The sequence below is a fragment of the Moschus berezovskii genome, chromosome 2 (assembly GCF_049115385.1).
Source record: "Moschus berezovskii isolate FMDL1 chromosome 2, NW_MosBer_1.0, whole genome shotgun sequence".
NCBI classification, from domain to species: domain Eukaryota; kingdom Metazoa; phylum Chordata; class Mammalia; order Artiodactyla; family Moschidae; genus Moschus; species Moschus berezovskii.
The window spans coordinates 124600916-124889273 of NC_142461.1; the positions used below are offsets into that span (position 1 = coordinate 124600916).

At 39.1% G+C, this 288358-nt stretch overlaps 2 protein-coding genes, 3 long non-coding RNA genes and 1 pseudogene across 10 annotated transcripts in view; 3 read left to right on the forward strand and 3 right to left on the reverse strand.

Moving 5' to 3' along the window:
* Positions 1–983: 983 nt before the first annotated feature.
* LOC148778617 (uncharacterized) lies at positions 984–24019 on the reverse strand. The gene is made up of 5 exons (XR_016038863.1): positions 23906–24019; positions 23604–23814; positions 1536–1675; positions 1381–1446; positions 984–1103 (listed from the first exon to the last, which is right to left on the reverse strand). It is a non-coding gene; the product is annotated as an uncharacterized LOC148778617 (long non-coding RNA).
* An 11339-nt stretch (positions 24020–35358) lies between these two features.
* LOC148778618 (uncharacterized) lies at positions 35359–51248 on the reverse strand. The gene is made up of 3 exons (XR_016035941.1): positions 51161–51248; positions 46908–46961; positions 35359–35486 (listed from the first exon to the last, which is right to left on the reverse strand). It is a non-coding gene; the product is annotated as an uncharacterized LOC148778618 (long non-coding RNA).
* LOC129537749 (uncharacterized) lies at positions 38249–99048 on the forward strand. Its single transcript, XR_008682097.2, has 3 exons — positions 38249–38380; positions 91567–91668; positions 98608–99048. It is a non-coding gene; the product is annotated as an uncharacterized LOC129537749 (long non-coding RNA).
* Positions 99049–99113: 65 nt separating this feature from the next.
* Positions 99114–138748, forward strand: ITPRID2 (ITPR interacting domain containing 2). 5 transcript variants are annotated; one of them, XM_055397482.2, is made up of 18 exons: positions 99114–99472; positions 99808–99853; positions 102791–102840; positions 103698–103754; positions 105946–105985; positions 106070–106168; positions 107306–107514; positions 108382–109082; positions 115417–115489; positions 119956–120044; positions 122855–124063; positions 126122–126199; positions 126278–126405; positions 126805–126955; positions 128039–128104; positions 128770–129234; positions 136887–137003; positions 137588–138748. In XM_055397482.2, the coding sequence occupies exons 1-17, from the start codon at positions 99265–99267 to the stop codon at positions 136989–136991; spliced, it is 3774 nt and encodes a 1257-aa protein (XP_055253457.2). In that variant the 5' UTR covers positions 99114–99264; the 3' UTR covers positions 136992–137003; positions 137588–138748. The 5 variants fall into 5 exon arrangements, with proteins under 5 accessions (XP_055253457.2, XP_055253460.2, XP_055253459.2 ...); XM_055397485.2 differs by having other exon boundaries at positions 128039–128092; XM_055397484.2 differs by having other exon boundaries at positions 126290–126405.
* A 63149-nt stretch (positions 138749–201897) lies between these two features.
* PPP1R1C (protein phosphatase 1 regulatory inhibitor subunit 1C) overlaps positions 201898–288358 on the forward strand; it is a 131648-nt gene continuing 45187 nt past the window's right edge. The window contains exons 1-4 of one of the 2 annotated variants that reach the window (XM_055398409.2): positions 201898–202144; positions 203783–203843; positions 261237–261274; positions 263303–263363. In XM_055398409.2, coding sequence (XP_055254384.1) covers positions 202064–202144; positions 203783–203843; positions 261237–261274; positions 263303–263363 — 241 coding nt within the window. In that variant the 5' untranslated portion in view covers positions 201898–202063. Of the gene's footprint in view, positions 202145–203761; positions 203844–261236; positions 261275–263302; positions 263364–288358 lie in introns of both variants that reach the window. The other variant, XM_088842681.1, reaches the window with a different exon arrangement.
* On the reverse strand, positions 226426–228911 carry LOC129538289 (nucleolin pseudogene; annotated as a pseudogene).

The window sequence follows — 288358 nt, forward strand, 5'->3', positions numbered from 1 at the left end:
TCGACTATACTTCAGCTTAGAAAATAATAAAAGAAGTACAATTTTATTAGATAATAACATAAATATATGCTTTTAAAATACAGAATGAAAAACAGAAACCATAGTTCTCTTATCCAAAAGACAAATACTGCAACAAGTCTATTACTATCCAATCTTTTTTCTAGTTTTGCTAGAGAATGGTTGGGGTGTTCGTGTATTTTACATAAAAAATTAATATTTGCACCAAAAATAAATAATATTAATAAATGCTCATTGAGTAAATTTTAAAACAACATTGTTTCTGAGAGCTATTTTTTCAGAGGACTTTCTAAATGAACAATTATAGTGTTATCCTCCTAATGGGGTTGGGAAGATCCCCTGGAAAAGGGAACAGCTACCCAGTATTGTGGCCTGGAGAATTCCATGGACTGTATAGTCCATGGGGTTGCAAAGAGTCAGACATGACAGAATGACTTTCGCTAAACTTCACTTCATCCTCCTAATGAAAAATAAATTTATAAAATTATGGACAGAGAAACCTGGCAGGCTACAGTCTGTGAGGTGGCAAAAAGTTGGACATGACTGATCAACTAACACACTTATGCTCCTGAACAGTCATAATCGAGAAGCAGGCTTCCAGAGAATGAACTTATGGTTCCCAGGGGAAGGATAGGGAGAAGGGAAAGTTAGGGAGTTTGGGATGGATATGTGTACCTTGCTATATTTAAATTGGATAACCAACAAAGGCCAACTGTATAGCACATGAGGCAGCCTGGATGGGAGGGGAGTCTGGGGGAGAATGGATACATGTATATGTATGGCTGAGTCCTTTCGCTGTTCACCTGAAACTTCGGCTGAACGAGGGCTTCCTGCAGGCCAAGCCCGAGAAGCCGGCGGCCCCGAAGCCCCGGGGCCACTTTCCCACCCCTGCCCCCATGACCAGCGCCTGGAAGACGGTGGCCTGCGGAGGCACCAGGGACCAGCTCTTCATGCAGGAGAAAGCCCGGCAGCTCCTGGGTCGCCTGAAGCCCAGCCACACGTCTCGGACGCTCATCTTGTCTTAGGGGCTTGGCAGTCACGAGCCTGTTCTCCTGTTTACAGGGGGCTGGGGGACCAACTCTGGGCTGTGAATTTGAGAATCACACTCAGACGACCGCCTGCAGGGAGCCTTCTGCCAACCAGCCCCTCCCAGACTGCTCAGGTGGGGACAGGCAGGTCCACCTACTGTCCTGTATCCGAGCCCGGCTGCAGCTGTGGGCAGTACCTGGTGCTAACAGAACAAAATCCCACCTCTGAGCTGGCCTGGCCCTCCCCGAGTGCCACAGGGAGCCCCTCAGCTTCTCCCGAGCCCTGGTCAGGCCTGGCCTCATCTCAGACCCCTGCTTAGGACAGGGGACCTACCTATCCAGCGTGCTCCTTCCTTCAACTTGTTGGTGCATTTTCTTGAAAATAAAAGTTGTCTTTCTCCTGTAAAAAAAAAAAAAAAAAGAACATTGTTAATTGGCTATACCTCAATACAGAATAAAAAGGTTTTTTAAAAAAAGCAAGAAGCATACCTCTAAGATTAACCCCGAAACTGCTGGAACTGTAGTCTCTAGATTCAGGAAGAGAATTTTACTTTGGTGTCTGCATTCCCAGCAAGGTGAAGAAAGGTTTAAATTTATTTTCTTTCTACGTTGACTTTGAATTGAGTTCTCTTTGAAAGAATAACATAATAAAATACAGGATCTTTGTATCAAAAAAAGAGGAGGAAGAGGATTTTGTATTTTACCTTTCTTCCCATCATTTTGGTTCAAAGCACAAAAAAACAGACATCAAAAAACCTTCTTTCAAGAGAAATCTTCAGAATTTATCTTTGGAAAATTGTAGACTATACAATTTTATCTTCCCAACTCAATCTTATAGCTAATACTTTAAGTTTACATATTAATAACAATTTAACAATATTCACAAAGAAAATAAGTGTACGTATTTTTAAACACTGCCTTTAACACATAATACTAGACAACGTTTTTCTCCTAAATAAAAGTCTCATAGTAATTATAAACATGATGGAATTAATTTATAAAATTCCTGAGATATGGCAGAAGCTTTCACATGCCTTATCTGACAACCCTAATAATTAGGTAATATTATCTATGCTTTGCAGATAAAAATAGCATCTATACTATAGCTGTAAATAACATATGTTGCTTAATCCAGTTTAAATGAGTATAATAATATATTTTTGATCTGTACAATACATACTCCTGTATAATAAATGCTACTTATCTGTCCCAGAAATTATCTCTACAAGGTATTTATCAAAGGTAATAACTAATTGTTAAGGAAGCCATGGTGATGTATGTGGTTATTTTCATGTTTGACTTTATTTAAGGATAAATTAAATGTTTATTTTTACAACACATCATGCAAGAAATACAGATATATACATATAAATATATATAAATTTATATATATTTAGATATCTGTGTCTATCTACATCTATAACAGAGACAGAGAAATAAAGATAATCCCCATAAATCTCTGAATATAAAGCCTGGTTCACAGTAAGAACTCTATAATCATCTTACTTTTTATTAGTATTTTTATTTAAACTTAATATAACAGATCTTTATTGAGGAAATATTAGTTGTGAAACATTGTTCAAAGAAATGAATAGATATTCACATGTATAGTAAACCTCTTTAACATACACTGCTCTTAATATACTTATTACAGAGGTAATTTCAAGCAAATTAGTCAGGTAATTCATTTCTTGATAATAGCACAGGGAGTTAAGACTGCCAAAATCAACACTGTGTTTCAGAGGCTTTCAGGTTCTCTGTAACAAAGGCTGAGTAAGTCATGACTCATAATCGGGAAACTTCTATTTGAGGACTTTATTATCTTTCTGCTTATCTAGGGTGTGGGAAAAACTGGTAGCAGTGGTCAGTGGGCAGGGGAGGAGTTCCGTTCTGCTTCAGTGCCACATGAGAAGCCCAAAGTGAAAGTTTTCCTGGAGTAGTATTTTCTTAATCAATAGTGCCTCCAAGGTGTATATACAGGGGTCTGAAAATATATCTGGGACAATGGAACTGTGTTAGAATTTATGATCTCGGCCAGTGTCTGTGGTTGAGTTGGTCACATGTCATCACCCACCCAGGAGCAAACTAAACTCTATCTTGATCTTGCCACTCTGAATAGCTTGCTGCTTCAGTCTGTATGTTTTATCTATTTATTGTGGGTGGAGGGGTGTATGTTTTTAAGGCTCAACTCTGAAGCTGCACATAATGTAATTTAAAGAGAAGGGATTTTTAATTGCCTGGAAGAAGTTTAAATTTTAGGTGTCATGTGTTAGCTGTGTGGCCATAGTGTTAAGTGAAAGTGTTAGTCATTCAGTCATGTGTGACTCTGCGATCCCATGAACTATAGCCCATCAGGCATCTCTGTCCATGTGATTCTCCAGGCAAGAAAACTGGAATGGGGTACTATTCCCTTCTCCAGGGGATCTTCCCAACCTAGGGATCAAACCTGGGTCTCCCGCACTGCAGGCAATTGTTTACTGTCTCAGCCACCTGAGAAGCCATGACAATGCCTTAATATTTCTACACTATAATTTCCTAGCTTTTAAAAGAGCAACATTATCTATCTGTAAATTTGTTGTGAAAAATAGGTTGCAAATGAAAAAGAGCCATCACAACTGGCACATAAAGAATAAAAAAAAAAACTTAGAAATTTGGTGTTATGCTGCTGCTGCTGCTAAGTCGCTTCAGTCGTGTCCAACTCTGTGCGACCCCATAGACGGCAGCCCACCAGGCTCCCCCGTCCCTGGGATTCTCCAGGCAAGAACACTGGAGTGGGTTGCCATTTCCTTCTCCGATGCATGAAAGTGAAAAGTGAAAGTGAAGCCGTTCAGTCGTGTCCGACTCCTAGCGACCCCATGGACTGCTGCCTACCACGCTCGGCTCCTTCCATGGGATTTTCCAGGCAAGAGAACTGGAGTGGGGGTGCCACATTGCCTTCTCCGTGGTGTTATGTTAAATGCCCATAATTTTTAGGAAAACCACGTAACAATTTATATTGCAAAGACATTTTTGAGAGTGAAAGTGTCATTAATAATTAGACCAGGACAGCAAGCCAAGTAAGGACTGTCCTAAGCAAATCTGAAGATATACTCATTCGAGTTATAATCATGTTACTTTGTTGATGGAACTCAAGGAAGGAGTCATAATTCCTTATGTATTGATATTGATATCAATTTTGCAGTCATTTAAATTTTTTATTATTGTGGCATGAAAGATCAAGGTTCCTCTCAGCCACTTCATGGTTATTTATCACTGAAGCAAGCACATGAAACATAGTCTGTGGTCAGTGGCAGAGTAGAGAAAGGAAACGGTATGACCCAGCTTTCTTCTTCCCCTGTTCTACCTACTTTTTCCAATGTGCAGAAGGAAATGGACTATTTCTTCCCTAGCAACCCACTGCAATGCTTAGAACCCACAAGAATAGCACCCACCCTACACATCACAGAGGTGTACCTGGGGTAAATGGGTTAAGAATAGGGAGGATTCTTTTTATAAGTTTTGTTTTGGAGTTCTATAATTTACATTTGCTGTGATTTTGGAAGAATATCGTTTTTTCTATTGCTCTTTAACCCAAAATATGCTTTGATGATATACACTTGAAGGCATTCAAGACACTGACTAAACTCGGAGGCTGTGGAATGTGGTTATACACCCTGCTATAAATTCCTAGTTGATAAGGAACAAATAATAGTCCTGCTGTTCACCTAAGGAGAGATACTTTTTAAACTGAGGATAAAAAGGGAAGATGAGACAATTTTAATTGCTCTTACATTTAAATGCTTTATAAAATTCCAATTTTCAAGTGTGAAAGACATGTAATATATAATATATACATGAAATGTCTGACATTGCCTATTTTTTTATTTTGAAGACTAATTCTGAACTGTCTTAATGTTTGCTGTTAAATCTGGACTTTTCTAAGAATTCAAAGATAGCCACTTTGAACCCTGATCCAAGAAATTGTCTAGGCTCTACCATGTGTATATTGGGAAAAAGATCCAGGAATTAACCCCAGAACTTCAATGACAAAGGGCTGAATGCTGCTTCACTGATAACTGCCAAGTTTCCTGCTCAAAAAGGAGCATCTGGGCAGATTCTTTGTTTATTTATTCACAAGGATTTATTATGTTCTTACTAAGTGCCATGTTCAAGGCCAGATGTTGGGGACTCAAGCATTGTCATGGTCAGCTCAGGCTTAAAGTCCAGTGAGACAGAAGCACTGCAATACATAATTATTATAAATTGAAACAAGTATTAATGATAGAGGGCTCCCCCAAATGGCTCAGCAGTAAAGAATCCACCTGCAATGCAGGAGACATGGGTTCGATCCCTGGTTTGGGAAGATCCCCTGGAAGAGGAAATTGCAACCCACTCCAGTATTCTTGCCTGAAAAATCCCACAGACAGAGGAACCTGGCAGGCTACAGTCCATGGGGTCGGAAACAGTTGGACACGACCAAGCATGCAATAATGATATAGGAAACTCAAGGCACGATGAGAACCTATGGTGATCGAGAGATCAGAGAAGACTCTCCAGTATACAGTTTTAAGCTGAGTAGGGCGAGTAGGAATGGCAATGGAAATGATGTTTAAGGTAAGAGGAACAATCTCTAGGACGGGAAGCCAGATCCTGGAGCCTGTGGAGTCATGGGCTGAAAAGACTGCTAATGCTAAAGAAAGATAAGAAGTCAATGTTATGGAGGCTTTGCAAATCATACTAGGAATTCAGACTTTTTCCAGTAGGTAGCTAGGAAGCCACTGAGAGGTTTTATGCAGAAGGTTTGCATGATCTGGTGTGCATTTTATAGAGCATACCTGGTATGCTACAGGAGACCAGTTAAGGAATAATATAATGGTCAAGATTAAAATTAATAGTAATTTCTACAAAGATATTGTTGGTGGACATGGAGAAATTTAGGAATGAGTATTATTAATCGCTGTTTAGTCACTAAGTCATGTCTAACTCTGCAACCCCACGGACTGTAGCCCGCCAAGTTCCTCTGTCGATGGGATTTCCCAGGCAGGAAAACTGGAGTGGGTTGCCATTTCCTTTTCTATTTATAGGACATGGTAATTAATTGGATATCGAGCGTAAAGTAAAAGATACCTAGGTTTTTGGCTTAGGAAACTGAGTGGGTGGTGATGCCCTTAAGTAGTATGGGGACTATTTAAGTAGAAAAAGGGAATTTGCAGTGTTCCATTTTGGACAAGCTGAGTTTGAAATACCCTTGATATACTCAAGTTGAGATGTCAAATAAAAAGTTGATTGCATGAATCAGGAACTCAGGAGAGAGCATGGTGAACTATATTTAGAGATACTTGGTTTATTAGCATATAAATCGTCCTTGAAGCCCAGGGATGGGGCACACTAAAGAAATTTGTTGGAATGACAGAAGATAGGGGTCAAGGATAGAGTCCTAAGAAACATCATCTTGTGAAGGTTGCCAGAGGGATTTCTCTGGCAAGAAAATGAGGTTTCAACAGACTTCAGGAAACGGGCAGCATGTGACCACAATCTAACTCATGATGATAAGATGAAGTGTCTGATATGAGGCTCTGGGTTAGAGTGTCGGTTGATATCTAAATGTAGTTTTCAAGCCAGATTCCAACTCAAGAAAAACATCTCTTGAGCTTCTCTGGATGTGAAGAGTGCTCTCAGCCTGACTATCTCACCAATGTTATTACAGTTTCTTTCCTTTTCCTTCCCTTCTTTGGTAATGCTCTATCCAGGACATGCTTCCCTGGTAACATGCCAGGCATGAGCAACTTGAAGACCGCCCTCACTTTATTCTTAGATAATATTCTCACTCATATTATAGAAAAAGGAAGTTTATGATGGGGTGGTTGGAAAATAAAGTATCTGCTTACTCCAGCCATAAGCTATAATTAGAAAGGCCAGAAATATCCTAAGTAGTAATTGAACACTCATTTTTCTAACGAATCTCATAAAACTTAATTAAGGAATGCAAAGATCCTGATAAAGATTTATAAAGGTACACCAACAATGAAATAGATGCTCTTGTTTTCTTCTCTGTGTTTCCAGTTGGCATCACATCCACTTACACATGCTGTCTTCTCGTTTTAAGAGAGAAACATTAGAATCATGACATAGTAAATCTAAAAGTCTCTCAAAGAGAGCCTATAACCCAAGCCCTCTCTCCACCACGCTTTGCCCACTTTATAGATGAGTAAGTGAGGTGCAGGATGAGGGCACTAAGAACTTACACATGCATGTTGCTATTTATTTCAATAAGTGTTTACATTCAAGAGAATATCAATTGATTATACTGGTGAAGATCCCAGGCTCTTGGAATTGACTGGGTTTGAATCCAGTTCTGCACAAGTCTTGAGGAAATTTACTTAGCCTCTCACTTCCTTAGCTTCTTAAGTATAGTATCTACTATATATCTATAGTACATTATGGGTGTTGGTAGACAATTCTCCATAGGTTTCTTCTGTTTCTGCCTGTTGTTTCAGGCAGAAATGCTGACTACTTTTGTTCTGAATACTTTTTCCAAGCTGTTTATGTGGATCACAGCCTTGAAAGACAGAGATAGCATCTGCCTCCAGAGCAAAGGACAGGTTTGCTTACTGTCCAGCAAATAAAGCTAATGTTTCACGGTGGAGAAATGGTGAGTTATGCTTACTCTTCAGGATGAAGATTTGGGTTTCCTAATAAGCAAAGGAGAAAATGAAAGATATAAGCATCTGAATGCAGAGTTCCAAAGAACAGCAAGGAGAGATAAGAAAGCCTTCCTCAGCGATCAATGCAAAGAAATAGAGGAAAACAACAGAATAGGAAAGACAAGAGATCTCATCAAGAAAATTAGAGATACCAAGGGAACATTTCATGCAAAGATGGGCTCAATAAAGGACAGAAATGGTATGGACCTAACAGAAGCAGAAGATATTAAGAAGAGGTGGCAAGAATACACAGAAGAACTGCACAAAAAAGATCTGCATGAAATAGATAATCATGATGGCGTGATCACTCACCTAGAGCAAGACATCTTGGAATGTGAAGTCAAGTGGGCCTGAGAAAGCATCACTACAAACAAAACTAGTGGAGGTGACAGAATTCCAGTTGAGCTAATTCAAATTCTGAAAGATGATGCTGTGAAAGTGCTGCACTCAATGTGTCAGTAAATTTGGAAAACTCAGCAGTGGCCACAGGACTGGAAAAGGTCAGTCTTCATTCCAATCCCAAAGAAAGGCAATGCCAAAGAATGCTCAAACTACCACACAGTTGCACTCATCTCACACGCTAGTAAAGTCCTGCTCAAAATTCTCCAAGCCAGGCTTCAGCAATACGTAAACCGTGAACTCCCAGATGTTCAAGCTGGTTTTAGAAAAGGCAGAGGAACCAGAGATCAAATTGCCAACATCTGCTGGATCATGGAAAAGGCAAGAGAGTTCCAGAAAAACATCTATTTCTGCTTCATTGACTATGCCAAAGCCTTTGACTGTGTGGATCACAATAAACTGTGGAAAATTCTGAAAGAGATGGGAATACCAGACCACCTGACCTGCCTCTTGAGAAACCTGTATGCAGGTCAGGAAGCAACAGAACTGGACATGGAACAACAGACTGGTTCCAAACAGGAAAAGGAGTACGTCAAGGTTGTATATTGTCACCCTGCTTATTTAACTTCTATGCAGAGTACATCATGAGGAACGCTGGGCTGGAAGAAGCACAAGCTGGAATCAAGATTGCTGGGAGAAATATCAATAACCTCAGATATGCAGATGACACCACCCTTATGGCAGAAAGTGAAGAGGAACTAAAAAGCCTCTTGATGAAAGTGAAAGAGGAGAGTGAAAAAGTTGGCTTGAAGTTCAACATTCAACTAATTAACATTCATTTACTAATTAAGAAATGAGAAACCAGAACTATAAAGGTGGCATAGAAATACAAGATACTATTCTTAAGTAATGTTTTAAAACTTGAACAGAGTTACAGATTTTACCATTTGTTATAAACTGGTATATAATTTAAACAGAACCATAAGAAAATTAGTATTGTGTGAATTCTGAAGCACTTTCAACATGTTGTAGAAATACTGTGGACTTTCTTGAGTTTTACACATTCATAAGTAAGTGGTCTGTGTCTCGTGCCTTTGTTGGTTTTCTGTGAGCTGTAGTTTCTGGGAAGTGAGCAGCTCTCATTCCTGTAACTCTTGTAGTCCAGTCATTCGTGTGCCTCCTTCATGAGGATTCAGTACGGTTGTGGTGCTGTTATCCCTCTGATAGGAACTCTAACTCGGTGTAAAGCCCCAAAGGTCTGTTACTTTTTATTATTTTATATTGCACTATATTTTATTTACAGTGTTGTGTTTGTTTCAGGTGTAAAGCAAAGTGATACAGTCATATATATATATATATATGTGAATTAACAAAAGCAGTTCCCGTCTTTTGATGGGGTACTCATGGTTTACAAGATAAATGGCATTATTTTGAGAGAGGGATAACTTAGGTATGGCACTGGGTTTTTTTTCCTTTTGCAGCCTGAGGCAGTTTTAAAATGACTTAATGTAGCTTTTTACAACTGTGTATTCTACAGTATTTTTTCATTTGGTGAAATTTTAACTGCTAATGTTTTTGGTATTGTGCTTTGTACCATTTATTAAATAAAAATTTTTAAAAAAAGAAGCTCAACATTCAGAAAACTAATATCATGGCATCTGGTCCCATCACTTCATGGGAAATAGATGGGGAAACAGTGGAAACAGTGTCAGACTTTATTTTGTTGGGCTCCAAAATCACTGCAGATGCTGATGGCAGCCATGAAATTAAAAGACGCTTACTCCTTGGAGGGAAAGTTATGACCAACCTAGGTAGCATATTAAAAAGCAGAGACATTGCCAAAAAAGGTCCGTCTAGTCAAGGCTATGGTTTTTCCCGTGGTCATGTATGGATGTGAGAGTTGGACTGTGAAGAAAGCTGATCGCTGAAGAATTGATGCTTTTGAACTGTGGTGCTGGAGAAGACTCTTGAGAGTCCCTTGGACTGCAAGGAGATCCAACCAGTCCATTCTAAAGATCAATCCTGGGTGTTCATTGGAAGGACTGATGCTAAAGCTGAAACTGCAGTACTCTGGCCACCTCATGTGACGAGTTGACTCACTGGAAAAGAGTCTGATGCTGGGAGGGATTGGGGGCGGGAGGAGAAGGGGACGACAGAGAATGAGATGGCTGGATGGCATCACCGACTCGATGGACACGAGTTTGAGTGAACTCCGGGAGTTGGTGATGGACAGGGAGTCCTGGTGTGCTGTGATTCATGGGGTCGCAAAGAGTCGGACACGACTGAGCGGCTGAACTAAACTGAACTGAATCTCAGGATTCCTCTCCTTTTACATAACCTATGGCATGTGCTGGCATTACCTGGCCCTAAAGAACTCCAAAGAAGGACCTTGGTCTCTGACCAAGGAGTCTCATCTTTTGCAAACAACGATGCAATTGTGGCAGGCACATTCATTAGCTTCTAAGTAGGGTAAAACCTCAGACCCTTCTTAACAACAGTAAGAAGTTGTAAAGAAGTTGTATAAGTGAATAAAGCAAAGAGCTTAATAGAGTATCTGGCACATAAAGACTAAAAACTGAGTAAATGTTAGTTGTTAATGTTATTTTATAAATATATTTGCCAAATGTATGTGTTCCTTTTTTTCCCTCTTTTTTAGCCAAGCCATGTGGCATATAGGATCTGTTTTCCAACCAGGAATTGAACTCATGCTTCCTGCATTGGGAGCATGCAGTCTTAACCACTGGCCCAGCAGGGAAGTCCCAAATGCATGTAGTTTATTAGTGGCAAACTCAGGACTAGAATCTAGAGCCATAAAAACTCAGTCTAATGTTCTTTTCACCTCTCCATTTTACCAATATTATATTTGTTTTGCATATTTAACTTACAAATAATGTGAAAAAATAATATCATCTAAGAGAAATAACTGGAATTTTATACCAACTTGCTTGGTGAATACATTAAAAGTATTGTGAGAAAGGCAATAATGCTGGTGGTTCCAGATCCATACATACAGCATTAAAGTGTTATTTTAGAAGAGTGGCCTAAATCATGGCAAGCTCTAACACACAGAAAAAAATAATTTGCTCAGAAATACATTATGAGCAAAATATTATAAAGTTTGAAAACTACCCAATAAGGATCAACATGGTAGTATGTCTACTTTAATTCCTGGAAATCCACTACTTTTTTAAAAAAAAAGCTCAAAGTAAATTTCTATAATGTGTATGTCACAGAATCTTTGAAAGAATGGTTCTCTAGTGCTGATTGTCAGATTTTGAAACATTTCCCTAAGACATTTTCTATAAGCATAGTTTAAGATTTGGTACCTGTCCTACCACAGGAATAAAAGCAACTAATATTAATCAAACACCTGCTTTTCAGCTGACTCACACTTAGTGTTTTGCATGTTTTAATTTACTTAATCAACACTCCTGTGTGGTACAAATTATTAGCAACTCAGTTTACTGATGAGAAAACGATGCATTGAGAAGTTATCCAAGTTTACACACACTAAACTAACAGATTCAAGATCTAATAGACTCAACTGAACTAGAGTCTGATGACCAGCAAACCCTTCTTCATTAAACTCTAGTTCAACTGCCATAAATCTATAGTTGGATTTACTAAGTATATGAATATGGTAAGATGCAACACTAAAATAAAGAACTAGACTTTTTACTCCAATAATAAAACAGTTTGATAGTGTTCATGATAGACCAATAATTGCAAATCACAAATCAGTCCTACTCCTTTAAAAAGCTATTCGTGGACAGCCTGGTCCTAACTATGCTCTTGGACGCAATGTGAAGCTTTTGAATAAATACAATTTTCTAATTCAATATTAAAATAAATACAATTTTATAAATCAACAAGTCTTCTTCCAGAGATCCTTGAAGATTATAATTTTACTATAAATCAAATACTACATAAAAAAATCATCTTTTACAAATTCATTTCCCCCACTCTCTCCCTGTTTCACTACTCACACATCTGAACATCATTTCCAGTTGAGAAAAGCTTAAGATCAGTGTGTAGTTCGACTAAGGTTTGCGTTACAACGCTTCCAAAAAAAATTCAAAGTTTTCTCCAGCATTATCAATTCATTTTTAGTTACTTCTCTTTCTGATTCACTCAGTTCATGAGTTCTTTAAAACACCTTTTTCCCCTGTGTGTCTTCTACATTCTTTCCAGAGTTTCGTTCTTCATCCTTAAGTCAGTCAAACATAGCAATTCCATTAAAAAAAAAAAAAAAGATTTCACCTGTTCTCTTTTCTACAGAGCACTTTATACTTCTGAAAAGCAACATGATCCTCTATATTCTGATCAGCATTTGCTATAACAGCTACCCCTCAAGCAAAAGGAACTAGTATGGACAACATGTTGAATGCTCAAAGTGGGGACTGATTCTAGCCAGCTGCCCAGCTGGAGTATCTGGCTACCTACTTTATGTGATTCTACTTAACTTTTACATAATTTTAAGGATTTCAAAACCTCTGTATGTCTCCAGATCTTTTGAACATTGCTTTCCCATGATCCTTGTTCAGTTAGAGAGGCAGGGCCTTGTCTGGTTGGCTGTTGGTAAAACCCCATAATTATGGTATCAACTTGGGCTCTGAGGACAGGGTGTTTTGCCATGTAGCAAGGAAAAGAGCATGTCAGAGACAAAATGTCTAGAGCATCCAAACACAGGACGGCATCGTGCTAGGGAGGTCCAGAGCACTGCAGGGTATGGGAACTTGGGAGGTGTATTTGTTTCCCTACGTGTCCATCACTGGGACAAGCACTGAGGGGATAATAAAAATGATAAAATGTAGACTCTGCCTTAAAACACTTTTCATCTAAAGGGGAGATTGAGTCCACACAAATGAAGTAGAACATTGTATACAATTACTATATTACGTTGTATAGACACAACTGTTAGTGCTCAAAGATGGGACACATTAAATACTTTAAGATTATTAACTGCATTCTCTAGAGATAAGGATGAATTAAAGAGAAGAAAGAGAGTGAAGAGTAAGGAGAGTGGCCACAGAAGGAAACAGCAATGTACTGGCAGCACAGGAGGCATTGTGCGGAAGCAGTTCTGAAAAGACCAGGCAAAAATATTTTCGGCACAAAGGGGCTCTGAGTTGGGGACATCTTAGAAGGGAGACTTGGAGTCCATGTGTAGTCATGACTCATACATACTCTGTAATTCAATTTCTACATTTGGAAAAGCAAATTGAATGGAATTTGCTTACTTCCCTCCTAATTTACAATGTGTTTGAATCCATTCAATTATAGAGGGTATTATCTAAAAGTATATATTAAGTGCCAGTGTTGGCATAGCATTAAGCACTGAATTAACAGAAACCCGTCAACACTGCTCTTGCCCTGTGGATCATCATACTGTTAAATTACAATCAGAGGAAACACTGATAACAGGAACAGCATCAGCACATTTGTTATAACTGAAAAGGAGTGGCTGAAACGTCTGTGTTTTCAGTGACTTTGTCTTTTGCCCTTCTCAAAGGTTTTATCTCTTCTCAAACTTCCTGAGCAAATCTTGGCAGAAAGTTTAGCAAGCTGTATCTAAGAGGTGGTAACAGAGTCGCATTTAGGGATGTGGGAAATCTTGAGTTTGGCCTACTGGAATCCTGAAGAGATACTACTTTAAGGAGGAAAGGCCAACTCTATTCTTGGAAACATTTCACAGATAAATGCCAATGGCATTTATGTTACAAAAGACCCAGATTATTCAATATGGAATAACCCAATTGGTTAGAGGGAATATTTCAAAAGAATAAAAACTAAAGGATTCAGGGAAGTTTGACCTTTTTCTCTGAGAAGTTACTGTCAACACTGCCGTGTAGATGAATCTACTCTTAATTTTTAAAAAAAAATTAGCCTTGTAGCACGAACTGAAAAAGTTTAAGAACCAAAGCCGCTACTCTCAACTGTGAGTTTTTGTTTTGCTGTTTAATGTAGAAATTTGGATTACCTCTGGATTCACTGTAATGAAGAATCATCTGCTGTAGTGACATCTACAAGAACAAACTTGACTTGGAAATAACTTACAGGCTTATAGGGAGTCATCTACAACTATAACTTTGGAGGTAAATAAGGTGTGATGTTATTGCTTGTTTTATTTGTTATCCAGGTTTTTTATTTTTATGAAAACTTACATTGAATGAGAACTCCTCTATTATGAAAGCTTTGATATTAATATAATTGACTGGGACTTGGAATTTTATGAAAACACCCTTTTACCTACTCTTGCTTTGAATATGTGTATTCATTTAATGCTTAACTGAGAATTTAGGATCTTGTTCACTATTGTTCTTTAGGGTGCTTTGAAGAAAATTTCATTGTATGAATCCATGAAAGGTATGAACATCTAACATCTTGGCTGTTTTATGAATACTTATGTTTTGTGGATATGCAAGGTTGTTTGAAATTTATTTTTTCCATTTTATTATCTTAAGTAGAGATTTCTCTATTGAAAAGTATAAAGCTACACAGATTGGAGAAACATATCAAGGGAGAAGGATGTCCCAATGATTCAGCAGGTATTTTCTCTAGACATTAAAGAGATGATGTATTAGACAGTTCCTGGAACATGGCTAGAGCTTGACATATTATTTTTGGTTGATGACATGGTTGCCCTTCACAGTCAGAGGTGAACACAGGATGTGAAAAGTAAACAAAGTCTGAAAGAGCAGCTTGTGCTGTAGCATTTAATATTCTTTCTCTGTCAGCACTGACCCAGCTTGTTTTTCTAAGGGCCTACAGTGTGGTGAAGCATCAGGAGGGAATAATGGACTGTCTGAGCATGGGAAAACAGAAAAGAAAGATGAGATCTGAAGTGGAAGTGAGGCTCAGAATTGGCAGCCAAAGTGTACTTTGTCAGTTAACTACTTGGGGAAAGTCACATAATCTGTGAGACCAAAAAAGAACAAACAAAAAATACAAGAAGAACTGGAACCTATCTAAAAGGATCCAAATTATATACACCATTTGCTTCTCCAATATCAGTTCTGTGTTCCTAGCTCACGACTGGGAACAGGGTCCTGAGGGCATCCAACCATTACTTACTCACCCTGAATAACTGGGTCACATGGAGCGACCATATCCTGATACCTTGTATCCCTAAACTTTTTGGTCTCTGGTATGGTGGAGGGGCCATTTCTGTGGTAAGGTTAGCTATCCTAGGATTACTACAAATTGCCAATTATCGTTGTAAACTGCATTAAAACCTAATAACGAATTCCTTTCGGCAGAGCTTCCAGAAACCATATTCTAATGTCAGCCTCAAAAGTAATGTGACATGTGAAATACGAGATAAGGGTCTATGTGTGTCTCAATTGCCTCTCTTAGTAAACACATCAATCTCTACTGATGTCCTGCTGTTAATACTAAATGAGATCAAGCATACGTGACACTTTGAGAGGAATAAGGCATATACTCTGTATTTGAGCTGGATAACTTATTTTATGATAAGCACAGAAAGAGCCTCAGACAAGGCACCTATGTGAAGCATATTCCATGAGAGAAGTAAATCTTGAGGCTTGGTGCCTACATTTATTTGTGGGAGATGCAGGAGAGGGAGGAGGGGTGCAGGAAATGGGAACAGGACTAAATGAAATTAAATAGTAGCAAAAAAGATCAAGGATTCTTCTTATGAGAGCCTCTTAAACATTACCTTGGATTGTACTTCTGTTTTCTACATTAAAATGAAATGGATCTTTAAGGGGACATTTCTTCCTTAACGACTTAGATATTTATATCAATGTCTCTTCTTCCTTATTTGCTTACAAACTCCTTGAGGATAGATGCCATGCCTATATTTTCTATCTGTGTAATACACAGCATAGAGCTTTGCATATACAGACCAAAAAAATCTAGTGAGTGAATACTATCTGTTGATTTTCCAACTGTTATATGGAGATGAAGCTCTGTTCACATGTTATCAGTGACAGCTGTGGCAGCAGATAATAAGAGACTGGACAAGCAGTGCAGAGGGTTACGGCTTCCCTTTCCAAAGAATTGCTTTGAAAGACAAAAAAATTAGAAACTGCCTAAAAATTCATTATTTATATCTGGCCAATCAAGTTTCTGTGAATTAAAAATAAAATCATTGACAAAGAATGTACTACTTCAACAAGGGAGCCTAAGTTTCATCATCTGCAGGACACAGATGCCAGTTTTTAAATGTTTTTTTAAATATGGCCTGTGATGTAATTATGGATGTAAAATTATATCTCCTAGCTCAAAGAGAACTGCTGAAAGAACAGCAGCTGCTTTGTTTGTTGAGAATGTCAGTATCATTATTTTTATGGGATGCTTCAGAGAAACACTAATTTGTGAAAGAAAAGCATCCCAGAAGGCAAATTTGACAGTTTAAATTCTCACACTTAACGTGTTTGGAAGATCATAATTAATTGAAAGATAATGAAAAGCTGAATACAGCTTTGTTTAACTTCTTCATGGAGCCAGTGAAGTGATTCAGAATTAAATTTCCAAAATCTGAAAGAAGAAAGCACGCTATGCTTTAGACAGAAAAACATGAGGTGGCTGAGAGATTATGAATTGTTGATGGGCATCCCAACAGCATTCTAATACAGTTTCAACTGGATTGAGACTGTAAGAATAAGCAAAATCCCTTCCCACACTGATAAACACATACTTGTATATGGCATTCCATTTCTGAGGCAGACTTAAATAGTATGCTAGTTTATTATTGTCTGGAAAGTGAAGCCAATGAAAAACTGCCAATTTGGCCCTTTTAAGGAAATCAAAACCTAATCTTATCTCAAAGTCAATCATTTTTGCTAGGTTTAATAACTAAACCAATTTGTGGGCAAACCTTAAAAAATGGAAAACCCTGGAGGAGTTTCAAGAACAAAGTGTAGCTCCAATTAAAATCTAAGAAGAACCATGAACTTCAGAACCTAGATTCCATAGTGCATACGTGCTAAGTTGCTTTAGTTCATGTTCGACTCTTTGTGGCCTATGGACTGAAGCCTGCCAGGCCCCCTCTGTTCATGGGATTCTCCAGGCAAGAACACTGGAGTGGGTTGCCATTTCCTCCTCCAGAGGATCTTCCTTATCCAGGAATCCAACCTGCGTCTTTTATGCCTGCCTGCTTTGGCAGGTGGGTTCTTTACTACTAGCACCATCTGGAAGCCCCCTATACTATACATCTAGTACCTGGCAAAAAGAAGATGATGGAAAATTGTGAATGAGTAAGTAAATGGAGAGAAATACTTCCCCAACCTCCATGGAGATCAGTTCTTTTTTATGAAAACAATTTTATATAGTCAATCCAGGTGTAGAATGTAATTTATATTAACTTTGCATCTGTTTCCTAATATAGTCTGGGAATTAATTCATCCAGTATGGATAGCATTTTAAAAAGAAATGCCATTTTGAGTTTTAAATAATCAATTTTAAATGGGATTTTATAAGTATTAGTAATTGCAATAACTGTCACTTTAGTACTCTGCCATGCCTTGTACAGGTATCATCTCTTTTGTGCTTACAAAGAACCAACAAGGTTAGTTTTAGCAACCCACTTTCTAAAGGGAACAAAGGCTCAGAATGTTAAATCACATGCTCAAAACTACTCAGCTAGTAAAAGGCAGAACCAGGAGTCACAGCCAGTCTGATTCTAAGGCACACCATCTTAATCTCTAAACTGTCTTATGAACAGCTAATGAACACTGTAAACTTTGAGACACAAACCCCTTTCAGAATATAGATCCCTTCCTGAGACTAAACATGCATGTGTACATTGACAGGTAACTTCTGGAACATGGAGACCTACATGGGGCAACCCCCATCCCCAGATAAATGCTAGACTTAGGTCAGAAAATTTATGAAATACTATAGAAAATTAGGGAGAAATATGAAAATTGCAATAGAAACTTCTATCACATATATAAATATTAAAAGAAAAAAGGGGTACTGAATGTTTGAAGGTAATCATATATTCTATAATAAGAAGTATGGTGTCCACTGCCACAAAACTTGAAATATAGTATCTCATTAAATGTTAGCAAAATTATATTGCAAAAATTTTTCTTCCCTTTGCTCTTCTCCCCTTCTCTTCCCACCTCACCATATCCCTCCCTCCCCCTCACTCCTTCCCTCAATACCACGAGCACTTATTTAGTGGCTGGCACATTATGCCATTTTGGGTGTTTGTGATATACCAGGTAAAACAAAACAAAACACAGAACACCAGGAGGAAACAAAAATCATTGTCTTCCAGGAGCCCATATTCTAGTGGGAGGACACAGATGATAAAAATAATCTAATAGAAAGTGATAAATGCTATATAAAAAAAAATACAGCCAGTTTGGAGGTATGAGAATGACAGAGGCAAGTGGTTATTTTAAAGGGGATGGTCAGGACAGCCCTCACTGAGAAAAGCATATTTAAGCAAAGCTTAAAGCTTTAAAAGGAGGTGAAGGAGTTAACCAAGCGACTTTCAGAGGAAAGACTGTTCTACACACAGGGTCAGTCAGTGGATAGGCACAAGGCAGGAGGGTGTTTCATAAGCTTAAAGCAAGGAAGGAGACTGTGTGGCTGAATGGAATGAGTGAGGGGTTAGAACCAAGAGAGGAGGTCAGAGAGGGAATGGAAGCCGAAAGTCACAGAATGGGTACAAAAACAAGACCCTCGTGTATGCTGTCTACAAGAGGGCCGCCTCAGGCCTTGGGACGCCCGCAGACTGAAAGTGAGGGGATGGAAAAAGATACTCCTTGCAAATGGAAATCAAATGAAAGCTAGAGGAGCAACACTCACATCGGATAAAAATAGGCCTCAGAATAAGGACTATTACAAGAGACAAGGAAGGACACTGCATAATGATCCAGGGATCAATCCATGAAGAAGATATGACAATTTAAAATATTTATGTAACCAACACAGCAGCACCTCAATACATAAAGCAAGTGCTAATAGCCATGAAGGCAGAAATCAACAATAACACAAAAATAGTGGGGGACTTTAATACCCTACTTATACCATCTAGAGAGAAAATTAATAAAGAAACATAAGCTTTAACAAGACACGATAAACCAGATAAACTTAACTGACATTTATAGGACATTCCATCTGAAAACAGCAGAATACACTTTTCAGGTGCAGAAGAACATTCTCCAGGACAGATCACATCTTGAGTCACAAATCAAGCCTTGGCAAATTTAAGAAATTGGAAATTGAATCAAGCATCTTTTCCAACTACAACACTATGAGATTAGGAATCAATTACAGAGAAAAAAAAAACCTGTAAAAATCACAAACAAAAAATACACTACTAAATAACCAAGAGATCATTGAAGAAATCAAAGAGGAAATAAAAAAATATACACAGAAACAAATGACAATGAAAACACACTGACCCAAAACCTATGGGATGCAACAAAAGCAGTTCTAACAGGGAAGTTTACAGCAATACAATCCTAACTCAAGAAACAAGGAGGGGATATATGTATACATATATCTGATTCATGCTATTGTATAGTTGAAACTAACAGCATTGTAAAGCAACTATACCCCGTTACAAAACAGAGAGCTATCTCTTAGAGCAATTAAAATTAGAAAAACTTTATACTACCTTGCCTTAGTCCATTTCCCATACTCTTCACTTCTTGATGTAGACACAGGTTTATGGTTGGTCTCATAATTCCCCTTTGCCTGAGGAACTTCCTGAATTTTGAATATATTTTGAAGGTAGAGTCACTGAGACTTCTAGACGTATTAGATGTACTCCATGAGAGAAAGCAAAGTCAGTATGACCCCAATGCTGATAAATCACAATAATAATAGCACCAAATGACTTTTTGCATACATTTTAGAAGAGATACTAGGGTGAAAAAAAATTCAGCTCTAAAGAATACAACTTGATACACCTAGTGTATGATTTTATAATCTGATATGTGCCATGGATTTTTCTGCCCCTCAAATTCCAGTTTCAAAATGAAGTGAAGTCGCTGAGTCGTTTCCGACTCTTGGCAACCCCATGGATTGTAGCCTACCAGGTTCCTCCATCCATGGAATTTTCTAGGCAAGAGTACTGGATTGGGTGGCCATCTCCTTCTTCAGAGGATCTTCCCATCCCAGGGGTCGAACCCAGGTCTCCCGCATTGCAGGTAGACCCTTTACTCTATGAGCCACCAGGGAAGCCTTCCAGTTTCAAAGACCTGTAGAAATCCCAAGGAGGGACCACAGACACTACACTGTTCCCTCCTTGTCAACCTGGATGCAAAACTCAATCTTCCCTTCACAAAACGAAACTTCCCTTCACCAGTTTCAACAAGAAATCTACTCTTCCCATGTTCACAAGGTCTCCTCACCTTTCACTCTCTCATGTGGTCTTTCTTCCCTCTCTACGAAACTGCTTTCCGTGAATTTTGAATTCTTATTTTGTGTAGAATATAAGTATCGCCTGCCCTCAGCACTCGATACATAAAAACCCCTGAGGAAGGTTATCAGAATAAAGGAGTTTATCAGGACCTGCCTTTCTTAGAAGGTTAGGTTTATAAATACACAGTACTCTCCTAGATAAAATTCCCCCAGAATTTGCATGCAGGAGGCTTAGCAGAAGTGCTCTTGAAAAACAGAAGTGCTCTTTGCAAGGGAAGTGAATTGTGCAGAGGTAGGACGGGGGAGCCTGGTGGGCTTCCGTCTATGGGGTCACACAGAGTCGGACACGACTGAAGTGACTTAGCAGCAGCAGCAGCAGGATTTGAAAGGGTTGAAACAGCAGCCTCAGCCACTGCCACGGAGATCCCTCAAGACTAAGATGATCCTACAACAGAATCAGAATGTCACACATTAAGGAATGTGCCCCCACAACAATCATACATTGTATATAGCTGCCCCCAGGAACTGGGGAGCAGACACTTGAGCAAGGCAGTTTCCTTCAGCTGAGGGCAATTCCCAGAGCTGGATGCACCTGTAAGTAATCAGCAGCCAACAGCACAGGGGACCATGAAGCCTTAACCAGGAAGGGGAATCTAGGAGGTGTCCAAACGCATCCACTACAATCCTTCCCATGTCATTTAGTTCCACTTGCTTCATGCCGTATATTCCCTCAACAAGGGAACAGCTTCTCCAGGAATACAACTCACCTCCTTTCCAGGGAAAACTTTTAGAAGAAGTTTAGTGGGACAAGCTACAGTGTCAGCCTTCTCCCTTTCTCCCTCCTCCCCTACCCTGAGCCCTACAACTATATTCAAGCCCAGACCTGATATTTATAGTCTCCCTCATCTCTCAACCTCATATACTAGAATCCACCCACCCTTGACTGCCACTGGGTAGTCAGCTGGTGTCTGGCACTTACCTGGTGGGATGACCCAGTCCCCATTTCCTGAGGGGTATCTGGGCTCATAGTTGCTGTGCCCTTTTCAGGATATGGCTTCTGCACAAGTGCATTTACCATTAAAATTGGTTAGAGGAATACCAAGAGCCCACTTCCCTTCACCTCCTTTCCTAAGCAGATCACTTGGGTGCCAAATCTACTTTTCCCTGATCCTACTATGTAACTTAGGGCGTCCCTGGTGGATCAGATGGTAAAGAATCTGCCTGCAAATGCAGGAGATGTGGGTTTGATCCCTGGGTTGGGAAGATGCCCTGGAGAAGGAAACAGCAACCCACTCCAGTATTCTTGCCTGGGAAATCCCATGGACAGAGGCACATGGCAGGCTACAGTCCATGGTGTTGAAAGAGTTGGACACGACTGAGTAACCGAACAACGACATTATGTAATATGTAACAGCGCTCCTACCTTCTGATTATTGTTGCATTCAGGTGCTCAGTTGTGTCTGATTCTTTGTCAGAGTCAATTACCCCTGCCAGAACTGTCGATCCTTTTTTTGCTTACCGGCACAAAGAACCAAAAGTAACCATGTGACAGTCATAGCTGAAGTTTAATGGGTCTCCTGTGGAAGAAGTCCCAGGAATTCCCCTGGGAATCAAGTCCATTAAACCCTTACAGGACTGTGGGAATGGGAAGAACAATTTTCCCAAATGGGTCACTGGAAGTGATAATAAGCACAGACCCTTCCTGTAACCCGTAGTTCCCAGACGCATGTATTTCCCTTGGGGAACACAATATCACATAACAGTTGATGATATGGGGTGTACCCTTTACTCTGGAGGATGAAGGTATATATCACATTCTTGCATAGTATAATTTCCAACTTCCCACCTTTGGTGTATACCTTCAAAAAGCCATTCTATCCCTCTATCAGGCTGGCAGAATCAGAGTGGTAAAATGCGATAGACCAGTGAATCTCCTGGTTAGGTGCCTACTGTCACACCTCATTTGCTTTAAAGTGCACTGCTTGGTCCAATGCAATTTATGTAGGATCACATATTGGTAGATCAAACATTTTGTTTGCTCTTGGATAATGGTGCAGCCAATGAGCCTAATGAGCAGGAAAGGCAATCACTAGAGAACATCACTCAAACTAAATTTCTTCCTCTGGAAATTTCATGGACACAGTGTAACCAACTTTATCTAATTGGTCCCCTTAAGGCATGGGGCCATACTAGAGGGAAGGATTAGTCTTGCTGCTGGCTGGTTAAATGATTGGGCTGCCCTGGTGAGTGATGGTACACATTGCTGGGTTCATGCAATGTAGCCTGTCTCTGTAGCTTCTCTTGTATAAATCCTCTGTGCAACACTGCAGTGACTTTCAACAAAGACTGCCTAAATTCTTCTACATGGTCATTTAGTGTCCCTTCTGCAGTGGTCTCTCACTGTTGGCATTAAAAATATTAATTATTTATTTGCTGTTCCAGCTCTCTTAGTTGCAGCTTGTGGGATATTTAATTGGTTGCATTCAAACTCTTAGTTGTGACAGGTGGGATCTAGTTCCCTGACCAGGGATCGAACCTGGGCCCCTTGCATTGGGAACATGGAGTCTTAGCCACTGGATCCCATGGAAGTCCCCTCTGGTGGGCACTCTGATGCGAAACAAAGATATTCACACTTCATGCCTATGCTTATATGTCAATTCACATGCCTCTTCTTCAAACCTCTTTTTCTCACTCTTCATCCTTCCAAGCCCCTGAAGGACTAGCCAAACCATGTTACTGCTAATGAGCCCAGGAGTAATCTTACAATCTACTCTTCTGACACAAAACAGATAATCGCCCACACACAAACCTCTGCTAATGGAGAGACTGTCTCTCACTGCTGTCTTTCAAGGTCACTGAGTGAAGCTTCGGGCAAGAGTCCAAATCATGCATCAGTTGTCTGCTGTTGTGTAACAAACCACCCCAAAACCAAGCAGTTTAAAACAACAGCAGCTTACTATTTCTTAAAACAAGGTGACAAACATGGCCAAGGATGGGGACAAATTAAGTGGAATGAAGATGAGTCATAAAATGAACATGTCTAGAATGCGATCATGATACTGTCGACAAACAAGGCAGGACATGACACAGAGGCTGAACTAGACAATACAGTTTAAAATAAGCGTAGGAGATAAACTAGAAACAACCTTTATATTCCTTACTAAACAAAACCAGAATTCCTTACCTTTGTCTTCAGGCTTCTTCTCACTTTCGACTCTCATTTCTTGTTAAATACTCCCTCTTGCTGCTAATTTTAAAAGACCCTATTAGAAACAATTGTGAGGCACCATCCTTCCACTCCCTGCCTTTATGCGATTCCTTCAACAATGGAGCCTCCATGCAGTTTCCCTGGTAAGATTCCTCGTGGAGTCTCAAGTTGTTTATGTACATCCTCACTGCAGAAAAAGAACTTGAGTTGGAACAGAAAAGGTAATTAATTATTTCACAAAGGGCTAGGGCATGAGGGGGCAGGAGAGAAGCACCAACCTGGTGGTCCAGTGGTTAAGAATTAGCCTTGCGATGCAGCGGACACCGTTTCATCCCTGGTTGGGGAGGGTCCTACGAGCCACCAGAATGGCTAAGCCAGTGCACCACAACTACGCCTGCGCTCTAGAGCCCGCGAGCCACAACGTGCTGCAGCTAGGGAAGCCCGGATGCCCTAAAGCCCACGCCCCGCAACAAGAGAAGCCAGTGCAAAGAGAGGCCTGCACACCACAAGAGCGTGGCCCCTGCTCTCCACAACTAGAGAAAGTCTGCACACAGCAATAAGGATCCAGTGCAGCCAATAAATAAATAAACTTTCTTCCCCAGGACCCACTGAAATCCTTAGCGGCAGGGCCCACTGCTTAATGACCTTCAAGCGGCTGTACAAAGTACCTACAGGTGTTTCAAGTTTGATGACTGAATGACTCAGCACCTTCACACTTCGGCCATACAGCCTTGTAAGATACTTTTGTAGTCATTTATCATTTCTGTAAGTTAAAATCTTTGAAGTCAGAGACCAGTTCATAATTTTGCTTTTCCTAGCATGTAGCAAAGTGTCTTGACACTGAGCTTTAGCAGCAAAATATTTAATTGGTTATGAGGATTATCACTAATCAAGGACATGTGAAAAGGGAAGATGATTTGTGAATTACAAGTACAGCCTCAGTGGATTCCACAAACCCACTTGTGAAGGTGGACTGGCCCTTTAGAGATGTCTTGAAATGAAGCAAGCAGGACAAGCCTTTGAACTCTGCACAACCCAGACACTGAATGTGTGCTGCAGCCCAGGAAGAGGACAGCATTGTGGGTGAGACAGCTTTCTAGAGCCAGGGGCAATTCCTGAAGGATGCAGCTGTGAACTATCAGCATCCAAAATTCCAATCAGTGTAGAGAAGTTGGTTCTAGAAGCAAACGTTGGTGGTGCACAGCAGCATCAAATGCAGCATCCTGAGGTATGGATGAAAAGACAAGAGTGAATTCACTTTTGGCTCCCAAGATTCAGACTCTTCTGTGAGCCCAAATAAGTCCTTTTTTTTTCCTTTGAGGATCTGAGTTGGCACCTGAGCTATTTATTTTTGACTCTGTCCTGTCACTTGGATACTAGGAAGGTTTCTCACACTCCCCTACACAGTGCTAGTCACTCACGCCAACACCGCCACTGCTCCAGTCTAACCAGGAAGTCTTCCTGCACCAGCAGACATTTCTGTGGCATGTGGCTTTCTGGGCGTCATATAGTTGTCCCTGCAGCCTGAAGATCATAGCTTTAGAGAATATGGGTCTGAAAAAAAAAAACAAAAAACCTCCCACTAGCACTCTCTGTCATCTTTTCCACTATCAGAATCAAGGCTGACTTTCAGGTTAATGATTCCTACATACAAGGAAGGAACATCAGCTTCTGCTCTTTTCAGCCCTTACATGCCTAGTCTCTGCCTCCTATAAGAAGGAGGAGCCAGCATATCTACTGGGCAATTTTGCCTGTAGGGATTAGTTTTCTCCTTGGTTCCTCCTTGTTTTCTGCTGTTAGTTTCTGGATGGCTTAAGGAAAGTCTCCTATAGCAAGTGTTGTTTGCTTGGAAATGCCCATCTTTCCTGTAAGCAAATTTTTAAAAGGCGGGAGGAAGATACTTTCACCTTGCAACTCCAGGCATTGAAAATGCACCAGGTAAATGAGTAACTCCTAGGTTAACAGTGGATGGTCCCAGCCGTTCTTTCTGAGCTCAGACTTCATACATTAAGTTAAATGACACAGTCTCTCATCAGGTTTTCTGAGTTTCAGACCAGAACTGGAAGTTGGAGACCACTCCTTGGGACCTTACTTGTAGGAAAGTTGATTTTACTGGGAAGGCTCTTATACCAGCATCATCAGCTGTAACTCCCCATGTCTCCACTGAGGCCTCCAGTTCAAGTCTGCCATTTGGTTGGGTCTGTCTCCTTTCTTCTAGAGTAAGTCTTTGCTAACAGGGAGAATTTAGATCTTCCATTCTAGTGCTTCTCCAATAACACCTTACTGTATGTTGCTCTTGTAATAACATGCTTTGACTGAATCTGAGTTTTCAAACTGTTCAATAGCACTTTGTCCTACAGCTCATTGCAAAAGACTCTCTAGTAATAACACATTTCCAGAGAACTTTTCTCTGTCTTGGTGGTGCATGGTAGGGGAGCAGATGTTCGAGTCTCTGCAACTTTCAACATTTTCAAGTACACTTGTTGATGTGGTCAAGTATTTTGTCACAGAGGTGAAGCTCTGGCAGGACTGAGATCATGTGTATCTCCTAATGCCAAGCTTGTAAATTTTCTTTTAATCTCCTTCACATCTCCACCTCTGATACCTGCCACTACCACAACACAGTATGCTCTTTTCAAACTCACAGTCCCACTGTATGTTCCCTAAAATTGGACTGCCTGAGAATGTAAGCTAGTTGTATGGTTAAGAGGTTAGCAGCTTCTGATGGTAGTTCCAAAGCTTGCTGATAACAGATTCAACAGTAGATGTCCTGCCCCTGGGGGACTGTGTCAACAAACACAGCTTGGTAGGGGCCTTTGGTCAGGCAAAATCACAGTGGCCATGCACACACCTCCCCTTCCAGACAGAATGTTATATTTTAGAGTTTGTTAAGGTAAACTCCTAAAAAAAAAAAAAAAATCCCCATGTGAAACTTGGTTTGGTTTTGGCTTATATACCAGTATGATACCTTGCATTTTGCTTAAAATATTCAGTCTTGAGCAGTGTGTCCCTGTACAAGAACTGAAAATTTGACCTGAGTAGATCTCTACTTTGGGTTCCGTATGAGACTGCTTAAGGTTCTTAGAAGGGCTGTTGTTCAACTGGAAATAGAGGTTTGTGAGGCACCATCCTAAAAATCCATCCAAGGCTTTTGAAAGATTCTCTGAGAAATCACCTGAAATCTTTCTATGTCTGAATAAAGGATTTTATAGTTATACATCTTGCTTCATATTTACCATAAAAGATCATGTTTCCAGACAGCACTCTGAATTTGTTCTTTGCCCTGAGGCTCTTTTTTTTTTTTTTTAACTTTTGAGAGTCTTCCTTTGGGAGAGACTAGGGATGAGAATTGATTGTATTGTATTTTTTTGTTTTATTTTAAACCTAGCAAAGCAAGGACAATTTTTATTTGTTCTACATACTGCTTGAAAATGGAATAACTTCTATTTTAATTCATATCTCTTTATTTTTATGATAGCAGCTAGAAGAACTTAGCTGTCACTTTTAACATTTAGCCTAGAAATATTCTTATCCAGATCAATCAGTTCACTAGGTGCAGTTCTGTCTTCTGCAGTGACAGATGCTTCCCACCACTGCATATCCAAGGCCTTCTATCTTCCAGTCCCCAATAATGTTTCACTCACTCTCCTTAAAGCCTTCACTGATGCCACTTTAGTGCTCACTGGTCCTGGTAGCACCCTACTTCCAGGTAACAAAATCTAACTTTTGCTACACAGCACATCTCGCTAAAACCTACTTATATAAAACAACATTCATTTTATTTTGCTCATGACTTTGTCTGACAGGAATTTGGGGAAGGGCTCAGCTGGGTAGATCCCAATTAGAGTCTTTCATGCAGTTGTGGTCAAATGTTGACCGGGGCTGCAGTTCTCTGAAGGCTCAATTGGGCTGAATGTCTAAATGTCTCATGGCTGGCTGTTGATGCTAACTGTCCACTGGGCGCTCAGCTCTTCTGTCCCCCAGTGCACATATATGTGGCCCCTACATTTGCTTAGTTTCCTCACATCTCCCAAGCTTTGGGTGGTTGGAATTGTAACATAGCAACTCAGGACCTCAAGTGTGAGTGTTTGCTTAGGTTGAATCAGTTTCAGTAAATGCACTTTTTACATATCATGCAAAATTATAAACAGGACAATAAAAAGAGGCCAAACAGACTTAAAATCCTCCATTATTGTTCCTTAACACCCCCACCTAACAAGTTACCATATTTACAAGTAGAAATATCTTCTGAGAAATGTCAGGCACACTGTTTGAATCCTCTGAAACAAAACAATTTCTGTGATGCATGTATAGTTATGCCAAGAAGTCCATCTGCCAGGCAGAATTTCATCCTTTAAATACCTTGTTACGGCAGCACAAAAGAACACAATGAGCTTTGTTTAGAGTGTCAGTCTTCCATCTCTGGGTTAAAAGGATTAGGTCTAAATTGCCCATCATTACGTAAGATGACATGAAAATGTTTGTTCCTTTTGTCCTTAAAAGTACTTCACGGTGTTTTATGAAAAGCCAAAAAAAAAGATAATTGAAATAAGAAATCTATTCAGAAGGTCATAAGCAGTAGATTTGCCAGCATTCCAATTTATGCTATTATTTGTTTAACACACAAAAGTCATGGGAATTTTCAAATATAATCATTTGTTGGGTATGACAGGGGATCGAGGAAAGACCATATAGCACGATGATTAAAAGCAAGCATTTTGGAGTCAGTCAGATCTGGCTTTAGCCTCTGGGGTTAATAAGTATGACTAGGAAATTTACTTAAACTCTCTGTGGCTCATTTTCCTTATTTGTAACATATAAACAAAAGTATTTGCCTTCTAAGGTTGTTTTAAGGGTTAAATGAAGTAACACATGTAATTTACTGACCAGGGCTTGGCACAAAGTACACGTATAGTTAACAAATCAGATAAGAGGGTGTATACATACTTTTAATAGGGAATATGTGTGTGTGTCTCTGTATGTATGAAAGAGAGAGGGAGGGTGGGACAGAGAGAGACTGAGGGATAGAAATTGAGGGAGAGGGACAGGGAACATTTGGGGAAGGATAGGTAGATAACATAGTTAGAATGTAGTATGAACGTGGTGGCACTTCCCCCGTGGCTCACTGGGAAAGAATCCACCTGGATATGCAGGCTTGATCCATGGGTTAGGAAGAGTCCCTGGAGAAGAAAACGGCAACCACTCCAGTATTCTTGCTGGGAGAATCCCGTGGACAAAGGAGCTTGGTGGGATACAGTTCATGCAGATGCAAGAGTTGAACACGACTTAGTGACCAAACAACAAACAGCAACAAACATGAATGTGATTTGTCAATGCTAATTTACTTGTTAAGGAATCACTTTGAATTTTGAAGATATTGGAATAAAGAAGGAATGGAATGTCAGGAAGTGTTTGGAGATTTCTGTGACTTTGAGAGAGTCACTTGTCTCCTGTACACAGGACAAAGCAGGAAGTCGAAAACACTTCTCACCTCCTGCTCCCTCTTCTGTTCTCATGTTAATTCTAATTTTGTACCCAGCCCTTCCCCTGGCACTTCTATGCATCCGGGGTCAGAGGTTGTACTTTGAACAAGACTCAGCTATCTACTAGGTAAAATAGTTGAAAAGTCACCAGGCCATTACAATGTCACTGCAAATAATTTAGAAGTATATATTATTATGGGAGGAAAGCCTAATTTGATATAAAAATAAAAGTTAATTTTCCTAAGGAAGAAGAGTTGGGGAAGGAGTGAAAGAAAGATTTTGAGGTGGGCAAGGCCTTTCCTTGCTTTTCAGATGAACTGGTGAAGCCATTCCTGTTTTAATCTGTATAATTAGGCTATTTGGAAGAAATGCATTATGCAATACGATGGATTAATCTTGCCATTATTAATTTAATAAGTTCCAATGCTTAAGGCTTATTTCTATAATGGTTTTGTTCAAAAAAATAATATTCAGCTTAGCTTTGTTGCTGTTTAGTCACTAAGTCATATCCAACTCTTTTGTGACCCCACGGACTGTGGCCCACCAGACTCCTCTGTCCAGGGGATTTCCCAGGCAAGAATACTAGAGTGGGAGGCCATTTCCTTCTCCAGGGGATCTTCCCAACCCAGGGATCAAGCCCGGGTCTTCTGCATTGGCAGGTGGATTCTTTACCACTAAGCCACTAGGGAAGCCCTCAGCTTAGCTACATAGGTAAAAAATTAGGGTATCAGTGGCCAATTGCTAGGTTTTAAAAAAATAGACTTTTAATTTTAGCTTAATACAGGTCTGTTCAAAGGCAATTCTGTTAACACCCTTCAAATAACCTTTTAAAATATTACCTATGAATCTATGCACCTTGATAAAATGTTTCCTGTTTTTCTATTCCCCAAGGCTAAAGTGACACAATTATTAGCTTTTGATAGGGTTAAACAATAACTACCCATGCTTACCTTTGTGAAAGAATGGAAAATAAATATGCCTTGAAGCACTGTAACAGTTGAAAAGATTCCCATACTTCCGTTCCTTCTTACTTTTCTTTTTCCTAGAAGAGCCCAGGGAAATTTAAAATGAATCCAACAATAAAAGATTCATACAAAATGTTTGGAGTACTTTAAGATTTTAATCTAAATAAACATCTTTCAGACAACAAAAGGGGACTTACATGGGTCAAGAAATAAAAATCAAAGCCTACACTAAAAAAAAAATAATTTTTTCTCTACTTCTCATGCTAAGTAAAATTCCTGTCTCTAAATGTTAACAACACAATACTTTTTAATGGGGACCCTCTTTAATCCTGTGCAGTAGTAGACATAATGTGCCTAGATGCTGGGTTTATACCAGTAAACAAAACAGACAAAAATCCCTTCTATCACAGAGTCTAGGATCTAGTGGAGGCAGACAGAAAGTAAACCAAGTATCAAATGTGGGAATAAGTGAGAGAGACAGTGAAGGCAGAAGGGACTAGGAAGTGTCAGTGGGGTGGGATGGGAGTTGTACTTCAGATAGGGTGATCAGAGAAAGGTTCTTGAGAAGATGATGCTTAAGAAACAATGTGAAGAAAGCAGAGGAGGATGCTGTGTTTTAAAGAAGAGCTGGCAGCCAAGTCATCAGTAAGGGGAGAATAGTGAGAAAAGAGAAGTGAGAGACGTCCAGTCTGCTAGTCTATTGTAAGGACATTTGGCTTTTATTACATGTCATTACAAGCAGGAAATGGGAAGCCATTACAGGTCTGTCTACATCTTCTGCCTCTCAAGATTCGTGCTTCACCCTTCTCTGCCCTATTCTCTGGCTCAGGGAAGCTGAGTTGTGATTAGTCATGAGGGAAAAGAGGAAAATACATTTTTCCCTTTTGGTTACCTGCCTCCTCTTTCAATTATCCAAGTGTTCCCTCTGTCAGAGAAGCAGAGACCCAACTACCTGTATTTCTCAACAGTAGCCCTAAGCTCACTGGTGCCAGTGCTAGGAACTAAAATACATATCTCCTGACCTCCTTCAAGACATTCAGTCAGTACCTCTTGGGGGTCGGGTAGGAGGGGAATCCCTCCCCACCCTGTCAGATGAGGTCAGTTCTTTCTTACTGGAGGCTTAAAAACTAGAATCCTAGCTTATAGAAACATTACCTTTCTGATAGACATTTGGTTAGTCTCTCATACTCAGTTTTTTTCTCAGCTCCAAAAATGAGGACTCAGAAATATTTGACTTGATTGACTATAAACTGGTAAACTTTTATTTCTGTTTTTAGTCAATGCTTATAAAATACTTCATTTTGTAAAATATGTCATCATTAAACACTGTCTATAAAAATAATTTTGCACAGTCATCAATGTGTGTCATATGAGATTTGGTGCCCTGTTTGCAAATTTACAAGCTGTAGAAGGGTTATGTGAATTCTATATTTTTTGTATAAGACCATTGACTTTATTTTTATTTGAATTGTGGGCTTCATTGGTGGCTCAGTCAGTAAAGAATCAGCCTGCAATGTGGGAGACCTGGGTTCGATCCTTTGGTTGGGAAGATCCCTGGAGGAAGGCATGACAACCCACTCCAGTATTCTTGTCTGGAGAATCCCCAAGGACAGAGGAGCCTGATGGGCTGTAGTCCATGGGGCTGCGAAGAGTCAGACACAACTGAGTGATTAAGATAGAAGGATTATGTGACTTCTATATTTTTTGTGTAAGACCATTGATTTTGTCTTTTAAATTGTAATATTTCCCATGATGAATCATTGTTCAATATTATATTTAATTAGATAAAGGTTTTCAAAAGTTATTACTAAATGATGTATAGCATGCTATGTTTTATGGTCTTTGAGATGGGAGCACTGAATTTTGAGGACTTTCTCAGAGTATCAGTTCAGTTCAGTTAGGTTCAGTCACTTAGTCGTGTCCGACTCTTTGCGACCCCAAGAATCACAGCATGCCAGGCTGCCCTGTCTGTCACCAACTACCCGGAGTTTATACAAACTCATGTCCATCGAGTCGGTGATGTCATCCAACCATCTCATCCTCTGTCGTCCCCTTCCCCTCCTGCCCCCAATCCCTCCCAGCATCAGGGTCTTTCCCAAGGAGTCAGCTCTTCCATGAGGTGGCCAAAGTATTGGAGTTTCAGCTTTAGCATCAGTCCTTCCAATGAACACCTAGGATTGATCTCCTTTAGAATGGACTGGTTGGATCTGCTTGCAGTCCAAGGGACTCTCAAGAGTCTTCTCCAACACCACAGTTCAAAAGCATCAATTCTTCGGTGCTCAGCTTTCTTTATAGTCCAACTCTCACATCCATACATGACTACTGGAAAACCCATAGCCTTGACTAGGCGGACCTTTGTTGACAAAGTAATGTCTCTGCTTTTTAATATGCTATCAAGGTTGGTCATAACTTTCCTTCCAAGGAGTAAGCATATTTTAATTTCATGGCTGCAATCAGTATCTGCAGTGATTTTGGAGCCCAAAAAAATAAAGTCTGACACTGTTTCCCATTTATTTCCCATGAAGTGATGGGACCAGATGCCATGACCTTAGTTTTCTGAATGTTGACCTTTAAGCCAACTTTTTCACTCTTCTCTTTCACGTTAATCAAGAGGCTTTCTAGTTCCTCTTCACTTTCTGCCATAAGTGTGGTGTCATCTGCCTATCTGAGGTTATCGATATTTCTTCCAGAAATCTTGATTCCAGCTTGTGCTTCTTCCAGCCCAGCGTTCCTCATGATGTACTCTGCATATAAGTTAAAACAGCAGGGTGACAATATACAACCTTGACGTACTCCTTTTCTATTTGGAACCAGTCTGTTGTTCCATGTCCAGTTCTAACTGTTGCTTCCTGACCTGCATACAGGTTTCTCAAGAGGCAGGTCAGGTGGTCTGGGATTCCCATCTCTTTCAGAATGTTCCACAGTTTATTGTGATCCACACAGTCAAAGGCTTTGGCATAGTCAATAAAGCAGAAATAGATGTTTTTCTGGAACTCTCTTGTATTTTCCGTGATCCAGCAGATGTTGGCAATTTGATCTCTGGTTCCTCTGCCTTTTCTAAAACCTGCTTGAACATCTGGAAGTTCATGGTTCATGTATTGCTGAAGCCTGGCTTGGAGAATTTTGAGCATGACTTTACTAGCCTGTGAGATGAATGCAATTGTGCGGTAGTTTGAGCTTTCTTTGGGATTGGAATGAAGACTGACCTTTTCCAGTCCTGTGGCAACTGCTGAGTTTCCAAATTTGCTGGCATATTGAGTGCAGCACTTTCACAGCATTATCTTTCAGGATTTGAAATAGCTCAACTGGAATTCCATCACCTCCACTAGCTTTGTTCATAGTGATGCTCTCTAAGGCCCACTTGACTCCACATTCCAAGATGTCTGGCTCTAGGTGAGTGATCACGCCATTGTGATTATCTTGGTCATGAAGATCTTTTTTGTACAGTTCTGTGTATTCTTGCCACCTCTTCTTCATATCTTCTGCTTCTGTTAGGTCCATACCGTTTCTGTCCTTTATCGAGTCCATCTTTTCATGAAATGTTCCCTTGGTATCTCTAATTTTCTTGAAGAGATTTCTAGTCTTTCCCTTTCTATTGTTTTCCTCTATTTCTTTGCACTGATCGCTGAGGAAGGCTTTCTTATCTCTCCTTGCTTGTCTTTGGAACTCTGCATTCAGATGATTATATTTTTCCTTTTCTCCTTTGCTTTTCTCTTTTCTTTTCAGAGCTATTTGTAAGGCCTCCTCAGACAGCCATTTTGCTCTTTTGCATTTCTTTTCCATGGGGATGGTCTTGATCCCTGTCTCCTGTACAATGTCACGAACCTCCGTCCAGAGTTCATCAGGCACTCTGTCTATCAGATCTAGTCCCTTAAATCTATTTCTCACTTCCACTGTATAATCATAGGGGATTTGATTTAGGTCATACATGAATGGTCGAGTGGTTTTCCCTACTTTCTTCAATTTCAGTCTGAATTTGGCAATAAGGAGTTCATGATCTGAGCCACAGTCAGCTCCCAGTCTTGTTTTTGTTGACTGTATTGAGCTTCTCCATCTTTGGCTGCAAAGAATATAATCAATCTGATTTCGCTCTTGACCATCTGGTGATGTCCATGTGTAGAGTCTTCTCTTGTGTTGTTAGAAGAGGGTGTTTGCTATGACCAGTGCATTCTCTTGACAAAACTCTATGAGCCTTTGCCCTGCTTCATTCCGTGCTCCAAGGCCAAATGTGCCTGTTACTCCAGGTCTTTCTTGACTTCTTAATTTTGCATTCCAGTCCCCTATAACGAAAAGGACATCTTTTGGGGGTGTTAGTTCTCAGCTTCTTCAGCGTTACAGGCTAGGGCAGAGACTTGAATTACCGTGATATTGAATGGTTTGTCTTGGAAACGAACAGAGATCATTCTGTCATTTTTGAGATTGCATCCAAGTACTGCATTTTGGACTCTTTGTTGACCATGACGGCTACTCCATTTCTTGTAAGGGATTCCTGCCCACAGTAGTAGATATAATGGTCACCTGAGTTAAATTCACCCATTCCAGACCATTTCAGTTCGCCGATTCCTAGAATGTCGACATTCACTCTTGCCATCTCCTGTTTGACCACTTCCAGTTTGCCTTGATTCATGAACCTAACATTCCAGGTTTCTATGCAATATTGCTCTTTACAGCATTGGACCTTGCTTCTCTCACCGGTCACATCCACAACTGGGTATTGTTTTTGCCTTGGCTCCATCCCTTCATTCTTTCTGGATTTATTTCTCCACTGATCTCCAATAGCATACTGGGCACCTACCGACCTGGGGAATTCCTCATTCAGTATCCTATCTTTTTGCCTTTTGATACTGTTCATGGGGTTCTCAAGGCAAGTATACTGAAGTGGTTTGCCATTCCCTTCTCCAGTGGACCACATTCTGTCAGACCTCTATGACCCGTCCGTCTTGGGTGTCCCCACATGGCACGGCTTAGTTTCATTGAGTTAGACAAGGCTGTGGTCAGTGCGAACAGACTGACTAGTTTTCTGTGATCATGGTTTCAGTGTGTCTGCTCTCTGATGCCCTCTCACAATACCTACCGTCCTCCTTGGGTTTCTCTTACCTTGGATGTGGGGTATCTCTTCACGGCTGCTCCAGCAAAGCACAATCACTGCTCCTTACCTTGGACAAGGTCTCCCCTCCTGACCTGGAATGTGGAGTAGCTCCTCTCGGCCCGCTTGTGCCTGCACAGCCACCGCTCCTTAGATGTGGGGTAGCTCCTCTCGGCCACTGCCCCTGACCTCAGACGTCGGGTAGCTCCTCTCAGAGTGTAGGAGGGAAATAACTCTGAGACTTAGGCTATTACAGAATTTCTGATGAGGAATTCACATTTCCCAGTAGCTTATGCAGCATTGTTTTCACATTATACCCAATCTTCTGTAAAGAGAGACATTGGATTGAAATTTTCCAGAGTATTTCTGTTAAAATCTCCAGAGTTCAGCACTTTTAAACAAATATTGTCCTTTCAGTTTTTTTGCACATTTCATAGGTAATTTCTACTGTTCCAGAATTTGTTATTTCAAGATACTGAGGCAAATAGGACTGCTAGAAATAAAGAACAAGGGAGGCACTGTTATGTACCAAGTATATGATAATTAATATCTACTTGAGTAGCTGAATCCAATATTTCCAAAGAAGGCTGGTTTATTTGGTCTCTCAAAATAATTTTGAATTTTCTCCTAGCAGAGAGATGGCGTGGTATTTGATTGAGGAAGCTGCACAATGCATTTTGCCAAGACCTAGGGTTAAACCTGCCTTTTAAGCTGAAGAGGATCAGATGGAGTCTTTATGGCCTACTCTGGCTGGACTGTTTTTACAGAAAATACTCAAAAGCATGTATTACCTCTCAAATATTAGGATCTGCAGCTGCTGGTTAAAAATACTTCTAAATGGATGCCAAAAACTGAAGTAAGGTCCATACATTTTAAGAATATAAGAAGAAAAGTTGTAATTTTTAAAGTAATTGTATTGCATGTGATAAAATGTCTTGTGAGAAAAGATTCTTGCAGAATTTCTGCTTCTCTCTGAATTTAGTTAAATGAAGTGAATCTGTTTAACAAGAATGCATTTTTTCAGAAAGAAAAAGACATTTTTCACTTTTCAAAACAATTGTCATTTTTCTCTGTTAGTGAAAGGGCATATAAAAGTTCTAAATATTAGACATATTAGATGATGAATGGGGATTTATCTATAAAAAAGGGAAGAAGAGTCATTTTATATGTCTCAAAAGCCTTTGTTTACGTAACTTAAGATTTTTATTTCAGGATTATATTTGATTTTGGAAATCTGAAATCTGAAAAGGACCTTGAAAGTTACTCAGTTCAGAAATGCAAACAACCACAACAGTGTTAACAATTTAGCTAACTTTGAGTATATACCATTTGCTGGGCCCTGTTTTAAGCTTTACATATACAATCTTAATCAATCCTCAAAATAACCTTATGATGTAAATATTATTAACTTCATTTGACAGATAAGGGAACTGAGACACAAAATGTTTAACAAATCTACCTGAGGTCATAGAGCAAACAAGTGCAAGAGTCAGTACAAAGGTTGAAGAAACACTTATAAAATTATCCCAGCCAGTTTATCCATGGAAAGTGTATACAGCTGTTGAGAATGTGATTTGAAGGTGCCAGAAGGTCTACTTAAATAGATCACCTTCAACAGTGTGCAACACTGCCTCAAATTCCCATCAACAGATAAAGTGCTTTGTGTGGAGACAATCCTTCCAAAAGGTTATATTTTTAAAAAATATTACCTAAGAAGAATTGCCCATTAATGATAGCATGACAAGAATGATACACATTTTAGGGAGATCTGGATGATAAAAGGAAAAAGAAAAGAGCTGTTGATAGTAAACACCGTAACATATACTCTTGGTCAACCTTGGCAAAATGGGAGGAAGGGGTTGTGTGAAGAAAATTTATCCATTTTGACATGGTTGAATATGGAGATTATCTATGTTAAAATGTCTTCTCACTCTGGAGATACAAACATACTTGATAGTTAAAGCTTTACTATTTGCAATGGTAAAATCTGATTAGCAACACAAATTATCTATGTAAAACATATTTTCCTCACCACTTGCCTTTTGGAATAGAAATACTTAAGTAAGGGTCCCACATATGGACCCCAGTTAATAAATTAAATTTCAAATATTTATGGGAGAATGCAAAGCACCCTAAGAAGATCATCCAAAGAGTTCATCAAATTCTCACAAGTACAGTTGGTTCTCCATATCTGTAGGTTCTACATTCATAGATGTAATCAACCATGGATGAAAAATATTTGAAGAAAAAAAATTTAGAAAGTTCCAAAAAGGCTAAACTTGACTTTGTTACCTGCCTGGCAACTATTTCCATAGTATTCATAGTGTATTAGGTATTAGGAGTAATCTAGAGAAGATTTAAAGCATAGGGGAAGATGTGCACAGGTTATATGTAAATACTATGCCATTTTACATAGGTTATTTGAGCATCCATGGAGTTTGTTACTCTCAGTGGGGGGCAGGGAGCTGAAACCAATCTCCCCAAGGACAATTATGTATTTATATATGATTCATATCCCCCCCAAATAGTTAAATCAACACAAATCAACCTAGCCCAGCTACACTTCCTACATATCACCTGAAATTAGTGCCTGCTGGAGGTGGTCTTTAACAATGAAAAGAATAGAAGATACAACTGTTTTGAATTACGTGAGAACTCAGGGCTACATTCAAGCTGATGTTTTAGAAAGCAAAATATAGTATGCAGGATAACATTAAACCCCCCTGATTTGCTAGAATTATCTTTCACCTTTTCACTGTGTTTTTGCAACAACAAATCCAACTCTTCAGGACTAAGGTTTTAAGTAAATAATATGCAACAGGGAAGTGAAACAGGTAGGTCAATAAAAGTTCTTAGGAAAGGGATAGGCCAGTGGAATGGGCAGTCAATTAATTAAAAATGCTTTTCAAAATGAACAAACTGCCCTGACTTTCTTGGTGAGCTATTACCAAGGTTCTTTTGAGTTCTTAGTGCATTTTCTTTACTCTGTTTAACAACAAACGTGGGCCAATTGCTCTGAGTTAATTGAAAAGGATTGTTTCCTAGTTGCCAAGAAACGGCGCTTTCTTAACATTGTGCAGGCCATTATGTGCACAGATCAAGCTTCCTGATTTTTCTTTCAGGGTTTAAGAATATTGGCTGCTGTGATTTAGTCGTCCCTTGAGGAGAGGAAGCAAGTCAAGAAGGATTTCAGGGTGTTGTTCCATTTCAGTTTACCAGGTAAGATTTGGATTTATTTGAAAGTGCTATCCTTTCCCTCATGCTTAACTTTTCCTAAATCACTTAAATGCTTTTATGAGTGAATGAGTGAATATGAAATGATGATTTTATGTGGGATCGTTTTCAAGTAAAAGCATGCTAAAATGACTTTTTCTTCCAGATGAAGGTTCTGAGGAAAAAGATTTTTTTAAAGAGGTAACCCTAATAATGGAGGTCTATGAAACAGGCTCTAGAGTTCATTTTTCATTGATTTCTAAATAGTGGATACATGTAAACGGAGAAGTGAGTGTATTTAGGGTTGAAATTTCTAAAATCATTGTTATGAAAGCAAATATCATTATTTCTATTTGGAGAAAAGATTTCAAATCTGACTGGTTCCAGCTGAGACATGGACTTTATATTTGTGAACTTCAAAAGGCAGACTTGTTGATCTTATGTATAAAGTACATAACAAGTTAACTTGGTTACTTGTCTCTCTTTTAAAACAAAATCTCTCTCTTATCTGTTGGCTATTTTCCACATGATTGTGTCTTAAAGATGAAGACAAAATAGGGGTCCTTGTACTCATTGTGAGTACATGGACCAAATGTGATACAAACAAAAAATTCACTCTTATTTCTCAGGAAGGAAAATAGCAATTCTTGATTTAAAGTTAGTTGCTCCCAGGCAATGTAACGCTTACCGTGGGGGTCAGTGCTTGACAAGGACTCTGTGTATTGAGTTTGTTAGGTCAAATCACCTTCTCACTCTTAAAGTTCACACTTTCACAAGCCTACAGGTTGAACTCTGCAATCCTGTGAACTTAAACTTACAACATCACACAGTTTACATAGACTAATGTTGAAAACAAGCTTTGTCAAATTTGCAGAGGATCCTAGCTGAGTGCTGTGATTGATTCTCTCTTTCAAAGTCATGCTTTACCTCCTCTTCTCCATGGCTCTGGATTTCCTAGGAATATATTTCTTTTCCAAGGAAGATCACCAACATGGATACAAGTCAGGTCAGATGCTTGTTGTCTCATTAAGTAGGTTTCCATTTGTTCAGAGTTTGAAGACACCTAAGTATAAAGGTGACCTGTGCAATAAGGACCCTCGCTGATGCTGGAAAGAAAGCAATGCAGCATGCCTTTACCTGATAATATGATCTGGGTTTTCCAGTTGTGAACCAATACTCTGGTTAGGAAACTATTACATGAAATAATATGAATCATTATCATGAAGTGATGATTGAATATGACATGCAAACCATCCATTTATTTTTAACTTGTCAAATTGGAATCTCCTTTCTAGAATTTCTATACATTTTTAAGTAAAATAATAAATCACAGTATTATCGGTTATCACAAATTCATTACACTGTATTTTGTTATTTAGGTAGTCGTAAAATTAAGCAGCCCATTTAGATAAATGCATGGCTATAGTTATGCACACTTGGTGTGACTTAATACCATTTTTGAAACAGTGCACTTCTTCCCAGGTAAGATGTAAATGTAAAATTTTCATTCTAGCTTACATTCCTTTTTTCATCTTGTTAAAAAGTTCTCTTTGCCCTGAAAATACACTTTGGATATTATTAGTACTACAGTGCTTAAAGTATGTACTTCCCCAGTCGCTCAGCGGTGAAGAACCTGCCTGCAATGAGGAGACAAGGTTTGATCCCTGGGTCAAGGAGATTCCCTGGAGGAAGGCATGGCAACCCACTCCACTATTCTTGCCTGAAAAATCCCATGGACAGAGGAGCTTTGTGTTCTACAGTAGATGGGATCACAAAGAGTTGAACACAACTGAAGCAACTAACCACATGATGCTTAAAATATCTATGCTAGTAACATTTTTGCCTAGTCATTTTGTATTTATTGGAGCAAGGTGACAGGCAAATATGCGGAATGGGTGGAGCAGAGCAGAAGTCAGACTGATACAATATCTGACAGGCAGATTTTTTTCTCATCTAGCACACCATTTCTTCTCTGTCGGTATAACAAAATGATTGTGACATTAGTAAACTAGTAAATATACTTAATAGTGTAACAATAAATCCTATTATTATTTGAGTGTTAGTTTTTTTTTCTTTTTTTTTTAATTTATTTTTTTTTATTGGAGGCTAATTATTTTACAATATTATATTGGTTGGTTTTGCCATACATTGACATGAATCCGCCCTGGGTGTACATGAGTTCCCCCTCCTGAACCCCCCTCCCACCTCCTTCCTCCCTTTATCCTCCCTCTGGGTCATCCCCACACACCAGCCCCGAGCATCCTGTAACATGCATCGACCCTGAACTGGTGATCTGTTTCACATATGACAACATACATGTTTCAATGCCATTCTCCCAAATCATCCCACCCTCACCCTCTCCCACAGAGTCCCAAAGACTGTTCTATACATCTGTGTCTCTTTTGCTGTGTCGTATACAGGGTTATCATTTGCATCTTTCTAAATTCCACATATATGCGTTAGTATACTGTATCGGTGTTTTTCTTTCTGGCTTACTTCACTCTGTATAATAGGCTCCAGTTTCATCCACCTCATTAGAACTGATTCAAATGCATTCTTTTTAATGGCTGAGTAATACTCCATTGTGTATATGTACCACAGCTTTCTTATCCTTTCGTCTGCAGATGGACATCTAGGTTGCTTCCATGTCCTGGCTATTATAAACAGTGCTGCAATGCACACTGGAGTACATGTGTCTCTTTCAATTCTGGTTTCCTCAGTGTGTATGCCCAGGAATGCGATTGCTGGATCATATGGCAGTTCTATTTCCAGTATTTTGAGGAATCTCCACACTGTTCTCCATAGTGGCTGTACTAGTTTGCATTCCCACCAACAGTGTAAGAGGGTTCCCTTCTCTCCACACCCTCTCCAGCATTTATTGCATGTAGACTTTTAAACTAAACAAATACTAGCTGATACTGATTTGCTTCTTTGTGGATTCAGAATTTTACAAAAAGTATGATGTCCACCTAAGATGGCATGGGAATAAATCTATAAAATTTTTGTTCAACCTTAATTAAAAAGAGACTGGCTGGCACTGACAGTTTGTAGATCACAGGGGCTGAAATACCATAAGATGATAGACTTTGAAGGCCACTTATTGATTATTGAGTCTAACGACTTTGAACATTCATTTTGAGGAGTCCTGCTGCTGCTAAGTCACTTCAGTCGTGTCCGACTCCATGTGACCCCATAGACGGCAGCCCACCAGGCTCCGCTGTCCCTGGGATTCTCCAGGCAAGAACACTGGAGTGGGTTGCCATTTCCTTCTCCAATGTGTGAAAGTGAAAAGTGAAAGTGAAGTCGCTCAGTTGTGTCTGACTAGTAGCGACCCCATGGACTGTAGCCCACCAGTCTCCTCTGTCCATGTGATTCTCCAGGCAAGAGTACTGGAGTGGCTAGAGATTCCCAAAAAGCATTATAACAAGGAGCTGAAGGTAGGGGGAATAGTTAGTTACCTGGTGGTATAGGGAAAACAAACTGAACTCTCAATCTGCCCATGCTTTTCAAGTCTGTCTGCAAGAACATAGATAGCCTAAGAATGTTTCACAGACCCTTTGTGGAAATCAAAATTCACTGTATTTTAGTATCACACTGATCTACAATTCAGGAAACCCAGTCAAGTAGGAGAGTAATTTGACATATACAATGCAATCAAGGTTTTTGATAGTCAATTCATCTATTACAGGCACTCAGCATGTCTTTGATTGTTCTAGAATTATTTCAGGGATCCTTACTAAGTCTCTTAGCAGTTTTTTTAACAACACCTATTTTAAATTATTTTTATAAAAATTCAGATTGTCTATGGTACAACTTTTAAAACAATTTCAAATATTTCTAAAAACAATATTGTGCCTTTGGTAATTTCCCCTACTCTTGTGATATGAAATTTACCAAATTTTAGAAATCAGAATAATGCATAAAGGAATAAAGTACTTTCTTTCTCTCTTACCTAAAAATGGTCTGTAATATTAGAAGATTATTTGTCTAAATGGAGAAGATTATGCAAAATATTTTCATAATGTTAATGGTCCTATTATTTATCTATACACAATGAGCACCAAAGTTTATCTTGCTATGATAAACCACAGGAGATGTTCCTTTCTTTTATTCTTAATATAGTTTTTTAAACTGGGATTTAAAATTTCTCAGCTGCAGTGATGTGATTTTTGAATCACTCTTATAAATTCCTTTTTGCATATTTGCTTATAAGTATTTCTAAAACTTGAGACTATTATCTCTCTTCTTCCCATCAGAGCAGTTGTTCTCAATTTGGCAATATCTGAAGATATTTTTTGGTTGCCTAAGAAAGGAGGCGTGGTATTCCCTACATCTAGCGGATAGAGATCAGGGAAGCTGCTAAACATCTCATTACGTATATGACAATCTCTACTGCAAAGAAGTATCAGATTCCAAATGTCAATAATGCTGAGACTGAGAAACATGGCTTTTCAGGCTTCATAAATCTTGTCCTGGCTAACTGTATGATTACGGGTTAGAGTTGTTTTCTAAAATCTGAAATCTCATGTGCCTTCATTCCTTTTATTTATAATATTGGCCTCTAGGATCACACCTAATTTTTAATTGAACTTTTTGGAATCTGCTTATAATCTGCTAATCTGCTTTTTGGAATCTGATTATTACAAAATAAATATGACAATGGTCACATTATCTTTAAACTCATGTCATGTCATGTTACTAAATAGTGCTTTGTCCAAGTGACTTGTACAATATTTCCCTCGTTGTGAATGAGGGAATAAAGAATAAAGAAGACTCATTAAGGCAAGATAATAATATAATATCATCTGCTTAATTGTTGTGCTCCTGATTTCATGTCCCAAGTCACTTTTCAATAGCCATTCATTCATTCTGTAGATATTTACTGAGCACCTATCATGTTCCAGAAACAGTTTCTGTTGAAAATTCAGTAGTAAATAAGATAAAAATCATATTTTGCTATGATTACATTCTAGTGGAAATCAGAAGATCGAAAATCTCCCTTTCTTCAACCACATTGCAAAAGTCTGTTCATACATTTTTTTCATGTGAACCCTCTGTCTCTTTGGAATTGCCAAGAACCTTTTTACTAATTTTTGAATTTCACTTTCTGGCAGATGTCTCTATTTCCAACTTGCTTGCTGTGCATCCTAGAGAAGACTGACTTTCAAAGTAAATTTTGAATGAAGGAAAATATAGTTTGATGAGTTGAAATAATGTTAGTAAGAGAAGTCAATACGGCATTTAAGAAAAGAAAAGCATGAAAGTAAAGATGGAAAATTGTGAGTGGAAAGAAGCCAACTGTGCCTGAAATTTATTTTATTTGCTATGCCAAGAAAAAAGGGAAAAGGAAATAAAAGAAAGGGAAAAGAAAAGAAGAAAAAAGTTCCAGGGTAACTGTATCTCAGAGTAATTAATTTCCTTGTGAGGATATTTTTATCCCTGAGGAATTCTTCAGAATTTCTTACCAATGTCATAATTTATTCCTCAGCAGCCACTGATGAAATTATTGGTTTCTTCTTTAGAGAGGGAATGAGAAGTATAAATGAAGCAAGGTATTAGTGATTTTAATGATCTAATCTAGATATTTCTTTTGATTTTACTTTGTAGTTTCTTTCCTTTTCAAATGCTTTTTTTCTCAGTGTATACATAATTGTTTTCTTAGTACACATAGGAGTTAAAAGTTCTGCTAATATATTAATAACTGAAAAAAGAGACTTGATACTCTAAAATTCTCACTTTGTAAACCTATCAGTTTTAAGTAATCATTTAGCTTATGAAGTTTCTGTTTACCAAAGCTATGATTCTCATTTTCTTCCACTCTTCCATTTAAAAATAAATTGAGAGCATACCCAAGTCAGAGGTTATTAGTGTAAAAATTCCAAAGAAACAATATAAATGTGGCTACAAAAATGTTTAAAAATTATGTATGTTTTCTAGAGTTTACTGAAAATGAGAGCAGTTCTAATACTATGCCTTTACAATTGGTTTTCTAGCAATGAATTTGAAAATAATATATTTTTTTAAATTTTTACGTTAAAAGTCTTAGTGGTACTGACAGATTACAGTGAAACTGCCTTTGTTGTGTGAGTGAAAAAAGGAGGAATCTTTTCATCTTTGTTCAGGTCCCAACTTTGTCATCGATTAAGGCACTGAATTGGGCAAGAATCTAGACTGTCTCAATACAAACTCAGTAAAAACACTTATCTCATAGTGTCATTCAGAGAAGGCAACGGCACCCCACTCCAGTACTCTTGCCTGGAAAATCCCATGGACGGAGGAGCCTGGTAGGCTGCAGTTCATGGGGTCGTTAAGACTTGGACAAGGCTGAGCGACTTCCCTTTCACTTTTCACCTTCATGCATTGAAGAAGGAAATGGCAGCCCACTCCAGAGTTCTTGCCTGGAGAATCCCAGGGACCGGGGAGCCTGGTGGGCTGCCGTCTATGGGGTTGCAGAGTAGGACACACCTAAAGTGACTTAGCAGCAACAGCAGCAGCATAGTGTCATTATGGAAACGAAATGAGATATTACAGTTTAGTACTTACAGAGAGAAATTAGGTGGTAATATGATGTTCCCCTTTCTTTGTAACTCCTAGACTATCATAATTCATTTCATAGAAAAGATTGTAAAGGGAACTTAATGATCATCTAGTTTGTTACACATCTGATTCTTAAATTGTTTATGTTTCTCTGGGCACTATATTTTATTACTCTAAGAAAATAAGAATTACCTTCTGAGACAACAGACATTTATAAATATTAATATTGAAACATTGTCACTTTCATAGGTCAAGCAGCCCAATATTGGCACATTTCATATGTTCCAGCCTAACACATATAATATAAAAAGCAAATCTTTTTTCCCAAAATAGTTTTCTATGATAATGTCTAACTTAAAAATGCTAGAATGTAAATACAGTTTTATAAACTGCTTTAAAAAAAATTATAAAAAAAAAAGACACTACTAAAAAAATAATTCAGTCCTTAAGAACTTTGAGCCAGGACTGACAGGCTAGTCTGTGGGCCAAATTCAGCCTGTCTTGTGGTTTTGTGCCGCCCATGCAGTAAGAATTGTTTTTACATTTTTAAACAGTTGAAAAAAATTCAAAGAAAGATAATACTTTGTGACATATGAAAATTAAATGAAATTTCAGGGTCCATAAATAAAGTTTTCTTGGAACAACCCATGCTCACTCATTTACATATTGTTTTAGGCTGCTATTGTTCTGCAAAGACAGAGTCGAGTATTTGCAACATAGGTGTTATGGCTTAAAAAACATCCAATATTTATTATCTGGCCCTTTACAGAAAAAAAGTTAGACTATCCCTGTCTTAGAGTCCAGATGCCTACATTCAAATTCCATTTTCACTCCTTGGATCTGTGATTTAGATAACTTGTTTAATCTTTGTGATCCTTGGTTTCCACATTTTAAAATAGCCATCCTTACAGCACTTACGTCATAGGATAATTACTTGTACTTAGTACATCATAAGTATTCTCAAAATGTTACTACATTATTAATATTCTTCCAGGTGAAAAACTATAAATGATTGAGGGGAAAAAAAAAAACACAAAACTATAGAAACTTGAAAAGCACAGATAGATGACAATTGTTGCATCACTGTATCAGATATACCTAATTGTAGCCACAGAAATGATTTTAATATTTACATCTCACTCATACCACATGGACTATTTCAAGTTAAAAATATTTTAAGTTTCTAAATTTGCAAATGCTAAGCTGCAAAGTAGGGTCTGTTTTCTCCCTGGGACAATGAACATCTGCTGAAACAATTTGTCCAACAGAACATTTGCCTCTGCTGGCCTTTTTTTTTTAAAAAAAAAAAAAGAAATGGAAAAAGGATCATTGTTTAACTTAAACCCTTCTCAGCTTCTAAACCAAGAAACAAATTCTCTCAGGACTAGATGTTTCTAGGATTTGGAAAAGTAAAGAGGCCTCAGTTTCCCCCTTCCCCCATTTTCAAGACAGGGTAAGCAGAATTTTACTTAGAGTATCATATTCATGCTTCCTTCTTGTTTGAAAGACCACAGGCTTTTCTAGATGATTTAATATTTCTGTAGTGGATTGAGCTCCACAGCACTTTCTAAGTGTGAGAGAGACTGGGGGGTGGGGTAGTGGTTATCACACAGCAGAAAAGGGGTCAAGCTTTAAATGAGAAAGGTTTTTAAGAAGTAGCTCAGATCTATTACTTTCCATATGCACAGTCAGAGGTCTGAAGGAAAGATGATCCAAAATCTTGAAAATAAATAAAATGCTCCCAAAGCTAAAATCCAACAGCATCCTAGAGATAATGGATTGTTAAGTAGAACTGCTGATAAACTTCAAGTCTAAGGTGTAGCAGTCAGTTTACCTCTCCAGCTTCTCTGCATTTGTTTCCCCAGGGAAGGCTGAAGAGCAGAAGCTTGAAGCACTCAGCTTTATAGTGCATACTTAAGAAGGCAGTGAATGAATAATGACTATGAGTTCTCTAGGTAAACCAGGTTGAATTAAAGATGCTTCTTTTGTTACTCACTTTTAAGTAGAGCTTCTGGTCCTTGGAGATTACACTAAGAGTAATGAGTCATATCTGAAATGAGGAAGGGAAAGTGTCAAATTTCACACTGATTCGTAAGAGTAAGCATGAAAAGTTGCTCACAGTATTTCAATGGGGGCAGGGAGACACAGAGGAGGAGTCCAGAGAATCCAATACTTGAGCACTGAAGAGTTTCTATTTGCTATAAAAGATTGAGGAGCCTTGCTGTTTTCAAATAGAGGACTCTATCATATATAAATTATTCCTGAATTTTTAACAAATTTACTGTGATATAGTTGATTTACAATGTTCTGTTAATTTTTGCTGTACAGCAAAGTAATTCAGTTTTATATATATATATGTGTGTGTGAGTGTGTGCACACGCACGTGCGTGCATGCTCAGTCACTTCAGTCATGTTCAATTCTTTGTCACCCTATGGACCGTTGCCCACCAAGCTGCTCTGTCCATGGGATTCTCCAGGCAAGGATACTAGAGTGGGTTGCCAGGCCCTCCTCCAGGGGATCTTCCTGATCCAGGGATTGAACCTGCATTGGTGTCTCCTGCATTGGTAGGCAGGTTCTTTACCACGAGTGCCACCTGGAAAGCCTATGTATACATGTATGTATATATATGTTCTCTGTCATATTCTTTTCCATTATGGTTCATCATAGGATATTGAATACAGTTTCCCACTCCTGATTTTTTATTGTTTTCTAATTATTATGTTTGTTTATAAAATGATCAAGTATGTAAAGAAAAAGAAAATTTTTTAGCTACCACGTCAAAAACGTTTTGTCACCTGCTATGTATTTCACCAACCAGTTAAAATCTTTAGCAGTCTTTGGTACAAAGCCTTAAGGTGACTGTGGGATGGGGGAAATTTTCCTCTGTTAGAATCTTTTGGATGATAGTCAAACACTTCTGTAATTTCCTTTACCGTTTTTAGCTCCTTTTGGCATAACTTATTTCAAGTATGCCTCTGGAATGTCAAGAAAATGCCAGATATTATTTTGAATGTTGGATTTTAATATAGTATCAGGCTAAAGTTGTTCCTGGAGACTTTAGAAATAAAGGTAGAGTGTTTCTTTCTTATCTTTTAGCAAAGTGGAAAACTTAAATTAAGACCCCATGGAGCTTTTGGTCAGTCTCCTACCTGTGAAAGTAGATTAGAAAGGAATTTTTAATCCTCTGGCAGTAACAGATATACTTTGCGGGGGGTGGGGCAGAGGAGAAGGAATTGAGTAGAAGGAAAACCAGAAGCTAGGCTTGTCACTTAAGTTATCAAATGATCCAAATATTTGGTCCAAAACCAATGACTTCACTGGAGTTACTTTACTCTGAATATCGGCATTTGAGTACTCCTCAATTAAACCTTTTAGAACAATGATTCGGCAATACTTCAGAATAAATGTTCCACAGTTATTTCATCAGTTGAATAAGTCTACAATTAGAAATGCTATCATTAAAAAAAAAAAAAAAAAAAAGAAATGCTATCATTTTTGGCTACTCTGACTCCCTGATACAAGTATGTGAGGTTTGCTGTGCTGGCACCAATAGGGAAAGAATGGTAGAGCATCTAGTCCATACTAAAATCATTCAAAATAGATGGTCCTTCAATCAAAGGTTTCCGAGGGATTTGTTATGTATGACTAGGCTCATAACAGTAAAAGAGGCTTGCTTGCCTTTCTGATCAAGACTTGCTTGCCTTTCTCGATTCTGATCAAGAATCACTGCAATATCAAACAAAGGGTGAATTCTTTCCTAAGAGGCTTATGAGTAATTCAGGTCCCTACAAGCATTCCAAGATCAAGATTCTTTTTGGTTACCAAGATTGTAATTGTGATTTTGACCCAAAGGCTTAAAATCAAAGCACATATGCTGTGTCTCACTTGTTCTGTGGACCACTTCCCTTTTCATTCCTCTGGATTTTTTTCCCTGTCTTTATTATATCAAGAAACAATAAGTACTTTTAGCAGGCTCACCTGAATTAACGTTTTCTAGGGCTAACATATTTGGACTAACAGCCACACACACAAAAATAATTTACAGGGAAAACTCTTCCCTGCTCGGTATTTTCTAGCTCCTGTCCCATTATTTTTAGTTTTGTGACCTTGGGCAAGTCATTTAAATTCTCTGGATCTTAGTTTCCTCTTCTGTGTAAAATAAGAACATGAACCTAGATGACTGAAAGAGTCTCTTTTAGCTGCAACAGTCTATAAGCCAATCGTTAAGCAAAATTGTGACCTTTATCATGAAGAAAGGACAGTGTGGGAGGGAAACGCGAGAGGAATTTTCTGTCATTTCTCCCACTCCCGCAAATGCTGCAAATGGCTGATGATGGAGACTCAAAACTTTAGTAGGTATGTTAATTGTCTGGGTAAAGTTTGTATAAATCTTTTGAAGCTGAAGGGGTGAGAGAGTTTAAGCTACAATCTTTTATTCTTCTCATTTTTGACTGACTTCAAGACTTGAAACCTGCTGTATTTTAGAATACTGAATAATATAGCAGGTGTTAATTTCTTGGGAAATAAGGGCTAATTGAAAATAATAGTTAACATTAATTTTGACATCTTCTAATAAAATAAAACTTTTCATTATTCTCCCATTTTTCTTTGTGATAAATGTGGTTACTCCTACAAATGCCCAATATTTCTTTCATTAGAAAGAAGGGATTTCCTTTGCTGAAATTTTCCCCAAAAGTTCAAAATACTTAAACTCCAGGGAAAAAATATTGCTAAAAATTTACTTTCAATGATTTCATTCCATACATGCAAATAGACTCTTTTAGAGTCTAACTCTTTATCTATGGCATTAAGGGTCTGAGAGGAGGAGAATATGTTATTAGTGAACCATCTATTGCTCTTCTTGAGGTTTCTTCAAATGGCAGAGAGAACTAAAACTATAAGAAAACTACTGGAGAGGTCTAATTATTCTAATAAAACATCCAATTTTGGTTAGACAATGTAATTAACAGACTGGTGAAAGGAGCTAAAATAAAAGGACTAGTTATGTTTCATTTCCTGAATTGTTATTTCCAAAAACAGAGACATTTTGTTCACTTCCCATTTTGTGAAGCTATTGCAAAAATTTTCTGTCACCATAAATCTGAGAGATAGTGACTCTTACTTAAAACTTGTATGTGGAGTCTACTGCCAAAGTAGACTTGTTTCGTGTGAAAGATCTAAGAACATATCTTTTCTATTAGATGATGTTAGGAACCAGCCTTTGTGACAAGCTAAATCTTTCAAAGATAAAAAATAACTTCATTTTAACTATCACTGGTTAGTATGTCAGGCTAATTAAGGTTAGGCTAGCTCAGTGATACACTGACCATTACTAACCACTGCAAATTACTGTGCATGGACAGATAACACAGATAACAGTGACCAACTACAATGCCTATGTTTGTACTTTTCTATCACTGCTGAAAAAGTAAATTAATTTAAAATTTACCACTGAATCTAAAAAACTTGATTTACTAAAAGTTTTTTAATTGATCCATTATCATAGAACCAAAATAGTGTAGTTTTATACCTATTATTGGTAGAATATACAATTCAGAAGACCAAACACCTACAACTTACAACTTTAAAAAACCTTCATTTTACCATTTGTTTTCATGGTGTATTCTATTAGATCCTCTTTAAAAATTAAAAGTATTATACTACACATTGCACTGATCTCAACAGGAGGAGAAAGCAATCATTTTTCATCAGAGTTCCTGGTGGTAACAACAGAGACAGCCAGTAATTTGCTAGTATAATCATGTCTCCATGAAAATCATGAATGAAGGACATGATTTTTAAAAAATAACCCCTGAGGATAATTTGCAGGTATATAATTTAACTTCTAAATTGCTCTGTTTCAAGGAGGCCTCTGCAGAGAATAGTATAAGAAAATAAACTTTAAAACATTATATAAGACATTCAATATATTTTCCTTCAAAATATATTTCACTGACTTAATAGATATTCCAGGTAGAAAAGCACTAGTTTTATACTGGAATTTAGACATTTTCATTAGTTCAGAAGTCTTTATTAAGAAAAACCTGTGTCTCGCTGCAGCTCTGAGTCATAGATTAAAAATGGTCCAATATTATTTTCTGTTCCAGACAATATTACCTTTTGTGTTCCCAACACTCAACTCATCCACCTAACTGGTACATTACACACATGAAATAGTTTTTTTAGTACTGTGAACCATTAGTCGTGTGTCCAAGATAACCTACATTCACAAATAGAAAAATACTCACATTTTTGCATAGAAATGAAGAATGAAGAAATTCGGAAGTTAGATTTATGAATAGATAATTTAAAAGATTCTCATTTAGCTATTTATCCCTGTATCAGCAGCATGGAGGTCCTGGTCACCCCCTTCACTCAGAGTAGCCTACAATAGTTGACTGGTAATGGCATTGCTTCTGCCCCTACCCTGTGTCTCACATAGAGTATGAAACATAATTTTCTTGGGGTTTTTTGGCTGCCACCCGCCTGCTACCCTACTTCCCAATAGATGTGGTAAAGGTCAGGGGGTTCATCCTCCCCACTTTAGTCTTTCAGTTCCTACTACTGCTCAATTATCTCTTTCACATCCTTCCTCTCCTATCCATTCTGCATCAGTTCAGTTCAGTTCAGTCGCTCAAGTCATGTCCAACAATTTGTGACCCCATGGACTACAGCACGCCAGGCCTCCCTGTCCAACACCAACTCCCAGAGTTTACCCAAACTCATGTCCATTGAATTGGTGATGCTATCCAACCATCTCATCCTCTGTTGTCCCCTTCTCCTCCTGCCCCCAATCCCTCCCAGCATCAGGGTCTTTTCCAATGAGTCAGCTCTTCATATAAGGTGACCAAAGTATTGGAGTTTCAGTTTCAACATCAGTCCTTCCAATGAACATTCAGAACTGATCTCCTTTAGGATGGACCGGTTGGATCTCCTTGCAATCCAAGGGACTCTCAAGAGTCTTCTCCAACAACACAGTTCAAAAGCATCATTTCTTCAGCTCTCAGCTTTCTTTATGGTCCAACTCTCACATCCATACATGACCACGGGAAAAACCATAGCCTTGACTAGACGGACCTTGGTTGGCAAAGTAACGTCTCTGCTTTTTAATATGCTATCTAGGTTGGTCATAACTTTCCTTCCAAGGAGTTTGCGTCTTTTAATTTCCTGGCTGCAATCAGCATCTGAGTGATTTTGGAGCCTAGAAAAAATAAAGTCTAACACTGTTTCCACTGTTTCTCCAGCTATTTGCCATGAAGTGATGGGACTGGATGCCATGATCTTAGTTTTCTGAATGTTGAGCTTTAAGCCAACTTTTTCACTCTCCTCTTTCACTTTCATCAAGAGGCTCTTTAGTTCCTCTTCACTTTCTGCCATAAGGGTGGTGTCATCTGCATATCTGAGGTTATTTATGTTTCTCCCAACAATCTTGATTCCAGCTTGTGCTTCTTCCAGCCCAGCATTCCTCATGATGTACTCTGCATATAAGTTAAATAAGCAGGGTGACAATATACAGCCTTGATGTACTCCTTTTCCTATTCGGAACCAGTTGGTTGTTCTATGTCCAGTTCTAACTGTCACTTCCTGACCATCCATTTTGCACAAACGCAAATTAAAACACAAGTGTGTTCATGTATTTCCCTGAAACACAGTCATACCAGGCAATTGGGTTAAATATTTGGGTGTGTATCTTGGGATGCAAGGGCATTGTATCACAGCACAGCATGGCACATACTATGTATGAAACTGAACATCAGACGTCTCTGTCCATTGGCAGTACTTGCTACCAGGCAGCACTTGTGCTCAGGATCTAGCCCCTGATGTCTTGCAGGGACAGCTTCCCTACCTCCTGTTATTCTTCACTGCTTTTCCTAGTCTCAGAACACTTGATTCATCCACCTCTGGCTGAAGCAAAACATTCTTCTTCATTATGCAGGCCATGTCTTTGTTCACTTTTTAGCTCATTTTAGACAAGCTCCAAATGCAGATCAAAGATGGCTCACTAAAATGTTTTTTGCTCAATAAGACATTTTTTTTTTCCATGAGAAATTCTGTTATCTGCTTTTGAGCTGCCCACCTGCCCCACCCCCCAACTCACAGGTTTTTTTTAGCATACTCACATCTTGAAGGCCATTCAAGGCCATTCACCCTGCTTAATACCAGCAGGGTATTACGTTTTTGAAGAGTCCTGGGAAGGGACCTAGGATTCATTCCCATGTTCTCCCTATTCCCTCCCGACCATAGCCAAACCCCAAGCCCTGTTAATTCTGCTAGAAACATCGCTCTTCCTTCTCAGTGTGTTAGTCACTAAGTTATATCCAACTCTTTGTAACCCCACAGACTGTAGCCCCCCAGGTTCCTCTGTCCATGGGATTTCCCAGGCAAGAATACTGGAATGGGTTGCCATTTCCTTCCCCATGGGGGTCTTACCAACCCAGGGATCAAACTCGGGTCTCCTGCAATAAAGGAGATTCTTTACCATCTGAGACACCAGGGAACCCCTCTCTTCCTTCTGCTGCTGCTGCTGCTAAGTCACTTCAGTCGTGTCCAACTCTGTGCAATCCCATAAACGGTAGTCCAACAGGTTCCCCCATCCCTGGGATTATCCAGGCAAGAGTACTGGAGTGGGTTGCCATTTCCTTCTCCAATGCATGAAAGTGATAAGTGAAAGAGAAGTCGCTCAGTCATGTCCAACTCTTAGCAACCCCACGGACTGCAACCCACCAGGCTCCTCCATCCATGGGATTTTCCAGGCAAGAGTATTGGAGTGTACAAACCACCACTGTCTTTTCACCAGTATTAGTTTAACAGCCTCCTAACCTATTGTTTGGAGAAGGAAATGGCAACCCACTCCAGTGTTCTTGCCTGGAGAATCCCAGAGATGGGGGAGTCTGGTGGGCTGCCGTCTATGCGGTCGCACAGAGTCGGACATGACGGAAGTGACTTAGCAGCAGCAGCAACCTATTGTTGGAAGAAAAAAAAAAAAAACGTGCTCTACCAACTTATGTCCAAGTGGTTCAGTTCAGTTCAGTTCAGTCGCTCAGTCGTGTCCGACTCTCCGCAACCCCATGAATCACAGCACGCCAGGCCTCCCTCTCCATCACCAACTCCCAGAGTTCACTCAAACCCATGTCCACAGAGTCGGTGATGCCATCCAGCCATCTAATTCTCGGTCGTCCCCTTCTCCTCCCGCCCCCAACCTTTCCCAGCATCAGAGTCTTTTCCAGTGAGTCAACTCGTCGCATGAGGTGGCCAAATTTTGAGGTTTCAGCTTTAGCATCAGTCCTTCCAATGAACACCCAGGATCGATCTCCCATAGAATGGACTGGTTGGATCTCCTTGGGGTACAAGGGACTCTCAAGAGTCTTCTCCAACACCACAGTTCAAAAGTATCAATTCTTCGGCGATCAGCTTTCTTCACAGTCCAACTCTCACATCCATACATGACCATGGGAAAAACCATAGCCTTGACTAGACGGACCTTGGTTGGCAAAGTAATGTCTCTGCTTTTTAATATATTATCAAGGTTGATCATAACTTTCCTTCCAAGGAGTAAGCGTCTTTTAATTTCATGGCTGCAATCAGCATCTGCAGTGATTTTGGAGCCCCCAAAAATAAAGTCTGACACTGTTTCCACTGTTTTTCCATCTATTTCCCATGAAGTGATGGGACCAGATGCCATGATCTTTGTTTTCTGAATGTTGAGCTTCAAGCCAACCTTTTCACTCTCTTCTTTTACTTTCATCAAGAGGCTTTTGAGTTCCTCTTCACTTTCTGCCATAAGGGTAGTGTCATCTGCATATCTGAGATTATTGATATTTCTCCCAGCAATCTTGATTCCAGCTTGTGCTTCTTCCAGCCCAGCGTTCCTCATGATGTACTCTGCATATAAGTTAAATAAGCAAGGTGACAATATACAGCCTTGACGCACTCCCTTTCCTATTTGGAACCAGTCTGTTGTTCCATGTAAAGTTCTGACTGTTGCTTCCTGACCTGCATACAGGTTTCTCAAGAGGCAGGTCAGGTGGTCTGGGATTCCCATCTCTTTCAGAATGTTCCACAGTTTATTGTGATCCACACAGTCAAAGGCTTTGGCATAGTCAATGAAGCAGAAATAGATGTTTTTCTGGAACTCTCTTGCTTTCTCCATGATCCAGCGGATGTTGGCAATTTGATCTCTGGTGCCTCTGCCTTTTCTAAAACCTGCTTGAACATCTGGGAGTTCACGGTTCACATATTGCTGAATCCTGGCTTGCAGAATTTTGAGCATGACTACTAGCGTGTGAGATGAGTGCAATTGTGCGGTAGTTTGAGCATTCTTTGGCGTTCCCTTTCTTTGGGATTGGAATGATCCAAGTGGTTAGGGGCCTGAAAATTAATTGATGACAGACGGATTGAGAAAAGAAAAGTTAATTTTCACATGCAAGTGAGAACACCTCATAAGAAGTGACTCTCCAAACATCTAGGAGTAAGGGTTTGTATACAATTTTAATGAAGAGGGGTGGGGGAGTTAAGGGATTCAAAAGATGGAAAGTTCTGATGAGGCTTGTGTATAAAATTTTCTGGAATGCCCCAGTGCCCAAGGCCAGCCATCTGTCTGACTAGAGACTTCCCCAGAGACTGGATTTGTGGCAGCTTGCTCCCATAAGGCACTGCTTTAGTCAGATAAGGGAAGTTCTGATAAGATTACTTTCTGCAGATGTTTTCAGTTTGAAGTAATCGACATTCCATCTTGGTGGGTTGATGATCCCTGTACTATCTCCCCACAATCAGTCTTGTTTCCACAAATCTGTTCACCTTGCAGACAGAATGATATTTCTAAAACACCTGATCACGACACTTGCTTTCTTAAAAACATGTCTGTAAGTTTTCACTGCCAAGGATTATGATTTACAATTCTAGATTTCCCACTTGACTGCTAGAGCTTAAAGAACCAAAGAATAAAATTGTATAAATCTAGCCTACATGTTGATTTACATAGCAGGAAAGGTAGGCAAGGTAGGTAAACTATGATATAAAAGAAAAAAAAAACAACAAAGTAGTCTTTAGTGCCATGCCACATTTTGAATCTATGTTTTTCAGATTTTACTTCTAAAATTCATACCTGGGGCAGTGTTCCAGGTACCAGATCTTTTTTGCTTCCTTTCAATTTTAATTAACATTTCATTCCTTTAGGGCCTTATTGAAATGCATGGCTAAGTAAGTTCATAATAAGCTTACTCTTATTAGTATTAATAAGTTAATGTACTATGCATTTCCACACACAGCATTTCTATTTTAATAAGGTTATTCATGACTTATTCCACAGGATGACCTATAAAAAGGCATTTCAGACCTTGAAGCAATAAACTGAGGAGAAAATGTAAGCAAATGGGCTTTGAACACCTCTTAAACCCAAGGTTCTTGCTCTGCCTGTGAACAGAACTGACCCTGAAGGGAAGAATTCTATTGCCTTTGTATAACCTGCATTCCTCAGGACAGGGTTTCATGCTGCCGTGTGTTCCTCTATTAGGTACCACAACCTCGGTGTATCAACAGGGATGTTTTGCCATCCAGCTGTGATTCCCACCTATGTGAACTGTCCACATGCTTTTTAAATAGCTTTATTCAGATATAATTTACATGCTACAAAATTCACCCTTATTTAAAGTGTAGAGTTTAGTGATTTTTAGTATATTTTCAGAACTGGGCAACTGTCACCATCTAATTTTCAAACATTCTCACCATCCTCAAAAGCACCCCGAAAAGAACTATCAGTAGTCATTCCCTATTCCTACTCCCTCTACCCCAACCCAGCACTAAGTAACAAATCATCTATTTTCTGGCTCTAAAGGTTTGCCTATTCTGACCTTTTCGTACAAATGGCATCGTACAACGTGTGACAGTTTGTGAGTGGCATCCTTCACCTGAGCGTAATGTTTCCAAGCTTCCTCCATGTTGTAGCATATATCAGTACTTCATTCCTTTTTGCTGCCAAACAATATTCCACTGCATGAATGTGCCACCATTGTTTATCCATAAATCAGTCGATGGCTATTTGGGTTGTTTCCACTTTTTGTCTATTGTGGATATTGCTGCTATTAACATTAGTATACATTTTGATGCGAACATATGTTTTCAATTCTCTTGCTTATAAACCTTGTTGTAGAATTATTGATATGGTAATTCTACATTTAACTTTTTGAGAAAAGGGCAAACTGTTTCCAAAGTGGCTACACCAGTTTCTATTCCCATCAGCAATGTATGAGTATTCCGATTTCTCCACACCTTTGAGAGTGAAAGTGAAGTCGCTCAATCGTGTCTGACTTTTTGCGACCCCATGGACTGTAGCCTACCAGGTTCCTCTGTCCATGAGATTTTCCAGGCAAGAATACTGGAATGGGTTGCCATTTCCTTCTCCAGGAGGTCTTCCCAACCCAGGGATGGAACCCGGGTCTCCCGCATTGTAGGTAGACACTCTGCCGTCTGAGCCACCAGGGAAGTCTCCACACCTTTGCCAACCCTCATTACTGCCATCCTAGTGGGAGTGAAATGGTATCTCATTATGGCTTCGATTTGCCTTTCCCTAATAACTAATGAGGGCTTCCCTGGTGGCTCAGAGGTTAAAGCGTCTGCCTCCAATGCGGGAGACCCGGGTTCCATCCCTGAATCGGGAAGATTCCCCTGGAGAAGTAAATGGTAACCCACTCCAGTATTCTTGCCTGGAGAATCCCATGGACGGAGAAGCCTGGTAGGCTACAGTCCACGGGGTCACAAAGAGTCGGACACGACTGAGCAACGGAACGGAGTAACTAATGATTTTGGTCATCTTTACATGTACTTATTGGCCATTTGTATATCTTCCTTGGGAGAAGGTCTATTCACATCCATTGCCCTTTTTTATTGTTGTTTTTTTCTAATTATTAAGTTATAAGATTTATTTATATATTCTAGATATAATCGTTCAGATACATGATTTACAAATATAGTCTCCCATTCGGTGAGTTGTCTCTTCCCTCTTTTTTTTGTCCGTTTCTTTTGAAGTACAAAATTTTTTAATTTTGAGAAAGTCTGTTTTTTCTGTTTTTCTTTTCTCGCTTATTCCTTTGGAGTCATATCCAAGAAAATATTGTCTAAGCTACAGTCAAAGAGGTTTGCTTTCATTTTTTTTTTCCCTAAGAGTTTAATAATTTTAGCTCTTAAGTTAAAGTCTAAGATTAAATTAACTTTTGATTAAGTTTTGTATATGGTGTAAAGTGGGTATCTAACTTCATTCTGTTTCATGTAGGTATCCAGTTATCCCAACACACTTTTTTGAAACTGCATATGTTTTTAAACCATACACTGCTGGTGCAGTTAAGTCACTTCAGTCGTGTCCGACTCTATGTGACCCCATAGATGGAAGCCCACCAGGCTCCCCCGCCCCTGGGATTCTCCGGGCAAGAACACTGGAGTGGGTTGCCATTTCCTTCTCCAATGTGTGAAAGTGAATTCGCTCAGTCATGTCTGACTCGTAGCGACCCCATGGACTGCAGCCTACCAGGCTCCTCCATCCATGGGATTTTCGAGGCAAGAGTACTGGAGTGGCTTGCCATTGCCTTCTCCGAAACCATACACTAGGAAGCTGTTAAGTTAGCACTTATGTTAGCTATCTGTTACTGAGTAACCTAGTAAGCAAATTCAACTCTGAGAGACTTTAGGTATCAGTATTTGGTTCTGTAGATTTGTATATACTGTGTCTCTTCTTGCTTTTGAATATTTTATGACTTTTGTTCTGTTTAGTACCTCAAATGTTTGGATGCATTCCTCTTTCCCAAAGTAAATATATAATTTAATGTATATAAGGTTATTATGGGTGGCAGCTGCTACAAGTAATTAATCTTGACCTACGATATGTCAGCAATTCATCCATTTATTTCCTCAAGAAAAACTTATTGAGTGTCTACTATGTGGTATGGATATAATGCTGAGGATACAGTAATAAACAAAAAATACATTCTAGAGAGAAGCAGCAAAAACAAAACCAAAATACCCACAAGTAAATATATAATATGTAAAGTATTAATGTTGATACATATTAAGAAACAAAAATGAAAGCCAGAGGAAGAGAGTGAGGCAGAAAGAGTGAGCAATCTCTTTGATTCAGGCAGTATTTAGCCAGAAACCGGAAGGCTCCGGGGACCTCTCAGTGCAGATGTGCTAAGTAAGGTAGAGTGTTCCATGCAGTAGGGGAAGCAAGTGCAGTGACCTGAGACGGGATATTCTTGAAGTGAAGTGAAATGAAATTCACTCAGTCGTGTCTGACTCTGCAACCCCATGGACTATTTAGTCCATGGAATTCTCAAGGCCAGAATACTGGAGTGGGTAGCCTTTCCCTTCTCCAGGGGATCTTCCCAACCCAGGGATCAAACCCAGGTCTCCCGCATTGCAGGTGGATTCTTTACTAGCTGAGAAGCCTGGGACTGAGTTCAAATTTTCTCCTTCCCTCCGTAATTCTAATGCCAATATCATAATTTCTATATACATCCCTATTTCAATATAGTTTCTTTTCTAAAAACATTTTGCCATAATTTATTATATATTGTGTCATACCTAAGAAGATTCTGTTTGGATGTTTCAAAACTAGATAAATTTAAAACTAAGACAAAAACAACAAAACACTCCCAAACTTTTCCTATATTACATTTCACATCCGATGAAGCCCAGTTTCTAATGTTGCAACTTCAATCCAACTGAGCAAACTTAACCGAATGCCTTGGTGATGTTTCCTAAATTGTAATTTATGGACCATATTTACGACTCATAACTTTCAACAGGGACTTGACAATGGTTTGAGTAATTAAAGAGAGTTACTCAGGCCTCAGTAATTTATAACTATGCTTGTATTCTGACAACACGGAATGGAGTGAATGCTCCCAGGGTGACTGAATGAGCTGTATGTTGAGGAAAATGGGTGGCTCATGGACAGCCTACTTTGAGCATCATCAGCTATGCCACACCGGGTGTGTATCGTGGGGTCAGTTTGTTACCTATGCCACATACGGCTGTGCTAATTTAATGACTCACCGGAGTTAATGTTAGCAAATCATTGTTGCCTTTATGCTATGTTCCCACTGAATAACAATAACCAAAGAGAAGTTATATTTGCTATGAAAATTTCAATGCAAAATTTCAGTGTCTATAAAGTTATAGACATTGTTAGTACTTTTCTTTAAACATCATCTTTTTGACAGTAATGCTCTGAAAATCAATGGCCCAGCCTTTCTCTATTTCTTCTTACCATGTTTGTGATTTCTGTTTTGGGTTACTTTAGGCAGCTGACAAATCTTAAGTGGCCTGGATATGTGAAAGTAAGGTGTTTTAATATTTTCAATGTTTAAACTTGAAATATTCCAGAATGCCCTAAATTAAAATGCAATTATGAGATGCCCTTTTGCCTTTTCACCAAATATATTCATTCCTACAGTGTTAGTCACTCAGTCATGTCCAACTCTTTGTGATCCCATAAACTGTAGCCCACCAGGCTCCTCTATCCATGGGATTTCCCAGGCAAAAATACTGGAGTGGGTTGCCATTCCCTTCTCCAGGAGATAGTCCCTACCCAGGATCAAACCCAGGAGACCTGCACTGCAGGTGTATTCTTTACCATCTGAACCACCAGGGAAGCCCTTATTCATTCCTACCCACTGCCTAAAATAATCCTTCCTGCCCTCAAACTCACATTAAAACACTTTCCTCTTGCCTAGCATTTATTTTGCCTTATTTTCCACACTGGGCTATACATCTGTTGAATGGCAACACCTAGGAGCATATCCTTGGGCTGGAGGGTTCTCAGTAAATATTTACTGATGAATTATTATTATTATGGCCTGTAAGTACAATGGAGATAAATATCAGAGTGATCCCCTAGGGTTCAGTTTTGTTTCTTTAATTCAAAAAGCTTTGGTTAAAAAAAAATAAGGAGAAAATGAGTGGGAAGAGAAGTTTAAAGTATGTCATTCCTTTTGGGATTTTTTTTTCCTTTGGGTTTACCTGCCCTATGGTTAGAAACAGAATTCACCTTAAAAACAAAACAAATATTGTATTGAGTCCTAATGGTTATTTCCTTTGAATGTGGCTGGAATGATAGTCTTGAAAGGGTGTTACCAGATTACATCTTTGCCAAGTAAGGAAGGTGGAGTTGTGTGGGAATGAAGCTTTGTTTAGTCAGGCTGTATAATGTTTTGCTGAGACATGTTGGGAAAAGCAATCCAAAGTAATGTGGACTCACTATGAAATCAGCCTGAAGTATACCTTATAAAACATAAGAGATTTTTTTGTCATCCTCTTGGAAATTCACATACTAGAAATGTTAAGGAAAATTAACTCATACACACACACACACATACAGTCCCTTTGTGTGGGACTTGAAACATCTGTGGGACTTGAGAAACAGTACACATAAAGGCCATATAAAAAAAATTAATATAAAACATGGTTAGTATCTTCAAATAAAGTGTGCTCTTTCCTCCTACCTTAAAAATAAATCTTTGCTGTGCCATGTTCACATGGACTGTAGCCCGCCAGGCTCCTCTGTCCATAGGATTCTCCTGGCAAGAATACTGGAGTGGGTTGCCATTTCCTTCTACAGGGGATCTTTCCCACCCAGGAATTGAACCCAAGTTTCCTCCATCTCCTGCACTGAAGGCAGATTCTTTATTGCCGATTCTTTATTGCTGAACACCAGGGAAGCCCCAAGTTAAAATTTAAAATTCTTTGAAGGGACTTCCCTGGTGGCCAGTGGCTAAGACTCCACACTCCCAATGCAGGGGGCCCGGTTCAATCCCTGGTCAGGGAAGTAGATCTCACATGTCACAACTAAAAGTTCATATGTTGCAACTAAAAAGGTCCCACATGCCGCAACTAAGACCTGGTGCAATCAAATAAATATTTTTTAAAACTTTCTAAAATTCTTTGATAACCTTGGAGCTTCATGTTTAAAGAGTGGTGATCCTGGAAGAGCCTGCCTAACAGCCCCCAGCCCAGGACCCCCATCCATCTCTTCCCATCCCCAGCTCCACCCGTAAGATGAGAGGCCTCAAGAGTAGCAGGCGACCACAGCTACTCACATATGCGTATCAGATCCCCTGCAGACGGCTGCCTCTTGGGCCTCCCTCAGGCTGAGGGATGTTTCATGCAAACCAAACAACCCATGCCTGGGGACTGGGGAGGAAACTACGCAGGCTGGGGCCTTTTGGGTGGGGAAGCCTGGAATTCCAGTAACCAGAGAAGGCAGAGAGGGTTCAGGCTTTACAGGGTAGACACCGTCCTTTAGTTCCTGATTCTTCATCTGGTGCAAAGGGCAGCAGTCAGAGGAAGGGCAGAGAGATTTTCTGAAGTAGAAAGCCCAGAAGAGATGTCCTTCTTGCTGAATCAAAGAGCAATATTGTGTGTGTATATATGTGTGTGTGCGTGCATGCCAAGCTCTGGTGCCTATGTATCTTTTAAAATATTAAAAAATATTTTTATTTTTAAAAATATTTGAAAATAAATATTTGAAAAAATATTTGAAATATACTCATGTATCAAGGGAGGGTATAACCTTATGGATGATCTGAAAGGATGAGCAGTACAACAGATTTGTCATTAGGTGCACTCAACAATTAATGACTGTGGACACTGAAATACTTCCAATAACGATCTATTATAAAAGAATGAGATTGAAGCCCTTTCAGAAAGGCCTGGAAAACTGTCCTTTCTCTCATCCACCTACAGAAGGATCAATTTCATCTCACCTCTTAATTCACTGCTCTGCCTGAGGGAAAATGAGGAGGATTATTTTCTGCAGAGTCTAGCAGGAGACTGATGTGTGGAGCGTGGAGCCTCCTTTAGCTGGGTTCCCTTCAGCTAGGTTTTGGTATCTTCACAATCTCTTACCTTGAATGCCCTTGCTCTCTTGTATGCACTCTGGAAGAGATTTTCTTAAAATTTCACAGCCTTTAATCTCATGAGCTGCTGACTATTTTAACCAATAGAGAGAACAAAAGCTGAATCTTTAGTCTTTTGAAGAAAAAAAGCCCTAACTATATTTACTTTAGTGGAATGGTAATATGAAAGGAGATGATCAATAAAATGAAGCATATGAATAAGATCATTTTTTGTGTGTGAACGTGGTTTTTTATTTTCTGAGAGATGATGTTTCAGCTAGAGTCTATTTCAGAAGTGGAGAAGTCAAAGACTTGTGTCTAGATAATAGGAGAAGCCACTAAGTTATATAAGACGCAGTTAAGTGATCCTTAGTAAAATGAATCAGATGTTTGAGCAGATATTTCAAATACACATATGTGAACCACTCAGGTTTACGCTGTATTTAATCTTGGACAACTTGAACTACTGAATTTAATCTGCTATGATCTGATTTGCCAGAATTTGAAATGAGACAAGGTATTTTACTGATATTTTAAGTGATCCACACCCTGGATCATGATCATTGTGACCATCTGTAGGTTTCCTTACACATAATCATGTTCTCAAATATGTTGTTACTATGTGAAGAATAAAGTGGGTAACTGGCCTATGTGAATAAACAGAGGGAGTGAGCAAGTGTATACGCTGCCTGAGGACAAGGACATCTCACTGGCTGACCACCCTCTTTCCAGAATCTAGAATCCAGAGTGGCCCATAGTAGGGTCCTTAGAAGCATTTGATGGCTAACAAAAGAATAAGTGAATTAATGGAAGTAATTTAATCAAGTACTCACTATGGCCCAGAGATGAGTGTTTTATTTGATTAGTGTTTAGTGTACTATATGGAATTAAGTCTTCTAAGTGAAGAAAATGAAAATCAACATGGTTATATAACCTGCCCAAGAGAACACAGTTTGTGAAATGATGGACCCACCTACCAACTACACTGTCATTTTATTGATATTTTTATTTCCTCATATTTATATATATATCACAGATTTAAATTTTATTAGCTGTGATTGGCATATAAAGTATATAATAGTTATACATAGTCAGTAACTTCTTTCAAGGCTACCAGTATATTTGAAATAGGGAATCCAGTAACCTGTGATCTAAAATGGAAAAATTATATGTACTATGTAATCCTGGCTCCTCTGCTTTAGCGAGAGGCAGAATTGCTGAACAGACTTCTAACCTCCTTCTGGTGGTGATCAATAATCAGAGACCTGTGACGGCCACACACAGCAGAAAGAACAAAGTGCCACGTGTTCTCCAGAACTTTTCTTTTCAACATGCTCTGACTTCCCAGGCTCTGGGCCTTGATTACCTGGAACCACAGCTCTAGTCAGCTGTGCCTGACCTCATCTGGCTTCCCTGGATGCCAGCCTAAAGTATAACAACCTCGTGCCCCTCCCAGCCTTGTGTCTACCTCCCCTGGCCTTCCCAAGGCTCTCAAAGGATGGTTTCTCCCAGAACCTATCTGGCTTATTACACTCCTCTGCATGTTCACTTGGCCTATGTAACCTCACAACCACCTAAGCAGTGAACTGCGGAAAACCTTGCTGCTGCTGCTAAGTCACTTCAGTTGTGTCCGACTCTGTGTGACCCCATAGACGGAAGCCCACCAGGTTCCCCCGTCCCTGGGATTCTCCACGCAAGAACACTGGAGTGGGTTGCCATTTCCTTCTCCAATGTGTGAAAGTGAAAAAACCTTAGGAGTCTTAAAAAACAACTGGAAAATAAGTTAGCTCTTACTTTAAACTGTCTTTTTTGTTGCTCTATTACAGTGCTTATGTGGGTCTTCCCTCTGTTCAGATAGGCTCTCGAGATGACTCTTTAAGAATATGAGTGTCAGGTTTTCTTTCACGGCAGGCATCGCAGGTATCTGACATTTGCAAAAGGACTGTAGAGTGTCTATGTGTGTATTCTGGATCAACTTTGGGTTGTTTTGCTAAGGTACTATTAAATGTTAGTTTGAACTGAAATGAGGTGGTCCTGTGAAAAATAAAATTAAATATAAACTGTAAATACTGATGAAAACCAAACAAACCCACATCAGATAGTGTTCTTGCCATTGGCAATAAGCATTTTTGCATGGGATGACTTAGTGCCTTCCACAGGCACTTTAGAAAGTGAAAGTGTTAGTTGCTTAGTTGTTTCTGAGTCTTTATGACCCTATGGACCACAGCCTACCAGGCTTCTCTGTCCATGGAATCCTCCAGGCAAAAATACTGGAGTGGGTCGCCATTCCTTTCTCCAGGGGTTCTTTCCAACCCAGGGATAGAACCTTTGTCTCCTGTGGCTCCTGCATTGCAGGCAGATTCTTTACCATCTAAGCCACCAGGGAAGCCCCACTTTCATTTTCACACACAGTTTAGAGAGCACAGTTAAAAAAATATCACGTTATTAATGTCTTTAGGGAACTGTTTTCCTTGTCAAGGACAAAGATCAAGAGGGTGAGAGAGAGAGAAAATGGTAACTGGCTTTCTCTAACAGGAACTTGAGCTAATGTTACCTCACTGCAAAAGGACATGTATTAAAAAGATACTCATTCTTAAACGTGAATTGTATTAATCATTAAAGCCATTTCAAAGTCCTCATGGAAAAGATAAAGTGTTTTCTAGTTTCTAACCTGTGAAACCTAACAACAAGCAGATAAAATATGGGAAGTGGTTCAACTGAACTAATTTGTTTTAAACACCTGATATTAAATATTTGTTTAAAATTTTCCTTACCAAGACTCAGTTTGGAATAGTAGATGTTAATTTCAGAGTGTCTCAGACACTAAAGGTACTTGCTTATGTTGTAACTAGATTGCTTTATACAGAAAAAAGGTATTTTTAGTCTATGACAGAGCTAAAACTGTTGGCAGCAGAGAGTTTGTGAATTCACACGAAGGCAGCATGGCTTATAAAATGTGCAGGGCCCTGGGAACAAGAATTACACTTGACTTTGGTCCTAACTTTGCCAATAACCAGTCTGGTGAACTGGGACAAGGCCATTCGACCTCCTTTGGCATTCAATTTTTCTCACCGTAAATGAAGGGCTGGCTCTAACTTATAAAGTCAATTAAAACGATGAAATCATGTGACTTTTTTCTAAAAGTTTCTTTCAAAATACACATTGCTTTTTTAATTTATGTCTGGGCCTATCCTAAAAGTATTGGACCTTATCCAATCATAGCTTTGGCAAATAATACAGCCACTGAAAAGCTACTTGCGTCACTTGGTTTTATTTTTTCACGCTCAAACAATACCTGGCAAATAAAGAAAAGATCCTGAATTGTGATTGGCACAGTGATACATGGTCAGCTGCACTGAGCATTTCAGCAAACTATATATATATATATATATGTAATCATCAGGGTGCAGAATGAAGGTGAGCGCTGATCTGTAATTACCTGCATTTGCGAACCAAACCAACGTTGTAAATTGTGGGTGTGGGACAAATGCCAAAAGCCTGACTGTGTAATACAGTTTCTTTACGTCGATATCCAGTGTTGTTATTTTAGCAAAATTTCCATCCTCTCCTACTCACTGGCTTTGCCTATGGAATGCACACATGACAAGTTTTTCTAGCCCCCTCCCCCCAGATCTTCAATTGCATTTATCACCAGAGTCCATCCTTTATTCTGTGTACCCTCTCATTTCTGTGAACCTACTCAACCTCTGACTTGGCTCTCTCTCCTCTCTGTATCTCATATTTGGCTTTAATACAAGATATATTCTTATACCCTGTGCTCTTTTCTCACTGGCTCTCACTCCCTTAGAGTTTTCTTGACTCACTGTCACTGCTTGAGGGACAGCTCCAAACTGACAGCTTTATTTTTGATCCCCTTTATAAAGCAGCCTGGCATGCTGCAGTCCATGGGGCTGCAAAGAGTCGGACGTGACTTAACGACTGAACAACAACATACAGTTTAAAAATAACTCCCCAATGGTTATATACTCTTATTGATTTATTCATTCGTTCACTGGGCAGAGAACATACTATGAAAGGACTATTTTAGGTCAGTGGAATATTTGAGAAATCATTTTTTAAACATGTCATTTCTAGAAAGAAGTATTATGTGAAGTGTCTCAATATTTGCTGGACATTCTAAAAGCATTGTCAGTTTTTTACACGACTAAATTAAATGTCCTATTTTTTTAAATTAATGACATATTTTTAATGATTTAGAAATTAAGAGAAATAGAATTTAAGAATAAGTCTCTGGAGTTCTTAGAATATATTCATTTCAGCACAAAGAGTCTTGCATGTAACATATACGATATGTGATGCATTTGTACTGCCTTTACATGAAACAGCCTGTAGCTGAATTACTCATCCCCCTTCTTGTCTCCTGTCTGCCACCCTAAACCACTTTCTACACCTGCTGCCAGAGCCAGCTTTCTCCATCTCTGTTTACAGCATCCTTTGTGTGGTCACCCAGTTTGATTAATACAACAGAGAAACCCCTTGCTCTTCCTGTTCCCTCTTTTCCTGCCTTCCTTTCTCCTCTCAGACAGTACGTGGATTCTTGCCTTACATTCTTTTTCAAGAGTAACCCTCTGACTTTTCTCTGCCCCTCCCCAAGTGAAAACATCCTGCATTTGCAATATTGCAACTATCTGTTCACTTACAGTCTCAATTCTCTAACAAGTTCCCCCTGAAACCTGCCAGCTGAATCTCCATAGAGCATTTTATACCACACTTCTGGATCATAAGTAGTTTTTCAAGGAACACAGGATGAAGTCTAAACCCTGCACATTCAAGACCCACCACAGCTCTCTGATCCCATCAAGAAAAGTTAAATTGCTGTGTTTTGAAATAGAAGAGGGACAGTTTAGAACTGACAATTTTAATGTAAGGAGAGTTTTGATTCTTAACAGAGTTTGTTTAATCTCATATCTGTAGATCTGTTGGGAGATCATCTTTTCCTGCAAACAGGAATAAGAACAAACAACTGTGAAAATAGATTTTTAGAAAAAAATACATTGACAAAGGGAATAAAAAGGGCAGAAAGCAGAGGGATTTGGCCTCCTGTCTGAGTGAGGCTAGGGTCTCCTAGACACACTAGGATACTCTGGAAGCCTAAGGAGGTAATATCTCACATGAGAACATTTAATATCAAGGTCAGATAGAAATGAAGCAAGAATTTGATGTGTTTATATATTAAAGCCTATGAGAAAAGACTTAAAGTTTATGCAAGAAACTGTAAATATTCAATATTTGATACTGCTCCTTAAATTGGAATAACATACCTTAAAAACGTATTTTAAGAAAAACTTGTCCTTATTACAATCTTTTTTCAATCTATACAATTTACTTTAAGTATACTTTAAATAGAAAGCCTTGTGAGATGTGTGCACACTAAGTTGCTTCAGTTGTATCCAACTGTTTGCAACCCTGTAGAGCATTGCCTGCCAGGATCCTCTGTACATGAGATCCTTCAGAAAAGAATACTGGAGTGGGTTGCTGTGCCCTTCTGCACGGGATCTTCCTGACCCACGGATCGAACCTGTGGCTCCTGCATTGCAGGATTCTTTACTGCTGAGCCACTGGGGATGCTCTGTGGGATGTGTGAGACTTCCTAAAAGCTGAAAATACATGAAGATGAAGATCCTCAAATATAATATCTGTATGATATCCAGTAGAACTGGCAACTCAAACCAATCAATTGAACCACATTCTAGAATTTTAATGCAAAGGGAAATACAGTACAGAACTTATAAGTGCTCCGAAGTCAGACTGCCCAGGTTCAAATCCTGGTTAAGCCTTTATTAACCAGGTATTTGTGGGTAAGTTACTTAATTTTTCTATGTTTCAGTTTTGTTAACTATAGAAGATAAATAATAAAACCACCTACCTCATAGAGTTGTGCTGGGGAATAAATGGGATGATGCAGGCAAAGTGCTTAAAAAACAGCAGCAAGTATGTATTTGAAAGCATATTAAGAATGCTGCAAAGTAGACAGTATTATATATGTTTTACAGATTATGAAATCAAGCCATAGAGAGACTGCAACTTGCCTAAAGTAACACTAAGATCCACAGCCTCAACAAACTCCAAAATCTTAGCTCTTTCTCCATGCTGCCTCCTTGCTTTTGTGTTACTAGAGACAAGTTAATGGAGGAGACATTGTCACTAGGGTTAAGAAAAGAGAGAAAAACATACAATGAATGGACAGTTTTGCACAGGTGCTCCAGAAGCACGGGTAAAAGGACGCTTAACTTATCTGGAAGGACTAGGGATGGCGTCTACAGCAATCTACAGCTAAATCAGGCCTTGAAGTGTGGACAGGAATTAGATCGTGGGCTTCAGTGGGGTGGAGAGCATCCTAAGCAGAGGAAACAGCAGACAACGGAGTGGAGAGGATGCTCAGCACGAGAAGGTACCACAAGGCTATGAGAGAAGACACAAAACATTCAGTATTTACAACAGATCAGCTCATCTGGAATGTGGAGTTTGGGGTAGGGTTGAGGCCTGGTTTTAAGGGGAAGAAGTTGAAGTGGTTCTTTTCTACCAGTCATGAAAATACGAGTCAAGAAGAGGCAGCACAAATGCTTGTGTGCAATGCACAGGCCCCATTCAGTACCCTTAGATGGACAGGTTGGTACTCATTCATTTTGAGGCATAAGTCGAAATACTTTTAAATATAATGTATGCCTCAGGCCTGGGGAGGGCAGATCTGTCTACAGGTAGAGTATATTTTATAGGGAAAATGACCTCGTTAATGATTGAGAGAAATTGCCACTTCCCTCTTCCAGGTGTTCTTCCCTGAGGAAACTTATCTGCATTAGAATTATATGTTACAATTTCTTTGTTTCTAAAGGAAAAACATCTTCCTGATTTCTTGTGCGAAGAAAATATACTAATTTTGGTGTTTCAATCTAACCATTCTTAGAGCAGTAGATCATCTATAGAGCATCTTTATTCCTACAGATAGGCTACAGGGAAGTGTTGGCTTCAGTTCAGTTCAGTTCAGTTCAGTCACTCGGTCGTGTCCGACTCTTTGCGACCCCATGAATCACAGCTTGCTGCTGCTGCTGCTAAGTCGCTTCAGTCGTGTCCGACTCTGTGCAACCCCACAGACGGCAGCCCACCAGGCTCTGCCATCCCTGGGACTCTCCAGGCTTAGGGCCTCTTTAATCTTTACTCCTAACAGTCTTTGTTGTTTAATCACTAGGTCAGGCCCAACTCTTCTACAACCCCATGGACTTTAGCCAGAGGACAGGCTCCTCTATCCATGGGATTTCCCAGGCAAGAATCCTGGAGTGAGTTGCCATTTTCTTCTCTGTTACTCCTAATAGTGGACTATTATCAAAATAATAAGGGGTCCGAATAGTGCAAGCTTACTATTGAAACCATTAAGAAGTAATTAAAATCTAAGGTACTTGGGCACTTTAGGAAATTTTAACACAATACCTTCCTTACTCTGAAAGACAATTTTATCCATCTAACGGCTGCCTGGATAGTCTGTAGAAAAGTGATTTGCGTGGTGCCAGCAAATTGAGAAATCATCCATCTTCACATTGTTAATCATGTTAGTATCAGTGACAGCAGGACTCCTGTGGTGTAGTCTTTAATTCAATTTAAGCAATAAAATGTGACTAAGTGCCCAACACTATGTTAAGCACTAGGAATGTCTATGTGCACAAATATAAAATATCTATCCTGTAATATGATGAGTACTAATATAGAAGTATGCATCAAATTCATATCTGCTTGAGAATCTACAGAGAACATTCCCAAACCTGGAGCAAATAATCAAAGAATTCATTAATTTTTTTTTACATATGTGGGAGAGCTGAATCATTTTATATAGGTTAGAAAAACATCTGATTAGCACTAACTTGTCTAGTGTTTGATCTTAATTCAAATGAGTGATGATGTTACCGGAATTGTTAGTTCCCTTATCTTTTGAAACACTCTTGTCTCCCCTATATGCTCTAAAAATGCAAATTATGTAATATGCACCTGCTTAACTGGAAATGCAGTTTCCTTAGATTATGTAATATTATTACAAGATATTTTAAAGTCATCACTCTCTAAAGTGTGATAGTTATTTCTAAGAACACTTAATGTGCTATCATAATTTATGCAATTAAGATTCTTTTGAGACTCTGAAAACACCGAAACATATTTATGTAAAACTCGGAAGCAATTTTTGGTTGTCTTTGAAGCAGAAACATTTTATTGTAATAAATCTGTGTTATCTGTCACTGAAATCTGAATTTTTCAGTCTATTGAATGTGTGAAAGTGTTAGTCGCTCAGCTGTGTCTGACTCTTTGTGACCCCATGGACTGTAGCCCACCAGGCTCCTCTGTCCATGGAATTCTCCAGGCGAGAATACTGCAGTGGGCTGCCATTTCCTTTTCGAGGGACTCTTCCTGACCCAGGGGTTGAACCGGGTCTTCTAGCATTGCAGGCAGAGTCTACCATCTGAGTGACCAGTGACCCTCTTCAATCCATAATAAATTGTCCTCAATCTGTTATGGATAATTTATTATGGATAAATCACAATTTTTAATCTAAAGTCTTTACATTAAAATAATTTAAAGGAGTATCTTTGTCTAGCTAGGTCAGAATTTCTATTTCCCACTTTACATGGAGAGTTTCAGATTTAATATTGTCTCTTTTCCATGTGAGAGTGACATCAGCTTCCCCTGGCAACAGTGCTGATACTGTCACTTCTTTAGCTCATTTCTTTTTTTCCTAATTTCCTCATCCCCAATAATTATATGGCAATGATACTGATTTTATATTAATGAGACCATATTTCATTAAAACAATCAGTACCTTAGTTTTTAGGTGTAGCAAAAAAGAAATATTGCTGGTTCCCTGTATTTGAAATACAAAGTCCAAAAATGCCAAATTAGTTTCAAACATAAGTGAAGTGAAGTCGCTCAGTTGTGTCCGACTCTTTGCGACCCCATGGACTGTAGCCCACCAGGCTCCTCCGTCCACGGGATTCTCTGGGCAAGAATACTGGAGTGGGTTGCCATTTCCTTCTCCAGGGGATCTTCCCGACCCAGGGATTGAAGCCATGTTCTCCCGCTTTGCAGGCAGACACTTTAACCTCTGAGCCACCAGGGAAGCCCATAATTCCTATTTATAATAGAATTAATCATAATAGAGGATCATAAATAATACACATTTCCAAATCTTCCCAAGTGTTAGAAACATGACATAATTCTCGCTGACTATACTGTTAGAAAAGGTGTCCTGATATGTTTACAGCTAGATGGGCTTTCCTCGTGGTTCAGTGGTTAAATAATCCAACTGCCAGTGAAGGAGATTCGTTTGATCCCTGGGTCAGGAAGATCCCCTAGAGAAGGAAATGGCTACCCACTCCAGTATTCTTGCCCAGGAAATCCCATGGACAGAGGATCCTGGAGGGCTACAGTCTATGGGGTTGCAAAAGCGTTGGACAAAACGACTAGACAACAACAGATAATGCTCATTTAACATATTAATATCTGAATACTTCATGGTCAAAATCATAGTGCTTTTCATTTATAGATGGAGATGCTTCTAGTCTTTTTCTCAGTTCTGTTGAGATACAATTGACATATAACATTGTGTGAGTTTAAGGTTTACAACATGTTGATTTGGTGCTTAGAGTACACTGCAAAATGATTACCACCCCTGCTGTTAGCTAATACCTCTAGCATATCACATAATGACCATTTTTTGTGGTAAGTACATTTAAGATCTACTCAATTAGCAATTTGCAAGTATATAATACAGTATTATTAACTATAATCACCATATTATACATTAGGTCCCCAGAACTTATCGAACTAGACATTTGTACCCTTTGATCAATACTTTTAGTGTTTAAAGTCCTTCCCCATGGCTTTGTTTGATCCTCACAAATCTCAATGTATTTAATAATATATAATACATATCAAATATCGGGGGGGTTCAATCATCTTTGTTAAACAGAGAAAATATAAAATGTTTATATGTCCTATAACAGTGATCAGTGGACTATGGCCCAGAGGCCAAATCTGACCCAACACCTGCTTTTGAAAATACGGTTTTATTGGAAGGCAGCCCTGCTCAGTCACTTTCATACTGCGTAAGGCTCCTTTTGTGGTGCAGTGGCAGGGCTGACTAGTGACAAGAGACCATTAGGCTCATAAATTCCTGAAATATTTACTATCTGGCCTCTCAATGAAAAAAAATTTTTTTTCAGATCCTGTTCTATAGCAATTTTTCCTTGAGAACCATATTTAAATAGCCAAATTAAAACTTTTGATTATTGCCAAAATTAACGTCTGAACATTATATGTACATTTCTATGAGAAATTTACATACCATAAGAAGTAAAATATGGAATTTCACAGCATTTAATGCTATTACTTTATAATATAGGAAGCAGCATACTGAGATAGGCATGTTGACAATAAACTAACTATGGGAATTTTGATTTATTGATATTGCTGTCACTAGCCTGAACCAGAGAAGTTCAAAAAATGTTTCCTCTTAAAGTGAAACTAATACAGTTGTAATTTGGTATTACGTGCAAATCCTTTCCTATCAATATTTTAGGTTAGCTGGCATATAACTAGCTCTTAATAGAAGCAATTATCAAATAATTCTTATTTTTAAAATATGCACTAAGGCTGATTTACTTTTGGTCATCCTCATTTCCTACCCAGAGAGTTTTACACTTGAGCACAAATATCTGGCTCTTTTCTTAGGAACTTTGTCTTCAGACAAGATGCACTCTAATTCTATGATATGTGATGCAAAAATGTACCAATGATAATAGATTCTCACCAGTTAAATATAAAAATGAACTAAGTATAGAGTCTCTGGAGGGCATACATAACTTCAAATTATTGCCTGCTTCTTGTCTTTCCACTCTTTAGATATTTAACTTCGGAGAAATAAGAAGAACCAGATTCCCATTTACTATTGCTAGAAATTTGAGGAAAATTTATTTGGAACATAAAATAAAGAACTGATGTCGATAAATGAAACACAAATGTATAGTTAGAGATTGCTTTTAAATAAAAATGAAACTACAACATTTTAACTGTCAGAATGCTTTGCTTTGGGATTTTATTTTAATGTATTTCAGCTATTGAGAAATAATGGGATCTTTCCCTTAAAGACCCCAAACTCAACATCTTTTTACTTTCAAGTGTCTTTTCATGGTTATATTACACTTCCTGTGGGCCTTATCAGTAGCAGTTATATTCATGCGTAGCATCTATTCCAAAAACTCATTTCATAATATCTCATCTGAGCATTACCTTTATTTATCCATTTCCCTTGTAATTTATAGCTTAATTAAACCAAATAAAAACATTGATGATCTACTAAATTCAAGGCATGAATACATGAAAGAAAATCTTATTTAACATTTTCTATTAGTTTCTATTCTTCCCTCAAGGACTAGCCAATTGGGACAGAGTTAAATAGAGCAAGATAAGAAATCCTATTTGCTCATCTACTCCTACTTATACCTCAGTGGTTTCAACAGCTTTCTAACTGGTTCCCTTTAAGCAGAAACAAGAGTGTCATAATAGACACCAAAGTTCAGTTGCTAAGTCCTCAGTGTATATTAGTTCCATTTCTTTCTTATATCTTTACTCTTCCCTTCTCCATCGGGCTTTCCCAAGTCAAAATCACTCTCCTCACCCTCGCCAGAAACTTTGTTTATAACCTATAGATTTTAAAGCTGGTTAATGTTGGTTCTATAGGAAAAGGGAGAAAATATGACCAGGAATCTTTCACTGCTTCTCCAGGCAAAAATGTTCCCCTTTGATTCATTTTCAGAACTTACTTGCTTTTCAACATTTTTTTAAAGTGATAATTAAAGTATTTGCCTGTACAATTAAGCGAAGAAGGCAATGGCACCCCACTCCAGTACTCTTGCCTGGAAAATCCCATGGCTGGAGGAGCCTGGTGGGCTGCAGTCCACGGGGTCGCGAAGAGTCGGACCGGACATGACTGAGCGACTTCACTTTAACTTTTCGCTTTCATGCATTGGAGAAGGAAATGGCAACCCACTCCAGTGTTCTTGCCTGGAGAATCCCAGGGACAGCGGAGCCTGGTGGGCGGCTGTCTATGGGGTCGCACAGAGTCCGACACGACTGAAATGACTTAGAGGCAGCAGCAGCAGCAGACATTTAAGATGATAATTTCTTGATACTGAAGTTCCTCATTATGACTGTCAGTAGTGTGCAAGTTTCTGGGTATCAGAAACAAAATCTTAGTACTCAGTTCCTATCTGGGTGCATCTCCTTGTACAAAAAGCATGATACGACTATTTACTGAATGAATAAAAATGTACATAGACTGATTAAAGTGTTTTTAAATTTTTATTTAACCTGTCAGTAATAAGGGTTATATGGTAAAAAATTAAATTTTCAGTAAGCTTTATAATTGTATTACTTTTATTTGCAAAGTTTAACTCATTAGAAATAACTATATTTGGCAGTAAATATTTCTCAAATTATATTTATATTCATATATATACACAGTTGGATGAATTGGGTTTTTCATTTAGATTTTCACATTATACATCTATTTTGCAAAATGAAGTTTTGGTAAAAAGATTTAGTAGTCTCAAAAGTTGTTTTGATCAAGCCAAACTGACAGCTAAAGGACTTTTATATTGATAGTTGAATCAAGTTTATCTGATGGGGAAACCAGGAATTCTAAAAAAAAATTACAGACATTGGCAGGCACATTTAAGTACTCTGCAGTTAAAAGCAGCAGTGGTTTATTTAACAGGTTGCTCGGAACCAAATGGAACTTACTGTTTTGGTATTTTGCCTGACTTTTTTTCCATTTACAAATGAATCAGTGCCCTGTAGAAATAGTTTTTTAAATACAGCCAAAATGAAATGGCCTAATTTCACCAATATATTTTATTAACTGGAATGATAGTACTCTTCAATGGCATTTGCCTGACACTAGGCTTGTGTATTTCTTCACACATTCTGTTAAGTGAAAACACCCGCCAAAGCAAACATCTGACTGATATTTATACCAGATTGTTTCTATGTAGGAACACTATGTTACACTGCTTGCTTCCTTGAAGGAATACAGACGATTAGACGTTGTGAATGTTGAATACACACTTTGGTTTCTTTTTTGAAATGCTACCTCAAAGTAGAATTTTCGAACCTGAAATTTACTGATAATAAAAGGTACGTGCAAACCAGAATCTAAATACCCGCTGAATTGTTCAAATCTTTAATCAATTCTTGATACTAATTTTTTATCAAATATCAACCAATTTTTCATAATAAAGTATCTAAAAATGTTGACTGAAAACAATAATAGAATACAAAATAGACTAGGCTTGAATCTTCCCTTTGTTTTGAGTACTGCTTGCATTGTGAGACTTTTGCAATTCATAGGAATGGTCTCTGAAGATCAAGTTCATTGTTTTTAAGGTTGAGGAGACTTGCGCAAGCCTGAACAAAGGAAAGAGAGCAGAGCCAAGACAAAGGTTTCTACTGTTTCTACACGGTGCCTCCAGAATTCCAAGGAGCCACAGGAGCCACTGGTGGAGCTGTGGAAGGGTCAAGCAGGCAGGACTCCACTTTCCCCCTCACACACTACATTTTTTAATAAAAGTTATTCTGCTGAAACTCTTTCACATATTTGAAATTCTGGGTAGGAAGGAGTGTGACAAAAAACTCTTCCTAAAAAACAAATTTGAAAACTACTGTATTACCTTGTGCACCATAAGGAAGAAAGAGTGGGAACAGCAGATCCAAACTTGAAATGATGTTCCTGTTAGTGGCCAGCATGAGACAGATTTAGAAACTACATTCCAAAATAAGGGAAAGCGATCCTGAATGTAGTTTTTTGTACAAGTAAACCCCCTCTTTTTTTTTTCTCTTGTACTTGTTGACTTACTGTTTAAAGAAATTTGAATTGTACAAAAATGAACGATGAATAAACAAAGTTTGGTAGAGAAACTTCCAATGTGTTTCAGAATGCAAGAAGGGGTAGAGCTTACAGAAAAGCATAAGAATAAACCGGTTAACAGGAATCAGAACAATCGAATATTAAATGACAGCAAGAGCAGCATATGGACTGAAACACTAAGGAAGAGTTTTTTGGAAAAGATGCACTCAAGTAAGAGGCGAAGGCAAAGGAGAATGCGTTCCTGGTGGCAGGAGCAAGGAAGTGAAGGGGCGGGCTGAGTGGGGGAGCACGTTTACCGAAGAGGAGGAAGATGCAACCAAATGGAGAAGACCGCTTGCGTCAGTGGGATGCGAGCTTGAATTGGTAAAACGGGATTGTATTGAAGAAGCACGCTGAAGGCAATTGAGGAGCATTTAAAGTAGGCATAAGGATAATAAAATGGTACTACTTTTGGTACTCAACATAAGAAGTACTACAGGCTTGGAGGAAGTGTGTTCTGAATATTCAAGGACATTTCTATTACTGTGTTAAATTACTGGTGGTAGAAAATATGTACATGGTTTTTTCAAAGAAGCTAGATTGTTTTTAGAGATTTAAAATCACATATGCAGTAAAGAAGAGAAGCTAAAGGCAAAGGAGAAAAGGAAAGATATATCCATCTGAATGCAGAGTTCCAAAGAATAGCAAGGAGAGATAAGAAAGCCTTCCTAAGTGATCAGTGCAAAGAAATAGAGGAAAACAACAGAATGGGAAAGACTAGAGATCTCTTGAAGAAAATTAGAGACACCAATGGAATATTTCACGCAAAGATGGGCACAATAAAGGGCAGAAATGGTATGAACCTAACAGAAGCAGAAGATACTAAAAATAGGTGGCAAGAATACACAGAAGCACTAAACAAAAAAGATCTTCATGACCCAGATAACCACAATGGTGTGATCACTCACCTAGAGCCAGACATTATGGAGACCGAAGTCAAGTGGGCCTTAGGAAGCATCACTATGAACAAAGCTAGTGGAAGTGATGGAATTCCACCTCAGCTATTTCAAATCCTCAAAGATGATACAGCTGTGAAAGTGCTGCACTCAATATGCCAGCAAATTTGGAAAACTCAGCAGTGGCCACAGGACCGGAAAAGGTCAGTTTTCATTCTAGTCCCAAAGAAAGGCAATGCCAAAGAATGTTCAAATTATTGCACAATTGTACACATCTCAGACGCTAGCAAAGTAATGCTCAAAATTGTCTAAGCCAGGCTTCAACAGTATGTGAACCAAGAACTTCCAGACGTTCATACTGGGTTTAGAAAAGGTAGAGGAGCCAGATATAAAATTGCCAATATCCGTTGGATCATAGAAAAAGCAAGAGAATTCCATAAAAACATCTATTTCTGCTTCATTGACTACGCTAAAGCCTTTGACTGTGGATCACAACAAACTGTGGAAAATTCTTAAAGACCACCTTACCTGCCTCCTGAGAAACCTGTATGCAGGTCAAGAAGCAATAGCTAGAACTGGACATGAAACAATAGACTGGTTCCAAATCAGGAAAGGAGTACATCAAGCCTGTATGTTGTCATCTTGCTTATTTAACTTAGATGCAGAGTACAACATGCAAAATGCCAGACTGGATGAAGCACAAGCTGGAATCAAGATTGCTGGGAGAAATATCAATAACCTCAGATATGCAGATGACACCACCCTTATGGCAGAAAGTGAAGAAGAATTAAAGAGCCTCTTGATGAAAGTGAAAGAGGAGAGTGAAAAAGCTGGCTTAAAGCTCAACATTCAAAAAACGAAGTTCATGGCATCCGGTCCCATCACTTCATGACAAATAGATGGGGAAACAATGGAAACAGTGACAGATTTTATTTTTTGTGCTCCAAAATCACTGCAGATGGTGACTGCAGCCATGAAATTAAAAGACTCTTGCTCCTTGGAAGAAAAGCTATGACCAACCTAGACAGCATTTTAAAAAGCAGAGATGTTACTTTGCTGACAAAGGTCCATATAGTAAAAAATATGGTTTTTCCAGTGGTCATGTATGGATGTGAGAGTTGGACCTTAAAGAAAACTGAGCACCAAAGAGTTGATGCTTTTGAACTGTGGTGTTGGAGAAGACTCTTGACAGTCCCTTGGACTGCAAGGAGATCCAACCAGTCCATCCTAAAGGAGATCAGTCCTGAATATTCATTGGAAGGACTGATGCTCAAGCTGAAACTTCAATACTTTGGCCACCTGATGTGAAGAGCTGACTCATTTGAAAAGACTCTGATGCTGGGAAAGATTGAGGGCAGGAGGAGAAGGAGACAACAGAGGATGAGATGGTGGTTGGATGGAATCACTGACTTGATGGACATGAGTTTGAGCAAGCTCCAGGAGCTGGTGATGGACAGGGAGGCCCGGTGTGCTGCAGTCCATGGGGTCGCAAAGAGTTGGACACGACTGAGTGACTGAACTGAACTGTACTGATGCATGAGGACGACCTGAGAAAACAGCACTGACATATACACCCTATCATGTGTAAAACAGATAGCTGGTGAGAAGCTGCTATATAACACAGAGAGCCCAGCCTGGCGCTCTGTGATGACCTGGAGGGGTGGGATGGGATGGGGGAAGGCGACTCATGAGAGAGGGGCTAAGGGTCGGACACGACTGGGTGACTTCACTTCCACGTTTCACTTTCACACACTGGAGAAGGAAATGGCAACCCACTCCAGTGTTCTTGCCGGGAGAATCCCAGGGACGGGGGAGCCTGGTGGGCTTCCCTCTATGGGGTCGCACATGACTGAAGTGACTTAGCAGCAGCAGCAGCATAGTTGTATCTTATTCGTATTGTTGTATAGCAGAAATCAACACAATTTTGTACAGCAATTATCCTCCAATTAAAAAAAGTTTTTAATAAAATCACTTATGCAATTCTAGACCCAAATGGATACTCTGTATGGCTATTTAGGAAGCATACCCCATGACCTAATCCATATCTTTCATGTCATATTTATGCAATAGTTTAAAATATTTATCATCTTTTAAAAATAATTTGGAAAATAAGAAATTCTGTTTAATGGTTAGCACTATTTATTTGAGAAATGATATTTGAATTCAACTTGTACCATTGAGAGTAGAAATACTATGTGGATACAGTAGAACACTAAAGGCTATTACTAGATAATTAAAATTGAGGCAGGAAATTCCCTTTAAAAAAATTTCAAACAAATGACCCTGGAGAAGTGTTCTTTTCCATTGATAGTTTATATTTCTGTTTCTTCTTTATGTGAGACATGGAGACAAAATTTTACCTAGTATAAATAAATAATATAAAGAAGGAAACAGTAAGCTAGAAATATCCTTCCAAGGTCAATTCAATGAAGGGTCCCTATATTGTATATTAATTTTTAGGGGGAAGCAGCAAAGCAACACATCGTGTTATATAGGTTAAAATCAATCTCAAATGAAAATTATTTTATGAAAATATTTTTAACTTCTAAATATATTTCTTCAATCTCTAGTGTCTTTGGACCACCTCACTGAATGCTAAATGTTTCTATTCTTTCTGTTTTCTTCCCCTCAAGTCCATTGCAGAGGTGTATGGTTATGCATGCATGTACCATGGTTCTTCTTTCTAAAATCCAATATGGATGAAATTATTTAAGAAAAATAATTTCCTTCTTAGGAATTACTCGGTTTTGCTGGATACTTTGATATACTTGTTGAGGGGTGTGCATGGGAAGTCCATCAAAATGTGTGTATGAGTGACAGCAGTGGTAATTGGACAGTTTTCTAAAATAAATGGTGTCTGTAACTGCATTGTTCTAGTTTTTCTTAGAAGGCAACTTGGAAAGAGAGCAGAATTGCATTTAAATAGAAGTGTGTGAAGAAAGGGAGGGGAGAGAGATGAGATGACTCATATGCTCAGATACGAGCATACTTTTGAAGAGTAGTGATGTGCCAGATAAAGGTGTTGATTACAGTCTCCTTGGTAGCCCCCCGACATTACCCAGAACCGTAGATCTTAGGAAAACCGACTTCACCTGCTCTGGCACTGTGCAGCTGGATCTGCCTTGAGGATGAACATGGGGGCTAGAGCAGAGGCTTCTTGATGTAATAACCTCTGGACGGCTCACAAGAATAAGTGCACATATACAATCACAGACACACACACACACAGCCCTGTGCATACATGCACACAGATATATATCGCCACATAAAAAGCACCTGTCAGCTTAAGCCCTCTCCACACTGACTGCAGGAGGTCAGTTAAAGCAAAACTTTCACTGTTTATAAAACACCGTCGTTGTACTCATGGTAGAAAATAGAACTTTAAGAGCATTTACAAACTGATTTGGCCCTTTGGTAAATCTTTGGAAATGGATAGAAAATTCAGAATTGTTGGTGCTTTCAGGGCCACCTAGCCTGTGATTATAATAATTTAGAAGTCTTTCATTATTTATCTTGTTTTATTTTGCCAGAAGTTATATTGTACTCTGGGATATTAAGAATCAAAATTATGTAATTACATAAAGGACTTCATTCTAATCTCTTTTCTAACTCAAGAAACTCCATGTCAAAGTTGTTGAATTACTGCTTTTCATGAAATATTATAAATATAGCCCTGTAACTCTTAACATAAGTGACTACTGTCAAAAGAAGCCCTTTGTTATATAATTCCTTTTAACACTGAATAATCTCTGTTATATGACTTTATTGTTAGGTGCTTTACCAAGTAAGAAAATATCTGCCCATGTTTATATCACACTTTCATTTGTCCCATAATAATTAACATTTTCTGAACTACAATAGATCTTAGAGAACATCCAATCCAGCTAAACTGTGCAGAGGGAAACATTACATGTTATGCATTACACAAAAATAATTCTTATGGAGAACTACACAAAGATGTAAAACTATACATTCAGAAAATATAGCTGGGTTTCATAATGAAGAACTTTCACAAAGAACCCTTTTGACACTACTATCTCACACGCTAGTAAAGTCATGCTCAAAATTCTCCAAGCCAGGCTTCAGCAATATGTGAACCATGAACTTCCAGATGTTCAAGCAGGTTTTAGAAAAGGCAGAGGCACCAGAGATCAAATGGCCAACATCTGCTGGATCATGGAGAAAGCAAGAGAGTTCCAGAAAAACATCTATTTCTGCTTCATTGACTATGCCAAAGCCTTTGACTGTGTCGATCACAATAAACTGTGGAACATTCTGAAAGAGATGGGAATACCAGACCACCTGACCTGCCTCTTGAGAGGCCTGTATGCAGGTCAGGAAGCAACAGTTAGAACTGGACATGGAACAACAGACTGGTTCCAAATACGAAAAGGAGTACGTCAAGGCTGTATATTGTCACGCTGCTTATTTAACTTCTATGCAGAGTACATCATGAGGAACGCTGGGCTGGAAGAAGCACAAAGTGGAATCAAGATTGCTGGGAGAACTATCAATAACCTCAGATATGCAGATGACAGCACCCTTATGGCAGAAAGTGAAGAGGAACTCAAAAGCCTCTTGATGAAAGTGAAAGAGGAGAGTGAAAAGGTTGGCTTGAAGCTCAACATTCAGAAAACAAAGATCATGGCATCTGGTCCCATCACTTCATGGGAAATAGATGGGGAAACAGTGGAAACAGTGTCAGACTTTATTTTTTTGAGCTCCAAAATCACTGCGGATGCTGATTGCAGCCATGAAATAAAAAGACGCTTACTCCTTGGAAGGAAAGTTATGACCAACCTAGATAGTATATTAAAAAGCAGAGACATTACTTTGCCAACCAAGGTCCGTCTAGTCAAGGCTATGGTTTTTCCCGTGGTCATGTATAGATGTGAGAGTTTGACTGTGAAGAAAGCTGATCCCCGAAGAACTGGTGCTTTTGAACTGTGGCGTTGGAGAAGACTCTTGAGAGTCCCTTGTACTCCAAGGAGATCCAACCAGTCCATTCTAAGGGAGATCAATCCTGAGTGTTCATTGGAAGGACTGATGCTGAAGCTGAAACTCCAATACTTTGGCCGCCTCATGCGACGAGTTGACTCACTGGAAAAGACTCTGATGCTGGGAGGGATTGGGGGCAGGAGAAGAAGGGGACGACAGAGAATGAGATGGCTGGATGGCATCGCCAACTTGATGGACATGAGTTTGAGTGAACTCCGGGAGTTGGTGATGGACAGGGATGCCTGGCGTGCTGTGATTCACGGGGTCGCAAAGAGTCAGACACGACTGAGCGACTGAAATGAACTGAACTGAACTGAATTAGAATTTGTAAGTTGATACTTAAGGATGAATGATATGTATTACTGACTTGCTAAATGAGAGGGCTGATAAAACTGCATTAGTTAGGATGCTTTGGGCCGTGAGTAACAGAAACTGAAACAAGAATTGGCTTAACAGTAAGGAAGATACGCCCAATATGAAAATATTCTTCCCAGGTGGTGCTAGTGGTAACAAACTCACCTGCCATTGCAGGAGACACGGGTTCGATTCTTGGTCGGGAAAATCCCCTGGAGGAGGAAGTGGCAACCCACTCCAATATTCTTGCCTGGAGAATCCCATGGACAAGAGGAGAAGCTTGGTGGGCTATAGTCCATAGGGTTGCAAAGAGTTGGACACAACTGAAGCGGCTTAGCATGCATGCAGAGTTGGCTATTCAGCCACTCAGTTACTTCATGCGTGACTTAGGATCTATCCAACTTTCCATGTTTTCATCCTGAGAATCAACAAGTTGTCAGATTACATACCTACTTAGTTAAATCTGAATTTTAGTTAAATCATGTATAGCCCATGAGATATTGTTAACTGAAATTTCAAATTTAATGGAGACCTTGCATTATTATTTCCTAAATCTGGGAAACTTGTTAGAATCTTGGTTTTTCTTTTCAGGCTCTTTACTCATGGTATAAGATGGCTAGTATACCGTTTAGTATTATATGTAGATGCCAATATCCAGTGGAATAAAAAGCAATCTGTTGGTAAGGAAGAAAGTGGAGCAGTGATGTTTTGGCAGGTCACCAAGGCAAATCTGAATTTTTGTTGACTGAAACACAGTTTCCTCTAATATTAGGTAGCTAGTTCTATAACTATGTAATTTAGCTTGCCTTCTGATTTGGGGTGGGATCTTTTTCTATAAAAATTTATTTTTTGTTTTCTGAGGCTTTTAACTTCATTAGAACAGGGAAAGCCCATATCACTGTACGTAAAATGAGTAAAAAAAATTTTAATGAGTATTCTGAAGTAAGAGAAGGAAATGGCTCATTTGCACACTTCCCCTTTTCTACATCATTCCTAGGGCACATGTTAGAGGTTTTCCATGTACATGGTTGCTGGCTCCTTCTTCTTCCTTTATATTAGTTCACATTACCCATGGCCAAAACCTCAATTTCCTGTGTTCTCTTCCTCCTTCCACTCTCCCACCTTTTAAAACATATCCATAACCTTAGGGCCCTATTGTACTCACATGATAATGGTTTTATATGGGCTAGATTAACTGTGCTAATATTTACTTTGCTAATGTGTTGAGCCTTTGAGGTAATTTAAGGCTTTAATCATCCCAAAAGTTCAATCCCTTTAAAAAGCTCTTCAGGAATGCTGCCAGTTTACACATCTTGGGGTAATGGCCGTTTTGGCTTCCCCATCACACTCACAGAGGCAGGTGGCTACAAGAAAGTTTGGTTGGCCTGTGTGACTCCACTGTCTGGAGTTTGTTCATGTTGTCAGCCTGCTCTCTCATCTCAGACCATCTCTCACTCTCTCATCAAACTCACATTGTCATCTGCCGGTTTCCACAGCCATTTTCTCCACCCTGTTTCCTGTCTCATCTGGAGTGATTCATATGTGACTTCAGTATTTATAGAGATGCCCCACCCAGCACCCTGGACTCATCATTTCTTGACCGCCTCTATTGCCCAGGCCTTTAACCTCTTTGGACTTCAGTGATCTACTGCCAGTGCTATCCCATCTTTCCCGGAAACTCCTCACCTCTCTTAATTACATTTCACAATCATCCTATCTTAATCTGAGTTCCTGCTCCTTTCAACTATCCCTCTTCTTTACTTCTAGCAAACTAACTGTTCAGTTCAGTTCAGTTCAGTCGCTCAGTCGTGTCCAACTCTCCACGACCCCATGAATCACAGCACGCCAGGCCTCGGGGTCCATCACCAACTCCCGGAGTTCACTCAAACTCATGTCCATCGAGTCGGTGATGCCATCCAGCCATCTCATTCTCTGTCGTCCCCTTCTCCTCCTGCCCCCAATCCCTCCCAGCATCAGACTCTTTTCCAGTGAGTCAACTCTTCTCATGAGGTGGCCAAAGTATTGCAGTTTCAGCTTTAGCATCAGTCCTTCCAATGAACAACTAACTGTTAGGCTTCATAAATAATCCGAAACCTTAAGAAACCAGCAAACACTCACATCTTTAAGTCCCTCTGTGACCCTGCTTCTTCATTTCCTGCCTACCTCTTCCATCCAACCTTCTTTCTGTGGTTTATCTCATCAACTAATCTGTCTATTGTCATCACACTTCAGCGCTGAAATCCTCTCCTGGGGAATCCAAAATTTTGTCTCTTGAAATTCCACTCCAGTGTACCTAAGCCTGCTAAAGGAAGTTACATCACTGTCATCAGCATTGTAAACAGGTTAAAAGCATGGACTCTGGAGCCTGACCACCAAAGCTGAGTTCTTGGCTCCTCCACTTACCAGCTGGGTACCGGTAGCAAAACAGCACAACCTCTGTGTGACTCCTTTTTTTTCATCTGTAAGAAGGAAATAATAACTGAACACATCTCATACAGATACTACGATGAATAAACGAGGCAATATTTATAAGGTGCTTATAGAAGTTTCTACTTCTCTTGTAGTCTCATTCCATTGTTAATAGCAACTATTCCAAACCTTTATTCTCTTATGGCTCACACTCCATCACTTCAGCAGATGATCTGGCCTCGTTCTCAGAATACACATAGGACAATAGGTGTGAATTCCTTTAAATTATCTTACTCTGGAAATTTAACTACACTGGTGCATTTATGTCTCCTTCCCATCTAAAAGAAAGAAATCACCTTCTAAAATTAATTGTCTTCCTCTTCTCAAGATCTTATCCCTTCAAATACCTAACTTTTTCTGTGTATAGTTAACCTTTCTGTCTACTTGTTCCTGTTTCTAACCAGTAAACATGTTTTAATTCCCATGCATTCCTATAAAATAATAACCAAAAATCCTTCAACATTTCCTTTTAGCTATTTTCCTATCTTCATCCTTCTCTTCATCAGATGTCTACATTTCCTGTTTCTACCTTTACTTTTCTCATGACTGCGCTACTGAGAAATGATAGTACAATAATTATAAGGTCTAATATTAAAATCAAGTGGGAATAAACTCCAAGGGATCAAAACTTTAGAACTGGCTTTTGCCCAGCCTTAGCAGACATAGATATTCATGATTTTTAATGCTTGTATATTTATATGTCATGGCTTTCCTGCTCTTTTGTTCTAGCATAACCAATTAATTGTTATCATTCACTACCCCTGCTATTTCCTGTTTCCCTCTTTGAAAAGTAATTAGTCCTAGAGACTCCCACTACAATCAAGACTTCATTCTTCACCATTCCACCACAATTATTTGTCAAGGTCAGCAATAACATCTCAATTTCCAAATCCAGAGGTCAAACCTCAGTTTTCATCTTAATCAACTTCTTAGGAAGTTGATAGAGTTTACTATTTCCTCTTCTTTAAAACCTTTTTTCTCCCAGTTGCCTTCTGAATACCACTTTCAGTTCTCTTCCTACCTTGCTAGTTGATCTTTCTTAGCCTCCTTTGATGGATGCTTCTCAATTATCTGCCTTGAAAATGTGAAGCACCCCAAGACAGTATCCTTAAATACCTCACCTTAACATTCTCCACCAATTCCCCTATGGTGGCCCCAACTAAATTTGTAGCCTCAGATACCATTTATATGCTGATGACTCCAAAACTGAGGTTCTAGTCCAGATTTTCCCCTTGAACTCTATACTCATTTACCCAAGTGTTAGAGTTAGTTGCTCAGTCATATCCAACTCTGTGACCCCATGGACTGTAGCCCGCCAGGCTTCTTGGTCCATGGAATTCTCCAGGTAAGAATACTGGAGTGGCTTGCCATTCCCTTCTCCATGGGATCTTCCTGACCCAGGGATTGAACCCGAGTCTCCTGAACTTCAGGTGGATTCTCTACCATCTGAGCCACCAGATAAACCTTCATAATACTCAAATGCCCACTCAGTATATCCACTTGGATGTCTAATGGGTTTTCAAACTTAACACACTGAACAAGCTTTTATTTCTCCCAGGATTCCTCCATCTTTAGTCTTCTCCATCTCAGTCAGAGAGTGTATAAGAACTTAATAGTTTATACTAGTAAAAGGATGAAAGTTAGTAAAGGAGACTGGGAAGTAATAAAATATGCAAATATAAGATCAGGAAAAAATGTGAGGAATAGTCAATCCCGACAAAAGCTATAAAGAAATCTAGAAAATGAGGGCTGAAAGGATCCACTAGATTTGATATTTCAGAAGTCACTGAAGATTACTGCCTCAGTAAGCTTGGAGTTGCTTACCCGGGAAATAGGAAGAAGGCTGATCAGAATAATACGGAAAAAAAAAAAGGCTGTCTGATATAATGATTCCAAACACACACAGACACACGTATACACAGACACACATGTACACCTTTACAATATTTAAGCCAAACTTTTCATCCATAGTTCCAACTTTGTACTATATTTCTAACCTTGCATCCAATATGTCCAATAATGAACTCATTTCCTTTCTTCTCTATTCTCTTTATTCTCAAACAAATTAATTCCACAAGACTAATCATTCTAAATTCTCTGTCATGATACCAATACTTATCCATTTACCTAAAGCAGAAAGCAAACTTGGAGGTCATTCTATTTCTTCCTCCCCACCTATATTCTGTTTCTAATATGTCAAATCTGATTGCAGCCCCATATAAACCTCCATCCTCCTACCGCTGCCATTAATTAGCCTCCTAACAGGTTCTCTTGCCTGAGGCTTTCTCATGCCCTATTCTTCCAACTATATAGTTATAGTTATATAGCTTTCAGTAAAACACTTCAGTTAAAAACTGAAAGCTGCTTCCAGCTTCACACTGGCATTCACACACTCCCTTGGAATAGCACATCAGGACCCTTAAAATTTGGCTCTCATCTACCGTTTCAACCTCAGTTGATGACAGTTCCCCACTTGCCTTAACATAATCAAACTGAAGTACACTGCATGGGGTCAGGCACATACTTCCCACATTTGTATCTCTGGAATACTTAGAGCTTTTAAAGTTCAAATAAGTTTTTATCCTTAAATTGTAAACACAATTTCTAAAAGGCTGGAAAAATATTAGCCATAATATTGTCATTTAACAGAATATCTTTGTTTACATCCCTCCTAATGTCCCTCTAAGAATGTAAATATTTGTGTAGGAAACAAATAATTTTGCATAATATTCTCACATATTTTACTTAGCTAGTCCTTGTCATGTTGCAGAAAAGAAACAACAAAAATTATACAATTTATTATAAGGAAAAGAAATAAAACCAAAGGAGAAAAAAAAAGGGTGGGGACAGAATAGAGCCATGAATAAAGTTTAAGATGCATACCATGACGACCTACTCATCTACCATGAGTGAGCCACACGTTTGGCTTTCAATTTTCTAGCTGCCAATGTGAAAACAGACACTTTGTCAGTTATCCAACTCCCAGTGCCTGTGAGATTAAACAAAACTGTCCTGGTAATTTTAACTCTTCTTGGAACAAATATTGTAAAAGGATATTTCTCCTGAGTTTCTCCTATAAAGAATACAGGGTGATATACTGAACAAGATTCTTATTAGAGATGGCACATTTCATTCCATGTCACTGTTTAAACTGAGAATCAATTTAGGCAGATGCCATTCCACAAATCATAGAGTGATTTTGTAAAAACCGTCTTATTGAAAATAATTTGATACCAACAAGGCACCCAGCTCTTTGCTGGTCTGCTTAAGTGGCACTAGTGGTAAAGAACCTGCCTCCCAATTCGAGAAGCGGGTTTGATCCTTGGGTTGGGAAGATCCCCTGGAGGAGGGCATGGCAACCCACTCCACTTCTTTCCTGGAAAACCCCATGGACAGAGGAGCCTGGCGGGCTAGTTCATAGGATCCCAAAGAATCGGACATGGCTGAAGTGACTTAGCACACATGCATGTATTTAAATCATGGACACGACTGAAGCGACTTAGCAGCAGCAGCAGCAAATATATTAAAATTGCCCACGTATCATGTTAGATAGTCACAGTAGTGACTGAAGTTTCTTTAGAAAATCTTTCTGAAAGTTGTTTCTCTTCAAAAAAGAGTTTAAAATAGTTCTTGGGTGAAGACTTCCCTTATGGCTCAGCTGGTAACCAATCCACCTGCAATGCAGGAGATCTGGGTTCAATCCCTGGGTTGGGAAGATCCTCTGGAGAAGGGAATGGCTACCCACTCCAATATTCTGGCCTGAAGAATTCCATGGACTGTATATTCTATGGGGTCGCAAAGAGTTGGACACGACTGAGCGACTGTCACTAGGCGAAGCCTTAAAATGTCATGTCCTATACTGGGCAGTCAAAGCTTGCTTGGGAGTCCAGATTTTAGGTTGAGAAGAAAAAATCCCCTTGTTTTGATCATGAACATTGTTCCCTTTAAGAAAGGCCTCTGAGAGCAAGAAAGCAGCTGGGCCAGGGGTATTACAGTCTTGGGCTAGTCTTGGGTTAGTCTTGTATCTAACAGAGAACAGGATGTTATCCTAGAAGAAAGGACTCAAACATAAGCTGAAGAACATACCTGTTTGCAGAGATTCTCATTGTCTCCAGCCTGAAGTCCTCTCCAGAAATATGGCTAGGTGGAGCTATAGATTTGGGGTCTGAAGTATCAGCTTTACTTCTGTAATGTTACATGCTGGTAAGAAGCCTGGATACTCAAATCTTTGTTTTTACATTCTCTGAGTTTTCAGAAGATTTGATGAGATAAAAACAATTTTTTAAAAAAAATCTCTGCCTTTATGTTTGTAAGACTGCTAAGATATGGATTTTTATCCGTAATTAATTCTGTCACTAAGATGGCTGACCTTCAGTTCAGTTCAGTTCAGTCGCTCAGTCGTGTCCGACTCTTTGCGACCCCATGAATCACAGCACACCAGGCCTCCCTGTCCAGGCAAGTTTCTCAGCTCAGTTTCCTCCTTTGTAAAATTAAGGAGAAGGAAATGGCAACGCACTCCAGTGTTCTTGCCTGGAGAATCCCAGGGACGGGGGAGCCTGATGGGCTTCCATCTGTGGGGTTGCACAGAGTCAGACACGACTGAAGTGACTTAGCAGCAGCAGCAGCAACAGGCTACTGATTTCCTCTGCCCATCAACTCTAAGTGCAGAGTCCCCTCGGTTTGATGAGAATAAGCGGTTGCCAAGGTTCCTCTAACTAGACTTGGAGAATCTAAGATATCCACACATCTTGTGTAGGAGCACTGGCTCTGCAGGGGGAAAGTCCTGGTTCCACTCTGCCCCTTACTAGTCTGTGGCCTGGGGCAAGCACTAACCTCTCTGAAGCTCAGTTTCCCTATCTGTAAATTCAAAGTATTAACAACTTGCGTGTGTGCATTAGTCACTTAGTCGTGTCCAACTCTTTGTGACCCCATGGACTGTAGCCTGCCAGGCTCCTCTCTGCAAGGAATTCTCCAGGCCAGAACACTGGAGTGGGTTGTCATTTCCTTCTCCAGGCACAAACTCGTATAGAGTTATATTAGACCAAACACTGTAAATCCAGGTATTAATACAGTGTCTGAAACAAAGCAAGTCCTCAATCAAAAGTACCCATTTTTAACACTTATTTCCTTGGGTCCACTGAAATAAGTGCTCTTCTAACAGCATTTCTTCAAGTTGAATATCCATTAGTGTAGTTACAGTATTTAAAGGTTTTAAGGTGCCAACTTGGGCTGAGTTGTTTTTAAAAAGACTGGAAAGACATAGGCTCAGGGGAATTTTTAAAAAATTAAGCAAAACAACCTGTGTGTTGACCTTTACCCTGTAGTTCTTTCATTTAATAACAGTCTATTAACAAACACAACTTTAAGCTGTTTGATTAATACTAATGAAATCCAGGCCAAATATGCCACTGAAACAGCAGTAATGAACTTTCTTGCCTGAAAGAAATTTTAGTGGAGGTTTGCTTTACTTTTCTGTTTTGAAATAAGATTGTGAAGAAGTTCTTAGTTTGAGGTTCCCACCAATAGATATTTGGTCCTTTAACCTTTGATCATATGTAGATCATATTTCAATACAACTAAATACAATACACTCATTCTTAGATAGGAGAGATAAGCTTTGAAGGTCATGTAAGTACTTATAACTTTAAAGCAATTGTTTAATCACAAAAGGAAAAAATGTGGGAAACCAGAGTTCTTTACTGTATTTTAACTACAGCAGGAAATGTGTGTTTGTTTATTATGACCCTCATGCTTCCATAGCCAGATTAACTTTCAAACACAGAGTTTTCATTCTGCCTAACCAATAATTGTCACCTTGACTGTGGAAACTGATAATTTGCAGGGAGTTCAAGAATACTTGCATAATTATATCCACTAGAGCCTGGCTTGTCCCCACCACTTGGGAATAGACTCTTTGTAAACAGGGACCCCTTTTAAGAGTAGGATCCTCTACAGAATGTATTAATTAGCACACGGTCATGTGCTGGCTCAACCTTTGTCAAACACGATTTTCAGGGACTATCAAATTTTACAGTAAAAGAGTTCTAAATTACCATTTTATGTTAAGAATGTCTCCTTGTTGATTCTAGGTTTTTCTTCATTTATGAGATGTGAGCTTCAGCTGATTTCTAACAGGTTGTAGAAGAGTAATCACTTGTATTTCTGCTAGAGAGCACTCTGCAGGATAAAAGGTGAGTGACATGTTTTATAGATATATAAATAAATAAGACCTTACATTGTTGCATGAATCTTGAATACCTGCATGTTAAAACCCCCAAATTTATCAAGCCATTGTACAGACTTATATTAATTCAATTTTAAAAGTTCTTAGGAACTAGCTTATTATTTTCTGTCTCTATAGCTCTATTTCCTTTAATATCTTATTGTTGGGTTAACTCTCATAAAACTTCTCTTACTTTAAAAGATTGCATACTGAATTTATACACAACTTTCTAAAAATTGCCTATAATCAGAGAAAAGAAATAATTGAGTATGTAACCTCTGAATTCAGGGGGACAAAAGTGGGGATTTAAAACTGTCACTAAATTCTCAGGGATTTGCTGACCCTACCTACCAGTGCAGAGCTGGTTGAAACTGAATGTCCTAGTTTTGATGGCTTACCTGATCAATCTTGTATGTTTTGGTTAGTGATGGTAAGGAAAGTTGGTGGAGCTGAATGTAAAGAATAGCCAAAAATGGTTGAGCAGAATCCTGGCTGAGTCTGGCAGAAACCCCGCTCTCTCCCCATTTTGTCCTCAAACTTGCCAAGCCTTGTTCTCTTTGGCTTTATTTTAAAAATGCATTTCTGGTGAGTGAGGAAAGGTTTTGTACTGTGTTTTCAATGACTCACCCAAAATAACTCCATTCAACTTGTAAACGGTCCTGTTCTGAATGCAGATTGTTTGTTCTGAGATGGGCATGAAGGGGCTGCAAAAGGGAGATTACAGAGGGGAAATGTGGTAGGAGAGGTCAGTGCAGTTTATAGTTTATTCAGGTTCAGGAACACATCAGAATTACTTCTCAAAAGGACTGTATGTGTGTGTGTGGGGGGGTGTATATTTTAAAGAACCATTTGTGAGGTCTGTACCATTTAAAGCTTTTATAGATTATCAGTATAATATAGATACATGGCTCATCTAGTTACCAACCTGTTTTTCTGATCCTCATAAAATGGAAGGAGAGGTTACAATAAACATATAATTCCAAATATATGCATAGTGAAATAATTTTTTAAATGTTTTAAATGCCTTTAAATAGGAAGAATCATATAGGTAACATAAGAGCTAGGAATTAATCTTAAATTAGGAAGAAAATACGTATCAGTAAATTGATCACATAAAAGAACTGTGAAAACTGCAAAATGCAATAATGACGTCCTCCTGTTTTGTTGTGTACCGTAGAAAAATGTTTAATTCAAGTGGCAAAGACTGAGCATTTGATATCAATAAAAATGCCTTTTCCAAAGCTTTCACGATTCAAAACATCAGAGTCCTTTAAAAGCAATATTTTAAAGCAGGACTGAAAAGGAAATGAGGAAAAGGACTGATCTTAAAGCTTCACAAATGAATTAAATACATTTTGGCTTTCCCATGTGTTACTATGTCCAGTTATGAGGATTTTCAAAACCTTGAGTCCCTTCATGAATTTAACAAATAAAGCGTATTCTGTTATATAATCTTGCTTCATGTCATTGTTGATGAAGAATAGATGACCCATTCTTACCTGTTGCTCAGAAACACCAGAAAATTGAGCCACTGAAAAGAAAACAAGAAGACTAAAAGGTTTTACCATGGAGAGGGTAAATTTAGCACTGTGTGGCAAACTGAAGACCTTATAACCTAGGAATGGCGAAACGAGCGATAAATGACAAGTATTTCATATGCACAAATTAGAAAGTATATAAATTAACTCAGATTATATAAATAATTTGCAAGGCAAAGTTCCAGTGGTATTGACACCTGTATCTTCTGATGTACACTCGGGAAAATGAGGCAAATCAAAATAGAAGATTATTTTGCTATGTCAATACTTATTTATGAGGATGGTGAATTAGTATAGTAAGAGTTTTTGCTAATGTGGAAAAAACCAGACAATAGGTAATAGGTTTAAATTACAGACCTTATTCAATTTTATTACTTTAAAACATATACAATAACCAGAAATACTTTAATGGCTAATAATGACTTTAAAATATACCAAAAAACCAATCTAAGCAAACTAACCACCTTTCTGCATAGTTTAATTATATGATTTGTAAACAAATCTTTGAAAGTTTTTGAAGAATTCACTGGTTCAGAAACATTTTCTTTTCATCCTCTTTTATCCTATTATAAATCATTAAACTAGTATCCCTGGAAATGTTAACAGCTATATTGAGGGGGGCCCAGAAGATTACATGTTGCAATGAACTTTAGAGATGCTGGGTTAAGCAAAGTTAAAAAGTTTTATTAAAAAAAAAACAAACTTGAGGACTTCTCAGGTCTTTAATATTCATTGTGACTGGGTTGGGATTGGGGGACACGAGAATATACAGAGTTTACCAAACTTCCAAACTTACTTTATACAGAATTCTTTCCTCCAGATAATTCTATTATTATGACAAAGGGATCTGGAAGGTGTTAAGTAAACAGAATGGCAGATTAAATAAAAAGTGTAGCATTTTATATTTCAATTTGGTAAACTGCACCACTATACCACTTTCTGATCAGATTCTGAATTGTTAAGATTTTGATGCACAAAATAAAAATTTTAATTATGTAAATACTGAAGAAACAATACCTTAACTAGAACCAAACTGCCTTAGTATGGTGGCTGCTGGCTTAGTCCCTAAGTCGTGTCTGACTCTTGTGACCCCATGGACTGTGGCCTGCCAGGATCCTCCGTCCATGGGATTCTCCAGGCAAGAATACTGGAGTGGGTGGCCATTTCCTTCTCCAGGGGATCTTCCTGACCCAGGGATTGAAACCGGGTCTCCTGCATTGCAGGCAGATTTTTTACCAGCTGAGCCAGGAGCCAGTTTTCCTACTAGTCAATCTTGTTTTGTAATTTGGAGGAACATGTTAAGGCCTTATTGTTGTTGTTCAGTCACAAGTAATATCTGACTGTATGCAACCCCATGAACTACAGCACACCAGGATTATCCTTCACTATCTCCGGGAGTTTGCTCAGACTCATGTTCATTGAGTTGATGATGCCATCCAACCATCTCATCCTCTGTCGTCCCCTTCTCCTTCTGCCCACAATCTTTCCCAGCATTAGGGTCTTTTCCAATGAGTCAGCTCTTCCCATCAGGTGGCCAAAATATTGGAGCTTCAGCTTCAGCATCAGTCCTTTCAATGAATATTCAGGGTTGATTACCTTTAGGATTGACTGGTTTGATCTTGCATTCCAAGGGACTCTCAAGAGTCTTCTCCAACACCACAGTTCAGAAGCATCCATTCTTTGGCACTCAGCCTTCTTTATCAGTAATGAATTATACTGAGCATAATGTTTCACTTTTGATATATGCTTTTCTACTTAAAATTGGCTAAATTAACTGGAGTTGGTTTTCTGTCCTAGCCTGACCTTACAATGTTTAAAAATTTCAGCTGCAAAAAGCACATAGATGTAATTTACTATAAGAATAAATCCCCACGTGAGATTGATTTTTGTCCTGTGCAATATACCAATTTCAGTAGTGATACTGACCATCTGTGGGCTTCCCTGGCGGCTCAGAGGTTAAAGGGTCGGCCTGCAATGCGGGAGACGTGGGTGCGATCCCTGGGTTGGGAAGATTCCCTGCAGAAGGAAATGGCAACCCACTCCAGTATTCTTGCCTGGAGAATCCCATGGATGGAGGAGCCTGGTGGGCTACAGTCCATGGGGTTGCAAAGAGTTGGACACGACTGACTGACTTCAATTTCTTTCACTTTCACTGAACATCTACTTTGTTTCGTGCAATCCTCACTTCACCTTTGGGCAGGCAGTTATCATGACCACTATTTCACAAGAATGTGATAGCGAGAGATATCAGCTTCTTTACCCCCGGGCCATACAAGAGACAGAAGGAGATAGGAACAGATTTCAAACTTCAGTCTAACACCAGAGACTCTACTGCTTCCACTATAGCATGCTGGATGGGATTATCTGCATCTAGAATAAATATTTTTCTTCCTCCACCTTGTAGGCATTAGTAGTCACTTCAGTCGTGTCTGACTCTGTGTGACCCTATGGACTGTAGCCCGTCAGGCTCCTCTGTCCATGGGATTCTCCAGGCAAAATACTGTAGTGGGTTACTACTTCCTCCTTCAGGGTATATTCCTGATCCAGGGATTGAACCTGTTGTCTCTTAAGTCTCCCATGTTGGCAGGCAGTTTCTTTACCACCAAATAGGGAAAGGAGTTATGTCAAGCCTGTATGTTGTCACCCTGCTTATTTAACTTAGATGCAGAGTAGATCATGAGAAACGCTGGGCTGGATGAAGCATAGCTGGAATCAAGATTGCCGGGAGAAATATCAATAACCTCAGATATGCAGATAACACCACCCTTATGGCAGAAAGTGAAGAGCTAAAGAGCCTCCTGATGAAAGTGAAAGAGGAGAGTGAAACAGTTGGCTTAAGACTCAACATTCAGAAAACAAAGATCATGGCATCTGGTCCCATCACTTCATGGGAAATAGATGGAGAAACAGTGGAAACAGTGTCAGACTTTACTTTTTTGGGCTCCAAAATCACTGTGGATGCTGACTGCAGCCATGAAATTAAAAGACGCTTACTCCTTGGAAGGAAAGTTACGACCAACCTAGACAGTATATTAAAAAGCAGAGACATGACTTTGCCAACAAAGGTCCATCTAGTCAAAGCTATGGTTTTTCCAGTAGTCATGTATGGATGTGAGAGTTGGACTATAAAGAAAGCTAAGCGCCAAAGAACTGATGCTTTTGAACTGCGGTGTTGGAGACGACTCTTGAGAATCCCTTGGACTGCAAGAAGATCCAACCAGTCAATCCTAAAGGAAATCAGTTCTGAATATTCATCGGAAGGACTGATGTTGAAGCTGAAACTCCAATACTTTGGCCACCTGAGGCGAAGAAGTGACTCATTTGAAAAGACCCTAATGCTGGGAAAAATTGAAGGCAGGAGAAGGGGACGACAGAGACAAGATGGCTGTATGGCCTCATCGACTCAATGGACATGAGTTTGAGTAAACTCCAGGAGTTGGTTATGGACAGGGAGTCCTGGCGTGCTGCAGTCCATGAGGTCCGTGCAGTCCACGAGGTCCACCATGAGGTTGCCTGAATGAGTGAACGGACTTATCACTAGCGCCACTTGGGAAGCCCATGGGGATTAATAACTCAAACATTATTCTTTATGTAGAACTTCTGCAAAGTGTAGTGGCAATTGGTCTACAATATAGTAGCTGTTTGGGAAGAAAAAAAAATCCTTGAAGAAGCAAGCAAACAGATGGACTCTCCTCATGTGTAGTGCTATTCATTTTTTAATAAATGAAACACGGGAATTTTTGTAAAATCTCAAAGTTGAGAATACAATTAAAAGTCATTACTTTTCAAAATAGCTCCTGTTACAAGGATTTCCTTCTCTATTACTTCTATATCCTCAGTGTTTTAGGTTAAAAATGATCGTGTAGAAGAAAACATGATTGTGCGATTAGAAATTCAAGGATTGTTGCACTAAAGCTATTATCAAATGTTATTCTAAGCTTATCTACTGGCATTTTCCCCCCTTTATTATTTGACTTGGTTGGTGTTTTTTTTTTCTTTTTTTTCTTTTTGGCCATGCCATGCATCATGTTGAATATTAGCTCCTCAGAGGTGGAACTAGTGCCCCTTGCTTTGGAAGGGCAGAGTCTTAATCACTGGACCGCCAGGGACGTCTTGGAGGGTGGGTTTTTAAATAAAAAAATGTGGTTCATTATCCTCAAAAATTCTTCATTGTTTAAAAGTATTTAAACAACAAAACTAAAGATAATAGGCCATCGAGATACAACGTAGAATCAAGTATTTCATTCCTTTGATTGTCCATTCTGAGGAATGTGAAGCACAGAAAATTTACCTCGAGAACTCAGTGTTCCTCAAGGGATAGGCACCGTGCTAAAAGTGTAAAGGATGCAAGAAGAATATGGAATAGTGTGCTTTGGTCTCTCCCTTTACAGGCTGCCCTGGAAGCCAGACATACCCTTAGAAGCCAGTCATATTATTTACTGCACAAGTTCAGTCCCAAAATAAATGAGACAGACATTCAGTTACATACCAGGGAACTGCGGAAAAGATGTCACCAGAGGTGGTGGAAAGATGTAGTCCAGGAAAATTTCTGACTTGGCTGGATCTTGAAGATCATGGAGATATTGGACAGAAAGAAAAGGAATGAACTGAGAGGCTAGGACAGTCAACAACAGCATGTGGCAATGACAGAGCTGAGTAAGTTGGGGTCCCTCTGGACCCCGAATGAAACTGAAGACAGCAAAGTTTGTTCTATGGGACTTCTGAACCAGCCCTTTCAGTGCCTTCTCTCCAGGTAGCATCCACACTGGCTCTCCTGCTTGCCTTTCCTACAGGCAGCTAGACTCTGGACTATTTTGCGGGGCAATGCAACTGTTAGCTGTAGTTTGTTATAGGACTCTTGAAAACGAAAGTTTTTGAGATTCAAATAAAAGATTAATAGTGAACTTTCAAGGCAGTGATGTACGAGTACCCCTGTTCTAGTTCCCCCTCATACTTGACAGTAGAAGGCCCAGAATGATACCGTGATGACTCTGGAAAGTTATTCTGGATCTTGGATATGATGCTGATTAGTATTTTATAGTGTTTCTGCCAGTAAGAGTTTAAAAGCAACAAAAGGAAATGCTCAAACTCATTATTAAAATAATTCCAAACCTTGACATCACTTGTATCTGGTAGCACCCAAATTCAAATATTTCTGCTTTCCCCAGCCGTTTCTCGCTCTATTTTCCTTCACCTCTTTATGTCCAATTTCAACGTGGAACTTCCTGCTTAAATCATTCTTAATTCAATTTCATACATAACACAGCCACGTTAAATAACGTTCTTAAGCATAAAGTAGCACTCCACGAAGTCTACTTTTCCTGTTTAGACATTTTGACAAATACCGATCATGCGCCTCTTTTTCCTAGCTTTCTCCAGGACTCCTTGTACACAGTTCTTCGGACTCCTCGGAGAGTAACTTTCAGGGAGCCCAAGCAGACAGTTGTTTTGAGGTGAAGCAGGGCGTTCAAGGAAACTCGGCCTTTCCACAGTCCTTCTCTTTTAGGGTGAGAGGAGAACTCGAGAGAAAGCAAAGATTATTAACCTACACGCGGGCGCAACAGCCGCGGCGCGGGGCGCGGGCGGGGGCCCGGGGGCGGGTCTCGCGCTCGGGCCCCAGCCGCGCCCGCCCCGCGCGCCCCCGGCCGGAAGTGGGCGGGGAAGGCCGGCGAGGGAGGGGCGCTGACGCGCGGCCGCCGGCCAGGCCCCGGGGCGGGGGCGCGGGCGCGGGGCCGGGAAGGGGGCCGGCCGGCCTCGGCTCCAGCCGCGCTCGCCCGGGCCACTCGCGCTGCCGCGCCGCGCCCGGCCGGCCTCATGTGAGGCGCCGGCCCTCCGCCCCCTCCCTCCCCGGCCTTCCCTCCCTCCCTCCCTCCCTCCCGTGCCCTCCTCCTCCTCCGCCCGCGCGCGCGCCCGCCTCCGGGGCCCCCAGCCCGGCTGGGCGCTGACAGCGAGGGGCGGGGGTCCCCGCCGCCGCCGCCGCGTCTCTCCCAGGCTCCGGCTGCGGCTGCGGAGCCCCCAGTGTGGCCATGGACCGGCCCCTGGCGGCGTCGGCGGAGGCGGAGGAGGAACTCGAGTGGCAAGTGGCGAGTCGCAGGAGGAAGGCCTGGGCCAAGTGCCGCGGCTCCTGGCAGGCGTCGGAGACGGAGGACCTGTCCACAGAAGCGACGACGCAGGACGAGGACGAGGACGAGGACGAGCTCCCCGGCGCGGCGCTGCCGGCGGCTGCGGGGAGAGGTCGGTGCGCGCGGGCGGGGAGCGGGGGAGCGCGGGCTGGCGGAGCGAAGTCTGTGCGCCCTGGGCGCCTGCTCTGCGTCCGGGAAGCCCTCCCGGGCTCCGGGCAGGGGGAGCGCGGACACTTTCGCCCTTTAAACGCGCGCGCTGGGCGAGGCGTCTCCAGCGTCAACACAGCCACCCCGGTGCCATCGTTTCCCCCCAGGTGGTCACTGCGACGTGTAGCTTAGGCTGCATTTGGTCCCCAGCAAGATTCCCCCCGGGGTTATCCAGGCTGACCCCGTGGCCGGAGTGCCCCTGGGGTCGGTAACGAGCTGTCCTCTCGCTCTGTCCTGCAGGAAACGTGCCCAACGAGAAGATCGCAATATGGCTCAAGGACTGCCGGTGAGTCCTCGCTCGCGGCCGGGGGAGATCCGCTCAGCCGGGCCGCCCGGGCCGCCGTCCCTGTGGGTCCCGTGAACCTCATAAGCTCTGAACCGGAAAGTAAGCTGGCGGATAGCTTCCTCCTTTGAACGATTAGAAATGGAAGTGCTGTGACCGCCGATTATTTGGTGACCATGTTGACTTTACTGTTGTTAGGACTTCAGTTCCGGAGCGTTTCAGAGATCAGAAACCTAAAAGAGATGATCATGCCATATTATTATGCTGGCCCGTTTTTATTTGAAAGGCTTGTCACATTTCACACAGTATTTTAGTTTGCGTTTATTTTGACATCTGTACATCTGGCACAGAGTCATTTCCCTTTCAAATGTGTTTTAAATGAGTTTAATTTACTTAACTGCGTTAACTGGCCTTTAACTTTATGCTGGTGCCTTAATTCTGTTTGGAGAGCTATTAAAGCTAGCTAATTTTGTTCTAGTTTACACCTTGGACATGGATTTGTCAGATGGCCCTGGAATTCACAGAAGGGAAATCGAGCTTTGAAGAAATTCAGGCTACATAAATCCGTTTAATTACATGCTTTGATAGCTGGTACAGAAATGTTTGATAAAGTACAGAGGAGATTGATCATATCTTACTACAGTAAAATGTGCCTGTTTCATGTTTTAATTATTGTTTGCAACTTATTTGCTACTTATAAAATCTCCTGTGAAGAATGTAGGCTTTTTAACTTTTGTTAAGGTGTTTGCTTCTGTATATATTTTTTGCCATCTCAATTTGGGCTTTTCTTCACCTTTTTGTCCAAGTACCAGAGTTTGGGAAGTCTTTTTTGGGAGAGGGGAGAGAACTGATTCTTATATATGCCAGTTTGTTTTTCTTCCCTAAAGACATAAAATACTGGTCACTGCTCTGTTGGTATCCTGTTTTCGTGAATTGCTTGGAGCCTTGCTGAACACTCCATTATTGAACTCCTTTTAGTCTGGATATCACAGATCCTGCTGAAATATGAGATATATGGACCTTCTTTCTAAAGATACACACAAAAAAATGTTTAAGAGCAAGAGAAGAATCATGTTTTTATGACGTATAGGAATTAAGATTGTATAATCTTAACATAATGTTAACAAATGTTAACATTCACCAGGACATGTGATCTCTGAAAATTCTTGAAGTTTTGTTGCTAATCTTGATTTATGTAGGCAGATTCTAAATTCTCTTGCTTCTTCCCTCATGGATTTCTTTCATCAATTTCTTTCTTGTTCTTTCTTTCTTGTTCCCTATTGTTGCACCTATTCTGTACAAAAGGGACATTCATTTGTACTCTGGAAAGCTAGAACAAACAGTCTTTTACTGTGAGTTTTAATCATCACAGATTTGACTGTAGGGTATATGTGACTGTATTTTTTTTTTCCTGTAACAATTTAGTATCCTTCCTAGAATCAGTCTACTTTGTATATTATGTACAAGTGATTTAAAGACAGCATATTCCCCCATGATAGGTTCTCAAGTAATCTTTGTTTTCTTATTGCTTTCTATATCCTGAGTAAAGATACCTTGTTGTTTTTCCTTAAAGGGAGTCTTTATTTTAAAAATCACCCCCCCACACATACCAGCTAAGTGGAAACACACTGCTTGAATAAAGTAGCATCTATTGGTGATGGACAGGGAGGTCTGGCATGCTGTGATTCATGGGGTCGCAAAGAGTCGGACACGACTGAGCGACTGAACTGAACTGAACTGAAGAAGAGAGAGAGTTTTTGATAAGATTTGTAAGACAGCAATTATGAGAGTGAGAGACTTGTTTCTGAAGGAGAATGCCAGTTATAGTCTGCTCATTTGCCATTTTCTTTTGGTGCCCAGGCCAGTAGAGATATCTGCAGAAGGAGTAATGCAGTGTTTTGTCCTATACAAGAAACCATCATGGAAGAGGAATGACTATTTTTGAAGGCATAAAGTTTAGCATTTTAAAATATGTGCAAAAACTTAGAGATTTTTATGGTCACTGCTTATTCTTTTAGATTTCAAAACACTGATTTTTAAAGAATTGCCATTGCTTGTATATTTGTAGAAACTTTTAACATTGGCATTTCAGTAATATTTTTTTGAAACTGATATTTTTATGATTGATTCCATGTCTGGTGTGAATTTATAACTGGTACAAATTGTTACTGACAAAAGACTTATAACACAAAGTAGAATTTTTATAATAAAATAGCCTGTTTCTTTAGCTTAGTTTTGAGAAAGATTAAAAAATATTTTACATTTAAAATACTTGTTTGAACAATAAGAATGTGAAAGAATTTTAGTAATGGCTAATTCTTAAGATATATTCTCAAGCCAACTTTTTAGTAATCTTTTCAGAGTTAAATGAAGAATATATGTATTTTTTTCAGTTTAAAAGCATAAAATAAATTCCAAACTTCTCTACTGTATCAGAAAATAGTTGGGGGAAGGGAGGCACTGAGTGGTGCTCTAAAGTGCTAGATGAGATTTAAGAAAACTGTTGAGCCTTATTTCTAACTAGACTCTGACTTTTTAATTTTATTGAGATAAAGATTTGTTTTCTTTTAATTCTGTTTCCTGTTTCTAGAGAAGGGATTGAGAAGAGCAGACATTTTCTTAATGCCTACTGTCATTCTCTTTTTTCTGTTTTTGTAAAGAAAATGCCAGTTCATATCATTTGTAATTGCCATTCTTGCTCTTAATTGCTGGCAGATCAGACGTGATTAAATCATTCCTGGTGAGCTGACTTGATGATAGGTATTTGCTTGGTAGCATATTACTTATGTAATCCACTTGCATTCCCTGTGTGTTTGGGAGAAATGTTAAACTGTGATTAGAAGCTTGCTTAGCTATAACTCTTTAAAGTGTCGGGCAGTGCAATGGCAGCTCTCCAGACAGCTTTTCAAGACTAAGGCTGATATATTTCTATGATTTCAGTACCCCTTTGGGAGCCTCACTGGATGAACAAAGCAGTAGTGCACTCAAGGGTAAGAGAAAGTTACCTTTCTAAGTCTGTTCTTTATGAGGGTCCTGCTTTATTGTCCTGGGAGTGAGAGTGAATGTGTGTGTGTATATATAAATTATAAAAGTGATGTTCATGTTTATAAAATATGCAGTTCTAAGATAAAAGCCAAAAGGGAGAAACCTTGTCATGAACCATAAAAACTGGTGAGTTTAAACAAATTACTAAGCCTTTGCACAATGTGAAACTCGTTTTTTTTTTATTGTTCAGTTAGATATTATAAAGACTAATTAAATACAGAAATGTGATATGTAAACATAGGGAAAATATATATTGAGTGAATTAGGTCAGCTTTAGTGTAGCATTTCTTTGCTTCGATGAACTGAAATTGCCACACCTGAAATTTTACCACCTGTGCAAGGTGGAGTTCTAAAGTTCAAAGTACAGTAAGAATGTGCATGTAGTGGCAAGGTATATAAAAAATATTTACAGTATCAGAAAAATCTAGCTTGAGCTCCCAACTTAATATAAGGGGGTAAAAGAAATGACTGTACCGGAATCTGGTTTTCAGTGAAACTGTTGGGTAAGATACATTATCTAATTCAACATCTTAAAGGCTTATTAAGTATAAAATAGCCAGTAGATTGGAGCTTCTAACAATTTTACCTGGTTGCAAATGATAGTGTCTTTCACAATAAAGTGAAAACTTGTGTCTTTCTTCCTGAAAGTATAAGGAGAGTAACTTAGGAGTACATTCACGTCTGAAATGCTTTACTGTATCTTATATTTTGTTTGGTCAGTTTGTTTAAATTAAAGCAATGATTTTATGTGGGGGTCAGGAAGAACAGAATACTGGGATGAATCTTCTGATGTTTCTTTCAGGTGTGCTTGTGAGAAATGGGGGAAGTTTTGAAGATGATTTGTCATTGGGAGCTGAAGGTATGTTTGAAAGAACTATATTTTCATACAGTTTTAAAATTAAAAAAAGAAAGTGACATGTTTTCAGGTTTATGGCCCTCAGAGTTAAAGTTCTTGAAAGTGGCTCAGACACATTTTACAGAAACTTTTATGTGTTAATCTATTGAGAGCCTTTCAGAGACCTGTAGAAATGGCTCTAGAAAACCATTTATTAATACTCAAAGGTCTTCATTGGACTTTAATGTTCTAAAGGAACTGTTTGGGGGGCAAATAATGGTGATATAACTGAGGGAAGACTTGTCCCGCAAAAGGAAGCTTAAATATTTATATGTGAGAAAATTGCAGTGAAACTTGTTTTAGTGTGAGGTATACAGCTGCAGCTTGTCTTTTTTTTTGCATTCAAGTGTCTCCTGTCTTTCCTCGCTTCCTCTTTTTCCAGATTTTTAGAAGATTAAAGGACAAAGACAAATTAGAGTTACTAGAAGTTCATTAGAAATCATTATACTGATGTCTGTTCAAAGCTGCATTAGGATTTTAAAAGTGTATTGTGCTATGTTTAAATTTTCACAGATTATCTTTTCCTGCGGATTCATAATAAAGCTTTCCACAATGTAAAGTTAAGAATTTTTTTTATTGCTTTATTGGTATTTTTAAATTATTGGTTATTGTATAGCTGAGTTATTGAGTGCTTTTTATAAAAAAAATTAAGGATTTTATTAAATCTTTTTGAATTGTAAGTTTATGTATAGTGAATTTGCCTACTGAATTTAATATTCTTGATCTCTTGCTGTTTGAAGCCAATCTGTGTGATAGATTACTTATTAAGAGCCAACTAACACTGAAAACTCTAGAATATGTGAATATGTTAGTTTTTATATTTCTGTTAATATCCTTTCCAGGAATAAACTCTGTAAAATAAACTGTAAAGCTTAAACTTACTGCTCCCCAATCAGTATTAAAATGCATTTCCAATGTTATTGTAGATAGCACTTTTAATAACTACCTTAGTAGCCTCACAATATGGAATTTTTTGTAAGACTTCATTTTTTTTTTAAACAGTTCTTTTCACAGAAAAATTGAGATTTCCCATATGCTTACTGCCCTCTATATGCATAGCTTCCCTATCGTCAGCATCCCCCACCAGACTAGTACATTTGTTACAGTTGATGAACCTAGAATAAGGCATCATAATTACCCAAAATCCATGGCTTACACTCGGGTCCACTCTTGGTCGTGTACATTCTATGGGTTTAGACAAATGTGTAGTGACATTTACCCATGATACCATACGTGTTTTTCACTACCCTAAAACTCTGTGCTCTGCCTATTCATCCATACTGAAGATTTTATTGGAAGCCAGACCCAAAAAGGATGTCTCAGAGAAAAGTGGAGTTATTATGCTGTTCTACTGAAAATTGCTTCAAGATTATTGTCATTCACTCAGTAAATATTTATTGAATGCTATGTGTTAGACACATTTCTTTTGGATAAGAAATTGCCATGGCTCTGCAGATCAGAAATGAAAAAAGGAAAAAGTCTGGTCTGCTGAAAATAGATATACTTTTAATAATTTCATTCTTTATATTGGTTCATAAATTTTAAATGAAGTAAATTTAACTTACTCTATACTTAGACATTAATAGCATTTACTTGTTTAGAACTTGTAAGTCTAGGATAAACTTGAAAGGCAACTTTAATAGGAAAACATATGTTGAAATGAGTAGAAATTTTCAAAGTAGATGCACGAAAAATTGGCTATAACTGGAGTGGATTATTAGCCTTAAAAAAGCCATGTTAGGAATAGATATTGCTATTGAACACTTAAATAATGCTAACTCATGGTCTTACTTATTAGGTATTCTTTATTAACAGTTTTTAAATTTAGTAATTAGAACCACATATACCACATACCTTCTTACTACTTATTTCAAACTATTAAATTTAATTGGTTATTTATATGTCTTTCAATCTTAAACATTCAGTGGAAGTAGCTTTATGTTGCTAACAAACAAAACCAAAAACACCCTCCACAAGCCACTGATTCTGTTCTTACCTATCTGTGTATTATCTTTAATGACACGGATTTAATGTGCCAGGACAAGAGTTTGGTGTATTAAACAGTCAGCAATAATAATGTGGCTAATTTGCTTTTTGTCACAGTAGTTATTTTCTTGCTAACAGTTGTCTTTCCACTTATTCTTTTTGTCTTTAGCGAACCACCTCCATGAAATTGATGCTCAAATTGATAATTGGTATGTAGCTGTTTGTTTCTTTCCTTTCTAAACATTAGGAATATTTGTGGAGGTAAAATTTATATAATCTACTTTTGTTTATAGCAGTAATATTTTGGCCAAAGAGAGAAGATTACAGTTTCATCAGAAGGGGAGAAGTATGAATTCCACTGGATCTGGGAAAAGTAGTGGGACAGTCTCAAGGTACCTTATTCTGAGCTTATACTGCAATTACATTGTGTTGTAGGTGACCTAATCTGATCACTTTTTTAGCCTTGGGTTTGGCTTGACAGTATGAAGTCAAAAGGAAACCAGAGTGTTTCACAGATCAACATAACTGACAAAAGTGTCTTTTTTTAAAAATTAAGATTAAGTAAAAGTTAACAAATATATTAATAATGTTGCTGGAATCCATAATTAGTATTTTGAGCCCTATGAGAGAGGAACTCCATAGTGGGATAATTTGTACTTCCAAAATTTTCCATTCTACTAGAGTCTTGAGTTACTCTGATATAAATATCAGAGTAAATCTTTCTAATTTAAAGCTTGATATTGAAGCATATATTTATCTTCATATAAAACCAAAGATCTTCAAAATATAAAAATAAGCAAATACGTATGTATAAGCAACCAATTTATTGTCCAGATTTTTGTTTTGAAAGTTGAGCTCACATTCTGTCTCTAAGATTCCTGGTTTCCCCAGTGAGTCTCAGCTTGGATTATCACTGGCATGAGAGATAAGGGTTACAAAGTGTTCAATTCCCAGTAGAGTTAGAGCAGGGATTGACCCCTGTGTAATCCAAACTCTCCTCACTTTACTCCTCCTGCTTCCTGGATGCACGTGGTTAGAAAAAGGTTAGTAAGCTCCTCCCTCACCTTTCTGAGATGAGTTGTTACCTGTGTTGCCTCTTCTGGGACAGAGAAAGGTAGCAGAAAAACTGAAGTTCTGTAGGGTGTCCCTGAAGTTGGTACATTTTCCATTTTCATTTTTTCTTTAATCTGTTTAATCTTCATTCTCCCTCATCTGTCCTCTAATTGTTTAGCTGCTTTACTGGACATCTCTTAAAATGGCAAAAAAAATAAGGTGAGGAATCACTTTCTTTACTGAGGGTGTTTTTAGGGCTTAGCTCTTTTTCTCAAAACTAACAGCTTGAAAGAACAGACTCCTTTTAAGGGTTATTTATCACATTTGGTGCATACTGTATAAAGCTGCTGAAATAAATAATGGTTTAAAGAGTAGAAGGGGTAGAGGATCTTTTCAGAGGAAAGTAGGGATGTGAATTCATTTATAATGTGATGTGGACTATAAACTCACTTTACATCTTGATTTTTCTTTTTTAGTGTTTCAGAATTGTTGGAACTTTATGAGGAAGACCCTGAAGAAATCCTGTATAATCTTGGATTTGGACGAGATGAACCAGATATTGCTTCTAAAATTCCTTCCAGATTTTTTAATTCATCATCATTTGCCAGAGGAATAGATATTAAAGTATTTCTGAGTGCACAAATGCAACGGATGGAAGTAGAAAATCCAAATTACGCTTTGACAAGTAAGGTTTTTAAATGTTAGCATATTATTTTTAAAATTATGGCATCTACACAGCAAGATGGTCTTGTTTTTAAAGCCTTACTAATTTCTAGGAATAATTGTGGAAATTTAATTATTGAGGTTAATACAATAGCTGTTTACTTATTCTAAATTTTTATTATTCTATTTATAGAAGTTAATTTACCTATCCCCCACCCCATTCTCCACTTAAGTGTTACATTGGAGAATGTAACTTACCTGTGGAACCTTAGACATATCTCCAGATTGCTTTTGTTCCAAAAGAAATAAATAAAGGAGAGGCCTTTTACTATTAGTTGAGGTCAGTCGCTTTCAGATGCTTTTCCTATAAATCTATAAAGGTAGGGCTAATTTGATGATTTTTCACGTTAAATCTGCTTTTTTTTTTTTTTTTCCTGTTGACCAGAAATCCCCAACAGTGGGAACCTAGGTGGTCCTTGGATTAGTTTTAAGAGATCTGTAAATCCAAGCCCCCTCCCATTAGGTGTGAAATATATATTTATATATACTTAACATTTGGAAGAGTTCAGGACCTAAAAAGAGTCGCAGTTACAGATCAGTAGCAGTCCTGTCTGTTTTATTCCGTGTTGTCATTGTGCTTTGTCCTTCCTTCTGATTTTTTAAATCGTAACTTCTAGTACTTAAGAGTGAAAAATCTTTCTCCCTCTCCACAGTAAATATAGAGATTTTAAGTGTTAGACAAAGAAAAAAATCTGATTTCATAATCTTTGTGATCTAAGTAGTTTAATTATTGAAATTCTGAACCATGATAATGGTTTAATTAATATGTGTATATATACACATATAAACATATATATTATTTATTTTTTAATTTTTTTTACTTTTGTAGGCCGTTTTCGTCAAATTGAAGTGCTTACTACTGTGGCCAATGCATTTTCTTCTTTGTATTCCCAAGTCTCTGGGACTCCCCTGCAGAGAATTGGAAGTGTGTCCTCAGTGACCTCTAACAAGGAGACAGACTCACCTCCACCTTTAACCCGAAGTAACACTGCAAATCGCTTAATGAAAACACTATCAAAACTAAATTTATGTGTTGAAAAAACAGAGAAAGGAGAAGGTAGTACTCCTTCCCTGGCAGTTGACAAAGGAAAGATCGTAAATGTTTCAGTGATGGAAGAAAGCGGCAATAAAAATGATCAGAAGTCTCAAAAAATTGTGAAGAAGAAAGAGTCATCGTCTATGTTGGCCACAGTTAAAGAAGAAGTATCAGGTAGTTCAGCAGCTTTTATGGAGAATTCTGACGTTGATGGGCTTTCTGATGAAGCAAATAGCAATTTTAACCATGAAGCTGAAAGTGGACAAAGTTTAGAAACTCAAAGTCATGAGAATAAACTGGATGAGGAATCTGCTATTATAGAAACTGATTTAGGTAGTGATTTCAACATGTCCAGTCACAGTGATCTGGAAAATAGCGGGGAGCTGAAAAGTGTCCCTTTGTCCGCACCTGAAAAAGAGCCATGTGCACCGTTGATGATCCCCTCCATAAGAAATATAATGGCACAGCAGAAGGACTCCTTTGAAATGGAAGAGGTAGGTAGAAAATTACTGAGCACTGTTTCAAACAGTGAGTTAGGGAAAAAAGTGCCCCAGAATGTTTTTAAAATGAAAGGCGGTGAATGGATGTATACTTGAAAAAATCATCTTGACTTTGACTTTTCAGGTTTTCTGTTTCACAAACCAAGAAGTCACTGCGCTGTGTGGTGTCAGTATAATGGCTCCTCTAGATCTGCTGTCACCATTGTTTTTCTTTCTCAGTTTTAACAGTTTGATGCTGTGAGAATGCCCTGAGAGAGTACATTCAAACTCAGATCAATATTGCATAATAGTTAGAGATAGCAGGCTTTGAAGTCAGATGGGTTTGAGTTCTGTTTGGGCCGCTGAATTGCTGTGTGCCTTTGGGCAAACTTTTCTTAACGTTATCTTAGTGGAAGGGTAAGTGTGAAGATTTTGGGACTAGGTCTGGGTATGGGACTAGAAAGAGCATGAAGCTATAGGGAACTGTGAGGAAGAAGGTTTGAGAGAATTCCTGCAGCCCTGGAAGACCACCAGTGTTTGGTTACTTTTTTTTTTTAACATGATATTCTTTGCTGCTGTTCAGTCGCTAAGTCGTGGGACCCCATGGACTATAGCCTGCCAGGCTCCCCGGTCCTCTGCCATCTCCCAGGGTTTGCTCAAATTTATATCCATTGAGCCAGGAGCCAGTGATGCTGTCTATCTGATCCTCTGCCCTTTCGCCTTTTGCCTTCAATCTTTCATAGCATCAGGGACTTTTCCAATGAGTCTGCTCTTCCCATCAGATGGCCAAAGCATTGCAGCTTCAGCTTCAGCAAAACAGTCCTTTCAATGACTATTCAGGGCTGATTTCCTTTAGGATTGACTGACATTCTTACTAGTTTACATAAATTTCAAATTGGACGATTTGTGGCTATAAATTGTACAGTGGGTGATTTTTCTTTTTAAATTTTATTACAGAATAGTTATAGTAACAGTTCACAGCTGTTTTAGAATTGCTTGCCATCGTTTTAGGGAACTAGGAAGCGATAATTGATTCTGCCCATAAAATGTCCTCTTAGGTGAGTGTGTATCTCTTATATCAGTTAAGATTTTTCATTTATTGCAAAATTTTGATTGTTCCTATCTTTTTTGTGGTCTTTGAATGCATCTTTTAGTACTTTAATTCCAACTAAAAGGAGGCAAGAGCAGGCCTTTGAAATATTTTACATTTTTTGGTAAGCTTCTTTATTTCTCATTATAATGAATTCAGAAGATGACAACTGTAATAGAACCTTTTTGTTCCATTTTATTGTTCTGTTGCTCTTTTGTCTTTGTTTTGGTCTAAACTTGTCCTAGCTTTCATAAAGTGTAACTTCTTGCCTTCCTTTAGGGCCCCTCTTCTATGACAATGGAATAGAGTGCAAATACTTGTTGGTTACTTGGAGACCTGATTTAGTGACTCCGATGAGAAAACACTCTTACATGTTGCTTTTTAATTTCTAGAATTCTTGAGTTCTAAGCCAGAGTTTTGTTACTGATACCATACACAAATGTTCTTTACAGTGTTTATGAAGTGCTAGATAGATGTACTTTGGTGGCAAGTGAACATTAAATCTGGGTTGTTTTTTATGGGCAGGGGTGTTTTTGTTGTTTTTTTTTTTTGCTCCCTCTGCTGGCAAGAGCAGTTACTGAAGAAAGTAACTTGACATGGAAGTGTATTTTTTCTGAAGTCCAAGATTACAGGCATTGATGGTTTAAGAATAACTGAAGATTTCTGTTTTCAAAAAATAATACATAGTCAACCATAGCTATGTCGTAAATACAGGGAATTTTAAGGATAATGCTTATTCTTCAGATATATTTCAAATATGGATAAAAACATCTTAGAATTGTGTTTTTAATCCCTTTGGGAACTTTAAAGAAAGCTTGTAGAACAATGGATAAAGAAAGGAAATAGTGTGTTTCTTTAATTTCCTCTTCTCGCAAGCTTGTTGAATCATACCGACAAATGAAGAGAACAATCTTATTAAAGCAAACTTAGATCCCATTCAAAGTAGGTTGTTACTTTTTTCTTTTGCACTCTTTTCCCTTGAGGCTTGATTCCTATTGGGAACGTTCTTCCTTTTGTAAAAACAGTGAATAAATATAAGCTGGAGCGCACACACTGTCTCTCAGTAAGCCAGTTTTCAGGTTACTCGAATGCCAACTGCTCTAGGTGACTAGGTGGAAGGAACAGTTGCAGCCGTGGCTCTGTGTGTGAAGCTGCCTGGTCCCCCTGATGCAGAAGGTAAGACCTGACAGTCACCAGGAACAGAGAGAAGAACTATTTAAATGTAAAAAGACTTAAATAGATGAGAAGACTGTGCCAGGCCTTGGAGAGTGAAAATGACTATCTCTTATGATAAAAAAAAAAAAAAGGCCAGACATTATTTCCAATTAAAAATCATTTGCCTTATAAAAAGTATCTTGCAGGCGAGTTTCAGTGTATCTGAAAGTTTTAAAGATCTACTCTTGAGTTTTCTAATTCTTAATGACTTGCTTGGATTATTCTTGTGTTCTTAAAATAATTTATTTTGAATAGATACATCATGGTAACTGTCTAGAGCCACAGATTAGTAGTATGAATGATTCACAGTTAAACCAGAATGATTTTACTCTGTACTCAATTGTTCATCTTTTAGGTGTAAAGGAAAATTTTCTTATACTTTTAACATTAAAGGAAGGAGAGCTTTTATCTGTGTATTTCTGTAAATAAGTTGCCTTGTGTCTTTTTACTCTATAAATAAGTTTATATTTACATTAAGGTACTATTGGCTGCATATTCAATTTTTTAACCTACTGAAGCTTTAGTAAATGTTTCTAGTGCTGTCTTCACACTGATTACTGATTTAACTTATGTACTTCATTACTTATTTTTAGCCATTAAATTTCAGGATTCTGCTTATTATATTTACTGGCCTGAGTTAAACTAATCCCAAAACAGTTAAATACCTGACAGTTAAATTGTTCCATTGGTCTTTCAGAATAAGACTTGAATTTGGGTCTTTGTACAAACATACAACTTTTGATTATGCCATACAATTTGTACAGTCTGACTGGTTAATAGGGTCAGACACTGGCAAGAACTCAAGTCATGCATGCACAGCTTCATGCCATTTCTTTGGAAAAATAATGCTTTCCTTTAATGAGGTATCATTAAAAATTAGGATTGTGATTTTTGAAGCTTCAGTTTTGGTTTTTTTCCTGTACTAAGTTGGTTTTTGTTTTTTTGCATGCTAAGTCACTGTAATCATGTCCAACTCTGTAACCCTTTGGACTGTAGTCTGCCAGGCTCCTCTGTCCATGGGATTCTCCTTTCAAGATACTGGAGTGGGTTGCTGTGCCCTCCTCCGAGGGATCTTCCAGACCTAGGGATTGAACCCATGTCCCTTATGTCTCCTGCAGTGGCAGGTGGGTTCTTTACCATTAGTGCCACCTGGGAAGACCTTTTTGCTGTGTAAGTTTTTTTAAATCTTAGAGGAAGGGTTCTTTGAGTTAGAACATTCTGTGTGTTGCTGCTCTTTAAGACACAGTACAACAATATTGTGCCTAAGATGTGTTTTAGTCAAGATAAATGTGACAGGTTTTGAAAAACCAAACTAGGTATCTGCATGGTAGCAGGACATTGATTCAGAAAGAAATCTTTGTTTGATTAAACCATTTTTAAAATGTAGTAACTCAAATGTGTGGATTATTCTAAAGCTGTTTTCCTACAGCTTTAAATCCCAAAACACTGAGACCCAGTAATTTTATCATTTTGGTTTAGTGTTGTTTTTTTTTTTTTAATTTTTATTATGAGAAGCTTCAAACTTACCCAGAGATTAAATAGTAGAGGGAACACCCATTATCCATCACTCAATTTAGTTATCAATATTTAGCTATCATTAATTTAATAAAAAGGGCTTCCCTGGTGGTTCAGAGGTTAAAGCATCTGCCTCCAATGCGGGAGACCCGGGTTCGATCCCTGGGTCGGGAAGATCCCCTGGAGAAGGAAACGGTAACCCACTCCAGTATTCTTGCCTGGAGAATCCCATGGACGAAGAAGCCTGGTAGGCTACAGTCCACGGGGTCGCAAAGAGTTGGACACGACTGAGCGACGGAACGGAACGGAACGGAATTTAATAAAAGATCAACTTGTATCAAATGACCAGAATTTCACTGAGGATTTAAAACCGTGGAATAGGAAAAATCTTGCCAAATAAACCTTAAGATCTGTGTTTGGGTTATAATTTTCTGTGTGGTACCCCATCTTGAATTTGAATGCTTTCCTCTGTAGAACTGTAACTAATAATGAAACATAATAAGCTATGAAATTCAACCATTATCGCTGGCAAGTCTTTTTCTGTCTTCCAGGTGATTGATTTTGAGTAAGTGGGAGGAAGGATCCTAATTTTAGTAGCTTTATTAGTAAGATATGATACTGTCCGCTCATTTTTAAGGGCCCTGTTCTTTTTTTCTTAGTTAATTATGGAATTATGGAATTTGTAGTGGAGGAAAAGAGGGAGTTTTTTTTTTTTTTCTTTTTGCACTGGAGTAGCATCTTGAAGGATAATTCACTGAGGGTACATATACACTAAAGTCATGTTATCTTGTGACTAATTTTATAAATCTAAAGAATAGAATAGGGAATTCCCGTGGTGTATGGTAAAGAATCTGCTTGCAATGTAAGAGACACAGGTTTGATCTCTGGGTCAGAAAGACCTCCTGGAGAAGGAAATGGCTACCCACTCTAGTATTCTTGCCTGGAAAAATCATGGACAGAGGAACCTGGAGGGCTACAATCCATGCAGTTGAACACGACTGAGCACACACACACGAAGAATAGAATATGTGATAATTCTGCATTTAAAAATGAGAGATCATAATCTTTTGCCTAAGCTGAGATTCTTAGAATAAAATTAAGGAGACATTTGGATTTCTGTTACACTTTTTCGGTCTGTTTTATATTTGGTTTACAGAAAACACTTTGAAGTAGGCTAGGCCTGAATAGAGGCTAATAATAGACCTTCTGCTGACTATAAAAAGAAAATGTATTTTGTTTCTTTGCACACAAAACAATGGCTTTCCTGTTGAACTTATGTCTGCTGCTTTGAAGAATATAATTTTTTGATAATAACAAAAAGTAGTAGAAACTATTTTATATATAATTTATAAGTGATGGTTTTAAATGACCAATATGCTTTCAGTTTTCAAAAGATAAATAAACATGGATTCATGTTCAACTGTGTAGCTGCTGCTACTGCTAAGAACAAAGCACAAATCAGAGCAGTTTTAAAACTGGATAATAAGATCTTTAATCTTTTAAGTTTTCCACGTTGGCTTTTCCACTCTCATTCCTATGGAATATTTCTTATTCTGAAATGGGATTCATAGCTAAAAAACAGGGTTCTATCTAAAACTTGTTTGCTAGTTACTTTCCAGTTTGTCCAAGGCCAAAAGCCCAAATGTTTGGTGGGTTTTCCCACTTTACTAGGGTGTTATTTATTATTTTAAGTACAAATCATTACAGGGTAAACTGTTGGGCATTAGTATTATACTCCTGCAAGTATTTAATTTTAGTGTAGAGTTAAGCTGTTAGGATAGATAGAATATTGGAGGAGTGGCTATGATGAGTAAAGAATCAGGCAATTCCTAAATTACGTAGTTGTTCAGGTAGGAAAACAAAAAGACAGCATAAAAGGACAGCTTCTGTGGGTTTGCTATCTTTTTGAACGTAATTTTCACGGAGAATTTATGGCTAAGATCTTTCACATTTTAATCCTGTAATGAAACCTGCTTGTCCACGTATAACTCCCGTTATGTCTTAAAAGAACATTTATGTCAAGACAAAGCCGTCTTACACACGAGTGGTTATGTGAAACCTGAAAATTTGTGGACTTTTATAAGATTTTGCAATGGGCGCATGATGTGCTGTTTTTCAAGATGCAAGACTTGTAATTGCCTTAAGTGTGTGCCAGTGCGCTGCAATGAGTGTATTAGTGTTTCTCTGGGATCGACCTTACACTTCTAAGTTTAACATTTAGACAATAACTTTTTCTTATGGCTCTGTTTTTCATTTAATAGCAACTTATTTTCAATGAAGTATTATACTTTACACATGTAATTAGTTTTCTTTGTTATCTGTAAATTTACAGTCCTGTTGTTAACTGAAAAATAGATCATAAAATTGAGATGTGGGATATTATAACAATTTTGAGATAGGTTGCACTTTTTAAATATATAAAGCATTGGCACCTTCCTAGTTAGATTGGTTGTTAGTAAATGATTATTAAGAAGTACTCTTCTTTGCCACAGATCCTTTAAGTTTTAACTACCTAAAACTCTTCTTTAGGTTCAAAGTACAGAGGGAGAAGCTCCTCATGTTCCAACCACTTACCAGCTAGGTCTTAACAAGTCAAAAAGAGGTAAGTAAACCCGTACTCACTGGTTTCCAGGCACATTACCGAAATGTCTTTGGGTGATGTGGAAAAGGTATTTTTTTAAATCGGTCAGTGCTTATAAATAGAAAAAGAAAATTAAGGACACAGGCGTGCGTGCTTCATTATGGTTGGATTGTAGAATCTTTGGTATCTTCCTGAAGACTTTTGTGCTCATAAAGTAATTTTAATTCACTTATCTTGTAATGACTTCCTTGCACAATTATGTGTATTCTAAATAATGCTTTAGTTTTGCACAAGGGCTAGATGGGAAGTGATAGAGCAACAAAGTCAGGCCTATTTTTACATGCTTATGCTTGCGATATAGACTTGTAGTAGCCACCTCTGGGTTTTCATTACTTAAATCTAGCTCCTAGGTAAAATACATGAATGTGCCTCTGGCAGAAAACACCAGTTTCTCAACAATAGTTAAAGCTAGTTAAATTCAAACTAGATCAAAGGTGAGTTGCTGTAGGTACTGTTCTTCTCTTGAGTTATTAATTATTGACCAAAGACCCTTTGAATCAATTTCTTTCACTTTTAACTTGCAACAAGAAAAACATGTCTGATCATCTTTAAAGTTGTAAAGCTTTGGAGATTTAGGGAGAAAGGAAAGGAGAAGAGAAGTTAAATGACTACTGAAGGTAGGAGTATGTATTTTTAAAACTTCACACATGCTGAACCACCCTGTTTTTTTGTTTGTTTTTTTTTTAAAGCAAAGATTCATGTGTATGTTCCTAGAATAGGAAATTTCATGTTCTCTTCTGATCTCTGGAGTGACTCCATATGAAACAATCTCCATATAAATTTTCTTTTTTTATTGCAGTACAGTACTGACAAACAAGATCCCCACTGTCCCTCGGTCACCACAGTTCTGGTCAGACACAAAATGAACTTTACTGCTTAATTTTTTTCCCTTTGTGAGTCCTTAAATATATGTGTTCCTGAGCTGTAAGGCAGAGTTCATAGCCATCCAAGAATCTTTGCTTTAGATAGGTAAAGGGATGCATTGGAAAAAGCAGCTTGCCCTGTGTCAAAAGGGGGATGAAAACAGTATAATTACCTTCAGATCTTTGAGGAGCAAGCTTCCTGTGGCAGGAAAGATGGAATGTGGTTTGTATTCACATCTGCATTTCTTCCTCTTGTCTTCTGTAGGAGCTCTTATTTCTGGTGTCATAACTAAAAATGGTAACATTTTTTTAAATCACATCTTTGTAAATTAACAGTAAAATAGTTTTGTGTATATGCATGAAAGAGGGAGAAAGAACAATAGTGTTTTAGTCATTTTTTTGAAAGTAGCTTTCCAAATTTTGATGTGATATGCAAGTATGTTAATCATAGTGGCAGAATTTGAATCACTGGTAATATATTCATCTCACAAGGTTAGTAAAAATGCACACAGCGCGTGCATAAAAATACTTTCCACTTTAGGAATAGAATTTTTGAAGCTACAGTAATCTAAACCTCAAATCCAGTCCCAGGATTTACAATAGAGGTTAGTGACGCAACTCATGTCACACGTTAGCATTCAGTAGGTATGTTAAGAGCAGCCCAGCAGTTTCCTTTTTGCCAAAGATGTTCAATATTTTCTTTGGCCCAGCAGAGTATACAGGTGTACTGTTTCTCTGATGATGGATAAATAGAATGTACATCTTTGTCTTGTTCTCACTTTAACGTTTGCTTTAACTTCCTAGTTTTTAATTAGAAATAATGTCTTACCTCTTCAGTTAGGACAAAAGTCTGTTTCTTCTTAATTCTGCCTGTTTCTTTGGTAAACTGTGTTTTTTTGTGAAACTGAAATGTCTGACTAAAGAATCTCAATTGTGATTTATAGTTCACAAAAATGGTTTCACCTGCATTCTGCTTAGTTTCTGAAGTAACACTGTGAGGTAGGGAACTATTCTCTCACTTTCTGAGGAGAGAAGTTACTGCTTACGATGATAAAGCCAGGACTTGACCCAGGTCTCCTTGTTCTTGTCACTGCCTGACATCAGCTCTGAAGCCTAAGCAGTCTACACTTGACCTGACGTGTGTGTGAATTCAGACTGGCTAACTGCGGAGAAGTGTGCTTGGCACGGGCTGTGCTACACGGTGGCCAAGACAGACCTCAGGGAGAGAACCGGAGGGAAGCTGGTCAGGGCTTCCTGGGCTCTTTGGCATCTGCCCTTTGCCCAAGCAGACTGGGCAGTTTCACTTCTAAATCCTCTAAGCAACTGTCAAAGTCTGTTGTTGCTTTATGGAGATAACTTGATGGAGATTGATTAATTCAGCAAATACTTTTTTATTGTTGGCTTGCTCTAGTTACTTGGGATACAAAGAGGAATAAATAAGGTTCCTGTTTTCAGAACACTGACAATCTAGTTTTTCTTTTTAAAAAGATATGCAAACATATAATAATGGTGATGCCTCCTGTGGCATGTTAATCGTTTTCTCAGATATTATACTGCATAATTAGTACCTGTGGTAACAGCTTACTCTAATTCGGTTTCACAATTATTACAATTTACCTAAACTTATCAAGATATGGATCAGTTCCTTATATTTAAGTATGCAATTTTGTTGACTTCAAAACATTACAGAATTATTTTTACATTTTTAACGGGAAAAATACTATTCCACGTTGCTCCAGGTTGAACCTAAGGTAATTAGAATATTTTTCAAAGTCAGGCAACCAATAATTAATTTTGGATTTTATTCAAACATATTATGGAATACTTCCTGTCATTCAAATCGTAAATGAATGTGGACTTGGTAAACACAGTTTATTTAGCCTGTTGATTCTGCAGAACTTGACTGTGTCATGAAATGTCATCCTCAGTAAATGTAGCAGCTGCGAAGTCTCCCCCACTGTGGTGCTCACAGTGTGACTGGGCATGTCATCATGCCTACTGCGCTTAGTTGGATTTTTAATTAGTTAAACTTTTTTAGTAAATAATCATTTTGTAGCTGAAATTTTAGGATTAAAATGGGATTTTCCTCTTATATGTGGATTCTAAAATACAATGATATGAATGAACTTACTTACAAAACAGAGACTCACGGTTTTAGAAAACAAACTTATAGCTGCTAGGGGGAAGGTTTAGGGAGTTTGGGATGGACGTGTACACAGTGCTTAATCAGGTAATAAAGGGCTATTGTGTAGCACAGGGACCTCTGCTCAGTGTTACCTGGCAGCCTGGATGGGAGGGGAGTTTGGGGAAGAATGGATATATGTATATGTATGGCTGAGTCCCTTCCCTATTCACCTGAAACTATTACAGCATTGTTAATCAGCTGAGCCCCCAGGGAAGCACTACCCAAGCTCTCCTCCAATACAAAATAAAAATTCAAAAAAAGTTAGGATTTTTATGGAATCTATGATTAAGATACACTTTATGATGAAATAAAAATATTCCACACTAAAAAAAAAATTTTTTTTTAGGTAATACTAACCAGGAATGATAAAAATTAACAATATTACCTTCCAGTTGAACCTATGTGATTAAGTTTCACTCAGCTAAGAAATAATTGTTTTATAACTTACAAATGTTTGCATCATTTGAAACATCAGAGGCATTTAAGTTTTCTTGTATATAAATTATTAATTTGTTGGCCTTAATTGTATTTTTATTTTCTTATTGGGAAGGTAATAGGTGTTTTTTAAATACACAGAATTGTATTTATTTACTTTTGGTCACGCTGGGTCTTCGTTGCTCCTCGCAGGCTTTCTCTGTGAGGCGAGCAGGGGCTGCTTTATAGCTGTGGTGCGTGGGCTTCTCTCTGCAGTGCCTTCTCTTGTGTGGAGCGCAGGTTTTAGGTGCGCACGCTCCAGTTGGTGGTGGCACATGGGCTCTAGGTCACAGACTCGGTAGTTGTGGCCTGTGGGCCAAGCTGCTCCATGGCGTGTGGGGCCTTTGTGGACCAGGGCTCACACCGTCTCCTGCATTGGCAGGTGGATTCTTTACCACTGAGCATCAGGGAAGCCCATAAGTGTTTTTACACACTGTATTTAAACTTCTGATTTCACCTAAGTGTCTTTACATAGTTTACATAATGAAAATGGTTTATTTGGGACTTTAATTTTTATTAGAGCCATTTTTCATTTCAACAGGTTGTTCTCCAAGGAAAAGACCAAAACACATTATAATTAGAGCTTAATTTGCAACTAAACACTGAGAATTTCTGATGTGATTCAGTTTTATTTGAATTCAAGTTACTTCCTATGCTTTGAAGCCACAATTTGGCATAAGTAATGCATACTTTTCTAAGAGTCACTGTTGTGTACCATGTATCTTTTGGAAATCATGTAATAAAGGTACTCACCGAAGTCCTATATAGCAGCTTTGTATAACCGCATTTCTTTTTTGGTAGATCAACTTTTACGTACTGCAAGTCAGCACTCTGATAGCAGTAATAAAGGTACTCACCGAAGTCCTATATAGCAGCTTTGTATAACCGCATTTCTTTTTTGGTAGATCAACTTTTACGTACTGCAAGTCAGCACTCTGATAGCAGTGGTTTTGCTGAAGATTCAACAGACTGCCTCTCGCTTAATCATCTTCAGGTAATATTTCCTATCGTGGTAGGCGTATTGGCCTTGTTCTCCGCTTTTCGGTTTTGCTGTTTGGTGGCGTCGCCCTGCTCACTTCTGCCTCCGGCCCGCCATCTCCTTGAAACCTAACACCGTAAGTGGACGCCTATGAGGCTGGAAGGGGCGGGTTGCGAGCTGGTGGTCACACCGCTGGCGCTTTGGCCGAGCTGAAGGCGGGAGGCAGCTGGGCCTGGCCTCACCTCAGGCCTGGCGGAACAGCTGTCGACCGCGTTCTCCGGGAGGTGCCAGCGGGCCCCGTTCTCCCACCCCTTGGGGCGACTCGAGGAGGCCTCCTCCAGTCGCGCGTCTTCACGGGCCCCCGTGAGTGGCCGGCGCCCCCGTGAGTGGCCGGCGCCCCCGTGAGCGGCCGGCGCCCCCGTGAGTGGCCGGCGGGCGGAGGGAGAAGGCGCGAGTCGAGCCCGGGATTGGGCCTCCTCTGCACGGGGCGACCATCGGCCGCCGCGGTGTTGGGCTGCAGGTCCAGTCTGGGGCCGGGGGTCTCCCTTGGCCGTCAGACTGCCGGCCCCAGGACCCAGGGCGAGGGTGGCGGCGGGGCTTTTAATGGAGCTCCCGGGGCTGTCCTGAGTGTGGGCGTGTGTCCATGGTTATTGTTTTGGTGTCCGGAGCAAGCGTGGCAGTGGTAGTCCGGGAACACTGGATTCTTGGTTCACATCCTTTCTTGCCCGTGTGTCTGGAGTCACTAGTCACTGGTCCTACCTAACTGCTGGGACCGAATCTTGGCAGAGAGCCGCCTGCTCCTTCAGAATATTTTTGTTTTGCCACAGCTAGGGATTGCTGAAACGCTTCTTGTAATAGCAGATGCCATCAATGGCAAGCCACTCCAGTACTCTTGCCTAGAAAATCCCATGGATGGAGCAGCCTGGTAGGCAGCAGTCCGTGGGGTCGCTAAGAGTCAGACACGACTGAGCAACTTCACTTTGACTTTTCACTTTCACACATTGGAGAAGGAAATGGCAACCCACTCCAGTGTTCTTGCCTGGAGAATCCCAGGGAAAGGGGAGCCTGGTGGGCTTCAGCCTATGGGGTCACACAGAGTCGGACACGACTGAAGTGACTTAGCAGCAGCAGCAGCAGTGGTAGGCGTTATCATTAACTTCTTTATATTTAGATGATTTTTCATTGTCTATATATTTAAGACAATCTGTGCAGTCTTTATTTTTCAAATGATAACATCTGCATCCTAGAATTTTAGTCTTAATATCTGAGCATTTGTCTATAAATTTTAAGTTACACTAATTCTTCATCTTTCTCTGAATATGTAAAAACAACAACAAAAAAAGCTCCTTCATTTTTGGACCACCAATAAACAGAGTATTTTAATCCTTAACCTATTTTGTGTTTTTTAAAAAATTTTCTACCATCATTGTATTTCAATGAACGAAAATGAAAGTGTTATTTGCTCAGTCTTGTCCAACTCTTTGCCACCCCATGGATTTGCCAGGCTCCTCTGTCCATGGAATGTTCCAGGCAAGAATACTGGAGTGGGTAGCCATTCCCTTTTCCAGGGGATCTTCCCTACCCAGGGCTCGAACCCAGGTCTCCAGAATTGCAGGCAGATTCTTTACAATCTGTGCCTGTATTTCAGTATTTTAAAATAATTAATTAATAACTAACTAAAACTGTGGATCCATAGCTTGCTCAATATTACTTGACTTTTATGCTATAGTATGTTGGATAATCCAGAAGACAGGCATGTCAAGGAGCTTATAGTTTATGTGTGTCTTACATAATGTACATGAAAAGTGTTTAAAACATCTATAAGGAAATTTTAAAGAAAACTGGAATAAGAGAAAAAATAACCTAAAAAAGAACCTTAGAAACAGCATTTAAGGAGTAGACAGTGAGGAGACGTTTCTAAGGAGACTCAGAATAATCTGGCAGGCCTAAAAATTGAGAGATGGAGGAGAAACTTTTAAAAGGAGAGCTGTAGCCACTGGAGTGAAAAGATGAAAATTGTTTATTCTGAAATTGAGTACTTGAGTGAGTGGTTCTGATGCATTGAATGAGAAGCGTGATTTGGAGAGTAAATCAGTGACAGAGAAGATATGAATTATGTTCTTTTTTCTAATAAGGATGATAGCTAAGGGTTATAGGTCTTTTTGTCTTTTTTATACAGTAATGATTTAGGAAAGTTGTTTGGCTAAGAGAAGGCTAAGAGAAAGAGAGCTTGATGCAGAAAAGTTTGGGATGAACCTGGAGAAATACCCTAACCTTTGAGAGGAGGTGGTCAGAAGTACAGATTGGAGGGATTAGCTTTGAAAAGAGACACAGTTTTCATTCAGAATGGAGAGTAGGGAATGATGGGTAAGGTACAGGAAAGTTTGTAGGTATTGAGGAAGAAGTTAAGATATTTTTGTCCATTTTCTCTGAGTCAGTGTCATATGTTGGAAGGAAAGGAGTGCTTAGTTGCTCAGTCGTGTCCGACTTTTTGCAGCCTCGTGGATTTTAGTCCGCTAGGTTCCTCTGTCCGTGGAATTTTTCAGGCAAGATTACTGGAGTGGGTTGCCATTTCCTCTTCCAGGAAGGAAACGAGATGGGTGTTGAAAGGGGTATTTAAGGAAAATAGTAAAAATCTGGAATAATCTTTGTGAGAAAGCAGAGTTGTTGTTGATCAAGGACACCGAAAGCAGTTTAGAGCAGCACCAGAGCTAAGACCAAGGTGGGAGACCCCGAAAGTATAGAAGCCTCATAGCAGTTTGGTATTTTGTTAATGCTCCTACTTATTTGAATTGTCCATCCTTCTGCCTGTTTTCCTTTCACAGGTTCATGAGTCCTTGCAAGCCATGGGGAGTAGTGCCGATAGCTGTGACAGTGAGACAACAGTCACATCATTTGGTGAAGACCTTGTCACACCGACAGCACAAGACCAGCCTTATTTTAATGAATCAGAGGAGGAGTCTCTTACATGTCCTCAGATGGAAAGAGAAAAGGCAGCAACAGTTGCTGAGCAAAGGTCAGATGGCGAGCATTTCCTCCAGTGCCAGACTGTTGAGAACATAGAGCTTCAGCAGTCCACCTGGAGTGCAGGGGATCACGTTACTGAAATTACTAAAAGGAAAGAGGATGTGTCTCCAGCACAGCCTGTGGAATTACTAAGGGAAGCAAGTGCTGAAAGTGATGTGGATAAAAGCAGCGAATGTGAATTTGTCCAGTATACCACCCACCATATTCTTAAATCATTGGCTTCTATTGAAGCTAAGTGCGGTGAGAAAGGGGCTGAAAATACAACGGGGTCTCCCTCTTCTGTAGACAGAGTTAATACGGCTTTGCAAAGAGCGCAAATGAAGGTTTGTAGTCTGTCTAATCAAAGAGTGGGGCGTAGTTTGATAAAGTCAAAAGATCTGTTAAAACAGAGGTACCTGTTTGCAAAAGCTGGCTATCCTCTAAGGAGGTCTCAGTCTTTACCAACCACCTTGCTGAGCCCAGTTAGGGTTGTGTCATCTGTCAATGTCCGGTTGTCCCCTGGAAAAGAGACCAGATGCAGTCCACCATCCTTCACCTACAAGTATACACAGGAGGAGGAACAGAGATTAGAGAAAGAAGTGACTGAGCACGATGGCCAGTCTGCAGTCAAATCCACTATTTTCATCTCTCCGACGTCTGGGAAGAAGGAAGCCGCCGCCCCGAGCGAGGTGACCCACTTGGAGGAGTGCCATCTGCGGAGGACTCCGGCCTGTTTGCTGTCTGCTCCGGCGCCTGTATCTCAGTCCACCTGCTCCCTTCAGTCTCTCCACCCCGAGTGGCAGGAAAGGCCCCTGTGTGAACACATGAGAACTCTGAGCACTCACAGTGTTCCCAGCATAGCAGGTGCCGCCTGCAGTGCCTTCCCGTCCCCTCTCGGGTGTCCGTACTCACACAGACACGCTGCCTCCCCTTACCGAGCGTGCTCTATGAACCCCCCTTCTGCCATCGAGATGCAGTTGCGAAGAGTGTTGCATGATATTAGAAATTCACTGCAGAATCTTTCACAGGTATGAAACCAAGTTTAGCTTTCTTACTCTTGTTTTCTTGTATTGGCCTGAGTGCCTCTTAATTCACTGAAAAGCTTGGAGCCATCAGACATGAACCACCTCAGCCTCGTTTTGCTACATTCCTAAATTATTCTGTACCTGCCCCACCACTGCCCACCCCCAGCCTCTTCCTTCCTAGCTCAAGGGAAAAGCTGTAACTGATTCTGAACAAGGTGAATGTCTCTGTTCACAGTCTCCCTCCCTCCTAGAGAGATTTTGTTTTTTAGGTGTCCTGCTTTCTTTAGCCTCTCCTCCATTGTCTCTGTCTTAGTCAAGTTCTCTTTGTCATTAAAAAACAAAACTTCTCAAGTGCTCTCTGTCCTTTTCTCTTCACTCTGACAGTGTCCACTTCTTTCTAAGTTTTCCTCCCTTGGCTTCTGTGTGGCCGTGCGTTCTCCTGGTTCCACTCGTTGCTTTCTGACTAAGCTTTTCCTTCATCTGCTGACTCCTGACGCTGGTCTCCTGGTACAGAATTAGTCTGCTTCCACGGGGTTAAAAGAAGAGAAAAAATCAGGTAAACGTGTGAATCTGATCAAAGATAGTCTGTGTGTCTTGTCACTTTTAAAGTCACTGCTGTCAGATTTGTTAGTGGGATGGGAATAATTTCCAAAATAAGTTTTGAGAAAGAAGTAAATTGTCTTCTTGGTTTGCCTTTCACATTTCCTTTCCAAATCTTTCTAAGCTACTTAGATTGGGCAGTTGAGGAAATGAGGAAAATGACAGTGTAACGTAATGAACGGGGGTGTTCAGCTAAGAGTCGAGAAGCCTGGAGTGTATATGATACATTCCTTTTCATGATGATGTGGTAGACAGGAAGCCCCTTTGGCACTCAGAATGAAAGTTGGAAACCTTTTAAGTTAGGCAGTAAAATACACTTTTAAGTAGAGATTTTATCCTCATGCTGATTGTCTTCTACTAATGATTTTCAGTCTAACCAGAAACTGGGTGTCTCTCTTTCCTCCTTACAAAATGTGATTCTGTCTTCAAAGGAGAAATTCACCTTTCGGCTGCAGTTACGGGAAGCTGGGGATCCCCGGGGTCCTGTCCACCTACACCGTCATGTTCCACCTGTCTGGGCCAGCTTGTTCTGCTCTAGATGGGGTTTTCTCTCCAGTGTTCCGTCAGTAACTCAGCTCCTCTCCCCATCCCCACTCCACCCCGCCTCAGTAGACAGGAGCTGTGTACACCCGGCCTCTGCCTGTCCCTCCAGGCCCATTCCCTGTGAATGCTCCACAGACACATGCAGGCTCCTCCCTAGGTGTGTGTCCCTAGCTGTCTGGTTTTACCCATGCCACTTTTTTATTTATTTTTTTTAACCTGGGATGGCCTGCCCTTGCCTTTCGTCCCCTGACCAAGTCCTGTTTACTGTTAAGATACAGCTCAAGTGTCACCACTCTTGAGAACACTTAAGCTAATCTGGATTTTTGACTGTTTTCATCACAGCAGTCCCCACACCAGCCCAAGCCGGCATTATGTATATATTTCTACTTCTGTTTTCCCCTTGTTTCTTCCACTGTGAGAATGCTTGAAGGCTGGGAATGCCTTCTATCTTCTTTTTATCTTTTTCACTACCTAAGTGATGCATGGTAGATACTCAGATATCTAAGAAGGGTGTGGTGATTGCTTGCTACTTTCTTTAGCCGAGTCAGTAGTTTCTGTGATCTCAGAATGACATTTGCTATTGCTTCTATATTTCTGAGTTTTGTTTTTATTTTTCTACTTTCTCAAGGCAAGAAGGAGGTCCTGTAAGACATATTAATAGATTTAAACTATATGTGTTCCTTTGCCTCTTTCCTGTTCCAAATACACTGACTTGTAACTAAAACAGATACGAGTAGTAGATGGTACTGGTGACTGATTTATCTGATTTCTGCTTATAACATGAAGTGGTTTTAGATTTTGTTTTATGCCCCAAAGAGAAACATATATACTCCCAAAATTCTGCCTTTTAACACCTTAGATGATGTGGAAGTAGTCACTTTAACATTGGTTTCTAATCAGACTTTCACTCTTTTGAAGTACCCTATGATGAGAGGACCTGATCTTGCTGCTGCTCCATATAGTACTCAGAAATCATCTGTTCTACCTCTTTATGAAGTAAGTTGTTACTTTGATCTCTGTGTTACGGAATGATTTGTGTGATTTAGAAGTTAATGCTGTTAAATCGCATTTTAGAATACTTTTCAGGAGCTCCAAGTAATGAGACGGAGTCTGAATTTGTTTAGAACGCAAATGATGGATTTAGAATTGGCAATGCTGCGTCAGCAAACCATGGTTTATCATCATATGACTGAGGAGGAAAGGTAAAAGTTCATATGTCTTAATGTTGGCTTAAAATATTTTTTATTCTAAAAGCATTGTTAACTTTTTTTTTTTGGAAGCTGAATTTCATTTACACTGCTGTGTACCCTTTATTTAGTCTGTGGACCAGTGTAAATAAAATTGGGCCCAATGTTTTGCTACATAAACTTCTCTGTCTCCGCTGAACTGAGGAAGACAGTGGTTGGAATCTGTTTTTTATTGTCTGGAATATTTGTGATGGAAGCCAGAGGAAGAAAAAGCAGTTACAATGGTTATACTCATTGCAGACGCTGTTGCGCTCATCTATAGAACTTGGGGTTTTAAGTACCTTCCGAAAGCTTGTGAGAGTTGTAACACTGAGTTTCCAAACTGCTTTTTTCAAACTCTGTGCCTACTAATAGGTATGAAGTTGATCAGCTGCAGAGTTTGAGAAATTCAGTCCGAATGGAACTGCAGGACCTGGAGCTGCAGCTGGAGGAGCGCCTACTGGGGCTGGAGGAGCAGCTCCGCCCTTTGCACGTGCCTTCAGCCTTCCGCCCCTCGGCACTCATGGTATGCTTGCTCGGGTTGTCACAGTTTTTTCACTCAGAACTTGTTAGTAGCATTCCACACAGTTTAGGACAAATGCCTTAATTTAAAAACAATGTATTTTAATGACATTAGAGACATGCAGTGTTTAATGAGCCTTTCCCACAAATCAGTGGAATGTGTAAGTTGTGGTTAACTTCTTAAATATTTAGCATATTTATATATATATATATACACATATATATAAATTGTAATTTAATAATAGAGAATAAAGAGCAATGCAAACATTAAAGGATTTTAAAGGAAAAATGATAGTAGGTTAGCATATGACTAATTTAGATGTTACTCATTGTGTATAACTGAAGAACACACATATATATATTTCATGTAACCTTTTTTTCCCCTTTCTTGCCTTTTTGAAAAAAAACTGTTCCCTTTACACTTTTCCTTTATTTTGGATTCTTTTCCATTCTATTTTTTTTTTAAGGAATCAAATAAGATCTTTGTAAAAGCAGAAAAACATGTATACAAACGAGAATAGAGACAAGCACTATCTATTTTGTACCACTATTCTTACTCCTAATATTCCTTTTCATGCAATTTGAACTTCAACAATTGTATTCTTATTTTTGCCAAAATTGTTCAATTGTAGAATATATTGTTTTGAAATGTTGAAACAGTGAACTCTTTTCTTTGTTAATTGAGCATAACTGATTTTGTTAAAAACAAATGCATGAACACACGGCAAGTAGAATAAGAATGTGTGTGTGTGTATATACATATATATGTTTAGCACAGACTGAACATATCTTGTCAATGAATATCTCGACAGTTTTGATCTATTTGACCTCATCGACAGTTTGCTGTATTATCCTGAGAAATGTGCATTAGTGAGATCAGAGAATCAGAACATCTACGCAACCTTCACTCACAGTGACACATTTTACAGGATCCTGTGACAGCTGAGGCTGACTTTTGTGACATAAAGGACTGCTTTAGAGCAATAATTAGCTCATTTTATTATAAAGCACTTGCATTTTGAAAAAAACTACACACAGACACACACACATTTATCACATATATATATATATTGTTTTGCTTTTTCAGGGAATGTGTGGCAGTAGAAGCGCTGATAACTTGTCATGCCCTTCTCCATTGAATGTAATGGAACCAGTAAGCCTCTTTCCTTTTAAATCACTGGGGAAGGGAATGATATAATATTTCATAAACACACAGTTTTCCTAATGTAGATGAAAAAAAAATTTAAATGCACAATTTGATAAGTTAATTTGATTAGAAGTGAGTCTGGCACTTCTGGAAGTCCGTTGCCATCTTTGGCCACTAGAAAGTCAGTTAATTGCAATAATGATTTATCTTCATGGCCTAAAGGAAATAATGCATCATAAAAAGTAATTTATATTTCAGGAAATGTGCTTTCACAGTCTGATTCCAGGTTCTTTAGATAATTGGATCTTTACGATGACTACATTTTGAACAAAGATTGATTTTTATTGTATTTTAAATGAATTAGTTCATTTGAGGGAATTATGAGTTTTTTTTTTTACTGGTTACTTTTATTTGTAAGTAATTTGGACACCCATTTGGAACCAAGTAAAATTTCATCCAGCTATAGCCTAGTTAAACATTTTATGGCTTGATCTCACTGAATTTGAATTTTTCTTGCTGTTTTTACAAATGAAATTGAGTAGTAACTAAATGAGTGCATTCGAATCATGTCGCTACAAGTTAAATGATTTGGGGCAGCATCGAGGATATTAATCTTTTAACTACCAATCTTAATTTAAAGAGAGAAGAATTACAGTTTTTCTGATCTCTAGGTCACTGAACTGATGCGGGAACAGTCATACCTAAAGTCTGAATTGGGCCTGGGCCATGGAGAAATGGGATTTGAAATTCCTCCTGGAGAAAGTTCAGAATCTGTTTTTTCCCAAGCAACATCAGAGTCATCTTCTGTATGTTCTGGTCCCTCTCGTGCCAGTAGAAGAACTGGAGTACCTCCTGTTGACTCAGTGGGCAAACCCAAAACCCATCTGGTACCAAGCAAGAAATTATTCCGAGCATCAGTGGCCCTAACACCAACTGCTCCTTCTAGAACAGGCTCTGTGCAGACACCTCCAGATGTGGAAAGTTCTGAGGAAGCTGGAGCAACTGAAGAAACCTCAGAAGCTGTAGGACCTAAATCTGAAGTGGAGGAAGAACATGGAAAAGTCTCATTATTGCCAGCTGCTGAGGAAATGCATAAAAATGTGGAGCAAGATGAATTACAGCAAGTCATAAGGGAGGTGAGTAAAATCTATGCTTAATTAATTTATTTGGAATAGGTTTTATTTTAACATTAATTATTTATAAGATACTCCTTTGATTCACTGTATTCAGTAATTTTCCCATTGATCCAGCTCATGTCTATCATGTTTGTAATGCTGTTTCTGCAGATTTCTTACTCCCATGTGAAATAATTGCGATTCTCAATATTCACTCTGGTGAAGAAGGTATGTGTAGGTTTCAAAATAGGTGAAAATGTGACGAGGACTTTGGACCTCTGTATCCACCTTTGTAAAATTAAGGATTATAATTTAGATCTCTTCCAAGATTAAAACCTACCATTTTATAATGTCAATTGAGATTTTAAGAAGTATGAAGCATTTATTTGGTTTAGTGAGTAGAGACCTTTAGAAATTATGTAAGTCATTCAAAGATAAAAATATAGAATTAAAGTTTACCCTATGTGATTAGCAGTATGCAGACCTGAAACATTTAGCGATAGTTCTAGGTTACCGAAAGGACTGCAGAAACTTAGACTAGTAATCAAAGGCAAAATATTTGAGAAATTAGTAAAATAGTTGCTTTTGGCACCAGGATCAGATAGTAAGGAATAGTTCAGTTCAGTTCAGTCGCTCAGTCGTGTCTGACTCTCTGCAACCCCATGAAGCACAGCACGCCAGGCCTCCCTGTCCATCACCAACTCCCGGAGTTCACTCAAACTCATGTCCATCGAGTCGGTGATACCATCCAGCCATCTCATTCTCTGTCGTCCCCTTCTCCTCCCGCCCCCAATCCCTCCCAGCATCAGTCTTTTCCAGTGAGTCAATAGTATGGATATCATTTAAAAAAGGAAACTGCTATAGATACGTATTTATATATGACTTTTTTTTCCTTTTCTCAAATCACATTGTGTCTTCGGATACAAAATTCGGTAGAGTGCATAAGATAAAAATTACGTGTTGAATTTATTTTTTTCATTCTGTCCCTGTCTTAAGAGTAACTCTGAGGAAGAACTGTAATTATTCATAGTTCTTTCCAACTGGGATACTAAAATCCATGATAAAAAGGATCATTCATTCTTTCCATTAGTAAAAAGAAGAATAGCCTACTGTGTTTTTAAAAAAAATGGTTTACAAGAGTCTTAATGAGTACCTGCTCTATAAAGGAGAAAAGAAAAATGGATATAAGACCATGAAATCCTTAAACCTAAAGTCTAGTAGGAGAGTAAATAGAACTAACTCAGGGAACAGTTGAAAAATCATACAGAAAAGCACTTAATATAATGTATTGAGAAGTAAGGATTTAGAAATGGAAAATACCAAAATGAGCCAGAGAAATAAGAGTCAGTGGCTCCTTCTTTTTAATCTTTGTACTTCCAATAAATTCAGTAATGCGAATGTAACACATTTTTAGAATTAATTTGTGAGTAACATTGAACTTGTACTGCAAGGAGATTCAACCAGTCCATTCTAGAGGAGATCGATCCTGGGTGTTCATTGGAAGGACTGAAGCTAAAGCTGAAACTCCAATACTTTGGCCACCTCATGGGACAAGTTGACTCACTGCAAAAGAGTCTGATGCTAGGAAAGGTTGGGGGCGGGAGGAGAAGGGGACGACAGAGAATGAGATGGCTGGATGGCATCACCGACTCTGTGGACATGAGTTTGAGTGAACTCCGGGAGTTGGTGATGGACAGGGAGGCCTGGCGTGCTGTGATTCATGGGGTCGCGGAGAGTCGGACATGACTGAGCGACTGAACTGAACATTGAACAAATTTTTGGTGGTTATAGGTCAAGAATGGTGGCAGCAATTTGCAGCAACATGCATGGACCTAGAGACTGTCATGCTGAGTGACTAAGTCAGAGAAGGAGAAATATAGCATGACATCCCTTGTATGTAGAATCTATAAAGAAATGATACAATTGAGCTTACTTACAAACAGAGAGAGACTTGCAGACTTAGAGAACTGAACTTATGGTTGGCAGTGGGGAGGGAGAGGGGATAGTTAGAAAGTTTGGGTTGGACATGGACACATTGCTGTATTTAAAATGGTAACTTTATAGCACATGGAACTCTGCTCAATGTTATGTGGCAGCCTGGATGGGAGGGGAGTCTGGGGGAAAGTGGATACATGTATATATGGCTGAGTCCCTTCACTCTTCATCTGAAATTATTCATTGCTAATGGGCTATACCCAGTACAAAATTAAGTTTTGTTTTTTTGTTTTTTTTAAAGAATGGTGGCAATTTTGAGCCATTGCTTCTCTGGGTCCAGAGATTAGTTCATGTATGAGGTGCCATCATTTACAGCTGCATGACAGTAGCTTGAGAAGTACCTTGAAAATAAAGTCAGTTTTGCTTTATATGACATTAATATATACATTCCTAAAAATCATGCTGTGCAGTTTGTACAGTAAAAACTACAGAGCTCATGGGGAAAATAGAAGCATAACATTCAAAACTCTTGTCAGTGACATATTTTTGAAAAGGTGAAAACCTAATAAAAACAGTAACACTGTTTTGTTAAGAAATAAATGCTGCAATAGTGTGACATTGCCTTGAAAAAGACCTGAAATTTGCTTCTGGAATTGGATTCTGGAAGGGCTGCAAGATAAATGACTTGTGAGTTACTGTGAAGTGGTAGAGGGGGATGATAATGAAATCCAACAGAAATTGTAATGCCAGATGAAGATAGGTGTGCTTCATAACACAGTGAACTAAGAAATCTGGTAGCTGTTCAGTGTTTGTACATGTTGGGTACTCTGTTCCTAGGTTCAGCTGACATTCAGACAAATTAACACTTACAAGCATTCTGTCAATAGCAGAAGACACTGCATGTATGTAATTTCTTTTCATGACATGAATTACAAACTTGAAATTTAAAAGATCTTAATTCTATAAATTTATTTGTCCTATAAATGTAATTATTTTGTAGGTTGGTTGTGTCTGGCTAATATTTAGCAGGCTCTATACATCCACCTTGCTCAGTTAGGTGTGACTGATGGTGTTTCATGTCAAAGATCAATTTTTGAGTAGAACTAAGTAATTATTTTTCTCCACAACATCTTTGTTAACTGAGAAAATCAGTTTTAAGGTACTCCACATCTCCCTTGACACGAAATGTGGTATTTTTATTCCCTTAACTTGCTCTGGTTTGAAAAATTTCCTTGGAAGCTGGACTTTATATACTCAAATTTGGCACAAATACTCTCTTAATGCACACTTGAGTCCTAATTTTTAATGTTGTTAATGGATGGCCTGATAAAGATTCCTGGGTCAGGAAAATCCTCTGGAGAAGGGAATGGCTACCCACTCCAATATTCTGGCATGGAGAATTCCATGGATATTCTGTGGGGTCGCAAAGAGATAAGACTGAGTGGCTTTCACTTTCACTTTCAAAGCATCCCTAACCCAGAACTCTGATTTTTGGGGGCTGGTAGAACTTAGCATAAATAAAAAACTTGGTTGTTCCCATCATACTTTGGTGGTGCTAGAGAATTACTTAATCATTTATAAGAACCTCCCTATTAAATATGGGAGATTTTATAATTTGAAGGACTGACATGTTAGACAAATGTTTGAACAATTTTTCAGAATTTGTTACTGTTAATTAGAAACTTCCTGATTCAGAATTTGACATAGTTTGGAGGAACTTTAGCTTAACACTGACTCTTTTAACTGTCTCCAAAGAAGAGCTTACTAAGCAAATTGTATAGTAGATCAAATAGGGCATAAGAGGAACATTGATGTCCTTAAAAAAAATAAACTCTTTTGAAGCACTTTAAAAGCATATGTTAATGGATAAATTAGTCTAATGTCATCTATAATTTTAAAAAATCATTTGGGTTATTATCATTTTAGCTCAGTTACAATGGTGTTCTGTTAAACTTTGCAAAATATTTAAAATTCAGATTAGTCTTGATTCTGTTCATTTAAAATTGGTAATCTTTTTCCTTAAATATAATGGTACTGAATTCCAGTTTTTTTAAACTCTTATTGTATCAGCTACCAAGAAAAATAGAATTGTCTTCCCAGCAAATTCTGGGTCTTTAACTCCATTAACAAAGCCATTATTCAGGAAGGGAAGATTTAAGCTTGGGTTGAACAGTTTTGCAGGTGAGGATTAAGCATGTTTGGCAAACACTCAAGAGGAAAGTTTTCTTATTGCTCTCACGGGTGCATGAAAACAACGGTGTCTATCAGGCCTTTGTTTCCATTATTTCACCATATGTGAAGTTTTTTAAAAGAAAGCTTTCATTACTTATAATACTGATACAGTAGAATTCTTTTGAAAGAGAACACCAAAAGAAAAAGTAAGGAAAAAAGATTACTTAACAGAATAAGTGAGCATGTGTCCACAGAAGCAAATTGAACAGAATTAAATGTCAGAGTATAAAGATAGATTGCTCTGTGTAGAGTTTTCTTCTTTGTTCATTGAAGTTCCTAGGCTTGGTCCATGCCTCTGAGTAACTGTATTTCATCTGGCACACTTTTATATGTATTTTGGTAAATACACAGCTTGCCTGTGTTCTTACTAATTCTATTAGTGATCTCTGTAATAATGGCTGCCGTACAGGAGGCACTCAGTAGAGGCTAATAAATGGATGTGTTGTCCCTCACTTTAGGCTTGCTGTCCTCTTGTTAATATGCCAATGTGCATGCCTTCCTTGATCTCAAGTAGTCTGTCTTCAGCGGATATTACTTTTTGGAAGTTATAAAATGGACTTCACCATCCATTCCACTCATTTTCTCACTGCTTATCCTTCCCCACCTCTGTAACGTGGGAGGCTTTGGAACTAATTTATTTGTTCATACATTTATTACTTCAGTAAATTACCAAAGGCATTTTGTCGTTTTCCAGTGCTTATATGTAGTCCTTTGTTTTTCACTTTCTGTTATGTTTTGTGTGAGATACTCTCTTTTACTCTCTCATTGGTGGCATTTATTCAGACATTCACTGAGCGCTTACTGTGTGCCAGAACACACTGCTACATTTCCATTTGGGTGCACCCTTCCTATTGGGATTCGCTTCTGCTCTCTCACTGGTAGGAACTGTCTTATCCGCTAGGCTTCTTTCTGCTCCCTCTCTTAAGGTGCTCTTGCTACTGTTTTCATACTCACTGTTGTCTGCAATTGGCCTTACTTTTTCACCACTGTGTTGAAATTTGCTAATCTCTGATAACTTCTTCCTCTTCTATCCCATACTAGTCTCTCATTTTTTATTCTCATTTTAATGAGTTAACAGTTTTTCCTTTTTAATATTTTATGAAATGTCTGTTCTGAGCCCACCTAGATAATGACATCCTTGGTAGAGACTTTTTATGTTTTACTGCAGTGATGTCTGTACCCATCCCCACCCCCCAAATTTTGGCACACTTTTTTGGTTTGTAGATAATACTTTTGGGCTAGTTTGTTTTTGAATGATGAAGAATGAAAAAAAATTTTTGAGTAAAGTGTGGTGAGATGTGCATTGGACAACAGGACTGAAAGACTCTGCTAACTCATTGTCTTTTGTAAATATGGATTTACAGAGGATCTGATTTAACACACTGCATTTGTACTTGTATGCTGTGGCAAAGAAATTCTGGTATCATATTTGTATCCAACATACATTTGTTTAAAAAACGAATCTGAAGTACTGTGAACTTAACAGACCTTTGATGTTTAAGGTTTAGAGATACTGGTAGAAGGTAAAATGAGAAAATTTTATTTATTTAAATATGTTTCAGTACAGATGGTTGGTAGTTAAGGAGCATTTGTTTATCTGAATATTTATGTATAAATATATATATATATAGTGTGACATATATTTTGCATGACATTATTACAGAGCCATTTTTGGAAAGACTTCCATTGAGATGTGTTCAGGATATACTTAGGAACATTTTAGGAAAGAGATCAGACTGACAGGAAACTGGAAATGTAGAATTTTTAAAAGCTGGTTGAATGTGTCTTGAGTGCTAATTCAGGAAGGCATTATCAGTTTATTTGAGGAAACACACATTTAAAGCCTTCACAAAGGGCTACTCAGAGGTGATGCACTGGGCTTCCCAGGTGGCTCAGTGGTAAAGAATCTATGGCCAAGGCAGGACATGCAGGAGCTGTGGGTTTGATTCCTGGGTCTGGAGGATCCCTGGGAGGAGGAAATGGCAACCCACCCAAGTATTCTTGCCTGGAAAATCCCATAGATAGAGGAGATTTGTGGGCTGCATTCCATGGGGTCACAAATTAGAGAGAAAAAGACGTAGGTGTGCATGTGTAGTGTTTGGGCATCTGGAGAAGAAAATTTTGAGGGAATTGTCATTGCCTCTAGATCTGTTTGCATTTTCCAACAATAAAATGACATGTAAATCCTCATCCAAAGCAGAATTTTCAGACAGGTGACAAACATACCATACAACTCAGTATTGACTTATTTAGAGTTTATGGTTGTTTGGTGGTGGTGTTCAGTCGCTCAGTCGTGTCTGACTCTTTCCTACCACATGGACTGCAGCACGCCAGGCTTCCCTGTCCTTCACCATCTCCCGGAGCTTGCTCAAACTCATGTCCATTGAGTCAGTGATGCGATACAACCACCTCATCCTCTGTCCTCCTCTTCTCCTCCTACCTCAGTCTTTCCCAGCATCAGGGTCTTTTGCAGTGAGTCAGCTCTTCACATCAGGTGGCCAAAGTATTGGAGCTTCAGCATCAGTCCTTCCAATGAATATTTAGGATCAGGGTCTTTTCTAATGAGTCAGCTCTTCACATCAGGTGGCCAAAGTATTGGAGCTTCAGCATCAGTCCTTCCGATGAATATTTAGGGTTGATTTCCTTTAGGATTGACTTGTTTGATCTCCTTTCTGTCCAAGGGACCCTCAAGAGTCTTCTCCAGCACCACAGTTTGAAAACACCATTTTTTCAACACTCGGCCTTCTTTATGGTCCAACTCTCACATCCATACATGACTACTGGAAAAACCATAGCTTTGACTATATGGACCTTTGTTGGCAAAGTGATGTCTCTGCTTTTTAATATGCTGTCTTAAGTTTGTTAAATAGCTTTTCTTCCAAGGAGCAAGCATCTTTTAATTTCATGGCTACATTTACCGTCTACTATGATTTTGGAGCCCAAGAAAATAAAAGTCTGTCACTGTTTCCAATGTTTCCCCATCTATTTGCCTTGAAGTAATGGGACCAGATGCCATGATCTTAGGTTTTTGAATGTTGAGTTTTAAGCCAGCTTCTTCACCCTTTTCTTTCACTGTCATCAAGAGGCTCTTTAGTCCCTCTTTGCTTTCTGCTGTTAGGTAGATATTAATTTTTAAAAAAAAACATAAAAGTGAACATAATATTTAATCAGTTCTTTCAAAGGTTATTTTGTGTCATAGGGTAAATTATCTATGAAGTTTTAACATTTGTTAATGCTCTCAACTTGAGAATTGTGATATTTTGAAATGGAGTTATTTGAATTATGCTAGACAAGATCTCAGAACATGATCCGAGTTTGAGAATAGATGGATATGATTCCCTGCTCGCTCTCTGTAGTTCATGAAGGATTTACATGAAGGTTTAGTTTTCTCTGTAGTTTAGGTGACTGCAGAAATTAAATGTCATTTACTTGTTTTTTCTGATAACAGAATAAAATGGATTGTAGTGATACTGTTAAATTCTTATTTTCTTCTTTTTCCATTCTAGATTAAAGAGTCTATTGTTGGGGAAATCAGACGGGAGATTGTAAGTGGACTTCTGGCAGCAGTATCTTCAAGTAAAGCATCCAGTTCTAAGCAAGATAGTCACTAATGGAATTTATAGGTAATTTTTTCTGAATTTCTTTGTTTAGCTAAATGTAACTTAGTACTTAGTTTTTAATGCTTTTTCTTAGTATATAGGTCTGTTTCCATAGCTAAATTTTTGTTTTTAGGAAGTATGCAATATGTTATTTTACAGTGTGAAAACCTTTTATAACCTCATTTGAAGTGTGAGTCAAATCTCATAATCTCAAACCTCCAAGTGATACTGATATTTTATCATTTTATTGAAATTTCATTATAGTAAATAAATTCTGGAATTGGGGAAATTGGGACCTTCAAACCTGAATTTTGATAGCACTGCCCTGGTTATAATATAACTTCGAATGGATCAAGATTTCAAGCATGTGTGCATACCAAGTTGCTTCAGTCGTGTCCAAGATTTCAAGACTTAATCATAAACTTTTAGTATCTTTTGTTTTTTAAAGAAAACATATCCCATAGGTCTCATTGTACATAGTACATTAGGTCTCATATCTAATCATGTCATAATAGATAATGGAGGATCTTTATTCTCTTCCTTCCTTTTAAAGACTTTTCAGTAAAAATTGAAAAATGCTTAATGTTTCCTTTTCTTCTTTTTTTAAGGTTGGCATAGGTCCTGTTAGCTGCGTGATACTGGAGCTATCAATGATATACACTGGTGGAGGTGTCATTTGTGCTTCAGAAGATACTTGCTGCTGAGTTGGGCTACTGTATACAATGTTTATTTCTTCTGTGCATATCTTTTCAAAAAACTTAGAAACATAGGCACTTTGCTGACTTTATTTCTTTTCTAAACTATCAAAACCATAGCCATTTGAAAAGCCTAATATTTATTTGTATGTCAGTATTTTCCAGTTGATTGCCTAGGTAGAATTAATTTTAAAACTTGAAAACTTCCATACTTAACCAACTTATAAATAACATATTTCTTCAGACTGGCTTCTTAAAACACTGACCTCTATGAGGTATTTACTGTGCAATAACTGATTCATTTTTTGAGAGCTTGAAACAACCAATGATACTCCCTCCACTGCTGTTAATTAGTGTCACTTCCAAGAAGAAAAATTATCCTGTTGTAAAAACTGCTTTTAATTCTTGAGGAGTTTACTAATAGCAGTAGGATAGAATTTATGTTACCTAAAACTACTTAATGTTCTTACACTGTAAGCATTGTTATTTTACCCAAGACAATTGTAATTTTATTGTAGCTTATGTAGTTCGGGGATTTTTGTTTGTTTGTTTTTTTGGAAACATGTCTTATGTTAAACACTATGTACTTTTTGCAGTGTCCAGACTTCTTTATTATAAGGACATGTTTCTTCTTTTAGACTAAATAGTAGAGTATTGCCAAAATAATGGGGCCTGTGACTTGAATGGATAGAAATGAATAAGCTGGTTTTGTTTTTTCAAAATGGAATTAATTTAGATTTTTGTTTTCTCATAAACAAATTTTAATTCATTCTTAACCCATGAGAATTGTTTGCTTTATGGGGCAAAAAAAAAGGAAGGTAGTTTCCTATTTGGTTTTATATATGTTAAATAAATGTGTAAAGTAACAACCAGATGTTATTAGAATTATTCTTTAGCATTTATAATTTTCAACTCCTATTATATTTCTTTGTGTGAAATTTTAATCAAAAGTGGTTGAGAGGTTAACAGTATACTTTGAAAGAATATCTAAAAGGTTTCTTAAATGTTTGAATTATCACATCACACAAAGGCTGATTTCTAAAAAAAAATTAATAAAGTATTTATTTTGCCTAACATGATTTTAGTGATTTATTTTCTTGAACCACAACATGAAGAATTTGGATTAGATTTGATAAGTAACAAGATCCAAAAGAACTGGAGCATATAATCTAACAGGCTAAAATTCTCTTTTCCTGAAAAGGCATCTACGATGCTTTCAAAAATGTGGTTAAGACTAGACCACCATGAAGAATGCACACTGATGCCTCTTGGTCTCATCTAGTTCTGTAGTCCTAATTATTACCATCTGAGTCAAAAATTTTCTTTCAACTGTACTGTTAAGCTGTGAAGAACAGACATTAAAATATTACTTTATTCTCTGGCCAAATTCAGTCAAATTCTCAGTCATTCAGCAATTTGACTACCTGATTCTAATAATAGTAATGATACATATAAACCAAACACTGATATTAATACTAATATTAATACAGATATCAATGATTTTTAACTAATCAGCTTTGTATCCACTTACAGTTCTTTTCTGACTATACAAGAACCCAAAATTTGATAATCAATATTAAATAGCCTGATTCAACGGGCAGATCCCTTACAAATGAACTTAAGTACTATCAGAGTTTCATGTTTACTCCCATTTTAAGCTTTGTATACTCAAAACATTTGAAAGCTACTATATTCAAGCCACCATGCTAGCTGCCGAAGTGAATGAGAGGGGTCTAAATGGAAGAACAGGGCCTCTTTTTTTCCTGAAGGTTGAAGTTTAGAAGTACCAAATAAAAAATATGAAAATCATAAAAAGAATTTGCAAGAGTGGAGCCTGTGATGTTTGGAGATGTAAGTCTTTACCAAGAAGACTTAATTTCAGTAAAGACTTAAAGAATGGGAAATGGAAAGGATGAAGTTTAGGTAATTAAGAATATTTCAGTTCTTGTTGCTCAGTTGCTTAGTCATGTCTGACTATTTGTGACCTTATGGACTGCAACAGGCCAGGCTCACCTGTCCTTCACTGTCTCCCAGAGTTTGTTCAAATTCATGTCTATTGAGTTGGTGATGCTATCCTAACCATCTCATCCTCTGCTGTCCCCTTCTCCTTCTGCCTTCAATCTTTCCCAGGTCAGGGTCTTTTCTGATGAGTCAGTTCTTCCCATGAGGTAGCCAAAGTATTGGAGCTTCAGCATCAGTCCTTGCAATGAAATACTCAGCATTGATTTCTTTTAGGATTGACTGGTTTGGTCTTGCTGTCCAAGGGACTCTTCAAGGGTCCCAAAATTTGAAAGCATCAGTTTTTTGGCACTCAGTCTTCTTTATGGTTCAAATCTCACATCTGTACAGGACTACTGGAAAATCCATAACTTTGACTCTACGGACCTTTGCTGCCAAAGTGATGTCTCTGCCTTTTAATACACTGTCTAGGTTTGTTATAGCTTTCCTACCAAGGAGCAAGCATCTTCTAATTTCGTGGCTGCAGTCACTGTTCACAGTGATTTTGGACCCCAAGAAAACAAAATCTGTCACTGCTTCTACTTTTCCCCTTCTATTTGCCATGAAGTGATGGGACAAGATGCCATGATCTAAGTTTTCTGAATATTAAGTTTTAAACCAGCTTTTTCTCTCTCCTCTTTTATCCTCAAGAGGCTCTTTAGTTCCTTTTCACTTTCTGTCATTAGAGTGGTGTCATTGGCATATCTAAGGCTGTTTTATTTCTCCTGCCAATCTTGATTCCAGGTTGTGATTCACCCAGACAAGCATTTTGCATGATATACTCTGCATACAAGTTAAATAATCAGAGTGACAATATACAGCCTTGACATACTCCTTTCCCAATTTTGAAACAGTCCATTGTTCCATGCCTGTTTCTAACTGTTGCTTCTTGACCTGCATACAGCTTTCTTAGGAGATAGGTAAGGTGGTCTGGTGTTCCCATCTCTAAGAATTTTAACACAGTTTGTTGTGATCCACACAGTCAAAGCCTGTAGCATAGTCAATGAAGCAGATGTTTTTCTGGAATTCCCTTCCTTTTTCTATGCTCCAATGAATGTTGGCAATTTAATCTCTGGTTCCTCTGCCTTTTTTTAAACCCAGCTTGTACATCTGAAAGTTCTTGGTTCATGTACTGTTCTAGCCTAGCTTGAAGGATTTTGAGCATAACCTTGTTACTAATAGTATGTGAAATAAGCACAGTCATAAGGTAACTTGAATAGTCTTTGGCATTGCCCTTCTTTGAGACTGAAATGAAAACAGACCTTTCCCAGTTCTGTGGTCACTGTTGAATTTTCAAAATTTGCTGGCATAATGAGTGCAGCACTTTAACGGCATCATCTTTTAGGATTTGAAATAGCTCAGCTGGAATTCCATCACCTCCACTGGCTTTGTTCATAGTAGAGTTTCCAAAGGCCCATTTGACTTCGAAGTCCAAGATGTCTACCTCTAGGTGACTGACTACACCTCGTTTTTATTTGGGTCATTAAGACCATTTTTGTATACTTCTGTGTACTATTGCCACCTCTTCTTAATCTCTTCTGCTTCTGTTAAGTCATGGTAATGATGTCTGTCCTTTATCATGCCCATCCTTGTATAAAATATTCCCTTTTATCTCCAATTTTCTTGAAGAGATCTCTGGTCTTTACCATTCTATTGTTTTTCTCTATTTGCACTGTTCATTTAAGAAGGCTTTCTTATCTCTCCTTGCTATTCTTTGATACTATGCATTCAGTTAGTTATGTCCTTCACCTTTTTAAAATGGAAGGTGGACACTACTGAATTTCAATTTTCAATAAAGAAATTTTTTTCTCTGGAACAAAAAAAATTTCTCATGAAATACCACTTAGAGTAATGCTTCTATATTTCTCCATGCATGGAAATCAAATTACTTGAGATTTTGTGGAACTGAAGATTCTGATTGTGTAGGTCTAGGTCCTACTTTCTTGGCTCCACATTCCTGCATTTCTAGAAGCACTCAGGTGAAACTGATGCTTCTAATCCATTAACTGCACTTTTAGTAGCAAGGATTTATATTAGTTAAGTCTTACTACCTATCTGCTAGTTACTTTGGAGAGAGAAAGCTGGTAAGCAGGAAAAGGAATTTTTATATCCAAAAATATGTCAGAGGCCACCTTCAGGGAACTTTTCATTATAGCCCAAAGGTAGTAACTGGAAACAAATGTATACCAAAACAAGATAAGGATACTAAAGAAAATTACAGCCCATATCTTTGATGAATATAGATACAAAAATTCTCAAGAAAATATTAGCACACCAATCAAAGACCATGACCAGACTAGATTCATCCCAGGGTCACAAGGATGGTTTAAAATACACAAACAAATATGATATACCATATCAACAAAAGAAAAGACAAAACCCACATAATCATCCCAATAGATACAGAAAAAGCATTGGATAAATATCAACACCATTCATGATAAAAACCTGTTACCAAATTGCATACAGAGGGAACATAACAGAATGGAAGCTACTTATGACAAACTCTCAGTTGATATGATACTTAATGGTGTGAAAAGCTGATAGTCTTCATGCTAAAATCTGGAACAAGGCAGATATCCCAGTCTCACCACTGTTATTCAATAGTACAGTATTGAAAGTAGTACAGTATTTCTTAATTTCACAGTAATTAAGAAAGTATCCAAATTGGAAGGGAAGAGATAAAACTCATTATATGCATCCAGTCAAAGCTATGGTTTTTCCAGTAGTCATGTACAGATGTGAAAGTTGGACCATAAAGAAGGCTGAGCACCAAAAAACTGATGCTTTCAAACTGGTGTTGAAGAAGACTTAAGAATCCCATGGACAGCAAGGAGATGAAACCAGTCAATCCTAAAGGAAATCAACCCTGAATATACATACATTGGAAGGACTGATGCTAAACCTGAAACTCCAATACTGTGGCCACCTGATGCGAATAACTGACTCACTGGAAAGGACCCTGTGCTGGGAAAGAGAGAAAGCAGAAGAAGGGAGAGACAGAAGATGAGTTGGTTGGATGGCATCACCGACTCAATGGACATGAGTTTGAGCAAACTCCGGGAGATATTGAAGGTCATGGAAGCCTGGTGTGCAGCAGTTCATGGGATCACAAAAAGTCAGATATGATTGAGCAACTGAACAACAACAATATGCAGAAGATATTATATTCTACGTAGAAAACCCTGAAGACTCTACACACAAAGTACTAGAATGGATAAACAGGTTAATCACAGTAGCACAGGATACGACATTAACATACAAACCTGTTGCATTTCTTTATAATAACAATGAAATATCAAAAAGATAAAATAACTCCTTTTGAAATCACATCCCCCACCAAAAAAAAAAAAAAAACAGGAATAGACCTGACGGAAGAGGTGAAAGACAATGCTAGAAATAACTATAAAATATTAATAAAAGAAACTAAGATGATTCAAAGACATGGAAAGAATTCCAAGCTCTTGGATTGGAAGAATTAACATTATTGAAATGGCCTTAATACACAAAATGATCTACATATTTAATGTGATCCCTATCAAATTACCCATGACACTTTTCACAGAACTATAATAATCCTAAATTTCATATGGAACCCATTAACAGATTGAGAATTGCCAAAGCAATCCTGAGGAAAAAGAACAAAGTAGGTCACATATTCCAGACAATCCTACAAAGCTAAGGTTATCAAAACATCATGATACTGGCACAAAAACACACATATGGATCAATGGAACAGAATAGAACCCAGAAATAAACCTACACACTTAGGGTCAATTAACCTTTGACAAAGGAGGCAGGAATATACAATAGGAAAAAGAGGCTCTTCAGCAAGTGGGGTTGGGCAAGTTGGACAGTTCAGTTCAGTCACTAAGTCATGTCTGACTATTTAGAGAGCCCATGGACTACAGCACCCCAGGCTTCCCTGTCCATCATCAAATCCTGGAGCCTGCTCAAACTCATGTCCATCAAGTCAATGATGCCATCCAACCATCTCATTCTCTTCCACCCCTTCTCCTCCTGTCTTCAACCTTTCCCAGCATCAGGGTCTTTTCCAATGAGTCAGTTCTTCACATTAGGTGGCCAAAATATTGTAGCTTCAGCTTCATTGTTCTTCCAATGAATATTCAGGACTGATTTCCTTTAAAATTGACTGGTTTGATCTCCTGGCAGTCTAAGGGACTCTCAAGAGCCTTCTCCAAAACCACAGTTCAAAAGAATCAGCTCTTCAGCACTGAGCTCTTTTTATGGTCCAACTTTCACATCCATACATGACCACTGAAAAAACCATAGCTTTGACTATGGTGACATTTGTCGGCAAAGTAATGTCTCTGCTTTTTAATATGTTGTCTAGGTTGGTCATAGCTTTTCTTCCAAGGAGCACGTGTCTTACATTCATGGCTGCAGTCACCATCTGCAGTGATTTTGCAGCCCAAGAAAATAAAGTCTGTCACTCTTTCCCCATCTATTTGCCATGAAGTAATGGGACCAGATGCCATGATCTTAGTTTTCTGAATGTTGAGTTTTAAGCCAGCTTTTTCACTCTCTTCTTTCACTTTCATCAAGAGGCTTTTTAGTTCTTCTTCACTTTCTGCCATAAGGGTGGTGTCATCTTCATATAGGAGATTATTGATATTTCTCCTGGCAATCTTATTTCCAGCTTGTGCTTCATCCAACACAGCATTTCACATGATGTACTCTGCATCAAGTACATCAAGACCATCCCCAAGAAACACAAAAGCAAAAAAGTAAAATGGCTGTAGGAGGAGGCCTTACAAATAGCTGTGAAAAGAAGTAAAAAGCAAAGGATAAAAGGAAAGATATACCCATCTGAATACAGAGTGCCAAAGAATAGGAGAGATAAGAAAGCCTTCCTCAGTGATCAGTGCAAAGAAATAGAGGAAAACAGTAGAATGGGAAAGATTAGACATCTCTTCAAGAAAATTAGAGATACCAAGGGAACATTTCATGCAAAGAGGGGCACAATAAAGGACAGAAATAATACAGCCCTAACAGAAGCAGAGGATATTAAGAAGAGGTGGCAAGAATACATAGAACTATCCAAAGAAGATCTTAATGACCCAGGTGACTATGATGGTGTGATCACTCACCTAGAACCAGACATCCTGGAATGTGAAGTCAAGTGGACTGTGAGAAGCATCACTACACACAAAGCTAGTGGAGGTGATGGAATTCCAGTTGAGCTATTTGAAGTCCTAAAAGATGATGCTATGGAAGTGCTGCAATCAACACGCCAGCAAGTTTGGAAAACTCAGCAGTGGCCACAGGACTGGAAAAAGTTTTCATTCCAATCCCAAAGAAAGGCAGTGTCAAAGAGTGTTCAAACTACTGCACAATTGTATTCATCTCACACGCTAGTAAAGTAATGCTCAAAATTCTCCAAGCCAGGCTCCAACAATACATGAACCATGAGCTTCCAAATGTTCAAGCTGGACTTAGAAAAGACAGAGGAACCAGACGTCAAATTGCCAACATCCATTGGATTAGCAAAATAGCAAGAGAGTACCAGAAAAACATCTATTTCTGCTTTATTGACTATGCCAAAGCATTTGACTGTGTGGATCACAACAAACTGAGGCAAATTCTTCAAGAGATGGGAATACCAGGCCACCTGACCTGCCTCTTGAAAAACCTATATGCAGGTCAGGAGGCAACAGTTAGAACTGGACATGGATCAACAGACTGGTTCCAAATAGGAAAAGGAGTACACCAAAGCTGTATATTGTCATCCTGCTTATTTAAATTATATGCAGAGTACATCATGAGAAACACTGGGCTGGATGAAGCTCAAGCTGGAATCAAGATTACTGGGAGAAATATCAGTAACCTCAGATATGCAGATGACACCACCCTTATGGCAGAAAGAGAACAGGAACTAAAGAACCTCAGGATAAAAGTGAAAGAGGAGAGTAAAAACATTGGCTTAAAGCTCAACATTCAGAAAACTAAGATCATGGCATCTGGTCCCATCACTTCAAGGTAAATAGATGAGGAAACAGTGGAAACAGTGACAGACTTTATTTTGTTGATCTCCAAAATCAGTGCAGATGGTGACTGCTGCCATGAAATTAAAGACGCTTACTCCTTGTAAGAAAAGTTATGACAAACCTAGACAGCATATATTTTTAAAATTTATTTATTTTAATTGGAGGGTAATTACAATATTGTAGTGGTTTTTGTCATACATTGACATGAATCAGCCATGGGTGTACATGTGTTCCCCATCCTGAACCCCTCCCACCTCCCTCCACATCGCATCCATCTGGGTCATCCCAGTGCACCAGCCTTGAGCACCCGGTTTCATGCATCGAACCTGGACTGGCGATCTGTTTCACCTATGATAATATACATGTTTCAATGCTATTCTCTCAAATCATCCACCATTACCTTCTCCCACAGAGTCCAAAAGACTGTTCTATACATCTGTGTCTCTTTTGCTATCTCGCATATAGGATTATTGTTACCAACTCTCTAAATTCCGTATATATGCATGCAGTTCAGTTCAGCTGCTCAGTCGTGTCCGACGCTTTGTGACCCCATGAATCACAGCATGCCAAGCCTCCCTGTCCATCACCAACTCGCGGAGTTCACTCAAACTCATGTTCATCGAGTCGGTGATGCCATCCAGCCATCTCATTCCCTGTCGTCCCCTTCTCCTCCTGCCCCCAATCCCTCCCAACATCAGAGTCTTTTCCAGTGAGTCAACTCTTCTTCGCATGAGGTGGCCAGAGTATTGGAGTTTCAGCTTTAGCATCAGTCCTTCCAATGAACACCCAGGATTGATCTCCTTTAGAATGGACTGGTTGGATCTCCTTGTAGTCCAAGGGACTCTCAAGAGTCTTCTCCAACACCACGTTCAAAAGCATCAATTCTTCGGCAATCAGCTTTCTTCACAGTCCAACTCTCACATCCATACATGACCACTGGAAAAACCATAGCCTTGACTAGATGGACCTTTGTTGGCAAAGTAATGTCTCTGCTTTTTAATATGCTATCTAGGTTGGTCATAACTTTCCTTCCAAGGAGTAAGCATCTTTTAATTTCATGGCTGCAATCAGCATCCGCAGTGATTTTGGAACAGTATACTGTATTGGTGTTTTTCTTTCTGGCTTACTTCACTCTGTATAATAGGCTCCAGTTTCATCCAACTCATTAGAACTGATTCAAATGCGTTCTTTTTAATTACTGAGTAATAGTCCATTATGTATATCTACCACAGCTTTCTTATCCATTCGTCTGCTTCCATGTCCGGGTTATTATAAACAGTGCTGCAATGAACATTGGGGTACATGTGTCTCTTTCAATTCTGGTTTCTTTGATGTGTATGCCCAGCAGTGGGATTGCTGGGTCATATGGCAATTTTATTTCCAGTTTTTTAAGGAATCTCCACACTGTTCTCCATAGTGGCTGTACTAGTTTGCATTCCCACCAAGAGTGTAAGAGGGTTCCCTTTTCTCTACACCCTCTTGAGCATTTATTGTTTCTAGATTTTTGGATAGCAGCCATTCTGACTGCATGAGATGGTACCTCATTGTGGTTTTGATTTGCATTTCTCTAGTAATGAGTGATGTTGAGCATCTTTTCATGTGTTTGTTAGTCATTTGTATGTCTTCTTTGGAGAAATATCTGTTTAGTTCTTTGGCCCATTTTTTTTATTGGGTTATTTATTTTTCTGGAATTGAGCTGCAAGAGTTGCTTGTATATTTTTGAGATTGTCAGTTCCTTCATTTGCTATTATTTTCTCCCATTCTGAAGGCTGTCTTTTCACCTTGCTTATCATTTCCTTTGCTGTGCAAAAGCTTTTAAATTTAATTAGGTCCTATTTGTTTATTTTTGCTTTTATTTCCAATATTCTGGGAGGTGGGTCATGGAGGATCCTGCTGTGAATTATGTCGGAGAGTGTTTTGCCTATGTTCTCCTCTAGGAGTTTTATAATTTCTGGTCTTACATTTAGATCTTTAATCCATTTTGAGTTTACTTTTGTGTATGGTGTTAGGAAGCGTTCTAGTTTCATTCTTTTACAGTGGTTGATCAGTTTCCCCAGCACCACTTGTTAAAGAGATTTAACAATAGAATCTTTTCTCCATTATATATTCTTGCCTCCTTTGTCAAAGACAAGGTGTCCATAGGTGTGTGGATTTATCTCTGGGCTTTCTATTTTGTTCCATTGATCTATATTTCTGTCTTTATGCCAGTACCATACTGTCTTGATGACTGTAGCTTTATAGTAAGCCTGAAGTTAGGCAGGTTGATTCCTCCAGTTCCATTCTTCTTTCTCAAGATTACATTGGGTATTTGAATTTTTTTGTATATCCTTACAAATTGTGAAATTATTTGTTCTAGTTCTGTGAAAAATACCATTGGTAGCTTGATAGGGATTGCATTGAATCTATAGATTGCTTTGGGTAGTACACTCATTTTCACTATATTGATTCTTCCAATCCGTGAACATGGCATATTTCTCCATCTATTTGTGTCCTCTTTGATTTCTTTCATCAGTGTTTTATAGTTTTCCATATATATAGGTTTTTTGTTTCTTTAGGTAGATATGTTCCTGAGTATTTTATTCTTTTTGTTGCAATGGTGAATGGAATTGTTTCCTTAATTTCTCTTTCTGTTTTCTCATTGTTAGTGTATAGGAATGCAAGGGATTTCTGTGTATTAATTTTATATCCTGCAACTTTACTGTATTCATTGATTAGCTCTAGTAATTTTCTGGTGGAGTCTTTAGGGTTTTCTATGTAGAGGATCTGCAAACAGTGAGAGTTTTACTTCTCCTTTTTCAATCTGGATTCCTTCTATTTCTTTTTCTGCTCTGATTGCTGTGGCCAAAACTTCCAAAACTATGTTGACTAGTAGTGGTGAGAGTGGGCACCCTTGTCTTGTTCCTGACTTTAGGGGAAATGCTTTCAATTTTTCACCATTCAGGATAATGACCAAGTGGGCTTTATCTCAGAGATGCAAGGATTCTTCAGTATCCACAAATCAATCAATGTAATACATCACATTAACAAATTGAAAGATAAAAACCATATGATTGTCTCAATAGATACAGAGAAAGCCTTCGACAAAATTCAACATCCATTTATGACAAGACCCCACCAGAAAGCAGGAATAGAAGGAACATAGCTTAACATAATAAAAGCTATATACAACAAACCCATAGACAGCATATTTTTTAAAGCAGAGACATTACTCTACCAACAAATGTCCATCTGGTCAAAGCTATGGTTTTTCCAGTAGTCAGGTATAGATGTGAGAGTTGGACTATAAGGAAAGTTGAGCACTTTGATGCTTTTGAGCTGTAGTGTTGGAGAAGACTCTTGACAGTCCCTTGGACTGCAAGGAGATCCAACCAGTCCATCCTAAATGAAATCAGTTCTGAATATTCATTGAAAGGACTGATGCTGAAGCTGAAACCAATGCTTTGGCCACCTGATACAAAGCACTGACTCATTTGAAAAGACCCTGATGCTGGGAAAGAGTGAAGAGAGAATGAGATGGATGGATTGCATCACTGACTCAGTAGACATGAGTTTGAGTAAACTCTGGGAGTTGGTAATGTGCAGGGAGGCCTGGCGTGTTGCAGTCCATGGGGTCACAAAGAGTCAGACACGACTGAGCAACTGAAATAAACTGAACTGAACTGAACTCTGCATATAAGTTAAATAAGAAGGGTGACAATATATTTGAGCCACCAGGGAAGCCCTGTTGTGATAGCAGCTAATAAGTTTGTATATACTGTATTTACTGTAAAGTGGTAAAACACAAAGATAGTCTGAATCCTCATAGAGTAAGCCAGTCAAGAACCAGAAGGAGACCCTGAAAGGAAAACTAGCTCTGGAGGTGGTGCAGGAAGAGATGAGCTCCACAGTGTAGAATTTGTTTCAGTAGTTGGTGTTTGGAGGAGTTTACCATTCCTTTTGAGAAGGGATTACAGATTCAAAACAATTACACCTGTGTTGAACATACTGTAATATGTTATTGTGCTATTGAATTGTTTAGTAAACCCATCCATGGATGATTCATAGTTTTATTTTCATATATCTCATATAATGCCTTTTATTATTTCTCCAGTACCAAGGTTAAAAACCCCTTGAGGTCTTGCACAGAGGTATTATGTGGTAAGCTGATTCAGAAACATCTATCACAATCCTGTGCCTAGGTAGAGGACTGAACTGAATCACAGGGTCATTTTCCAAATCTTACTCATTTATAGTGAGAGTATTCCAGAGTTATTCGTATATCTTCAGAATAGTCATTTCCAACTGATTTCCTCTTCTCTTGCTTCCCTGTTCTTCCACTGGGGTCCTCAACAGGCCAAAGCTGTGATGGTATCATGCTGTTTGGAAGTGGAGACAGAGCTTCTCTTCCCATTATTACCACTTACTATGTGTGCTCAGTTATGTCTGACTTTTTGTGACCCCATGGACTGTAGCCCATCAGGCTCCTCTGTCCATGGAATTTTCCAGGCAAGAATACTGGAAGGGGTTGTCATTTCCAACACTGTTAGAAAAGAAGCACTTCTTATAGCCCAGCCTTCTCCCATGAATCCCTTGTGAAAACAATTTTGGTTCTTTGTGCTTTCACTACCATCTCCTTGGGGCTTGGCCAGGGGTGAAAAGTACTTGAGAGAAACACTGCCATTCTTTCCACCTTCTGTTCTCCAGTACTGGCAAGGGCTCCTTCTCCCTGTCAAAACACCTTGCAAATCAACTAACTCAAACAACAGCGGCTGAATCTTTAGCAGGAACACAGTATAGGTACAAACTGGTTCCCTCTTACTCTTAGGAACAGACAAGGGTTTTAATCACGAATGTTAAGCATTATTATTTTTATTATATTTTCATTCTGAAATATCATAAGTAGAATCATCTGATACATGGCTAATGAATGACTCTTGAGTACAAAACACTAATGAAAAAGTTAATTTTTTGTGACTTTATTTTACTACTGGCTAAATTACCAAATATGCCAGCATTTGGATCAAGTTGCTCAAGATTCACAAAAGAGAAACTTTATTTTGGTGCAATTTCTCCTTGTTGTTGTTGCTGTCTTTCAATTGTTGTCCAAGAAGTGAAAAGCAGAGCACAAATAACATCACAGATTCTGTCAGGTATAATCCTAAACCATTTTTTGGAATAAATGTTAATTTCCTAGGAGAGTCTTTGCTTGGTCTATTTTGCCTGTAATGCCCATTACTGGAGAAGGAAATGGTACCCCACTCCATTGCTCTTGCCTGGAGAATCCCATGGACGGAGGAGACTGGTAGGCTGCAGTCCGTGGGGTCCCTAGGAGTCGGACATGACTGAGCGGCTTCACTTTCACTTTTCACTTTCATGCATTGGAGAAGGAAATGGCAACCTACTCCAGTGGTCTTGCCTGGAGAGTCTCAGGAACGGGGGCGCCTGGTGGGCTGCCATCCATGGGGTTGCACAGAGTCAGACACAACTGAAGCAACTCAACAGCAGCAGCAGGAATGCCCATAACGGAAAAGGTAAGAGTGAATCACCCGATATTTTTAAGATGTTCTACTTCTTTAGACTTTAGATATACATTTGACAGAAATTATTTATAAAAAGACACAGTAGCAGTGAACAAAATTGCATCCATGATCAGAAATTATGTGAGATATAGAATACAGTTGTAATTATCACTCACGGTTTTGGGGACAGTTTCCCAAAACAGGCTTAACCTTCCAAAGATTTTGAATTGTGTCTATTATAAATAAACTAATTTTTAGAAATACAAGTGACAAAATGCTTGGCTTCATCAGTAAAACCTGGGATCCAACATGGACCACCAATGAAACTGATAACCATTCATTTACGACATGTCTTAGTTTATGGATTAGCTGAATTATAGCAAAACTGGCAGTAAACCAGGTTCTTCAAAGTATGCTACACCTTCCAATAACAAAAATAAAAGGAACACAAGAGCCAGTTTTGACAATCAGTAATAACCTGAACTTAAACTGTTAGGTAAAGAAATACTTCTACGAAAAACCCAGGTCCTCTAGAGCAATGAGTATTTCTTTTATAGTTTGTTCTCAATTTCAACATTTCCTTTCTCCTCTTCTTTTCTTACCTCTTGCCCTTCAAGACCTACAAATTATTTCCTCACCAAGAGATTTCTTGAATCCTACTTTTCTGCTTTAAGAACATTGCTTTCTTTTTCAAATCTGTGCATTACCATATCTGATTATGGATTAAAATATCATAAGTGGCTTAGAATATAACATTTTATCAATAAATGTTCCTTTCAATATCATTCTTCCTTGAACACTGAGTTTGAGACTTCAGGTATGTAAAATAAACTAGTTCTTCCTGTGACCTGGGCTACATGTTTGAGTCTGTACTGAGTGTGCTAAAAAAACAAGACATCTGTGTTCACATTTATTTTCACAGTATTTAAAATATTTTCAGTTAACGAGAAAATATTGTTAACTGAAGGGACTGGATGAATGTAAGCATTAAGAGTCCCAATCTAGAGGCAGACAGACCTCAGTCCCAGGCTTAACTCTGCCACCTTTTTACTCAATCTCCTGAAAATAACAATAGCACCTTCCTCTTTGGTTTACTAGAGGAGATTAATAAGGTATAATAATATAAGGGTATTTAGGATATCATCTAGCATGTGACAAGAGCTCAATTAATGTTAGCTATTAGCAAAAGGTAGGAATAATGACAATAAAATAGAAAGCAAAAATATACAGCACTGTATTAAATATCAAAATGATGTATTGATTATCTGAGTCAAATATGGATGAAAATATAGTTGACTTTATTCCAACTTTATGTTAAATGAACTGTAATCAAAATTCCTTGATTTGTTTTGCTAAAGCTTTATTTAATTCAGGAAAACCTCAACATTAGGTACATTTGTCAGAAGTTTATCTTTTCTATTATTTATAATACACTTAATTGGCACCACAATAAACAATTAATTAGGGTAATTGTCAGTGATGAGATGCTTTATCCTGTATCAAACCCTATTCAAAGGCTTTGGGGTTTCAGAAAACTCGAATCCTTAGTTTTGGCTATCTGTAATAATTCACCATTTTTTTAATAAGAATGTCCTTGACAACATTCTCTTAGCACGTGTGTGTGTGTGTTAGTTGCTCAGTTGTGTCCAGTTCTTTGCAACTCCACAGACTTGTAGCCCACCAGGCTCCTCTGTCCATGGAATTCTCCAGGCAAGGATACTGGAGTGGGTTGCCATTCCCTTCTCCAGAGGATCCTTCCAACTCAGGGATTGAACCCTTGTCACCTGCATATCAGGCAGATTCTTTACCATCTGAGCTACCAGGAAAGCCCCTGGTAGCTCTTAGCATAATCCTGTTTCTTTTCTGTTTTTCAGTTTTAAAAAATGAATTAATGAACCACTGAGTTGAACTTTTAAAAATCCTCTAAGCAGAGATTCTCAGTTGGCCAAAGGCAATTATGAGAATATATGTTGTATGTGTGAATGTGCATGTTGTTGTGTAGTCACTAAGTTGTGCCCAACTTTTTGCAAGCTCATGGACTGTAGCATGCCAGGCTTTTCTGTCTATGTGTGTGAACTTATGCATATATGCATAGGTATGTTGTTTTTACTCAGTTTTATAATTTTATATTTGAAGAAATAATCCTTTGGCATATAAGTCTTTTAAAACACAACCTTTCAAAATCTTCTGAACTGGTGAGGTGTGGGCTTTAAAACGTTGAGAAAAACTAATATATCAAGCCAATTTATTATCAACACAGAAATATTAGAAATAAAATATACTATAGCTGGACTATTTATTTACTTTTGTGAGGTTCTACTATTAGAATATTAGATCTCTAATTGATATGTAATGGTCAAATTATTTTCAAGCTAATATAACTTTGAAAGACATACAACCTAAAGTTGAATATTCAACTGGCAGAAATTTCATATAATTTCAACAACAAACTTTTAAGTCAGTACAATGGAACAGTTAGCAACTTCTCTCTGGAGGGGGCAGTTTACAGCTCTGGGTGATGAGGATTGCCAAGGGAGTGCTACTTACCTAATCATGACTTGTATATCTCAGAGACTGAAAATAAGGAAGTGTGGACATCAGTGTTTCATGACCCGATATCTAATTAGAAGCAAAAAAACAGAAGCACTTTTGAGAAGTGATGTTCACTGCCAACTTCCTGGTTTCTTCTTCAAACAAGGAACATTTAGACCTCTTAAATTTTCTGGCATGATGCTAGAAAAACATCCCATATGCAGCAGGTGCTATTTTTACTGTTGCTGGTACAAAATGTCATAGTTATTTCTCAAACATTATGGGACTCCTAATTAATAATCACACTAATTTGCAAAAAATAACTCCAAAAAGAAATTCCAAATATCTAAAATAAGCTCCTGATTTAGTGGTTATGTAGTTTCTAATATATATATGTATATTTGGCTTCTCTTGGAAGAGTTTGCATTAACAACTTTATATACTTGAGCCCACTTTTATAGATTCTAATCATATAAATATACATTTATAGACTGTGCCATATGTCATGTCTTTCCATTCAAGGGAATATTACATACAAAAATTATGTCATTTGAGGCGTTAGCCATTTCACATAATTTTTTACATTTTTCCCTTGTTGAAATAGCAGAGTAAATGCCCCAAGTTCTGGTTTTTGCTTAGCAAATATTGTCTTTTTTTGCAGGGTGGGGGGGCTAAGTATTTTGCTTCTTTACAAGTCCTGAGAGTCTAGCTCCTTCATATCTAATCATCTCCATTGCTAATATCTCAGTTAAGACCTCTTGCCTGAGTTATGGGACTATATCTCACCTAGGCCATTCTGCATTTAGTAATTCATCTACAGTTCATATTCTTCCATATTGTTTGAATATTATTCTGAATGCAAATATGATGCCATTGCCTTCACACATTTGCTCAAAGCCTTACAATGACTCCTCACTGTTTTGCAGTTAAAAGTCCAAATGTGTCCCTTTTTACATTTCCAAGCCTCATTTCTTGAAAGCTCTCAATGTGCAACTGTGCTTCAACCACACTCAACCATGCTACTCCATCGTTCCCTGTATTTGTACATTCTTTTCTCTCTGCTTGGAAGTCCTTTCATTTTTCTCCAGTACCACCCACTATAGGCATATCTTTCTCCTAGAGGCCCTCTGGGATTCACCAAGTAGAGATAACTATTTTACCTCCACTTTTACCTAGTGCATACCTTTATATGAGTGTATAAGCTTTATTAAAACATAATTCACATATCATACATTTTACCTATTTAATGTGTACAAAACTACAGTTTGCAGTATATTCCCAGAGTTGTGAAACCATTATCACAATTAACTTTAGAACATTTTCATCACCTCCCCAAATATCCAGTTCCCCTTAGCAATCACTGCATTTTTTCCCATCCCACCTCCCTCCTATACAACTACTAGTCTACTTTCTGTCTCTAAAGATTTGCCTATATTAGACATTTCAGATAAACAGAATGATACAATATGTAAGCTTGTGTGACTGGCTTCTTTCTTTTAACGTAATGTTTTTAAAGTTCATCCATGTATATATCATGTATCAATTCTTCATGTCTTTTTATTGCTGAATAATATTCCATTGTATGGATATACAACATTTTGTTTATCCATCATTTGATGGACATTTGGAATATTTTCATTTTTTGTCTATTAATAATAACATTGTTAAGAACTTTCATGTGCAAGTTTTTATACAGATATATATTTTTATTTCTTTTGGATAAATATCGAGAAGTGGATTTTATTGGGAATATGGCAACTCTATGTTTAACCTTTTAAAGAACTGCCAGACTGTTTTCCAAAGTGAATAGTTAAGAGTTGAAAGTGAAAGTCACTTAGTCGTGTCTGATTCTTTGCGACCCCATGGACTATATAGTCCATGGAATTCTCCAGGCCAGAATACTGGAGTGGGTAGACTTTTTCTTCTCCATGGGATCTTCCCAACCCAGGGATTGAACCCAGGTTTCCTGCGTTGCAGGTGGATTCTTTACCAGGTGAGCCACAAGGGAACCTCATAGTTAGAGTTATTAAAGGTTAAATAGAGTTACCCTGCAAACCATTTTACAATTCTACTAGGAGTGTATGATGATTACAGTTTGTCCACATTTTTGACAAAATTGCTTTTTCTTTTTTTAATCTCTAGCCATCCTAATCGGTGAGTGGTCATATCTCATTGTGGTTTCTATGGGTATTTCCCAGGTTCAAACCCTGGGTTGGGAAGATCCCTTAGAGGAGGAAATGGCAACCCACTCCAGTATTCTTGCCTGGAGAATTCCATGGACAGAGGAGCCTGGCAGGAGTTGTAGAGAGTCAGACACGACCAAGAGACTGTCATTCCCTGAATGACACTGAGTCTCTTTTCATGTGCTTATCATCCATTTGCTTATCTTCTTCGGAAAAATGTCTATTCTAATCTATTTACCATTTTTTTTAAAAGTCAAGCTATTTCTCTTTTGTTTATGTATCCTGGATATGACTCCCTTATCATATGTATGATTTGAAAACTTTCCCTCCTATTCTGTGTGCTGTCTTTTCACTTTCTTGAGAGTGTCCTTGAAGCACAAAAGCTTTTAATTTGAATGAAGTCCAGCTGATCTATTTTTTTTCTTCCATTGCTTGTGTTCTGGTGTCATATCAAAGAAACCACTGCCTAACCCAAAGTCATGAAGATTTACTCTTCTATTGTCTCCCAAGAGTTTTATGATTTAAGCTATTACATTTAGATCTGTATGGATACTGAGAGTTTTAATGTTAATATATAATGTGAGGTAGGGGTCCAACTTCATTGATTTTCATGTGGATATAGTATACACTTTTAATATTTTTTCAAAATAGTATATGCCGTTAGAACTACACAAAGAGAACAGGCCTTATTTACCACAGTATACCTAGCTCAGTGCTTGGCATCTAACAGATATTCAAAATATACTTGTTAAATGAAACATGTGTTTAGTCGCTCAGTCACGTCTGACTCTTTGCAACCCCATAAACTGTAGCCTGCCAGGCTTCTCTATCCATGGGGATTCTCCAGGCAAGAATACTAGAGTGGGTTGCCATGCCCTCTTCCAGGGGATCTTCCCAACCCAGGGATTGAACCCAGGTCTCCCACATTGCAGGCAGATTCTTTACAGTCTGAGCCACCAGAAAAGCCCAAGAATACTGGAGTAGGTAGCCTATCCCTTCTCCAGGGGATCTTCCAGACCCAGGAATAGAACAGGGGTCTCCTGCATTGCAGGCGGATTCTTTACCAGCTGAGCTACCAGGGAAGCCCAAATGGAACTAAACTGGATGGTAAATATAGACATTTTTTCTTATTAAAAAACAATAAATTATTTTGATCAAAGCATGCACTATTACTTGATAGCTATATTTTATGAGGATATGCCCATTTTTTAAAAAACTCAGGTCAAATTATTCATTGTATTCTGCAAGCCATGCATTTAATAAAAAAGCATATGTTGTTGGTTGATGAGAAAAGGACATTAAACACTTGATAAAGGTTGTGAGTCAGAACAGGATCAAAAGTTGTTTAGGAACTTGCTATAGATGATTCCAAAGGATACTACTGCATCAGACATGTTAATTTTAGTCAGAACCATAGTACTTTTTATTGGGGTGGGTGAATAGTTTTGGAGGCAAGAGTGACTATTTAGATTAAAATTTAGAAACTAACTTGTATTTTATTGTGTGCAAGCATGTGTGTGCTCAGTCATGACCAACTCTTTGTGACCCCATGGACTGTAGTTTGCCAAGCTCCTCTGTCCATGGGGTTTTCCAGGCAAGAATACTGGAGTGGGTTGCCATTTCCTACTCCACAGGATATTCCTGGCCCAGGGATTGAACTCATATCTCCTGTGACTCCTGAATTGGAAGCCAGAATCTTTACTACTGAGCCACCTGGGAAGCCCTCACTATTTGCTAATTGAAAGTATTCACTGTTGAAGGAACTTGTACATATACTGCATTGAACATTATAAAAACAGCATAACTCTTCTTATTATTACTTGAACAATTCAACTGCTCTTAAGAAAACAATTGTATACATTTGAGTGAACTCCGGGAGTTGGTGATGGACAGGGAGGCCTGGCGTGCTATGATTCATGGGGTTGCAGAGAGTCGGACACGACTGAGCGACTGAACTGAACTGAACTCAACTGAACTTTATGTGCAAAGATATGTTCATTTTAGATGAGCGTAAAAAGATTCCCAAACTGGGTTAGATCTATAATCCATCTAGATAAATTTCATTTATTTTCAAAGGAACAAGAGCTATGTTATAAAGTGTTTAATTCTTCTTCATAGTTTTGGCATCAGTGATAAGAAATATACTGCCAAAATATTCACTTTTATATAATTTTTAACTTAATGTAGCAGATTATATTTTCTAAAGATGGGCCCAAGAATATCTCCTATCCCATATACTCTTCTAAAACCTTGCTACCACCCCATTAAAAGCTGGAATATATATTATTTCACCTTGCAATTGATTGGAACTTTATGACTACTTCAAACACTAGAGTGTAGTAGAAATGTTGATTGTTACTTTCAAGGTTAGAACATGAAAATGTTATGCATGTCATTCTGGTTCTTTCAGGATGTTTGGTTTTGGAACCCAGCCACCACCCTGTAAGGAAGGCCAAAACATCTTGGAAGAAGAGATCTATGAGAAAAACAGAAGCTTCTGGCTGAACTGCCAGCCAGTGAACAGCACCAAAGTGCCAAGTATGTGAACAAGTTATCATGAATTTGGATTCTCCAGTTGCCAGAAAAGTCATCCCAGATGATGCCATGTAGAGTTGAGACAGCTGTCCCTGCTAAATCATGCCCAAATTTCAGATTAATGAACAAAATAGATGATGGTTTTTACTTTAAGCCACTAAATATGGGGGATAATCTGTATATCAACAGGAAATGACTACTAATTTTGGTATCTAAAAAAGGGATGTTGCCATAACAAAACCTTCTACATGTGACACTGGCTTTGGAATTGGACTGTGTGGAGAAGTTGGAATGGTGTTGAGGAGACTATTAGTGAAACCAAAGGGGTCTTAGGGAGACAGGTTGTGGAAGACCTACAAGGACTTGAGGAGACTGTCAGCAAAGTCATTAAAAAGGAAAGGAAATATTATTGGAAGGTGAAGGAATGGAAACTTTTGTGATGTCAGAGTCTGCCAACATAGTTGTCTGCAATAATGTGGCAAAGAGAAGAATGTACCTAATAAACTAAACGACCTAGCTAAGGAGAGTTCTAGGAATAATATTCAAAATGCCACTTTTTTTTTTCATTGTCTAAGATGAACCGTGAGGACAGAGAAGTTTTCTAAAGAATAAACTATTAAATATAAAAGAACCCAAACTTGCTGAATTTGAAATAAAAGCATTTTTCATACCCAAAATCTGTAAAACAATTCAGTTCAGTTCAATTCAGTCGCTCAGTCGTGTCCGACTCTGAGACCCCATGAATGACAGCACACCAGGCCTCCCTGTCCATCACCAACTCCCAGAGTTCACTCAAACTCATGTCTATCAAGTTGGTGATGCCATCCAGACATCTCATTCTCTGTCATAAAACAATTACTAAATTTTAAAAAATGGCTCTGGGAAAGATTTAATCGAAGATGAGTCTGTAAGATCTTTGTTAATACCTCAGAAGAATTTAAGGCAGTTGTTTATAAAACATTTCAACAAAGGAAAGGTCCTTAGGGAATCTTAATATCTACCTGGCCACATCATTTCTGTTAAATAATCAGACTTCTAAGATTCTCAAGTGTATTTTCCCATAGGAGTCTCAAAAGAAGCCTTAGTATATAAGGGTTTATCTTAAGAGTCTTGTGGATATGAATTTTGTCTAATGGAGCTGGTTATAAACTGATACATAAGAAACTCACCAGGTTTTTTGAAAAATTATATCTGCTTAGACTGAAAGAAAGAGATATAATATAAAATGAAGAGGGCCTTGGATCCCCAAATCCTCCAAAAAGGAGGCAACCCTTGTCAGTTCACACCTCCTTTGTGCTGGATCAGATTATTGCCTCACTTGAGCAAAATATTTTCTTTCACGTGTCTTAAATTTTCATGTTTCTGGTTTTGAAGGGCGTTTTCTTATTTCTAATATTACTGGAATTGTAAAAACCAGAGGTCTCTAATCCATTAATTTGGTAAGTTGTGAAAATGAAAGTGTTAGTTGCTTGGTCATGTGCAACTCTTTGTGTCCCCATGGACTCCTGCCAGGCTCCTCTGTCCATGTAATTCTCCATGCAAAAATATTGGAGTGGGTAGCCATTCTCTTCTCCAGGGATCTTCCCAATCCAAGGATCAAACCCAAGTCTTGTACATTGCAGGCAGATTCTTTACCATCTGAGCCACCAGAGAAGCCCTTAGTAAGTTTTAAGAGGTTTCAAATAAATCTGTCACACTGACTTTCAGATTGCAAAACACTAGACATTTTTCTCTCTCAAAAATGAGATCTCCTCCTACCCACTACCCATCATCTACTTTGCTTCAATAGTTTATGAGTTCCTTTTTCTATTTTCTGAATTTGCTCTGTCTTTCTTAAAGTCTATTGGCCAGAACTATACTAAATGTTTCAGAGCAGACATATGCAGTCTTCGTCAAAGATCAGGATAAGGTTTTATCTTCTATTTACTACAATATTTTTCTTGATGATCATGGAGATGATACTTGTCTTACTAGATTTGATATGACTGAAAAATTTATTTAAATATCTTTGGCCATAAATCCCAGAGCAAGGAGATCACATTGCTTCTATTAGAAATGTTTCATGGATTATGGGGGGAAAAGTAGGAAACAAATATCATATCAAATGTTGTCAGTAGAAACAGTAAATATTGGCAGAATCGTGTTTGAAAAGCAACAGAGAATTATCCCATGTTTCCTTTTATTCATTCAATAATGTTAAGCTTATGGGGGCAAACTGAAGTTACACATATGAAAAATACTTTCATTTGCATTTAGTATTTGGCAACTGGAAGTCAGTGTTGCAGCACGTACATATTTGGGATTGTCTCAGATCCCGTGTGAAGTATGCCTCTCCCTGTGCAGCTTGTACTGGCACTGTCAACAGTAACTAAGTAAGTACCAGTTGGGCTGCATTCCTTGTAAAACAATCCAATTATGGTGAGCCCAAAGACCTTAGCCCTGGTGCTAATTCCCAGAATGAAATGTTCACAGGATGAAATGGAAAAACATCAGCAGCTCATCCTTTTCTCTGTCATCTTTGTTTATGGAAAGCTAAAAATGTGAAGGAGCTTCCCTTGTTTGTGTTTCCCAAGTTTCGTAGAGACGTATACAGAATTTGGCCCCATGAGTTAGCATTTCTAGGCAAGTTCTATACAAATGATTTTCTATTATTTGAACAACTAGTCACTTGTTCTGGATCAAAATCATTTACTTAGAAAGAAACATACCAACTTAGTCATGTCATTATCTCAAGACCTAATTTTGAGCAATGGTGGAATTTCACATTTAGTTGTTTATCAGTCTAGTTTTGTATAGTTCAACAGAGTCAGTGTCTGTCAGGCCTTTATTCCTGATTGTTCTGGTGGGATAATTTTTTTATATTAACATGATTATTTCCTTAGTATTCTTCTCTCTGCAATTAGAAGATACTAATGAGATGGCTGGATGGCATCACCAACTCTATGGACACGAGTTTGGGTGAACTCTGGGAGTTGGTGATGGACAGGGAGGCCTGGTGTGTTGTGATTCATGGGCTCGCAGAGAGTCAGACACGACTTAACGACTGAACTGAATCAAGGTTTATAATCCCTTATTTCAGGATTGTGATGCAGGGCTCATTCTCCAACACTAAAAAAGAAGCAGCTCTCCTGGACTCCACACTTGAGAGGGCTCCACTATGGCCCTCATCTTTAAAACAAAAAAATTATTTAATTGAAGCATAATTGCTTTACAATAGTGTGTTGGTTTCTGCCATCCATCAACATGGCCCTCAAATTTTTACTGTACTGTGAGCAAACTCATCACCAGCACAAGACAGCAACTATGATCTTTCCATGGCAGAGTATCAAGAAAAATGAAAACCAGGCACCCACAGTTCAACTCTGAAGACTTGCATAGAACATGAGCTAAGAAGGACTTCTGTAGAAATAAGCCCACATACTCTTTCTTTAGGATTATTTTCAGGAAGAAGAGGGACAAACTTTGCGAACTTCAAAGTTCATGTAAAACAATTTAATAGGATTTCCTTTTTTTTTTTTTTATTCAGTTAAAAGTATTTTTATTAAAAAAGCATAAATGCAAAGAAATGAACAGAGGAAAATCCATGCGTCAAACCTGGTCTGGTCACCCACGACAATATACATGCTACAATTCCACTCTCCCCAATCACTGGGTCAAAAGGAAAGTAGGGACTCTATGCAATGGATGATGACTAGAAGAATTTGGAGGGTCTTAAATGTAGTTATGACTGAATAGTATTTTGCAGTTTTCCCAATGTTTTTCTTATTTTTCATGTCCATCTGTTTTCCAAAAATAAACATTTGTGAAACATGTAAGTACAGATAAGTACAGATCTGTGTACTTATTTCAAGGGTCAGCTAATAAGACTGTGTATGCCTAGTGCTTTGACATTTTTTCTTGGGAGATCAGCCTAAGGAATAGTATGGGAAAAGGCTGATCTCTTTAAATAAAAATTCCCATGCAGATAGCCAATCCTATGACACAACTGACGTGTTTTTAATTCATGCATTGTGAATTAAATGTTTATAAACGTAAGTTTTTATTTTAAAACTGAGCTTGCTCACCATTTGCATTTGATGCTCAGCAAAACATAATATTCAAAAAAATTAAACATGCAACTCTGACAAATATAAAATTAGCGAGTGTCAAAGATTAATTTAGTTAATTACTAAAGGCTCCAGAAGAATAGCAAAACTAATTTTTAAAATGTTCTGATCTATATATTTAATGTGATCCCTATCAAAGTACCCATGACATTTTTTCACAGAACTTGGGGCTTCCCAGATGGTGCAGTTTGGTAAAGAATCTGCCTGACAATGTGGGAGATACAAGAGACTCAGTTTTGACCCCTGGGTCAGAGAGATCCCCTGGAGCAGGAAATGGTAACTCACTGCAGTATTTTTGCTTGGAAAATTCCATCAAAAGAGGAACCTGATGGGCTACAGTCTATGGGGTCATAAAGAATCAGACACAACTGACCACACATGCACTCACTGAACAAATAATCGTAAAATGCATATGGAACCGTTAAAGATCCAGAATTGCCAAAACAATCCTGAGGAAAAATAACAAAGCAGGGGGCATGTTCCAGACACTACCACGAAGCTACAGTAATCAAAACAGCACAGTACTGGCATAAGAACAGACATATGGCACAATGGAACAGAATAGAGAACCCAGATATAAAACTGCACAGTTATGGTCAATTAACCTTTGGCGGCGCAGAAGCGGGAGACACCAGCCCCGATGCAACCGACCAGGCAAAGAGGCGCGGCCGAGAGGAGCTGCCCCATGCCTGAGGCCAGGGCCGGCGGCGGAGAGGAGCTGCCCCACATCCAACAGGCGGTGGCTGCGCGGGCGCAGGAGGGCCAAGAGGAGCTACTCCACGTTCAAGGTCAGGAGGGGTGGCCTTGAGGAGATACCCCTCATCCAAGGTAAGGTACAGCGGCTGCACTTTGCTGGAGCGGCTGTGAAGAGATTTTCCACGACCAAGGTAAGAGAAACCCAAATAAGACGGTAGGTATTGCAAGGGGGCATCAGAGGGCAGACACACTGAAATCATAATCACAGGAAACTAGTTGATCTGATCACATGGACCACAGCCGAATGTGGTCCACTGGAGAAGGGAATGGCAAACCACTTCAGTATACTTGCCTTGAGAACCCCATGAACAGTATCAAAGGGCAAAATGATAGGATACTGAATGAGGAATTCCCCAGGTCGGTAGGTGCCCAGTATGCTACTGGAGATCAGTGGAGAAATAACTCTAGAAGGAATGAAGGGATGGAGCAAAAGCAAAACCAATACCCAGTTGTGGATGTGACCAATGATAGAAGCAAGGTCCGGTGCTGAAAAGAGCAATATTGCATAGGAACCTGGAATGTTAGGTCCATGAATCAAGGCAAATTGGAAGTGGTCAAACAGGAGATGGCAAGAGTGAACATAGACTTTCTAGGAATCAGTGAATTAAAATGGACTGGAATGGGTGAATTTAACTCAGGTGACCATTATATCTACTACTGTGGGCAGGAATCCCTTAGAAGAAATGGAGTAGCCATCATGGTCAACAAAAGAGTCCGAAATGCAGTACTTGGATGCAGTCTTAAAAACGACAGAATGATTTCTGTTCGTTTCCAAAGCAAACCATTGAATATTACAGTAATCCAGGCCTATGCCCCAACCAGTAATGCTGAAGAAGCCGAAGTTGAACGGTTCTATGAAGACCTCCAAGACCTTTTAGAACTAACACCCAAAAAAGATGTCCTTTTCATTATAGGGGACTGGAATGCAAAAGTAGGAAGTCAAGAAACACCTGGATTAACAGGCAAATTTGGCCTTGGAGCACGAAATGAAGCAGGGCAAAGGCTAATAGAGTTTTGTCAAGAGAACGCACTGGTCATAGCAAACACCCTCTTCCAACAACACAAGAGAAGACTCTACACATGGACATCACCAGATGGTCAACACCGAAATCAGATTGATTATATTCTTTGTAACCAAAGATGGAGAAGCTGTATACAGTTACTGAAAACAAGACCAGGAGCTGACTGTGGCTCAGATGATGAACTCCTTATTGCCAAATTCAGACTGAAATTGAAGAAAGTAGGGAAAACCACTAGACCATTCAGATATGACCTAAATCAAATCCCTTATGATTATATAGTGGAAGTGAGGAATAGATTTAAGGGACTAGATCTGATGGATAGAGTGCCTGATGAACTCTGGACGGAGGTTCGTGACATTGTACAGGAGACAGGGACCAACACCATCCCCATGGAAAAGAAATGCAAAAAAGCAAAATGGCTGTGTGAGGAGGCCTTACAAATAGCTGTGAAAAGAAGAGAAGCGAAAAGCAAAGGAGAAAAGGAAAGATATAAGCATCTGAATGCAGAGTTCCAAAGACTAGCAAGGAGACATGAGAAAGCCTTCCTCAGTGATCAATGCAGAGAAATAGAGGAAAACAACAGAAAAGGAAAAACAAGAGATCTCTTCAAGAAAATTAGAGATTCCAAGGGAACATTTCATGCAAAGATGGGCTCGATAAAGGACAGAAATGGTATGGACCTTACAGAAGCAGAAGATATTAAGAAGAGGTGGCAAGAATACACAGAACTGTACAAAAAAGATCTTCATGACCAAGATAGTCACGATAACATGGTCACTAACCTAGAGCCAGACATCTTGAAATGTGAAGTCAAGTGGGCCTTAGAAAGCATCACTACGAACAAAGCTAGTGGAGGTGATGGAATTCCAGTTGAGCTATTTCAAATCTTGAAAGATGATGCTGTGAAAGTGCTGCACTCAATATGCCAGCAAATTTGGAAAACTCAGCAGTGGCCACAGGACTGGAAAAGGTCAGTCTTCATTCCAATCCCAAAGAAAGGCAATGCCAAAGAATGCTCAAACTACCACACAATTGCACTCATCTCACACGCTAGTAAAGTGATGCTCAAAATTCTCCAAGCCAGGCTTCAGCAATATGTGAACCGTGAACTTCCAGATGTTCAAGTTGGTTTTAGAAAAGGCAGAGGCACCAGAGATCAAATTGCCAACATCTGCTGGATCATGGAGAAAGCAAGAGAGTTCCAGAAGAGCATCTATTTCTGCTTCATTGACTATGCCAAAGCCTTTGACTGTGTGGATCACAATAAACTGTGGAACATTCTGAAAGAGATGGGAATCCCAGACCACCTGACCTGCCTCTTGAGAAATCTGTATGCAGGTCAGGAAGCAACAGTCAGAACTGTACATGGAACAACAGACTGGTTCCAAATAGGAAAAGGAGTGCGTCAAGGCTGTATATTGTCACCTTGCTTATTTAACTTATATGCAGAGTACATCATGAGGAACGCTGGGCTGGAAGAAGCACAAGCTGGAATCAAGATTGCTGGGAGAAATATCAATCACCTCAGATATGCAGATGACACTACCCTTATGGCAGAAAGTGAAGAGGAACTCAAAAGCCTCTTGATGAAAGTGAAAGTGGAGAGTGAAAAGGTTGGCTTGAAGCTCAACATTCAGAAAATAAAGATCATGGCATGTGGTCCCATCACTTCATGGGAAATAGATGGAAAAACAGTGGACACAGTGTCAGACTTTATTTTTTGGGCTCCAAAATCACTGCAGATGCTGATTGCAGCCATGAAATTAGAAGACGCTTACTCCTTGGAAGGAAAGTTATGACCAACCTTGATAATATATTAAAAAGCAGAGACATTACTTTGCCAACCAAGGTCCGTCTAGTCAAGGCTATGGTTTTTCCCGTGGCCATGTATGGATGTGAGAGGTGGACTGTGAAGAAAGCTGATCGCCGAAGAATTGATGCTTTTGAACTGCGGTGTTGGAGAAGACTCTTGAGAGTCCCTTGTACCGCAAGGAGATCCAACCAGTCCATTCTAAGGGATATCGATCCTGGGTGTTCATTGGAAGGACTGATGCTAAAGCTGAAACTGCAATACTTTGGCCACCTCATGCGACGAGTCGACTCACTGGAAAAGACTCTGATGCTGGGAAAGGTTGGGGGTGGGAGGAGAAGGGGACAACGGAGAATGAGATGGCTGGATGGCATCACCGACTCTGTGGACATGAGTTTGAGTGAACTCCGGGAGTTGGTGATGGACAGGGAGGCCTGGCGTGCTGTGATTCATGGGGTCGCGGAGAGTCGGACACGACTGAGCGACTGAACTGAACTGATATACCTTGCCTCCTTTGGGCAAGGGAAAAAGACAGTCTGTTTTTTACAGTCTCTGATTTGCAGCTGCATGTAAATCAATAAAGTTAGACTCTTTCACTGTACACAAAAATAAGCTCAAAATGGCTTAAAGACTTAAACATAAGACAAGATAGCATAAAACTATTAGAGAAAAAAATGGGCAAAATATTTTCTGACATAAATCATACCAATGTTTCCTTAGGTCAGCCTCCCAAGTCAATAGAAATAAAGACAAACAAAAAAACTGAATTCTAATCAAATGGATAAAGGAAACCATAAACAAAATGAAAAGACAACCTACAGAATGGGAAAAATATTTAAAAATGAGATCAACGAGGGATTAATTTTTAAAATATAAAATCAGCTCATCCAACTTAACACACACACATACACCCCACAATTGAAAAATGGGCATAAGACCTAAATAGACTTTTCTGCAAAGAATACAGATGGCCAACAGGCACATGAAAAGATGCTCAACATCACTAATTATTACAGAAATGCAAATCAAAATTACGATGAGGTGCCCTACCCCCTCATACCAGTCTGAATGGTCATCATTAAAAGTCTACAAAAAACAAATACTGGAGAGGTGTGGTGAAGGGAATCCTCTGTCATTGCTGATGGAAATGTAAATTAGTGCAGCCACTAAGGAACACAGTGACTAGAAAATTAGAACACTAGTTTTCTTAGTCCCTCAGAAAACTAAAACTAGAATTACCATATGATCCAGCAATCCCACTCCTAGGCAAATATCCAGGCAAAACTATAATTCAAAACTTCTATTTTCATAGCAGCACTATTCACAGTAGTCAAGACATAGAAATAATCTAAATATCTTCAACAGATGAATGGATAAAGAAGAGGCAGTATATATATATATACGTACACACACATACACATATACATATATATACAATGGAATACTACTTAGCCATAAAAACAAATGAAATAATGCCATTTGCAGCAACGTGGATGGACTTTGGGATTATCATGCTAACTGAATAAAGCCAGACAAAGCAAATATCATTTGATATCACTTATATGTGGAATCTAGAAAAAAAATGATACAAATGAACTTGCAAAACAGAGATTCTCAGACTAGGAAAACAAACTCATGGTTACCAAAGAGGAAAAGGGGGTGAGGAGGGATATATTTAGAGTTTGTTATCAACATATACACACTGATATATATTAAATAGATAACCACAACAACCTACTCTATAGCACTGGGAACTATACACATATTGTATAATAAGGGAAAAGAATCTTAAAAGAAATATAAACATATATATTACTGAATTACTAGGGCTTCCCTGATGGCTCAGCAGGTAAAGAATCCACCTGCAGTGTAGGAGACACAGGTTCGATCCCTGAGTTGGGAAGATCCCCTGGAGAAGGGAATGGCAACCCACTCCAGTATTCTTGTCTGGAAAATCCTATGGACAGAGGAGCCTGGTAGACTACAGTCCAAAAGATTTCAAAAAGTCAGACACGACTGAGGAACTCAGCACAGACATATAGAATCACTATGCTATACACCTGAAACTAACATAATAGGTATTATAAATCAACTATACTTAAAAAAAAACAGAAAAAAAGCTGATCTGATAAAATTAGCATATTTATAAGGAGACACCCATACCCTTATTTTCTCTCTCTGCCATATGAGGACACAAAGAGAACTGACCACTTGCAAGCCAGGAGGCAAGTCCTCACCAGGAACTCAATTAGCAGGCACCTTAACCTTGGACTTCCTAGCTCAGAACTATGAGAAATAAATCCCTGTTGTTTAGCTACCAAGTCTGCGGTATTTTGTTACAGCAACCCAAGCAGTCTAAGACACCACACCTAAGGAGGAGTTTTATTACTATTTTGTTTTTGTTTTTTGGACCTGAAAACCCCCTCCTGTCATCTCTTGTATGCTTCATATTTAAACGTTTCAGTAAAAATACTTTTCTTGGATTTCTGTGCTTTGTTTCTTGACATATAAAGGAGAGGTTATGAAGTTAAAAACAAAGACAAAAGCTTAGTCTTGTCAGCTCTTGAAATTGAAGGGGAGGACACTTTTTCTCCAGAAATCACCAGATAACCTCTACTTTGATCTCCTCAGCCTGATCAGTCGTCCTGGGACAAATAACTGTGACTAGGGAGAGGGATTATGTTCATTAGTTGGGCTTCAGCCACTAGCTCCACTGGTAGTGTGAGATGCCCGGGGAGGTGAAGATACCTGAATGAAAACTGGGGCAGTGACTTAGGAAAGGAAGAGTAATCCGGAGAGCTAACCACAAGGTCTGCTCTAAGTCCTCAGAAGACAACAAATGGCTTGAAAAGGCAGAAGAATACGCTAAGCATCTTTTTATGCCAGACCATGTGGTAGCTGTATTTCTGACATTGTTGGGGAATATCTGCTGCTACTGCTGTTTAGTCAGTTAAGTTGTGTCCTACTCTCTGCAATCTCACGGACTATAAAATGCCAGGCTCCTCTGTCCATGGGATTTCCCAGGCAAGAATACTAGAGTGAGTTGCCATTTCCATCTCCAGAAATGGATCCTCTCCAGAGGATCTTTCTGAACCGGGGGTTGAACTCAGGTATCCAGCTTGGCAGGTAGATTCTTTACTGAGTCTTCTAGGAAGCCCTGGAGAATATCTACCTAATCTATTACCTCCTTTCTTTAAGAATTTCCCTGTTCTTAGGGATGGGGTCAGATAGCCTGTTTGTTGAACAAATGTCAGTGGATCAGGAATAGATATTTAGTCTGGACCAGGCCAATTGTATTTTCTCTCTAGGAATTTTGAAGTAAGATTCAAGCTAGTCAGTTTCTGTGGCTTCTGGGAGCAAATATATAACATTGGAAGCTGTGAGATAGCTGTATTTTATATGTATTGATACAGAGAGAAACAAAGAAAGAGAATTTGGGCAGAAAGAGGAGAATGAAATGGATTATGAGCAGGAAGAAGCAGAGTTACGGTAGCTGTTTCAAGACAGAGAGGGAAAGACAGAAAAGTTTCCTTGGTTCTTGAGGACTTTCACATTCACGGTTCAATTACTCCTTAAACCCTTTATCTGTGGAACAGGTTGTTAAATGGAGCCCAAAGACAAAGATCAATATAATAGATTCCAAAGAATAATTTCCTTCCCTCACCCAATGATCCAGATAATGAAGTTGAAACAGGAATCCTGTTCTTGTTCTCAGAGCTGAAGAATGAACTTAGCAAACAGGCAAACACTCACAGTGGCAAGCAATCAGCAAGCAAACAGGATTTATTTCAAAGCTCTCAGCATAGACCCTGAGAGGGGGTAACATGCCTGAAAAGGCGGGACTTAGAGCAGTTTAAACAGTTTTACTAGTATTGATTTGTACATTTTTGATTGGCTCTTACTTTTAACATATGTCATTTCTAAGCAATCAGCTTAAAGGTCACAGTGTTTAACTTGACATCTTTGTGGCTTCTTTTGATCTTCAGATTCTTATTTTTCTTAGACATTGTGTCATCCTGTGACCTTATCTCATGACCTCTGGCCATTTTACAATGGATCAGATGTATAGGCTAAAGATTAATGATCACCAGTTGTTTTTCCTTCAGACTTATGGAACAGAAGTTAATTACTTCCCTCTTCTGGATCTGAGTGCTGATAATTCATCATACCAAAGACACATTTCTTCGATAATCAAGAATTCGGGACAAAGGGTATATCAGTTCAGTTCAGTTCAGTCGCTCAGTCGTGTCCAACTCTTTGCGACCCCATAAATCGCAGCACAGCAGGCCTCTCTGTCCATCACCAACTCCCGGAGTTCACTCAACCTCATGTCCATCAAGTCCGTGATGCCATCCAGCCATCTCATTCTCTGTCGTCCCCTTCTCCTCCTTCCCCCAATCCCTTCCAGCATCAGAGTCTTTTCCAATGAGTCAACTCTTCGCATGAGATGGCCAAAGTATTGGAGTTTCAGCTTTAGCATCAGTTCCTTCCCATGAACACCCAGGATTGATCTCCTTTAGAATGGACTGGTTGGATCTCCTTGCAGTCCAAGGGACTCTCAAGAGTCTTATAGTTTTAGGTTAATGGAGTAGGATGTTTATTGAAACAGGCGAGGTCTCAGAGTTCCCACACTAACTGCCTAACAATTGCTACCTCAAAGTGAAAGGCTGTGCATGATGTTGAGGGATAACAGGATGGTTATCAGGTAGCTTGCCAGCTTGATCAGGTGCCTCTGGTATAAGGATGAAGTTTGCAGAGTAGAGAGATTTCTTCATGTGAGCTTTGTATTCTCTTCTTTATTGTCACAGAAATAGAAAGATACTTTATTTTCACCTCATGCCAGTGAGCAAAGACAATGGGAAGGTTCTGATATTTGTGTCCTGGAGATTTAAGGAGACAGATAATGGTGTTCAAGTTTTAGAAGTCTAAAGTCAAGGGGTGTAAGGAGACACCATTGTGATGGTATGCACTTCCACTCCAATTGGCTTGTGGGAACAAAATGAGACCTCTTCCAAAAGTGAGTTGACATGGGTCATCTTAAAAAGGAATATCCTCCAAAAAGACAGCCTTGGTGGGTTACAATACATGAAGAAACGGTGGATTCCTAGATGCTCAAAACAGCTATTCAGAGGAGAGCATGCCAGCCATGGCCGCTTTCCTCTAGTCCCTCTTTTCCCAGGCTGACTTGAGAGAGGCCAGAGCCGTGGCTTGATTGACAGAGAGGAGGCAGAAGATGAGTTGCTTCCAAAGCTGATTTTGAAGGGCACCCCTCCCCACTTTTCCTAGACCTCCATCAATGGTTAAAGCTTGATACCTTATAAAAGTTTAGATTGTTTATTTCTTTATTGAACTAGCCTCCATCTTTGCAATTGTTAGACTAGACTGGAACTTTTAATGCCAAAACACGATCTTAGAGCAAGTATAAAAGCTATGGATCTACTAAAATCTGATCTTTAACAGTGAGAAAAAAAACATATTTATTTTCTATTTACATTTTATCACTGATGGAAGCGTCAGTCATCATTTAAGTGACTCTGCCAGGGAGATGTGATTATCTTAGTCGGAAATCTTTTCTCCACTCTGTGATTGAGAAAACTGAAGTTCATAGAGCCTCACAAGAGGGGAGTGACTCATGAAATGGACTTTGCAGGATGAGCAGGCTTTCAGTAAGCAGAGCAGAAAGGACAGGCATTGTGAGAGAGAAAAGAGTGAAGATGCTGAGACTAAAGTGTATTCTAGGAACTGTGGGAATCCAATTTGGGTGCAATATAAGGTTGGACTGATGCTAAAACTGAAACTCCAATACTTTGGCCACCTCATGTGATGAGTTGACTCACTGGAAAAGACTCTGATGCTGGGAAGGATTGGGGGTGGGAGGAGAAGGGGACGACAGAGAATGAGATGGCTGGATGGCATCACCGACTCGATGGACATGAGTTTGAGTGAACTCCAGGAGTTGGTGATGGACAGGGAGGCCTGGCGTGCTGTGATTCATGGGGTCGCAAAGAGTCGGACACGACTGAGCGACTGAACTGAACTGAACTGAGGGTTAGTGTAGGGTAAGTTTGGAAACATTTTAGAGTAATAGAGTGGCAGTTCTTTAACACCAATTCCCTGCCCCCCGCCATCCCTTCTTTACAATTCCCTCTCATTCTCTGAAGAAAAATGGAGATTCCTTTCCATTTGATCTATGTGAGAATGTACAATTCTCAAAGTAAACATTATGTGCTAGAATCCCATAAGATGTAGGGGAAAAATTGCATAAGATATAGGGGGAAATTGTAAGAGCTTTTGAGAGAGGTACACCTAGTTTCAAATTCATTACTATTTTAAGAACACAGTTTCTCTGAAACTCTATTTTCTTGTCTGTAGAGCAGGGAAATAACCCTAGAGGACTACTGTGAGAGAGATAAAATACGTTGATGATAATGAGGCAGAATTATAAGATAATCGTGTGACTTTAAGTAAATCACAGGTGTTGCAGGTCAGTTCCTCAGTTTGCCCATCCCCTTGTGTTATCAATATCATTTCATTGAAGTACCTAAGAGTCAAGGCTGTTCTTCAAGGCAAAGCAAGGTATTAATTTCTTGCAAATGTCAAGTATAACTTTTTTTGTCCAAACTTAAATCTTTTGTTTTAGTTACATAAGAAAGGTCCTTTTGAGGATGGTAATAAGGACATTTAAATGGAAAGTTATATATATTGGGCCTGAAATTTTTTTTTAATGGACTTATGTAAAATGAGTAGAAAGGTACTTAAAGAAGGTAGCAGCTGTCGGATGTCTTTCTTAGGAAATCAATACTCATAAAATTCAAGGTTAGAATTGAGAATTGAAAACCACAGTGAGTTTATTTTAAAACATGTAGCCTGTCGTCTTTATTTTCCCTTTGGATAACACAGTGTTTATACCCTGAGGTCTATTTATGTTGCTGTAACTCTTTCCCTGACTTTGAAGTGAACTTCGTTCAGTACCAGAATCAGAATGTTAGGGCTTAGAGATCATGAATTCCAACTCCCTCATTTAAAAAGAGTAAATTGAAGTCAGAGAGGAATGTGAACTGTCCAGACACCTCCTCTGTTTCCTCTGAGTTGTAAAATGGAGCCTCCTGTTCTTAACAACGAGGCCCAGCCCTGAAAGGGAAGGAGTTGTCCTCACACTGCTCATCCTTCACTTCAGGCCTTGATATTCCATAAATCCAGAGAGTTCCTGGTGCTTAGCAGGCACTCTATCTACATTTCTTAAAAAGAGGAATTGTGTTTAACTGTGAACAGAGCATTTCATTCTCAACAGAGCCTGATTAGAAAGTCTCTGGCATTCTTGGACTGACAGGAGAATCACCAAATTGCTGGCTAAAACAAACAAAAATCCCTGCATTCTCCCAAATGCATGCTCATGGAGTTTCCTGTGTGACAGTCAGTTCCAGAGCCAATCAACGCCTGCAGTTGAAAGCCTCTACTCTTGAAACTTCTCATCTGCAGGTCCATTTAAAACCACCATTTCCTCTGCCCAGGGCACTTTGAAACATCCAGTTACTCTCATCCAACTGGTGAGCACACAGATGTGTTATCACACTTCCTTGTCAGATCCACAGACTGCCTAGTTCTTTGGGCTGTCGCATCAGGGCTCTCCAAAGCAAATTTCATTTATGCTTATATTTTAAATCTGGCTGCCCCAAACAAAGCTCAGTATTTACGAGAAGTGTATTTCTTTTGGTGTGACTCAGATACAGAGGCCTATTTTATTTAAAATAGTTATCCTTGAGGTTATGTAGATTGTAAAATGAGTCATAGACAATGAAAAGGTGAAATGAACAAACCAATGTAGAGGGTTTGTAATAGTGCAGCTTTTGACTAAAGAGGAGATTGTGAAATCTGCACTAGATGGAGGCTTCCTATGTGTTCTATATGAGAGACCTGTTGTTCCCCCTCTTTCCTAGGGTGAGCATTATACTCATCAGTCTTAAAGGGCAGTAATAGGCACTTTTACCTGGAGTTGTAATGAAAGATACCTCCCTCCATGGAATCCCTTTCACTTGTCTCAAGTTCCCCCAAGAACAGTTCTGCCGCTCACTCTACCTCATGCATAGATTATCTAAAGCTGTTCTTCCCAAGCTGAGCTGAGGTGCCCAAGAACCCCCTGGCAGTGAACTCATAGAAGCTGCTGAGGGAGAACATTAATTGTTGAGGAAAGCACCACGCCGTCTGTTGGACATCACACCAACTACTATTATTAATTGTTCAGACCAAATTACTTAATAAATGGAACTCTTAGGTATTTCCTTTGCCTTAGGGGCATGGTGAAAAATATGCTGCGACATTAGGGTATCACAAACCAAGAAAATTTGAGAACCTCTGAACAAACATTAAGAGACTTTAGAAAGATCACATCTGACAAAGGAGTCAGGGGAAAAAAATCCTAAGCACTCCACCTTTCTATTTAGCTTATACAGACTTCCCCATTTGGTTCTACTGTTATTAATACTTCATTGGTTATGAACCCTTTATATGTATATCTTATTGTTGTTCAGTAGCTACGTGGTGTCCGACTTTTTGTGACCACATGGACTGCAGCACGTGAGGCTTCCCTGTGCTTCACCATCTCCTGGAGTTTGCTCAAACTCATGTTCATTGAGTCAGTGACAGCATACAACCATCTCATCCTCTGTTGCCCCCTTCTCCTCTTGCCCACAATCTTTCCCATTATCAAGATCATTTCCAATGAGTCTGATCTTCAAATCGGGTGGCCAAAGTATTGGAACTTCAACATCAGTCCTTCCAATGAATATTCAGGGTTGATTACTTTAGGATTGATTGCTTTGATCTCCCTGTAGTCCGTCTGTTGCACCTGTTGCACTTCTCCAGCACCACAATCTGAAAGCATCAGTTCTTTTGTGCTCAGTCTTCTCTGCTTCCTGGTGGCTCAGATGGTAAATAATCTGCCTGCAATGCGGGAGACCCAGGTTCGATCCCTGTGTAGGGATGATTCCCTGGAGAAAGAAACAGTAACCCACTCCAGTACTCTTGCCTGGAGAATTCCATGGACAGACGCGCCTGCCAGGCTATAGTCCATGGGGTCTCAAAGAGTCAGACACGACTGAGTGACTAACACAACCTTTTTTATGGTCGAACTCTCACATCCATACATGACTACTGGAAAACCATAGCTTTGACTATATGGACCTTTGACAGAGAAGTGAGGTCTCTGCTTTTAATATGCAATCTAGGCTTGTCATTGTTTTCCTTCTAAGAAAGCAATCATCTTTTAGCTTCATGGCTGCAGTCACTGTCTGCAGTGATTTGAGAGCCCAAGAAAATAAAGTCTGTCACTGTTTCTACTTTTTCCCCTTCTGTTTGGCATGAAGTGATGAGACAAGATGCCATGATCTTAAGAGGCTCTTTAGTTCCTCTTCACTTTCTGCCATTACAGCAGTATCATCTGTATATCTGAGGTTATTGACATTTCTCCCAGCAGTCTTGATTACAGCTTGTGATTCATTTAGCTCAGCATTTTGCATAATGTACTCTGCAAGGAAGTTAAACAAGCCGGGTGATAATATACAGCCTTGACTTATTCCTTTTCCAATTTTGAACCAGTCTGTTGTATCATATCCAGTTTTAACTGTTGCTTCTTGATCTGCATACAGGTTTCTCAGAAGACATGTAAGGTGGTCTGGTATCGTCATCTCTTTAAGAATTTTCCACAGATTTTTGTGATCCACACAGTTAAAGGCTTTAGTGTAGTTGATGAAGCAGAAGTAGGTATTTTCTGGAATACCTTTGCTTTCTCTATGACCCAAAGAACGTTGGCAATTTGGTTTCTGGTTCCTCTGCCTTTTCTAAACCAAGTTGTACATCTGTAAGTTCTTGGTTCATGTACTGCTGAAGCCTAGCTTGAAGGATTTGAGCATTACACCTTGCTAGCATGTGAAATGAGCACAATTGTATGGTAGTTTGAACATTTTTTGGCACTGCCCATCTTTGAGATTGAAATGAAAACATATCTTCTCCAGCCCTGTGGTCACTGCTGAGTTTTCAAAAGTTGCTGGTATATTGAGTGCAGCACTTTAACAACATCATTTTTTAGGATTTGAAATACCTCAGCTATAATTCCATCACCTCCACTAGCTTTGTTCTTAGTAATGCTTCCTAAGGTCCACTTGACTGCACACTCCACAATGTCTATCTCTAGGTGAGTGATCACATCATCATGGTTATCTGAGTCATTAAGACTTTTCTAGTATAGTTCTTCTGTGTATTTTTCCCACTTCTTAATCTCTCCTGCTTTTGTTAGGTCCTTATTGTTTCTGACCTTTATGGTGCCCATCCTTGCATGAAATGTTCCCTTGATATCTCCGGTTTTCTTGAAGAGATCTATAGTCTTTCCCACTCTGTTTTTTTCCTCATTTCTTTGTGTTGTTCACTTAAGAAGGCTTTTTTTTTTTTTTAAATCTCTCCTTGCTGTTCTCTGGAACTCTGCATTCAGTTGGGTATGTCTTTCCCTTTCTCCTGTGCCTTTCATTTGCCTTCTTTTCTCAGCTATTTGTAAAGCCTCATCAGAAAACCTCTTTGTCTCCTTATGTTTCTTCATTTGGGGGGAGATTTTGGTCACTGCCTCCTATACACTTTTACAAACCTCCATCCATAGTTCTTCAGGCACTGTCTACCAAATCTAATCCTTTGAATCTATTCATCACTTTCACTGTATAATCATAAGGAATATATTCTTAGGTAGATTATGTTTAACTGTATGTGTTCATGTATAGTTTTTTTTTTTTTCCCTAGAGACATCTCCTTAAAAATTACCTCTAAAAGTTAAAGATATGGGTCTCATGTTATAGGATGTTCTAGAGTTGAAGTTGTGGAGTTCTTAAATCCTAATTGAGGGCCATAGGGGGAGGGGTGTGTTATGGAATCAATCTCATTCTAGGTGACCTCTGTTGACTTTACAGGTTCTTTGATGACTTATCATAAAACAAAACAATAATGCATGTATTACAGGGGTTTTGTGTTTAAAAAATATTCTAAGATGCTCAGATAAAAGGTATTACTCACAGGAAATGCCAAGTATTAAATAAATGACCCCTCAGGTTCATATCTGATCCCATTCAATGTAATGAAAACTTGTTAATTAAAACCTCTTGGTAAGAATTTTGTTCTCATCAGCTATACTTTTTCTTTGAAATTCATTCTTTTTTAATTTTTTTTCTTTTTTTTTGCCATGCTTTATAATTTACTGGCATTTATAAACTGCAAGGGAGTCATTGAGCAATTACTAAGGGAGACGTACACAAATATAATTTATTTTCCATCAGGTAAAGGTCGTGTGTGTGTGTGTGTTTACATGTGTCTATCCACTCCCTTTCAGTATTTGTCCATCAGGGAAATAGATGTTAGGAAAATGGCTGATGGTTTAATCTTACCACTACCAACAAAACCAGTTCCATTTTGGTCGGTAATGCTCTCTTATGTTGGGATATTCTCTAAGCAGTATAGGATAATTCAAAGAAATCAAAGTAAATCTCTCTACCCAATTCATACAAGCCTTCATAATAATGTGTTTCACAGCATGGTCATGGCTAGGTGACAGTCACCCACTAAGTCTCTATTTGAGGTAACTGTGAATTGGAGAGAGGCTCTTACACATCATGTTTTTCATAAACTACCCTTTTCCTGGTGAAGAAAATGAAACGATCCTCAATCCTAGCAAGCAGAGATAAACACAACTGAAACGCTGGCATGCTTCAGTGTAGCCTTTGTCGATGCACAGTTTCCTTTGTACGTTTTTTGTTTTGATCATCTCCTTTTGTCACTGGCTTTTTTGGTAACTTTAATTACCATTCACTCCAATTCAATCACTTAACACTTTTAGCACAAACTGTTTAAAAGGCCAATTTAAAATAATTTTAGATACAAATAAACAGAAATTGTGAGGTATAGGTTTAAAATATTTTTGAAATTTCCATCTGGTATGTTAGATATTTTTATGATTATTGACTCACTAGGTAATTAATTCTAAAGCTCATACCACTGGCTGTTAATATCGGTAAATCTTAACATGGATTTTGGGCCAAACATTTTTGATCACCTATTTGAGTTGGAATAATTAGTACTGATCTGCTTTTCCATTGGATAACTGTGCTCTTATCAAACAAGCTCTTGAAATCTCATTCAATTGTGAAAGCTTACAGTTTCACCTGGGACAGGTAGTTATTACAATGTGGGACAAGGAGTTATTGCCCCATTTGCAACCACTTAAAATATTAAGTCCCCTGATTTATTAAATTGCAGCATGCATTCACACACAGAGTTAATAAATATTAGTTCAAGGCTAGTCCTAGATAAAATTCACGAAGTTAGACTATCTTATGCTCAAAATAGTTTCTTTTTTGAGTCTTTTTTTTTCTTTCCTGTGTCCAGGTGATGAAAATCTAACACTGCTCCTTGTAGCCCGAAGAAGGTTTCTCATGCCCCACTCAGGCCTCCTTTTCAGTCAAGGTTCGTGCTTTGGACCTCTTCTAAACATCATTCCTTGAGCCCAGTCACGAGCCAGCAGTGGGTCTCCTGCCAGCTGAGGGTCCTGTCAGATGACTGCACTGCTAAGCTTTTTGCATTTTGCCAAAATGTAAATCACCGATAAATGTTTCACAAGATGTTGGCAGGCCAAGACGGCATAGAAAGACCCTGAGCTCACCCCCTCTCACTGATGCACAAAAATCAGTTATATGCAAAACAACCATCAATGAAAAAAGCTAGATTTTACCAGAAAATATCTTTTACAATTAAATACATAAAGAAAAAAATCGGTGAGATGAGTAGATGGGTAAACCCACATATAATCAAATCCCAAATCATATTATCACCCCCCCCACCTGCCCCCTATCCCCAGTGCATAGCCCACAAACTGGAGAATAATTATATCACAGAATTTATTCCACCTCAAATCAGGTTCCTCAGCCTGGGATCCAGCACTGGGAAGACGAGTCCCCAGAGCACTTGTCCTTGAAGGCCAGTGGGGCTTGACTGCAGGAGCCCCACAAGATTAGGGGAAATAGAGACTTCACTCTTAAAGGGGGCACACAAAATCTCACATGCACGATGACCCAGGGCAAAAGCAGTAATTTGATAGGCACCTGGACCAGACCTACCTGCTGGTCTTGGAGAGTCTCTTGGAGAGGTTGGGGGAGGGGTGAGACTGTGGCTCACTCTGGGGACATAAACACCAGTCAGCTGCTGGAACACTCCTGGTAGCTCTTTAATGCCAAGACCATTCAAAAGCCTGCAGGTACCAGTGCTGAGGTGTCTCAGGCCAAAGAACTAACTGGGCTGGGGCACAGGCCCACCATCAGGAGACAGGTTTCCTAAAGACTTCCTCAAGAGCCACAGCTGTCTCTGGACGTGCCCCTAGACACAGCCAAGCCCACCACAGGGTCAAGACCTAGCTGTACCCACCAGAGGGCAGACACCAGAAGTAGGACCTTGCAATGCAGGTTAGATCCTCCCCTGAGACCAGCTGGGTCTTGGTCTTGCCTGTAGCAGGCCAACTCAAGCTTCAGGACACCTGGGACCCTGTATCCAACTATACCAGGAATCATAGCCCATACCAAAGATATGAACTGAGCTCTGGGATCCACAGGCCCTACAGTCAGACTCTAGGAACCATCTAACCATCTCTCCCTGCAAGTGTGTGTGTGTGTGTGTATGCGCTCAGTCATATCCAACTCTTTTGTGACTCCATGGACTGTAGCCCACTAGGCCACTCTGTCCATGTATTTTCCAAGGCTAGAATACAGGAGTGGGTTTCCATTTCCTCCTCCAGGGGATCTAGGGGATCCCAACCTAGGGATCGAACCCACATCTGCTACATCTCTTGCATTGGCAGATGAAATCTTTACCACGGTGCCACCAACTCCAGGATCTGCTTCACCTGCCAGTGGAGACAGGGGTGGGCAATAGCCCCAGAGCCTTTGGGACCCTGACTCCATGCACCAGTGAGCCATCACTAGCCCTGGGCCCCCTAGGGCTCCACAGGCCCACCTCCTGACCAGAACTGCTAAACAGCAACCTACAGCATCCTCACAGGCAGGGCCTGGCAATCAACCAGACTAGACAGGAACCAAGCTTATCAGACTGCCCACATAGCCTGCCACAGCAGAAGCAACCCCCTTAGGAGGAATCTCTAGAGCACACAGCTTTGGCAATGAGAGAGGAATGCACTGCTGGGACACCTGTGATGCCTCTTATTGAAGGCTTACTTCTCCAAGGTCAAGAAACATAACTTACCTACCACATACATAAAAATACAAATAACATCTAAAACAAAATGAGGCAGCAGAGGAACAGGTTTCAATCAAAGGAACAAGATAAAATCCCAGAAGAAGAACTAAGTTAAGTGGAGATAGGCAGTCTACTGAGACAGAGTTTAGAACAGTGATCGTAAAGATGATCCAAGAACTCAGGATGAGAATGAATGCTTCATGAGTCATGCCTCCTGTATTAGTCTCCATTTAATTAATAGAAGTCTTTTAGGACCTCAACCCCTGAAACAGACTGTGTGGGTACAAACTCTAGGCAATAAGGAAGGCAGTTTTAAGTGTTTAGAAGCGGTATGGGGGAGAGAAAGGCACATGCATATGATATTGGTTTTCCAATATGGTTGTTTGAGATCCAGTTCTTAGTGGATGGCCTTGACATGAGAATCTGTGGGCAAGAGATTTGTTAAGGCTGAACTCACCAAAGAATCCAGTAGAGGAGTAGGAGAAACTAGACAGGTAAGGGGAAGAAGCTAAGCAACAGAGCAGTTTTAGTTCAAGTCACAGCTCTAGTCTAATCCTATAGGTAGTTGTGCAGAGAGTTTGTCTTGTCTTGGGGGAAAGGAGATGGGCTTTCACTCTCCCAGACCAGTCAGCCATTAGCCAGAGGCTGCCCTGTGGGGGATACAAGCACCTCCAGCTCCATGCAGGTACAGCCAAAGGAGCTCCAGTAACCAAAGGAGAGTCTTCTGAAAACTGCAGCTGTGAGCTGCTAAAGTACAACAGAGAGAAGTTGAGGGGGCTCCATACGAAGACCAAGGGCATGTGGGTGGAGCACCATCTGTATCCACTGTAATGACATCAGCTTGAGAGGGTGCACGGTCTATGAGGCCAGGTCTTGGCAGGCTTGTAGCCTTCTTCCCACGGGTAATCACAACACCACATCAAGATACAGAATAATACAAGCGCCCCAGAAGTATTCCTTGTACCTCCTCCCAGTCAATAGTTCCTTTAAAAAGATAACCTGTTCTCTGATTATAGCTTTGCTTGCTTTTAGCCTCATTTAAATGAACTGTGCAGAATATATTCTTCTGTGTCATACATTGTTATTGAACTTATTGTGAGATTCATCTGTGTCATATCATCTAACTGTAGTTCATTCTTTTTCATTGCTTTGTTGTTCAGTCGCTAAGTCATGTCTGACTCTTGCAACCCCATGGATTGTAGCACTTCCCTGTCCTTCACTATGTCCCAGAGTTGGCTCAAACTCATGTCCAGTGAGTCAGTGATGCCATCCAACCATCTCACCTTCTGTTGCCCCCTTCTCCTCCTCCCTCAGTCTTTTCCAGCATCAGGGTCTTTTCCAATGAGTCAGCCCTTTGCATCAGGTGGCCAAAGTATTGGAGCATTCATTGCTTTGGAGTATTCCATTATACAGCTGTTTCACAATTTATTTTAGCACTGACGGACAACAAATTTTTTCCAGTTTGGGGCTGTTATAAGTAACACTGTTAAAAATTTCCTGCAAGTGTATTTTGAGACCCCACTATTTGCATTTCTGGGATATATGTTGGCTAGATGGCAGAAAGTGAAGAGAAAATAAAAAGCCTCTTGATGAAAGTGAAAGAGGAGAGTGAAAAAGTTGGCTTGAAGCTCAACATTCAGAAAACAAAGATCATAGCATCTGGTCCCATCACTTCATGGGAAATAGATGGGGAAACAGTGGAAACAGTGTCAGACTTTATTTTTTGGGGCTCCAAAATCACTGTGGATGCTGATTGCAGCCATGAAATTAGAAGACGCTTACTCCTTGGAAGGAAAGTTATGACCAACCTAGATAGTATATTAAAAAGCAGAGACATTACTTTGCCAACAAAGGTCTGTCTAGTCAAGGCTATGGTTTATCCAGTGGTCATGGATGGATGTGAGATGGACTGTGAAGAAAGCTGATCGCCGAAGAATTGATGCTTTTGAACTGTGGTGCTGGAGAAGACTCTTGAGAAGTGCTTGAGAAGACTCTTGCAAGGAGATCCAACCAGTCCATTCTGGGGGAGATCAATCCTGGGTATTCATTGGAAGGACTGATGCTAAAGCTGAAACTCCAATACTTTGGCCACCTCATGCGACGAGTTGACTCACTGGAAAAGACTCTGATGCTGGGAAGGATTGGGGGCAGGAGGAGACGGGGATGACAGAGAATGAGATGGCTGGATGGCATCACTGACTTGATGGACATGAGTCTGAGTGAGCTCCGGGAGTTGGTGATGGACAGGGAGGCCTGGCATGCTGTGATTCATGGGGTCGCAAAGAGTCAGACATGACTGAACGACTGAACTGAACTGAACTGAGACCCCTGAGAGTAGAGTTGACTGTACAGACTATGCATATATTAAGCTTTTGTAGACATTGCCATATTTAGTTTCCCAAAGTGATTATGCCATTTTAGCTCTCATTAGCATTGTAAGGGGCTTCCAAGTGGTGCAGTGGTAAAGTATCCATCCATCTGCCAATGTAGGAGATGCAAGAGATGCGAGTTAGATCCTTGGGTCAGATAGATCCCCTGGAGAAGGAAATGGCAACGTGCTCTCGTATTTTGCTTGGAAAATTCAAGGGACAGAGGAGCCTGGCAGGTTGCCGTCCATGTGGTCGCGAAGAGTCAGACATGACTGAGCACACACACAACCGCGTAAGACAATATCAATTGCTCTATATCCTAAAAAATGTTTTGTAGCCTCACTCTACGGAAAAGGCAGTGGCGACCCACTCCAGTACTCTTGCCTGGAAAATCCCATGGATGGAGGAGCCTGGTAGGCTGCAGTCCATGGGGTCGCTAGGAGTCAGACACGACTTAGCGACTTCACCTTCACTTTTCACTTTCATTCATTGGAGAAGGAAATGGCAACCCACTCCAGTGTTCTTGCCTGGAGAATCCCAGGGACGGCGGGGGAGCCTGGTGGGCTGCTGTCTATGGGGTCGCACAGAGTCGGACACGACTGAAGCAACTCAGCAGCAGCAGCAGCAGCCTCACTCTAACTTTTAGTGATTCTGGCTGTGTAGGTTGTTTTCTAAACTTTCATTACATTGAAAATTCACAATTAAAAATTTTGCAGAAACTCTCCTTGAATCTAGTAACAGCATTTTGAGAACTGCTTATATTGGTGAATAACTACTTTTTTCACACATAAAATAAGTGCTAAATATTACTATTTATTTATTCAACTGATAAACTTGTGTTTTTAAGTCATATGTATCTGAATCAAGATTTCTCTTCTATTGTTTGTTCCTATGTCTGTTTGAATTCTGCTCTAAATAGGGCAAATTTAATGCTATCAACTACTGAACACACATCTTTTATAAAAAATATTTTATGTTGGCTGGTCTTCATCCTAGAATTTTCTAGCTCCAATTTAAAATATATGCACCTGGTAGAAGTATGTGGAAATATTTTGACATCTGCGTGAATTTAAAGAATTAGAAATGAGTTATTGTAGTGTCAACTAGAAAAAATACAACATATTATCAGTGAAGATGCATAAGACTGTAAAAAAAAGTTACATTTTTCTGTAAGCTGAAACCTGGCAGCAAGCAAGAGGGAGGTGACTGTTTGACCCTAGACTATAATTTGAGGTTTCAAGTAATGTGCCCTTCCTCAAATATCAGTGTCACTATGTATCATTTTACTAGTATGACTTTATCTTTTTAAGTGTTTAGAACTTCTACAGTAGCCAATTAATTGCTCTTAATTTAAGTAATCATACTATAGAATCAGATGCCATCATAGGTGGCATCCCTAACCCCCATGTTGTTCAACCACATGATCTGTATGTAGTTTTTCTCCTTACAACTGAAGAAAAGATAATGTTTTTTTTATTACATGCTGCCTCAAAAAGCTCTATATAATTCTGTAAAGCATCTTCCCTCAGTCCTTATCAGCTAACACTTCTCTTATCAGTTAACGCCTTATCAGAAATAAGTAGAATCAGCCAGAGTATATCATTGAGAACAGGTGGTTGGAAGGGGAAGAACCAAGCATAACAGTGGAGAATTGTTTGAAGGGAGAAGAGTGCTACTCATAAACCATGGAAAAAAGAATAATGAAAGAATAATTTCCTCACTATTTTAGGATGAGTGTAAACCATATGGTTTCTATCTGTACGATGCTATGACATCAGTGGTCTTGGTAAGGCCTATAGATTCCTGGAACCAAATTCATGGAACCAAACAGTGATTAAACAAGAAAAGTATCTTGGCCGTCCCATAGCCATGTTTCCCAAATGGGAGAACTGAGCTCAGAAAGGGGTCAAGAACAACCTCAGATCAGTTCAGTTCAGCCACTCAGTCGTGTCCGACTCTGTGTCACCCCATAGACGGAAGCCCACCAGGCTCCCCCATCCCTGGCATTCTCCAGGCAAGAACACTGGAGTGGGTTGCCATTTCCTTCTCCAATGTGTGAAAGTGAAAAATGAAAGTGAAGTCGCTCAGTCGTGTCCGACCCTTAGCGACCCCATGGACCGCAGCCTACCAGGCTCCTCCATCCATGGGATTTTCCAGGCAAGAGTACTGGAGTGGGGTGCTATTGCCTTCTCCCGATCTCCTCAGTATCAAGCAAAAAATTTCTCTCTCCCCTCACCAGTTTCTTTTTTTTTTTCTTTCCAGTAACAGAACAGTCAGAATTCTCTCTTCCATAAGCTTTTGTGTTTTTAGATTTCTGTTCCCTTGTTCATCCAGCCTCCCCACTTACAGACAACTGGGCTCACAATGGGGATTGCCAAGACTAAGCTTACTGCTGCAGCTGGGGGTCATTTTCTAGTGGGAAGACTTATGTAAGCAGAGAATAATTACTGCAGTGTACAATCAATACATTCACAAAAAAGTATGAACAAAAACATGCTCCAGCTCCCCTTCTGTGCCTACTGGAATTGCAGGCACACATATACATAGAAATGATAGAAAATATTTTAATAGATAATAAATCCACTTTACCCTCTAGGTAAAGAGGATGACCTCAGAAATCAGCAATTTTGAAGGAAGTTTTGATGGTAAAGAGGAGGTATGATGATCTTGCTGGAGAAATCAGAAAAGAGAGAGTAGTAAGGTAAGGGCTGCTGCTGGAGAAGAAAGGCTCTAAATTGCCTTTACACTTCCTGAAGAGGCTCGGAGAACCATCGTGCGCAGACTGAACAAATCAAAGGCAGGGAGCGGCCGCTGTGAGCAGTAAGAGCAATTAATTAAAGACTTCATTTGGATGACCTGGGCCAGCTGGTTGCTCTTCACCCCCATCCTCCACCTTCTGTACAAAAGCAGTTGGCAACATCAGTACTTGCCCCAGAATGAAGCCTGAAAGACTGTTTCATATACAAAGTGAGTTACCTCCCTAGGAGAGTCCTCTGTATGAAGGATGGGGCTAGAGATGAAGGGAAGCAGAACCTGAAATAACCTGGAACTTACAAATCCACAGCAAAGAGAGAGAAGGGTGGAGAACCACTGATTTCCATCACCTACAGGATGAATTTGGGGCAGGGCACTCAAATGGGAGTTCTGACACAGTACTCACACGGTGGACAGTGAACCAGGTAACATATTCAGACCCTAAATAAAATTTATTTGGATACCTTTCAAATGTTCCCTGCCCAACCCTCCTGACAAACATCTAAGGCATCTTCTATTTTCAGAATTTCACCTCAGTTCGGTCACTCAGTCGTGTCCGACTCTTTGTGACCCCATGGACCGCAGCATGCCAGGCCTCCCTGTCCATCACCAACTCCTGGAGTTTACCCAAACTCATGTCCATTGAATCGGTGATGCCATCCAACCATCTCATCCTCTGTTGTCCCCTTCTCCTTTCGCCTTCATTCTTTCCCAGCATCAGGCTCTTTTCCAATGAGTCTGTTCTTTGCATCAGGTGGCCAAAGTATTGGAGTTTCAGCTTCAGCATCAGTCCTTCCAGTGAACACTCAGGACTGATCTCCTTTAGGATGGACTGGCTGGATCTCCTTACAGTCCAAGGGACACTCAAGAGTCTTCTCCAGCACCACAGTTCAAAAGCATCAATTCATCGGCAATCAGCTTTCTTCACAGTCCAAAACATAATACAAAGAAAAACCTGAAATTAAAACAAAAGATTGTTTTGCTATGTCAAGAGTAAAGTCTGGGGAAAGGGACATGGTAAATATCTTGTTTGTCTAGAAGCAGATATAGACAATGAATATTATTCACCTAAGCCTTTGACTGTGTGGATCACAATAAACTGTGGAAAATTCTGAAAGAGATGGGAATACCAGACCACCTGACCTGCCTCTTGAGAAACCTGTATGCAAGTCAGGAAGCAACAGTTACAACTGGACATGGAACAACAGACTGGTTCCAAATAGGAAAAGGAGTACAACAAGGCTGTATATTGTCACCCTACTTATTTAACTTATATGCAGAGTACATCATGAGGAACGCTGGGCTAGAAGAAGCAGACACTGGAATCAAGATTGCTGGGAGAAATATCAATAATCTCAGATATGCAAATGATACCACCCTTATGGCAGAAAGTGAAGAGGAACTCAAAAGCCTCTTGATGAAAGTGAAAGAGAAGAGTGAAAAAGCTGGCTTGAAGCTCAACATTCAGAAAACAAAGATCATGGCATCTGGTCTCATCACTTCATGGGAAATAGATGGGGAAACAGTGGAAACAGTGTCAGACTTTATTTTTTGGGGCTGCAAAACCACTGTGGATGCTGTTTGCAGCCATGAAATTAAAAGACGCTTACTCCTTGGAAGGAAAGTTATGACCAACCTAGATAGGAGAAGGCAATGGCAAGCCACTCCAGTACCCTTGCCTAGAAAATCCCATGGATGGAGGAGCCTGGTAGGCTGCAATCCGTGGGGTCGCTAAGGGTCGGACACGACTGAGCGACTTCACTTTCACTTTTCACTTTCACACATTGGAGAAGGAAATGGCAACCCACTCCAGTGTTCTTGCCTGGAGAATCCCAGGGACGGGGAGCCTGTTGGGCTTCCGTCAATGGGGTCACAAAGAGTCGGACACGACTGAAGTGACTTAGCAGCAGCAGCAGCAGCAGATAGCATATTAAAAAGCAGAGACATTACTTTGCCAACAAAGATCCATCTAGTCAAGGCTATGGTTTTTCCAGTGGTCATGTGTGGATGTGAGAGTTGGACTATGAAGAAAGCTGATCACCGAAGAATCGATGCTTTTGAATTGTGGTGTTGGAGAAGACGCTTGAGAGTCCCTTGGACTGCAAGGAGGTCCAACCAGTCCATTCTAAAGGAGATCAGTCCTGGGTATTCATTGGAAGGACTGATGCTAAAGCTGAAATTCCAATACTTTGGCCACCTCATGTGACGAGTTGACTCACTGGAAAAGACTCTGATGCTGGGAAGGATTGGGGGCAGGAGGAGAAGGGGACGACAGAGAATGAGATGCCTGGATGGCATCACCGACTCTGTGGACATGAGTTTGAGTGAACTCTGGGAGTTGGTGATGGACAGGGAGGCCTGGCGTGCTGTGATTCATGGGGTCGCAAAGAGTCGGACACAAATGAGCAACCAAACTGAACTGAACTGAACTGAACTGATCAATTATTAGTATAATTAGCTTTTAATCAGTTCAGTTCAGTCTCTCAGTCTTGTCAGACTCTTTGCAACTCACTGGACTGTAGCATGCCAGGATTTCTTGTTCATCACCAAACCCTGGAACTTGCTCAAACTCATGTCCATCGCATCGATGATGCCATCCAACCATCTCATCCTGTTGTCCCCTTCTCCTCCCCCCTTCAATCTTTCCCAGCATCAGGGTCTTTTCCAGTGAGTCAGTTCTTTATATCAGGTGGCCAAAGTATTGGAGTTTCAGTTTCAATATCAGTCCTTCCAATGAATATTCAGGACTGATTTCCTTTAGGAATGACTGGTGGGATCTCCTTGCAGTCCAAGGGACTCTCAAGAGTCTTCTCCAACACCACAGCTCAAAAGCATCAATTCTTTGGTGCTCAGATTTCTTTATAGTTCGACTCTCACATCCACACATGACCACTGGAAAAACCATAGCTTTGACTAGATGGACCTTTGTTGGCAAAGTAATATCTCTGCTTTTTAATATACTGTCTAGGTTGGTCATAGATTTTCTTCCAAGGAGCAAGTGTTCTAATTTCATGGCTGAAGTCACCATCTGCAGTGATTTTGGAGCCCAAGAAAATAAAGTCTGTCACTGTTTTCACTGTTTCCCCATCTATTTGCCATGAAGTGATGGAATTAGATGCCACGATATTGGTTTTCTGAATGTTTTTAGTAGGATAGAAAATAATATCTGAATAAAACCTCTGAAAGCCCATTGAATTCTGAGGAGATATTTCAAAGGAGAGGTCATTTGAACTCAGTCCTAAAGGAACAGGTGTTTGTCAAGTAACAAAGGTGGGACAGAAGGCCGTTCTGAGCAAGTGTCCTCATGAACAAAGGATGCAGTGTTGGACAAAGGCTGAGTTATTCAGTATAGAATAAGGAGCTCGGTGGTGGTGGATTGCTGTGAAATAAATGTGATCAATAGGCAACTCAGACTTACAGACTAGACCAGAGTTACCACTGACCAACACAATCACGAAACCATGGCATACACCCTGAGACATTCAATACAGGTTTCATGGTCTTATTCAGAGGTTTGCTTTTACTGGAAGTGACTCATCTTAAGCAGCAAATTATTTTAGTTTTTAATGTTCTGTTACTTACGATTATTTGTATATATGAATAAGCCTAAATTGCACACAGAAACTTGGCACTCAAGAATGGATCATGCTCTTTTTCAGAGTCTACTCAGAACCAGAAGATTGCTAATTGTAACAATATGACACTGAAAGTTGCAATCATCTCGTAAAGAATCTATTTTTGCTTAAATGGAAGTTGGAACAACAAAAATACATATAAATTACTAAATATGTAAATACATTTTACATAGTAAGTATGCAGGTGAGCAGGAGATGAGCAGAAAAAGTAAAGAAGAGTATTTGTTCAGTTCTTTAATGATGATGAAAAAGGCAAAATCATGAGTGTTAAAGTGCCAGCTTTATGTACACCTTGAGGTATAAGTCAGAAGAAAAGGGATTTTTGGCAAAGCAGATCTTTTTCTGACACTGAGAGTACAGAAAACAATTGGCTTCCTTCTGGAGATGTTCTAATCAGATATATTTCTTGAAAAAGTAAAATTACATTCAATATGAATAGAGTATTCATTCATATACTACCATAGCCTCACTGACATCTATATTATAGAAAGTTTACAAATCACATGCATACCTCACTTAAAATTACATTCTACATTTTTATTAAATATTTTTTATTTTAGCACAATGCCATAAACATTAACAGTTAAAATATCACCAAATGAAAAAAATACTATAGAATACACAGTTTCAAAAAGCTACATTAAGTTATTTTACAACTGCCTCAAGCTGCAAAAAGAAAAAAAACCCAATGCCTTACCTAAGTTATCCCTCTCTCAAAATAATGCCATTTATATTATAAACCATGAACTCCCCATCAAAAGATGGGAACTGCTTTTGTTAATTCATATATATATATATATGACTGTATCACTTTGCTATACACCTGAAACAAACACAACACTATAAATAAAATATAGTACAATATAAATAAAAATAACTAACAGATCTTTGGGGCTTTACACTGAGTTAGAGTTCCTATCAGAGGGACAACAGCACCACAGCCGCACTCAATCCTCATGAAGGAGGCACACGAATGACTGAATTACAAGAGTTACAGGAATGAGAGCTGCTCCCTTCCCAGAAACTACGGCTCACAGAAAACCAACAAAGGCACGAGATACAGACCATTCACTTATGAATGTGTAAAACTCAAGAAAGTCCACATCGCTCCTACAACATGTCGAAAGCGCCTCAGAATTCACACGATACCAACTTTCTCATGGTTCTGGTTAAATTACATAAACCAATTTATAACAAATGGCAAAATCTGTAAAGATATTGAGAAGCTTGTCAAATCTCTATGAGCACCAGCTTTCTGTTTCTGGGGACTGATGTAGACATTTGCCTCCAGTCTTCCCCATAATTTGCCTTTTATGCAATCTCCTAAATATCAGCATTTTACCAAAGGCAGGAAGATTTAGAGGTAAGAGATAATACTGAAGTCAGTCAATTATGCCACCTGGGAGTATTTCTAATACAAGGTTTATACAAGCATGCATAGAGAGAGTTTTAGGTAAAAAAAGAAAAAAATCTTTTTTTATGTAAAACAATAAAGAAAAAAAAATATTTTTTTAGGTAAGAAAAAATCTTTTTTAAGGTCAAAAAAGTAAAAGAAAAAAAAAAGAACCAATATCTAGAGTTGATTTATATGGTCATGTACGTCACTCTTTCCCAAGAAATCCAAGAGACAGCTGCCTAATATTAATTAAAGTAAGATACATAATATTTCACTTGATACAACTCAGGGGTACACAGGTTTCCCCCACACCTGAAAGATCGCTAGTACACCACTTTGCTTTTCTTCAAGACTTACATTAGTATCTGTTTTTGACAACTGAAAGAAATCAAAGAGGATCTTTCACTTTTACAAAAATAGATGAAAAGTAAAAACAAAGTTCAGCATTCATTTTGCAGTGTAACATCACAGAAGCAGCGCACACCCTGAGCAGAGAGAATGACACAAAGCTCCTTCCACAGAACTACGCTCAGCATCTCTGCATCAAGCCTCTATAGCTTTGAACTGTGTTTGAGCATCTGTGCTTTATCTTGATTTGTTTTGTGCAACCCTTAGCAAAATGTGTCCCAAGATGTCAGAAAAGCCTAAGAGAGTTTGTAGGGATGTTATGCTTAGCATAAAACTGGATGTAACAAGCATTTCAATCATAGCAAATGATATAACATTTTCATGTGTTTCTTGGTATGATTTAGTAGGTTAGTTGGGTGGGTCTGGGAATGCTTAAAAACATTCTCATATAAGTTGATGGTAATTGCTTCTTTAGGTCATTTCAGCTTACAAAGGCTTTCATAGGAACACTCTACTTTCCAATAACAGGGGAAGCAAGTATACATTTCAAATTGGATTCCATTGAGAATATTTGCAGGTCCAAGTAAGTTGAGCAGAGGATGCTATTAAAACATTTCCCAAAACAACGAAACATTAAATGAAAAAATCTTATCTGCTTTTTTAACATTATTGCAGAACTTAAAGTTCTATTTTTGTCACAAATTGTAATTGGAAAAGACTGGTCATACTCCTTGCATAAAGATTTGCTGTTCACTCTAAGATAGGATTCTTCCAGAATTAAGATAAACCTTAAGCATCTTGATCACAACCTTACACACAGGGAGGCCCTTCCTGGAATTTTTCTGGGGAACTCACATTTTCTCTTTGTGCCCCCAGGTTGTTCAGTTACTCTTTAAGATATGCCAATCATGAAGGAGTGAAGGGGAGACAGACCAAAGCACCAGCAGAGGTCAATGTTAGGTTTGGTAGAAGCCCCTAATCTGAGAACCATGAATCAGAGTTCTCACTGTTCCCCAGGGGTCAGAATTAGGGTGAAGCTGGCTGGGATTTACATAATAATCTTCCACTAGCCATGCCTGAGTACCCTTTTAAAGGTTATACATGTTTTAAAGTAAAATGCCTCATCGTTATCACGAGTGTATCCCTTTCTTGTCTTCTTTAATCATTTAAAACAGTCTCTCCATAAAGATAGTACGCAAAATGCTTCCCTTGATACCTGTATTATGGATGAAAGGGTTTGGGAGTCTACTGAAAAAAAGTTTTGACTATCACATTGGGTCTGACATCAATTATTTGAGGTCACAAGGAACCAGCCTTAGGTGATTCACAAAACCCTGCTTTGAAAAATTAATTTAAAAAAAAGGTAGTTGATTGCTCTCTATCTTGCATTTAATGACAGATTTTAAAGAACTAAACTACAGATGGAGTATTAGCTGGAGAGTTATTTGTTGCCTATTTTGTTTTCTTCAAAATGTGTTGCCTATTCAAGTTTCTTTTTTGAAAAACATCTTAAAAAAGTAAGGCTAGGAAGGACGTGGTAAGAACTTGTTCCTTCAAGTATTATCTAACTGAGAGGTATCACCACAACCTCCTTCACACTTTACCTGATCGCATTTTGTAGAACTTAATATCATTTATATTTCGAACCTTTCTTCTGATTAAAAGATTTTGAGATTCCTTAGAGTTTAAGCTTAATTTTCTGCCCCGGTAATTCCCCCTCTTTCTCTCACCTCTCTTTCTTTCACACTATTTTATATGTGAAAGTAAGGAAAAAGAGTATGTCAAGGCTGTATATTGTCACCCTGCTTATTTAACTTATATGCAGAGTACATCATGAGGAATGCTGGGCTGGAAGAAGCACAAGCTGGAATCAAGATTGCTGGGAGAAATATCAATAACCTCAGATATGCAGATGACACCACCGTTATGGCAGAAAGTGAAGAACTAAAAAGCCTCTTGATGAAAGAGAAAAAGGAGAGTGAAAAAGTTGGCTTGAAGCTCAACATTCAGAAAACTAAGATCATGTCATCTGGTCCCATCACTTCATGGGAAATAGATGGGGAAACAGTGGAGACAGTGTCAGACTTTATTTTTTTGTGCTCCAAAATCACTGCAGATGCTGATTGCAGCCATGAAATTAAAAGACGCTTGCTCCTTGGCAGGAAAGTTATGACCAACGTAGATAGCATATTAAAAAGCAGAGACATTACTTTGCCAACCAAGGTCCGTCTAGTCAAGGCTATGGTTTTTCCCGTGGTCATGTATGGATGTGAGAGTTGGACTGTGAAGAAAGCTGATCACAGAAGCATTGATGCTTTTGAACTGTGGTGCTGGAGAAGACGCTTGAGAGTCCCTTGGACTGCAAGGAGATCCAACCAGTCCATTCTAAAGGAGATCAGTCCTGGGTGTTTGGAAGGACTAATGCTAAAGCTGAAACTCCAATACTTTGGCCACCTCTTGTGAAGAGTTGACTCACTGGAAAAGACTCTGATGCTAGGAGGGATTGGGGGCAGGAGGAGAAGGGGACGACAGAGAATGAGATGGCTGGATGGCATCACCGACTCAAATGACATGAGTTTGAGTGAACTCCAGGAGTTGGTGATGGACAGGGAGGCCTGGCGTGCTGCGATTCATGGGGTCGCAAAGAGTCGGACACAACTGAGCGACTAAACTGAACTGAACTGAAGGATATATTCTGTTTGTCATCCAAGCTTAGAGAATCAATAAGTCAACCAAAATATAGCTGTTTTTCAAAGAAATTCCAAGAAAACAGATTTTCCTGATATTTTCTCCAATTATTATTGTAGCATCAATGCATTATATTGCATATATCAGCAAGTATATTGAAAGGCCCTTTGTGTATCTGTACTCTTTCCTGTAATAATGTTGTTATAAGTACATATGAATGTTACACGGTATTTTTTTTTTGCATTTAATTCAACATTCTTATGAAAATAATGATCTCATTCAAAGAAAACTGTCTTTAATTAAAAGATAAAGCATGTTTTTTTTTAAAAGCTATTTCATTTCAGTTTCTCTGACTTAAGGGAGTGAAAACAATGTTTTTAATGTGTGAAAATTAAGAGCATTTAAAAATATTACTTAAAAATTATATTGTTATTCTGGAAGCTACATTTTGTTTTAATAAACTGAATACCCGCCTATTACATAAAATAGAAAGATATAAAGATTGAAGATGTGACATATCTCCCAGAGACAATTCCTAGCAACATCTCAGAACATATTCTTTCAAACATTTTTCTCACATTACACACACAAATATAAATGTTGACCACAGTGCTAACATGTATCCTCTCTGCAGCTCTGTTTTCTTCACAGTATGGTGGCTGGTGTCTAGTGGATGCATTCCCAGATGTAGGCACAAGACAGTACAACCTCTTGTGACCTAGACTCTCCAGTCATGTATCATCACGTCCTCTGTATTCTATTGGCTACAGACTCTAGACAGTAAGAAATAATGTTTTTTGTTGTAAGACACCCAATCCCTGGTATTTTGTTGTAACAATCTGAATGGACTAAGACAAGTGACAATTAAAAAAAATGACTTCGTAATCATCAGATAAAAGCTTTAAAACAGCTATAAGGACTGTGTATCTATGGAATTTGCAGCCAGTTAAGATGGTAAGAAATATCAATAGCTTCAGATGACATCTTTCTAGATCAGAGAGTACACTAACTGTTGTTTACATGAATGCCACAAAAGAAAAGAACAACTTATGATTAATATATATGCCTTTAAAAGGCGTAAAAGTATGGAATATATTTTTAAGTGTCCATTAAAATACTCAAATAAAAACAAGGTATAGTGCAAAAGAGTACGTCAAGGCTGTATATTGTCACCCTGCTTATTTAACTTATAAGCAGAGTACATCATGCAAAATGCTAGGCTGGATGAAGCACAGGCTGGAATCAAGATTGCAGGGAGAAATATCAATAACCTCAGATACGCAGATGACACCACCTTTATGGCAGGAAGCGAACAGTAACTGAAGAGCCTCTTGATGAAAGTTAAAGAGGAGAGAGAAAAAGTTGGCTTAAAACTCAACATTCAGAAAACTAAGATCATGGCATTTGGCCCCATCACTTCATGGCAAATAGACGGGGAAACAGTGGAAACAGTGGCAGACTTAATTTTCTTGGGCTCCAAAATCACTACAGATGGTGACTGCAGCCATGAAATTAAAAGACGCTTGCTTCTTGGAAGAAAAGCTGTGACCAACTTAGACTGTGTATTAAAAAGCACGACAATACTTTGCCGACAAAGATCCGCATAGTCAAAGTTATGGTTCTTTCAGTAGTCATGAACACAAGAATTGAACCATAAAGGAAACTTAGCACTGAAGAATTGATGCTTTTGAACAGTGATGTTAGACAAGACTCTTGAGCGTCCCTTGGACTACAAGGAGATCAAACCAGTCAATCCTAAAGGAAATCAAGCCTGATGCTGAAGCTCCAATACTTTAGCCACCTGATGGGAAGAACTGACTCATTGGAAAGACCCTGATGCTGGGAAAGATTGAATGCAAGAGGAGAAGAGGCCAATAAAGGATGAGATGGTTGGATGGCTTGATGGACATGAGTTTGAGCAAGCTCCAGGAGTTGGTGATGGACAGGGAAGTCTGGGGTGCTGCAGTCCATGGGGTCACAAAAAGTTGGACATGACTGAGTGACTGAACTGAACTGAATAGTGCTTAAAAGAATGAGCTACAGACTAGGGAAAATTCAAGTATACTGCAACACCTTGTTTCCTGACAACATGACAGATGAAGCCTAAGTAGAGTTATTTAGAAGCTTGTTGTTGGGGATTTATATTATATTATGTTTATATTAAGAATATAATAAGACAAGATAGAAAAGGATTAGGTGTTGAGGATGGGAGTCCAAAGAAACACAAAGGAAAGTCGTGGAGAGGAACATGAAACTGCATATAATTAAATACCACAAAAGGAAAAAAGGGAATGACTTCTCTTGTTTGGCGAATTTGAAGGTGACTTTTTAAGGAAGTAGAATTAGAGGATGAACCAATTTGGGTAAGTGGAAAGCTTCCCAGGAAGGAAGAGGAGGCCAGAGAAAGGCTGGCTGTGGGGTAAAGTGTAGCCAAATGGGGGTCTTGAGGAGCTGTGAAAAATAAAGGCAGACAGATATTACAGAGTAAAATGTGACGAGTTGACTCACTGGAAAAGACTCTGATGCTGGGAGGGATTGGGGGCAGGAGGAGATGGGGACGACAGAGAATGAGATGGCTGGATGGTGTCACCGACTTGATGGACATGAGTTCGAGTGAACTCTGGGAGTTGGTGATGGACAGGGAGGCCTGGCGTGCTGTGATTCATGGGGTCGCGGAGAGTCGGACATGACTGAGCGACTGAACTGAACTGAACAGAACTGAATGGTCTGCCGTTTTGCCTTCTTTACTCATGGAATCTCTTATCTTGAAGAGAGACTATAGTTACTGCTTATTCTAGAAGCTTTTTAAATCTTTAATGATAGCAGCCATTACTTGAAGAAAAACTGCCTTCTTTCAAGTCAGCTTGGTGACATAATATCAAACTCAAATTCTCCATTTTATGTTGATCTATAATTTGAAATGTAAGATCATGCTTACTTGTATCCTTTAATCTTACTACTTTCTTTCCTTTTATTCATATGCCATGTCCCCTTATGGTCTTTTACCATTGGACTCTTGTGGTCGGAACATCTTAATCACTGCAGCGATACTGGTGCCTACTCTGGACTTCTCTGCATGCATGCTAAGTTGCTTCTTTGTGACCCTATGGACTGTAGCCTGCTAGGCTTCTCTGTCCATGAGATTTCCCAGGCAAGAATACTGAAGTAGGCTGACATTTCCTCCTCCAGGGGATCTTCAGACCCAGGGATCAAACTTTATGTCTCTTATGTCTCCTGCATTGGCAGGTGGGTTCTTTATAAGCCCTTATGTGAAAGTAGCCGTTGTGATTAAAGCCCAGGTTTGATGCAGAATTGTCTGCATTTGAATGCTCTCTCTGCCACATATTAGCTGGATGACATTGGGCAAATTACCTAAGCTCTTTGATCCTCGGTTTCATTTCAAATTAGAGATGGCAATAGTACCTAGCTCAAAGAGTTGTTATGAATAAGTTAATAATATTCAATAAGTTAATGCAGATAAAGCACTTAGAATTGTGCCTGACACATAGTGTCACTATTACTATTATCTGTAACAGGAAGAAAAAAATGTTCACCTAATATTTATCATAACTATTTAAATTTAAAAAGTCACTCAACTGTATCCTTCTCTTTGGGACCCCATGGACTATCGAGTCCATGGAATTCTCTCAAGCAAGAATGCTGGAGTGGGTAGGCTTTCCTTTCTCCAGGGGATCTTCCCAACCCAGGGATCAAACCGAAGTCTCCCGCATTGCAGGCAGATTCCTTATCAGCTGAGCCAGCAGGGAACTATACTCCCCATATAAACATATTAAAATTTTTAGATTATTTCAAATTTAAGTTGCATTTTAAATGGTTCTTGGAATGATAATTTAGCTTTAAAAGGACTTCAAACACGTTTAACACAATGTCTCCTTTAATGCCACAGCAAAAAGCCTGGCATGGAGTAGGTTGCAGTATCTTCTCAACAAACACTTGCTATGTGAATGAGTGGCACTGAAAATGCTAAACAGTTAAAAGACAGACCAGCAGTTACTGTACTAAGTAGAGATATTCTGGGTGCTTTGGAAACACAGAAGAGGTGGCTCTAAATGCAATGTGGGTTGGAGGAGGTCTATGAAAGCTACCTAGAGGCAGTAACACTCAGCTGAAGCCTGAAGTATACACAAGAGTTGGCCTGATGAAGAAGAAGCTTAAAGGGTCTAGACAGTCAATACTATTTATGATATTATTTCTGGCCGAACTACTCAAAACAGAGAATTAGTTATTGAGAATTGTTTAGTGATGCTTATGCTGTAATGCAGAGAAGGCAATGGCACCCCACTCCAGTACTCTTGCCCGGAAAATCCCATGGACAGAGGAGCCTGGTGGGCTGCAGTCCATGGGGTCGCTAAGAGTCGGACACGACTGAGCGACTTCACTTTCACTTTTCACTTTCATGCATTGGAGAAGGAAATGGCAACCCACTCCAGTGTTCTTGCCTGGAGAATCCCAGGGACAGGGGAGCCTGGTGGGCTGCTGTCTATGGGGTCGCACAGAGTAGGACACGACTGAAGCTACTTAGCAGCAGCAGCAGCAGCAGCATGCTGTAATGCATATGTGGTATTTCACTTTACCACCTATTGTTCTAACTGATATCAAATTATTCCAAATAGGTAGAGATCCATTGTAATCCAGATTAAAATTATATTTTCAGCTTTGAAAAATCTAGCTATTTTACTCAGTGGTTATGATGTGCTGGCCTTGTAATGAGATCTTTCAAATAACTCATTTTAAATAAAGCCAGGACATGGAAGCAACCTAGCTGTCTATCGGCAGATGAATGGATAAGAAAGCTTTGATACATATACACAATGGAGTATTACTCAGCCATTAAAAAGAATACATTTGAATCAGTTCTAATGAGGTGGATGAAACTGGAGCCTATTATACAGAGTAAGTAAGCCAGAATGAAAAACATCAGTACAGTATACTAACGCATATATATGGAATTTAGAAAGAGGGTAACCTTAACCCTGTAACAGTTTAGTTCAGTTTAGTTCAGCCGCTCAGTCATGTCCGACTCTTTGCGACCCCATGAATCACAGCATGCCAGGCCTCCCTGTCCATCACCAACTCTCGGAGTTCACTCAAACTCATGTCCATCGAGTCGGTGATGCCATGCAGCCATCTCATTCTCTGTCGTCCCTGTCTCCTCCTGCCCCGAATCCCTCCCAGCATCAGAGTCTTTTCCAGATGTTCAAGCAGGTTTTAGAAAAGGCAGAGGCACCAGAGATCAAATTGCCAACATTTGCTGGATCATGGAGAAAGCAAGAGAGTTCCAGAAAAACATCTATTTCTGTTTCATTGACTATGCCAAAGCCTTTGACTGTGTGGATCACAATAAACTGTGGAACATTCTGAAAGAGGTGGGAATCCCAGACCACCTGACCTGCCTCTTGAGAAACCTGTATGCAGTTCAGTAAGCAACAGTTAGAACTGGACATGGAACAACAGACTGGTTCCAAATAGGAAAAGGAGTACGTCAAGGTTGTATATTGTCACCCTGCTTGTTTAACTTATATGCAGAGTACATCATGAGGAACGCTGGGCTGGAAGAAGCACAAGCTGGAATCAAGATTGCCGGGAGAAATATCAATAACCTCAGATATGCAGATGACACCACCCTTATGGCAGAAAGTGAAGAGGAACTCAAAAGCCTCTTGATGAAAGTGAAAGAGAAGAGTGAAAAGGTTGGCTTGAAGCTCAACATTCAGCAAACAAAGATCATGGCATCTGGTCCCATCACTTCATGGGAACTAGATGGGGAAACATTGGAAACAGTGTCAGACTTTATTTTTGTGGGCTCCAAAATCACTGCAGATGCTGATTGCAGCCATGAAATTAAAAGACGCTTACTCCTTGGAAGGAAAGTTATGACCAACCTAGACAGCATATTAAAAAGCAGAGACATGACTTTGCCAATAAAGGTCCATCTAGTCAAGGCTAGACCATGGTTTTTCCCACGGTCATGTATGGATGTGAGAGTTGGACTGTGAAGAAAGCTGATCGCCGAAGAATCGATGCTTTTGAACTGTGGTGCTGGAGAAGACTCTTGAGAGTCCCTTGGACTGCAAGGAGGTGCAACCAGTCCATTCTAAAGGAGATCAATCCTGGGTATTCATTGGAAGGACTGATGCTAACCCTGTATACGAGATAGCAAAAGAGACACAGGTGTATAGAACAGTCTTTGGGACTCTGTGGGAGAGGGTGAGGGTGGGATGATTTGGGAGAATGGCAGTGAAACATGTATATTATCATATGTGAAATGAATCACCAGTCCAGGTTCGACTCATGATACTGGATGCTCGGGGCTGGTGCACAGGGATGACCCAGAGGGAGGATATGGGGAGGAGGGAGGTGGGAGAGGGTTCAAGAAGGGGAACACATTTACACCCAGGGCAGATTCATGTCAATGTATAGCAAAACCAACCAATATAATATTGTAAAGTAATTAGCCTCCAATAAAAAAAAAGAAAAAATAAACACTGAAACAGGAAAAAGAAAAAAAAAATAAACTCATTTAATCCATCTAAACTTCACTAAAAGGAAGTTCTCTTACTGCTCCACCTTGATAAACTAAGTAGCAGAGCCAGGATTTGAACTCAAGGCTGCCAAGTGCATCCTCTTAATTATTACACTAAATGAAAGTTTTGGATTAACTACTCACTAGAAATGGTCCTATTTTCCTTACACATAATTTGAAGAAATACACAGAAGAAATAACTCTTTTAATTATATCATTTCGTATTTTCATTTGTAAACTGTTACACAAAACGTAATTTATATGTTTCCTCTTGAAACTATAAAGATGAACCCATCACAAGATTTCTTGCTGGTCAGCACTGTTCTCCAACTGAAAGTGCTTACACATCCATGTTTTCATTTGCTTCCTTCCCCTAGAGGGTATAGAAAACTACTTGAGTAATGCATATATCACTTTCTATAATCTTTCCACAGAATGCTGCATACTTAAATCATTAAAATGGATTCTGGGTATGGACTCAAAATTTTTTTAAAAAGACAGAAAACTTCATTTGTAAATATCTGGAATAACAGCCAATGTCTAAATGTAGATAAGTCCAAAACATATTGAAAAATCTGTGTTAAAAATCTAGCATTCATCAAATACTATCTTCAAGTAAGAAAGTAGAGAACTCAAGTTCTTTCTCCTATTAAAGCAGCATCATTTTCAGACTTCCTTTGCAAAAGGAACTAATGCATGAAGACCATCTGGCAATGCTATTGTTTCCCCTTATATATTAACAGATGTGAAGAGCAGGCCATTTGGTCCCCTCTACCTTCACCACTAGCTAATATGACTGCAATCATAAATCCGAAGATTTCCCGCTTTACACTTTTCTCTCCTAAGACGTTTTGTTTGCATATATCCCCATTATTGACAGCAAATCACAGTGTTGGATCCCATCAGGTTTCCACTGATGTCTAGTCACTTCTGTATTCTTCCAAATCAGAGGCTGTAACTGGCGCCATCAGGAAATAAGAGGTCATTGCAGCAGCAGTGACTTTCAAGCAATTTGCTAAATTTAGCAATCTAATAGTTTTCACTCTAATGAAAATTGTGCACTATAATATAGAGTGCTGGAACAGAACAGGAGCTTAAAGGTCATCAAGTCCAAACGCCTTGTTTTTCTGAGGAAGGCATGGGGGCCAAGACATTGCCTCTGATTTGCTTGAGGCCACAGAACTTGTTAGTAGTAGGAATGGAACTTGAACTGAGATCTGCTCAGCCGGGAGGGTAATGTTCTCACTACACCACAGATGCTCTGTCTTTCGTGATCAGTCTTACCTAAGGAGATCTCACGGCATAAATATAGCTGATATTATTGGTTGTGGCTTACCCTCCATGGCCATTCATCAGTTTGGTACTGGATCTGAAATAACTAAGGTGTCTGACTGATAAGGTATTCCACGAGAAATGAAATGACTCTACACCCAATCCCTGCCCCCAACTCTAAAAACTTACTGCTTTATGTTCATCAATAATGAATGGCCCATCCCTGCAATACTCAGAGGGAGCTTACAATGCACTTTTGAGCAGCCGCTTAGTAATGTACAGTGGATAGAGCCTTTCTTTCAAATCCCAGGGCAGCAGGTCCTTCAAGGCTAGCATTGCATTTTCAATTAGCTGCTGAGTGAATGCTTGGCATGTGTATATTAGTGAAGAGCCACACAATTATCTTGTTCCTGTCTGTATTGTGCTGAGAGGATCTAAGGGATTGGTGGGGAACAGGCAAGCCAGACATCACTGTGGATGTTGAAGAAGGGAGTTACTCAGACTTCGGCATCTTCACTTGCTCGCTCTGAGATTTACAGCTATTTATTACAGAGCACTCTGTGTGGCTGGGTGGAGTGCGCCTGAGGAAACACATCCCATACACCACCTGGGGTTCGTCTTCCTGAGTCCTTCACATCTCTGACTAATTCTCATCATTATTATGGAGCCAAACAGTCCCAAAAAGATACAATTTGCTGTGCCTTTATTCCAGAGTCAGATTGCACCCGAAGCAGCTGAGCAGGTAAGCGGAACTGGGTGGGGACCAGTTCCTATACATAAGTAATACAGACATACATTCTTGTTATTAATTAAAGGCTTTTCTGCCTCTTGAATTTGCCTAACTTTGTGACTTCCCAGAATATGTGAATGAGAAATAAGTTTGCTTTCATATGCACTTGTATTCGAGTTTCACTGAAGGAACTATTGGCTAAATGCAGTATTTCATTTGATACAAAATTAGCACCCCTTAAGGAAAAATGGTCACATTAGCAATTTAGATTTGGATCCAAAAATCTGTTTGCTTTTGTTTATTAAAATAACAGCTTCAATATTTAGAGAAACTTATATATATTTTTCAGAATTAGCAAGTTTTTATTGTTTTATTTATACAAATCAAAATATCACTTAACAATGAAAGCATTAAATCTTGGAATAATTTCAGATCTTGGGCTTAATATTTTATGTTTTCATTGTGTATCAAAAGCAGCAACTATAAATATATATAGTATATGATCATAGGTATGTGTATAATTTAAAAAACATTTTATTCAGATATTAAAAATAGTTATAATTATTATAAATATTAACACAACCTGGATATTTTTCCAAGTTAAATATATCTATATATTTTTATTTCTATCTCTTTCTGTCCTCATGGGAGGCTGGTTTACTGTATCACCTTTCATATTCAGATTTAGACTCTTGATTCAATGGAACTAGTAAAAAGATCATTTGTAATAAAATTTTTGCCCACATAATTATTAATTTCTTAAAACTTGATTTATTCATGAATCCTTTTACAAATACTATATACAAAGTCTTGAAAATAATTATTGAATCTGAGACTTTTATCTTCCTAGGATGTTTTGATAACCTGAAGTAGATTCACCCAAACTCAAGCCAGACAGATACAACTTTGAACATGTATCTATATTAAATGGAGCATTGGTTCTATCCTGGACAAGACGTTGTTAGTAAAATTTATCCACTATTCTACTAATTTTGGAATTTACTTACATATTTAAATAACCAAAGATACATTAGAAATTCTAATAATATGTTCCTGTAACTCTTAAAATAAGGGGAAAAAATACTACAAACCAAATCTATTAGTTTTAAGTGAATTATATACTTCTGTAAGAGCCATGTTCATTCTTTGTTAATTTGTTCTAAACAATAATCTAGAAAATAATAAAAGTTTAAAATATTAATTGAAGTTAAGAATGTATGCTGTTAAATTTAACCTGCTGGAAATTTGAGTTTTCTAAGCTGCTCTTACCCTGTTTAGAAATAAGGGTAATGGATCTTGAAAGCATCATCAATGTATGAGGCTCCAAGAGAGCCACTAAAATTAGCAAGTCATCCCTGTACCTTCACTGCACTTCAGTATTAATATTTGGTGACATCATTTGATTACATACAACTATTTCTGTTCTGTGAAAATGTAGTTTTTGATTAAAGAAGGTAATACTAGTATCCGCCTGTTCTACTGTCTCACTTTGTTTTATTCAAAATAAAATTAGTGAACAACTTACTGTGGGCCTCCCGGAAATTTACTCTTTATATTAGGAAAAGATGAGGATGGGATGGCCTTGCAAGCTACAGCGCAACCTGGAGCAGCATCTGACTCTGACCTTAGCTGGTTCTTTATTGTTCACAGATCAGGAAAAGAAGACCTACACCAGCATCACTTGTGATTCTCAATGAACATAACCCTCCAGGTAAAGCAGCATGATATCTTATGTACCAAAGCAATGGAATAGAATTGTTTGAAGAACATCAAAGAGCATGCCATTGTCAAAAGATTTCAATTCTGTTTTTCAGTTAGCAATACTCTAGCAAGCTAATATAAACAACATCAGAAATAGGTACTATGAACACTGTCTCATCTAACTGCTCTTCCTCTGGAAGACGTTATTGGTGATGATATGCTATGAAATGTTTTGTTAGCATTCACAGTCATGTGTTCAGGTGTTTGTATAGAACCTGGTTCAGTGCTTATTAATGAGCCTGGTGGAAAGTTGCTTAATTAGGTTTCATAGCTCAAATTACAGCCCTGGAGATGCTTATATCTTTATGGAGTAGGTTTTTTAATTTATCAAAGGTTGTCACGGGGTAGGCAACGAGCCACAATTGGCTACAGCTTTGATGCTGATGTCATCTCTGAATAATGCAACTGACAAGTAACCAGATCAATTTTCAGCACTGCCCATTTGAGAGCCATTCTGAAGACTTGCATCCATTTGTTGAGGTTTTATTCTCCATTTCCCATAAAAAGTAAAGCTGCATTATTATTCCTGATAAAGGACTATGATCTGCAATACACAAACAAGTACTTATTGAATGGGGGTGATTTTAATCTTACATTTAAGTGCTGTTTCTAGAAATAAAAGTAAGATAGCAAAGCTCACAGCATTAATTTGTAGCCAAGCAGGACTTGGTGTTGGATATTTTGCAAGTATAAACAATAAGGGTGGGTAAAATGAGTTTGCATAAATTGTAGTGAATGATTTGTTTTAAATTATTTCATTCAGGTGAAAGTCTTTGATTTTTTTCAGATCCCTTTCTAATTAGAGAAACATATTTAAGATAAGAAAGTAAAATTTTAACAGAATATTAGCCATGGAGCTCAAATACAGAAAGCTGTTCATTTAATGGGAAATAAATTAGCAAATTTATTCCTGCTGAAAACAAAGAATTATAATTTGACCCTGTATCTTTGAAGTGCTAAGCATTTTAAAACCATTTTTCAACATGTTATCTCAGTAAATATTAACTTGTATTTGGTTGAATAACAGGTGCAAATGATGTGTACCTATAGTTTACAAATAAATGAATAGTTAATTTTAGAGCAATTTTCTGTCACTGCCTTTGCTCTCGTGGCTGACTTCCCTACAGTGTTCTAGAGCCTCTCGATGCTAACCTTGAAAAGACGTAACAAGAAGAACAGACTCTTCATAATTTCATCTGTACTAAATGTTTCTTCCCTATCCAACAGTTCTTTGTTTCAAATATTATCTGAACACTCTCTATCAAACAAATGATAACAGCAAAAACAAAAAAAAAAGTTAATTGTTAAATGAGCTTTTAAAAGCAGTTGCTGTTTGTTGTCCTCAAAAGCAACGTGTTCTTTGACAAATAAAAATCAGGTGCAGCTTTAAATTCTGGCAAATAAACAAGTCTCTTCAATGTATAGAAATTGCCCAGGACACACATGAGTATTCTTGGAATCACCTATCATTAATGCTGTTTAAAATTAAAATCCCTGAAAATATTTATTGTCAATTAATGAAACAGAGGAAATTAAATTTTCCATTATAGAGACATGATTAACAAATCTTTCCAATTCATATGATAAGAATGATATATTGTAATCATTATTAAATGAATTAGATATAGCTTACTTTAAAAAGGAGTTTGCAGAAATAGTCTGTTATAAAAGAATATTTGAAAGAATGATTTTACATTAGAAATACATATGTACTGCTTACATTTGATAGAAAGATATTTCAACGTGTAAATCCAGATTGTTTCCAAGTTCATCTTTGCTTGCATAAACACACAGATGAGGAGGGCACCTGATTAAGATTCCAGGGGCAACGAAAACACACAGCAGTCTCTTTCTTACCAATGGCCTAGAATTCTCAGCAGCAGAAGCACCACAGAAACAGCTGTATAACCTGTTAAGGATGTATCACCCTCCAGCATAGATTAGTTAATTTAATTCAAAGTAATGGGGCACGAGACAAAAAATATTAAATTGAAGGCATCATACTTTAAAAATTTAAAAGTGAAGGGTGTGTCTTTACAGTGGAGAGGATAGAAACTACATATTTTCTCCTTGGAATGACTCTAAACAGCCAATGGTAACAGAAAGATACTAGATGCCAGAGATGTGGGGGTAGAGGCACACCAAAGACAAATTTCATCTTTTTCACCTGTTTTCTAGGGTTGCCAATTTGAGTAACCTTGTAGCAAACTGCTTATCTTTCAGAATTTTTAGCTCATTTTCTGATTAAGTGCCTATTTATGAAAACCACTCTGAGATGATAAAGTAAATATCATTGTCTCTCGTACTCCCTGCTATTTCTTTTTAACTCTTGTACAATATGTAGTTAACTGACTTGATTCCTATGTTTTTATTTAAAGGGATGACTACACATAAATCTCTATTTAGAAATAGATGGCAATGTCACTTTTTGCTATTTATTTCATCACATTTCTAGATTTAAACATTACTTTTATTTAGTAGGCTTATGAGAAGACTGTATATTTATTTGGCTACCAGTATCAGAAAACTGGGCTTCCCTGGCGGCTCAGATGGTAAAGAATCTGCCTGCAATGCAGGAGACTCGGGTTTCATTCTTGGGTTGGAAAGATACCCTAGAGAAGGGAATGGCAACCCACTCCAGCATTCCTGCCTGGAGAATCCTGTGGACAGAGGACCTCCGTGAGATAGCAGAGAGTCTGACAAGACTGAGTGACTAAGCACACACGATCAGAAAACTAGAAATCTATTAGGAAAGAATTTCAGAAAATACTTAACCTTACCACATATCTTTATGAAAGATACAGAAATCAATCCAAGTCCCTGACACTTGCTCCGTTTTATATGTATCAGAGAAGAATTCATAGAAACAACTAGTTTTCAACACCAAATAATTTTAGGAATTAATATAGGTTTTTATAAAAAATTATTTATGCTAAAATAACTCTTCATTTACTCTTATCAATAGAAATTCATTTACTCACCATTTAAAAATTGATTTATTTGGCTATGCCTCAGTGACTTGTGGGATTCTTAGTTCCCCAGGGATTTGAACTCATGGCAGTGAAGCCCAGAATCATAACCACTAAGTCACCATAGAACTCCCTTCTCACCTTTTAAAATACACAATTCTTCATTATTTTCTTTTCTGGACTGAATATTCTCAATACCCAACAATGATTTCTATCCAAATTCTCCTTGTCTCTAGGCCTTTGGAGCCAGAACTGGACATAGGCTTCCAGTAAAAAGCCCGATTAGAACAGGGCTTCTGAATATTGAAGTTTGTGGCATCCATTCTTTTCCACTTACTGTTAAACAGAGACAGTATGGTTACAATTAAGTTTAATGGACCTAATGCCTATTAAACATGAGTGAGCTGTAGGAAGCCGGGAGCTTAGTAAAGATTTGGGTAAGCATCCAGTAATTTTGGCATCATTTAGAAGTTTGTTGTAGATCTAATAAGTGGAACTAGACATGTAATGTAAAACGGGGGATGTTTATTGAACTCCCTCTACCACAGCCAAATTTGGGGGAGACTGATTTTCTCTTCCACACTTTGTGCTCCAAATATTCTTAGAAATAAGGAATAAATACAAAAGTATTTTCTCATATGCATCATGTTCCTAAAAATTACTTAATATAAATCATATGAATTCAATAGCTTAATATCTCCTTTCAACCTTGAGAGTAAGTCTATTCGTAAAGAAAACTGGGATTTCCAATTGATTGGGCTATTTGTCTCCACACACTGAAAAAAGAAGCCATAGTTCATTGTGGCGGAGAAGGCAATGGCAAGCCACTCCAGTTACTCTTGCCTAGAAAATCCCATGGATGGAGGAGCCTGGTAGGCTGCAGTCCGTGGGGTCGCTAAGGGTCGGACACGACTGAGTGACTTCACTTTCACTTTTCACTTTCACACATTGGAGAAGGAAATGGCAACCCACTCCAGTGTTCTTGCCTGGAGAATCCCAGGGACGGGGGAGCCTGGTGGGCTTCCGTCTATGGGGTCACACAGAGTCGGACGCGACTGAAGTGACTTAGCAGCAGCAGCAGCAGTTCATTGTGGAAGTAGCGTGTGACTTTCTAAATGAAGCTTTCATTTTAGGAATCTGACAGTAAGCTAAGATTTTCAAGGCTCTCGATTTAAAATCCCGAGACACCAGGATGACAGAGAATGTTGCCGGACTTATTAGACTGAGCTGTTCAAACAGAGAGGCTCCAGGAATTTTTGATGATGGGAGGTTTTGCAGGCCACCAAGTTAGAGTGAAGGTTTGTTTGTAGTGTTAGCTCATAATCTCTCTTCATGGAGACCCTCTGTTTTACAAAATGAATGATTTATAGTCAAAAGGCAATGGGCACTTTGAGTGCAAGTTCCAGAAATCACACTGAGGATTTTCCTGGGAATATTAAGGATGAGGAAGACATCTCAGCCCCAGACCTGGAGGGTCTTGTCATTCCCAGGGACCTCCAATCAAATGTATTCAAGGAAAAGCTGCGCTGAACCCATAGTCCATACAGTTTTGTTTCATCCTTTTTTCTCATCTTCTTTGAGAATAAGGTTGTAATACCTTCTGATCCACAACTATTGTTCATTTTCTAGCATTTATTTTGTCTTATGAATATTAATGACAGTACAGAAGAAAGAAAGGTCCAATGTTTGTAGACTATTCAAGGTTTAACTGGTATTCATTTCTAATGACTGTCAGAAAAGCCTATTTTTTTCTCCTCAGCAGTTATTTTTATGAGTTATTGAATGTCAAACCATGCTGAATGATTTAAACATAAGTGATGCATGTGGCTTTCAGAGGTTCATATACTGTACAATTGATTGACTTATTTTCCCATAACTGTTCAGTCTGTGCAGCCAAATGGCCCAATCAATAGGAATAATTGTGAGCCAAAGATGAGGTTCCAGTCCTTAGTCATGTCAAAGTCTGCTATACTTTGTATTCAAAGGACTGGTATAATCTTCTAATTAAATGAAAGCAAAATGAAAGGGGCAAATTATAAAACTATGAAATAGTGTTGCTTTATATCAGCAAGATTACTACTTTTGCTCACTTTGAATAATAGTATGGGCTCCCCTGGTAGCTCACATAGTAAAGAATCCACCTGCAATGCAAGGGACACAGGTTTGATCGCTGGGTTGGGAAGATCTCCTGGAAGAGGGAATGGCTACTCACTCCAATATTCTTGCCTAGAGAATTCCATGGACAAAGGAGCCTGGCAGACTACAATCCATGGGTTCACAAAGAGTTGGAGACACCTGAGGGAGTAACACTTCCATTTTCATATACTGCTCACCTTTTACATTGATTTTAATTAGAAATACCTTAGTGAAATATGACAGAATGATGATAAGTTCAATTCACTTCCTTTTTCTTGGCCTCTGTTTTCCTACTTATGGGTAATACAGAAAGTAAAGTAACCCTAAGGTACTTTTGCACAATGCAGAAAGGCAGTATTCGTAGTGGGTAAAGCAATGCCTTTGGAATAAGACTTGGGTTTGAATTCCAGCTTTGCCAGTTCTTGGTAGTGAGACATTAGGTGTGCAGCTGACCTCTGTGGGCTCAGTTTCCTCCTTTTAAAAATAGGACATTGAGGTGTAAGAAAATGTATAGCACAGTGTCTGCAACCAAATAGATAATGAAGACATGCGATCCCCCTGTATCATCATATCCATGCTGAGAAAAGCTAAGTTCTCCTAAAACCTTCATTTCTTATCAGAACATGACCCAGCTCTTTTCCAGTCCTGACTGCATTAGGAAGTATCAGTGTCCCCATAGGGCAGTGATTCTTGATAAGAGAAAAGATGTACCATAAGTCCTAATTCTTCATCAGGATAAGATACACAATTGTGAAATTGTTATGGGTCTTATACTGTGGTATTTATTCAACTGACCATGTTTGGTTTACAAATATAATTTACATGAAATAGGAGTCCTTGGGAATTAAAAAAAAAAAACAAGAATGCTACTGATGTCTATAAAGTTATGAAAATATATACTGCAAGCAACAGATCTTTGTGAAAGATTGTATCCAATCAAAAATGCAATTCATGGCAATTTCCTGGTGGTCCAATGGTTAAGACTCCACACTTTTACTACCAAGGGTCCAGGTTTAATCTCTGGTCTGGGAGCTGAGATCCTGCAAACCACTTGGCACAACCAAAAAAAAAAAAGTGCAATTCATATTTCTAATAGTGTGCGGAAAGAAAGAAGATTAAACATGGAATATAAAAAACGTTCAGCAATATTAAACTCTCATTTGATTCTACTCCATTTGCTCTCATTTCCTTCCAAACGCTGTCCTTGTGCTACATTCTGCCCAAGATTTCTTCCTTCTTTTGGTTCCTTTGCCAACTCTTAAGACTTAGTCTAGACTGACTCATTTGTGCAAATCAGTCTCCATCTTTTCCAAATAATCTTAATTAAATTGTAGCCCGAGACTCATTTAAATCTCAAAACTTTCCCATCTAATCTGATTCACTGCCTGGCTTTGTTATTCTAATATACTCCGCTCACCTGCAACTCTTAAAGCTATTTATTGATTTATATATTCGATTCAATTAAGTATTCACTGAGTCCTTATTCTAAATCCTTAAGGAACATGTGGACTAGGTAACAGAGAATAATACACCTGGGTGAACCAGGATACAACTGTAATAACAAATTCCAACTGCTCAGACCACAGTGCAATTAATTCTGACCAAGACACAGAGGTATTATCATGCTCAGTTTTCTATGAAACAACTGTAGGATTTTTTTTTTCGATCTTTTGGCTTTAAGTTTTTAAGAACTGGCATTAGAGTAAAATTTTACTATTTATTCCAAACTAGTAGATATAGCTACTAAAACTAGTAGTGTATCCAGTAGCTATTAGATGCTCATGGGCTATTAAATTTAAATGGATAAAAAACAGATTTTCACATCCAATGGCAATCCATCAAACTTTTGGGGCACCTATTCTGGCTAAGGCACAGTGTTAACTGCTTTAGGGGATAAAATAGTAAGTCACCATCCCTTACCTCATCAGAAACCTTCCTGAGGCATGATCTGACACATGTATATTGGTGGTAAGGTCAACAGTATGTGGCAAAAGATAAGATAGATTTCAATTCAGTACAGAAATGTTTACCATAGGATGTTTTGGGGAATTAGATTATAGTGTTGTACAATACCGGAGAAGGCAATGGCAAGCCACTCCAGTGTTCTTGCCTGGAGAATCCCAGGGACAGGGGAGCCTGGTGGGCTTCTGTCTATGGGGTCACACAGAGTCGGACACGACTGAAGTGACTTAGCAGCAGCAGCAGCAGCAGTTGTACAATACAGTACAAATATTAGATGCTTGATAAATGGGAACTATCATTTTGGAGAGGCAGGCATGTACTACTTAAAAGTAGAGGTGCTGGGATCACTCAGGCCTGGATCTGGCTCTCAGATGGCTACTTACTGCCTGTGTTATGCCAAGAAAGTGGCTCGCCCTTTTAAAACTTGATTTTATCCAACACTACCAAATTTCATTAAATATAAAATATATTCATTAGAAATAAGGCTAACCTGCACCCACTGAATAAACAGATGTGCATTTCTGTTTCTACGTAATAGTGCACATGAAGGACATTGTAATCAGCCATTCCAGGAGCTTAAGGCCACATTTGGTATCAAATTTAAGATCGGAACACTTCTAACAGCTTTCTAATGGTTCTATCTCATAGTCACATTCAAGGAGAACAGTAAATTATCAAACCTCTAGCAACAACAACAACTCTAACCAAGCTATGTAGTTAACGGAGAAAATTATTTCTGTATTTATTTTAGACTTGCTCAGGAGCAAGCTTCAAGCTTTGAACATTCTATCCTTTCTTTCACCATTTTCTACTCATGACTCTGACCAAGTAGTGATCTGTTGCTGTTCCAACAATACAAGACATAATTTGGTAGCAGAATTTACCTGGGGCTTAAGCTGACATGCCCACACAGGGTCCAGACAGATGCCTGCCTGGGCTCCATGTAGGATACTGTGAAGGGTACTGTGGTCTACTTGGAGGATGCAAGCTCCATTCAAGGCTGCCAAACTACACAGATAAAACTACAAAGAAAGAAAAAAAGCGCTGTAAGGGATGGAAGCACCTATGTGGTTAAGATTTTAGAGATGTTGGAAAATATCTTCCTAAATCAGTTTCCATACTACCTGAAATTTTACCTTTTGAAGTTGTTACTATAGTTGGATAGTTGGCTGCTATCCAAAAGTCTACATGCAATAAGTGCTGGAGAGGGTGTGGAGAGAAGGGAACACTCTTACACTGTTGGTGGGAATGCAAACTAGTACAGCCACTATGGAGAACAGTGTGGAGATTCCTCAGAAAACTGGAAATAGATCTGCCATATGATCCAGCGATCGCACTCCTGGGCATACACACCGAGGAAACCAGAATTGAAAGAGACACATGTACTCCAATGTTCATTGCAGCACTGTTTATAATAGCCAGGACATGGAAGCAACCTAGATGTCCATCTGCAGACGAATGGATAAGAAAGCTTTGGTACATATACACAATGGAGTATTTCTCAGCCATCAAAAAGAATGCATTTGAATCAGTTTTAATGAGGTGGATGAAATTGGAGCCAATTATACAGAGTGAAGTAAGCCAGAAAGAAGAACATCAATACTGTATATTAACGCATATATATGGAATTTAGAAAAATGGTAACCTGAACCCTGTATAAGAGACTGCAAAAGAAACATAGGCATTTAGAACAGTCTTTGGGACTCTGTGGGAGAGGGTGAAGGTGGAATGATTGGGGAGAATGGAATTGTAGCATGTATATTATCATAAGTGACCAGTCCAGGTTCGACGCATAAATTTTCCTCTGTTCATTTCTTTGCATTTGTGCTTTTTTAATAAAATTCTTTTTTAGAAATAAAAAAAAAAATGAAGTTGTTACTATATACTGTTACTATATTCTATCTTCTGAGAAAACACCAGGACTCTGACCAGATGTAACACATTGTCTTGGCACTTGAGAAAAGTAGTCTACCTGGAGATCAAAAAGCCTGAGGTGGAGAGAAAGGCAGGTCCTGGCGCAAACATCCCAGCTGCAAAGATTCAGTTCAGTTCAGTTCAGTTCAGTTCAGTCGCTCAGTCGTATCCAAATCTTTGCGACCCCATGAATCACAGCACGCCAGGCCTCCCTGTCCATCACCAACTCCTGGAGTTCACTCAAACTCATGTTCATCAAGTCGATGATGCCATCCAGCCATCTCATTCTCTGTCGTCCCCGTCTCCTCCCACCCCCAACCCCTCCCAGCATCAGACTCTTTTCCAGTGAGTCAGCTGCAAAGATTAGGGACCTCCAAATTCATCTCTTCCCTCCCTGTTTGTTCATATTGACTTCTCCATGCTTGGCCCTTCATATCTTCCTTAGTGTTTCAGAGGCCCTTAGAAAGTGTTGGGAAATGTTAAATCTATGAGTCTTTTCTGTATTATGGACAGAAGTTTATCTGTGAATTTAATTCAATGACTTTGTGTCACTTTTAGTAATTTGATATGGTGATAATTATAGTCTTATTAAGACTGTTTGTGAAATAAGTTACTAAAACCTGCATTATCAAAGAGATATATCTTGACAGTCTGATTGGAATATAATGACAGTTTGACCTTGGCAAGAAAACTGAGGAAAATGTACTGCATGAACTGAGAAAAGCTGGGAAATTTGTAACCTTTCTGGGTTTTTGTTGTTACATTCTCTGGGAGCAATTTTCCATCATTTTGGGAAACAATTTCGTAACACACTCTTTACATATAAATAAATATCTACCTGCTCATAAAAACAACTGAATACACAAAATAGAAGCATGAGAACAATAGTTATTTTGGAATTCAAGTTTTAGAATAATTTGCCTCAAAGACATAACATCACTTTATGCTATTTTCCCCTGTTGAAGAATAAACTGTTAGGACACACACACACACAGATATTCCCATGCACAGACACATGTACATATGGACATATAAGCAAATACCTAACTATGTGTAAAAACATCCCAGGCTATTTACTCATACCATAAAATCTACCTCCACCATGAGTGATCTGACTTTAAAAAGGCTAGGAACCAAAGTATCTAGAAAAGCTTTGTGAATCCTGGTTACAAATGGAATAAAGCTGCTGCTGCTGCTGTTAAGTCACTTCAGTTGTGTCCGACTCTGTGTGACCCCATAGACGGCCTCCTACCAGGCTCCCCGGTCCCTGGGATTCTCCAGGCAAGAACACTGGAGTGGGTTGCCATTTCCTTCTCCATGGAATAAAGCTAGTGGTTATTAAATTTCTAACCCTTTGAAATAAATCAAAAGCTAACCATATTATTTGAAAACTCATGAATAAAAATCATTGACATTACTAGATTACTAGATTCAAATACTGAGATTTGTTAAATTTTTTTAAATCAGAAGAGTATTTTTAAAAATAAGCTACATTTGTTGAATATTAGTTATTCTGACTATTTTCTCATTTTGGAGGTTTCTTGTGCCCATTTTCATAATTCATGAATACAGGGAGAATTATTATAATTAGATACAGAAGCATTATAATTAGATACAGAAAGTGAGCTCCTCCTATACCACCTGAAAATCAATGTCTAGCTGAATGTGTCCCCCCAACATTAACATCAAGATTTAAACTGTTGAACTTAACATATCTGTTAATGGTGTCTTCATTGCTCCAACTGCTGAACCATACAAACTTGGAATCATCTCCAACTCCTCTCTTTCTCCCTTGCCTCTTGAACCTATCAGTGGCTCTTCTGCTGATTCTTCTGTACAGGTTGAATCTAACTCACTTCCAAAATAATATGGTAACTTCCAAACTGCTTTTCCATGGCTTTTCACTGGGAGGTGGTTTTGTGTAGAGTTAAGAGCCCTAATTTCAGAATCAATGAACATACTATGCTGCTGCTGCTGCTAAGTCGCTTCAGTCGTGTCCGACTCTGTGCGACCCCATAGACGGCAACCCACCAGGCTCCTCTGTCCCTGGGGTTCTCTGCAAGAACACTGGTGTGGGTTGCCATTTCCTTCTCCAATGCATGCATGCATGCTAAGTCACTTCAGTCATGTCCGACTCTGGGCGACCCCCTGGACAGCAGCCCACCAGACTCCACTGTCCGCAGGATTCTCTAGGCAAGAATACTGGAGTGGGTTGCCATTGCCTTCTCCAGAACATATTATGACTTAAAATCAAATCATGGAATGACTGAATATCTGTCTTAGATTCCAATTCTATGAAGCACATCATGGCAACTCCAACACTGATAGTGTTGCTGGAATTAAGCAAGATGATGCATGATAGCACAACTGATGGGAGATTTATTCTTTCCCCATTCTGGTTTGTGTGAAAGGGTTTTGGTGGACTTAAATACATAATGGGTCACTTTTCAAAAGGAACTCATTATGAGTTCTAATATGTATCCTATAATTTACCTGTCCTAGCTTTTAATTAGCCATGCTGGGAAAGCTTGGGGGTGGGAGGAGACGGGGATGACAGAGAATGAGATGGCTGGATGGCATCACCGACTCTGTGGACGAGTCTGAGTGAACTCCGGGAGTTGGTGATGGACAGGGAGGCCTGGCGTGCTGTGATTCATGGGGTCGCAGAGAGTCGGACACGACTGAGCGACTGAACTGAACTGAACAATAATAATGATAATAAGGCACGTGAAGTTGTCTTATGATTAGCTCATTATGTTTCACCGTCATCTGCACATTATCACTATCTCTTGCTTTAAGTAAGTCAATCATTTCCACCGTGGTCTATGGGGTCTTTATTGCACAAAGTGTTGATAACTGTACTCAAGTTGAGATTTAAAGAAATGAACAGAAGAAAGGGAGATAATTGTGTTAGATTATGGCTAGCATTACTGCTTTATAATTTCCATTTCTTTCTTTACTTTTGGTGGAGAGCTTCAAGGCTGAACAGGAACTTTGTTCATTTGCCATAGGTACCTTCTATTGAAAATAACTTCTCCGTATGGGCAGGATTTCAGATCAAGCAGGACAGACTCAGACTAGATTTGCTTTTCAAAAAACACTCTAAGGACTGTCTACTCTCCCTTCATGGGTCCTCAGCACAGCCCACCTGCCTCCAAGGATTAAAACGTTTTCAAGAAATAATGCCAGAGACCCACTCTCATCACATTTCAGTGAAGTAAAATGTCACGAATGACTGAGCTAAAATGTCTCATCTCAAATTCCACCACAAGTCCCTTTACTTTGTAAACAGTCCAGAATTCCTGGTTTACTTAGTCAAGGATGGGCATCTTTTTGCTAAAGGTCTTGGAGACAGCACAAGATAGTTTCATACAATTCTACGGCCCACTGACGGAGAAGGCAACGGCACCCCACTCCAGCACTCTTGTCTGGAAAATCCCATGGACGGAGGAGCCTGATAGGCTGTCGTCCATGGGGTCGCTAAGAGTTGGACACGACTGAGCAACTTCACTTTCACTTTTCACTTTCATGCATTGGAGAAGGAAATGGCAACCCACTCCAGTGTTCTTGCCTGGAGAATCCCAGGGACAGGGGAGCCTGGTGGGCTGCCGTCTATGAGGTCACACACAGTCGGACACGACTGAAGCAACTTAGCAGGAGCAGCAGCATGGTCCACTGGCATCATTGGAATCAAAACAAATATCAGCTGTACTATTTATATGGACAGTTACAGTACATACATAAAATACATTTTGAAGTACATTTAGGACCTAAAAGACAAAATTACCTCTAAGCTACAAACAAAACATTTTTAAAAAACCATATAGGCTCAGAGGCAAATTTAAAGAAGTTGATAGTAATATATCTTACTTGTGGTTGTTTTATGATTTGCAAACTTATTTCATCAATTATATATATATATATCCTTAGCAACTCGTGAGATGAATATTATAAACTCCATTTTAGAAAGAGGGTGATAGGGGAGGTGCTCAGGGTCAAAGGAGCTAGTACATTACTGGGCCTGAAATTTAAACACAGGTTGTCTATCCAAAGTCAGGATGCTTTCCACTACATTAATAACATTTTTCTACTAATAAGCAACATCATACCCTTACTGTTTTATTTCTGTCTTCCTCAAGGAAGTAATTATAAGCAAGTTCTTCACTGTAGCTTGGCCAAGTGAGATTCTGTTTGATATGACACCAGAATGTACTTCTTTCCATTTCAATGCATGTGAGTTTGTTTTGGAGTGATAATTCTACACCTCTTTGCTCTTTTCTTGGAAAATTTACTAGATAAGAGGAATTTAGAGTTGTTAACACTAGATCTTCTATTATATTAACAAAAAATCAGATAACCAAACAGAAATGTAAATCTTTCTCATTATTCCATTCTTAGAGTTAGACCTTGTCATTTATGCAAGTGTTTGTTTGCATACCTATTTATCTGCACTTAGCAGGCATGCACGCTTTAAAAAGCATAACCATCTTAAAACATTAGTTGGAGGGCTGACAGTTTACATTTGGATCATAGTTGACCAATAACACTTTCCTGGTGACTCAGACGGTAAAGAATCTGCCTGCAATGCGGGAGACCTGGGTTTGATCACTGGGTCGGGAAAATTCCTTGGAGAAGGGAATGGCTACCCACTCCAGTAGTCTTGCCTGGAGAATTCTGTGGACAGAGGAACCTAGCAAGCTACAGTCCGCAGGGTCGCAAAGAGTCGGACACGACTTAGCGACGAAACAACAACAAATTATTCTGTAATAAGATTCCTTGTTCTTAAAAAGCAGAAGCATCACTTTGCCAACAAAGGTCTGTATAGTCAAAGCTATGACTTTTCCAGTAGTCATGTGCTGATGTGAGAGTTGGACCATAAAGAAGGCTGAGTGCCGAAGAAGAATGCTTTTGAACTGTGGTGCTGGGGAAGATTCTCAAGAGTCTCTAGGACAGCAAGGAGATCAAATCAGTCAATCCTAAAGGAAATCAATGCTGAATATTCATTGGAAGGACTGATGCTAAAGCTGAAGCTCCAATACTTTGGCCACCTGATACGAAGAGCTGACTCATTGGAGAAGATCCTGATGCTGGGAAAGACTGAGGGCAATAGAAGAAGGGGCAACAGAGGATGAGACGGTTGGATGGTATCACTGACAATGGACATGAGTTTGAGCAAACTCTGGGAGACAGTGAAGGACAGAGAAGCCTGGCGTGCTGCAGTCTATGGGGCTGCAAAGAGTCAGACACGACTGAGTGGCTGAACAACAGCAACAAGATTCTTAGTAAAGTAGAATGCTTAGACTTTGCTTTTTCTTAATAGTTTTGGTTCAATGTTTTGATGAAGGAAAAAGGTTACTAAGACAAAAGAAGGACCAAAATGATCCTTCAAAGAACTAAAATATATTCAGTTCAGTTGCTCAGTTGTGTCCGACTCTTTGCGACCCCATGAATCATAGCACGCCAGGCCTCCCTGTCCATCACCAACTCCCGGAGTTCACTCAAACTCATGTCCATCGAGTCGGTGATGCCATCCAGCCATCTCATTCTCCGTCGTCCCCTTCTCCTCCCACCCCCAATCCTTCCCAGCATCAGACTCTTTTCCAGTGAGTCAGCTCGTCGCACGAGGTGGCCAAAGTATTGGAGCTTCAGTTTTAGCATCAGTCCTTCCAATGAACACCCAGGATTGATCTCCTCTAGAACGGACTGGTTGGATCTCCTTGTAGTCCAAGGGACTCTCGAGAGCCTTCTCCAAAACCACAGTTCAAAAGCATCAATTCTTCGGCAATCAGCTTTCTTCACAGTCCAACTCTCACATCCATACATGACTACTGGAAAAACCATAGCCTTGACTAGACGGACCTTTGTTGGCAAAGTAATGTCTCTGCTTTTTAATATGCTATCTAAGTTGGTCATAACTTTCCTGCCAAGGAGTAAGTGTCTTTTAATTTCATGGCTGCAATCAGCATCTGCAATGACTTTGGAGCCCAAAAAAATAAAGTCTGACACTGTTTCCACTGTTTCCCCCATCTATTTCCCATGAAGTGATGGGACCAGATGCCATGATCTTCATTTTCTGAATGTTGAACTTCAAGCCAACTTTTTCACTCTCTTCTTTCACTTTCATCAAGAGGCTTTTTAGTTCCACTTCACTTTCTGCCATAAGGGTGGTATCATCTGTATATCTGAGGTTATTAATATTTCTCCCAGCAATCTTGATTCCAGCCTGTGATTCTTCCAGCCCAGCATTCCTCATGATGTACTCTGCATATAAGTTAAATAAGCAGGGTGATAATATACAACCTTGACATACGCCTTGTCCTATTTGGAACCAATCCGTTGTTCCATGTTCAGTTGTAACTGTTGCTTCCTGACCTGCATACAGGTTTCTCAAGAGGCAGGTCAGGTGGTCTGGGATTCCCATCTCTAAAAGAATTTTCCACATTTTGTTGTGGTCCACACAGTCAAAGGCTTTGGCATAGTCAATGAAGCAGAAGTTTTTCTGGAACTCTCTTGCTTTTTCCATGATCCAGCGGATGTTGCCAATTTGATCTCTGGTGCCTCTGCCTTTTCTAAAATCAACTTGAACATCTGGAAGTTCACGGTTCACGTATTGCTGAAGCCTGTCTTGTAAAATTTTGAGCATGACTTTACTAGCGTGTGAGATGAGTGCAATTGTGTGGTAGTTTGAGCATTCTTTGGCATTGCCTTTCTTTGGGATTGGAATGAAGACTGACCTTTTCCAGTCCTGTGGCCACTGCTGAGTTTTCCAAATTTGCTGGCATATTGAGTGCAGCACTTTCACAGCATCATCTTTCAGGATTTGAAATAGCTCAACTGGAATTCCATCACCTCCACTAGCTTTGTTCATAGTGATGCTTTCTAAGACCAAATAAAATATATTAGCTTATTAAATAGTTTATTAATGTGCCTCATGATCTAGACTGATTTAATTCTTTAAACACTCCTTTTCAAATTACAAATACAGACAAATTCATACTAATTGCCACCAAACATTTGGTAGTCGGGAGCATATATGAAAATAATCTGTTATAAGCTCACTCCAAATATCTTTACATTGTAATTCTCACCTTCTTTTTCTATAACTTGTAGAAGTATTCTTTGCAGAGCCATGGCATAAAAAAAAAAACAACAACCAACCTTCATCAATCATTTTATCAGACAGGATTGACCTGTTTTTTCCCCACAGTCAAGCAAAGAGTAAGGAGACTCCTTTGGAGAGGAGGGTGGTGGTTAATAACATTGTGACAACTAGCAACACATCAGAATTATAAGGAAGTATATAAATTGTCAATATTTAAACTACTGTGATAAAGACCTGTGTAATGTGCTTATATTTTAGATCTACACCACATATTCTTGCCTCATCTTTTCCAAATAACACTTTTGTATTTTACTTCATTTGTTCCTCTCTGCTTCTTATGGAATAACACTTAGATCTCTTAGCCTGACATCTAAGATTCTTGACAATCTGTGTTGAACCAAATACTCCAACTCTACTTTATTCCCAGGCCTGAACCTGTGTCGCTGACAAGACTGGCTACTTGTCCTCTAACAATGTCCACATTAAATCTTTAAACAGAAATTTTTTCTGTCTTAGAATGCCCTCACCAGTACTTTATTTTACTAAATACTTATATTTTTAAAGATGCTCAGATTTTCTCATTTTATTCATTTCTGGACATTGACATTTACCAGCAATATATCTTCTTGTAGCTTACAGCAGAAAAATATTATTAATATTAAGTTGGGCTCAGATGGTAAAGAATCTTCCCGCAATGCAGGAGATCCAAGTTCAATCCCTGGGTCAGGAAGATCCCCTGGAGAAGGGAAAGGCTACCCTTTCTAGTATTATACTAGATTATTATAATACTACCCACTCTAGTATTCTTGCCTGGAGAATCCCATGGACAGGGGAGCTACAGTCCATAGAGTTGCAGAGTCAGACACGACTGAGCGACTAACACTCACTTGCTCATTCATGCTCCATACTAGAGTACAGTTAGGCAGTGGTTTAAATTCACAAGTTTCCTATATCCTACTACCACTGAACATTGATTCAGTCTGTGACATCTCCAACTTAATAAAATCAAGAGTCATCCTCTATGGTTTTTGTTGAATTGCCACTTTTTTTTTTTTCTGAAACTAAACCTTACCATTTGGACTGGATAAAAGTGTAATTAACCATTGAAAAAAGGAATACTCAATACCCATCTTAACATCCACTGAAACTATCCTCATCCATTAATTTTGTTTGAAAGGATTATTTTTGATAAGCAAAGGAAACATGCAGTAACACTTGTAAAAGCCATGATACTGGTTCTATTTCAGTCTCAAATCTATGCAGGATTACTTTCTCTGAGAATCCCAAGTTGATGATTAGTCAGATTCCACTTGACAGTTTCCAGTGATATTAGACTCTTTTTGAAGCATCATGGTTATGACTAGAGAGCTCTGTTAGAAAGTTCTTCCCTACATCCAGTTGGAGTATCCTTGAACCTTTTGACTACTGATGTTGCTATGTTCTTCTAAAGGATTTCAGGAAAAGTATAGTACTTCCTCCAACTGAGAACCCTTCATATTTTTGGGGACAGACTTCTTGTTTACTCTCAGTTCTCTCTTGAATAAAATTTTGTTACATTCAGTTCAGTTCAGTTCTCTGCGACCCCATAGACCGCAGCACACCAGGCCTCCCTGTCCATCACCAACTCCTGGAGTCCACCCAAACCCATGTCCATCGAGTCGGGGATGCCATCCAACCATCTCATCCTCTGTCGTCCCCTTCTCCTCCTGCCCTCAATCTTTCCCAGCTTCAGGGTCTTTTCAAATGAGTCAGCTCTTCAAATCAGGTGGCCAAAGTATTGGAGTTTCAGCTTCAATATCAGTCCTTCCAATGAACACCAAGGACTGATCTCCTTTAGGATGGACTGGTTGGATCTCCTTGCAGTCCAAGGGACTCTCAAGAGTCTTCTCCGACACCACAGTTCAAAAGCATCAATTCTTTGGCGCTCCGCCTTCTTTATAGTCCAATTCTCACATCCATACATGACCACTGGAAAAACCATAGCCTTATATTTCTTCAAATTGAAATATATTTGATTTACAATATTATCTTAGTTTCAGGTGTATATCAAAGTGATTCAGTTATTTATATTTATTTTCACATTCTTTTCTATTACAGGTTATTACAAGATGTTGAATTTTTTTGTGCTATACAGTAAATCCTGTTGCTTATCTATTTCATGTATAGTAGTTTGGATCTGTTAATCTTATACTCTTGTCTTTATGATTATGATATGGTTTTTGGAAATCTCACCATTCTGCTCCCTAGTGATACTCAAATTGTATTTTTCAGCATGGTACCCAAATTTCACTCTTAATTTCGCAGTTAATTATTGAACATCTATTACAGTCCAGCACTATATATATATATATTAAATGAGAATTCACAAATGAAAAGTGATGGGGTTTGTGGTAGCAGAAATATAGGATACTTTAGAAGCATACAGAACATATAGCCCAGTCAGTAATGGCTTAACGGAGGAAGGAGATTTGTGCTGAACCTGGCAGAAAAAAGCAGGGAAATTTTTTAAGACAGAGAGGAAAACAGGGACAAAGTTTCAGAAGTAGAGCAAGGCAATGCAGATTCAAGGAAGTGAGAGGAGTCCAGAATGACACAGCTTGGAGTGGCATCAGGCAGGGGTGGAAATTAGGCAGGCACCATGTGGTGGGGGCATTATAAACATTTTAAAAGGAGTTATGATTAGGAACCACTAAATGGCTTTAAGCAGGAGAGCTCACATGCTCAAATTTTATTCTAAAATGATCCCTGTGGCTGCAGATAAAGAATGGATAAGAGGGAGAAGGTCTCAGTGGGAAGTCAGTGGCCTTGATTAATTGGATGGCCCAGCAGTGGGGAGGGGAATGGTAATAAAAAAGAAGTCTGAGTTAAGGCTATCAATACTGGAGCCTTTCCTGAAATGGCACTGCACATTTGGAGAGGAGTGGGGAAAGGTGATGAATTCAGAATGGAATGCATTACTTTGGATACCTTAGATAAAAAAGACAGCTCTCATTCAAATTCCAAATGAAATATTCATAACATTCCTGGAAGTAATGCCTCAGTAATGGAACCACTGGTATTAAAAACCAATTTTCTAGAGCCTTTTAAGAGTAAGCACAATGTGCTTATAAAAATGAAATGTTTACCGAGCGATTATTACCTTAATAATGTTTGCAATATATCTGCTCTAGGTTCAATATAATACTTGAAAAACAGTAATTGCTCTTAATCATTACAGATATCCAATTAAACACATACATCATTAGGCAAGCAATTATGATTAGGCACTCAAGTCTACTTATCTGCTCAGTCAAAACTGCTGCCAGACAATCTGGGGCATGAGTGTTATCCTAGGTCCGACCACTGTTCCATACGCATGTGCTCCAAGGAATAGCTAATCCTAAGTATGACCTCAGTTCAACACATCTATTTAAATTCAAAGTCCAGTTAAAGCAAAATTTAAATTCTTCTTTGATGAATTGTAATTATTTCTCATTTTCGATGTTTAGCAGAGTGAGCATGTGTGGCTGAATGAGTTACCTAAGTATAAATTCTGGAAGCGTTTAAGATTTATAAAGTTAAAAGCAGCAAATTGTTTCACTCTATAACTAAGTGTATTTTTATTCACCATATACCTGCATGTGTTTTCTGTCATTGTTATCTATGTCATTTTTTTCATCTCAAATAAATGCCTGACTATTCTGTCTACTTTGTCATTCTCTTATCCTCAGTCTTTCCCACCTCGATCTTAGAAAAACTGTATTCTAGCAGTATGGTATAATCAAAAGATGTAATTTTTAGAACTAGGAAGACCCAGGCCGGAATCTCAACTCTGCCACTTAATAGTTCTGTGACTTTAAGCAAGTCACCCATCATCTATGAGCTTCAGTTTGCTCACACACAAAATGTAATTAATAGTAGCAACCTCACTGAGTTGTTTTAAGGATGAAAATAATGAATGAAAATGCTTGATATTATAGCATCTCAGTATTACAGCCAATAGCAGTTATAGTAAAATAAAAATATTTTGGAAATTATTGAAGCAGAGTATGTGCTCTTCTTTTCCTTAGTCAACTTGAAATTTTGCCAATAAAGTCTTTGCTCTTATTGGTTATGACTGATGGTCATTTTATTGGTTTGGGGAAGGAGGTGTCACTTTCCCCACTGGCTGAAATTAAGGAACTGGCAATTTAAAAATCACTGAAAGGAAATTTGACCTAATATCTGCTTTACTGCCTAGGAGTTTACTAAGCAAAATAAAAACAATATTTGGAAGTAAGGTTTTGGTTATAAAAGATTAAAAACATCTACTTTGATCTTCACTGGAACATTCTGAAGACTTAAACAAAAAACACTGTCTTTCAATTTCTTAGCAAGAAAAAAAGGACTAGATGAGAGAGACAAAAAGTGGATTTCAAGCTAATCAGACCATACAGATGGTTCAGAGCACTGATGGAAAAGAAAACAAACAAAAAAAAAGTGGTACTTCAGCTAGTCTGTTTACATCTGCTGGTGACAACCATTGTTGGTTTTCAAGACTGAAGGATAAACATTATTGTTGAATGTGTTTACAGTTTTGAATAAAATGGCATGGAAAATTTAAAAATCATCTTTAAAATTTCCTGGTATCCTTTCTATCTAATCTTTTCTTTTATTATTAACAGTGGCCCTAAGTTTTAAGTAGTTTTCTCTTTTAAGGTAGATGTGTTGAAACATGCACATAGAGTCATGTGCCATTATGAGTAAAACACAAAGAAGCTAAAACCCAACCCTCAGTCAGTTCAGTTCAGTTCATTTCAGTAGCTCAGTCGTTTATAACTCTTTGCGACCCCATGAATCACAGCAGGCTAGGCCTCCCTGTCCATCACCAACTCCCGGAGTTTACCCAAACCCATGTCCATCGAGTCAGTGATGCCATCCAACCATCTCATACTCTGTTGTCCCCTTCTCCTCCCACCCCCAATCCCTCCCAACATCAGGGTCTTTTCCAATGAGTCAGCTCTTCACATCAGGTAGCCAAAGTATTGGAGTTTCAGCCTTAGCATCAGTCCTTCCAATGAACACCCAGGACTGATCTACTTTAAGATGGACTGGTTGGATCTCTTTGCAGTCCAAGGGGCTAGCAAGAGTCTTCTCCAGCACCACAGTTCAAAAGCATCAATTCTTTGGTGCTCAGTTTTCTTCACAGTCCAATTCTCACATCCATACATGACTACTGGAAAAACCACAGCCTTGACTAGACGGATCTTTGTCGGCAAAGTAATATCTCTGCTTTTTAATATGCTATGTAGGTTGGTCATAACTTTCCTTCCAAGGAGTAAGAATCTTTTAATTTCATGGCTGAAGTCAACATCTGCAGTGATTTTGGAGCCCCCAAAAATAAAGTCTGCCACTGTTTCCACTGTTTCCGCATCTGTTTGCCATGAAGTGATGGGACTGGATGCCATGATCTTAGTTTTCTGGATGTTGAGCTTTAAGCAAACTTTTTCACTCTCCTCTTTCACTTTCATCAAGAGGCTCTTTAGTTCCTCTTCACTTTCTGCCATAAGGGTGGTATCATCTGCATATCTGAGGTTATTGATATTTCTCTGGGCACTCTTGACTCTAGCTTGTGCTTCATCCAGCCCGACATTTTGCATGATGTACTCTGCATAAAAGTTAAATAAGCAGGGTGACAATATGCAGCCTTGATGTGCTCCTTTTTCTATTTGGAACCAGTCAGTTTTTCCATGTTCAGGTCTAACTGTTGCTTCCTGACCTGCATACAGATTTCTCAAGAGGCAGGTCAGGTGGTCTGGTATTCCCATCTCTTGAAGAATTTTCCACAGCTTGTTATGATCCACCTAGTCAAAGGCTTTGGCATAGTCAATAAAGCAGAAATAGATGTTTTTCTGGAACTTTCTTGCTTTTTCAATGATCCAACAAAATCACATGGTAGTTCTATTTTTAATTTTTTTTAAAGATCCTCTATACTGGTTTTCATAGTGGCTGTACCAATTTATAATACAATTTCATGAACAGTCCATAAGAGTTTCCTTTTCTCCACATCCATGCCAGAATTTATTCTTTCCTATGTTTTTGATGATGTTTATTCTAATAGGTGTGAAGTGAAATCTCATTTTGGTTTTAATCTACATTTCATTAATGACTAGTGATACAGAGCATTTTTGGAGAAATATCTATTCAGATCCTTTGTCCATTTTTAATTGGATTATTATCTTTTGCTATTGAGTTGTAGGAGTTCTTTATATGTTTTGGATATTAACTTTTTTTTTTTTCCAGAGTTCTAGGACTTTTAATCTGTCCCAAAATTGCTGAAGCAAAAATCATGATAAAACATTCTGCTTTCCTTTACACCCCCCAACGCAAAAAAAAAAAAAAACTCCGTAGGAAAAAAATGGTTTTGTACATGGCAAGAAACAATATAAATTCAAAACTTACAGATAAGGGTTAGCTCTATCACTCATCTCTTTAAAAAGTTTATACGAATATCCAGTCAACACCAACAGGGTTATCTCCCTTGAAATGTTATCTATACGGATTTTCCAAGTAGACCACAGGGCTGTATACTGTCTTGGAATGTCCTCAGAAGGCTCTGTCATTGATCAGGTAACAGAGTAAAAACCCCAGAGTCCTTTCTTCAAATGGAAGAGGGAGAGACAGGGATAGAAGAAACTATTCAAACTTCGTCTTCTTTCCTTGTGGCTTGTGGTCTCCTCCTCCTCCTCTGCCTCCTCGGAAGCCTCCTCGCCCTCCAAAGCCTCCCCGGCCTCTACCACCAAATCCACCTCGGCCACCTCTGCCACCACCTTGGCCTCCAAAGCCACCTCTGCCTCCTCCTCGGCCACCAAAGCCACCTTCACCCTTAGGTTTGGCCCAGTCCAAAGTGACTTTGTTTCCATCAATTTCACCATCTTCCATGGCCTCCTTGGCAGCTTTGGCATCTTCCTCGCTGTTGAAGTCTACAAAACCAAACCCTTTGGAGGATCCAGTTTCCCGGTCAGTGACTATCCTTGCTCGAATAGAGCCATCAAACGACTCCTTTAACGTCTCTTCTGTAGTATCCTCAGAGAGACCTTTGACAAAGAGAGTTTTGGATGGCTGGCTTCTTGCATTAGGTGATCCCCTGGGTCCTTGCAACTCCAGTCTGATGGCTCTGCCCTCAATTTCCCTTTTATTACATGAATTTAAACCTTCTTTAGCATCTTCAAATGAAGCAAATTCTATAAATGCATACCCTTTAGATTTGCCATTTTGGTTTTGGGGCACCTTGATATGAGTTGCCTTCTCAAATACTTCCTGAAGTGTTTCTTCTGTTGCACTATAGGAGAGGTTGCTTAAAACCAGGGTTTTTGATTCACCACTCCAAGTGCTATTCTTTCCACCTCTATGGTCTTGACTTTGACCTTTCTCTCCGGTGTAGTACAGAGAAATGGATCGCCCATCTATCTCTGTTCCCTGCTTTTCTTCCAAGGTTTTCTCTGCATCAGCTTCTGTCTTAAATTCATTATAAGCAATCCCTTTACTCTTTCCATCCTTGCTGACTAATCTGATCTCCACAGCATCTTCAAACACTTCTTTTAATTCATCCTGAGTAACTTTGTAAGGCAGATTTTTAGCCAAAAGTGTTCTTGCATCTCGATATTTCTTACTGTCTTTTCCCTTTGGTTTTTCTAGTTTAATTTCATTGCCAAAGACTTTTAAACCAGTGAGTTCCAAGGCTTTTTCCAGGTCTTCGGCAGATTCAAAATCCACATAGCCAAACTTCCTAGACACACCAATTCTGACATCGACAACAGCAAGATCATTTTTAGCAAAAAGATCACTGATACCCGTTTTCAATTCAGGAGCAGATTTATTGAAGTTCAGGTTTCCAACAAAGAGATTGAAAGATGTAGTTGGTTCGGTGCCTTCCACTTTTTGTTTCTTGGCTTCAGGAGCTGCTTTTTGTTTGGCCATTTCCTTCTTTCGTTTTCCAGGTGCTTCTTTGACAGGCTCTTCTTCCTCTTCCTCCTCTTCTTCCTCCTCCTCCTCCTCTTCTTCCTCCTCGTCATCCTCCTCTTCATCATCGTCATCCTCTTCCTCCTCCTCTTCATCATCATCATCCTCTTCATCTTCATCAGTGTTCTTAGCCTTCACAGGAACAGCTTTTACTGGGGTTTTCTTTCCTTTGGCTGGTACAATCTCCATAGGTTCTTCTTCAGAGTCATCTTCGTCCTCGTCATCCTCTTCCTCCTCCTCATCATTGTCATCTTCATCCTCCTCATCCTCATCATCTGAGGCAGGAGCAGCACCAAAAGCAGCAGCTGCCTTCCTCACTGCTGGCTCGTCCTCCTCTTCATCATCGTCGTCGTCCTCTTCACTGTCATCTTCATCTTCTTCATCACTGTCTTCCTTTTTGGCATTCTTGCCGTTCTTTGCTCCCTTGCCTGGGGCGGCTGCTCCCTTCTTACCAGAGGTTGCTACCAATGCTTTGCCTGGGGTGGCTCCCTTTTTGCCAGGTGTTACCACTGCTTTGGCAGGGGTAACTGTCTTCTTGGCAGGCATAGCTGCTGCCTTTTTGCCAGGGGTGACAACTGCTTTCTTTGCCGGTGTGGCAACTGCAACCTTTTTTGTTGGGGAAGCCATCATCTTCTTTGCTGGAGTTGTGGTAGCCTTCTTGCCTTTTTTCTGAGGGACAACAACCTCTTCTCCACTGCTCTCATCGTCTTCATCTTCTGACATTTCCTCATCTTCACTATCTTCTTCTACCTCCTTTGGGGGAGGAGCCATTTTCTTGGAGTCACCTTGATTTTTACCGGCCTTTGCGAGCTTTACCATGATGGCTGCTTATGACGGCGGAGTGTGTGGCGAACGAGTGGTGCAGATGAGCCCAGAAGAACCTAAGCACCGTCGATGGCGGCTGCTAATCCCTGAGCGCGCAGGCTTGGCTGCCAGCTAGCACTCGAGACTGAGGCGAAAGCGGATATTAACTTTTTATCAGATATATGTTTGTATTTTTCTTTTCAGTTTTTCTAGTAATCTGCGTGTGTGCATGGTAAATCGCTTCAGTCATGTCCGCCTCTTTGCGACCCTATGGACCATAGCCTGCCAGGCTCCTCTGTCCATGGAATTCTCCAGGCAAGAATACTGGAGTGGGTAGCCTTTCCCTTCTCCAGGGATCTTCCCAACCCAGGGATCAAACCCAGGTCTCCCGCATTTCAGGCAGATTCTTTACCAGCTGAGCCACAAGGAAAGTCCAAGAATACTGGAGTGGGTAGTCTATCCCTTCTCCAGGGGATCTTCCCTACCCAGGAACCGAACCAGGGTATCTGCATTGCAGGCTGATTCTTCACCAACTGAGCAATCAGGGAAGGGGAAGGTAATGTAGGCATCATAACCAAAGAGTCACGCAGCGCATAAGGACAATACCCCACTGTGATTTTGGAGTTGTTTCCTCTCTCAACAAGCACCACAATCCACAACAGAGGTGATCAGGTAGAGGATGATCACTACAAGGGTTCAGAAGCAATCACTCCAAGGCCGGTTGATGATCTGTATCTTGATGTGCAGGTCACACATGTAGACAACAAAGATAGCGGCAAAGATCATCTCTATCACCGACAAGGAGTACCCTGATGTCGAGGCACGAAAGCAGATCAGAATCACCAGGCACAATTTATTCTCAGCAAACAGGAGAAATCCCTTTCTGGTGAGTGATAAGTCGATGAAGGCAGACCAGCAGCCGGGGGCCCAGAGGCACCCAGAATCTGCCATGGTGCAGAACAGAGGCCCAAGAGGCACAGAGGACCTGCTCTCTTGCTTGTGGATTCGAGGACAGTGCATACCCAGCAGTCTTGCCTGCCAGCCATCTAGCCGGGAAGCACATTTTTCTTCTTATTTTAAACATAAAATTTGATTGACGGCATTTTTAAGGCGATACTTCGACATACATAGTTGAAGGAGACATATATAAGTAGTTGAAGGAGATACTGATTACTACTTTGATAGCTAAAACATATGAACATCCTAGCTTCTTTAAACCACAGGCATCATTGAGTCAGACTAAGTATTTAATTTTGTCATTGTTTCTGATAATTAACTGTAAGAATCTGAGTTTCTGATTATATGGTCAATTGCACTTCTTCTTTTATTAACTACTTAAAAGTTAATAAAACAAAAGTTAGACAGCCCTTTAACTTTAATGTCGGTTAACAGGCTGGGCCCTAAAATATTAAGTTGTGTGATTCACAGCCAAATTTCCAATTATAAACCTAAAAAGTTTTAATCTCACTTTCGTCCATGATCTAAAAGGAATCTTTCTTTGTCATCACAAATACATGATAGTATATAGTTTACCAATCTTTAAAGAGGTTTAGCGTTCATTGAAGTCTTTGCCAAATACTTGATAGGCTAGCAGATTTCATATTTTCCACTAAAGATTGATGTTCAAAGTGGACTAATTACATCCTTAGGTTACTTATTTCTTTATTTATTCATTTGATATGAATTTAGCCATTAATTACTTAACTGGTTAAGAAAGTTACATTTCTGAGAGCCATTTATATATGAGTACATATACACATACAAATATATACTTACATATACATATATAAGGGTTTCCCTGGTGGCTGAGATGGTAAAGAATCTGCCTGCAATGTGGGAGACCTGGGTTCGATACCCGGGTTGGGAAGATCCACTGGAGGAGGGCATGGCAACCCGCTCCAGTATTCTTGTCTGGAGAATCCCCATGGACAGAGGAGCCTGGCAGGAAAAATGGGGTTGCAAAGAGTTGGGCACAACTAAGCAACTAAACATATAGCACACACAGACATATATAAATATATGTAACCAAGATATGTCAGTACACTTTATAGTTAATATTTTATGCTTCCTGAATTAATAGCATTCCAGCCTAGGTTTGTTTCCAACTTGCTGTGGTACTTAACAGACTGATAAACCTTTCTAGGCATTTGGTTTGCAAACATATAAAATGAAGAAGTGTCATATCAATTCTTGAGGAGATGAGGCCAGTGTGGGCTTTCAGAGTCAAGGCTAAGTACAAATCACGATCTGCCTAGGGTTTAGATGCTAGGTGAGTACAAGGATGATACTGGAAGTTTGTTCAACAGAGCAGATTTGAGGTATGATCAATTCAGAAGAGAAAGCAAAACCTTCGTACATGTTTGGAATCAAGGGTAAAACATTCATATCTGTTATGTGCCTGCACACATCATCACTCACTTTCAGGGGAAGTGAAGATGGAAGTGAAGAAATTTTATTTGTCACTACAATAAAGCTGGGAGGAAAAAGAGAAAAAAGGGAGCTTAAAAAAAAAAGAAAGCTGGGGGCCTTGGTGGAGGTTTTCATAAGATTAAGGTAAACCCCTAGAGTGGAAATTGCTCACTGCTTCACTGGAACACTTCTTAATGTTGTACTTGGCAAAATACACTCATTCATCTCCATGCCTTTAATAGTAGTTTACTATAGAACACATTGTTTTCTTTGAAACTCTCATACTGCAACCCCCTTTATAGTCTCAAAACAGATATATGATACTAAAATTCTAAATTTCTGGGATGTCAACAGAGAAAGAAAAAATGTACTCTTTGGTTTTGCACTGTAAAACAATGGGTAACTTAAGAAATAAATGGTCATTATTTTAAATTAATGTCAGTAAAAGAACATGGCTATACTTTTTTTTCAGACTAATCAATTTATTTCCCTCAAATTTTATCTCTGTGAGCCTATCTTTTTAAAGAAATAAAAAAATGGTAACAATGTGAAAAAATGACTTAACACTACACCTCTTGGTTTTAATGATCTATCCAAAGGCAAAATAAAAATATTGAGAATGTAATTAATGAGCCCAGTTTTTTTATTAGGTGTGTTAAATAAAATAGACTGCAAGGATTTGATTTGTGAGCTTTAATCTAGTTTCATGAAACAAGACAAGGGGATGAAAACAGTTAAAAGATGCAAGAAAAAACAGAAAGGAGTTACAGTGAAACAAGATGATTCATTACTGAATGAATGATGTTAACAGTAAGTGCTCCAAGAGTTCACAGCAGTGAGAACTCTCAGAAGACTGATGTTTGTAGAACCGACTGTACAGAGGAGGTGGAGTTTCATTCCAGGTGTAGCCTGCAGAAAATCATGAAGGGAGAACATGTGAAAATGATCGCTCAGGTCAATCGGACAGGTGCTGATGGTTAACACATACAACACCAGTGAGAATTCAAGGAAACGGAAGCCAATATGTGAAGGGGCTAGGATGATAATTTTGAATTTATTTTGCATAAAGTAGAAATTACTGGCATTGTATGAGCTATAGCATGCTCAAATAAAGTTCATGATCAAATAAAGCTCAGTCCTGCAGTATGTGGGGGTAGGATGAGGAATGGCAGGAAGGTCAGTTGGGAGACCAATTGAAGAGTCCAGAAATGAGTGAGAAGGATATAAACTGGAGGATGGCAAAGTGATGGATTACAAAAGACAAATGTAAGACATTGAGAAAAATGAATCAATTGACTGCCAAAACCGATTGCCTGGATGGATATGAGATGATGAGGCTAAGAGAGTCAAGCAGGACTTCAGGTGTGGGTAGTATAGGGACAGGGAAATCCGGAGGAAGGAAATAAATTCTACGGTCAAAATGAAGTTAGTCATAAATGTAAAAATAATGGTTATGTAGCTAGTTTATAACATGTTACACAAATTTACACAGTGCATGATGGCTCAGTGGTAAAGAATCCACCTGCCAACACAGGAGAGGCAAGAAATGTGGGTTCCATCTTTGGGTCAGGAAGATCACCTAGAGGAGGAAATGCAATCTAGTCCCATATTCTTGTTTGGAAAAATCCCATGGAAAGAAGAGCCTGTTGGGCTACAGTCCATGGGGTTGCAAAGAGTTGGACATGACTGAGCAACTAAGCACATGCAACATATACATTACTGATACACTATTATTATATATTATAACCATATTTATGCCAGGATGGATGTGAGAGTTGGACCATAAAAAGGCTGAGCACTGAAGAATTGGTGCTTTTGAACTGTGGTGTTGGAGAAGACTCTTGAGAGTCCCCTGGAGAGCAAGGAGATCCAACACATCAATCCTAAAGGAAATCAACCCTGATTATTCATTGGAAGAATGGATGCTAAAGCTGAAGCTCCAGGACTTTGGTCACCTGATATGAAGAGCCAACTCAATGGAAAAGACCCCAATGGTGGGAAAGATTTAGGGCAGGAGAAGAAAGGGGTGACAAAGGATGAGATGGTTGGATGGCATCACCGACTCAACGGACATGAGTTTGAGCAAACTCTGGGAGACAATGAAGGAAGGGATGCCTGGAGTGCTGAAGTCCATGGGGTCACAAAGAGTTGGGCATGGTTTAAACTGAACAACAACAACATGCTTATACACAAAAGCCCAACTTCAGAAAAAACACTAAACAATAGACTCTATTTAAAAATGAGGTTCCAGATTTCCCTGGTGGTACAGTGGATAAGAATCAGGTCAGTTCAGTCACTCAACCGTGTCCAACTCTTGCGACCCCATGGACTGCAGCATGCCAGGCTTCCCTGTCCATCACCAACTCCTGAAGTTTACTCAAACTCATGTCCATTGAGTCAGTGATGCCATCCGTCCAACCATCTCATCTTCTGTTGTCCCCTTCTCCTCCCTCCCTCAATCTTTCCTGGCATCAGGGTTTTTCAAATGAGTCAGTTCTTCACATCAGGTGGCCAAAGTATTGGAGTTTCAGCATCGGTCCTTCCAATGAATATTCAGGACTGAATTTTTCAATAAAGAATTCATGATCTGGGCTACAGTCAGCTCCCAGTCTTGTTTCTGCTGACTGTATAGAACTTCTCCATCTTCAGCTACAAAAAACATAACCAATCTGATTTTGGTATTGACTTGGTGATGTCCATGTATAGAGTCGTCTCTTGTGTTATTGGAAGAGGGTGTTTCCTAAGACCACTGCATTCTCTTAGCAAAACTCTGTTAGACTTTGTGCTGCTTAATTTTGTACTGCAAGGCCAAATTTGCCTGTTACTCCAGGTGTCTCTTGACTTCCTACTTAGCATTCCTATCCCCTGTGATGACAAGGACATCTTTTATTGGTATTAGTCCTAGAAGGTCTTGTAGGTCTTCAAATCCCTTATGATTATACAGTGGAAGTGCCAAAAAGATTCAAGCGATTAGATCTGATAGACAGAGTTGTGAAGAACTATGGAAGGAGGTTTGTAAAACAGTACAGAAGGCGGTGATCAAAACCATCCCCAAGAAAAACAAATGCCAAAAGGCAGAATGGTTGTCTGAGAAAGTATTACAAATTGCTGGGGAAAGAAGAGAAGTGAAAGGCAATGGAGAAAAGGAAGGATATACCCATCTGAGTGCAAAGTTCCAAAGAACAGCAAGGAGAGATAAGAAAGGCTTCCTCAGCGATCAGTGCAAAGAAATAGAGGAAAACAATAGAATGGGAAAGACTAGTGATCTCTTCAAGATTGTTAGAGATATCAAAGGAACATTTCAAGCAAAAATAGGCACAATAAAGGACAGAAACCTAACAGAAGCAGAAGATATTAAGAAGAGGTGGCAAGAACACACAGAAGAACTATACAAAAAAGATATTAATGATCCAGATACTGTGCTCACTCATGAAGAGCTAGACATCCTGGGGTGTGGAGTCAAGTAGGCCTTAGAAAGCATTACTAAGAAGAAAGCTAGTGGAAGTGATAGAATTCCAGCCAAGCTATTTCAAATCCTAAAAGAAGATGCTGTGAAAGTGCTGCACTTAATATGTCAGCAAATTTGGGAAATTCAGCAGTGGCCACAGGACTGGAAAGGTCAGTTTTCATTTCAATCCCAAAGAAGGGCAATATCAAAGAATATTCAAACTACTGCACAATTGCATTCATTTCACATGCTAACAAGATAATGCTCAAAATCCTTCAAGCTAGGCTTCAACAGTACATGCAAGAACCAAGAACTTCCAGATGTACAAGCTGGATTTAGAAATGGCAGAGGAACCAGAGATCAAATTGCCAACATTTGTTGGATCACAGAAAAAGTAAGGGAATTCCATGAAAACATCTACTTCTACTTCACTGACTATGCTAAAGCCTTTCACTGTGTGGATCATAAAAAATTGTGGAAACTTAAACAGATGGGAATACCAGACCACCTTACCTGTCTCCTGAGAAGCCTGTATGCAGGTCAAAAAGCAACATTTAGAACTGCACATGTAACAGTGGACTGGTTCAAAATTGGGAAAGGAGTATGTCGAGGTTGCATACAGTCACCCTGCTTATTTAACTTCTATGAAGAGTACACCATGTGAAATGCCAGGCTGAATGAGTCACAGCTAGAATCAAGGTTGCTGGGAGAAATACCAATAATCTCATATACACAGATGACACTACCCTTATGGCAGAAAGTGAAGAGTAACTAAAGAGACTCTTGATAAAGGTGAAAGAGGAGAGTGAAAAAGCTGACCTAAAACTAAGTTCAGTTCAGTTTAGTTCAGTCGCTCAGTCATGTCCAACTCTCTGTGACCCCATGAACCGCAGCATGCCAGGCCTCCGTGTCCATCACCAACTCCAGGAGTCCACCCAAACCCATATCCATTGAGTAGGTGATGCCATCCAACCATCTCATCCTCCATCATCCCCTTCTCCTTCCGCCCTCCATCTTTCCCAGCATCAAATGAGTCTTCAAATGAGTCAGCTCTTGGCATCAGGTGGCCAAAGTATTGGAGTTTCAGCTTCAACATCAGTCCTTCCAATGAACACTCAGGACTGATCTCCTTTAGGATGGACTGGTTGGATCTCCTTGCAGTCCAAGGGACTCTCAAGAGTCTTCTCCAACACCACAGTTCAAAAGCATCAATTTTTCAGTGCTCAACTTTCTTTATAGTCCAACTCTCACATCCATACATGACCACTGGAAAAACCATAGCCTTGACTAGATGGACCTTTGTTGGCAAAGTGATGTCTCTGCTTTTTAATATGCTATCTAGGTTGGTCATAACTTTCCTTCAAGGAGTAAACATCTTTTAATTTCATGGCTGTAATCACCATCTGCAGTGATTTTGGAGCCCAGAAAAATAAAGTCAGCCACTGTTTCCACTGTTTCCCCATCTATTTGCCATGAAGTGATGGGACCAGTTGCCATGAAATTAGTTTTCTAAATGTTGAGCTTTAAGTAAACTTTTTCACTCTCCTCTTTCACTTTCATCAAGAGGCTCTTTAGTTCTTCACTTTCTGCCATAAGGGTGATGTCATCTGCATATCTGAGGTTATTGATATTTCTTCTGGCACTCTTGATTCCAGCCTGTGCTTCCTCCAGCCCAGTGTGTCTCATGATGTACTCTGCATATAAGTCAAATAAGCAGGGTGACAATATACAGCCTTGACGTACTCCTTTTCCTATTTGGAACCAGTCTGTTGTTCCATGCCCAGTTCTAACTGTTGCCTCCTGACCTGCATACAGGTTTCTCAAGAGGCAGGTCAGGTGGTCTGGTATTCCCATCTCTTTCAGAATTTTCCACAGTTTATTGTGACCCACACAGTCTAAGTCTTTGGCATAGTCAATAAAGCAGAAATAGATATTTTTCTGGAACTCTCTTGCTTTTTCGATTATCCAGCGGATGTTGACTTAACACTAAACATTCAAAAAACTAAGATCATGGCATCCAGCCCCATCACTTCATGGCAAATAGATGGGGAAATAATGGAAACAGTGAGAGACTTTACTTTCTTGGGCTCCAAAATCATTGTAGACAGTGACTGCAGCAATGAAATTAAAAGAAGTTTGCACCTTGGAAGGAAAGTTATGACCAAACTAGACAGTGTATTAAAAAGCAGAGACATTACTTTGCCAACAAAGGTCTGTCTAGTCAAAACTATGGTTTTTCCAGTAGTCATGTATGGATATGAGAACTGGACCATAAAGAAGGCTGAGCACTAAAGAATTGATGCTTTGGAACTGTGATGCTGGAGAAGACTCTGGAAAGTCCCTTGGACAGCAGGGAGATCCAACAATTTAATTCTAAAGGAAATCAGTCCTGAATATTCATTGGAAGGACTGATGCTGAAGCTGAAGCTCTAATATTTTGGTGACCCTATTTGAAGAGACGACTCACTGGAAAAGACCCTAATGCTGGGAGAGATTGAAGGCAAAAGGAGAAAGGGCAGCAGAGGATGAGATGTTTAGATAGCATCATCAACTCGATGGACATGAATTTGAGCAAACTCCAGTAGATAGTGGAGGACAGGGATGTCTGGTGTGCTGCAGTCCAAGAGTCAGACACGACTTAGTGACTGAACAGCAACAACAATAATAACATGGGTGCTTAACATCTATCTCTTCAAGGATTAAATCATATGATGCTGATACTGAACTTTATCACCCTCTGAAGGAGTTCAGGGAGGATAGAAGAAGTGAGGAACTTTGTGCTCTGGAAAAAATGGTAGGACAGGTCTTCAGATAGTTAAATATTTTCAGGAGCTGATTTTATGAGCCATATTCTTATATCTCTTCACATCTACTAAAATACTAAAACCCTTCATTTTGAGGACTGTTTCTCATGACTAGCAGAAGTTTCACAAGACTAGCAGAAACTTTCTGAAAAAAATATGTGCTTGATTTCATGCACTCCCCATTCATCAAAATCACTTATCCTTCCCTCTGTTCTCTTTGCAGAAATTTCTCAGAACTATCTGAGGTGCTGTCTCCCAGGCTGCAGTCCTCATTTTGCCCCTAATAAAACTTAACTTCCAACCCTCACCTTGTACACTTTTTTATGGACATAGGTTATCAATAAGACTGAGGTGGCACAAAAAATATATGGTATCATTCACTGTTTACTGTACTGTACATTAGATCCCCAGATCTTATTCATCTTACAACCCTGCTTGTATTCTTTGACAACATCTTCCCTTTTCCCTACCTCTAGCCCCTGACAAGCTCTCGGTTTCTTTGAGTTTTAATTTTTAAAATTCCATAGATAACTGAGATCATGCAGTATTTGACATTCTCTGATTCATTTCATTTAAATGTAATCCCTAAAGTTCCATCTCTGCTGTCACAAATGGCAGAATTTCCTTCTTTTCATGGCTGAATAATGGTGCATTATATCAGATGGTCCCCAGCTTATGATACTTCAACTTATATAATTTTTCAACATTATGATGGTGCTACAGCAAAACTCATTTAGTAGAAACAAACTGAATTTTTATCTTTTCCTGGTCTAGTGGTATTTGTTACCACACTCTGCTGATGCTAGGCAGCAGCTGCTAGCTGCAGCTCCCAGTAAGCCATGTGATCACAACAGTAATCACACTTGCAACCATTCTGGCTTTCACTTTCAGTACAGTATTTAATAAATTACAGGAGATATTCAATACTTTTATAGATATTGTAAAACAGTCTTTGTGTTAGATGATTATGCCCAACTCTAGGCTAATGCAAGTGTTCTGAGCACGTTTAAGGCAGGTGAGGCTAAACTTGATGATTAGTTCAGTTCAGTTCAGTTCAGTCGCTCAGTCGTGTCCGACTCTCCGCGACCCCATGAATCACAGCACGCCAGGCCTCCCTGTCCATCACCAACTCCCGGAGTTCACTCAAACTCATGTCCAGAGAGTCGGTGATGCCATCCAGCCATCTCATTCTCCGTCGTCCCCTTCTCCTCCCGCCCCCAACCTTTCCCAGCATCAGAGTCTTTTCCAGTGAGTCAACTCGTCGCATGAGGTGGCCAAAGTATTGGAGTTTCAGCTTTAGCATCAGTCCCTCCAATGAACACCCAGGATTGATCTCCTTTAGAATGGACTGGTTGGATCTCCTTGCAGTATAAGGGACTCTCAAGAGTCTTCTCCAACACCACAGTTCAAAAGCATCGATTCTTCGGCGATCAGCTTTCTTCACAGTCCAACTCTCACATCCATACATGACCACGGGAAAAACCATTGCCTTGACTAGACGGACCTTGGTTGGCAAAGTAATGTCTCTGCTTTTTAATATACTATCAAGGTTGGTCATAACTTTCCTTCCAAGGAGCAAGCGTCTTTTAATTTCATGGCTGCAATCAGCATCTGCAGTGATTTTGGAGCCCAAAAAAACAAAGTCTGACACTGTTTCCACTGTTTTTCCATCTATTTCCCATGAAGTGATTAGTAGGTAGGTGTATTAAATGAATTTTCAACTCACAATATTTTCACCGTATGATGGAGTTATCAGGACATTATCCCATCATAAGTTAAGGAAGATCTGTATGTAGACCACATTTTCTTTATTCATTTATCTGTTCATTAACAGTTGACAGTGTCAATTGTCCATTGACAATTGGCTGTTTCCATATCTTGGCTATTGTAAATAATGCTTTAATGGATATAGGTGTTTTCTTTTTCTTTGGGTAATTACCCAGATGTGGAACTTGTGGCTCACAGGGTAGTTCTCTGGGTCAGGAATATCCTCTGGAGAAGGAAATGACTACCCACTCTAATATTCTTACCTGGGAAATCCCATGGACAGAGGAGCCTGGCTGGCTGCAGCCCATGGAGTTGCAAGGGTTGGACACAACTTATCAACTAAAGCATCAGAGTAGCTCTATTTTTAATTTTTTTAGGAACCTCCATACTATTTTCTGTAGTGACTGTCTTTTCCTTCAAACGCTTTGACAATATCATTCCACTCTCTCCGGGATAGCAAGGTTTCTGCTGCAAAACTCAGTCAAAATCTCATGGGAGTTCTCCTGTATGTGAAGATTTTCTCTTGCCTCTCTAAAAATTCTCCCTTTGTCCTGAATTTTAGACAGTTTTATTATATTGTGTCTTGTTAGAACATATTTTTGAGTTGAAATTTTTTGGAGATCTATAAGCTTCATGCGGAGAAGGCAATGGCAAGCCACTCCAGTACTCTTGCCTGGAAAACCCCATGGATGGAGGAGCCTGGTGGGCTGCAGTCCATGGGGTCGCTAGGGGTCGGACACGACTGAGCGACTTCACTTTCACTTTTCACTTTCACACATTGGAGAAGGAAATGGCAAACCACTCCAGTGTTCTTGCCTGGAGAATCCCAGGGACAGGGGAGCCTGGTGGGCTTCCATCTATGGGGTCACACAGAGTCGGACACGACTGAAGTGACTTAGCATAGCATAGCATAAGCTTCATGTACTTGGAGTTGTAAATCACACCCAAGATTTAAGAAATTCTCATATTTTAAAATAATAAGATTTCTGCCCCCCTTTCCGTCTCTTCTCCTTCTGGGATGCACAGGTTACTTCTTTTAATAGTTTCCTTTAGTTCACTTAGATTTCTTCCCTCTTTTTCATTCTTTTGTTTCTCGTTTTCCTCTGACTGGGTAATTTCAAATGACCTGCTTTCTACTTCACCGATTCTTTCCATTCTTTGATCAAGTCTGTTCTTGCTCTCTACTGCATTTTTCATTGCATTCATCGCATTCTTCAGCTCCAGAATTTCTATTTGGTACATATACACGTATACACAGAAAGTTCAACAAATCAGGGGTTCTTGATTCCTGATTTTTTTGATTGTCTCTTGTTTGTTAAACTGTCTTTTGTTGACTCTTGTAGCTCACTGAGATTCCTTAAAACAACTATTTGCCCCAATATTTTATGGGGCAAACTGCAGATCTCCATTTATGTGGGGTTAGTAAATAGAAAATTATGTGTACCTTTGGTGTGTCATGTCTTTGATGACTTGCATTGCTCTCTTCAAATATGAAGAAGCATTTTCCTACTCCAGTCTTTATTGACTGGCTTCAGGAGAAAACACCTTTGTCAGTCCTGTTAGGGATCCTGAGGCTAAGATTGTATACCTTCTCTGCTGCTGCTGCTAAGTCACTTCAGTCGTGTCCAACTCTGTGTGACCCCATAGATGGAAGCCCACCAGGCTCCCCAGTCCCTGGGATTCTCCAGGCAAGAACACTGGAGTGGGTTGCCATTTCCTTCTCCAATGTGTGAAAGTGAAAAGTGAAAGTGAAGTCGCTCAGTTGTGTCCGACCCTTAGCGACCCCACGGACTGCAGCATACCAGGCTCCTCCATCCATGGGATTTTCTAGGCAAGAGTGCTGGAGTGGCTTGCCATTGCCTTCTCCAGATCCTGCAAAGCCAGGCTGAATGCTGACAGTCTCCCATTCACTTTCCCTAGGGCAATGCTGAATGCTCAAGTTTGTGTGATTTCTTTCAGTACCATGGAGTTGAGCCAGCTTTTGTGCTTGCTCACTAGTCTACCAAAAAAGCTTGCCCCTGCTGCCCTTGAAGGCAAGTGCATGACCTAGCATGAAGTGGGAGTGTGTGTGGGTGATGTGAATGGAGTGCTGGGTGCCAAATGGAAGGATCAATAGGCAGGGCACCCCCAGTAGCTTGTGGTGGGCTTCCTGATGGAGTCTGCAAAATAGTTAGTAGGATCCACATCTCTTTAATGCCCACTGAGAGCCTGATTGCTAGTTTGCCAGCTGCTCCCCACCTCTCAGTTATACAGCATACTTCATAGTCTGGACAGGTTGAGAAAGAAGTGGGTCTCTTTAGCAGCAACCCACACAACTGGGAAAGCTGGGTACACACTCACAGACTCTCTCTGTTCCCTGCAGGAGAAACTGTGGTCAAAGAAGATCTCTCTTGGCACTGAGCTAAGCTGCCTTGGGGGAGGAGTAGTGTGGGTAAAGTGAAACTGTTCCTTTTATGCTTTTCAATGTGCACATTCTCAGATTTGCTCTTTCTGCTCCAACACTGTGCTGGAACTTCTACATTAGACTTCTGACGTGTGAGATTCTCAACACCAGGGTTCTTTAAGAACAAGATGATGGAAAATTTCTATTTCATCATTTTGATGCTGTAACTTTCCTTGAGTAAGAATTTACAGTAGATATTAAGTTCTTCCAATTCTAAATTTCTATGCTTTTGTCTGTCTGAATACTGAATACTGAAAATTTACTTTTCAACTTATACAAGTATTGATCTACTTTTCTATTGTTCCTATTGAGCAGAATAAATTACTGTTAGGACTAGAAACATGAACTAGTTACTAGCCTACTTTGAAATCCTTTCTTATGTTGGTATCTTACATTATTTCATCATAATTTTGGTAGAAAGTGTTTCAGAAGTGATCATCAAATTGTCCTGCTCAAATAGTCCTCTATTAGAGATTTCTCATTTCTCTTGGATTGGCTACTTCAATCTTTCATCAAATTAGAAGTCTTTGTCATATTTTGAAAGATTTTAGGTACATGTGCACTATTTAAACAGTAGTATAGCAATACACTACAGATTTTTTATTTTTATAAAAATTTATTTAATTGGAGGCTAATTACTTTATATTATTGTATTGGTTTTGCCATACATTGACATGAATCTGCCCCGGGTGTACATGTGTTCCCCATCTTGAACCCCCCTCCTACCTCCCTCCCCATCCCATCCTTCTGGGTCATCCCAGTGCACCAGCCCCGAGCATCCAGTATCACGCATCGAACGTGGACTGGTGATTCGTTTCACATATGATAACATACATGTTTCAATGCCATTCTCCCAAATCATCCCACCCTTGCCATTTCCCACAGAGTCCAAAAGACTGTTCTATCCACCTGTGTCTCTTTTGCTGTCTTGTATACAGGGTTATCATTATCATCTTTCTAAATTCCATATATATGTGTTGTTGCTGCTGCTGCTGCTGCTGCTAGGTCGCATCAGTCGTGTCCGACTCTGTGCGATCCCATAGATGGCAGCCCAACAGGCTCCTCTGTCCTTGGGATTCTCCAGGCAAGAATACTGGAATGGGTTGCCATTTCTTTCTCCAATGCGTGAAAGTGAAAAGTGAAAGTGAAGTCGCTCAGTTGTGTCCGACTCTTAGCGACCCCATTAGTATACTGTATTGGTATTTTTCTTTCTGGCTTACTTCACTCTGTATAATAGGCTCCAGTTTCATCCACCTCATTAGAACTGATTCAAATGTATTCTTTTTAATGGCTGAATAATACTCCATTGTGTATATGTACCAAAGCTTTCTTATCCATTCATCTGCAGATGGACATCTAGGTTGCTTCCATGTCCTGGCTGTTGTAAACAGCACTGCAATGAACATTGGAGTACATGTGTCTCTTTCAATTCTGGTTTCCTCAGTGTGTATGACCAGGAGTGCGATTGCTGGATCATATGGCAGTTCTGTTTCCAGTTTTTTGATGAATCTCCACACTGTTCTCCGTAGTGGCTGTACTAGTTTGCATTCCCACCAACAGTGTAAGAGGGTTCCCTTCTCTCCACACCCTCTCCAGCATTTATTGCATGTAGACTTTTGGATAGCAGCCATTCTGACTGGTGTGTAATGGTATCTCATTGTGGTTTTGATTTGCATTTCTCTGGTTATGAGGGATGTTGAGCATTTTTTCATGTGTTTGTTAGCCATCTTTATGTCTTCTTTGGAGAAATGTCTGTTTAGTTCTTTGGCCCATTTTTTGATTGGGTCGTTTCTTTTTCTGGAATTGAGCTGCAGGAGCTGCTTGTATATTTGGGGGATTAATCCTTTGTCAGTTGCTTCATTTACTATTATTTTCTCCCATTCTGAAAGCTGTCTTTTCACCTTGCTTATAGTTTCCTTTGCTGTGCAGAAGCTTTTAAAAGAAAATAACTACTCTTTAAAGCTTTCTAAAATTTCTAAAAATAGAATATCAATCATCATTAGAAAAAATGTTATACAAAGCTCTTATCTTATTAAAAGATTTTCAAAATGTAGCCACCTGTAATAAGTAAAGTGTATGAGCCAAAAAAATGTAATAAAAAGTTAAAAAAAAGAAAAAAATATAAGTAGACCAATTATTCATATAATATACATTCATTCCTATGTTAATATAATTACCTTTCACCTTACAAAATATGTTTTAATATTTGCTTCTTCCTTTTGATTTAAGGCATATGATGATGCTTATTTCCATCTTTGACAGCTTCAAAGTGCTTATCATTGAATTTACAGAATATTTATCTGCATTCCTTTGATATGATGTTTAATTATTTCATAATGTTCATTTTTCCAATTATTTTGCAAATTTCTAGTAGTCAGGATTAGTACCTACATTCTTCTTTTCTATACATGTAACTCTCTTCCTTTTAAATGTCAGCACACACTGTAGTTAACACAAAATACTACTCATGATCACTTAGACTAAGTAGTTATATTCACTGGAAAGGAACTGCTGAACCAGAATAAAATTTATGACTTACATATTTTTCCTATAAATTTGATGAGACCTCAATGAGAAACAGAAATGAATGTTTCTTGATCTTTGTTCTATTAAGTCCAAGTACTATTCCATGTTATAGGTAAAATGCCAAATATAAGCTACTTAGTTTAGATTCTCTGGAATGCAGAATCTGAGAAAAGGGTCATCATGGAAGTACTTCAACTGGAATGTAATCTCCGAAAACAAGAATGAGTGAGATAAGGAGGAAGGAAAAAGGGAAAGGCTCATAATCAAAGTCATTCCTGTAGAATGGAGGCTCAATTTTGTTGGGGTGTCCTGAGAAGCACCTAGACAGCCTTTCTAGTGCTGCCACCTGAAGAATAGAAGCTGGAACTCAAATACTCTGTATCCATGCCCGTACTGTCCCTTGGCAACAATAACTCCACCTGTGGTTAGTTCTCCTAGAGCTAGAGAATGGCTAGGGAGAAAAAGGAAAGATAAATGTGGCATTTCTCCTTTGAAGTGGTGAAAAGAATTTCCAAACCCAATTCCAACAGGGTGTGTTCCTCATACCAACAAGCCAATTCTTCCCCACACCAACAAGCAATTCTCAGAACACCAGCAGGGTGTCTGAGAATTCAACTCTATTCTAATTCTATATGAAAGATAGCTTCATGTTTCATAGGTTGAGGACTCGGTCCTACAAGACCATCCTCCACTTCAGATGTTAGCTGTTAGCCCCGGTAGGTACTTATGCTTCTAGCTGACTGGCTACAAACTGGAGGTTCCAATGACTTCCTTTTTGGGTTTGATTTATTTGCTAGAATGGCTCACAGAACTCAGGAAAACTCATTTACCCATTAGATTACCAGTTTGCTATAAAAGGATATTAGAGGATTTGAATCAACAGCCACATGAAGAGATACATAGGGCAATGTCCTATTCAACCTCAAGTCCCTCTCCTCTGCCCTGGAAATTAGGAGGTGAGACAAAGTTCCAACCCTCTAATCACATAGTTGGCAACCAGCCCCTACCTTGAGTGGGATCCAAAGTTACCTTCCTTGAAGAACTGAGGACAAGAATTTTTATAAGAACTGAGGACACGAGTAAAAGTATTATTTCACTGCTCTTATCTCAAGAAATTCCAAAGGTTTACAGAAGCAGAAGGTATTAAGAAGAGGTGGAAGAACTGTACAAAAAAGATCTTCACGACCAAGATAATCACGATGGCGTGATCACTCACCTGGAGCCAGACATCTTGGAATGTGAAGTCAAGTGGGCCTTAGAAAGCATCACTATGAACAAAGCTAGTGGCAGTGATGGAATTCCAATTGTGCTATTTCAAATCCTGAAAGATGATGCTGTGAAAGTGTTGCACTCAATATGCCAGCAAATTTGGAAAACTCAGCATTGGCCACAGGACTGGAAAAGGTCAGTCTTCATTCCAATCCCAAAGAAAGGGAATGCCAAAGAATGCTCAAACTACCACACAATTGCACTCATCTCACACGCTAGTAAAGTCATGCTCAAAATTCTCCAAGCCAGGCTTCAGCAATATGTGAACCGTGAACTCCCAGATGTTCAAGCAGATTTTAGAAAAGGCAGAGGCACCAGAGATCAAATAGCCAACATCCGCTGGATCATGGAGAAAGCAAGAGAGTTCCAGAAAAACATCTATTTCTGCTTCATTGACTATGCCAAAACCTTTGACTGTGTGGATCACAATAGACTGTGGAACATTCTGAAAGAGATGGGAATCCCAGACCACCTGACCTGCCTCTTGAGAAACCTGTATGCAGGTCAGGAAGCAACAGTTAGAACTGGTCATGGAACAACAGACTGGTTCCAAATAGGACAAGGCGTATGTCAAGGTTGTATATTATCACCCTGCTTATTTAACTTATATGCAGAGTACATCATGAGGAACGCTGGGCTGGAAGAAGCACAAGCTGGAATCAAGATTCCCGGGAGAAATATCAATAACCTCAGATATGCAGATAACACCACCCTTATGGCAGAAAGTGAAGAGGAACTCAAAAGCCTCTTGATGGAAGTGAAAGAGGAGAGTGAAAAGGTTGGCTTGAAGCTCAACATTCAGAAAACGAAGATCATGGCATCTGGTCCCATCACTTTATAGGAAATAGATGGGGAAACAGTGGAGACAGTGTCAGACTTTATTTTTTGGGGCTCCAAAATCACTGCAGATGCTGATTGCAGCCAGGAAATTAAAAGACGCTTACTCCTTGGAAGGAAAGTTATGAACTGAACTGAACTGGGAAGCTGTTATCTAGGAATTGTGGCTGAAGGCCAAATTCAGGTAACCAAACATATATATTTTTCCTCAGTTCAGTTCTGTTCAGTTGCTCAGTCGTGTCCGACTCTCTGCGACCCCATGAATCACAGCACGCCAGGCCTCCCTGTCCCTCACCAACTCCCGGAGTTCACTCAAACTCATGTCCACAGAGTCGGTGATGCCATCCAGCCATCTCATTCTCGGTTGTCCCCTCTCCTCCCACCCTCAACCTTTCCCAGCATCAGAGTCTTTTCCAGTGAGTCAACTTGTCGCATGAGGTGGCCAAAGTATTGCAGTTTCAGCTTTAGCATCAGTCCTTCCAATGAACACCCAGGATTGATCTCCTTTAGAATGGACCGGTTGGATGTCCTTGTAGTCCAAGGGACTCTCAAGAGTCTTCTCCAACACCACAGTTCAAAAGCATCGATTCTTCGGCGATCAGCTTTCTTCACAGTCCAACTCTCACATCCATACATGACCACGGGAAAAACCATAGCCTTGACTAGACGGACCTTGGTTGGCAAAGTAATGTCTCTGCTTTTTAATATATTATCAAGGTTGGTCATAACTTTCCTTCCAAGGAGTAAGCGTCTTTTAATTTCATGGCTGCAATCAGCATCTGCAGTGATTTTGGAGCCCAAAAAAATAAAGTCTGACACTCTTTCCACTGTTTTTCCATCTATTTCCCATGAAGTGATGGGACCAGATGCCATGATATTCGTTTTCTGAATGTTGAGCTTCAAGCCAACCTTTTCACTCTCCTCTTTCACTTTCATCAAGAGGCTTTTGAGTTCCTCTTCACTTTCTGCCATAAGGGTAGTGTCATCAGCATATCTGAGATTATTGATATTTCTCCCAGAAATCTTGATTCCAGCTTGTGCTTCTTCCAGCCCAGCGTTCCTCATGATGTACTCTGCATATAAGTTAAATAAGCAAGGTGACAATATACAGCCTTGACGCACTCCTTTTCCTATATTTTTCCTATAAATTACAATATCACCGGTGGGATGCAGAGAACAAATAAATTATATTCGTTGACTACAATAACACAGTTATAATTTCTTGTGCCTTGACCTAGGATCTTGTCTCAGTTCTGCGTACCAGCTTCTAAGAGGGGACATTCACACGAGAAAAAACAAGATAACATGCGTTATGGAAACCAAGTCACATGGATAAGCACTGAAGGAACTGAAGGTGTTAGCTTAAGGAAAAGATAGGACAAAAAGATACATTTGGTCAGCTGGAGGGGAATCTGAGCTTTTTGGAGCTATTTACTGCAGCTATGACTGAAGTCAGGGACGGGCTGATGGGATGAGACACAGGCTATCTGAAGCATCCTCTGTGAAAAGTAATCTTTAAGAAAATTTTAACAAGAATATTTTAAAACTTTCTTCTCAACCTTTGGAAATGCAACTCCAGTGAGGCCCCCCAAAATCAAAGAAAAACTGACTAGTAAATCAATTCAGTTCAGGCGCTCAGTCGTGTCCGACTCTTTGCGACCCCATGAATTAGCACGCCAGGCCCCTCTGTCCATCACCAACTCCTGGAGTTCACTGAAACTCATGTCCATGGAGTCGGTGATGCCATCCAGCCATCTCATCTCCATCCCGTCATTCCTTCTGGAGTTATTTCTCCACTGATCAGGTGATGGCTAAATATTAGAAGAGCAAGAGAACACACAAATCAGCATTTTTTTTTCCAATTCACTATTCACAGAGTTATATTTAGATGAGTGCAAAATGCATTTGGTCAACCACTTCACATTCAAATTCATATGTGTGGAAATAAATTTGATCCATCTGTGTCTGAATTTTTATTTTTTAAACCACCAACATTTTATTTTACAAGAACTGATTTCCAAGAAGTCTCATGATATCCCCAACCTCCTGCCAAACCTCTCAAAAAGTCTGGAATGTGGAAGATGTACTGAACCTCCTCAAATATACTGGTTTTTAAACAAAAATAAGCAATAAACAAGCAAAATAATATCTGATTTATCTGTTACAATGGCTTCCGTGTTGAAATGAAGCATAAAAGAGGAAACGAGAAAGCTCTATATAGTATCTATTTTTAGTACATATATGCTTAGATATGGTATAATGCAAATAACCTACAAACAAGTCATGTGTAAGCAGTTTGCGTATGAACCTCTAGTTTGAATGTGGAAAGGATGACCCAGGACCAATTTATGCTTACTCTGAAGAATGACTTAGGTCATATAGGTTACCAAGTTTCCCCATCTACCTCCTGGCTACTCCCTTGTCTCCTTACAGACTTCTCTGCCCCAGTCTATCCCTTAACTATTGCTGTCACTCAGTGGGTTCCACCTAGATCCTTTGTTTCTTTAGCTCACCATGCTCCTGTAGGGTAATTTAATCCTATCGCGTGGCATCATTGACCATTTAGATGTCAATGACTTTCACGCCTGCATCTTCAGCTTGGCTTTCACTTTTGAAAAAGACTATTCCCGAACTCTTCCCACTTAGTCATTAAGTACTCATTTTACGACCCAGAAACTTTTTTGACTTCTTTTTCCTTATCACTCCCTTCCTACCTACAGCGAGCCCCCAAGTCCAGACCCTTCTTTCTCTTAAGCATCTCTCTAATTTAGTTCAAATCATCCTTTTCTACCACCTGAAAATTAACACCTCCCTAATTGAACTAACCATACTCAGGATAGCTTCCTCCAAACCATTCTGCGCATAACTGTTAAAGGCTCTCTCTACAACAGAAATCTGACCATACCTCTTTCTGGTTAAAACCACTTTTAACCATCACTTTTCATCACTTTTAGAGTGAGTCTAAACTTCTCAATGTAGTTACAAAGCCCTAAAATATCCAGCTTATTAGGTTTTCAACCTCTTCTCTGAATTCACCCCTGGCATTCTACTGTCCAAATATCTGAGTTGTTTTTTTTTTTGTGTGTGTGTGTGTAATTTCTAAAAAATTGTCATGTTCTCTCACACATCCAGTGATAGATACTCCCGCACTTTCTTCTGATTAAAATTTATTCTCCTCCCCAGTCCTATCTCATCCAACTTCCTTGTCTCATCAATTTTTCCTGTTCCACTGACAGGACCATGCCAGCTTAAATGTCCCGTCTTCCGCTGGTTCTGCCAAGGCAGTTTGATGCCCCACCCACCGCGCTTCCTCTCTTACAGCCCTTATTTATCACGATGTACTATAGCTGTTTCTTTGTCACTCTCTTTCAATACAGTTTAAACTTTCTATGAGGATTAAACCTCACTTCCTAACAGGACTCCCAACACATATTACACATGCAATAAATTACTGTTAAATATATTTAAAATCTAGTATACCATTTTAGATCCATAGTAACAGCCTTACATACAAAACAGACTATCATAGGTGCTAACTTACAAACTGCATTTAAGAATGTGTTTTCATTTTCTTCTTGTATCATCATTCATAGGAAAAATGTTTTAAGACTTATACAAATATAATGCCATTTTCCCTTTTGATGTGTAAACACACACATTTTTTTTTCTGTTTTATCTGAACTTGGTGCTAAATGTATTGAGTATCTAATTACATACTTTGTCTTTTAATATTTCTTTTATATACCTACTATAAATAATCATTGCTTTTTAGAGCATACTGGAAATCCTCAAGTAAATTACATTTGAGACAAGAAAACTGAGAGACTGTATGAAGGTTAAGATTTTTAGGACAGATAAAATACTAAGAGTTGTATTAGAACTAGATTACAGAGATGTTTAATCTTCCACGCTTTAAAACTGAGTAAAGCATCTTTTTTTGGAGAAATATTACCTAGAACGTCAAGCAAATGTTTATAGATGTTCTAAGACAAAAGCTATCTTCTACATTTTTCAAGTCTACAAAAGTTATATGAAGTGGCATAGGATTGTAAAGATATACTTCCACTGACCTTTCCTTCTGTTCCTAACAAAAACACATTTACTATTGATGACAAAATGCCCATAGTGGATTAAGCTATGAAAATATTACCACATGTTTATAGGGACATATGTATTTAATATGTAGATACTTTGTGACTTTTAGGAATATATCTTTCATCTATAGCTAAAAAAGAGAATTTTACTTCTTATAGAGAATTCTAGTTAAAAGGAAACTTACTTTATGTCATTTTATAATAATCTGTTCATGATAGATCTACTTAGATAAAATTATTTTGAAATTCACAGTGGTACATCTACGCAGTTGAAAATGCAAAAGAATTTGGGAAAAAATTAAATTGTTTTTCAGTGGAGGATCTCAACTAAGAAATAAGAATTTGACTTAAACAAGAAATCCTTTAGTTTAGCAGTTTGATTAAGGTACAGAACTTTCATAATTATCAAATGTCCACTTCTATTGGCTTCATAGTATATTTAAACCTAATTTTAAGTGTAGCATTACTTCCCAGTTTTTCTTAATGAATTATAGCCCCCAAAATTGGTCTTCAAAAATTATGAACTGACAATTTAAATTAGAAATACACTGATCACATTTTCAGGTTGAACAATCATGTCAATTAAATTTATGAGCTATAAAGAAACATTAAGAAATTTACCTTTATATTCCATTACCTTTTTTAAAAATGGAAATTATTCCATTTTTTTCTGATGGACTGGTACAAGTTGCAAATCAGATTTTAAAAGTCCCTGTCAATTTTAACAGCTAGTGGAAAAAATAGAAGGCATTCTATGAAGTGGAAAGAGTACTAAATATTCCAAATTTTAGTAAGAAGCTAAATCTATTCTCATACCAATGCCTCTTAGACCTATCTCTAAAGTAGATTTTCTTCAAATTCCCTATCATCACCATTCAAATGATTAACCTCTGAATAATTTTCTCGTGTTCACTTTGTTTCCCTACTCTTAGTTATGGGTCTTCATTTGGGGACTCTGCTATGAATACATCTGTGGTATTCTATGTGATAGAATAGTGAGATTTTAGTGTTTTAAATTGGATAAAACCTTTGTTAATCATACCCTGTTAAAGGTATTAAGTTTATTAGGTCAAACTGACAGAGCACACTACTGAGAAGATAATAAGTGCTTGTTAAATAATTACTTGATAGTCCAATTACCTGAAATACCTGATATTTTTTAAAATCTATAAAATTGATATATAAAATATGACTTGCAATCAGCTTTCTAGGTAATTTGATGAAAACGAGATAGAATTATTAAAAATCAGAATTACTGGAACGAGTGTAACTGTTTAAACAGATATCATCCCCCTCAAAAATTCCCATGCATTAAGTGAATCAATTTATTTTCTTGGAGCAAATGTGGGAAATCCAAATGCCAAACAAGAAGAAAAACTTTACCAAAGACTGAAAATTACAATTGATAAGATGATGCAATAGTTCTTTCACCCCCACATAAGCTGGTTCTGTGGTAGGATAAAAAATGTTTTATAAGAGAAACCAAGTTTATAAAAATCGAGACTACTAATGAAAAACAGACTTCTGAGGTTTTAAATGATCTGATTTTTCTGTTCTTCTTTTACTGTGTTTGGAAATGACAGCAGAAATCATGAAATATAAGCATAAAAGTAGCTTGGAATATTTCTAACCTCTATCACAAGACAATTACTGGTTGGGAGTTCTTTCTTAATAAACCAACATGATTCATCTTGTGTTTTCCTTCTCATCTCCTTCACTATTGCCACATAGAATACTTTGTACCTGGTTCTTTTCTGCTGCCACAAAAATGAACCATTTCGTGGGGAGCTCTGAGAGATAAAAATCTATTTGATAATGAGGCTATATCCCTAATTTTGTCAATTAAAAATGGAAAGCTATAAATAATATAAGAAGAAAAACACAGTTGTGTGAATCTTGGCACAATAGGGTGAAACTATCCCTACTGTTTGCTTCTTTTTTCCCACATCCCCCTTCCCAATGCATATAAATTCATTGCTCTAGTGGCTTCAATTTGGGCCCCAGTTTTGACTAAATCTAACAGCCCAAAGAAAAACACAGCTGAAACCACTGCCTGGTGGTTTAACTCACAGCCCCAAATGATAGGCCTCCAACAGAGCCCAACAGGTTTTCAGCAAGAAGGCTTATGAATAGAGTTCATTTTGGAAAGTGAAGAGTTTGATAAAGAGTCAGAAACAGAGGCTTTACCATAGCTGTCTTAGGAGATTTTGCATAGCCCTACTAGAAAGAAACAAGGCAATATTCTAGTCCCCTACTGTAAGAAATACCTGATAGATTTCTCTGGTGCTTTAAAACTGACTTATTATATGTTAAAATGCTGAAACCACAAGGAAATGACAAATTCACATGCAAAACGAAGAGCTGAACTGTGCACAGTTATTTCTTTCATTTGTATTTGATTTATTCTCATTCAGTTCTGAAGACCTGCTGGGTCAGCGATCATTCCTGAACTAGTAAACCTAAAGCCTTTATGGAAATTTTGTCCTTGAGTCTGCCCTTCTCTATGTGATTCAACTACAGATTTTCTCCTCATCAGCTGTGATCCAAGATCTCCAATATATATATATATATATTCAAAGGTATATAAACAGAAGATAATCAGCTGCAATGTGGTTTTATTTGGAAACACTGCTGTTTTCAGAGATCTGATGGTAAATTCCTTCTGAGACTGTCAAAGACAGCACCAATGTCATGATTAAGTCTCTAGAACACCTCAAAAAGAGGACTAAACTGTTTTTCTCTGTTGTTACTCCTCTGTGCAACAGAATTAATTTCTTCCTACAAAGTGGGGATAGAAAAAATTAAAAAAGGATGCTGAGTGAAAATATAAATATACTTACGATAATATCTCAGTTTTCTGCCAAAGTATATAAACCCACTTATTAAATGGAGTGGAACATATAACTGAAACATACACTGAGCATTCTTAATGGTGTTTACGAATAAAGATACAACAAGCTTTTATCAGAAATATTATTTCAGGAAACATACTGCCATAATTACACTCAAAAGGAAATTAGAAAAATTGTAAATTTTCAATATCTTAAAATCAGAAATTGGACAAGGAGTTTTACTACTTCAGTTTTGACCAAAAGAAAGATATATATTACCAAAAATAAAAGCAAAAACTGTGTTTTAGAGTCCGTTCCGTTCCGTCGCTCAGTCGTGTCCGACTCTTTGAGACCCCGTGGGCTGTAGCCTACCAGGCTTCTCCGTCCATGGGATTCTCCAGGCAAGAATACTGGAGTGGGTTACCGTTTCCTTCTCCAGGGGATCTTCCCAACCCAGAGATCGAACCCAGGTCTCCCACATTGGAGGCAGACTCTTTAACCTCTGAGCCACCAGGGAAGCCCAGGATTTAATGTCTCATCTTCATTGTGGAAGGGTAATTTCACTACGTATAACGTTCTGGGTTGACGACTTTAAATGTTTACCATCTGATTCCATCATTTTATTGTTTTGGTCTACCTTACTGCTTTTTGAAGACTTTTTCTCAATTGGCTGCTTTTAAGATTTTCTCTTTTATGTTTGTCCATCAGAAGTATTGCTATCGTAAGTCTAAACACAATTTTCCTTTTTCTCCATTTGGTTTTCTTGTTTCTGTCTAAGGGTTTGTTAAGTGTCTTATATCAGCATCATCTGTTTTTTAATCCTTGATCATTATCTCTTCCATTCTCTCCCTCTTCTACTTTTGGGACTCCAATTACCCTTATTTTACACATTTTTGACTATATCTCAATTGTTGGTTATTCTCTGTTCTGTTTTTTCCATTCTTTTTTTTTTTTCCTTTGTGTGTTTTAGTTTGGATAACTCTACTGAGCTGTCTCCTGTTTCATTAACTTATTTGTATCTTCTGCTAGATTCAACATGTCCTTAATCCATTGGATTTTAAATTGAGATCTTATCTGTTGAAATTCATGAAGTTGCTTCTTTTCATGGATTCTATTTCTATGTTAAAATTATTTATCTTTAAATCTATTTTGTCCCCTTCTATTTTCATTGACTGTATTAATCATAGTCTTAGATTGTAAACTTCAATATATGAATCACCTATGATTTGGCTTCTACATTCTCGTATTCTCTTAGCTATTATTCTCTTTTTTTATCTAGTAGGATCCCCTGGAGAAGGAAATGGCAACCCACTCCAGTATTCTTGCCTGGAGAATCCCATGGACGGAGAAGCCTGGTAGGCTACAGTCCACAGGATCGCAAAGAGTCAGACATGACTGAGCGACTGAACGGAACAGAATTTTTATTGAATACTGGATATTTGTATTTAAGAAACTTTAGAGGCTCCAAGATGTTTAAAATATTTTTTAACATGTTCAAAGGATTCATCTTTTTCTCTTCTAGGCAGATAGAGTAGCAGACTGATCAGTTAATCCAACTCAATCATAAACTAAGCCGAGGCCAGATTTTAGGTTTGTTTTGGCTCAGTTTACCTATGTTTTCTGTTGGTTCTTGTCTTTTCAACTAGAAGTCTGCAGGTCTTTGTCTCTTTGGAATTTATGTTCTATGTTTAAGAGGTTTTTGAATTATTTATTCACTATGCTTTCTAACTTCAAAATCGCTCAAATGTTTTAAGGGGAAGACAAATCGTATGCTTGAAGTCCCTCAAGTCTTCAATTTTGTTAGTCTCACATAGTTGCCAAAACATCCTCTAGATTTTCTGCTCTCCTGCAGTTGCCCTTTGTCGTCATTGTTTTAGTTGCTAAGCTGTGTCTGACTCGATGAGCCTATGGACTGTAGCCCACCACGCTCCTCTGTCCATGGGATCTCCCAGGCAAGAATACTGGAGCGGGCTGCCTTTTCCTTTTCCGGGGGATCTTCCTGACCCAGGGATCAAATCCTCATCTCCTGCCTGGCAGGAGGATTCTTCACCACTGAGCCACCTGGGAAGCCTGCAGTTGCACTTTGCCAGGGATCAAATATGACTTGTCAGCTTCTCATTCTGAAATGTTTCTGATCTCCATAGCTTTCTTTGGTTCTGCAGGTCTTGTTGCCTTCTGTAATTTATCTTGCTTTTCTAATTTTGGTAAGTTAAATCACTGGCCTGCCATGAATAGGCTCATATGACCCCAAGCAAAACATCACATTTAATAAGACAATTTTCACCCCCACCCCATCCCTTGTTTCCTTTGCTAGCTCTGTAACTATCACATGTAATTTCTACCCAGTCAGTCTTTTAGTAACCATTTTCGCACAGCCCAGGCTCTCAGTGGTCATGTGCTTGGTCTTAATGCTTGGTTTTATGAAAGCTGATTATCATCGCCTATTCATATGACCCTGTGAGTTTATACCGTACCTTGAAAACCTAATTCTAGTCTTTAGGACTAAACTGCCTCTCAGAATCCCACTCCATCTGCTGACTACTGTTTCAGTTTAGTCTTTTGGATGCAAAATTGCTCCCTCTCCCACTCACTACTGACTCTATAAGTCTTTGCTTGTGCATGTGTTGACTCTTAACAGCATCTGTGACTAACTGCTCAGATGCCACTCTTACCTGGTTCTTTGATGGTAGTATCATATCCTGGCATTCACTGATTTCATAGTCAATTTAAATTATTTTATTCTTCTAGACCCTTGCCAAAATAAATGTTAGTATTGCTTCACTTAGTAATATCTGGCCACTTCTCATCCATAAACCAGTACTTACATATTTTTTCAATAAAGTGGTATATAAATCAACTGCAAAACTGAGAGAAAATTTAAAAGAAAAGCATCTTAATATTGAAGATTCTTTTCCGCTTTATTTATCAATTTGGGTATGTTTTACGTGACTTTCTTGGAGTTCAAGAACACACATGACTGCAATTTCTACCAAACTGTATTATAGTAGGCAAACATGTTCTCTTGACTAAAAAGAAGAGAATCAGAAACATTCTGAATGTTTCAGAGACGCTTCCCATAGGGAAGGAAGTATAGTCTGATTTTAAACAAAAATAAAACCATAACTAAAGCCTTTCATAATCCAGTAAAACATGAGGTCAGATGTGAAAATAAAGCTATCTTTGCCTGAATACTTTGACTTTTATTCAGTAAATTGTTGAGGAAAGATGCAGCATTTGTTTCAAGCACTAGCTCAAATGAATAGAAAAATACATGGAGGAAGAATACGTGCATGATTGAGACTTAGTTTGCAATGTTATTAATATTTTCTGTGCAAAATGTGTTAATAGTGTCTCCTGAAGGAAGAAAGAATAATTGACACACTGCCTAGAATATAAAGGCTGTGATATTATAGTGTTTACTTTCTTGTTAATAGATTAAGGGAAATGAAGAGGTGAAGAATCAACCTCTAGTGATAGTAATGATGGCAATTGGAATACTGTGGTTTAATGAGGGACTTTTTCAGTGCAGAGATTGTTGTATTAGTCGCCAAGTCATGTCTGGCTCTTTAGCAACCCCATGGACTATAGCCCGCCAGGCTCCTCTGCCCATGTGATTTCCTAGGCAAGAATACTACAGTAGGCTACCATTTCCTTCTCCAGGAGATCTTCCCAACCCAAGGACTAAACCTGCATCTCCTGCATTGGCAGGTGAACTCTTTACCACTGAGCCACCAGGGAAGCCCTCATTGCAGAGCTATCTAAGGGAAAATGGTAATATTCATACGGGTTAGTTCTCAGGGTTTTTTTTTTTTTTTTGACAACTAAATATTACAACCACAATAGCTGTAGTATTTCCACTGTTGGACACTTGAGAAAATAAAAATCAGTCAGTAAATTATCATCCATGTTTCCTAAACTTCACCTCAGTATAATCGCTCAATGGTGTCCGACCCTTTGTGACTCCATGGACTGCAGCATGTCAGGCTTCCCTGTCCTTCACCATCTCCCGGGGCTTGCTCAAACTCATGTTCGTTGAGTTGGTGATGCCATCCAACCATCTCGTCCTCTGTCATCCCCTTCTCCTCCTGCCTTCAATCTTTCCCAACATCAGGGTCTTTTCTAATGAGTCGGTTCTTCACATCAGGTGGCCCAAGTACTGGAATTAATTAGAACAGCTGCCAAATGAGTGAACTAGGAAAAAAGTAATATGTATGAATCTTAAATATGTTTCCTTTTTTTTTTTATACTTCCCCCAAATTCGGAATAGGGAAGAAATAGAAGTTAGTTTGGAATCATGCAAAACAAGCTTTCCCTTAGTTTCCCCCATCTCATTTAACTGTAATACAATAATAAAATCATGAAACTGACTTTCTTACAATTTGTTTATAGTTTATGCTATTTTTATCATGTGTAGATTCCTGCCACTACAACTAAGAAACAGATTTACTGCATGACCATAAAAATCTCCCTCTTGCTACAGCTTTATAGTGATACTCACCCCTTTCTTTCCCATGATCCCCAGTCCCTAGCAACAACTAATCTTTTCTGTCTCTACAATTCCATCATTCAAGAATGTTACATACATTGAATCATACAGTCTGTGACCTGCTGAAATTGATTTTTTTCACTCCACATATTGCACATATTTCATATATAATTAGGTCATTTTGATATTTTTATCCACTGTGCCAATCTCTGTCTTTGAATTACTATATTTAGGTCAGTTAAATTTAATGTAATTATTCATAAATTAGGGCTTAGTTTTTATTTTCTGTCTTCTCTTCATTTTTTCTTTTTTTATATCTTTCTGTAATTTTATGCTTTTTGAGTGTGTATCTTAGATTTTTTTAGTGATTGCTCTACTATATATAAACAATTTATCACAGTTTCCTGGTGCCAATATTTTAACAGTTTTAGTGAATAGAAACTATTTCTCTTTAAGTCTCTCTTCTCTCTCATTTAAAATATGATTTGAAGTATTTTGTCTACACACACTGAAAAAAATATCAGGTAATGTTCTTTTCAGTCACATTACCTACTGTCTAATAATAACTGTCTGGTGTTCTTCAAATCACATATGGAATTCTGACAGTAATAACAAAAATATTTTCAGGGGTAATTTGTGTTTGTATTTAATACTTTTACTTTTTTTCCCTCTAAGTTTTTGTTGATAGTTTTTTAAGAAGAGTTTTGGATTTACAGAAAAATTGAAGAGGAGTCCTCTAATATTAACATCTTACATCAGTCATGAAAGTGTAACACAGTTATAATTAACAACCCAATATTAATATAGTATTGTTAACTGAAGTTCAAAGTTTTTTTAGACTTCCTTAAGTTTCTAACCCAATGCCCTTTTTCAGTTCTAGGTTGTCATCCAGGATACTCCATTATATTTAGTTATCAAGTTTCCTAGGCTCTTCTTGGCTATGACAGTTTCTGAGATTTCCCTTATTTTTATGACTATATTAGAGAATAGAAATAGAATCAATAGAAAGATTTATTATGAGGGGTTGCTTAAATGATTATAGAGGCTGAGAAGTCTCATAATCTGTCATCTGCAAGTTAGAGTCTCAAAGTCAATAGTATAGCTCCAGTCCCAATCTGATGACCTAAGAACTAGAGAGCTCAATAACATAAGTTCTAATTCATGTCCAGATTTCCAATGGACTCAAACCAGGACTCAAACCATCAGTTTCCCTGTTCTTAGGTTTTCATATTTGGATTTAGTTTTTCTTTTCCTTCTAGTTCCCCCAGTCATAAAGTTAGGTTGCTGATTTGAAACCTTTCTCGATTTTAGTGAGCAGTTACAGCTGTACATTTTCCTCAGAGCACTGCTATCACTGTGTCCCTTAAATTACGGTACATTGTGTTTATGATTTCTTCTTTCATTCACTGGTTGTTTAAAAGTATGTTGTTTAATTTCTACAAATTTGTGAATTTCCAGTTTTATCACTGCTACAGATTTCTAACTTCATCTCATTGTTGCTGGATACATTTAGGATACATTTATTAAGAATTAATCTGTGGCCTTACAAATGGTCTGGGAAGCCCAGGTGGCTTAGTGGTAAAGAATCCCCCTGCCAATGCAGGAGATGTGAGTTTGATCCCTGGGTCAGAAAGATTCCCCTGGAGAAGAAAATGTCAACCCACCCCAGTATTCTTGCCTGGGAAATCCCATGAATGGAGGAGCATGGCAGGCTACAGTCCACGGATCACAAAGAGTTAGGCATGACTTAGCAACTAAATAACAACAACACATGGTCTATCCTGGAGAAAGGTCGCATGTGCACTTGAGAAGACTATGGATGCAATTGTAATTGGTAGAATCTTTTGTATATATCGATTAGATCTATTCATTATGCTGGTTAAACCTTATGTTTCTCTATATCTTCTTCCTAGTTTCTCTACCCATTACTGAGGGTAAGGTATTGAAGTTTCCAACTATTACTGAAGAACAGTCTGTTTGTCCTTTTAATTCTGTCAGTTTTGCCTCAGATGCTTTGATGGTGTGTTGTTAGATATAAAAACCTTTATAACTTTCACATCTTCTTTCTGTATTCTTTGCTTAGTATATAGTGCCCTTCTTTGTCTCTCATAACTTTTTTTTTTTACTTGAAGTCTATTTTGTCTGATATAAGTATGGTCAGCCTGATCTCTTTGGACTTCTATTTGCATATAATTTTTTTTTCTGTTCTTTGACTTTTGCCTTATTTATATAGTTGAATCTAAAGTGGGTCTCTTGTAGGCAGCACACAGTTGGATCATATGTACTCATCTATTTTGTTACTCTTGGTCTTTTGGAGATATTAATCTATTTACATTTAAAGCAGTTAATAATAAAGAAAGACTTCCTTCTGTATTTTTGTTGTGTGTTCCCTATATGCCTTATGATTTTTCTGTCCCTTATTTCCTGAATTCTTATCTTTTTATGTTTAATTTGCTATGGTGAATTGTTTATATTTCCTTTTCATTTCCTTTTGCATACATTCTATAGCTGTTTTCTTTGTAGTTATGATGGAGATTACATTTAAAGTCCTACAGTTACAATACTTTAATTTGAATTTACACTAGCTTAACTTCAATACAAACGTACAAACAGTTTCTTTTTTTACAGCTCTGTCCCCACCCCTTTTGGTTATTAATATCACAAAATTACATCCTTATACACTATGTTCCCCAAAACATAAACTCATAATTCTTTAAATTCACCAGTCTCTTAAATTACGTAGAGAGCAAACTATAGAATTACAAACCAAAGTTACAATTATACTAGCTTTTAGACATTCTTTGATGAATATATCATTAATATACAAATCATGGCATCAATCTCTCAGCTTTGGGACTAATTTATAAGTGAGGAAAGGTCAATTGGGTCTAGAAGCCAGGAGGCAGAACGCATGCAAAGTAGGTGTACAGACAGGAAAGAAGCCCCGCCCAGAACGTCCCGCCTCTGTGGAAGGGAAGTCTGGGAACACCTTTTTCTCCTCTCTCCGCCTCGTCACAACTCTTTCTTACACAGACTATTTGGAAGATGCCCTAGAAGAGTCATAAGAAATATTTCTGACAAAGTTACTGATTCTTTCCAGGAGCATAAAGAAAAGAGAGGGCTGCCTCTCTTAGAGTCAGGATTGGGCTCAGTGGAAAAGTAGGTTTGTTCTGCTTATAGGTAAACAAGGAAAATTGACAGAGGCTACAGTCAATACACAGTACTGCAAAACCCACGAGGAGAGGTTATTTGTGTCTTAACACTGGGAGGTTTATGATGCCAACAGCTGGTCTGAGGCATTTCCCTGGTCCTCCTTCTGGATTGCTGCTGGGCAATTTGGGATTTCAGTGTAGTTATTTCATTACTTTTTTTAAACCTTTGGGAGAAGGTTATCTCAGAAGGCAGCTGTTTCTGTGTCTCACTTCCCTCTCAACCACTAGACTAAGTCATGGATATTGTATAAGCATAAGAAAATGATTAATTCATTCTGTTCTATGTTATTGAAAATTTAATGTGCATATTATAAGAAAATATATCTAAATTGCACCTACTTCTCTTGCAGAAATAGATGACAAGAGGGTGACCAACACACAAGCAGAAGTAAGTTTTCTTCTATTTTGTGTTAAATATATGTCCAATCCAATCAACTAAAAACACAACCAGCTCAATTTGATTGTGATACAAAATATGATATCAATACAACTGTGTTGTATAAACTATTTAATTTGCTTTTCCTGACTGGATAAACAGTAAAATGGTGTCATTAAATTGTGCCCTCTACCTTTGATTCTCCACCTATGAAATACTAACCCCTGGAAAAACCTCTAAAATAAACTACTGATTTTAGAGTCAAGCTATGGTATTGATAATTTCAGTTTAGTGACTGGTGGTATGTGACCATCCCAGGTTGGGGCAGCCAGTGTTGGAATCCTGGAACAAGAAGGTGGAGGATAGACACCTCTTTAGGGTTCTCTGACGTGTGGAACCGAGAACAGAGCTTGAGGCCAGAGGCTGCACACACACATGCAGGAGTTCAGGTTGAAAATATGAACCAGGGGAGGCTAGGGTAGCTGATAACAAAGATATACAAAATACAAGAAAATGAGCAAAAGTGTATTCATAATTGGAATAAAGACTGAATAGGATTCATGCAGACTTAGTAATCAATGGCCACGTGAATAGGCAGACAGCAATGTAGAAAGAACAAAATACCAGAAAGTATCTCTCAAGACATTTCTAAAAACTTATTGAAATTGTAAACATGAAATGGTTTGAAAACTAAATTCTTACATAAAAATAGTTTTTATTACTTAATAAACTTTACTAAACAAACCAATTTTTATGTAGAATTAATTTTCTACTTCATTTTTGAATATGTATAAGGGAATAAATATATAATAAAACTGGAAGTGAATGCTTCTTAAAATCAACCAGATGTAACAGAATATAGTGGAGGTACAACAGAAGTCTCAGTCATGCACACATTGATACTAACGTAGAGCTGCCCTGCTTGCATCTGTGCATAACTGACATATCGAAACACTCTATTCTGGGGAAATTTGCTTGTACCATTTGCTTTGGTTGATATGGATTCAGTAACTATTTGGTTGAATTTTTTAGTTTTTAATAGATTGTTTTTGCATCCTCTAAATACCAACATCTTGATGACTCCTTTGAGGGCAATTAAGCTAGGTGATGGAGAGGGAGGCCTGGCGTGCTGTGATTCATGGGGTCGCAAAGAGTCGGACACGACTGAGCGACTGAAAAAAAAAAAAAAGCTTTAGTATGTGTGAGTAAAGATGCCTGAAGCTCTGTTTACTGTGAAACAGTTTCTAGTATTTTTTAGACTCTGTACATTATGTTCTTTCTAATATGTATGGAAAGCCTGGAACCATCCTCAGAAAGTATCTTGCAATTATTTATACTTGAACTTTTCAAAGCAAAAATAAATGCTCCAGACATGAAAACTCCAGCCTTTGCCACACTGAAATATAAGTAGATACACTATTAAAAAGAAGTTTTTGATATAATCTGATTGAGGTATAGACCACATGTATATAATTTATTATAATGAATAATGGTTTATATATATATACATAACTATATCTATCTATATGTCTATCTCCATCTAAACTTTAAAACACTGGCCCTGAAAAGTGTTCCAATTTGTATCATTTTTAGTGCAAAAAATTCTTCCCCAATAAATTAATTCTGATCCAAAGTGCTTAAGTAAGAGTGTTAAGTATCAGTTTTGTTATGAAAGATCTTTTGAACATATGAAGGAAAAGTAGCTCAACACTGAAATTTCAAGTAAATGAAACTATTTAGATTGAACTATTAGATTGACCACCTCAATTCCATAGGGTTATAGATTGGTATTACTTAACAAAGACTCTCATTAACACTCCATAACCATTAACAATCCTACGAACAGATATAATTATACCTTGGTCATAGTTTTGGAGTGTATTTTGTCCTGCCATTCATGTTTTTCTTTAAAATGCAAAGGATTAGTACTGGTTTATTTTCTCTACTTAAACTGTTAGTAGATGTTTATTTCTCTCAAAGGGCTAATAACATTGTACTTTTTATCAAAATATAAGACTTTTCCTTTTTTTCTTTATCCAGTCACAGAATGCAGCCCCTAAGCAAAGGAAGCAGAGCGTGTACACACCACCCACCATGAAAGGTACTGTTCAGGTACTGTTTCGGGTTCTTGTGAGTGCTGAGTTCATGGCTGACAGGCATTCTGCTCTCAGGCACCTCATGCCTGCTTAAAAGTTACATCTAGTCTCACCTCTAAACTTGGTAATGTGACTTTCAGTAAGGTAATGTTATTTGAAACCAAGTTTAACCAAGAGTGAAACAGTTGAAGAAGGAATAACTAGATATGTCTCAAAATCTTAGTCTGGACATTCAGATTTTCCAGAATAATGACAAAAATTTTCTTTTACCCTTTCTCACATGTTTTCCTTGCAGAGATTTTTCTAGAACCCCTAATTACTCTTGCTGATGTTTGCAGATAATTATCATTTCTTTTTCCTAGGCTTAAGCAAAGTATTTCTTGAATTTTGGACAGATACAGTGTAAAGTGTTGCTTCATTGTCCTGTGTCAGAAGCAGCTCTAAGGAACCCAATCAAACAGCTATTAGCTGTACATATAACAGCCGCTGAAATAACAACTAAGAAGGCTAGCTCAGATTCTGGCATTCTCCCAGAGTTTCTACCCCTCCCTTCCAAATTAGAACTTCTGAAAGAACATCTAAAGTGTATCAGAATTTTGACCAACATCAATTTCAGGGAAGGCTTCTTTTATTTCTCACACAAGAGTATCTCTGACATGAGGGAGAGTTGTCCCATCCAGCAGCTCATGTTCCAGCCTGGCTCTTGGGCCGCTGGCCCGGTAGCTCATCATGCAGTCGTCCAGCTTTGTTTCAAATGCAAGAGAGGCCAGCTGAGTAGCTTACTCTGGAGTCTAGAGAGATGTCTAAATTGGGAGTGAAATTTTCCACTCTGTATTCTCTCTAGATTTGGGGCCTTTTCAGAGAGGTGGGATATAAATGGACACATTAATAGCTACTTTCCATAAACTTCCTTCCTGCGCAGCTATAAAATATCATGTTTGCTTGTTCATGAGACTACAGTAAATAATGCAATCAGCACTGTAGTTCATTTCAGGGTAATTACTGAGGCTATCAGGCTTCCTTCTCTCAAGATCAGTGTAATTATTTTTGACGATACTTTGCCTATTGTAAGCCATCTTGTACTTTTAAGATACGACAGTTTTGGCATGAATGGGCCCCAGTGAAAGATATATGTTCACTCATTTAATGATTTCCTCTGTTCTATTTTGGGTTAGTTTAACTAAATAAAGACTGTTCTCATGTCCTTAGAGAATAATAGCATTATTTTTAAAGGAAAATCTTAAAATCTAATCCCAAGGGCTCGTAGTTTTCATTATATTTAGCTCTCTAATATCATAAGAATGTGGGACCCTAACATTTAAGGAAATTAGTCATATTGTACATATTTTACACATATGATAATCATTTTTGGTCTTGAGTTAAAGACTTGAGAAAGCATAGAAATTCCTTCATGAGTCTACTAAGGTATAAGCCACTTAGGTCCTCATTTATTATCTGTAAATACTTAGCAGAGTCTCCTGCTTCTGATGAAAGAGAAATCAGTCCACTTGTCCCTTTAGAGACAGAAATGAATATTTCAGGACAGAATTAAGCAATAGTAACATATGGTGCATTGTGAGCACATTAAGAAACTTCAATTATAAGAAAGATGAATGAGTAAAGGAAATGTTACTGAAATGCAAAATCAATAATACAATTGCTCTGAAATGTATAATTCTTCAAATTGCAGTGGAATATGAAATTATTGAGTGTAAAAGTATTTGCTGGGAGAGCAAAGTAGTACCAGGAGTGATTAATAGTTCTGAAAAAAAATCACTCTGACCAAATGGCCAACTAGGGTTTTGTGAAAGACCCAGGGAGTAGCTAGTTAGTAAAACAAAACAAACTAGCCAGATTCCTTCCTTCTCTCATATTAGGTTCTGAGGAGTTACTGGATACAGAGTCCAAAGCGACAGCAGAGATTCGCTACACGTACCAAATGTCATTGCAGTTAATACCCAGATAAACTCACCTCCCAGCTTCTATATTCATTATTTCCCCCCTTTCAAGTACTATGGTATTTATGGTCCCACCAGATTTCTGGAAATAGAGACATGTCCAGGTTACCTCTTATGATGAAAGTTCTATATGAAAGTTCAGAGGTGGGCAGAGGGTAAGAAATAGAGCAGAGAAAACCATTTTAAACAGGCACACTGTCAGGAATGGTAGGCTAATGACCTCCAGATTTATATCTGTAGGCCTAATGTATCTCCTGAACCTCAGACTTTCTAACTAGCTACCAATTTTTCTCACTTGGATGAATGACACTTATTGAAACTTCTCAAATTTAACACGTCCAAAACCAAACTCATTGGGTTTTTTTGGGGGGGAGGGGGTTCCCCATCTCAATAAATCTTATGCAACCATCAAAAACAAAAACCTTTGCATGATCCTCGACTACTCCCCATTACCAAACCGTCATCTACTCGTGTCAGTGCTGATTTTAAGATGCACCCCTACACTTTTTTCTATATCTTCCATTGCGCCTACCTTGTGTGATCACCATTCTTTCTTGCCTTGGCTGCTGAAGTAGCTACCTACCACTCTCCTGTTTCTGCGCCTGACCCTCTACAATCTAATCTCTACACACAAACCAGAGTAATTCCTCTAACTCACAAATGTGATCATGCTATCCCCTTTATCAAATCCTCAAAAACTTCCTGTCACATTCAGAATGTGATGAAAAATCCAATCATGGCTTACAACTCCCTGAATGAGTGCACTGGTCTTTCTCCTTGATCTTATCTGCTTTCACACTGCCCCTGTTCACATTAGGGTTCAATGTCATGGACTTTTTCATTATTTATAAACATCTCAAACACACTTTCATATCAAAGCATTGTGCTTTCCACATTTTTTTGCTTGAGAAACTCTTTACCCAGTGGCCTCACAGATGGCTCAGCTACTGTTCCTTGCTCAGAAAGGTCTTTCTTTCCTGATAACTGCCCTTTCTACCATTGCTATCTACATCCTCACAGCACTACCTCTATTTTTTCCATGTCCCTAATCATTAGGTACCAATAATGAGGTGTTCATTACAACAGTCTTACTCATTTGATATTCCCAGCATCTAGTACTGTTCCTGGCACAAAACAGGTGCTCAACAAAAACTTGTTGAATAACCATAATGAATTGGGGAATTCAGCCACATTGTCATCTGTTCAGAAGAGGATGTCCCTTAAACCTTGTTCTATTAATCGTCATACTTGTGACTCTGCTTCTGCTTCTCTTTGCTTCTCACTCTTTGGTTGATCCCCTTCATCCCCTTGGTAAATTCTTACTTCTCCATTTGCTTCTGTTTTTCTATTTTGCTTTTCCCCACTTTCCTTCCCTCTGGTCAAAGAGAAAATCTGATTTGGAAAATCAGTTACCGTCAAGAATTACGCATCAATTTTCCTGGATTCATAACAAAGGTTATCTCATGGACCACTGGAATGATTAAGTGATTGCCTCTGACTAAAACCTGATTCTTCCAACAATTAGTGTGTGACCAAGATGGCAGCATCATATGAAAGAAACTTGGCAATGTAAATAGAAGAATCTGGACATGGTTTTCTTCCTTTAGAGATGTTTCATGATAGATTGGAATATTGACTCTAAGAAAATAATAGCAGATTTAGCTCTTGGTCTTGCCACCTTTCTAGTCACAACATTATAGTCATTCTAAGTTGTCAAGCTTAAAGACTAACTAGTACAATTATGTAATGATGTATAAAATATCACTTCCATTTTTTCCACTGCATCTAACCTCAGAGTATTAGATTGGCTATATTCTTTTGAAGGTTCTATTAACAATATATTAGGCTTGGGTTATAGCCAGATAATCAAAAGTTCCAGGTGATTTTGCTGTAGCAAGTCTAAAAACTGACCAGACTCCAGATATTCAATCACCTATGTAACATGTCTTTCTTATGTCACAGGAAGAAATCTCATGGAGATCAAATACGGTGAGATCAAAATTAGCTTGTTAAAAACTACATTTTGATCTCCACAGCAAATCAATTTGTCCTTCAATATTCCCCTTCTCAGGGAGGTGCTTATTCCTGAGTTCTGGGAGTCTGTAATGACTCTCTCCCTCTCCTCCACTCTCTTCATTAGAGGAGTGCCAAGTCCTGTGAAGTGAACCCCATTAGTATCTGTCCCACCTTCCCCTTCTCTCTTTTATCTCCAATGCCACAATAACAAACAAACCACATTCACTTCTTGTATATAAAAGGCTGCTCCCCATACAGTCTCTCATCTCTACTTCCCATTTGTTTTCTACACTGTAACCAAAGTAAAAGATGCTGGCTTCTTAGAAGAAAAGCAATGACGAACCAGGACAGTTTATTAAAAAGCAGAGACATTACTTTGCCAACAAAGGTCTGTATAGTCAAAGCTATGGTTTTTCCATGTATGGATGTGAGAGCTGGATAGCAAAAAAGGTTGAGTGCTGAAGAATTGATGCCTTTGAACTGTGGTGCTGGAGAAGACTCTTCAGAATCCCTTGGACTGCAAGGAGATCCAACCAGTTAATCCTAAAGGAAATCAACCCTGAATATTCATTGGAAGGACTGATGCTGAAGCTTAAGCTCCAGTACTTTGGCCACCTGATGAGAAAAACCAACTCATTGGAAAAGACGCTGATGCTGGGAAAGACCGAAGGCAGGAGAAGGGGATGACAGAGGATGAGATGGTTGGATGGCATCACTGACTCCATGGACATGAGTTTGAGCAAGCTCTGGGAGATGATGAAGGACAGGGAAGCCTGGCGTGCTGCAGTCCATGGGGTCACAAAGAGTAGGACACGACTGAGCGACTGAACAATGACAACACCAACCAGAGTGAACTTTAAAAACGCGAATGTGATTATGCCACTCCCTTGGTTAGAACTTTTCAATAGCTCTTCACTGCTCTTAGATAAAATTCTTATTCCAGAGCAAAGTTTAGAGAGCTTCCTTCCCAATCTGCCTCTCCTTCCCTTACCCACTAGGTTCCAGACATATTGGCGTTCAGTCAGCTTCTAAATGCACCACACTCTTTCCTGAAAAAGTTTATATAGATTCTTCACTTCATATAGAATATTCTCCTTTGCCTTCTTCTTGTCCTCATTCTTTATTTGGTTAGTTCCTACTTATCTGTCCTTAAAGGTCAGATCTGGAAAAGAGCTTTCCCTCACCATCATTCTAAATTACCTCTAGCTATAAACTCTCTCTAAGAATCTGCTTGCAATGCTGGAGACCCGGGTTCAATCCCTGGATCAGGAAGATACCCTGGAGAAGGAAATGGCTACCCACTCCAGTATTCTGGAGAATTCTATGGACAGAGGAGCCTGGCGGGCTATAGTCCATGGGGTTGCAAAGAGTCAGACAGGACAGAGTAACTAACACTTTTCCTTTTTTTTTTCATAAACTATTGATAGTTAAACATTCTCTATAGTTCTTTTATTGCAAGTAATCACAGTGAAGGCCACCTCATGTGACGAGTTGACTCACTGGAAAAGACTCTGATGCTGGGAAAGGTTGGGGGCGGGAGGAGAAGGGGACGACAGAGAATGAGATGGCTGGATGGCATCACCGACTCTGTGGACATGAGTTTGAGTGAACTCCGGGAGTTGGTGATGGACAGGGAGGCCTGGCGTGCTGATTCATGGCGTCGCGGAGAGTCGGACACGACTGAGCGACTGAACTGAAATGAACTGAACTGAATCACAGTGTTCATTTATTTATCAAGTGTCTGTCTCTCCAGCTAGACCAGAAGTGATCTATACGGCAGCAGTGATGGTGTCTATTTTGTACATTACTCTAACTATAGGGCTTAGCACAATGCTTGAGATACAGCAGTGCATATGCATATACTTTTAAATATATATTTAAATGTATGCGATACTACTGTTGGTGGATGAATCATTTCCTTAGGACATTTACATTCTATCTGGTCTATTAGAAAGATCTTTTCTCTATTGAAATTTATATTCATGGATTTTGGCTCCATATCTTGTTGCTATTTGTGATAAGTTTAAAAATGAAACTATCTGAATATTTCAAGACTTCTATCAGGTCCTTGCCTTGCCTAATTTCTCTCTTTCCAGGTTAAAACATTTCAATGTCAATTATGCCTGTTCCTTCACATTCACTCTTGATGTCCAAATAAGCTTCAGCTTATAGCATTCTAGAAGTGCATCATTTAAATAAACTTATTCTTAAGATGTGATCATGGCTCAGACTGTAAGGAAACTGCCTGCAATGCAGGAGACCTGGTTTCCATCCCTGGAGAAGGGAATGGCTACCCACTCCAGTATTCTTGCCCAGAGAATCCCATGGACAGAGGAGCCTGGTGGGCTACAGTCCATAGGGTAGCAGAGTCAGACATGAATAAGCAACTAACACTTTCACTTTCTGAGCAGAAAGGAGACTTTAATTATGCCTATCACCTCCTCCATCCCAGGTAATTTAATTGCATTACTGCAGTATTGGCTTTTCTGGCAGCCACATACATTGGTGACAAACAGTGAACTTTCCATAAATTTAAAACTTCACAGCCTTTTTTTCATGTACTGCTTTAAAGCCATATTATTTATAATGTATTCCTCATTTTACATCTTTTCCTAGCCAAAAAGCAAGACAGTGCTGTCATACCAACAGAATTCCATTTTCTCAGAATGAGTTGTCACAGGAACATGTCATAATTTCATATCATGATTCCATTACCTATTCTACTCTATTTTCTATAATCTCAATTGTTTTTTCACCCTCAGATAATATAAATTTTATTTTTGGTATTTTTATCTACATCTGTAATAGACATATCAAACAGAACAGGGCAAAAGAAAAGTCTGTAGCATACTTATCTCTCTCTAGTTGACACTGAGCCCCCTGAAGGTCACCATTCAACAAGTTATCAAATAGACTTCTTATATCAAGATTCAGTTCAGTTCAGTTCAGTCACTCAGTCGTGTCCGACTCTTTGCGACCCCATGAATCACAGCACGCCAGGCCTCCCTGTCCATCACCAACTCCCGGAGTTCATTCAAACTCATGTCCACAGAGTCGGTGATGCCATCCAGCCATCTCATTCTCTGTCGTCCCCTTCTCCTCCCGCCCCCAATCCCTCCCAGCATCAGAGTCTTTTCCAGTGAGTCAACTCATCACATGAGGTGGCCAAAGTATTGGAGTTTCAGCTTTAGCATCAGTCCTTGCAATGAACACCCAGGATTGATCTCCTTTAGAATGGACTGGTTGGATCTCCTTGCAGTCCAAGGGACTCTCAAGAGTCTTCTCCAGCACCACAGTTCAAAAGCATCAATTCTTCGGCGATCAGCTTTCTTCACAGTCCAGTTCTCACATCCATACATGACCACGGGAAAAACCATAGCCTTGACTAGACCAGAGGATATTATGAACACTCTCATTAGATAATTATTGATATATTTCAGATATGGTGTGCTGACTATATAAGTCATAAATTTGTAATGTATATTATGCATAAAATGACAAGCTTAAGTTTGCATAGGAAACAGACTTACTTTTCTATTACCCTGTGTGATATAGTGCTTTATAATTATGTAAGTAGAAAGTTCTGAAGATGATCAGAAAAATGATAGCTGACTACTGAATATCCATATGACTTCTCTGGTGTTTACATGGTGGTCAGCCCTGTAATTTACAGAACAGTCAAATAAATTATTTTTGGATAGCTTGAATCATGTTTTCAGAAAAGCACAGTAGGTTTGAATCTTGAGGCAGAAAATGGCTGACACATTTTCACCCCCATTGTGTGTGGGTGTGTGTGTTTTACTGGAAGGCAAATGCCTTCAACTGAAGATAGCAAATAAAGCACCATTGATTTAGAAGGAAATCTGAACATGAAACAAAAGCCACTGACTGAAAAACTGCTTTGTATAGCAGGTTTATTAGCATCATGTTCGGTTCAGTCGCTCAGTCGTGTCCGACTCTCTGCGACCCCATGAATCACAGCACACCAGGCCTCCCTGTCCATCACCAACTCCCGGAGTTCACTCAAACCCATGTCCATCGAGTCGGTGATGCATCCAACCATCTCATCCTCTGTCATCCCCTTCTCCTCCTGCCCTCAATCTTTGCCAGCATCAGGGTCTTTTCCAATGAGTCAGCTCGTCACATGAGGTGGCCAAAGTATTGCAGTTTCAGCTTCAACATCAGTCCTTCCAATGAACACCCAGGACTGATCTCCTTTAGAATGGACTGGTTGGATCTCCTTGCAGTCCAAGGGACTCTCAAGAGTCTTATCCAGCACCACAGTTCAAAAGCATCAATTCTTCGGTGATCAGCTTTCTTCACAGTCCAACTCTCACATCCATACATGACCATGGGAAAAACCACAGCCTTGACTAGACGGACCTTGGTTGGCAAAGTGATGTCTCTGCTTTTTAATACGCTGTATGGGTTGGTCAGATTGGTCTAGGTTGTCTAGGTTCACGAAGAATATGAAAAGACCATTAGTATCACGAGATTGGTGCAAATGTAACTGCAGTTTTGCATTGTTGAAATTTGCCTTTTGATACTGAACACATTCTTAAATAAATGTGGCTATGTTAAACATAGTTTTAATGTGCATTTCTTAATTATAATTTTTGCTAGTGACTTGTATTGCTTGCTGTTTATTTTATATTTATTTTAGACTATGGAAATGATGTTAGACAAAAAGCAAATTTGAACGATTTTCTTATTTGAGTTCAAAATGGGTTGTAAAGCACCAGAGACAGCTCGCAGCATCAATAATACATTTGGCCCAGAAACTGCTGACACGCATACAGTGGTGGTTCAAGAAGTTTTCCAAAGGAGACGAGAGCCTTGAAGATGAGTGTAGTGTCCAGCCATTCAGAAGGTGACAGTGATCAACTGAGAGCAATCATCAAAGCTAATCCTCTTAAAAACTGTATGAGAAATTGCTGAAAAACAGAATGTCAATCATTCTATGGTCATTCCGCATTTGAAGCAAATTGGAAATGTGAAAAAGTTTGTAAGTGAGTGCCTCATGAGCTTACTGCAAACCAAAAAATTTGTCATTTTGAAGTGTCTTCTCTTACTCTATGCAACAACAAGCCATTTCTCAACTGGATTGTGACATGCAACAAAAAGTGAATTTTATACAACAACCAGCAACAACCAGCTTCAGTAGCTGGACTGAGAAAAAGCTCCAAAGCACTTCCCAAAGACAAATTTGCACTAAAAATAGGTCATGGTGACTGTTTGGTGGTCTGCTGCTGGTCTGATCCACTACAGCTTTCTGAATCCCAGTGAAACCATCACATCTGCAAAGTATGCTCAGTAAATCGATTGCACTAAAAACTGCAATGCCTGAAACTGGCACTGGTCAACAGAAAGGGCCCAATTCTTTTCCATAGCTTCAAAACCATACCATAGCTTCAAAAGTTGGATGAATTGGGCTACAAAGTTTTGCCTCATATTCACCTGACCTCTCACCTACCTACTACCACTTCTTCAAGCATCTCGACAACTTTTTGCAGGGAGAGCATTTCCACAACCAGCAGGAGGAAGAAAATGCTTTTGAAGAATTTGTCAAGTCCTAAAGCATGGATTTTTATGCTACAGGAAAAATCAAACTTATTTCTCATTGGCAAAAATGTGTTGAGTGTAATGATTCCTATTTTAATTAATAAAGATGTGTTATGAGCCCAGTTATAATAATTTAAAATCACAATCCAAAATTGCAATTACTTTTGCACCAACCTAACACGTTACCATTTTTAACACATAAGTAAGATTTTTCATGAACTTCTGAAAACATCTTCTTCCTCTCAATCTTCATAATTTCTTTAAGGGAAAAGCTTGGCTACTTCAGTGTCCAGAGATTGTTCTTCTAATATGTCCAGTAGATCTCTGAATGCTTCTGGCATTGTAACTCCTACATTTTTTTTTCCCAAGGATGGTTGTGATCTTGATATTTTATGTCAGTTTGGTCACTGTCTTTCATAATAGAGCAATAAATGCAAATAAGGAATAGCCCATGGAAGAAAATAAATCAAACTGGCCCAATAAAAAGCCTAACACAGTTTTGGAGGGTGACAGTGACAGTGATTTTGGAGGATGTTATGTACAGTGGCAAAGATGTGCCATGTAATATTCAGTTCAATTGCTCTGTCATGTCTGACACGTTGCAACCCCATGGACTGCAGCACACCAGGCTTCCCTGTCCATCACCAACTCCCAGAGATAGTTTCAAATTCATGCCCATAGAGGCAGTGATGCCATCCAACCGTCTCATCCTCTGTCATTCCCTACTCTTCCTGCCTTCAATCTTTCCCATTATCAGGGTCTTTTCAAATGAGTCAGTTCTTCCCATCAGATGGCCAAAGTATTAGTTTCAGCTTCAGCATCAGTCCTTCCAGTGAATATTCAGGACTGATTTCCTCTAGGATTGACTGGTTGGATCTCCTTGAAGTTCAAGGGGCTCTCAAGAGTCTTCTCCAATACCACAATGCAGAAGCATCAATTCTTTGCCACTCAGCTTTGTTTATAGTCCAACTCTCACATCCATTCATGACTACTGGAAAAACCATAACTTTGACTAGACGAACCTTGTTGGCATTACTTTGTTGGCAAAGTAATGTTTCTGCTTTTTAATATGCTGTCTAGGTTGGTCACAGCTTTTCTTCCAAGGAGTCTTTTAATTTCATGGCTGCGGTCACCATCTGCAGTGATTTTGGAGCCCAAGAAAATAAAATCTGTCACTGTTTCCATTGTTTCCCCATCTATTTGCATGAAGTGATGGGACTGGAGGCCATGATCTTATTTTTTTGAATGTTGAGTTTCAAGCCAACTTTTTCACTCTACTCTTTCACTTTCATCAAGAGGCTTTTTAGTTCTTCTTTGCTTTCTGCCACAAGGGTGGTATCATCTGCATATCTGAAGTTACTGATATTTCTCCTGGCATTCTTGATCCCAGCTTGGGCTTCATCCATTCGGTGTTTTGTATTATGTACTCAGCATATAAGTTAAACAAGCAGGGTGACAATATACAGACTTGACATACTCCTTTCCCAATTTGAAACCAGTCTATTGTTTCATGTCCAGTTCTAACTGTTACTTCTTGACCTGCATACAGATTTCTCAGGAGGCAGGTAAAGTGGTCTGGTATTCCCATCTCTTGAAGAATTTTCCACAGTTTATTGTGATCCACACAGTCAAAGGCTTTGGCATAGTCAATAAAGCAGAAGTAGATTTTTTTCTGGAACTCTCTTGCTTTTTCGATGATCCAACAGATGTTGGCCATTTGATCTCTGGTCCCTCTTTCTTTTCTAAATCTAGCTTGAACATCTGGGAAGTTTACAGCTCATGTACTGTTGAAGCTTGAAGAATTTTGAGCATTATTTTGCTAGCATGTGAGATGAGTGTAATTGTGCAGTAATTTGATCATTCTTCGGCATTGCCTTTCTTTGGGATTGGAATGAAAACTGACCTTTTCCATTCCTGTGGCCACTGCTCAGTTTTCGAAATTTGCTGGCATATTGAGTGCAGCACTTTCACAGCATCATCTTTGAGAATTTGAAGTATCTCAGTTGGAATTCTATCACCTCCACTAGCATTTTTCATAGTGATGTTTCCTAAGGCCCACTTGACTTTGCATTCCAGGATGTCTGGTTCTATGTGAGTGATCATACCATTGTGGTTATCTGGGTCATCAAGATCTTTTTTGGATAGTTCTTCTGTGTATTCTTGCCACCTCTTCTTAATATCTTCTGCAACTGTTAGGTCCATACCATTTCTGTCCTTTATTGCACCCCTCTTTGGATGCAATGTTCCCTTGGTATCTCTAATTTTCTTGAAGAGATCTCTAGTCTTTCTCATTCTATTGTTTTCCTCTATTTCTTTGCATTGATCACTGAGGAAGGCTTTCTTATCTTTCCTTGTTATTCTTTGGAACTCTGCATTTGAACTCTGCATTCCTTTTCTCCTTTGCCTTTAGCTTCTCTTCTCAGCTATTTGAAAAGCCACCTCAGACAACCATTTTGCCTTTCTGCATCTCTTTCTTAGGGATAGTCTTGATCCCTGCCTCCTGTACAATGTCACGAACCTCTGTCCATAATTCTTCAGGCACTCTGTCAGATCTAATCCCTTGAATCTATTTGTCATTTCCACTGTATAATTGTAAGGGATTTGATTTAGGTCATACCTGAATGGTCTAGTGGTTTTCCTTACTTTCTTCAATTTAAGTCTGAATTTTGCAATAAGAAGTTCATGATTGGAGCCACAGTCCGCTCCTTGTTTTGTTTTTGCTCACTGTATGCTGCTGCTGCTAAGTCACTTCAGTCGTGTCCGACTCTGTGTGACCCCACAGACGGAAGCCCACCAGGCTCCCCCGTCCCTGGGATTCTGCAGGCAAGAACACTGGAGTGGGTTGCCATTTCCTTCTCCCATGTGTGAAAAGTGAAAGTGAAATCGCTCAGTCGAGTCCGATCCTTAGCGACCCCACGGACTGCAGCCTACCAGGCTCCTCCATCCATGGGATTTTCTAGGCAAGAGTACTGGAGTGGCTTGCCATTGCCTTCTCTGTTGCTCACTGTATAGAGCCATGTAATATTAAGTGCCAGTTAACCTTCAAACTGGGGCTTCCTGGGTGGCTCAGTTGTAAAGGATCTGCCTGTCAATGCAAGAGATGCAAGTTTGATCCCTTGGTCAGGAAGATCCCCTGGAGAAGGAAATGGCAACCCACTCCAGTATTCTTCCTTGGGAAATCCCATGGACTAAGGGTCCTAGGGGGCTACAGTTCCTGGGGTCACAAAAGTGTTGGTCATGACTTAGTGACTAAAAACAACGTTAAGATCTATTTTGAGTAATTATTTGAATCTTGAGTTTAGAGTCCGGTGCACCCCTCCTTGCTCCCCCTGATTCTGTAGAATGGCAGAATGAAGCCCGGTAGTGAGACTAAGGAGGGATAAAAGGTCTTGGAGATGAATAAAACATTGCCAGAGCTGTGCTCTCATCCCAGTAGGAACTGAAGAGTCGGGGTTAAAGGTGCCTGATCCTAGTAAGCATGTGGACAACCAAACCTTGCAACAGTCACTCCACTTTTATTTGTACCAGTCTCAGGTAGACTTGGGAGAAGGCGATGGCACCCCACTCCAGTGCTCTTGCCTGGAAAATCCCATGGATGGAAGAGCCTGGTAGGCTGCAGTCCATGGGGTCGCTAGGAGTCGGACACAACTGAGCGACTTCATTTTCACTTTTCACTTTCACACATTGGAGAAGGAAATGGCAACCCACTCCAGTGTTCTTTCCTGGAGAATCCCAGGGATGGTGGAGCCTGGTGGGCTTCCGTCTATGGGGTCGCACAGAGTCAGACACAACTGAAGCAACTTAGCAGCAGCAGCAGATAGGCTTGTGGACCTGGTCTTAGACCTTTTACTTACTTTGTAACAAAATTCTCCTTTGCTTCCTTTCACCAGCCTCCTCCTCTCAGACACCACATCCCTCTTTTCCCTGCTAACTCACAATCCTCTCAAAGGCACTAATGTTTAAATTAATAAATACTATATTTCAAAAAAGCATAAGAACAAAGTGATGGTTAGTGGTCAATTTGGAGTGTTAAACAAGATCATACAATAAACATTTCTAGCCAGAGGGATGAGCAGAAATTCATATAAATGCAACCTATAATTAGGCAATATAGGTAGGCTAAAAATGATTATATAGAATTATGATCAATTCACTCTTCCTGAATTGAAATCCTCTTATGACTGTGCTGAAAAACAAAAATTCTCAAGAGGAATAGACCAGCCATAATATCTTATTTTCATCACTCCCTGCATGTTGAAAAGTCAGGGAGAGAAGATAACAAGATCTTTTAGCTTCTCATCAGAGTAGCTCCACCACACTGCATTCCTTTTTTTAAACATTTCTTTTCCTCTGTGGTTGTCCTCCAGATATGCAGCACATTTGCCTTTGTAAATCTTGGCTTTTTTGTTCACGCTGGCACAGTTTATTTACTGCATAGGGTGGGGTTTATTTATGCAACTCAAGAAACATTTTAACAGATTTCTAGATAACACAGAACATTCTAAATATATACAAGTTTTTTTTTTTTTAAACACCAAATCTGCTTCTATTTCTAGATCTACTTCCTTCACATCACTTCAGTTTCTTTCACTAAGTTTTATGTTAATTTTTTCCTTATCTTTGAATTCAGAAGGTTGGGTCAAATTGGAGAACTGATCTGAGAATGTATCTTTCTTGAAAGTCACTAAGATGTCTTCTGAGATCAATATTGACAGAGAGTGATACAAGAGGAAAATGTCAGCAAGTATGAGTGCTTTTAATATTTTATAGCATTGTCATAGATTATTAGGTTGAAAGACTGAAAGATTCTTGAGATAAATTACCTGTTAGAAATTTGAGACAGGACACTTAATCTCATGTGGTGCCAATTAAACTTTGATAAGGAAACCACTATTCATCAATATGGTTACATTTGTGTGTCTGTATATATTTACACCTATTTTAATCTTAATATTTTACATTCATATTCTTCTGTTTAAATAGACTCAACTTTTAAAATGGCTTCCTATCTTAGAAGTAGGGGAAGAGATGAACTTTTGTGTTTAGTTGGAACAGATAAACCAAGACCCAGTACCTCTACATTTTCCCCAAGTCTGAAAATGGTAAAATTCAGCTGTATAAACAGTAAAAATGTACTGCCACACGTCACGTATGAGCCTCCAGGCGTGGCCTTAAAGCTATGTGGTTGCAGAGATTCAGGGCAAAATCCACACCTTCTGAGAGACCAGTCTGGAAAAGCAACATGCAAGTGGACAGGTAGAACACACCATGGTAAATCCTTGTACAGGGATTTGAGCAGTTATCAGTGGGTGTGAGGAGACTCACACTAGGTCTGGGGGAACCAGAGGGTGAGGCCCTTTAGATTATAGAAGGAAGAGTCTTGTTTACACATGTCTGCAGTGTTAAATGGACTGTGTCATGGAAATGTAGAACACACTGCTCACTATTTTCATTCCTTCTGTTCACATAAACTCACAAAACATTTAAGATGATACCGTAATGTAGACAGTTAAATCCTATGTGGATTATCGCAGATTACTTTCCTGTCATGCTAAGTCTAAAGAGGCTCCACTAATGGACTATATAGACATCACTTTTCAATGCACTTGGAAATCCTTGTGCATTTGATTCCATTTTTAAAAGTCTGGTTCATGTCTTTCCTCTCAATAACATTACTTTTAAAACACAGTAAATTCCAACTCAAATTATACTATTTTAAAAATAAACTCTGTATTTTTGAACAGTGTTAGATTTACAGAAAAACTGATGATACAGAGAGTTCCCATATATGCCATATCCAGTTTTTCCTATGACGTACATATCATATTAATATGGTACATTGTTTACAATTACCAAACCAGTATTGATTCATTATTATTAACTAAAGTCCATATTTTACGTACATTTGTTTAGCTTTGGCCTAATGTCCCTTTTCTGATATAGGAACCCATCCAGGATACCACCTTAACTTTATTGTCATGTTTCCTTAGGCTTTTCTTGGTTATGACAGTGTCTCAGAATTTCTTTGTTTCTAATGACCTTGACAGTTTTGAGGAGTACTGGTCAGGTATGTTCTGGAATATCCCTCTATAGGGATTTGTCTGATGTTTTTCTCATAACCAGACTGGGGTTGTGGGTTTTGAGGAGAAAGACTGTAGATATAAAGTGACCATTTCATCACATGATATCAAGGGTGCAAGCTATGAACCAGACCTCACTGTTGACGTTGACCTTGATCAACTTGGCTGAGATAGTGGTTGCCTGGTGTCTCCCCACTATACAATATTGGTTTTTGTTTTCTAATCTCTTTTCCATATTCTTTACTTTGGAAGGAAGTCACTATGTGTAGTTCACACTCAAGGAATGGGAAGTTTTACTCCACCTCCTTGGAAAAAAGTATCTACATAAAATTATTTTGTAAATATAATTTTTAGACTAAATTACAAATAAGTATTTGGAATCCATTTTGCACAGAACATTTGTCACCTCCTCCATTTATTTACTTATTCAATCATTTTCATCAGCATGAACTCATGGATATTTATTTAATACTCTGGGTTACAACTCAGTACTACTTTATTTTGTTGCTCACACCATTCTTACGGGCTTTTGTTGTTTGTTTTAGCATATTCTTACTTTCTGACACTGTAAGACACTCTAGGCTCATTTGTATATTTTCTGCCCCACTCTAGAGAATCAGCTATTTCTTCAAGGGGTCCTCAATTTACAATTTTTTATTTGAATCAGTATACTGTAAAATATATGTTCGTATCAGAACATACTTACTGAAAATAGAGAAATCTATCTCCTGCTCTGCTAAGGGTATGTGCATTATATCCATTAGTGTTGTGGAGGGTTCCTGCCACAAACAGCATGCTGAGATACACATACTCCACTCTTATCAACTCTAGTGGGAGTTCCAGGAAGAAAAAAATACAATGCCTATTAGTAGTGCAGGCAGATGTTGTCTGTAGGGCTCGTCTTCCTTCATTTAATACCCAATACAGTGTTGTCCCCTGATGTTTTCTGGGATGAGATTTGTACTGCCTCTTCATAGATGCAGAATTGATAACAGGTTTGCAGCCTTCTTGGAGACTAGCTATTTGCTTTACTTAAAGATCTTAAAGAGTAATGTTTAAATACCCTATTATTTGTGCAGTGCTTCAGCATACACAATGTATTTTTGTATAGTTTATTTTTTATAGGAAAGCAAGTAAGATCTTTTATTGTAGAGGAAAGAGAGGCCCACAGAAGAGCAGGGTTCTCATGACCTTTACGAGGTCAATTAGTGACTGGAGCACTTTTTGTTTTTCTGTTGGGTCAGTATTTTTCCCATTGACCCATATATCGTATTTGCCCTAATTAAAATCCAAAGATCCTTCTCAGCCTTATAACTTAATGAAGCTTTTACAAAATCTTTTATACAAAAGTTCCTGCATAATTTTTATCTATAAACTCATATTATAGACCTATATTTAATAACAATGTACTCAAACCAAATTTGCCTTAATATTCTCTCTCTCCAATCTGCCTTTCCCCACCCCTGAGAGCTGACCACACAAATCTGATCCTGTGAATTTTTGTTTACAACCCTTCAAATGCACACCCATTCCTTTAGGACATGGCACTGGAAATAATTTTCAGGGCTGTTGATGATCTGGCCCCCCCCTCCCCGTGTAGCCCCACCTGCCACATCCCCTTTAATCTGAAACTGCAGCAATGCTGAGCTGCATTTAAATTCCTCAAAAACAACAGTGGTTTTTGGCCTCCACGTTTGTTCTGTAGCTTCATTTGCATAAACGTCCTCTCTCTCAGCCCCCTACTTCTAAATCCTTTAATTTTTAACTTTGAGATTCAGAATGCACTATACCTACTTTCTGTGTGTGCATGGTATGGTAATCCACTCTAGCCAGACTGAATTCCTTGGAAACAGAGCCAATGTCTTTTTGTCTTTAAGGAGTATTCTTATGTTTTCCATTTGCATTTCTGAGGACTCTTAGCAAATGCTGAATCAGTGACTGAATAATCTTCCTGATTTAAAAATGCCAGTTTGACAGTTTCATTTTACCGTATTTAAAAGAGTATACATTTCTCGTTTGTGATTCAGCCACTCATTTGTTTACCCACTCACACCCACACTCATCCTACAAACATTGGTAAGATGCTTAGTATCGGTCAGCAGGTAATGCACTGAAGTGCTTTTGGTTGAGTCAGCTAAACACAGTCCTTGCCACAGAAAAAAACATCATCAAATGGAAAAGCAAGCTGTGTAAAAACAGCAAGGATAATTTCCATAAGATTGATGGGGACAGTGCTGTTTGAGTACGGAAGAGGAAAACCACTAGGAAACCCTGTCACAGATAGCAAGGACTTTGCAGGAGAAATGTACCTTCTCTGTCAGTTGTGGGATGAGTAAGATTTTCATAGAGAGGAGAAGCCCGTAGGGTGGATTCCAGGCAAAGGGCAGAGGCACAGAACTTGAGAGGGCAGGTGAGCCTAGAACACTGTGACCCTGGGGATGAAGCCTGTGGAGGAGGGAATGTGGAGAGAGGCTGGGAACCTGGTCAAAGGTCCTGTGTGCCAGGCTTGGGAGCTGGGAGTTTATCCTGAGGAAACAGAGTGCTTTTGGACAATTTTTAAGAGTACTTAATATGTGACCATGTTGAGTGCTTTCAAAATATCAGGAAGAGGGAAAAGGATTAAGAAGCTGATTCACAGAGTTAACTTTTAAAAATCAGTCTACACCAGAGTTTATTTGCCTGAGTTCATCTGCCTGTTTCCACTGCTCTTATTTATGTAAGATGGCTAACCACTAGCACCAACCTCTTTTTCTCCTCCTTTAATGCATTTTGACTTTCTAAATAATATTTGAGCTGTGAGAAATTGAAATACTCATCAGAGTATCTTCCAAAATAAATTAATGGAAATCCAAATAGAAATGTGTTATAAAATAAAAATGTCAAAATAAATGGAAGAATTGGTTCTTAGTGGGATGAATTTAAGATAGGGTTACATTCTTACAAACTTGTGCTGGGCTATGAAACTTTTCTAAACAATCTCCCTTTTAAAACCATATATTCTTGTCTGAACCTTAAAAAAAATCTGTTCACAAGATAACTTTAAGAATAGTTTCATTAATTCCTTTCTCAGTAGGAGAAAGTACCCTATGTTTCAGTTGTCAGAATAGGTTGCATTCTTTCTATGGAGTGTTTATTATGGGACAATTAAGATATCAGCATCGCTGCCAATCAATATACAAATAATTGTTAAACTTGAACTCTATGCAAAACTCTGAGTGATGTGTTAAACAAATGAACTATCAAATTCTAAAACATTCTAGGTCAAGTTCTGAGGAATGTTAGTTTTTTCATTAAGAGATTAAAAACACCAAACAGAAGTACAAGTGTTCAAAGATTAGTTTTAGGAAATCAGTAGGCCCACACATAAAATTACCAGATAAGCACTGCATTTATGATCTGTGTTGTTCCACATCTCTTTCTTTCTGGTATAATTACCAATAGGGGCCAAGATGTTACCCTTGATAGGTAAGCCGAAGCTATCTTTTTTTTTTCCTTGACAGAAATTTTATTCACTGCATTCTTGTGTAACTTTGTAAGATTTAATCTCAAAACCAAACTTAAGGTGATCTTAATGACTTCCAACAGGCTATCTTATAGCAAACTTCTCATATGCTCACCTTGATATAACAAGACAATCTCAGCTTTAAATACAGATAGAGTACAATTGATAAAGGACTCTGGGGGCTGGAATTGGCATCATTTTCCCCCTCTGATTCCAAGGTTACTGCTTAGTCTATTATTAAATATTTAATTTTTAAAAGCATATTGGTCCTCCTAGACCCCGGCAGTCTAGAAGCAAATTAAAAAAAAAAAAAGCAAGCTATAGAAGTAATAATTAAAATGACTGCGAGAGATGTGAGCACCGGCTGTCTGAGGAGGGAAGAAGCAGAAACACTACAAATTTAGTTACATCACTGTGCAAGAAAAGATGACCAAAACGATGACCTGGAATCACTCAGAAAAAAATGCTGTACTATTTTTAATGTAATATGCACTTTAAAAGACAGGAAAGTGAAAGTATGTGATGCAAAATTTTAAGTCTCACTTTTTTTTTTAAGAGCTCCTACTCAGCGTGGTATGTACACACTCCACATTGCACAAAAAGACAAGTGTGAATGCCCTCTCATTCTTTTTCTGAAGCCTTGGTGCTCACTCTTAAAATATTTTACAGTGGCTGCAGAGTCAGGGAGGGTGTGAATGACAGGCAATGGGTCTCAAGCTCAGTGGCTCATAAACTGGTGCTCTAGTCATCCAAGAACACTAGGGAGGATGTGCAAGCAAACTTGGCCTATTTAACAATTTTGCCTCAGTCAACACCTTACCTTCTAACATGTAGTGGAGATTTCTTCAAAAATCTTTCTAGAGGGCTTCCCTGGTGACTCAGTGGTAAGGAATCTGCCTGTCAATGCACAAGACATGGGTTTCATCTCTGGTCTGGAAAGATCCCACATGCTGCAGAGCTACAACTTGTGCCACATCTTTTGAGCCTGTGCCCTGCAGTGCAGGAGCTGCAACTATTGAGCCCACATGCTGAAACTACTGAAGCCTGGGCGCCCTAGAGTCTATGTATGCTCCACAACAAGGGAAGCCACTGCAGTAAGTCCACACACTGCAACTAGAGAGTAGCCCCCTGTCAACTAAAAAGATGCACAACTTGAGAGTTGTGAGTTAAGTTTTATTTGGGGCAAAATGAGGACTGCAGCCAGGGAGACAGCACCTTACATAGCCCTGAGAGATTGCTCCAAAGAGGCGGTGGGGGAAGGTCAATATATAAGATTTTGGTGAAGGGGGAGTCCAATGCAATCAAGCACTTATGTTACAAAGTTTCTATTAGTCAGGAGGAGCTGATGTCACTGTAAAGGGATTTTAGAGATTTTCTAGATATGAAGAGATGCAAGGATTGGGATCATGAAATTAGTTCCTGAAAATACCTACTATCTAAAGACCTGTTCCACCAGATTGCCTGGAGCACAGAGTGCCTCACTCCACTCTGAAAGCCCTCAGAGGGTGTTGAACGTCAACAGTTGCAGCAGAACATGGTTCAGTCTCTACAGAGGCAGACGGTAAATGCCACTGTTGTTGTTCAGTCACTGGCAAATGCTCTTGAAAAGAAAGTTGAGTGTTAGCCGCTCAGTTGTGTCCTATTCTTTGCGACCCCACGGACTATAGCCCACCAGGCTCCTCTGTCCATGGAATTCTCCAGGCAAGGATACTGGAGTGGGTTGCCATTTCCTTCTCCAGGGGATCTTCCTGACTCAGGGATAGAATCTGGGTCTCCTGATTGCAAGTGGACTCTACCGTCTGAGCCAATTTGTAGTTGACACTCCATTCACTGCAACTAGAGAAAAGCCCTCATAGCAGCAAAGACCCAGCACAGCCAAAAATAAATTTCAAAAATTATTTTTAAAAATCTTTCTCAGAAATCTAAAGGTAAAGACTGGCTTCTGATTTCTTCCTGTCCCTACAAAGCATTTCATTTTGTTGGAAAATGGAAAGGATCATGCTAAAACATTAAAAAATATTGTGATTTTTCATTTTGGAGTAGTGAACTCCTGTGGCAAATTGCCAAGGCCATAGTGATATACTGCCACAAACAACCACTGTTGACTAAAAATTTTAGTCACAACCTGAAAGTAGGGATTTATTTGTTTTGGTGGAAATGTTAGGACTTCAAGCCACTGCTCTGAGGAGGTGGGGGAAGAAGTCAGGATGCATAGAAGTTTGCAACAAAGATGGCGGGCAATCCGAATATTAAAGACTACTGCTAGTTAAGGAAAACCAGATATCTCACGGAATTTAACATTCTTCTATGGATGGGTAGATGTAAGAGTCTGGGATTATTGAAGTCATTCCTTTTACATGCATCTCAGCTATGTGGGGCCAGCAAATTGTTTGTTTGTTTGTTTTTTTATTTCTCACATCCCCCACCCTGAGCTCCTCAGCAATCACCATGGAGGGTGGTGGCACTGGCTGGATCTCAGGCATTGTTATCCTTTTGGGAGCCTTCACTCATATTTGGGAGGCCTGAAATCACTGATTGCTGTTACATCCTGTTTATTGATGTGACAGGAGATGTTTCATTTTACACCACATTAAAATGCTTTGTTGATTATTCAGAAAATAATGAATAATTAGAGTAATAATAAATTATTCTCCCATACTATGATACTTGGAGATATATTTCAACTAACTTAAAATTTTTGTTGACTCTTCACCCTACGTAGGACACTATGTCCATTTTGTTAGGTAGTTAGAATAGGAAAAAGGAGTCCAAGATAGTGGTGGCTAAAAGACAAAGGAAGGACAAAGTCTGAAACAATAGAACAAAGGAAGGTCCAAGGACCTGAGTGAGAACCTCAGGTGAAACAAACAGCCCTCTTGGCTAGCCCAACTAACACAGGGCAGGCTCAAGGGAAGAAGAAAACACATATAAAAAGGAGTCAAAATTGAGCCTCTCTCTTCTCTTTGCTTCTTTTGGGTTGGCCTGCCTTCATGCCTCAAGGATGTATTTTCTGTTGCTTGCCAAATAAAACTGAGCTGTAACACTGGTGCATCCGTCGCTTCAAATTTTTGCTGCGGCCAGACAGAACAGAACAAATTACAGATTCCCCCAACAATTTCATGTGAGACTATGAAGTCTAATGATCCTAGTTCAAATTCTGAAGAGAGCTTCCATTTGGGGCTCATTTGATGATCTCTAAATTATCAGTTCTGCCTCAATCTATAGTGAAAGTGAAATCGCTCAGTCGTGTTCAACTCTTTGCGACCCCAAGGACTGTAACCTACCATTCTCCTCCATCCATGGGATTTTCCAGGCAAGAGTACTGGAGTGGGTTGCCATTTCCTTCTCCAGATCTATAGTAATTCAGTGAAAAATATACTTCATGTGCTGAAAATTACCTGTGAATGACTGCTGTTGAACAAGGGCTCATGTCCTGTGGAGCACAAAACCAAACTCAGATAGTTGGTATTTGCAAAGTAAGAGGTTTTTACACAGTGTCTAACAAGGAGATCAAATAGTTCATGCTTAAAAATCTCCAACTCCTCAATGGCTTTCAGGCAAGGGTTTTTAAAGACAGTGTTAGAGGACAGACGGAAGGAAGCATGATCAGTTTGTGGACTTTTTGGTTAGTTGGTGGTGAGGCAACACAGTGATGTTTTGGGAATCTCAGCATTCTGGTTCCATCCATTCTGAGAGCTATGTGCTTGTCATCAGCCTATAGCCATCATCCTTCACCAGGTTGGGAATTAGTCTGGATCTTCTGGGACAGTTCTTAACGTCCCTAAAGGAGTCTGAACTTCTAGAAGAATGGGGCAAGAAGGGAAGTCCTCCCCCTCCATTCATTGAAGTAAAAGGTAACTGTCCTTACTTTTGATGTTATGGAAGGAATAATATATTTAAAAATCAGATCTTGAGAATGGAAGGAAGAGTACTGGATCAGAGATTTCCTAGACTTCTCCCCTTCCATGCTTTAAGCCCTGACGGTTAATGTAGTCTATCAGAACTCTCCTAAATTATCTAACCCTACTATTACTTTGCCCTGCTTCATTCCGTGCTCCAAGGCCAAATTTGCCTGTTACTCCAGGTGTTTCTTGACTTCCTACTTTTGCATTCTACCCTTATGGCAGAAAGTGAAGAGGAACTCAAAAGCCTCTTGATGAAAGTGAAAGAGGAGAGTGAAAAGGTTGGCTTGAAGCTCAACATTCAGAAAACAAAGATCATGGCATCTGGTCCCATCACTTCATGGGAAATAGATGGAAAAACAGTGGAAACAGTGTCAGACTTTATTTTTTTGGGCTCCAAAATCACTGCAGATGCTGATTGCAGCCATGAAATTAAAAGACGCTTGCTCCTTGGAAGGAAAGTTATGACCAACCTTGATAGTATATTAAAAAGCAGAGACATTACTTTGCCAACCAAGGTCCGTCTAGTCAAGGCAATGGTTTTTCCCGTGGTCATGTATGGATGTGAGAGTTGGACTGTGAAGAAGGCTGACCGCCGAAGAATCGATGCTTTTGAACTGTGGTGTTGGAGAAGACTCTTGAGAGTCCCTTATACTGCAAGGAGATCCAACCAGTCCATTCTAGAGGAGATCAATCCTGGATGTTCATTGGAGGGACTGATGCTAAAGCTGAAACTGCAATACTTTGGCCACCTCATGCGACGAGTTGACTCACTGGAAAAGACTCTGATGCTGGGAAAGGTTGGGGGCGGGAGGAGAAGGGGACGACGGAGAATGAGATGGCTGGATGGCATCACCGATTCTGTGGACATGAGTTTGAGTGAACTCCGGGAGTTGGTGATGGACAGGGAGGCCTGGCGTGCTGTGATTCATGGGGTCGCGGAGAGTCGGACACGACTGAGCGACTGAACTGAACTGAACTGAACTGAACTATTACTTACTCCTTGATGTAATTCCCTCTAAACAATAAATTCATTAGCCCTTGTACAATAATTACTTCCAAAATATTCTTCTATTAATCTTTCCCAATTATATATGCCTGTGATGTATTATTTATGCTATTTTCTTTGACATCACAAATTATCTACTATTAAGTAACTCAACTAGATTTTATATAACACATCTGTAAATCCTAGCATGAAGATATATGGGACAGAGATTTGTTTGCCAAAGATTCTTAGGCTATTTGATAATGTTGATATCTACATACTGCTGCTGCTGCTGCTAAGTCAATTCAGTCGTGTCCGACTCTGTGTGACCCCATAGACGGAAGCCCACCAGGCTCCCCCGTCCCTGGGATTCTCCAGGCAAGAACACTGGAGTGGGTTGCCATTTCCTCCTCCAACTACTTTGTACTAATCTTGGAGGTTTTGGTGGGATTAAGGCACACATTGATTGATGCTTTTGAACTGTGGTGTTGGAGAAGACTCTTGAGAGTCCCTTGGACTGCAAGGAGATCCAACCAGTCCATCCTAAAGGAGATCAATCCTGGGTGTTCATTGGAAGGAGTGATGTTGAAGCTGAAACTTCAATACCCGATGTGAAGAGCTGACTCATTTGAAAAGACCCTGATGCTGGGAAAGATTGAGGGCAGGAGGAGAAGGGGATGACAGACGATGAGATTGTTGGATGGCATCACCGACTCAATGGACATGGGTTTGGGTAGACTCCGGCAGTTGGTGATGGACAGGGAGGCCAGGGAGGCCTGGCGTGCTGAGGTTCATGGGGTCACGACTGAGCGACTGAACTGTACTGAAGGCACACGGTGTGTCTGTGAGTGCACTCTTTGTGACCCCATGGGCTGTAGCCCACCAGGCTCCTCTGTCCATAGAATTTTCCAGGCAAGAATACTGGAGTCAGTTGCTAAGGGATTCTCCCAACCCAGGGATCAAATCCAAGTCTCTTGATCCTACTGCACTGA

Bases quoted from the DNA above. Each gene is read 5' to 3' on its own strand.
- ITPRID2 (XM_055397482.2), top strand. From the start codon at position 99,265: ATGGACCGGCCCCTGGCGGCGTCGGCGGAGGCGGAGGAGGAACTCGAG. The intron at 105,986-106,069 runs GTATGTAGCTGT...TTTTGTTTATAG, and splicing joins GATGCTCAAATTGATAATTG to CAGTAATATTTTGGCCAAAG. The intron at 107,515-108,381 runs GTAAGGTTTTTA...TTACTTTTGTAG, and splicing joins TCCAAATTACGCTTTGACAA to GCCGTTTTCGTCAAATTGAA.